The sequence below is a fragment of the Rhinolophus sinicus genome, chromosome 16, assembly GCF_057876585.1.
Source record: "Rhinolophus sinicus isolate RSI-liver-muscle chromosome 16, RSI-T2T, whole genome shotgun sequence".
NCBI lineage: Eukaryota > Metazoa > Chordata > Mammalia > Chiroptera > Rhinolophidae > Rhinolophus > Rhinolophus sinicus.
The window spans coordinates 79,771,922-80,057,659 of record NC_142516.1 but is presented as its reverse complement, the minus strand read 5'-3'; the positions used below and the strand labels follow the sequence as shown (position 1 = coordinate 80,057,659).

Here is a 285,738-nt window from a genome sequence, read left to right as displayed (position 1 = left end):
TTCTGCGGCACTTTAACAGATGTAGAGCCCCAAGCCATGACCTCCCACCAGGCGCTGCAAGGGCCGCCCACAGAGCTAAAGGTGTTCATTTGCGGTGGGGACAAGGCCCAGGGGCCTGCTGTCACAGCTGTGGGCAGCTGCAGATGCTGCTGGGTCAGAGGAGCGGAGTAGGTCAGGAGCAGGCGGTACCGGTCCAGCCGCTTCCCTCTGCAGCCATGCAGGAGTGGGTCACCAAGCACACTCCCCATGGCCCACAGGACACATTCCTCAACTGCCCATGGAGCAGTGACTTTGCCCCTGCCTGTCAGGCTTCCTTCCCCCCACCCCCCATCACAGCCCAGCACAAGTCAGGGCAGGCCCAGGAGTCATTTTGTCCCAAGAGGGCAAAATGGGCACTGCAAGCTGTTCTCCCACCTGTACAATGGTTACACCCCACCACCGGTTACACTCCGCCTGCCTGGCAGAGTGCATGCTGACTGCCCCCATGCACCCCCAGCAGATGGGGAAACTGAGGCTGGCACCAGTGAGTGATGTGCCCAGACTGCATCTTCAAGACGGGGTTACCTGCAGCAAACACTTGACCCCTGGGGGGCGGCTTGCAGGCTGCCTGCAGCCCAACATCACCTGACTGTCTCCAGGCAGCCCTCAGCAAAGGGACAGATGACCGAGCTGGGTTGTGCAATGTGTGTGTGCTCCTGACCTCCCTCCCTCCCTCTCGGGATGGCTGTCTGCAGCTGGACCCCTTCCGACGCCAGGCCGGCCGACAACAGCATATGACCATTTGTCCATAAACACAGTGAGGAGCCCACAGGGGTCACGAATGACACAGGAGATGAATTTCACAACTGCATCCCTCTTCGTTTCCAATTAACCGAGGAGGTGGCCGCCTGCGGGAGGGCAAGGTGGAGTAGACACTGTTTTCCCTCTGTTGTCAGTGTTGCTTCTGAGTTCTTGTCCTAGGAAGAAGCCACTCAGAAGGCAGGCACAGTTCCTCCTCTGAGATCTCGGTCCTTCTCAGCTGTCCTCCAGGCCCTGGCCCAGTTCCACTCTGGGCAGGGGTCCAGAGGTGCTCAAGGGTTGTCCCCAGCCCAGCAGAAATGGCCCCCTGCTGAGCATGGGAGACAGACGCTCATGAGCAGACTGCTAAGATGTGCAACAGAATTTGAGAGCCTTTGCTGGACAGTCAACATCAGACTTAGCACAGGGACTGATAAGCAAGGGTCACAACAGGGAGAGGCCCCCTCATGGTCTGTGGGTCATTACATGGTGTTCTGCCAGCGAAAGCAAGGACAGACAGAGCCTGTTTGCTGGCCCAGCCAAGGCAAGGAGAGGCAGAAGTTCTGGGAGCAGCCACACCTTCTCCCTGCAGAGGGCACGAGAACCACCAGAAAGGAGGACCTGGCTTAGCTCCACATGCACGCGCCTCCCAGAGAGGTGGCCTGTGCCACACATCGACACACAACCGCCCACTGTGGGTCTTCATCCCTCACACATCCAACTGGGGTGCTTTCAGGGACTCCCGACTTCCTATCTATGGAATGGGTGTGCAAAGCTCCCTGGGCACTGGGTGAGAGCATTCGGTGGCCTCAGCACAATGGTTGCTGCTTACAGAAGACAAAATGCACATGAGGTCTTTTCTCTGCAGCCAGAAGGCCGGGACCGAGCACCCTGAAGACAGCTTGTCCCTGAGAAAGCAGCTTCGTCCTACAGCCTCTGCAGTGCATGGGCAGGGCACACCATTGTTTCCAAGGGAGGAAATTATAATCTCTTAGAAGTTTCTCTTAGAACACACTCAGTTTAACTAGGTAGTTTGGACCCAGATATAATCACTGAACACTGCAGAGAGCTTTAAATATAATACAGAGAGAGGTTGCCTCTCGCTTGTCCATAATTCTCCTGGGTTGCAGTTCTGATAATTAAGTGCTCCTGTCTTTGCTTTCCTGTGTAAGGTGAGAATGGTCTCTATCAAAAAAGACATTGTCTTTATAAAGAGGCAGGGGCTTTGCAGATACACAATGCAACCTAACCAGTACCCCATTTGAGGGATAATTTCATTAAAGAACTTCCAGTGTGATTTGCCTAAAGTTCATGAAATGCATAAAAGAGTTAAGGGAGCCTCACATGTGTCTTTTTAGAAGTGGAATGTAAATGCATTAAAATTCTGTCAATGTCACTTGAGGTGCTTGTCCTTGAAACGTCCCTCTTTGCCTTCCTAATACTGCTGTCACCGGCTTCACTCTCTCTTCTGGAGCTCACCCAGCTGAGGTGACAAGAGTGACCTTTCATCTCCAACACCAAGTGTTGCAGCATGAAGGTTCAGAGAGGGCAGAGGAGAGACCCTGCATCCCACACCCCACCTGCCCTGTGAGGAGCCCAGACAGTTTGAAAGAGGGGCAGCTGATTGTGGGGGTGTGGGGCAGAAGAGTGAGGGAATCATGCCAACAGGACTCAGAACGAGCAGAGGCCTGCTGGGAACTCTTCCGAAGGGAGAACACAGCAACCCCATACAAGGCTCCTGTCTTCAGGAGGTGGCTGCTCACGTGTGGGTGGCAGGCCAGAGTTGGAGGAGCCCTGTACAGGCACCCAGCATCCCCATGCCCAGCCTGTGGTAAGCCCTGACTCAGACCCAGGTGGGCCCAATGTGTGGGCCAGTGTCAGGGTAACCCTGTTACGTGAGGCCAAGCCTTCTCCTCCGAGTTTTCACACACCTGGACAAAGTTCCACACCAAGCTGCCTGGAAACATGGTGCCAAGGGATGGGGGAGACCTCCAGGGTGAGTGGCAGGTCTTTGTTTGTCAAATATTTGGAGAAGTAGAAGTAGAGACAGACGTGCTAAGACAAGAACAAAAGACTCAGGTGCCATGGCCTGAAGCCTGAAGGGAGGAGACTTACGTGGACACAGCAGAACCAGCCGGCATCACCCTGGCTCCTTGCTCAGTTGGCCTTGGCACAGAACACTCACAGGAACAGGTGGCACTCCAGGTGGCCCAGAGCCTGGGCAGGCACTGAGGCACAGCATCGATGCCTCCAAGAGAAATGGTTCCAATTGTGCTAGAGAAGACGGCTCTGTGAAGAGGTCTCCACCGCAGAGAAGACTTCCTGCCCCTTTGCGTCTTAATTAAACCCACTGGCCACTGGAGAGTGGTCACTCAGGACCTCTACACCACCCTTGGGGCCTTGGGCAAGAATCTCACGCTGTCATGTCAGGGCCACATCCGCAAACTAGAGGTAAGTACAGCCACACAGCCCTGTGCCAGGCTGCCAACAGCCTCAAACCAGAAGCGTGAATGCAGCAGCACATGGCAATGACCAAGCCCAGCCACCAGCCTCGCAGCCCTCACGGTCCTCTCCTAACATGGGACTCGGACCCTGCCCTTCTCTTAAAGAAGGGGATGAGCCTCAGGCCCCAGGACATCTTAAGAGAAGCCACTGCCAGCCAGCCACACCCAGGGCCATGGTTCTGAAGGCAGATGAAAAGCGTTTGTCTCGGGAGTGGCCTGTGTTTGTGAGATTAGTAACCGATACCGGTATACAGTCTTCAATTTCCAAAAGGTTCCTGCAGCCTCTTAGGAGCTCCCAAAAAAAAAAAAACACAAATCTCACAAGTTATATTTTAGCATTCGTTGTTTTATTACTAACAGATTATAAAATTTTATCATGTTCTTTTATTATGAAAATATGATCAAGTTAATGATTTTTAAATGTGCCATATGGATCAGGCACCTGTCAGGAAACTCATGGCAATTCAAAGAGCAAAGGAAGGAGGAACCAGTGAGGGGACATGTCCAGAGGGAGCTGGTGAGAACCACCAGGTAGGGTACAACCTGCAGACCCAGAACCCCAGAAATGTCCCGTGGGGGAGGGGTGCGGGAAGTGGCCAGGAAGTGGGGGGACACATGGGATGGGGGCAAGCCACTGCTAAACCACAAGGGGCAGGGAAGGGGCCAGCAGGATAAATCCCCCTGGAGGACTGGAGCCCAGTTGGTACTGCTCACAGGGCCGGCTTCTCGGGCACAGAGAAGGGCGGGCAGTGACTGTGGGGCCCACGCAGAAGAACATGCAGCGTGTGGACTTGTCAGAGCCCTCCTGGCACTCAGGCCCACTCCGTCCATCTCACCTGGCAATCAGGTGACTACACATGCGCTGGAGAGGATGAAAGACGGCCGCAGAGTCTTCACTGCTCCCCCACTGCGAATGGCAGCAGGTTTTGCCGTGCTGGAACACAGCTTCAGGTGTCTCGCTGGTGATGGGCTGCAGCCGCAGAGAACTTCCGGTACGTCTGTGACTAGGTCATAGCAGCCTCGGAGCTTCACCTCCTGTCTTAGAACCGTCTCACTCTGGAAGAGGCCAGTGGCTATAGGGGAAATCCAATGACCATGCTGGGAAGCCCACACCAGGGTACTCTGGTCAGGCCCCCCCATCAAGACCCCAGGCATGTGAGTGAAGCAGTCTTGGACCCTCAGACCAGCCCACCACATATTGCCAAGTGACCTCAGCCAGCTCCAGGGGGAACAGGGGACCCACCGAGCTGCACCCTGCCCAAATTCCTGACACAAAATCAGGACATACAATAAAACGATGTTGTTCTAAATCTCCTAATGCAGGGTAGTGGGCATGCAGCAATACATTGCAGGACAGAAACCTCTGTCTCATTTTCGTTCTCCTCTGTGAACTCATCTTGGCCTGCCGGTGGCACCAAGCACAGTTAAGGAGGTGACAACAACACGTACATACGTAGGACCAGTGCTTACCGTGCTGTGTCGGAGATATGAGGCCTTGTGAAAAGAAAGCTCCCTGCTGCAGTGACACGTCTGGTGTGCATGTGTACATCTCACACACCCACATGCGTGTGAGACTTGAGTCGGCCTGTTGGCTTAAGCGAAGAGGCATTATTAGCAAATACTTGACTTTAAGTAATTTCAGTTGAATTTCAGCAAACACCGATTGAGGCTTTAACAGGTCCCAGGTACTGCTTCCAGGCTGCCCATAATGGTTGACTTTTTTCCACTCCAGTGAAATGCTCTGTCTCATTATTGTGCCTCAAAACCTCACTGACCTCAGCCTTGGTCCTGAGAGTGTGAGATTCTTTCTCACAAGTGGAAATGCCCCCAAGGTGATAAAGTGAATTCAAAGGAACCAATTGACACCCAGTGCCTTTATAGACATTCCCATGGAAGGAATAGAAGTGCTGGCCCTGGCCCTGCTCTGTATTTACCAACCAAAGACCCTGGACAAGCCACCTTGACTCCCTGCACCTGTGTCATCTGGAAAACAGGCTGGAGGACCAGTGCCGACACGCACATGCAGTGACCTCAAGCACATGCTCTGCCCTCACGGAAACTCAGGGCTGTGCCCATGCCAACAAGCTCCTCACAGCCACACTGGTCAGAGCCTTCAACGTACATCCTGTACGTAATTCCCATGAGGGCACCTCAGAATGCGGCATTCCCAAAAAGGCACAGTGCCCACCACTCCGACAGGGCATGCTTAGACACATTTCAGCCGTCCTTTGCTCACCTCTTTCGGCCCCATCTCCCCAACAACTGATTTCTATGATTGTCATTGTGGACATTGGCCACCGTTTACATTCAAAGCACCAACAGTCAGCTTACAAGAGGTCTCCTCGATGACCCAGCTGCACAAATGGTCTAGACTGTTCATGTGAAATGGCGGCTCTGGGCAAGTATTCAGAAGGCTCCTGAGGCTGCATTCAGACACTGCCCGTGATTACTTAGTGTCATATGCCAGGGAGGAAGTGATGGTGGCTTGTGTGCTGGCACTTGGCCATCCCAGATTTACAGAAAGTCAGAGGTGTGGCAAGACTTGCAAACGGACAGGCAGAGACATAGAAAAAGCCCAGCAGTTGCAAGCAGTGTCTCCACTGCAGCTCTGGCTGGTGTCCAAGGCTGAAAAGCAGCTGGTTGTCCTCAGTCACTCTGCCCTGAGAGGACAAAAGACCACAGTGACCCTGCCCGCACAAGACCTGTGCCTCTCATCGGGCCAGGGCGTGTGCTCCAGCCAAATGACCAGCCGTCCAGTCACTCCCCAGCCTTAGAGGACCAGGAAATCAAAACCTCATGCTGAATGAGCCAGAGCCACTGTGTTGTTTTCATTCCAGGGACTGAGGGGAAATGTGCGTGCATGTGGAAACAGAGCTGTGTGTCAGCCCAGCCTGCAGATTGCAGTCCTGAGACATCGTCTAGCCCTGTCCCTCTCTTTGACGGATCCTAGGTCTCCCCCTCATGGCCCAGCAGCTCCAGGAGCCAGCATTGTTTCAGGGTTGCATGAGGCTTAGGGATTTGAGGAGCAAAATGTGTTCTTTTACAAAGAAGCTGCACGCTTCTTTTCAGGGCAGGGCATCCCACCACAGGGGCCTTGTTGAATCCCCTGGGCTCACTGACAAGGGTTGTGCGGGTGTGCCTGACCTCCCAGCCACAGCGGGACACCCAGTGGGCAGGCGGGCCGGCCACCGGCTAGAGTCCCTGGGCTTGCCACACAAGCATCTCACCTCTCTTGGGGCCAAATTCTCACCTGTTCTACCGCAGGCAAAGTACCTGTGCTCCGTACCTGCCAAAGATGGCCTGCTCCACAGCTATGTTCTCACCAAGGCCCTGGCCCTGTGAGCCCCACACCCTGAGACCTCAGGACAGGAGGATTTGGTCTCTGGCCTCCGAGAGCTCAATGCCTTGTTACCGAGATACAGGGAGGGGTATCACAGGGTAAGAGGACTAGGCCTGGTGTGCAGGGGCTCTGACCGGTTGTGACATGGACAAATAGGAAGGTTTGGTGCTCAGGCAGCTCAGGGAATACCTACCGCACAAGGGAGTGGAGTTGGACTGGTTCTGAAGGAATCGTGGGTATCAGTCAGGCAGCAGCATAGAGAAAGGGCGTTCTGCACAGAAGCAACATCCCTACAAAGGCTCGGAGGTATGAAAGGTCAGACCAAGGAAGGGGGTGACTCCTGGTTCTGGGGGAGTGATAGGGACAGAAGTTAGATGGTCACACCGAGCAAGATCATGATGTGCACTGTCATGATGGCATGTGGAGAAGTGACCCTGCGGCTCTCACGGACACAGAAGAGGCAAGTGTTGGGGAGGGAGGGTCTGTGGGCCTCTATGGGGGCAGCACGCAGGAGGAGGAAGGATGCAGAGAACTCTGAGACTCCAGGGGGAGGGGTCTTAGAGCCCAGCGGAGAGAGGGTGGAGTGGGACAGGCAGAGACCTGCGTGAGCCAGGTCAGCTGGGCTTTCTGGGCCGCCAGGAGAGGACTCCGGGCAGGAGCCATCAGGGCAGGAGGGAGCCCTAGAGATGTGAGGAAGGAGTGGACAGCAGGCAAACACGGCGGGGGGCGGGGGAGTGCTGTAGACTAGAGACTGCTCTAGATGGAGTTCCCGGAAGCCAGGAGCCCTCACCTTCAGCTCGTTGAGCAGAATGGAAACAACCAAGTCCTCACAACATACACACGAAAATAAACACCTGTTGGAATCAATATATGAATATGCTTTTAAAATTATGGATTTAATACAAAAGTTGGGAGGAGATATTTATAAGCTTGGCACAGGTGTGACCTTGCTAAGCAAAACATGAGTTGTGGCAGCCCTCTGGAGAAGGCAGACCAGGAGCCCATGAACCGGAAGGCATTTGTAAGGTCAAGGTCCAGCTGCCTCCCCCACAGCAGCCACCCTGGATGTGGCATCCCACCAGCCTGGCTTCCAGATGGAGAAGGCTTTGAGTAAGCAGGAAGTAAACCAGATCTTGTAAGGCCCCTGGAGTTTAGAGTGCCTATGGCAGCAGATAGTGCTAATTTGCCTGATTAATACAGAAAGGAACTGGCAATTCCTAGAGGAAAAATGATAAACTGGCCATAAAAAAATTGCAAAAAAATTCACCCTACGAGTGGTCATAAGTGTTAAACATAAAGCAACCTGGAGATACTCTTTTTGGCCCTTCTACAATATTTGAAAGTACTACTAACATCCAGTATTGGAGACCTGAGGAAACAGGCACTCTAAGACCCTTGTGGTGGGAGCGTAAATTAGTACAGTGCTGTTGGAGAGCAATTTGGCAAGAACTATAAAAATGTAAATATATATGTGTTTGAGTTAGCAATTCTACTTCTAAGAGTCTATTCTATAGACGTATTCCTACTGAGATAGGTAGGTAGGTAGGTAGATAGGTAGATGACATATAGATAGATAGAGAGATAGAGAGATAGAGAGATAGAGAGATAGAGAGATAGAGAGATAGAGAGATAGAGAGATAGAGAGATAGAGAGATAGAGAGATAGAGAGATAGAGAGAGAGATGGATATTGCTACTATTAATATATATATATATATCTATATAGATATTTCAGTGTAGCATTGTTTGTATAAGCTACAATAATTGAAACAACTTAAATGGCTATCAATAAAGCATAATTTAAGCTAATTAAAGTGTACTCATCCTAAGGAATATGGAGGAACTGACTAAATCAATGTGGAAAATCTGTATGAGTTAAAAAGTGACATCAATGATTTATCACATGAAAACCCGAATCGCGGAAGATGTCTGTTATGACCGACAACACGCTTTTATACAAAATGCAGTGTGGCCGGCTCTGGCACACCGCTGCCCACCCTGGACTCTGAGTTGAGAGCCAAGATGGTGTCTTATTTCCCTCTCTATTAGCCTCTGGCATACGACAGGTGCTCAGTAAAGGATTATTGAGTAAATGAATGGACAGGTAAATAAATGAGGCATAACTACCAAAAAAAAAAAAAGTGCAGTGTGAATATGTGATTGTTTATGTGCATATATGCATGCTTTCAGGAACTCACCCACACCCACACACGCACACACACATTTTAAAGGTATTGAAAACAGCAAGAGGAATCCATAGCCAACTGTAAGTGGATGAATTAGAACTTTCCCTTTGAGTATATTTTTCTGCATTGTATTATGTCTATAACAAAAAATAAGGAAAAAGAAGATTAAGGTAGTTGAAAAATGGGATACATGTGAAGAGTGTTTGGGGATGAGAAAGAGGAGGCAGAATGAGAACCTCCAGGATCCCCACGAACCTCCGCATACATGTGAGGTCTGACAATTAAGTCCAAAAACTTGCTGCAATGATGCTACTAACATTTTTTATATCAGAGGGATTATTCATTATGAATTTGTACCAAATGGACAAACAGTTAACCAAGTTTACTATTTGGAAGTGCTGAAAAGGCTGCATGAAAAAGTTAGACGACCTGAACTTTTCGCCAACAATTGACGGCTCTTGCATCACAACAATGCACCAGCTCACACGGCACTGTCCATGAGGGAGTTTTTAGCCAGTAAACAAATAACTGTATTGGAACACCCTCCCTACTCACCTGATCTGGCCCCCAATGACTTCTTTCTTTACCTGAAGATAAAGGAAATATTGAAAGGAAAACATTTTGATGACATTCAGGACGTCAATGGTAATACAACGACAGCTCTGATGGCCATTCCAGAAAAAGAGTTCCAAATTGCTTTGAAGGGTGGACTAGGTGCTGGCATTGGTGCATAGCTTCCCAAGGGGGGACTTTGAAGGTGACCATAGTGCTATTCAGCAATGAGGTGTGTAGCACTTTTTCCAGGATGAGTTCACAAACTTAATTGTCAGACCTCATATATTTTTCTTTTTCAGAAGAGTTTTTGTAGTTTCAATTCTAAGAATGGTCCATGGATCCAAGAAGTTCAGAACCATTTATCTATACCACATTTTCAAGAAGTTTGATCACCAAAAAAGGCAGAGATGGGAGCAGCCCTGAAGGGCATGGCATGTCAGGAAGGTCAGAGTAACCCCAGGATAAATATAGCACCAACTGTGGTTGTAGTTCCCCCTGAAATGTTACACATAAACCTAAATGAAGGAAAATGTGGGCGTTTCACATGCAATCAATTATGTTTTCTAGAGGCAAATTTACCATTGGAGTTTGGCTGGGTATAGGGTTCTAGGATGCAGATTGCTTCCTTCCGGTGTGGAAGGCATCCCCCCACTGTCATCCCGTCCCAGTGCTGCTGTGGAGGACATTGATGGCATGCTCATTGTACATCCTTCCCATATGAAATAAGGTGAACTTCAATAGGTGAATGGATAAATAAACTGTGACACATGCAGACAATGAAATATTATTCAGCGCTAAAAACAAATGAGCTACCAAGCCATGAAAAGACATGGAGAAAAGTTAAATGCATATTATTACTAAGTGAAAGGAGGCAGTCTGGAAAGGCTACATATTGTATGATTCCATCTACATGACATTCTGGAAAAGGGAAAACTATGGAGACAGTAAAGAGATCAGTGGTTTCCAGGGGTTGGAGAGAAGGAAGAATGAATAGGCAGAGCACAGAGGATTTTTAAGGCAGTAAACATACTCTGTATTATACTATGATGACCTGTGCATTTGTCCAAACCCACAGAACGTACAACACCAAGAATAAATTCTCATGTAAACTCTGGACTCAGGGTGATGATGACGTGTCAGCGTGGAGTCATCAGTTGTAACAAATGTACCTCTGGTGGGGATGTGATGGGGGAGGCTGTGCCTGGGGTGGTGGCAGGCGTATAGGGGAAATCTCTGCATCTCCCTCTCAATTCTGCTGTGACCCTAAAACTCCTCTAAAAAAAATAAAGTCTTAATTTAAAGAAAAAGTAGGTACAGAACTGGAGGCTGGCACAAACTGCTGAACTGGGTGCCGTCCTTTTTCTCAGAAGACAGCCCGCAGCACTACCCTCTTGCCTCTCCTGGGTTCACAACCTCAAACAGTAGCAGCAGCTCCCCTCGCCATCACACACACGGAGCCACCAGTGAGACCTGAGCAAAGGACATTCCTATAAATACACATGGAACGAGGCAGACACAAGATGCCCAGCCGTGATGGGGACAAGGGTACTCAGCCATGAGGACACTGGCTGCACCTCACAGGGGCAGCCTCACTCCTCCCTGGGTGGTCTCTTCTCTTCCCTCATCTAAGCCCCCAGCCCTTATGCCCCTGACAAGAGAATCTTCATCCAAGGAGACGGTGACAGCTGGACCATGAGCAGGGCTCCCCTTATCCCAGGCTTTGGACTGTTGTGAGCTATAAGGAGGTTGGAGGAGGGTATGCACCTGGGCGGGGCCACGAGCACGTCTGCTGTGACCCCTGTTATCTTGGCCTGAGATCATCTAGCCAGCACGGAGACCTACCTGGGTCCCAACTGTTCCTGACTGTGTGACAGACCACTCCAACTGCAAGCATCAGCCATGCTCCCAGGGCATTGCAGGTCAGAGCTCAGGTAAGGCACAGCTGGGATGCTGGTTCTGCTCCCCAGTGTCGTACCCCAGCTAGAGTCACCAGGACAGCAAGGGACTGGGTGGAATGACACCAAGCCTAAGGACCATCGGGGCTGGTGACACTGGGAACACCAGCTCATGGCCTCGCCACGGACTCTGAGCCTCTTCACAGTGTGTCACTGGATTGGGAGGGAGCATCCTGACAGTAGGTGTCCCAAAGGCCCAGGCGGAGTTCCCAGGCCTTAAGGTCAATGACTTCTCTGTTCCAACACAGGAGGCTATTGGGTAGAGTGGGCACAAACCCACCAGAATCAAGAAACTCCACCCTCACTTGAAGGAGTATCAAAGAATTGGGGGTCACTGAAATCACAATCCATGTGGTTGTCCTTCCCAGGGACGTTTCAGGCCCTCTACCCCTGGTCACCATGGCCTGGGCTGGGAGGTTTGCATGTTTACTCAGTTCAACTGAAGTTTTATGACTCCCCAGTCTTGGGGAGGAGGGAGAGTTAGGGCGATGCAACCTTCCCACACCACGGCCACTACCCCCGCCTCCCTAAGCTTCAGAAAAACAAATTGCTCTGAGAAAGGAGCAAAGTATTACTGCACAGCCCAGTCACTCTCCTGAATGCAGCCATGGCTCTGAAAGGAATCTATCTCCCACAAGAGTGAGCAAATATGATCATGAACTTGGAATCCACCACCCCACAGCGTATCAAAGGATTCTGAAGAGAACCTTAACTCCCGGGAGCCACAATAAAATCCAGTCTCCTAAACATCCAGCACGGAAACGTGATGTGCTGTGGCTGGGATCCTGCCGTGCTCGTCACGGACAAGCAATCACGGCACACTGTGCAATAAACACCTTAAATCAAACCCTGCACACTGAAGAGAGATAAGGATACGCCAAGATCATTCCTGTGGCTCAAAATACAGGCACACGCAAGCTTTTTGATTCCATCAATAGAGGCTCTGACCCCGTTTTTCACTCTCCTAATCTACTTATGAAAATTGGGCATTTCTAACCACTAATTCCAGTAAAATTCAAATGAGTGTAAACAGGTACAAATACGCCAATGGCAGCACATAGCCAGGTCTGCAATTATGCAAAGTAATGTGTGTGGAATAGCTGTGCCTCTCCATGTCTGCATTTAAAATTTCCCCTCTGACATGAAGATGCACAATCAAATCATTTAAGGAGTCAGAAATCTAATTTATGTGTCCAAATATACCAGTTTCTGAAAGCGGTTTTCAGTCACTGCTGAACAGATGGCATTCTGCATGTTTCCCTTCCTAGTGTTTTCTGATTTAAACACGATGATTGACGGTTGTCTGTTAACTCTGATGTACTGGAGTTGGCTGGTGGGTACTCATGAGCCATCTGATCTTACCAGCCTTGTATGGCCCGTGGGAGGAGGTAGTTGGAATTACATTTTTATACACAGAGAAAAAGGGGGAAATTAATACTTTTATGGATAAGACTGTAAACACATGCACAGAATACTCAATAACATTGTGGGGACAGAGTCCCAGAGACTAGTTTCCAGGCTCTCGGCTTCACGTGGAGGGGTGCTGGCTCGGGTAGTAGATGGTCATCAGCTGTTACCAGTTAGCCATTAGCCACTGATATAACTGTCATGGCTGCATTGAGGGGTTGGTTGGTTGACATAGAAGCGAACGGCGGATTGCAGCTAGCAAGTGGGTTGGTTGGCAGAGAAGTGGACAGCAGTCTGCGAATCGTGTGGCTCCTGCTTCCTGTGTCTCCAACTCAGCCTCCAGTGAGACCATAGTGGTATGACTCCCCTAGCTATGGCTCTGTGGGTGTTCCTTTTTGGCCTCACCATATCCTGCGTTCTTATGTGGGGAGCAGGCCCAGAGACCCTGCATGACAAATGTATTTGTCCTCACATCAAGTTGCAAGTGTAATGTTAATTTGGAAACCCATTTTGACCTTGATCCTTTCCAAGGGCACCCTGATTTTTGTCTACAGTTCCAAACAGCCAGATTTCCCAAAGACACAGTCAAGTAAAAGACTCAGATTATATAAAACTTCCTCACTCACTTATTCTTTTCCTCTCAGCTGTGGTTACTGATGAAAACAATTAAGGCTAACTGTTCAGGTGTGAAATAGGTTTAAAGAAAGGTAACACTCAGGCAATACATCCCTTTCTGCTGTCCACCCGCACAGATGGCTGACGCACTTCAATAACTCTTAGGGTGTTTTTCTTCCATAAACGAGGGAGAAGATGCAAAGAGCTTGTCAGTCCGCTTTTCCTCTCAGTTCCTCCTTCATCTTGAGAAAACAAACACAAAGCTGCATTTTCTAAGTAAAGGCTCATTTTTTCCCCACTCTCTCTGTGAACATCACCAGCTAGACTCTGCAAAGACAAGGAAAATGCAGAAATGAACCTTTCCTCCAGGTGTTCACAGGTGAGCCAGCTATGGCGAGTTGTGCCTGTGACTTAACGGGATAAAAGTTTATTTTTCTCCCACCCTCATCTAACGCAGGTGGGAAGGAGGGTGTCTGCTTGTCGTGCGGGGCATCATACAGGGTGGCCTGCGGGGTCTCTGCTCCCGCTCCCCACATAAGAACGCAGGATATGGTGAGGCCAAAAAGGAACACCCACGGAGCCATAGGTAGGGGAGTCATACCACTATATTCTCTCTGGCGGCACTATACTCTCACTGGAGGCTGGATGCACACTGTCCGCAAACCGCCATCCACGCTTGCCAGCCCAGCCGCCATCTTCTTGCTAGCCCCCATTTTTCCTCTCTCCCTCTGCTAGCGTAGCCACAGAAGTTATATTAGTGGCCAATGGCTCACTGGTTACAGCTGACGGCCAACTAGCCACAGCTGATGGCCATGCAATCACAGTTGGCCATTTACTACCTGAGCCAGCACCTGTCTATGTGAGGCTGAGAGCCTGGAAACTACTTTCTGGGGCTCTGCCCCCACACTCCACCCCTACAGGTTCTCGCCTCACAATCTACGCGACAAGTGTCTTCCACGAGGGGACCTGTGCGAGGAGCCTGGGGGTGAATGCAATATCCTGGACACAGCCAGGCTCTCTGGGCACAGCCAGGGTTTCTCAGGGCACCACCAGTACTTCTGGGCACGGCCAGACTTCCTGGACTTCTTAGGGTACCACCTGTCTTCCCGGACACAGCCAGGGTTTCTCAGGGCACCACCAGTACTTCTGGGCACGGCCAGACTTCCTGGACTTCTTAGGGTACCACTAGTTTCCCCGGGCACAGCTAGGATTTCTCAGGGCACCACCAGTACTCCTGGGCACAGCCAGACTTCCTGGACTTCTTAGGGTACCACTAGTTTCCCCGGGCACAGCTAGGATTTCTCAGGGCACTGCCACTCTCTGTGGGCACAGCCACACTTCCTGGACACAGCCAGGGCTCTCAGGGCACTGCCACTCTCTGTGGGCACAGCCACACTTCCTGGACACAGCCAGGGCTCTCAGGGCACTGCCACTCTCTCTGGGATACAGCCCGACTTCCTGGGCACAGCCAGGGTATCTTCAGGGCTCAGCCAGACTTCCTGGACTCAGCCAGGGCTCTCAGGGCACTGCCACTCTCTCTGTGCCTCTCAGGGTACCCTGCTGGAACAACAGCGACTCACAATCAAGGTGCTTACATATTCTCAATGGCGGCCAGTCAAGAGACAAAAGCAAATATCCCCCAGTTCTACTAACAACAGTTCCCAAACAAACAGTCAAGCAGTCCATTAAATTAGGGATGGAAGGCAATTCCCCATAGTCCATAGTCATTTGCCCGGACTGTCCTGGGGGTGAGGGACGACCTTGACCTCACCCTTATCTCCCACGGAGGACTCAGCAAGCGTTACCTCCTGGGACTACAAGTCCCGCATCCAGGCTGCCTGAGCAGGAACTTCCCCGGCCCACAGGGCTGCAACGACCTTCGCTTTCTCCAGCCTGTGCTGGTTGGGGAACCGTCCACATCTTTCCACCTCTCCACAGGGCTCCATCTCTCCAGCAGCTGCATGGCTTTTCCTGTGCTGGTGGGAGAACCGTCCACGTCCTCCCACCCCTCCACGGGGGTCCAGCTCTCCAGCAGCTGCTCCTCCTGGTCTTCCTCAGACTGGGTGTTCACACGCACAAACTGCTCCACCGTCCTTTGGAGAGCTTTGGCCGGCACCATACCCTGCTCGCTGCGCCATTTGTCGTGCGGGGCATCATACAGGGTGGCCTGCAGGGTCTCTGGTCCCGCTCCCCATACAAGAACGCAGGATATGGTGAGGCCAAAAAGGAACACCCACGGAGCCATAGGTAGGGGAGTCATACCGCTATTTTCTCTCTGGCGGCACTATACTCTCACTGGAGGCTGGATGCACACAGTCCGCAAACCGCCATCCATGCTTGCCAGCCCAGCCACCATCTTCTTGCTAGCCCCATTCTTTCTCTCTCTTCCTTCTTCTCTAGCGTAGCCACAGCAGTTATATTAGTGGCCAATGGCTCACTGGTTACAGCTGACGGCCAACTAGCCACAGCTGATGGCCATGCAATCACAGTTGGCCATTTACTACCTGAGCCAGCACCTGTCTATGTGAGGCCGAGAGCCTGGAAACTGCTTTCTGGGGCTCTGCCCCCACACTGCTCCACACAGTCATTCTGGGATACAGGCTTTTCCCCTCCAATGGCCCTGTCACCACCAGGGCCTCAAAGGACCCAGGCCCTCCACATCTGGCCAGCAGATGAGAGAGGGGAGAACATACAGGAAGACTCAGAGGATTAAAGGACCAGATTGCAGAACAAGGTCCCAAGGCCACACCTACCTTCAGTGGAAACTGATGCCCACAAGGGGGAGGGGGAAAAGGTGAACACACTGTCCCTGTCACAATAGTCTAGCTGGCACCAACTAGGAAGCAATGATCACTTTCCACTGGAAGTTGCCCCAAGACCCTGCCTCATCTTACAGGGTCTGATGAGAAATATGTGTGCAGGTGGACGTGTGTAGCCTGAGCTTGTGTGCTTTCATTAGAACTAAAACCCAAGGGCATCCCTCCATTTCAGCCCCTCAGCTTCCCTCTGACAACTTTCTTTTGCCAGTACAAAGTTGTTTCTGAATACGTTAAGCAGAACAGAGCAAAGTTGCAAGCAAGAATGTAAAATCTTTCTCTACAGAGAACAGTTTTGTACTCTAGTGGGTCACTTAGTAATCAAAGTTCTCCAAGGTAAATGTGAAATCTCCTATAGATCAAATATAAATATTTAAAGTTATTTTCCAGATGTTCGGGCAGACTTGTAGGTCAGCATTCCCTTCTTATTTCCAGTATTTTCTGCTTGGAAAAGAATAAAATAAACTAGGAGCCCAGGTGTCTGTATGTACTAAGCACAGGTGAGGTGCCACAGGGGACCTAAAAGGAGGATCTGCCATAATAGGAGTCTCAGTTTTGCTTTCAGCTTTATCAGAGACAAGATAGCCACATCCTAAAACCTTAGAAATTGATACCTAAATGGCCAATGGGTGCAACAGATATTTTATTCATAAAGTGAAGTATATGGTCTACATTTTGGGAAGAAACATCTTTGAGCTACGAAGTCTCCGTCTACCTGCAATCTGAGATTCAACAATAAAATAATGGTCTCCTTTCATTGCCATGGACCTGTTCAGGGTGCAATGGCTAAGGAACAAAACACCTCAAAACAGTGTCTGCAAGCAACAGTAATCAGTACTGTATCTTCCAGTTTCTGTGGGGCAGGAATTCAGACCAGCTCACCTGAGCATTTCTGGCTCAAGGTCCCATGAGCACCAGTTAGAGGATGGCAGGGGCTGTAGACACACACCGCATGTCAGCTGCCCTCCCCCAGAGCAAGAAAACCCAGAGAGAGAGGCCAGGTGGCATCTAATTCTGTGCCGGCTATGAAGATCCTCACCACATAGTCTGAGAGGGAGGAAACAGGGACCCCCACCTCTCAGTAAGAATGTCAAGGTCACATTATAAGAAGAGCTTTTTTGGCGGTGGGGGATAGATGCTGGTGTGACCCCTAGAAAACACAATCTACCCCCAGGACTAACATGCAATATGCAATATTGACTCCTGAATCTTACCTAAGCCCAAAATAACAGAAGTAGCTTAGAAAGGTTGCCTCACCTGGCCGAGCTCACAGAGCCAGGAGGTGGAGGGATTCAGACCTGAACAGAAGTGTCTGGCTCCAGAGTCCTGCCCCAGCCTTGTGCTAGAAAAGTTCTAGGCAGTGATTCTGAGCACAGCTCTCAGTGAGCATTGGGCACGAGCCCTAACAAAGCTGGAGGCACCCTAGCCACTGAGTCAGAGTAACAAGAAATGAGCGAGTTCTGCTAGTCTGTGTCAACCACAGCAATGATAGGCCTGCAGCTCCAGACCCATTTCCTCTCCCAGAACCCATCGGACACCTGCAGTGCAGTCTCCAGACAAAGTCAAGGCCTGACGCAAAATGCAGATGCTTTAAAGAAGACAAAAGATGAACACTGGAGACTTTGTTTCAGAGCAGGCTGGAGGCAAGTGTGGATTTCAATGGCCCTGCAAACAAACAGCACTGGGGTTGCAGGCCTTTCTGGTCTGTGACTCGGGCACTTGTCCTCTGCCCTCTCAGACCCTAGTACTTCCCACTCAGGTGAGACGGCCTGGAGGGGGTGGTGGGGAAAATATGCTGGAAGTAGGTGCTGACTGCAGGCACCCAGGTACCTGTGGAACAATAAGACTCCGGACTGAAGGAGTGTGTGGCCAGGAACCTGACTAGCCCCGCCCTGGGCAGGGAGTCAGCTCTGGCTGCAGGAACTCCACTAACCTTTCTGGGGTACTGAAAGGCAGCGGGGCTGCCTCTCTGCTTCTCTCTCTTTCTGTTCCACTCCACTGGACTTTTGGGAATATTGTGGATGAGACCACTGGGTATAGGGGTAACTGTCATAAAAATCATGCAAGTGAACTGAAGGCTACCTGATCCCCACCCAACAGTGAGATTGGGTTGGGAGGGAGGGGCACTCATCCCGATAGATATAAATTGATTTGGGAAACCCCGGAGAAAAACTTGCTTACAATCTAGTCTACATGTAATCCCAAGAGGTTTGGGGCCTTGTTTCCTTTCAGGACTTGTTCAGTTCCTGCGCCTGGACTGGCTAGTGAGGCAGGACAGGCAGGGCCCGGACACACTTGCTATTTGCCAAGAGCCCTGTGGGTGGGACCACTCAGAACGGTGGGCTGCAGCCCTGCTCCTCTAACTGCTGGGGGCGGATTCCTCAGAGAGGGTCCAGACACCCAGTGGTCAGTCCCCACTTCTCCTCACTGCCCTGCAGAAACCCTCTCCTCGGTCTGAAGTCAGGGTCCACTTTTGGCTTCAAACCCCATTCCTCCCGGCCAAGGGCAGCACCACCCAGAAACCCAGCTGCCCACATGTCCTGCCATCACCTCCCGCAGAGAACAGCTGGGTCACAGAGGAGGCTGAAGAACACAAACCTCATCAGGACTGCATATTCTGTGCCTTCTAGGAAGACAGCTGACCTCGAGGGCCCTGTCATCTCTGAGGCTCACAACAGGCCTCCGGCACTCCCAGGAGCCCCGGGTGGTGACCATCCCCAAAGCTCCCCAGGAACAAGGCTGCATAAGGCTGTCCCCAGCAGGACGTGCCTCTGCTTTGAGGGGTACACAGGGGCATGGAAAGGGGAAAGGGGGAGTTTGCTGTAGGGACTGTGGGGAGAGTACTGGCCCTGGGACCGAACTCTGGTCCTCCCTGGGAGTGACTGTCCCACTGCCCTGGCTGGCTTCAGCCTGGAGAAATGAAATGTTTCTCATTACCCACCCTGCAGTGAATACAAGGCAGGGCCCTGGGGAGCGGCCCAACCGCAAAAACCAACCTGTGGGTTGTTGGGTGCAAGGAAGGCAGGCGGAAAATATCTTACCCTGGGTCTTGGAGACCCAAGCCCCGCCCCAGAGACTGTGGGGTCCTAACATCAATTGGAACAACCCAGGGATCTCTGGGATTTGCTCTGAGGCTTCCAGGGGAGCAGGGGTGGGCAGCCTCTGTTGGAGGTGGGCGGGACCAGAACTCCTGCAGCCTGAGTCTCCTCCCTCCTCAGATCCAGGACTGGGATCCTGGGGGGCAGGAGAATAGGGCCAGGAAATCAGGGAGGAGGAAGGACAGGCTGAGGGGCTGGGACCCAGACCAGCAGCTGCAGCTGCCCATAGGATGGAACCCTGAGAAGAAGCATGCCAGGCAGCTGAATGGAATGTCAGCAAGCCTGGGGCTGAAAAGCAATTCACTTTCCCATTAGGTGGTTCCCACTGGTGCACCCTACACGACCCTGGTCAACTCAGAACATTCAGTACAAATGTTAGGCTGACGGCTGTCCCTAAAAAAAGATGCCAGCTGCTGGTGCCAGGGCTGCTTGGAAAGCAGGCTTCTTGGGGAAGGAAAGGAGCCCTGTATTTAAGAGAATAACGACTGTGGGAGCAAGACCTTCCGTATGACTACAGAACTAGTCATGGAGGGGGGTGGGAGGCAATGGTCAGCGTAATGGCAGCCAGAAAGCTACTGGAGTGGAGCCCCTGAGCATGCTGGAAACAGAGAGCTGGAGGAAGGTCTCCCAGGCTGAGAGAGCCTCACTACTGCCATTTCCATTCCGTTTCTTCCGAAATCCATGTCCTCCCCTCACTGCAGTGATGACCCAGCCTGGATCTCCCGTCAAGGTCCATTAACAGCCACCAAGGCCCCCGGGGCTGTGGAGGAAGTGGTCCTGAGGGGGAGGGAGGCGAGGGGCAGAATGGGGTTCCCAGCATGGCTGAAATGCTATTCAGGGGCTGTGTTGCTGCAGCATGAACCAATGAGTTTTGGGGTGGGCATAGGTGCAGAGTTAATAAATAACAGAGAAAGGGCTGCACACGCCTGAAGAAAACCCGAGTAACTAGAGACTTCCTCACTATGTTGTCCTCTAAGCACCGAGCGAGCGAGGGCCTGTCTGTAAGACGAGCGAGCGAGGGCCTGTCTGTAAGACGCTTGCAGATGCCGCCAAGGATGTATTTGCTTGTGTATCAAAGGGTTTACTCCTCTTACAAGTGCAACAATGAATATTTGTTAACTCCCTCCTACAGGACCAGCAGTGTCCTAACCACTTTCCCCACCTGGTTTTCTTTAAACTTCACAGTAAACCAAGGAGGTAAATACTACTCTTATTATTCCCACTGTGCAGATAGGGACACTGAGGCATGGAGAAGTGGAATAGTTTGCCCCGGGCCAGCCAGCCAGTGATGGAGGCCTGACTCGAGAACCTGTGCCCTATTCCCCACCCATGCTGCACAGGGGTAACTGGTCAGAACCTTCCACACCTGTTCACTGCCCCATTCACTCAGTGCCACAGGCCCCCAAGCACACTGTGGAGTGGGGGGTGTGAAGAGGACGAGAGGGAGGAGGAGGTTATAGCTGTGACAGAGAGCCATTGCAAGATCCTGGGCAGACCCCAGGCCACCTGCTCCGCCCCTGCCAGGGCCACCATGGTCTCTAGCAAGTCACTGACTCCTCACCTTGAGGGTGGAATGCTGGGCGAGGTGAGCCAAGGCTCCTGTATCTTCAACATGCATTCACTTCAATACGACAGATACCCTGGAAGTGCAGTCTGCTCAGCACACACATTCAGCATTCATTCTGAACAAGACAAGATTCTGCCCTCATGGGTCTGCATTCTAGTGGCAAGAGAAGCCGCAACAAGCACAAAACACTGTGTAGAAGCAAATCACGTAGCGTGCAGGCAGTGATCAGGCTGGATGGAAAGGGGAAGGGGGGAGGCCCGGGAACAGGAGGCAGCTCTCATAGGAGCTGGTGTCACTGAGAAAGCAAGAGCTGAGCCAGGTCTCGAAGGCTGGCAGGAACTGGCCAGCGGACCAGAGGGACAAGGAGGGAGCAGAGCAAAGGGCTGGGCTTTTATCAGGCAGATAAGCGCTCCGCCCCAAGTGCTCTCTAGACGGCACTGCAGCCCATGGGCGGGTTTCAGTGAGTCACGCAAGGTTTAGTTATTGGAAACAGAGCTCAGACAGTGAAGCACAGGCCACAGAATGAAGAGGACGTTACACCTGAGCGCAGGTACATTGTGGATCAGGCCTTTTTTCCCTGCCCCCTCCCCCGAAGAGCCACCATGGGCTGTGGTTCCTGACTGGCTTAAAGTCACGACGCCCATGCCAGTTCCAATTCAGAGGGTGACACCTGAAAACACTTCAGTATAGGGAAGGGGAGCATGGAAAACTGAGGCTGCTTGCCCCTTGGAAGGCACTGCATTTAACATGTGTGAAACACAGGAGCTGATTTTGAGAAATTTGTCTGGGAGCTAAGTCCTGTCCTCCAGCCCCTGGTGAGATTTCAAGCTTAGTGGAGGAACGATCTCCATCTAGTTCAACTCTCCCGAGGTAACTGAGGAGAGACAGAGAGGAGTGAGGCCAGGGAGCAGGGCTACAAGGCCCCAGGCCTGCAGGTGCACATGGAGGGAGGCTGAACACGGGGAGGCAGCCCCTACGGGAGAGGACAGGGCAGACGCAGGCCTCTGGGTCAGGGGTCGGCCACGACCATGACCCCCGTGGGACTCCGGAGGGGACTTCCCACTGGTGCTCTTGGATGCACACTGTACCGTGCATCCAGGCCTATGTTCTGATAACCACGCTGCTGCTAGCCTGAGATTTATACCATAGAATGTTCTGCATGAAAGTGACTCAACTCCCCAGGCCTCTCCTTGCAATTGAAGAACTGAGGTGCCCAGATATTTGTCTCACATTAACAGCCACCCAGACGCACAGCCCTGGACGGCCCGGGGCTCATCCATCAGAGAAAGGGAAGAAAGCCCAAAGCCTGCTCATGGAGCTCTCCCGCCATCTGGTGAGAGTCACTGAAAGCCCCCCAGACACCCCTGTCCCCTCAAGGCACAGGGTCAGCCACAAGACACACAGAGCCCAAGGTGTGAGAGAGCACTTGTCTGCCGGCGCAGGACTGACTTCTCCAAGCTTCTCAGGACTCGAGTAAAGTATTTCTAATGCATTTTTAAAGGTTGGGGAAAAGGTCCTCGTTTCCTTTAGAAAATGGTATCTTGCACAACTCAGGGATTTAAAAAAGTCTATCTCCGGGATTTATTTAAACTCAAGGAGTTAATCATCATAAAACTAGCAGCCAGATTGCTGGCCAGAAGGAGGAGATGACCTATAACTCAGTAAAAAGACCTGATTCCATGAGTCCCACAACTGCATGAGCCAAGATAGCTCTCCCCAGGGAGCCAGAGCCCTCGGCTTCCAAAAGCTGGGCTCTCCAGGTCAGACTGGACCCTCAATCCTTTGCACAGGGAAGCTTTTCTCAAACATCTGTGGAGTAAGAAAGAAGTCATGAGGGGTTCAACACTCGGCAACACTGATGGCAGAAGTAGAACCATCCCCAGAAGATCAGCATGAGTTTTCCAGCGCCAGTATGGTACTGGGGCAACGGGTCACTGCCAAGAACTGAGAGGTAACAGATAGAGAGGAATCCAGCATCCTGTTGTCTCTATTTCTTCAATTCTTGGTCTAATAACTGTATTGCTTATGATTTATGGTCGTCAGAGATTCGTACATTGTTGATTTTAACGGAAGTCCACAGAAGAACAGTGGGATACTCTAACTTGGTGAGTCAGATCCAAAGTCTGAGAGGACCCTTGGCCATGCATCCAAGGGAGTATGGCTCACTTTTAGGAGCTTGTGTGCATTTTAAGTACAACATAGCCACTAGAACAGTCCGTGCAGAGAACTGGCCACACAGACCCAAGTCTATAAATTGATTGTGACTGGCATGGTTAGATGATTGCCCTGGTTCATCTGTGGAACAGCTGGTGCCCTCTACAGAGCCACGGACTGAGAACAATGGTTGGTCAGTGGCTTTCAGAACTCTGGGCACACGTGGTCAGTGCCTCCCATGATACTGTGGAGGAATGCAAGGCGTGGCCTGGACGCTGAAATGCTTGGCACTGCTCACATTCCTAGGACCTTCCTGATTATGTGTGTTTTTTTTTAAAGGCACTGTCCACAAAGATTTGATCCCTCCAACCTCCGGGAGGTCTGCTGGCCTGGCTGCTATTCGTGTGGCTCCTCTGGGCTGGCTACAGAGCAAAAGCAAAGCTGAGGCCCTCTGGCCACCCACGGACACCTTCAGTCTGGCATGACTCTCCTGCTGTTTTGGAGGCATCTTACCCCCAAATAGGAGGTGTCTTAGATGTCTGAGCAAGACCCACACGATGAGTGGGCCATGCTGGCCTGTTCAGGGCCACTTGGATTGTCTTTCCAAAGCCAGGCCAAGGTCAGCTCCACCACTTCTGCTTCTGCAGAGGGCTCTGGATGGCTCCTATCCTGCGTCTCCATACAGAGCCAACCCAGAGGGCGCTTACTTGGGTTGTCTTCTAAAGAGATTGTGTGATAGTTAATTCTGTGTCACTTTGAGGGATGCCCGTTAGCTGGTTAGACATGATTTCTGGGTGTCCCTGTGAGAGTGTTTCAGAGGAGATTAGCATTTGAGTCAGTGGACTGGATAAAAAGACCCACCCTCACCAATGTGAGGGTGGCCATCATCTAATCCATTGGAGTCTGAAAGGAACAAAAGGCAGAGGAAGAGCAAATTCTCTTTCTTCTTGACCTAGGACATTCACTTCTTGCTTTTGGGCATCAGATCTCCTGGTTCTCAGGCTTTTGGACTCGGGCTGAATTACACAATTGACTTTCCTGCGTCTCCATCTTGCAGATGGCAGATGGTGGTACTTCTCCATAAATGTGTGAGCCAGTTCCTGTAATAAATCTCCTCTGACATGTACGTATGTATGTACGTATCTACTATCTATCTATCTATCTTTACCTATTATCTATCTAGCTACCCTATTGGTTCTGTTTATCTGGGGAACCCTGACTAATACTATTTTCAACATGGCACCATCTAAAAAAGGACCACAGCACTTCTTCCACGCTCTCCCTTCCTTGATAAACATTAATAAATGAAAATATTCTCTGGGCTAAGAATGGAAAAGGGAAACTCTGCCTCCTGAGCTGGGTAAATTGACGGGCTTTATTCCATTCAGAACATGCCATGTGACTGATGGTGATGGCAGAGGGCACAGCTTTCAGGAGAAATTAAGGTGGAGTGGAGCAATATGGCTTTTCAACTGATAATTGTGGGGTTAAGATAGTTTACAGCTGTTAGAGAAAATGAGGTTGCTGGAAGTATGTCGCTGCCTCATTGAATAGTTCCATGGCCCGGCTTTCACTGCGGAACACCATGTACACCAGCTGGGAATATCCTTCCCAAGGTTTGACCAAGGATACTCTGGGCTTAGCCCACCTGCTCTGCAGTGTCCATCTAAAGGAAGCTTTGCCCTTGAAACCTACTGTTGACATTCTGCTCAAATTGTAGGTTCCATCTCTGCTCAAAGTGGGCTGGGCAAATTGTTGCACATTTCATATACATATATAGAGAGAGAGAAAAATTATAGATAGATGGATGGATAGATAGATAGATAGATAGATAGATAGATAGATAGATAGATAGATAGATGATAGATAGATAGATAGACAGATGTATCGTTATGTACCAGCAGGTACATTTTAACTTACAATTTCACCCATTTTTTCCTCCTGGAACTGTCAGAAAAGACAAATCAGAAACCAATTGCAATGTCCATTTTGATAAGCAAAATGTGGGACCCAAAAGACTAGATACGATAGTATTTTGTTGTATCTTAGAGATTAAAAAAAAAACAAATTGTTGTGTCCACAGTGGAAAAAAAGGAGGGAAGCAAACTAAGAGAAATCAGCAGATCACACTGCTAAAGAGAACTGGGTCCATGCCAGAGAGAGAGAGAGAGTAGAGACGGTGTCCATGGCTGTGAGAGCAGCCATGGCAGGAAGGGAAAGAAGCAGGAGGGGCCTGTTGCCACCTCCAGATTCACTTTCCTCATCTCTGCCTTCACAGACAGCATCTATTAAACTCCTCCTGAGTCAGGCTCCCACAAATACCTGCTCCTCACCTCCATCAAGTGTTAGGAACTGTGAGTTAACCGAGGGGACAGGAAAAGAAGGGCCTCTCTCAGGACTGTGTAGACTGAAGCGGTTGGCAACATGAACCCAGAAATGCCTCTGAGTTTCCCTGAAGCTGAAAGGTCATGGAGGAGCTGCCTAGCAGCCCCACGCTGCAGCCCCTTATTTATGAAAGGGCACTCTAAGGAGGCGTGCAGGCGACACACATTGCATGACCACCTCCAGTGCTGCAGAAGGCTGTCGCTCGTATTGGTGTCCCATCAGGGTCCCTGTCATGGCTCCCATCACCAGCTGTCATTCTTGGTGGGTTTATTATTGGGAGATTAAGCAGAACAGACAGTACACACGAACCTTCACCGTGACCACCATAGTTCAGAAGACAGAACGTACAAATGCAAATGCTGGACCTTCAGGAAAAGACCAGGCTCACACAGCCACCCAAATTGTTCACTCATTATTTACTGGAGTTACTCACTATCATACACATGGGCTAATGAAAACTCAGAGCACAAGCAACTTGGCCAAGTTCAAATAGCTGACGCCAGAAAGCATAACCAGACAGATGTGACTCCAAAAGTCACAATCTCTCCACCACGAGATGTTGCTTCTTTATGGCAACATCCTAACTCTCTGGGTTTTCAGTTTGCGGGCTCATGGGGCATGGAGTCAAGATATGTTAGCAGACAGCCTGGAGTCCCATTGCTGCCCATCTGCCTCCTCCCTGTGCAGTCTTGGGCAGCACAAAGAATCTGTAACTGAGTCATCTCTGAGGCTCAGTTTCTCCTTCTGCAAGATGGGTATGACAACGCCCAGCTGGCTGGGTTATCATGAGGGTTTGCTGAGTGATACAGACAGCCATGCTGCACTGATTGAAGCTGTTGTCAGGTGTGTTCATCTGTATCCTGGTGACTCACTGAGCTCAGAAAGAGAAGCACTGATGCCCATGACATCAGGTGGCCCCATGGCTTAAGAGCATGAAAGCAAACCACATCACAGGTGCCTAGTTTTGGGGGGCTGTCATAACAAAACACCACCAACTGGGCGCTTAAACAACAGAAATGTATCATCTCACAGTTCCAGAGACCAGAGGTCAGAAACCAAGGTGTTGGCGGGTCCATGCTCCTCCCTGGCTCTGAGTACAATGCTTCCTCACTTCTGTCCACCTTCTGATGCTGGCCACCAGTCCTTAATGTTCTTTGGCTTACAGATGCATTGCTCCTGTCTCTGCCTCTCCTCTCACACAGCCATCTGCCCTGTGTGTCTTTCTCCTTCTAATGAAGACTCCAGTCGTATTGGATCAGAGCCCTAATCCTTATGACTTCATCTTAACTCGATTACATCTGCTAAGACCCTATTTCCAAATAAAGTCATATTCATGGGAACAAGGAGCTAAGACAACAATATACCTTTCAGGTGGGGGTAGGGGTTGGAGGTAATTCAACCCATAACAACAGATAATACACTGATGCTGACGGCCCAATGACTTCCAAGACCCTCCGGCTTGCATGGAATCTACATCAGCCCCTAAGAGAAAGGACGGGATGAAGGAGACCCTCAAAGGGTCTCTCCAGTCATGGCCATGGATGCAGCTGCTGTGGAGAAGGAAGGCCCTCCAAAACATCCTCATGCAGTCTGGTGGGGGCCTCTGGGAGATCGGCCTAGTGACCCTCAGGTCATCCTAGGCACCTTCACCCTCAAGTCACATGAAGTCCCCAGGGACCACTACTCAGTGGGCACAAGAGGCCTGGGCGTTCCTGAGGAGGTGGGGACCAGGGTTGGGAGACTCCCCTCTGAGACATTTTCACCACGGGGGAAACAGGGAGCTTTCATTCACTGTTCATTGTCCTCAGGGTCCTGCTCAGACCCAGCCAAGAGAGTGCCTCTCTTCGTGTGGTTCTCTAGCAGCCAACTTGGAGGCGGGCACCCACTGCCTGTTGTGTGTGTGTACGCAGGGTGACCGGGACACAGGGGAGGGCCAGGGGAGGCAGGGAGGGGGGAAGCCAGTGGGGACATGCTGTCCAGCAAGTCAAACTTTAGGCAGCTGGAGCTCATCCTGCTGGGAGCTCTGCCTCAACTACATGCATCCCAAATCAATCTGCAGCCTGGTCTCCTACCTGTGATGGCTTAGCAACGCACCTCACGGAGCCCTTATGGAGTAAAGGACTTATGTCTCCACTGCTGGGAGGGCTACCTGCAGGGCTTCTCCGGGGGTGGCCCCTACTGAAGTGAGCTGTGCTACCTCTCCCGGCAGCCTGCTCGCCACTGCCCAGCAGGGTTAGCTGTGGCGTCAGTGGGCTTCTGGTGAATCTCCACATCTCCCTCCCACCAGTAGGGCCGCCCTCCACTCCCTTCTACAGGCATTCAGCCCAAGAGCACCCCAGGAATCTCCCCCTCAGAGAAGGTCTCTGCAAGATACTACCTGTGAGATGCTGCTGGGTTTTGTCCTCCAAGCCAGAATATTCTTCAAGTATTTACTTCTCAGGATCTCTGATAAGAGCTGGAGCTTGAGCCCACCTGCCTTCCCCTAGCCCTTTCTGAGGCAGAAGTTCACCAAAAGCTTCCTGAATCAAACATTGCAAGGAATAAACATGGGCTACAATCTCTCACCGTTTGCCAGTGTGTGGCTTGTCAGTCCTGAGCAGCTCTAGAAGAACACATCCTGTTTTATTTTAAAACAGAAAGCTTTTCCTTTCTACAAGCTGCTTAAAGTACATGCAGCCTCATGTCAGGTCAGTGAATCTCAGGAAAACAAACCAGTGTGCTCTGAAGCCCCCACCAAACAGGGCCGCTGAAACTCTGCACACTCTGCATGGTTTCCACACTGGGACTCGTAAGACCTTACAAGCAAATGCTAGCACTGCCAGTCATAAACCAGAGCTGACATTCTAAATGATGGAGCAGTCCAGAGTGTCTGAGGCGGGATGTCCAGGCAGGACCCGTCCCAAGTTCCTCGGTGCCATTCAGAGTATGGGACGAGGATATGCCGAGAGGAAGCCCCCAAGACACCGCTGCTCAGCCTCTCATGTACACTGGAAGATTCTGGCACATTAACTGTGCCCCAGCCCCCTCAGGAGGACAGTGACCAAGGGGGCCAGCCAGGCTGGGATGCAGGGCTGTCAGCTCTACCTGTTGAAATGTGCAGTGTCAGATGGAGTGTAGTCAATGGCAGCTCAGAGAAGGTGACTCTCATTCCCTTATTTCAAGCAACTCTGCAGGGTCATCAGAAACCCATGAGTTCCAGGTGTGATATTCTGCTTACTTTGAAAAGAAAAGAGAGGGTAAGGGGGGTGGGGGGTGGGAGATGAGGGTAAGGGGGACCAAATATATGGTGATGGAAGGAGAACTGACTCTGGGTGGTGAGCACACAATGGGATTTATAGATGATGTAATACAGAATTGTACACCTGAAATCTATGTAATTTTACTAGCAATTGTCACCCCAATAAATTAAATTTAAAAAAAGAAAGAAAAGAAAAGAGAAGGAGCATGCAGAATGGGTCCAGCCGTGCCATGGAGAGGCCTCCCCTCCACTGCTGTAATTTTGCAGTTCTTATTCATCCTGATTGGGGTGAATGTTCCCAAAACTCACAAAGATGTTAAAATGTATGGATATTGAGAGGGGAAAAACAGCTACAAGGGGCCGCTCACATGGCCCATCGTGCTCTTGGCAAGGAGGCTGATGTCCCCACAGTGAGCCTGGCATCACCCGGATGTCCCAGCAGCAGCATCGGCTCCTCCTTCCCACGGCCCAATGTCCGTGGTTCATTCCCAGACCCAGGAGACATGCCGAGTGCCGAACAGGACACTCACACAGAGGCCTAGGAGGGCACGAGCTCCTGGCCGAGCACCCCCACCACCATTGCAGGAGGCTGGGCGGTGGGTCCTCTCAGGTCAGCTTGGGAGGGCAGTGGGTCATAGTGGACACTGGATGAGAGCAACACTGTCTCGATGATCCCACACATTGAGGGTGCTCCCCTCCACAGGACTCTCCCAGAGCCAAATTATCAGTAGCTTGACATTTGCCAATACTTTGGAGGCTTTCTTTCCAGCGAGACACCATGCCTGTAATTTGGGGCAGTGCCACCCAGCAAAGTCATTTCTACAGACTGGGATCAGGAACCAGCAAAGGTAAGCTTCTTCAAAGGGACCCATACAACCTGGCCACCCAAGGGTGCCCTATGCGTGCAAAGAATAAACAAAATATCGATACACGTATAAATGCCTCAAAATTGCCATGTGCAGTAGAAAGTCACCAAGAAACTATTTCACGCCGTCCTCAATAAACTCCAATTGTTTCACCCACTGCCCAGCCTGACCCTGTTGTTTGTCCGGCCACAGGAAAGCATTCACCCTGAATCCTTTCCATCACATTAAACTTTACCTGCTGTGGCTCCTTACCAGATGTGTTTTTTCAATGCCAAGTAATTCAGTTCTCAGTGGGCACTGACCAGCATCCTATCACTTCACTCAGTTCTGACACTATCTACCTGGAGATAGAGACAGATCCCATAGGTTAAGGATTCAGTCCCACAGGACCGCCCTCCACGTCAGGTGCCAAGTCCAAGTTGTCACCAACCAGCTATAATTCAGAGGTTCCCATGGCCACTCTTCGCATTTGATTAATGTGCAAAAGTAGCTCACCAAACTTAAAAAATCCGTTTACTCACTAAATTACTGATTTATTACAAAAGACATTAGACGATATGAATCAACAGCCAGATGAAGAGATACACAGGGTGAGGTTTTGAACGAAGAAGCTTCTGTCCTCGCGGGGTTTGCAGCCTGGTATGGTGGCAGGTATGAGGACCATCCTCGTTCTCCCCAAACCCCATCCTTTAGGGTTTGTATGGAGGCTTCATGACATAGTCACAATTGATTAAATCATTGGCCAATTGCTATTGATCCAACCTCCAGCCCCTCTCCATCCCTGGAAATTAGGGGACGAGACTAAAAGTTCCGAGGCTCTTTTCCTGGTCGGTTACTCTGGCAACCAACCATCCTTAGTGACCAAAAGACACCTCATTACCATAAACTCAGATGAGGTGGAAGGGGGTTGTTAAGAATAAAAGTCACCCATTACACCTTTATAGTTCTGAAGTCATTTCACTGGTTTCACGAACTGAAGGCAAGAGACCAAATATTGTAACAACAGATGCTTCCATTACTCTTATCACTCAAGAAATTGTAAGGGTTTGGGGAGCCAGCCATGAGCCAGGAACCTAGGTGAAGACCAGACTACATATTTATTATAAATCACAATATCATGCTTATCCAGGGGAAGTTGCGAACTCCTGCCTCGGGACCCCACCCCTTAACTCTAGAAGCCCCTGGGCCTAAGAAGACTAGGCTGCTCAGGAGGCTGCCACTTTGCACTGTGCCCTCATGCTGTCCAGGTTGGAATGGGTGGCATAGGCAGCAGAGGACAGGTTCTCCTTCACCAAAAAGGAAAGAATACCTGTCCTCCGCATGTTGTTTCTGAAGCGTTTTGTTATTAAAACAAAAACAATGGGGGGGATTCAAGATTCAGTTGCATCTTAGCCGCCTTTCGTGGGTGTGTGCTTCCAACTGGGCCTTTAGACTTCAAAGGAGGTCTTTCTGGAACGAAAACGCTTGTATTTACTAGATGGTGGGTGGTTTGTCTAGAACTGGCGGCGTGGAGGGAACAAAACAGAAAGGGGGCCACACCCTGAGCAGCACAGTGGAGGCTGTCCTGGGGCGTTGTGTTTGGAAGACAGAAGGAGCCAACAGTAAGAAAACCCATCAGCTGCCGGCCCAGGGCCTGCGGCTCCCTGATTCTGGGAGCTGAGTTTGTTCATGTGCCCACAGTGGGTGTGGGGCTTCACTCTCCCCAAGTGAGTCTTCATTATTAGCAGTGGAATCTGCACTCTGGGAACACTTCCATTTGCGTCCAAATTCCCAGGGAGGCTTCCCTCATTTCTGGCAAATTTCAGTTTTCCAGAAAGAAACTGCCTGAAAAGGACAAGCTAAGCCTGGGAACACTCTGCTCCAGAGGAAAGCTGCTGAGACCTTCCGGGGAGTCCACGTGCTGACAGGAGTGGATTGGCCTGTGGGCACCTGAGTCCACTGCCTGACCCAGGGCAACCACACCCCAGACTCCCAGGGACCCCAAGGACAGCCTAGCTCTCTGGGTTCTTAGTGGTCCTGCTCACCAGCAAGCTGAACTCAGAAAATCATTTGTGCACCTGAGATCCATGTCAGGTTATTCTAAGAACACTGTAGCCGAACGCGTCATCTCTGTCTCTGGTCCTCAGGCCCCACACCCCCAGGCCTCACAACCCCACATACCGAGGTCCCCACATTCCCCCACCCCACACCGCCCAAGACCTATACCCCACACCCCTAGCAAACAGGCTCTAAAAGGAGGGCACACCCGGGGTCAGTACGTGGGGACACCAGCGGCTCCCCTGGGCCATCACCGGGAGAATGAAAGGGTTCCCTCTCACAAGGTCTCCCTGATAAAGCAAGGGGACCATGGCTGACACCTATAAGTGCTCACGTAATGTCACTTCCACTCGCTTTTCAGCAAAAAAGGATGCCAGAGACTCCCACCCCACTTTCTTTTCTAATCATAGCAATTAACCCTTTGGGAATACAAGGAAGGTTCAGGCTCCTTCTCTGGGGGAGAAGCACCCACCCCACCCCTTAACCCCACCCTTTCTACAGGGTGCCTGCGACCTTCTCCCCCCACCCCATTCTCCCATGGCATCTGCTAGTATGCTGGCCTTCTGAGTTTGCTGCATGCAATCTCTCAGGAGGTACGAGGTAGGCTGGGGCCCACCCACCTCCATGACCCACTCTTATGGAGTTTTCTCGACCTGTATATGGGGTCCCTGTCAGGAGGTCTGTGAGAGCAGTGCTTCCCTCTTCTGCATAATGCTGTTTGTGGTGTCTGATTACCTCGTCCCTACAGCTGTTCCTCGGCCTTCTACTTTGCTTTGCCACCTACACACACAAGTTGTTCAAAGGATCCTTTCTTTAAATTCCTCTTGGTCACACCATGTCAGTACCAGGCTGTCTCCCTGTCTCCACCCCTGACCCACTGACCTGTCAATTCTGGAGGGACTGACAGTCTCCTGCCCCAGGGCCTTTGCACATGCTGTTCCTTCTGTCTGAGATAACCCTGCACACACGTCACCTAGGTCCCTCCCACTGGTCTTCATCTTTCAGTGCAATGTCCCTTCATAAGGACATGTGATTTTGCACTATGTGGACTGGTCATACCAGCTGACTTCTGTGATCTCCAGTCATGTGCATGATGCCCCCCCCCCCGAGTCCATTCCTCTAAGGCCCACATGTTTCTGACTTCTAGCACAATGCTTGGCATGCAGTAGACACACAAAATGTGTTGGGTAAATAACATAATGCCAGGGACACCTTAACTGAAGCTCCAAACCTATCGCCTGACCACTCCCTCCTATCCCGGGAGACTCTGTTTATACCACAGGACCATACACAGGGCCGATGGTGTCTGGGCACCTAGGGGATTTCCTGTCCATCCCACCAGCGGATGGGAAGGAGGATAGTTTCCCTTTCAGGATTGCGAGGTCTGCAGTTGACCTTGTCAAAGTTCCCTCTATTTCCCCCTGGTAAGTTCTGACCTCAGGCAGTCTCCTCAGACTCCAAGCCAGAGCTGCAATAGAACGACCACCACTTCTCCCCGTTCTCAGAGAGGTTCTGTTGGCCGGTAAGTCAGTCCCTGTCACCACAGGCATTTCCACACCCACCCGAGCATAGTGTTCCCTAAATATCAGAAGAAATGTGAGTAAGCTGACCCTTGGCTCTGGCAGCAGCAGCCCTCCCTACAGAGTCTTACGGGAATTCGGGGACACTGTGTCCCCACTAAGCCTCCAGCCCCATCAGTTGGGCTTTAGAAATTACCCTGCAAGACAGGATTCCTAATGAACAATGGAAACATCCAAGCAAGTGGGCCCTGAAGAACTGTGTAGTGGGTGGTCCAGCCTCTGGGGTCTCCATCTCCTGGTGTGTTAGGTCCCCTTGAGCCATGAGACTGACTCTGGGCTGCACCAGAGGCTGCCCAGCGGCCACGTCCCTTTCTCTGAGACAAATGTACAGAGTGGGATTATCAGCCAACCTTTGCTGAATGCTGCCAGGAGGGAGCTGGGCTGGTCACGTCCTTCGAGGAGCCACATAGACACTACAGGGGGACAGCAACCCTGAGAAGGCAGACACATTAGGGAGGGTCCTGTCTGGAGGCCACATGGACTTGGTGAGCACCAGACAGACCTGCACAGCCAGGCCCAGATATGACAAGAGAGACCACCCCAGGAGCAAGTTTCTGTCCCAGTGAAGGGATCACCTCCACCAACTGCATGGACCGTGGAGGAGGGCACAGCGCCCAGCACATCTCTGTGTGGTGCTCACCACCAGACCTGCTCCCTGGAAGACCACAGGACCCCACACTCGTGTGCACACACACAGGACCCTGAGAAGGGCAGCCCCTGCTCCAGGCTGTGAAGAGCATCAGACCGAGCGTGGCCCCGTGTACCTGCACAGGCTGCAGGCCAGGCAGCCGCCCTGGCTTCATGGAATGCAGTCGGCTCCACAAAGAATTCTCGTCTGGGGAACCCTGGCCTCGTGCGTGTGGGCTCGCTAATTTGGGGTCTTCCTAAATCTCTTGTGGATAAGGAAGGGTCCGTCAGGAATGCACAGTGTGCTTTGGAGGAAAGGGAAGGACATCTGGAGGGAGGGGACTGGATGAAACCACTGAGTCCAGCCTCACTGCTCCTTCTCCAGCCCCCGCCCAGGACCCCCTTCAGTCTTGGACCTCGAGCTCTCCCTGTCCTCATTTCTGGTTCTTCTACTCTAGAGAATCTGAGGAGTTTCTAAAAGACAGAGAAACCTGTCCCCGGAGACTGGCCCTTTGTGCTGCTGTGTATTTAGCGCCAAGATGAATAGTCACGGTCCCAAAAGGACACTTTCAGAAGTTCAGAATTGGTAGTATCGCTGTAGTTTTTACTCTCATGAGCCACACATACAGCCCATGGCTCGCAGTGGCACAGCCAGAGAGCCTGGCGGGGAGCAAAGTCCATGACGGGCAACCAACGTCCACAGTGCCATCAGCGGGCCCCCTCGCACTAACCTGAGCGCAGCTTTGCGTTGAGCTCACAAGGGCTGCTGCCAAGCATTTAAGAGATACGTGCTGGCAAAGGGCTTGAACTGCCCAACGGTGAATTAAAACCCAGGGATGAAACAGAAAAGCTAACATTTCACTTTAATCTAAAACAACACTCTTTATTGACAACCTTGAAAAAGGTCAATTTATTATCTCGCTGCTAAGTGCCCTATTTCAACAACAGAGGAAGCGTCCTGTGACAAGAGAAAGTGGCATAAAACCCATAAGGGCTCCACTGGCCGATGGGGCCAGCCTCGTTCCAGGAATCACGGAACCAATGTTGGGCACCAAAGGAGGAGGTGTCAGTCTCACTGACCAGCTCATCCCAGCTCCCGCACCTAGGTGACCCCATGGCCACCACATGTGCAGGGTGCCTTTACCTGCAGGCCTGGCTGCTGTCATAGCTACTTGTCCTTCTCAGTGACAATGACCGAGACATTGCCGGTCATCGGATAATGATGGAGACCATCTGCTGCTGTGCCTACAGCATCCACATCCCCTCCAGGCTGGACCACCGCTCCCGGTGGACAAGGCAGACCCTCAGCCCCGTGAGGACAGGAGCCCAGCTAACTGACCTCAGAGCCCCACCTTGCCCAACCTAGTCCCTCACCTGGAAGGGACTGAGTGACCAAAGCCACCTCTGCTCCTGTGAGAGGAATCCCCAGGAAAGAATTCTGGGCCATTCTTGAGAGAAAACAAGCACCGAGGAGGTCTGTAGAAAAACCAGCAGGGCCTCTTCTGTTTGCTCCAGAATGTTCCACAGGAGGCTGAGGGGAAAGTAAGCTCACCCTGCGGGAGCTTTACCACAACAGCTGTAAACACACACAGCCAGCACACAGCAGAGCTTGAAGGCCCAGCAGAAGCTACTGAAAACAGGCTGCGGTCCACCAGCCTGGCCACAAACCTCCTCCTTCCACAGTCTTCCCTTGAGACCCTCCTAACTCCTCCACCAGGTATGCTCGGGCAGGTGGCTTTCAGATTCATCCCTTTCCAGCTGGTGGAAATTCTAGAACAGTCCATGAAACAAAAAGATAGAATGAGATTTCTGCAATGTCCCCTGGGATTTCATCATTTGTCTCCATCAGTATTTGGGGACCGCTCATCCGAGCTAGGTTCTGGACAAGTCCCCACAGAACGTGCACAGCCCATGCCCACAGAGCTCAAGGCCTTGGAGGAGAATATGCGGATGGCCTTCGAGACCGAGCCGTAAGACACACCGATGGGTCACACTCTCCTAGTGCCCCTGAGAAGTCCTGGGAAATCAGAAACAAGCCCCTGGAGACCTTGAGGAAGGACTGTGCTGGACAGAGGTTAGGACTAAGTGGCTCTGAAGTCCCAAACGCTGCTTCCCAGGAGCCATGCCCACAGGCACTCTCCTCCCCCTTCCTCCCGTAGGCAGATCTGTGCCTTGAACTGCAGTTCCTGAGAGCAAGCAGCCCCTCGCCCCAACAACTGAGCCCACAGCCTGTCCTTCACACCTTGATCAGAGCCCGCGGGGGCAGGTCTGGGGAAGGAGGGCCCTCTGAGTCTTCCCTCTGGCTGTCCGCTCCCCGCCAGGGTCTCCCAAACAAGCAAATGCCCCCTGGTAACTCGGGTACCTGGTGACCCTCAGGACCAGCCCAGCAGCAGATCAGCCTCTGCCTGCTGGGGGCATCCACTCATCCTATTGTTGGACGGTGGCAGGGCACTGGGAGAAGAGTAAGCTAGTAGGCAGAGCTGCCCATGGAACTGCCACCAGCTGCCACAGCACACTGTTCAGAAGTAATGACAGCTATCAGGCTGCATAACTGACCCTTAGAGGGAAGTCATCCCTGCTGAGAAACAAAGGGTGCTCAGTGTTGCCTGGCCGACCAGCTGGCCCAAGGGGCGCTAAGGGCCTCGCACGTGGGCAGCAGCTTGCCTCACCCACGGGGGCCTTCTGCCCCTCCCCCTCCCAGGTGTCCTGTGAATGGAGCACGCGTGTGTGCACCATACTGAGCAAACTGACCAGAGCCAGGGCCCACTCACTCTGGAGGGTCACAGCCTGACCGCAGCCAAGAGTCCCCTTGCCTACTTTCCACGAGCTTTCTCGCACAGCCCACTGCTAGGAGAAGTCCCACTGGCCACCTCCTGTCCTCCTCTTGGTGCGCTGAGCCTGCCAGAAAGATTGGGGATGCAGGCAGGTGTATGTGTTAAGTGCCGAGAAGGACAGCAGGAAGGGAATGCTGCAAGCTGTGTTTATGGGGAACCAGAACAATAAAGGTAAACTACTGCTTGACATAGATAAAAATAACCACAGTACAGAAGGTGCTGCCAGCAGAGGGCTGTGCCCACAGCACCTAATCGCCACCCAGGGCTGGCCCAGGGCTGGGACCCGGGCAGTGTGAGGACGCGGGCAGGTTGCCCCAAGTCGCCAAGGGAGCTGCTCTGACTCTGGCTTCAGTCTCGATTGGATTATTTCGCTCCCTCTCATCTGGCTCCTTGGTTCCCACAGACATCTGAAAAGTCCAGTTGCGATACACGACTCCTGGCAAGGTGTGAGCCAGGCCTTGTAAACGGACCAGCATTAGAAGAGCCAGGAAGCTGTGCTTCAGGAATCCACCCAATGCCAGAGTCGCCCACCAGCAGTGTGGCCGGGGCTGGGCACTGCACTCTGGGCACCACCATGGCCTCACCGGCCCCGGTGGAAGAGTAAACCAACCTCTGGGGTCACAGCAAGGAACTCCGATCAGGAGGAAGCCCTTTGCTCACTGAGGAGCTGGGGTGTGAGGACCGGGTCATGGCTCACCTGCACTGTCCAGAATGACCCCCAGCCGGGACACTGGGAGCATCCAGGGTGAGTGTGCCATCACAGCCCATGACATCCAGCTGCAGAGCCCAGGTTGGCTGCCCATGAGACAATGCCAAGCCCAGGGCGACACTTATTCCAGTGGAAGCATCCCATCTGAAGGCATACCAGAGGCTTGCTTCATGTTTCGACAACAAACATGAACAAACATGCAATTTCAGTTGCTCTTTGCAAGCGCTCTCATAACTGCAGAGCAATCTCATCCCCATGTCCGAGAGGCCTTCCCTCTTTGCCAGTAAGATGATGGGAGGCTCCGTGGCTACCTGGGGACTCTCCCTTATTTTTCCAAAAAAAAAAGAAAAAATGCTACCTCTCCATGTGTCAAAATGTTCAGTCCCACAGAAGCCGTCCCTTTGTGTTCAGCAAGGATCAGGTGAGCACGACGATGGCCTTGCCCTCGGGAGCACGTTTCTCTCGGGGAGGCTCCTCTGCCTCCTGAGTTCACTTGCTGTGTTCCCAGCACTCCCAGCAGACCCTCCTCCCATGAAACTGCCCACAGTGGCATGTTGCCCTGAGGGTAAATGATGAGACGCAGACAGCCCTACAGAATAGCTCTTCCCAGAGCCCACGGTCCCCAAAAAGTGGGCCTTGGGGCAGTCAGAATGCACAAATGAGACAGGTGGATCAGGGCAACGCTGCCTGGGGGTGGTGGGGGGTCAGCTTGATGACCTCACATGCGTGACTCCCACGGGTGGGAGCCCTGGGGTGAAGCTGCGTAGACAAGTTCAAGGTAGAAAGTCCGCATCGCTCACATCCTAGTAGGGGATAGGGAGCCAGACTTTGCTGAGTGTCCTCGGTGGGTGAGGCCTCGCTGGGTGGCCCTCATGGCTCTGCTCGGTCAGTCTCTGCAGCGACCCCACGAGAGTCATCTGAGTGGACTTGTTGGGTGTAAGAGGAGGAGGCGAGAGGCTGGGAGCCAGGATCAGTTAGTGGGGTCAGCCCTGGGCAGGGGCAGAGATGTGGGGTTCGCATGCCAGAGGTCTGCCTTCCAGAAGGTTCGACATGGAGTGCCAGGTCCCCTTTCTGCAAGGGCAGACATCAGCCAGAGAGATTTCTTCCCACCCCACCCAGGCAGTTCTGCTCTGCGCATACGTGCTAACGGTTGTGGAGGTCTTGCTAAGGCCAGAGCGTGTCAACTAGGCACACAGGGAGCACAGGCTCTGGAATCTGCTCTCTGGGCCAGATCCTAGCCTGGGGCAATTGAGACAGGCTTCCCTAGACTCCTGAGAGCTCAAGTTCTCCTTCACTAATTGCTAACCTGTGCAAAACCCAGCAGAAGGAAAGTCACCAACTTGCAGCTCAGAACAGAATGTACTGTGCAATGGCTGGCTATCCATCACCTTACCCCGAGACTCCCGAAGGTGCAATGTTCCCATAATATAATCATTTAGTAGAAACCAAGTGTTCTGGCCATTACTTTTTCTGTACTAGCTTGCTTATTTGAAGTAATTTGCAGATGTGAAAAAAAAATAATAAGCAAGTGCAAGGACAAAGATTGCTTACAGAAAGGAGAGTTTGTTTAATTGTTACCCTGAAGAAAAAGACAAAGATCTTTTGAATCCTACAGCTTTGAAACAGGGTAGTCTTCTTGCATCTTTATGGGACACATGTCAGCCTCCATGGGAAGGAGCAGAAGCAAGGAAAAACGGCGGCAAGCACCTGGGATTTTGTGTATCACGTGGCTGGATGGTGACAGCGCCAGAGGAAGACAAGAGTGCAGGCGCACACCAGCCTTTCTCAGAAAGTGCAGCCTGGGAAAATGAAATAAAATCAAGAGAAGCACTGCACTGTCAGTTTATTTTCCATTGCTCACTCTTTTAAAAACAAACTGGCAGGCATGTTTGAAAGGCTCTCACAGGACATGGCCACACCACCCAGACTGAGGTCCTAGTCTATCTCAGGGTACCTTCCCGCTCTCTGAAAGGCTAAAGCAGATCACTTCTCATTTCGCTCATCCATGGCCATCTGAGGTTGGTAAAGCAAACCCTGCTGAGGGGTCCAACAAGATTGAGAATCTGGCCTCACAAAAATGGCTATGGAAACGTGTGCATGGATACATGCACATGTGTGTATGCATGTGTGTGCACATGTGTGCATGAATGTGCATTTGTGCATGTGTACATTTGTGTGTGTTTGTGTTGAAGGAAGCTGCTAATAGAACAGGTTATTATGGGACCATGCAAAGCTGGAATCTTGTAACTGGGCAACTTTAAGAGTCCATTGACTCAATCTTTTGTTTACAAGTGAAAAAGTCTCATCTGGAGTGGGGTAGCTAGCTGGAGGCTCCCTGTGGCTGAGGGCAGTTCTTCAGAGAACAATATACCTGCTGGTAAAGGGGTCTGAACGGGCACCACTGGGGAGCCGCGCCTCAGCATAGGGCCACCCTCCTCACAGGTGCATGCCAGGTTGCCCTGCTCTGCTCTCTGATGTGGGCACAGCCACATGCCTTGCTTTGGCCAATGATGCAGGACAGGAGGGACAGTTCCGCTGGACTTGAGGCCAGGAGCTCTGCCCACAGTAAGCCAGCCCTGGGCCTGCAGAGGTGAGAGGAGGAAGGGCACCCCAAAGCATGTGGGGGAGCAGGAGGAAGAAGGAAGAAATACCAGACCTCTCTCCCCCAACCCTCCCATTGGCCAAGTTCAAGGAGAAGCCTATAGGCAAGAGACAGTGCAACAGCCTCCTCCGTGAAATAAGGAGTTCTCTGGGCACTGATGGAGCCACAGAGAGTGCAGGGGACGCACATATTGGAGAATGTCAAGCACAACTACACCTCAAGAGTAGACTCCAGATTTTAAAACTTAATGTATTCATTTATATTTTTATTGCTCAAACCTATATCATGGTATGAATTACAATATTATTTTTGTCACTGAAAAGGAAAGAATGGTGAGTCAACAGAGAAGGCCCTGACTAGATTTGAAACTCCTTCCTCACTGGCACTGGTCCTGCCCTCACCCAGCCTACTGACTCCCAGGTGAGTGAGGGTCTCTTGGCTCCTCTTTGAACAATATAACCACCCTGTCAATGAACTGACTCACCATTTGTCCAACAGATGCTCAGACCACTCAGACATTTCAGATACAGGATTTGTCTGTCAAATATTTAAAACCATACACGCAATGGGGAATATCTGAGGAGAGCTGGGTCAGGGTTGGGGACTCGAGAAAGTCAAGTCCCACAGGCTTTGCTTTGGGGAGCAGGGTCTGGCTAGGCAAGTCTTGATTGGGGAGGCACCGAAACCATGGCTACAAGGCAGGGGAGCATGTGGGTCCAGTGACTGAGGAGGGCAGCCAGGGCCTGCTGCACCACCTGGCACCATCTGGTGCCAGTAAAGGATGAGTGTAGACGATGTGCCCTCATGCCCAGTTGCTGGATTAGCCCATGGGCTAAGCTGAGGAGTGGACGTGTCTGCTGTGGAATTTTTCTCAGCATTTTCCCTTGTCTGTGAAAGTCCTTTCAAGAAGCCCTTTCCTGGCAGAGAGCAGTAGCCCTCTCTGGCAACTGCATCTTTCCAGATGGTCACATTGTGTACTTCAATGCTGTCTTTTCCTCAGAGTGGGTTATATAACCTAAATACCCCTCCAAGGGACTCACTCGCTCAAACCTGACTCAGAAACATGAGTCCCAGCTTCTCTCCAAAGGCAGTCCCGTGCTCCACCCTCCCAGGATTTGCTCCCATATTGAATGCAGACCTGTGGCTCCAGTTAACCAACAGAATGCAGCAGGAGTGGTACCCTGCCCGTTCCGGATGCTTCAGGCGAGGCCGTGTTGGGAGGGATAGCTGCTCAGACATCTAGGCACTCCGGCTGAGCCTAGCCTCCCGCCATGCCCTCCAGGGTGCCATCCCTGGACCTCCCAGGTACGGGCAACCTCAGGCCACACCAGGTGAAGCAAGGGGAATGCAGAGCCCAGACCAACCCATCATGAGAGATGGGAAACACCCCAAGCTTGGGATTCATTGTTCTGCACTGAAACTATCATAAGTGCCAAAGTCCCTCAAGCAGATGAGGGACTCCTGGCCCCATTTTCACTTCAATGCCTGCTACCAGGTCTGCCCACACCCTCAGAGTCTCAGACACACAGGGGTCCTCAGAAGTCAACCTGCACCTCCAAGAGTACCCTACTTCCAGGCTGACCCTACTTGTCCGTCCTCAGGGCTGGCTGCCATTCCCTTCATGTGAGGCCCCATCCTACTTCTACATAGGAAACACTGCAGTTTCCAGCTTTCTGCTACAGAGAGCCAATATTCTCCCATATACGCTCCCTGTCACAATTTCACTTGCCTGCTCCCGCCTCCTTCCTCCATCCTTCTTGAAATTAGTGCCTCTTACTCTTTGCCTTCCTACTGATTTTTTTTTGAATGGTATTGTTTCTAGTAAAATGTAAGGTCTTCAAATTGTCCAGCATCTATATTCCATTGCCAGATGTGCACTCTACAAATGTGCTAGATGATGATGATGAAGAAGAAGAAGAAGAAGAAGAAGAAGAAGAAGAAGAAGAAGAAGAAGAAGAACAAGAACAAGAACAAGAACAAGAACAAGAAGAACAAGAAGAACAAGAAGAAGGTGATGATGATGAAAGGGCAAATCCTACAACAGATATCAAACCAATGTTCCTGCTTAAATGGTTCTTCTTCTCTCTCTTTCATGAAGCATTTGAAGTGCAGTCATAGGTCACATGGCAGGATGTAAGCATGATGTGCATACATGCTCCAAAGAACATGGCATTCTGCCCATAGTCAGCCAATGGAGATAGCTGTCCCAGGCACTGTGCTGGATTCAAGGTATTTCAGGTGAAATCTGTCCCTCTCCATGCAGAATACTCAGGCTTGTAAACAGAGCTCCATAATATGTAAGAGGAGCCTTGAGAGGGGAGAGGAGGAGACCCATAAAGAAGTGGGGGAGAACCACCTGATGATTGGAACAAGGCAGGGCAGAAGAAGCAACAGGATCTGTTGATCCAGGTTGTCCAAAGGGAAAGGGCTTAACATGGTAATATCAGTGTCATAGGAAGGTAACTGGCAGCCAAAGGTGTGGGAGGTGAGTTAGCAATAGCAAACAGACAGAAAGCCCAAGGCCAGCACAAAGCAGGATGGAGAGCCTCAATTTGAGAAGAGAAGACCCCGCAACAAAGATTTGGAGTGAGACAGACACAGAGAGAGACAACTGTGGAGGAAAGAGATGGGTGTGAAGAGAGACAGATGTGGAGGAGAGAGACAGCTATGGAGGAGAGAAAGATGTGGAGAAAGACATGTCTGCAGTAGGAAGGGCATGCCCACCAGCACTGCTGGTGTCTGATGACCAGAAAGTGAGTACAGGGTCTAGCTCAGGCTGTCACCAAACAAAAGTCCATGTACCCGACACTTCAAAAGGCTAAAACTCAAAATACCAGAGTTTGGAGTAAAGAAAGGTTTATTGATGGAGAAGCTGCCAATCAAGAAGATGGGAGACTTAATGGTGCCTCAAATCCATCTTGCTCGCTGGACTGGGTTAAGGGTTTTAAGAGGCCGGGGGAACAGGTATGTGAAAGTGCTGGTGGGACAAGTTTTAATTGGAGGATGTTGGAACTTGGCCATTTATGATAAAGGGGTGTCAACACCGGATCTTCCTGGACAACGGACACTTGGCTTCTGAAAGGGTTCCGGTGTTCTAGTTATGTCCTGGAACCCTTTGGTTCCATGGGGGCGGGGAGGGGGACATGAGGCTTTGGTTCCAGGTGCAGCTGGAGGCCAGAATTCTCTCCTCTGCCCAGGCTTCAACTGCATGACCTGTATCCTGGTCTGCTGTCCCTGAAAAACAACTCAGCACCTTGTCAAATAGGAAAGGACCATTCTGAGTTGCTTCTGCAGTTACAAGTCCTCATCCTAGCACTGGGCCCTCAGGGACGTTCAATGGGTGGGACAGACCCTTACTGGGAATGGGCTGCTTGGGGGGGGGCTTCTTCTCTATCAACACAATCAGGATTCAGAGCAGGGGCTTCTGATGGACAAAGTCCGAGTTGCCAAAGTTCTCTGTGTAGCTAAGGCGTGCTGCTTCTCCCCCGGCCCACATTTCTCTCCGGCTTCTCCAGCCCCACCTGATTGGGTCATGGTTTCTCCTCAGTCTCCTCTGTGCCTTTGGAGATGGTGGGGGCTCAGGGATCCAGGGGTTGCATAGAAGGAGAGCACTGCTAGCTCTGTCCCTGACTTGCAGGGGGACTCCAAACCTCTACCAACCCAAGCTGAGAGTCTGAGGACCCCATTCCCTGGGCTTCACCTTGTCATTGTTTGGGCCCCACAGAGCCAGAATTTGAGCAATTTGCAGAAATCCTAGGGCACAACATGAGTGCGCAGTGGTTTTCAGTGGGTTTCCTGATAGCTGGGTCTGACCCCCCATCAGTATCCTCCTTCCTGGAATTTTTTGGCAACAAATTCCTCTCAGGGCCAGGAGTTCCAGTAATTTCTTTGCTGCCGTGAATCAGTCTAGGGAACTTTGATCTTGTTGCGAAGGAGGAGGCTTTCTCCAGTCTGTTTCTTGTCTTTTAATTTTGCATTTTATTGTTGTACTGATGTGGCTGCTTAGAATTCTATTTGCCTGTATTTTATCATAATAAAAACCCAACAATTTAAAATCATCCTCCTGAATTATTCCCAATCAGGGAAGAACAGATGTAAGTGAATATCTCCCAGACCACCATCACAGAGCTGGAGATAGCTGCTGAGACCGTGTCAAAAAGCCGAATCTCAGAGGGTAAGGGGGGTGGGAGGTGGGAGATGAGGGTAAAGGGGATCAAATATGTGGTGATGGAAGGAGAACTGACTCTGGGTGGTGAACACACAATGGGATTTATAGATGATGTAATACAGAATTGTACACCTGAAATCTATGTAATTTTACTAACAATTGTCACCCCAATAAATTAAAAAAACAAAAAAGCCGAATCAATCCAACCACTGCGCTGCATAACCAAAGGGCTCACAGACTGCCACTCAAAACAAACCCTGAACGCTGAAAATGTGAGTCATGAATCCCACGTCCCCTTGAGTGATGCAGTAAAACCACATCAAGAGCTTGGTATGAGATAAAGACATGGTCAGGGGCTTTAGGCTCAGAGCTCACTTTGGGGAATAAAGAAAAGACTATTCTACATCCTCTTAACAACGTTCCCATAACTGACTTGCTCTCCAAGCCGTGGCTTTCAGACCGCAAGAAACATGCTATCCTGCATTTCATTGATCTTCTGTTCCCACATCCAGAGGCTGGAGAGAGAGACAGATGTGTCTCCTCTGGGTAACAGGAAGTCACAAGCAGCCACGAGAAGAGGACTTGGCTTTGACCAAACTCTACACTGCCAGACAATTAGGCCAGGTCCCAAACAGCATCAGCAGGTCAACCCCACGTTCCAGTCACATTCTTCCGACTGCTTTCTTCCCTCTGGAGTATTCTGTGCCCTGTAGCCCACAGCCTGGGTTCACACATAGCTGGCCTACAGGTGGCCATCCACCCTGGGAGTAGCCCTAAGTTCCTGGCACAGAGCTTCTAAAATGCTGTAAGATCCTGAGTGATAAGGGTGAGAGAAGCAGCTTCTGTTACTCATAACCAGCCCCTTTAGACCATTCCTGAGTTTATACTAATGAGGTGACTCTTGGAACACCCCTAGATAGCTTCAGGACTGGGGCTGGTCCCCAGACGAACAACCATGGGATTAGACAGAACTTTCAGCCCCACCTCCAACCTCCAGGGAGGGAAGGGGGGATGGAGCTCAATCACCTATAGCGGGTGATTTTCTCAATTGTGGCTACTTAATGGAACCTCCAAAAAACAACACTCGCTGTGTTTGGAGAGCTTCTGGTTGGTGAGCACACCCAGGTGCTGGCGGATGACACACCCAGACACAGCATGAAAGCTTCGGGACCCTCCCCCACACCTTGCCTTAAGCATCTCTTCCATCTGGCTGTTCTTGAGTTGTTTCCTTTATAATAAATTGGTAATCTAGTAAGTAAACTATTTTCCTGAGTTCTGAAAGTTGGTCTGCTAATTATCAAGCCTGAGAGGGTGTAATGCTGAGTCTCAGCTCCCGCTCCTGGCAGGTGGACACAGAATATGGCAAGGCCAAAAAGGAACAACAACGGAGCCATCGATAGGTCGTTCATACCACTATATTCTCGATGGTGGCTGGTCGAGACACAAAAGCAAACATCCGCCAGTACCCCAACAGGGGGTCTTCCTGCACCCTAGTCTCACTGGCAGCCGAGAGAGACACAGGAAATAGGATCCACACGATCCACAATCCGCCATCCATGCTTGCTAACCCCATTTGCTAGACGCAATCCACCATCCGCTTCTCTGCTAACCAACCAACCCCGCTTGCTAGCCACGGCAGTTATATTAGTGGCTAATGGCTAACTCGTAGCAGCTGATGGCCACGCAGCCACAGCAGATGGCCATCTGATTTCAGCTGATAGCCATCTAATAAACGAGCTACCCCCTTTCCATGTGAGACCAAGAGCCTGGAAACTGCTCTCTGGGACTCTGTCCCCACAGAGGGGTTGTAGGAACCCCAAATTTGTACTTGGCCATGCAGAAGTATGGGTAGTCTGAGCACTCCATTTGTTGCGGGGGGTAGTCCTGTGGGACCGAGCCCTAATCCTGCGGGGTCTGACACTAACTGTAGGTAGTCAGAATTGAATTGAACTGTTGGACACCCATAGGCATTGGTAATTTGGAGAATTGGTGTGGAAAAACACCACATATGGGAGCTTGGGGGAACGACTCACTTCCTCTTTCACAACCAGCCAGAGAAAACTCTCTGCTTTTAATAGGTTCCTGTGATTGGGCTTGGCCTGTGCACAGCATCTCCCTATTTTCAGATCAACTGATTGGTAAACGCAATTACATCGGCAAAACCTCTTAATCCCATCATTGTGGGAGTAACACCAGGGGCCATGGTAGAATTCTGCCTTCCACAGGAGAGGAGCATAAGCTGGGACAGGACACGCTGGAAGAGATATCAGCTTCTTGGAAGCCAGTAGGACAAGTATGACACATGCCAGTTTCATCTGTCAGCTAGGTTTCCAAGTGAGCTGCCCAGTGGGCAGTTGCAGGGGCAGGTCCAACCAGCAGCTCACCCATTCTGTTCAGAGAGCTGCCCATCCTATATCAGGATGGGGAAGGGGCCTCAGGGGATTTGGAGGTGCTCCCGAGAGATTTACAGGATTCCTACCCACATAAAGCTGTGCATCTCAGAGAGGATTTGGGGGATTCTCGTGCTCCCGGAGAGAGAGAAAGTCTTCCTGTGACCTTCACTGATGCTCTTAGCTCAGTTTCAAGGGTTTGTTTCTTCACATCCATCCACATGCCCCTCCTTTCTGTTTAGAAGACGGCTCGGCCGATGAGCCGGCCCTCCCACGAGGCAGAGCAGCAATGAAGCTCTGGGTTTCACACCATCACCAGCACATTCTTCCACTTGTTTCGGTTCAGGCCGTATTTCCCATGACGGTGCATCTTCTGACACATGATAATGTATTTTCCTCCTTGAAAGAAAGAGACGGGAGGATATAGCCCACATGACTCCCCCAGAATCCCTGTGCTCTGTCCCAAAGCGGAGTGGCCCAGCGGGTGAAGTTCCTTACTGATTGTGACCTAGCCAGCACAGTCCCCACCTGCTTTCACGCTACACCACTGGCCCGATGCCTATCTGTGGGGACAGAGCCCCAGAGAGTAGTTTACAGGCTCTCGGCCTCACGTGGAAGGGTACTGGCTCGGGTGGTGAATGGCCGTCGGCTGTGGCCGGTTAGCCAATTGGCCACTGGTATAACTGCTGCGACTACGGAGGACTGCCGAGGATTGCCGAGGAGCCGAGCAGAGCCGAGCAGAGCCGAAGAGAGCAGAAGAGGAGAGCCGAAGAGAGCAGAAGAGGAGAGCCGAGAGAGAGGAACAGAGAGGAGAGAGTGGAGGAGAGTCGTCAGTCGGTCGGTTGGCGGAAAAGCGGACGGCAGGTCACGCGTCCGGTGGGCCCAGCCTCCAGTGAGACCATAGTGGTATGACTCCCCTACCTATGGCTCCGTGGGTGTTCCTTTTCGGCCTCACCATATCCTGCGTTCTTGTGTGGGGAGCGGGAGCAGAGACCCCGCAGGCCGCCCCGCCTGAAAGATGGCGCGGGGAGAAGGCCTCCGCTCATGACAAATGGCGCAGCAAGCAGGGTCTCCCGCACGACACTATCTGAGCGGGGTGGCCGGCGGCCCCTCACTTCCTGTCCTAAGTGAGCCCTGACGCCTTGGGCAGTCAGATCTTCTCCCCATGATGACCGGGCTATCGGGTGTTGACCCCTATCAGTCATGCTCAGGGACTCAGGGAACGGCAGGAAGATGGAAAAGGAAATGGAGATGTGCTCCCATGACAGGCTGTTGAGAGACGGGCCTGGTGAAGTCAAGGCCAGGACGTAGCTGTCCTTCCCCTTCTCCAGGGGCTCCTCCGACCAAGAGCTTTCCTTTTACCTGGCACTAAACCAGACATTCCTACACTTGTGGCAGGGCCAAAGTCACTCATGGCCCAGACAGGCGATAGCAGGTTGGTTGGACAGAACAACATAACAAGAACAAGAGTCAGGGAGGCTCAATGGAGCCCCGATAGCACCAGGAAGAGAGGGAGCCACATCCCCGAGACATTCTGATTTGCAGAGCCCACATTTGCTTGGGGCAGGGACACACCAACCCTATCCCTGGGAAATCTCACTTCCTGGTCACCATAGCCCTGCCCCTGTGTAACGAGCCCACTTCACAGGTGAGGACCCTGACCTACACAAAGACGCAGAATCACTCTTTGCACTGGGCTCTGGGCCAGGCCCCAGGCAAGGGTGGACTTCAGGGCTCAGTCAAGGGGGTGTGGGGGCTGAACCTCCATGAGGTCAGGGCCTGAGTAATGAAAGGAGAGGAGGCGATATAAAGGCATAGGCTTGGGTCACGGGGAAGGAGCAGCATGGGTGAGAGAGCTTGAAAAAGACAGAGAGCCTGGATGCCCGGCCAGGGAGCTGCGCCACCATGGGAAGTTCACGGCTGTGCCTCCAGGGCCTGGGCAGGGCAGGAGCTCAATAATTCGAGGTAGAGGGAGGGGAACAGGAGAGAGGGAACAGGAATGGGGGAGGGGAGAGAAGGCAGGGAGAAAAGGAGGGAAAGAAGAGAAGAGGAAAGGGAGAGGAGGAAATGAGACCAAGAGAGGATAGAAGGGAGACTAGAGAAGGGAGGGAGGGAAGGAAGGAGGAAGAGACCAGAGAGGGAGGAAGGAAGCATAGGAAGCATAATGTGATACGAAGTAGTGTCATGCAGGGTCTCTGGTCCCGCTCCCTGCACAAGAACACAGGACATGGTGAGGCCAAAAAGGAACACCCACGGAGCCATAGATAGGGGAGTCATACCACTATATTCTTGCTGGCGGCTGGGTTGGAGACACAGGAGGCAGGAGCCACACGATCCGCAACCTGCCATCCACTTCTCTGACAACCAACCCACTTCCTAACTGCAATCCACTGTTGCTAGCTCAGCCACGGCAGTTACATCAGTGGCCAATGGCTAACTAGTCACAGCTGACGGCCATCTACTACCCGAGCCAGCACTTTTCCACATGAGGCCGAGAGCCTGAAAACTGCTCTGTGGGACTCTGTCCCCACAGATAGGAAATCACCAAAAGTTTTGGGGAGGGAAATACATGGTCACAGCCTGAGAAGGGCTGGACCGAAGAGAAACCAGAAGAAAAGAAATAAATGGGAGAAGGAGAGAGGCAGAGGGCAGTTATAATACCAACCGTGACATATTTGTTAGGTGGCCTATAGAAGTCTCATAAAATTAGCTATTGGCATGGGAAAATGGTATTGCTCTGTTCCCATCTCATCTTTCCCTCCTGGTCAAGTTTTCTAGGCTGGAAGAGTGAGTGACCCTGAGGACGCAGGGGCCTGGTCTCATCACAGCACTCAGACCATTCGGATCTCCTTCCTGTGCTGGAGTCCAAGCCACAGGAACTTGTCTGGAGTCCTTGCCTTGAACAGTGCCCTGAAGAGTAAATGCCAGCTGAATGAATGAAAGAATGAATGAATGAATGAATGAATGAATGAATGAACGAACGAACGAATGAACTAACAGCCCATGTCTCCTAACCCTCGAAGTCCATCGACCAACGGCCTGGGCCAGAAAGAGGTAGGGAAGCAGCAGCCCTTCCCAGGACCAGCTCACACAGGCTCTGACGTCTTTGCTAACTGTTGGATTGGAATGATCCGACAGGGTACGGGGTGTAGCCCTGGAGGTGTTTCCAGCAGCGTATAGCAGCTACCTGCTCCCAGCAAGCAGCCGTTGCCCCTTCAAGCATGGCTGCTGGCCACAGTCTCCTCCCAGGTGATCTTTGCACACACATCTTATTTGCCAAGAGAAGTGAAATTATCCGGCAATTGCTTCCTAGAAGTTAAAGAAGGGAAGTTCCCAGTTTGAGCTAGACTTAAAACAGGGCTACTTACCAAGGTCAAGTGTAAGGTTCCTCTAGCACAGACATTGCAGGCATGTCATAGCTCCAGCATCGCGCGGGCCCCAGTCTGTCCTGCCCACCAGCTTCGCTGTCCCTCGGCCTGCAGCTCAGGTGTGCCAGGCAGAGCCATGCCTCACTGCCCCCCAGATAAATCAAGTCTCTCCTGGGCGGCTGTGGAAGGACAATTCTCCTTTGACTTTGGGGGGACACACTCCGATGAGGAATGCAGGGGCTGATGGCTTGGAAAACCAAGAAAAGCTCAAGAACTTTGAAAAAAGCAAAAATGACGATCTGCTCAGTGAGCTGACCCCACAGACTCCCTGCTTTTCGTCTGAAAAACTCTTTTTTTACTTTTTTTAACTGGCTCTTTGTAAACATCAAGAGCAATGCCCATTGTGCTACTGAGGCTAATGATTTAACAAAATGTGTGCCTCACAGAACTACTGCCTTGAAAAATAAAATGAATGTCAGCAATCATTTTGTCTTCTTGTTTCACCAGGGAGAAAATGGAGGCCTCACTCCTCATGTGGACAAGGGTCACCTTGAAATAAAAGACAAGGCTGATTGACCCTCGGTGCTCTGGGCAGGCACAGCTTTGCGTTAGCCCTGCAAACAGCTGGCATCCGTCTTGTTCAGTAAGGCCTGCAAGGTACGGAAGACTGCCTAACGGCATCAGTGCTTCCGTGTGCGGGTCCCTCCTAGGCTAGAGCCACCGACGGCACAAAAAGACCCCACCTCCAAGATCTCTGAGTGCCATGGGGTATGCAAGAGAATGCAAATGGAAAGAAGTAGGAGGTGATGAAACACAGGTGAGACAAGCTGTTTAAAAAGTATTGCAGGTGTTTATGTATATCACATGGTATGTACACCTCAGAGGAAAAGAGAAGGTGAGAGGGAGAGATGCCAAAATACGGGGATGACCCATTACAGGCACCTTTTTTCTTTCCTTCTTTCATATTTTACAATTTGTCTACAATGAATACATAAAACCTTTATAAACTCAGAAAGTTATCTTAGGAAAGTAGCCTTCCTTCCAACGTCTGCATGCTGGCACCTGGATGTGTGTGGCAGCAGGGAAAGCGTGGGGTCCTGGAGCCCAATGGCCTGGTCCCAAATCCACCAGTCCACTTTGGGTCCCATGATGTTTAGCAAATGCCTCCATTAGTTTTTAAGTATTGTTGTCATTCACATTCAGCCAGCATTTCTAGATGCAGAGGACTGTACCCGGCAGTCCACACGATCACCGCCTCGTGCATGTCATAATTAGCTTATGCGTGCACTACCACTGCGGGACGTCAAAGTCTGAATGCAATAATGTACTGACACGCACTGTGAGTTTGTTACCTGTGCTTCGCAGTATTTCACTTTAATAGCATTAAACACTCATTCATCAAAAAGAAAAAAAATTAAGCACAACTTTGGGGCTGGCACTGTGTCCAAGCATGCATTTTTTTCCTGAAAATTCTCCTCGCCCCTGAGGCTGCATTAGGCGCCCTTGCTGTAAATTCTAATCTGAGAAAGTCAGCTTTCTTGAGGGCTGCCAACTGAATGTTCCACAAGGGTCAGTCAGCCAGCAGGAGGGTCTCCCGCTGCTCTGGTCAATGTTCTGCTAAATATACTCATTGAAGGGCTCATTTTGAGTAATTATGCCCCACAGGTGTTTACTACCTATATAGCTTGGTGTGCCAAAAGGCCATGATGCCAGAATACAAACTGGCAGAGACCCACCTGAAAGGTTCCACCTTAGCAAGGAAAACTCAGGGCTTAAAGCAGCAAATAGGTAAAATATTAATGAAACTTGGGAACAAACAGATCTGAATTATTTCACTGGGCCTCTAATTGAGAGGGAAATGTTTTTAAGAGCTGATAAATGTGAAACACGGTGCCTTCATTCTGAGGAGAAATAAACTGGCATAGTCCTGTTGCCCTGCAAATGCTTCCATGATTTGGAGAGAATTTAAAAAGTGGTGACCAACAAGGCAAAGCAGGCCCCTGGGACTGCTGATAAATCAATAAAATTTCCTTTTTAGAGAAACAGCACACCGCCCCTGCCCAGAAGGCTCAGTGAACCGCGGGGCGGCTTGTTAAACAGCATGCTAGTCCCATGTGCATCTCCCCTGCTGAAAGCTGCTAAAACCTCAGACAGGGGTGAAAGCAACACACATTAGTCTAATAAAAAAGATTGATTCACTCGGGATATTTCCCCCTAGATTCTTCTTAAAGAAAGCTTTTGCTGAGAAGATTTAAATTATTTTTCTTCTATAAGTCTCTAAACGGGATTGTGAATAGCAGCAGTCCCCTGTGATGTGGGCTGAGAACACTTAGAATAGTAGACAGCAGATGACAATTGCTCACACCTATTTGTGTAGATGCTGCCTTCCTATTTTTGCTCAGATCTTTTAAGTTCTATCACAGCCACGACAAAATGATGACTCATGTTTAAGTGTAGTCATCATGGTCACAGATGTTAATACCTTGGTGACATTACTGTAAGCACCATTCCTTTAAAAGGAGAATGTTCCTGAGAGCAGTCTGCTGCCATCCTCAGGGACCACAAAAGGCAGCGCCTGCACAAGGCAATGCTCATTGTGCAGGAAGGCTGCCTGCCTCCTGCAAGCTGTTCCGATAAGCAGCTGTCGAAAGGGAGGGGGCCGGGAGAGGAGGGGGAAGGGAGGGGGAAGCTGCTGTTATCAGGTTGGATGGCCAGCCTTTAGCTGCTGCACTGATGTCTTATCTCAAGTATGCTCCTGTCTTGCTAGTTTAAAAATCTTCCTAAAAGGAGAAAAATAGGAGCAGGTCTCAAGTCCTGCCTAACTCCCTGCCAGCACCTCCTCCCCCACTTCCAGTGCCCCGTTAGCCTGTAATTCAGCCCAGACAGGAGAATAGAACAGGTGCCACCGAGTTCCATGAGTTGCAGCACTCATCTGCAACCCTGCTGACCACCACCCCCTCAGAAAGGACTCTCAACCCTCAATAAAGAAAATAAGTTTGTTTCAGTTAAGTTTATTGCAAAATTCAAAACTGCAGCAGCATAATCCTTTAGAAAACGAAGCACTGCCAGGATCCGTTTTGAAACAGCAGTGCAGACTGCTAGGTCCGTCAGAGCTCCTGTAATTGTATAAGTCCAGGCCGCCTGGCCTCGCCTTTCCTCTGCTTCCTGCCCACAATTCAGGCTGCTGAGTCACGCCTGCCCAGCCAGTCCGTCCTTCCCGGCCCCGTGGCCAGCGTCCCGCCTCCGGCCTTCCAGGGCGAGCAGCCGCTCCCCACACTTGTAGAGTCCTCAGCTCGGGGCCAGCCTGCCCCTGCCGCCGCCAGGCCCCCTGGTCGAAGGGAGCCGCGCCTCCTCGCCACTTTCTCCACGCGACCCCGCCTGCCAGTCTCCACGCCAAACTCCGGCGCCCTCCGAGAGCGCATCCACAGAGCCAGCCCCGCGCTAGGCGCCCCGGGGCGTCTCCACGTCGATCAGACCAAGGACCCCCCCACGGGGCTGTCACTCGGGGAGGGTAATACTGGGAACCCAGTCGTTGACACTGCGGCTCTCCTCGCAAAACAGGCTGAGCTTCTCCAAAGCGGGGTCCTTCCACGCGTCCTCATTGGGGTTCTGCGGGGAGAGCGCAGAGGTCAGCCTCGCTGGTGACAGGCCGCTGGCCCGGGCGGGGGCGACACGGGGAGGAGTACACTCACCGAAATGAGGATGCAGTGCAGGTCTCCCGGTGGGCCGGCCTCGTCACCGGCGCCCACGATGGCCGCCAGACGCTGCACATCGCCCACACGCACGATGTCGATGTCGTTCTCGCAGCAGAACGCCTGGATCAGCGTGAAGTGGATCTGCAGCGCGATGTCGCCCTCGTCCTCCTCGTCCGCTGCCAGCACGCAGAAGGTCACGTTGTCGGGGTCCCTGCGCGCGGAGAAGGGGTGATGAGGGCCGGGCACCACTGACCGGGGGGGTGCCCCCGATGCTGCTTCCCGGGTCTTCCTGCCGCTCCCCCAGCCCGCGGTCCCCTCATCCCAGCCGCATTTATACTCACACGTTCAGGACTTTGGCGGACTCGTAGACGCCGGCGGTGAGACAGCCCTGGCGCTGCGCGGACAACAGCAGCTCGTGCAGTGCTTTCCCGGCGCCCTGCATCCTGCGGACAAACCAGCGCCGTGAGTAGGACTACCCAGAGCGCGGCGTGGTCCCCAGCTACTAGGACGCACGCCCGGCGCCCCAGCCCTGCTGACATACCCCCGCCCGACTCTCTAGCCAGCAGGGTCCCACCCGGGCGGGCTCTTAAGGCTCTCGCCCGACCAACCGTGGCAAGGGCAGCACGAGGTTCCCCGCGCCCCGATACGTCCGGCACCCGGTGCCCACCCACCTGGCTGTGGTTTCAGGAACCGTGTCCTGGGAGCGGACTTCTTCCAAAGTCATGGTGCGGTAAGGCAAGCAGCAAGTTATCCACAAAAGGAGCAGGCGAAGCGGACCAAGAGGAGACGAAGAACGGCTGAGAAAACCTGCAGCTGGTACCGGCGCGCCACCGCCAGCTAGTGCGGCGGGGTACAGCCGCGCGCCCTTATATAGACCAGGGCCGAAGCGCCGCCAGCTGGCGCGAAACTGCGAGCCCATTGGCCAGCGCCGGCTTTCTGATGCAAATGAGGCGGCGGCCAGGGACTCGTGCCAGAAGGCCACGTGGGGAGGGCTGCGGGGGATGACAATGCCTCAAATCTGCCGCTTTTGTCGGGGTGTTACTAGGCAGACTGGAGCCTGCAGATTTCATCTCCGTTTTTTTGTTTAAAAGTCCTTAAAAGGAAAAATTATTAAAACAAACAAAAAACCTTACTTGCTAATAGGTCGCTACAAATTGTGAAATGCACCTTTGGGGAACGTAAAAAATTTATTTTGCATTCATTTTATTTTTGCTGTTTCTTTTCTATTTTTGTCTTTACTTTTAATTTGGACTTCAAGAGACTGTTTTGAAACCGGAACTTAAAGTAAAACCTCGCAGCGCTGGCTTTAAGCTTGCAAAAGGTGTGGGCGCAGCCCCTTCCAGCTGACACTTACGACCCCGAGCGCGCCGGCAAAGCCCGGGCGCACGCTCAAAGCCCCGATCCGACAGCGCTGGAGGGTCCGAGCCAAGCTCCCCGCCCGCAGCAGAGCACTGCGGGGCGCCGGGCGCGCGAGCAGATTGGGGCCGGCGCACGCGGCTCGTTTGCATTTCTATGGAGGGCGCACAATAGCAGAGGTCTGGCGTGTGGCTGTTTGCAGAACAGACAATCGAGTCTTTCTCTTCATAGCGACACTGCCCACCTGCCGCCGGGTGGGATGGGCAGGGCGGCGCCGCGCGTGGGGGTCTCCGGGCTGCCCGGCCCTTGGGGGACGGGGCCGTGTGCTGCTTCTGCGCCCCTCGGTGCGCGTCCCTCTGCACCCCGCGGCCCATTTACGTGTAATTCGGCCCCACCAGGTCCTGGCAGGCAAGCCAGGCAGCCGCAGAAAATGAAAAAAACACCAGGCTGCTATACTATCTAGGCAGCCAGGTGCGCTCCGCCGAGACCTCGAGGCTCCAGTCCCCAAGAGCTTGGGGCGCCACCTACAGGCCGGGCAGAAAGATCCTGACCACCCCTCTTCCCCACCCCCACCCTCACCCCCCAATTTCCAGTGGCCTCGGGGGGGCGTTGACCTCCAGCTCTCCAGTCTCGGGGTGGCCCTGACAGTATCCGCTGAGCACCATCCAAGCTACCCATTGATGGAAGTCAGAGTAAGGGCTGCAAAATCCACATGGGGAGAAGGTGGGCACGAAACATGGAGGAATAGCCCATATTTCTTATGCTATTTTGAAATTTTTATATTATTTAAATATGTATATATAAAGGTTGTTTTCCAGTAATAGAATAGTAAAACTGGAAGAGCCCTTGAGAGAGTTTAGTAGAAATTGCTGTGATGTGACCATTTGGGACCTACAAGCGGGCACTTTCAGATGGTTCTCCCCCTTTTGGTATCTGCATCTCTCTGCGCTACACTGAAATACGCACTGGGATGCTCTTCATTGACCTCACTTTTCTAGTCGAGGACTTGGAGACTGGGCAGGACAGTGGGCGGGCGGGGGGATTCCTGGAAGCCCAGGCTTGAGTCAAGACAGGAGATGATGAAGAAAAATAACCGACTGAGCTGGCGGCTGGCGCCCCCCGGTGGTTTGCTCGCAGAAGACAGCTGCCAAATCAAGACCACCTCCTGGGTTCCAAGTAGCGGGTGTTTGCTTACCTAACATTCCTGAAACCAAGGTGTCTTATCGCGGGAGCCAGGTGGCATAGTTTATTTGCTATTGTTTCCTTTCTTTCTTGATGATATATAAAATGATGGTGCCTTGATTGGGTAAAATCTGTTTCGTTTTAAGTGATTGAGACTTAAGTATTGTTCTTTTTAAAGAATTAAACATTTCTTAAAATGTATTTGTTCTGGGTCCCCAGGAAATATTGCAAATAAGACTTGACATCTTAGCCTCCCCCCATTTATAACACTAGAAATCTGCCTTCACAGCAGGCCTCGGCCCCCTGCTCCCAAACAGAGTAGACCACTGGACAGGCCTGAGTGGGGCGGGGGACAGCATTTCCACTTGGCACTAAGCCAGCCCTGAGGAAGAGGCCTGATTGACAACCGCCTGGGGCTTTTCTACTTTGCTCAGATTTTTAAGGTATTCCATTTCAGGGAAACCGCCTTTCTGACATAGGATATGACTTCACATGGGTTTATTAAGTCAGTCTGAATGGCCCCAAAGCCCTCATCTCAATTAGGAAGGAAAGAAACACTTTATCCAGAGGCAAAGTTGGCCCTCCACCAGACCCCACCCCCACCCCCACCCCACAGTTTAGACAAATGCAGAAGCTGCTGGGTCTGGGACAGCCCAATTCCCATCACACTACAGGAAGGTAGTGGGTGAGGCTGCACCCTATTCCAGGTTACCTTCGGATGCCCTCCAGCCCTGCCCTGCAATAGAAGACAAAGCTGACAACAGCAAGTGGCTCACTTTTCCGACTGTGATGCCACTATGCTCCCAAACTGCATTCAGCCAGTGTCTAGCCTGCTGGAGCCCCAGGTCCTAGACGGCTGTGATGTCACCCCAAGCTCCCCATGACTGTACCCCTAAGCATTCCCTTAACAGTGCAGGTGATGGTGACTTTATTAAAGAGACACCCTTAGAGATGCTCTGTTTTTAAAAGCCTTTGGAAATGTTCACAGTATAGCCATTTTATTAACACACTCTTGGAAATGCACTTCTTGGTCACCCTCATTTCCTGACTGAAATGTTGGCAGAGTCTGTTGATTTGGGTATGGAAAGAAATGGGCTTTAAGTAAATAGTCAGCTTTATGAGATAGCCCCTGTTGCAATTTCTCAAATCATTTGCTTTTGGAGAGTGCACTCACGCTGTCTTTAAATAGCCCGTTCATTCCCCTGTGACTGTGGCCCCACCACAGGCTGCAGGCCATGACTGCTCAGAGCTCCACACTGCCTGCAGGCAGAGTCCTTTGGCTGATGGGGTGTCTTAGGAAAAGTCCAAATCACTGCCACCTTTCAAAACCAGCAATTTTCGCATAAAACTCTGAAATTCCAGCTTCTTTTGGAAAATGAGACTTGGCCCCCACTATGCCTGCAGTCACCACCACCCTGATACACCATAGTAACCGTCAGCTGACAGGGAGGCACTGGGAGCCCAGATGGGCACTGCTCTCCAGTTCACCACTGTCCCCTTCTCACCCACATGAGGACGCCCGCTGCTTCGTTCATTTGCATGACCTGCTTGTGCCCTGCAGGCCTTTACGTTTGCAATCTTTAAAAAGAAACTGAAGTTTGAAAAGCAAAATAAAGGGGCCAGGTTCTTACAAGATGAGCTCAAATAGGGCAAGCATTATTTGTGTCCCAGATTCTGCAGGACGGGTGTCCTGTGTTGGCACAGGGCTCTGGGAGCAGTCTGGGTTGGCCCCTTTCCAAATGGCTGGGAAGTTGCTCTCACTCCTTCACCCCCACCTCTTCATCAGCCCCTTCTCAGGCAGGACAGTCCACCTTGGATTTCAAAAAGAGCGTTTGTTTTTCCCCAAAAACCCATGGATGGCATGGGGGGGCAGCAACGAGTTGGTGACAATAATACATTAACTAAGAAAAGAAACCAAATCTTTGTGCAATACACACACTTAATATTTAAAACCTGCAAGGTCATCTCAGATGTGTCCCAGTATTTAATAGGCACACTACAGCACCACCCCCTATGCACTGCCATGCCCCCACCCCATGAAATGTGAGGTCTGTAGATGGGGAGCCTTTAGATCACAGCTGAGATAGGAAGCAGGAAACTGAAAAGGGAAATCCCCATATAGCATTAGCCGGATCTCCATGGTCAGTCCCCAGATGCGGGGGGCTTTCTAGAAGGAGCAGTTATTGTTGGGTGAGCAATTGCGTAGCATGTGAAAGGGTCCCTGAAACTAATGGCGTGAGGGCAAATCATTCATGTACGTGGTACTTTCTCAGTCCCAAGTCACAAATGATTGTGACACATGTCATAGCTGTAGGCAGTAGCACAGCAGCTCTCACTGTAGTTGAAAACCCATGAGAAGACACAGATGTGCTGTCGTTCCAGCTTGGCCGTGAGCGCATTTTCGGAGCCTCGATTTCCCCCCTCTGCCCTTTGCCCTCCATGAACTTCATAGGGAGTTTCTAAAGGTCACTCCTGGTCACCGTTTGGCCTCGTTCAGGTTTTGTTTGGTAGGCAGTGTTCTAACACAACGTACAAATTCAGGTCTGACTTGTTTGTTTATGTAAGTGGGAGTGGGTGGCATGCACTTCCCCTGTCACCCTAGACATGTCCCAAAGGTCACATTAGACCTGCTGGCACATTTAGCCCCTGCCTTGCCCCTGTAGGCATTTGAGTTCAGGGTAAAGTTCCTTTTCTAGCATACAGTATGCGGAGATATGGTGGTCGCCTTTCTGAAAACATTCTATTATATAGAATATAATAGATTAATAGAATTTCCTGACTGAAAGCTCTACTTTATGTTCTGAAAGACAATTTAAAGCAAGTATGTAAATATGCAGAAAAGGCAGTATGATACTGGAGATTACAGTTGGCAGAACAGGGCAAAAAGCTAGGCTTTGCTGCTTACTTAATTTTGACCTTGAGTAAAAAGTTAATGCATGATTTAAAGTGTACGGTAAGAGTCCATGCTTGCTAACACATTAAATCTACTTTCTTAAGTTCCCCTAAAGATGTGCATTCAAAAATGTATATTGCAAGGAAATGTTTATTGCAATAGTTCTTCTAATAGTGAAAATCAGAAGCCACAATAGGGGACGAGTGTTAAATCATCTGTGTAGCCATAAACTAAACATTATGAGACCATAAAAAAATGTTTTGAAGAGCATTTCCTGGCATGGTAGAGCCTCAGACACAATGTAGAAAAGCAAGGTACCAACTCGTGTGATTCTAATTGTGCAAAAACATCTAGTGCACGTGACGATCACTGTACCAAATATCAAAGTAGGAACGATGGTTATATCCTGAAGCGGTGAGATTTCAGATGGTTTTTCATTTTCTTTGCTACACTTTTCTGCAATTAAACATTCTGCAATTTGATTTTACATAATACAAATTCCAACTTCTCCTAGACAATAACCTTAGCACCAGACCTCATCCACCCAACAACTCCCACCTCAGGCATTGTGCTCAGCAATTTTCGACCATATGGTATTGGATCAAGAAGCCAGACATCTGTGGGGCTGAGCTTCTAGAAGCAAGAGAGAGGTCCGAGCATGACCTCTGACTCCTGCACTACTCATCTTGCTGTGACACTCGCCTGTTCCCAGCTGAGTGAAAATGGTTATATTGCACTCAGAGGTCAACTCTGGAATGACACACTAGAGACACGAAGGAGGGGCCAGGAACCAGACAACTGGGACGCACCTTTCCACAAACGTGCCGTTCATCAAGATGTACATTTTAGCAAGTAGCAATGGATAAAATACTTCTACTCTCTTTTTAGCGAATATGCCTACTTTTCTGAAGTGAATTACAGCTATAAATTATGAAAATTATTTCCATTGTTTACACAATACATTAGTTCTACAAATTCAAAATCTTTAAGTAGGCCCCACCGATGTTTGTGACTCTTGTAAGTGCAATTCAGTTTTCCAGTATCAAATTTCACCCATTTGAAAAGAGTGGGGCAAGCCCTGAGTATACTATGATTAGTGATATCGGCATTATGATTTTATTTACCAGACTTTTATAGGGTTTTGTATGTGCCAGGCACTATTCCAAGCACTTTAAAAACATCATTTAATCCTCATAATGACCTTAACAAGTAGGTACTCTTATCACCATTGCCAGATGAGGAAACTTGGGCACAGAGAGGTGAAGCAACGTGCCCCAGTGCACACAGCCAGGAGGTGGAAAAGCTGGGATTTGAACCCAAAATGCCTGGCTCTGGAGCTCCTGCTCATCACCAAGAGGGGTGAGACAACTTCTCTGTAAAACCTTTTCTAGAGCCATTCGGGCAAACCATTTGGTCCACAAGAGTAAGGAGATCATCTAAGTGAAAAGATTTCAAAAAAATGTTTGACCATCCTTAGGAGCCTCGAATGGTGCCTGTCCCAGATATCATGATTGCAGGGTGCCATCTAGTGGTCAAAGAAAATATAGCTGCGAGCTCTTAAGTCACCTCTATCTAAAGCCTTCCGTGTTTCTAGGGAGCCCACATTAATGTTAATACATGGTCCCACACTAATGTTAATACATGGAAGCAGCAGCCCCTGGTGGCCATCAGTGGGCAACACCTGAAAAGTCAGGCAGTTCTAGAGGATGCTTCTGTAGGGTGTGCTACCCGTAGAGACATGCAATATGAACTGCGAACAACGGGGAGAACAGAAGCAACCACCTGGAACATTATGTCAGCTGTAACACTCCTGCCCACTTTATAGATGGGAAAACTGAGTTTCAAGGAGACTCATGACATGCCAAGGTCACACAGCTAATGAAGGAGCTGGGGTTCTGGTCTCCTTCTGCCTGACCTCATGCAAACCTCATGTTCTGCCTCCATACCACACGGGATAGGAACTGGGCTCCCCGCTAAGCAGCGACCCTGAGACACATCCCCTTTAAGTACTCAGGCACACATGGGGCCTCTAGGTGGCTCATACCCCTGCTTTCCTTTCAATCAAGGAATGCTCTGGGTCTCTCCATGTCTTCTGGTGTTTTGACTGCTCAGCTACATGATAGGAAGTAGACGGGTGATTTTTTTTACACACTCGTAGGCAAATTTTAACTTGCAAGGACCTACAAGGCAATTTTCTCCAAAATACTGCCACTTTTGGATACGGACAGTACCCACAAGTCAGGTTTGGGATGTTTGAAGTGCCCAAGGGAAGCCACCACCTGGACTCGATGTCATTTGCCAAATGACCTCTGAATTCAAAGGAGAGCGAGGTGACAGGCTGCTAGTCCCCTCTAGTCCACTCTCTTACTGCACGGGGTCTCCGGGCTGGACACTGCATTCCTGCTCGGTCACTGGATCCAGTGCTGCCAGTGCAGTGCAGACTCCCACATCCGTTGCTCAGTCAGGAGTCACCTTCTACCAACTTCCGTTTGCTTCCTCCTTGCAGTTGCGGCAGTGAACTATGCAAGTGGGAGGGAGGCCGTAGGGCACAGGATGGGGTCCCCACTTGACCATGTGAGTCCCAGCCGCCCTACTGAGTGTAGGCCCAGGCTGCTATTGTGGAGTGAGCTTCTGTCTTTAGTCACTATGCTCCGGAGTTCTTTTAAAATGTTCAATTTTGACAAAACTTCAGAAATAGGAAAGTTGTGAGAACAGCACATAAACTTCACCCAGGTCCTCTTTCTCACCATATTTGTTTTATTTTTTTCTCTCTTCCCCCAATATTTCTTTTTCTGAATCATTTGACCATGAGCCTCAGGCATGCTGCCTCGTGTATACTTCAGCACATATTTCCCAAAAACGAGAATGTTCTCCTAAATCCATAAACCATAGTAAAATCATCAAATTCAGGAAATTAACTGACAGAGCTGTAGCTATAATCTAAGCTATAGATCATAAAACAAATCTGTCACCTGTTCCGATAATGACCTTTATGGCACAGGAAGCCCAAGACTGTAGCACATCCACTTGTCACGTCTCTTCAGTCTCCTTTAGTCTGAAACCGTCCCTGAGTCTGTGTAGTGACATCGACATCTTAAGAGTTCAGGCCCTTTATGTGTTGACTGTCCTGAGACCTGGGTTTGTCTGATGTCCCCTCACAATTGGATTCAGGGGATGCAGGTGGCTTGGCTGTGATGTGGCATCCTCACAGAGCAGGTGTCAGCGCGTCTCTGATTGGTCTGCCCTTAATTCTGGCCCTGCATTGGTGGCCTTCTGATCAAGGTGGAATCTGCCAGATTTCTCCAACATGAAGTTACAATTTTACTCTTTGCAATTAATGAGTTCTCTGCAGGAAGCTGTTGGCGCCATCGCAGCAGATTAGCTCACAGTAATGGGTCAGATGGATGCTGAGTTTCTGCTGGAGAAAGTTCTTAGGTATGTTACGTTCATATTCCTCCCCTGCTATTTTGGATAGGCAGGAGATTATTATTAGTTACCCAGGATTGCATTAAACATTAATACTGTTTTTTAAAAATAGTCCGCAAGGGAGCCTGGAGGGTGTATTTACATTTTGCCAGAAGAGTCTGTAACAGGGATGCAGTTTCTGGCCGAGAGGACTGTGGTCGCTCTGTTAGGATGCTTCTGGGGAGATGACCCTCCCAGACCCTCCCGTCGTCATGGATCAGAATGGAGGCGACCCCTCTTCCCCAGGATAATCTACTTAGCCAGTACCTGCCTCCTGCCACCACCACCCACACCCTGGAGTCTCAGTCCCCATGGGCAGACCGTGAGCGCTGGCCCAAGAAGTAAGAACAAATGAAGAAGACGGTGATGACCATATTAGGTGAATTAAGACCACATACCACCCCGGGCCTGGGGTGCACCCCCCACTGCTCCGTCATCTTCTCCCCCATCCAGATCCAGCCAGCTCTGCTGACCACGACTCCCAGCACATTTTGAAATGGCCTCTGCTGCTGCTGTGGCCAACCTCTCCCGAGGTCTGGCACCGGCCACCCCAAGACACTGTCCCCAGGGAGACAAGGGGTAGTGCCTCCATCGCAAGGACAACCTGCTCAGCCTTTGTCCCTCACATAGCCCTGGGTTACATCCCCACACACTGTCCCTGAGAGAAAGGGACTGGATGAATGAAGGGAAGTGTCCGCTTCCCTTCACTCCGGCGAGAAAGGGAGTCCCCCCACACAAAAAGAGGGTCCATACTTCGTGGGCTCAGGAACCACAATGGTGAGACAGACCACACCCAGGAAAGAGGAGGAGGGAAGTTTCGACAACAGGTGGTGAGGAGAGGGGTTCTGCTGCTCCCAGCCAGGCTCTCTGGAGGCACAAGACAACTTCCTAATAAGAGAATGGATGAACGGAATGAATTCCAGGGAGGAGAGGAGAGAGAAAGGGACAGAGAGGATACACGTGCAGAGTGATAAACTCACTCCAGCTCATCTCAGGTAATGTGCATATTCCCCTTCATAAGTAAATGGGGACCTGGGACTGAAGGGGGGTCAGAGCTTGTAAAATCAGGCCCAAAATTATTCAACTAGTTTTGAGAGAGAGAGAGAGAGAGAGAGAGAGAGAGAGAGAGAGAGAGAGAGAGAGACAGTTTATGAAAATGTTGCAAAAGTTCAAGGCAAAATGAATTTTGCTATTATACAATTTTGTCAGAGTAACTTTAAAAAAAACACTCAATTCATACAATGTTTTCTAAGAGGTCATAATTTTAATTGAGCCCTCTATTTTTATTTATTTTGTTAACTATCAAAGAAAATAAACTTGTTTTCATTTTTTTAAAACAGAAAAGAACGAGGGGCATAGAGCCACAGCCTGCCCAGAGACCTCTGCATCCGCTGCCTTGCTCTGGGCTTAGACTTGGTGGCTGTGAGAAGAGGCATCGCCCTCTCTGCTTCCTGCTTCCTGGCAGCATGAGCCCCCACCGGCGGGAAGGCGCTGTGAGAACAGAGTGTGTGGAACACGGAGCCAGCACACAGAGGGCAACCAGCCTGGGGAGCGGGGTGCAGGGGCTCTGGGGCTCTGGGAGGTGGTGAAGGCCCTGCCCAAGGGGAGGGGCATTCACCCACCCAGTCCTGTTTGCCTCTGGTCGAGGGCCGCTCTAGGTCAGCCCCGCCCTCCGCTTCCGCCCGCCCGGTGAATGAGGAAGGCCTGCACACCCAGAGGTCCGCTCAGAAGGCCGGTGCTGCAGGAGGAAGCCTGCAGTGTGCCCAGAGATGGCGAGTGGGGAGGGGGCAGACACGTGGCCCCAACAGCATCCCCTGACCAGAGGGGTGGCCTGCAGCGTGAGTGAAGGTGACATCCCACACCGCCTCTGTGCTCTGCGCCAGCCCTGCCCTGCTCCCCCTGCCCGCCTCCTTCTTGTAAACGGAAGTGTTTCCACTGTCTCACATGCTACAAAGTGCCGGGCCAACAGGCGCCACACTCGCGATCCACTAGAGGAGTTGGCGTCACCCCCAAACGTCAGGCTCAGAGCTGGGCCAGCAGCTGGATGGGACTCCGTAGGTGAATTTGGGTGTGGCTGTGTCTGGGTCATGGAATGACGTGGGCAGGGCATTCACAGAGTCATGAGGTTGGGAGGGGTGGGTGAGCCAGCACGAGGCCGCCCAGGAGCACTGCGCAATGAGCCCAGAGCAGATACACGTCTGTGTGAGCCGGCACAGGCTGGTAACCTGCAGCCCCACATCTGGTGCCCACATCGGCATTGGCGCTTGTCCATGCTTCCTCGGCTGACCTGGGATCACCCCCAAATGAGAAAACTACACCCAAATCCTTTTATTGCACTCTGCTTCTGTGTGCAGGCACCCTAAGTGGGTGGGGCCGGCACAGACATGGCGACAAGGGGCCAATGCCCACAGTGTGTCTTTCAAACGGTGCCTTTTCCATTCACAGAAGCTGCTGTCCCCGCGTATGCCTGTATGAAGCCTTGGGATAGTTAGTGGCTGGGCCACAGAACCCATACGTTTGGTCAAACACTAGTCTAGATGTTGCTGTGAAGGTATATTTTAAATGCGGTTAACGTTTAAATCAGTGGACTTGGAGTGAAGCAGATTATCCTCCATAAATGTGGTGGGCCTTGTCTAATCAGTCGAAGGCCCTAAGAGAAAAAGCCTGAGGTCCCCTGAGGAAGAGAGACTTCTGCCTCCAGACAGCCTTCAGACTCAGGCTGCAACATTAGCTCTTCCCTGGGTCTCCAGCCGATAGCCTGCCCTGAATATCTCAGACTTGCCAGCCCCCACAATTGTGGTGTACGTGTGCGTGTATGTCCTGTTGCCTCTGTCTGCACACACACCTTAGTCCTCTTTCAGCTCTGGGTCTGGGCCAGTTCTACCTCAAGGGAGGGAAGCCTCCATCCTGCATGGTGTCAGTATGCCAGAGCCCCTCCCTGCCTTTCCCGGGCCTGCTGGTGAGAGGCTGCAGAGAGAGGGCAGTGGCCACAGGGATCCAACACCAGGGGGCACTCCGCTACCCTACAGAGAGGCCTGTGCTGGCTGCTGGCCCTCAGCCTCTGCCATGGGCTCAAGGGAAATGTCTCTAAAATTCCAGTTGTCATTGCTTTTGGAGAATTCCTCCCCGCCCTCCATCCCAGCTTTGGTGTCAGGGGGTGTCCTAGCTGTTCTCACAGTCCCCTATTTCAGTGGTTCTCACACTGGAGCTGGCATCAGACTCCCCTGGAGGATATGTTATCGCTGGCCGCCCTCAAAGTGTCCGATTCAGGAGGTTGGAGTGAGACTGAGAATTTGCATTTCCAGCAAGGTCGCATGTGGTGGGGATGCCTCGGGAAGTGTTGTCCTGTATGAATCAAACCCCCGCAAGGTTAGGGCTGGGAGACCTTGGGCACTTCACCCCCCACCTCATGGAACTCGATTTATGGTCCACAGGCTGAATTCTGCAAGGTCAGAAAGCCGCGCCTAAGAGCCATCCATGTGCCCCAGACAGTTCTCACTGGTCTTCTCTAAAGGCCAGCTCTCCTTTATGCAGGAAGAAGAAGGGCAGGCAGGCAGCTCAGCTCCACCTGGCCAATCATTAGATGAGCACCTACTGTGTGTTGGGCAGTGTGCTGGGGCTGGGCTCTGATCTTGGGAAGGCAACAATGCAGAGGGGTGGTGCAGAAAATCCACCAAGCACCCCCTGCCCTGCTGGTCATCACCTCTTCTTGCAGCACTGACAGAAGCTCCTCAGTGTCAAGGAGGCCGGTGCAGAAGGGGGTGGGAAGAGTCTGGGAGATGCATAGGTGTCTGAAGAGGGACAACTGACAGGGCTCCTGTGGGTCTGCTGGGGACCCATGAATGAGGATGCTTGCCTCACCTTTAGACTGCGGCAGTGCCCCCGGGGACAGGAAGAGGTCTGCAGTAGCTTCTCAAACTAATACCTGACGGAACCCACCCAAGAGTGAAAGGGATGGTGGCAACAGACATGATCCATTTTCAAACAGGTTTGGAAAACATTGGGTTAGAGGAAGCCTGACACTGTGCGGAGTGTATCAGAGCTTTGGTTCTATCACAGGTACCTTGAATCTCCGAGAGAGGTTTGGGCATGCCACGATGGCACACTTGCTTGACACAAACCCTTCGTCACTGGCTTCCGAGGGCTGGAGAGGGCAGTGGCCACACAGTGGACAGTCGAACTTTCTCAGAGGTCCACTCTAGGCAGGCTCCTGGACATGCTGTGTCCGCACCCTCCTGGGTATCTGGGTTATGGGGGTCCCAAATGGGACTGCACTCTGGGAGGTGACAGCATTCCCTAGACTGCCTGGCAGAGCTGTGGGTGGGGGTGGTTTGGCCTCCTGTTGGGCTGACATGCTTTGTGTTGCAACAACAGCACAACCACACACACAAAATCATCCTGGCAATGAGACATAGTCACACAGGCTGGTATTGTGCCCTGAAGGGGACATGTGGTCATGTGACCAGGACTGTGCCCTGGAAGGGATGTGGTGGGGGGAGGGGCTCATGGATGATCAGGGCATTCGATTTCCCCTTCCAGCAAGGACGTGGCAGGATGGCTTTGTGGGAGGAGAGGCCTCCATGTGGTATCTGCTGATTGTCCAGAGACGCTGCCAGGGTGGTCATTTCTCCCATCCCTGCTGATATCTTTGCTGGAGAAATGACAAGGTCCCAGGTCCCTCGTGAACAGTTGCATCTCTTAGTAAAGGCTCCATAGAAAGTGCTAGGTGGGAAATTCCACTTGCATTTCAAGGAATCCCAGGATAATATGACCCATTTCAGTGGAATTTTAAGAAAAGGCTTCATTTGGAACAGTCTAAATAAAGGTGAGGAATTGGTACCTTTTGGAAAACCGTGTGTAAGAATGGCTGGCTGAGCAATGTTCGAATTATTTTGAGCCTGCTTTTGCAAGCTCTGGTCGCCCTTCGGTCCCAGGTGCTAAGAAGAGCAGTCTAATTCAGTTGAGGGTAATACAGTATCACCCCATTTACTTATGAAGGGGAATATGCACATTATCTGAAATAAGCTGGGGTGAGTTTATCACTCTGCACATAGTGTCCGCTCTCTCTCTCTCCTCTCCTCGCCGGAATTCATTCCGTTCACCCATTCTCTGATTAGGAAGCTGTCTTGTGCCTTCAGAGAGCCTGGCACTGGGCTGGGAGCAGCAGAACCCCTCTCCTCACCATCTGTTGTCAAAACTTCCCTTCTCCTCTTTCCTGGGTGTGGTCTGTGTCACCACTATGGTCCCGTGGCAAACTCTGACAGCAGGGCGTTGGGAGCCTGGTGCGCTCCATCCTGGAAGCAGGGAGGGCCTCTAAGCTTGGAGCTGGCCGCTTCCCCAGTGACCTCTGTTTCTCTGGAGAACCCTGATTAACGTAGACGCCTGCATGTGAGAGAGCTGGTGAATCTAGTGGAGATGTCATGTGATGATCTGAGAAGTTTGGGGACATAAATACTGGAGGGGTGGGAGGGAGCTTGTGACCCACCAGCAAGGGTGCCCCCAAGGCATGGATGCCTTCCAGGTTCAGCCAAGACACTCCCAGAGGCTCACCTGCCCCACAGGTAGGATGTACTGCCCACACCTGGTCCTCCCAACCCTAATAGTCAAAGAGAAGGCAACTCTCCTTTCTCCCTTCCACAGGAAGAGATGGGACGTGGAAATCCTCTTGGCAACCCAGGGTGGGCTGGAGTAGTCCTCACACTGAGGCACGGGAGGGAAGTGCAGGTACCCGGGCATGGCTGTCCATGGTCTACCCTGCCCCTTTAAATGGTCCACCTGCAATAAGGGTCAACACATCTCCCACAGAAAGTGACCACGCCTCTGTTCAGTGCACAGAAGACACTGTTTGAGGAAGGAGCCAGGCGAACTCCACCTCACCCTTTTGACTGCAGGAAAGAAGGACACAGCAGACCCTCTGCACATCTGACGAGCGGGCAGTGATGGGCCGCCTGTCAGGTGTGCTCACCCTGCCAAAGTACACGCTGTCTTCTCAGGGACGCAGCATGCAGCCAAGCATAAGACATGCTCAGCCTTTACGTGAACTCACCCCGGGAAGTGTCCATGACCAGGGGTCTCCAGTCAGCCAGGACAGACCACACCAGCCACATGGCCCTCTCGAAGCACCACAAGAATCCCGGCAGCTCACAGAGTCACATCATGAGATGAGAGAGTCCCTAAGGTCAGAGTGGTCCTCTCCCTCCCAAGGCGTGGGAGTTTAGAGAGGAGAGGCTCCAGCACAGCACTGAGGTCAGTCTGGGGAGGTGGCTGCATGTGTGTGCGCACACACTTGCCCACTGGCCACTTCTATTTCTGTTACAATTGCAACAAGAGCTAGACAGAGACTGTGCAGCTCTCCTCTAAAGGACAGACAAGGACCCCACTCTTTGTACCGGGAAAGCATCCCAGTGCTGGGTGAATGTGAATAGAGCCCCCAAAAATTCATGTCCACTGGAACCCGTGAGCATGCCCTTCTTTTGAAATAGGGTCTTTGCAGATGCAGTCAATTTAAGGTGACGTCGTACTGGAGTAGGCTTGGCCCTAATCCAATGATTGGTTTCCTTGTAAGAAGATGGAAACTGGCACACAGACACACAGAGGAGAAGGTCATGTGAAGACAGAGAAAAGATTGGAGTGATGCAGCTACAGGCCAAGGAATGCCAGGGATTGTCGGATACACTGGAAGCTGGAAGAGGCCTGGGGCAGATTCCACACTGAGTGCCCAAAAAAGAAGCAACTCTGCCAACACCTTGATTCCAGAGACTGTGGCTCTGAAACTGTGAGAGAATAGGTTCCTGCTATTTGAGCCATCCAGTAGGTGGGGCTTCATGACAGCCATCCCAGCAAACTCATAAAAACCCTAAAGGTCTTCGTGGTAGTTTTAAAACATGTTCAAAAGGTCCAAGAAAAGATGGAGCCCAACCATCCTCGGCTCAAACCTGTGGCTTGCACCTGAGGACCAGAACTCAGGGAAGTGACTTCTGAAGCCAGGTCATAAGAAAGGACAGCTTAGCTCTCTCAGCAGACTCACCTTGTGGCCCCAGCCACCATGTTTCGAGGGAGCCCAGGCCACATGGGAAGGCCACATGTTTTGGCCAACAGTGCCAGCCAGAGTCCCAGTCAAAAGCTAGCTTCAGCCTCCAGACGTGGGAGTGGAGAAGCCTGGTGACTCCTCAACCACAGTGACTGCCACAGAACAGGGCACCCTGAGAGGACTTGCCCAGAACTGCAGAGGTCATGACCAGGTCAATACAGCTGCTTTGCAGCACTCGGCTGGGGGGTGTTTGTTATGCAGCAGTGGAGAATGGTGGCAGGTGAAACCCACCTGGAGACAAGAGATAGTGAATTACAATGTGAATTACCTTAGAATTACAATCATGGCAGGTACAAGGGGAATCACAGGATTTGGAGTTGTTGGCAGCCTAGGGAGGGCCCAAGAAGGTGACACTGATGGGCTGCAGGCCCAGGGGCAGAGTCATGTCACTTGTCATACCAGAAATCATCCCAGTGTGCCCGGGCAAGGGCGCTGCTGCTTGCATTCTGTGAGAGGGCAAGGACATTCCTTCTGTGACCCAGGAGGTAGCAGCACTGATGTAGAAATAGTCCCTGAGGGGACAGAGGGAACCAGCATTGCTGGCACAACCCTTGCAGGTCGGTAATGGGATTTCCAATGGCTTCAGTTGCTGTAGTAGTTGTGGGATCTTCTTTGGTTTGTGACATCTGCCCGTGTTGACAGAGCACGCAGACACATCCCTGGGACAAACCTTGGAGGGGAGCATACTGGGGACAGAATGTTCTACATCACAATTTGCAGTGGTTACAAGACTACATGTATTTGCTGGAATTCTCTGGGTTGTTTGCTTAAAATGGTAAATTTCATTGTGTGTAAATTTTACCCCCATAAAACTTACCAAATAAAGGGGAGAAAATAAGTATTTTTAAAGACATATTCTTAATATAGGGCCAGTTTGGAGAAAGTTAAAAGGAGGACAATAGTTTGAAGATCATATTAAACGTAAAAGGTTTCAACTTTAGTCATGAATCTAATTTAATGCTAGGGCATTAAGAAATTGGGGAACAGCACCATCTCGTGGCACAGTTGTGCAGTTACAATATCATACTGGATTTACCCCAGAAATGCCAGTATTGCAGTGGATTGAAAAACATTAATGTTATACTTTAACATAAAAAGGTCCAGTAAAAATGTGTTTTGCTTAATGCCCCAAAGTAAATTTTAACAGTTAACACCGTCTAGTAATAAAAAGTTGAGAGACCTAAAAAGAAGAGAGTATTACCTAATTTTAAGCAACAAAATCATATTTCAGAAATAGTCTCATTTTAACTAGAAACAAAACAAAGTTTCCTGCTATCACTATTATTTAACATATTTCTGGAAATTTTAGCCAATGCAAAAGATTAAAATGTAAATAAAGCAAAAACAAGACATATAATCATTTAAAAAGAAAAAAATAGAATTATCAGAATTGGAAGATAACGGAGTAACATACTTAACAAAACATAAGAAAATCATCTTAAAATTCTTATAATGCATTAAGTGATCAGACATTAGATTAAAGGATAAAAAAATTAATAGCTTTTGTATAACACAACAATCACAGAAATAAGCTATAATGGGGAAAGATTCACTTAAAAATAGCAGAAGTAGCAGCAATAAAAATACATCAAATGCCTATAGATAATCCTAAAAGCAATGTATTGTGCCTAAGGAAGAAAACTGTCAAAATTTACTAAACGGAGTACAAAAGAGTTTATATGATGAGACATATCATGCCTTGATGGGGAAGGTTACGTAGTCGAATCTCTATGTCCCTTCTCTTCATTTACCTTAAGTTTTATAGAACGTCACTCAAAAGCATTACAGCTTTGTGGAACTGGTTCATATAACTGAAGCTCATCTAAATACTACATATGCATGTATCCATAAACAATGGACCATATTGTGTTGCTGCTCTTTTCTAAATTGTATGTATCTGGCATCACACGGAATGCATCTTTGGCAATTTGCTTTCTTGTGCAAAACTTACCATTGAGATGCATTCATGTATATAGTATTCCACCATACGCAGGTGCCCGTTTCTGTTTATTCACTCTCCTGTAGATGGACATTTGCATCACAATATATTTTTGTGGTGGGACAGCTATGGCTGTTCTTCTCATGTCTCCTGTGCACGTGTGCACACATCTCAGAGCAGACTTGCTAGGACACGGGCGTGCGCCCACTCAGCCTCACAGATAAGAGGAACAGCTCTCCAGAGATGCAGTGCTCCCCTAGCCACATAACTATCTCCTTTTAAAGGTTAAACGTGCTATGGACTGAATTGTGTCCCCTCCAAAATTTATACTAACTCTTAATGGGATAGTATTTGGAGGCCATGGGGAGGTAATTAGGGTCAGTCCCTCCTTATCCATAGTTTCCCTTTCCTCAGTTTCAGTTACCCACTGTCCATCATGGTCCGAACATGTTAAATTTATCAAATTTGTAATACACTTTCGTTGTTTTGCTGTAATAATTGTACTAACAACTCAATCTAGAGGAAATATATATTTGTTTACCTTAGGAATTTTATTTCAATTTGTATTGAATTGTAGCGTATGTACCTGTATTTGTCTCCTAGGGCTGCATTTACAAATTACCACAAAGTCTGTGGCTTAAAGCAACAAAATGCATCTACTAGAGTTCTAGAAGTTAAAAGTCTGAAACCAAGGTGTCAGTAGGTCTGCACTCCCTCCGGGGCCTGGGGAGGACCTTCTTGTCTCTTGCAGCTCCTGGGGGATCCAGGTGTCCCTGGGCTTGTGGCTGCATCACTCCCGCCTCTGCCTCCATCATCACGGGCGTCTTCCCTCTGCATTACTTATCTGCTTCTCAAATCTCCCTTCATTTTTCTCTAAGGATGCCAGTCATTGGATTTAGGACCCACCCTAATCCAGGATGATCCCATCTCAAGCTTCTTAGTCACACCTGCGTAAAGACCTTATTTCCACATAAAACCACATTCATAGGTTCTGGGGGGTCGGATATGGACATGTCTTTTGGAGGAACACAATTCACCCACAACAGCTTCCAAGTATTAAAAATAAAAAATCATTGGGACACAATTTTGTAAGGAATCAGAATAGAAATATGAGAGAAATATTAATGGTGTAAAATTTCTGATTATTAAGTTTATGGATTGTTTTAAACATACATATTTAACTTTATTTATCATTGTCATTTAAAGCTTGATTTTATAAAACACAAAAAGACATTTTTAAAAGGTCTGTATCACCGGAATTTAAACAGTAGAAATATCAATAGCTTTTAGGTGTAAATTATATAAATTAAAATCAAATAGAGATTTTTTCAATATGGAAACTATGCAAATGAAACAAATGGCAAAAGGACCTTAAGCAATATTTTGTTATTTATGGATTATCAGTTACTTTAGGACCTAAACAAAGATTCTAAATGTTCAGACTTCTTTTGCTGTTTCATATTTCAATATCTTCCTACCTGCATTCTGAGTCAAGCTACTTGACCAAAAGGTCTGATTTAGGAAGGTATTTAGCTTTATAGGAAAAGTTTTTTCACCTACAGTTACCACCTTCAAAGGAATTGACATTACAGTGTTGATGTAATCTGCTGGTTCCTTTTTGAACAGCGCAAAAAATTGTCAACCCTATGGAAAGTCCAATAGGTACCAAAAAAATGGAACAATTATGTACAGTTCAGTAAAGTATGTTAACTTTTCCCATCTGAAAATTAACGAATGAAATACAACATATGAACTATAGCTGACTTGGTTTCAGGAAAAGCACATTTGAGAATTGCATTATTGTTCTCATGTCATCTTCAGTCATTGACAGAGATTCTGTAGGCCCCCATGCTATTCACTTTGTGGATTGTAGTAGCAAATGAACGGAGACGGATTTGCTCAGAGTTGGTAATGAACTGTGGTCCCACTTCTTCCCATTTTTCAGGTACAACCAAATCTTTGTCTATCTAAGTCAGTAGATCAAATGAACAAGAAACTTCCAACAGTGGCAGATATGTCACTGTCACTGTGATTTGTCTGATCACTGAACGGATTTCGTCTTGTATAGCTTTCTGAGACCTTTCTCTGAGTGTACTGTCCTTTTTGGCAGTCTGGTCACACTCAATATCAAATTGCCATCTTTCAAGAACCTCACCACTTTCAATATTTGAGAGGACTGCCACCAGTTTCTAAACTGAGCATTTGTATAACCAATCTTTTAGTTGTTCCACCACATTATTTAGGTATTTCATGACCTAAGTAAGGATCAGTAGTCACAAGGAAGGTGAGTCCATATTTCTGCACTCGCGTAAATGTTTCAGATGGATACGTGCCACACTGATATAAAATGCTGTTGATGCCATGATTTCGGCGCTCCCATGCGGGGTGATGCCGTGCTCCCGGGAGAGCTGCAGCACGGTGCCCAGGCCCACAGACGCTGCAGGCGTCCACTCGCAGACACACACCGCAGGGCTCCGCAGCAGCTGCCGCCACTGGTTTCAAAAGTCGCCTCCACACAGGCGCAGCGGGTACTACCCGCCCTTCCACCCTCGTGGGAGCTGGAGAAGCCAAATTTATGGATTTTTTAAGTGAATGTTGAAAAGCAAATTGTATGATGTTAATATTTACTATATACTGGAAATTACATTCTTTACACTATTTAAGCTTATGATGAAAATTTCTAACTATTAATCTTATAATATGCAAGAAAGTGCTTGACTTTTCAAAATTCTTATAAGGAGTATTAAAGAAAAGTTTTGAGCACCCCTGCCATAGGACATATGGGAGCCTCTGAAAATAGGTCTGGAACTATCACACAAGCAGAATGACACACCTGGGTCTTCAGGAACAGGGGAGAAGGAGCGAGTGAAGCAGTTACAACCAGCGACCAGGCACACCCATTCTGCAGCCAGGCCGGCCAACCTCCTGGGCACTGCACTGCCAGGCTCTGGTCTCCACGCGGGAGAGCTTTGTTTTTATTCGCTGTTTTTCACCAGCGTGCTCATCCTGCCCCTTCGTGCTGCGCATGGCTCTGTCCCAGCCGCTAGTACGGCAAGTTCAGTGGGCTCCAGTCTGATTGCCGAGTGCTGACACCACGGCCAGAAGACACTGTGTATCTCAGCTGTGACAGGGGCCTCAGACCAACCCGGTCAGCGGTCATCCACCAGAGGCTGGCTGATGGCTGCCCCTGCCACCGCTGAGAGCTCCCGCTGGACACTAATGGGACAGATGAGAAGTCCTTTCCCTTGTCCAATTGTGAGTGGCTGCATTGTCAGCTTTTCGCCCACGGCCGCTTTCTCTTCTGCCTAAGTCTCACCACTTCTCAAAGGTCAAGCCCCCCACCCCCTCAGGAGATGGCTGTGAGGCAGAGTCCTGGCACCTACCAAGGATTGCAGGGTGGGCCCCCGGGCAGACTGGCTGCTCGGCCAGAGGCCGCTCCTGGGCTGACTGTTTACCCCGGACGTTCTCTCCAGTCTGGGCTGGTCCTTCGCATCAGAAATGAAAAAACACCAGAAGAGACACACTTTCAGGCTGGGCCTATGGGACCAAGGTCAAAACCAACATGCTCGTTCTTTTATTCTGCGTTCCACAAATGTTAGGGGGAGCCATATGAGTCAGTCTATAGACCGAGGGCACGTTGTGCAGATATTGGGAATTTCCTGTCTGATATTATATACTGAGCCCCTCCTATGTCCCCTGCGTGTCCCAGGTGCTGCACACAAAGTGGCAAGCACACCAGCCCAAGGCCCTGACTCTGTGCAGGTCACTCAGCGTACGACCCGCAGCCTGGGTGCTGCATGCAGTGACCTGACGTCGAGTCTAATGTTCACAGTGGAAAATCTATCCTCTTTCTAGCTCGCAGGCCTTGGGACAATGCTATGAAAAAGGTCCACTCAGGGCTCATGTGCGTGTGTGTGTATATGTATGTGTGTGTGCACACGCACTTGTGTATGTGAGAAAGAATGATTGAGCATGGGTGTGTTAGGGGTTGGGACATGGGCCGGGGTCCTGCCTTTGGGAGCCGCTGTCTCATCCCACTGATTGCCAACTTCTGTCCTCTTCAGTGAGCTCCTAACATCCCTTTCTGCATCGAGATACAATGTGGCTGACAAATATTGAATCAGGACTGAACAAAATCAAAAGAAAACAAATACATATCCGGCTAATAATTATTTATCTTTTGTAGAAATAAGACCCTAATTACATACATTAAATGAAAGGCAAGCAAGTCATGAATAACATAAAACAGGAGGCAATAAATGATAGGGTTTGACTGGAGAGGTGGCAGATTTTCTGAGCATTCTGTTTGGATTTATAATTCATATTTTAATTCTTTTTAAACAGTTATGAGTGTGCATTGCCTAAATAAGCAACTTCAGTGGAAAGAAATGGTCCTGGAGGAAGCTGTGAAAAATATGTGTAAGTTAGTCTGAAATTTAAACATTGTAGAACAACCATGATGTGGTTAATCATTAGCTCAGCTTCCTTTTAAGGAAACAAAATAGAATTTAGTGAAGTGGAAAAGACAATTTACTAAACTAATAACTCTGGTCTTAAAGAATTCTGTAACTTCGACACCCATGTCACGCTCAGTCTTTTTAAAGCCCACATCTGTCTCTTGAAGCCCTTCACAAATTGTTCATTAATTCTCCAGAGAGTCCTGCAATGTTGGAAGAGACAAGAGCTGTTATAGTGTGTCAGCATTTGAGATTGATGAACTCAAGGGGCTTGGATACGCAAGTTCACAAGGAATTTCATCAGAAAGGCAGGAGGCCCATGAACCCAAAAACAGTGGTCGGCCAGCCCACCCTCCGAGAAGAGTTAATGGGGCCGACTTCCTCCCAACCCCACATGGTAGACAGCACAGAAGCCCAGGTGGGAAGGCACAAGTCTGGACGGGGCCAATCCAGGCCTGAATCCTCATTCCGCACTCTGGCCGTGTGTCCCTGCCTGAGCCCCACTCCTCAGCAGAGAGGGCAGGGGACCGTAAACGTTCCCTGAATGATGATGGAGCTTGATTAGTTGATGAAAGACTTGGGCACTTACTATGGCATAAAATTGGAACATTCCTGAATAAAGCTTTTGAAAGCGTAAGAGTCCCTGGCACTGAAGAGAGCTATGGGCAACCATGAGCAACAGCACTGATGAAAAAAGTGACTGCGAAAAACATTTCCCCGAAAGTCTAATCATGGGGAAGACATTTGTTGTGATGGCTGTTTTTATTTGTCAACTTGACTGGACCACAGGTGCCCAGATATTGGGTTAAACGTGATTCTGGGTGTGTCTGTGAGAGTGTTTCTGGGTGAGATGAGAATTTGAGTCTATAAAGTGTGAAAGCTGATAGACTCAATGTGGGTGGGCCTCGTCCAATCAGTTGAAGGTCTGAATGGAGCAGAAAGCCAGGGGAAGGGAGAATTCCCTGTCTGTCTGGCTGCTTCTAAGCTGGGACATTGTCCTCTCCTGCCTTCAGATTTGGACTCTAGCTGGAATCTACACCATTAGTTCTCCTGGGTCTCCAGCTTGCCGACTGCAGATCTCAGGGCTTGTCAGCCTCCATGATTTACATGAGCTAATTCCTTATGATAAATCATATAGACTATATATAGTATTTCTCTGGAAAACCCAGATTAATACACTCGCGTTCATTATAAAAGACAGGAATCTAAATTACATTTGCAGTATGATACCAATTTTGACAATTTTGTATACATAAATACATGCATACACATGCATTGATCAGTTTTGGAAGAAATACAGCAAAGTACCCTGGTGGTTAAAAATAAGTGTGGAACTATAAATAACTCTTGCTTTTTATACTTTTCTCTATTTTGCATGTATACTACAACAAGTATAATATACTTTTTTCAGAAAATAATAAATAACCCCACGCTCTATTCACATTCTGCGATGTTTGTTGCTAAATGTTGTTTCTCATTGATTTTAGTCCTTCCAAAGTAATGATGTGTTGTATATACCAATTTTCATATATTTGTAACAGTTTAGTTTAAATACAATCATACATACAAAACTCAAAAGCAAATGTTTCAAACTAGTTTTACATTGAAAACTGTGGTCAGTGTAAATGTATGCAAGAGAAATAACTGCCCCCAAATTAAACAATTTGCAAATTGTTGTTTGCTATCATTTTCCTGAATTCTACATATTTTAAGGGTCAACTAATAATCATTAAAATCAAGTTTTTCAAAGAAAAACTGCTCACATCTCCCCCTTTGCACCAATGGTGTTTTCCTTATGTTTTTACACCCATTTGTTGTGCTGTAATCACAATGTGCTTATCTTTTCACCTGAATTGCCAGTAGGAGGGCGTTTGGCCACGCACTTGCATGGCCCTCACAGTGACTGTCTCAGCCCCACCCTCCGATGTGCTTGGGCCACACCCCATTGTTGAACTCACTGGCCATTTGCGATTGTTCTCCTCTTGCAGATAATGCCACAATGAACATCTTCCTGCACTTATTTTTCCTTTCACTCTCTTGTTTCCTTGGGATAACTTCCCAGGCACCACATTACTGGGTCCAAAGCCGTGAATGATTTCCATGGCTCTGGATAACAAACTTGCGAACTGCCCTGCCAACCATGGCCCCGCCAAGCGTGAGAATGTGAAATTGGAGTAGAGTCAAGTGCCCACAATGGAGAAACAACCAGACAAAATCAGTTGGAGCCATGCCCAGAATACTACTAGGAAACTACTAAAAGAATACGGGTGGAGTCTCTTTCAATATATGAAAAGGTATCCTTAGCAAGTCAAGGTTCTTACTTTGTTTTGTTTTTTAAGAGCATCAGATGGGACTCCTACACCTGATTATAGGTGGGCAAGGATGACAGTATGTGAGCACATTGCCAGTCTTCAGCAGGCAACCAGGGAAAGTTTGGACTTTCCTGAGCATTTTTTTATGTTCGTGTAGCATTGCCACTTGGATGCATCACAACTGAGCCTCCTTTTAACTCTCTTAGAAATTTCAGCAGCCCGAGCCTTTCCTTGCTGTCCCACAGCAGCATGCTCCACTTGGCATCGAGTGTCCAGTCTGCAAGGGGGCAGGATTTCTCTCAACTCACCCTCCTTGTGGTCAGCAACCGGCAAGGAGCCTCGACACCCTTCCTCCTGTGCTTGGCCAAGAGGCTATGCGCACTCTGACCCCCAAACATTCCTGACTCTGCCCATTTCTCTCAAACCACTGCGCACCCAAAGTCAGGAAACCATTCTTTATCCCCTGGGCAGCAGTGGTAACATTTCCACTGGTCCTTATTCTGCTGTATTAAAGCCAGAGTGACAAATAACAACAGGCGCATATCGGATTGTGTCATCTGTCAGCCCCGCATTCTTGATGGCTTGCCATTGCTCAAAAGCCATGCTGTCCAATTTGGCAGTCAAAGTCATATGTGCTACTTAAATTTTATTTAATCAAAATAAAAACTTCAGCTCCTCAGTCACTCTAGCCCCATTGCAAGGGCTCAAAAGCTACATGTGGCAGATGGCTACTGTATTGGACACCAGAGATTTAGAACTTTTCTTTCATTACAGAAAGTGCTGCTGGAGTGTGCTGCTTCTAAAGATAAAGCAAAACCAGCCTTTCCAATCTCACCTGCCTCAGTGTTTCCCTTCACTCATAGCACTTCCATCACTTTAATCTTTAAACCCAGGTCCTTTCCCACCTCAGGGCCTTTGCACATGCTCTGCCCTACCTCTAGATAATTCCTCTCCTCTTTTTTAGAACTTAGTTTTGGTGTCACTGGCTCAGAGATTCTCCTGTGTTCCCAGATCAAGTCATATCCCCTTGCAGGACAATCTTATGACTTCCGGTACTTCTCCAAACACTAATCACCGTTATAACTTAAATAATGAATTGTATCACTCATTGCCTAGTGTCTCTTTCCCCCACAAGAATGGAAGAATCTGGATGGCCACAAGACAGGTATTAACCTGTCTTGGATGACACCCAGAACCAGTGCAGTGCCTGACACATAGTAGGAGATAAAAATTTGTTGAATAAACGAATGAGTTTACAGCCTGATTCAAATGCGGGTAGTATTAGAAGAGTGTTGGCATCTGGCAAAGGAAACACTTGTCAACTCTAACTCAGAGTAACTGAAGCTGTGAATTAAATGTTTGGCCGATTCAGGTGGCATTTGCTCCAAGGACAGGGAAGGGGCCAGGTATAACAACCTGAGACAGAGAAAGCTTCTTGTGCACTGTGTGATTTGAAGGCTGTAGCCCGACTCTTTTCCCAAAGCCTGCATGGTGAATGAGATTTGACAGTTAATACTAGAGGCCAGAACCAAGAGCAGGCAATGGGCCTAGAGTCCTTTAATAGGCACTGCACACAAGTAAGATTTATGTCCTTCTGTGTTAGAGATACATAGTGAAGTGTGATCAGGTGAAACGATAGGATGGGTGGCATCTGCCTCAATGTAAATGGATATCCATAGGAAAAAATAAACTTTGACCCCTGCCTCACCTGTACACAATAAGTATGGGATGGACCCAAAATAAAAAATAAAGCTGTAAGTTTCCTAAAGGAGAACATAGAATGTCTTCATGTCTTGGGTGTACACAAAGGCTTTTTAGGATGCATAAAGCAAAAGAAAACATTAGTAAATTAGCCTCCATAAAAATGTAAAACTATCATTCACCAAGAGACATCAGGAAGAAAATGAATAGCAAGCCACTTACCTGGAGAAAATATTTCCATAACATGCACAGTCAATCTTTATTTACGGTAGTCATGTTCTAGAACATCACCCCAAACACTGAGTTAGGGAACACTGAGCCATTGGTCCTCAGGGAAGTCCAGCATCAGATTCCTGAGAGCCTCTGTCATAATATTTTCATCAACCCATCAAAACGTTTTATGTGTGTTTGTGTTTAAAGACGCCGTATTTAATTTATATGGTTGATTCATTAACATTGAACTCATGGCCAACAGCGCTGTAACCCATGTCCAAACAAAGCTCATCTGATATGTGTGCTTCCTGCACAAGGCACATCACAGCCTTCTCACGCTTAGGAATAGCAGACAGCCCTTCGGGACTACGAGTATACTTGGACCATTATACAGTTCAAAATTACCAACAAAAAGTACCAAATTGAGAAAAAAGGGGGGCTCTAACCAGACAGAAAAAAAGGGCACTTTTTAACAGTACAAGAGCTGGAACAATTAGCCAAAGTGTCACCTTGTTCAGCCTCAGCTGGGACACGCATGTCAGGCAACCCAAATGTCTCCCCACTCTGCATGTCCATGAATGACCACAAGGATGCTGTATCAATTTGGGGTTACAAATACGTTTTAGTGAATAGGTGAATTCTCAAATATGGAATCCACAAATAGTGAAGACTGATTCTCTGACAAAGGACTGGAATTAAGAATATGAAAAGAACTTGTACACATCAACAATAAAAAGATAAACAATCCCAAATATTTTAATAGGCGGAAGATTTGAACGGACTCTTCCTCAGGGAAGGTACACACCTGGCCAGGGAGCACAAGTGCTCGGCATCATCAACCTTTGGGGAAATGCAAACGTGAACCACACTGAGGCACGACCACACACCCACCAGAGCAGCCCACAGTGAAGAGGGGCAACTCCAAATGCCAGGGTGACTAGAACTCTCATGCTCTGTTAGCAGGACTGTGTGCTGGCACGTTTCTCTCTGAAACAATTCTGGCAGTTTCTTATGCGCTAAAGGTTACCCTTCTTCTGATGGAGCACACATAAGAGAAATGAAGGTAGTGTGTGTGTGTGCACGCACTCACACACACACACACACACACACACACACACACACACAGAGTTTATAGCAGCTTTATTCACAGCAGCCCCATACTGGAAACAGCCAAGGTGTCCATCAACAGGTAAATAGTAAACTAATTGTGGTGTATCCCCAAAATGGAATACTACTCAGTAATACCAAGAGAACAAATGAATGAATCATAAAATCGTTATGCTAGGTGAAAGAATCCTCTCACAAAAGAATATATCATGTATGATTCTATTTATATAAAACTCTATGACAGGCAAAACTAATTTGCAATGTAAAAAAATCATAACAATATTACTTTCTGAGGGGAGGGAGAGGGGAATTGACTGGGAAAGAACACGAGGGAACTTTTTGGGAGGTTGAGATGTTCCATGTCTTGACAGGGGTTGAGTTTCCACAGGAGTATGCATTTGTCAAGTTCACCAAAGAGTACACTTGAGATTTATAAATTTCACTGGATGTGAATTTAGATAGATAGATCATAATTATGACAGGAGAAATAGTGAGGGTGTAGGTGAACCAAGATGGCCCTGAGCGAGTTGTGGCTGCATACAAGTGAGGTTACTTTTTTGTATGGTCTATTTTTGTATATATTTAAATTTTTCAAATACAAGCCATCTACAAATTTTTATTCTTGAAAGTCTGAGAGTGTTCCAGAACCCTGTATTAAGTGTAATTCCCCTAGAACGGCTCTCATCTTAAATCTTTAACACTTAACATAGTGGAACTTGGCTGATTGCACTGATGCCCTGCAGAACGGGGGTCCTCAGGGTCCTCTAGGCAGGGAGGGGGACTGAGCCTGCCCTCCACCCCGTGTGAAGTTTCAGCCCCTCACTTGGCCTAAGAATAAAACCACCTAAAGGAGTAAAACAGTAAGGAAGACTTAATTCAAGACTATTGCAATTGGAGCGAGAGATGGGGTCAACAATGGATGCAGCGAAGACAGCCAGGGGTTTATCACCAAGGAGCAGAGTGGGGGTTAGTGGATGGAAAACTACTAAGAGGAGACATCTGGGGTGAGGGATTGTGGCTGAACCGACTTAATAGGATTCTTGCTGAAGGCGAGCTGGGGTGGTCCAATCAAGGGTAAGGATGAGGAATCTGATCAGATATCCAAAGTGAACAGATCAGGGGTGGGCGGACTCTCCTTAAGCTTACTTAGCAATTTTCTTAGTAAAATTGGGCTAGATAGGCCAAAGACAGGGCAGAGCAAGATTGTGGCCTAAAGAGGACCCAGAGGAGCCTGTCTAAAGTTTGGTCAAGGAGAGAGTCTTTGTCACAGACCAACTAGAGGTCACCTGGAGGTTCTGAGATTTGATGAGTGAGAAGGACAGGCTGTAGGAGGCAGAGGGTTACTGGAGCCCTGACGGAGATGACTAGAGTGCCTCTTGCCACCCTCTCTGGACCCCATGGTCCCTCAGTGTCCACTAACGTGGGACACTGTCTGATGCTCTCTCTGGGCTCTGAAAGTCAGACCCAAACCTGGAAGCTTCAGAATGAAGTTTGCTTCCCCAGCTTCCCCATAAATACTGGGCCATTGGCATCTGTTTGGCAAACTGTTTCCTTCAGTAAATGTGTCAAAGGAGAGAATGGATTCCAAGGCACATGGGCCCCATCATGCAGAATTCAGGGATGTGGGTGGCCCCTGCATGCTCACCTTCCCCAAGCTCCTTCCATAGACACCATGCATCTGCAAGCCAATGCTTCTCCTGTACGAAATGTCCCAAGACCAGGTTATGCAAGAAAACACACCAATCTCTGTTTTCAAGTACGCATATTCACTGTACTTTGTTCCTTCTAGGGACATTTAAAGTAGCAGCTCCCCACAGCTACACCTTGTCCTTTTGCTATTTTCCTCCTTGACCCCCTGTCCCCTTCTGTCCCTGTCTCTAAGTCACTCCTTGATTTTGTATATTGACCCCACCAGCTGCTGAGATGTAGGACCTGCAGGACAGCCATCTGTCTGGCTGGCTTGGGGCTGTGTCCCAGCGCTCAGAAGATTGCCTGCACAGGAAGTGCCCAATGAATATGTGTCACATATAGGACTGCCCGAAGCCATCTATCACACTGGCAAGGTGTTCTGTAAACTAGTTAGTGTTTCCGTGTTCTGTTTCTTGCATTGAGTCAGCCTAGCGCGTCCAGAAGTGTATCAGACTGCTCCCTCCCCCCACCACCGCCAGCATGGGAAGTCACTTTTCCTATGACGTGCACTCCTCCAGAACAGAAGGTTCTGTTACCAACTTCAACACAAATGGCTGCTCCATCTCAGGTGGGTCACACAGCCCCCAAGTCTAGATCTCCTCATCAGGAGACCAAAGAAGATACACCAGAAGACGCCCAGGTGCCTGCCCCCACAGAGAGCCTTTGATTATGGAGAAAAGGCTCCATATAGCAAATGCCGTGGAATGCCTGGACTCATCGAGCCATGAGGAGTGCTAGAATGCTCCGTGCAGGAAGCCAGAGGAAGGGGCTTCTGGCCACACACAGGCAGGAAGCCAATTTTAAGACAGTGACTGCGAAGGACCTGGCTCCTTGGCCCTCAGGGCAGCGAGACTCTGTCTAGGGTGCTATTGCCACTAGGAGGGCTGTCCTGCCCATCTCCTCTGAGACGCAAGCAGAGCGGGGAAACTAAGCAGGACTAATAAACTCCAGCTCCCAGGTCTTCTAGGTCAACTCCCACATAATCCCTGTTACATGCTTTCTTGCTTTAAAATACCCTCTGTTATTTTACAAACATCATTATGACTACCATTTTAAGGTGCTGCTTGTGGAATTCCCTGGCATGCTGGAATGTGCCATGAGGCTAGGCCAGAGTTTCTGGCTTCTTCTCTGCAGTTAGATGTATGGTGTCACCTCAGTCCTACTTGTAAATGTCCAGGACAGCCTGTGACTCCATTCCCTTGCTGCTATTACAACCATGATTGTGCCTCAACTTTCCCTCACTGGAGGACAAAGGGCTGAGCAGGAGCTGGAATGAGGTACACACCCCGTGCAGAATCGAAGGGCTTAGCACCAGGCTGACCAGCCATGCCTACAGCTGGCTGATGACCCCCAACAAGCCTGCCTCTGCTCACCTCCACCTGCCAGCAGGTGGGCTATGTACCATCCTCCAACAGATCTTCCTTGGCGCTGGGATGCAGACTGTGAGACCTTAACCTTGGACCACTCTCCCCTTGGTCCCATATGCAAATCCATCCATCTTTCCAGGACCACCTCCGCAAGGAAGTGGACTGCAGGCCACCTCTGTGTGGCTCATCCACACAGCAAACAGGCTCCCTTTGAATAGTGTCAACCACCACTATGCAGGTGGTTTGTTTCCTTCGCTCTGTTTTCTTTCATTTTATCTAACATTAACTGAGGCTTCTGATGTCTCTGACTCTAAATCTAATCTATAGTTTCTCATTTAATCCTCCCACACCTGCCACACAGGCATTAGGGACCTTATCTTACAGATGGGGAAACTGAGGCTTGGAGAAGAAAGAAATTCACCCCTGTCCTCCAGCTGTTTAGTCAAGGTTCAAACCCAAATCGAGACAAAAAGGGAAGAAGAAAACTCGAGAACGGATCCCCTAACGGGTGGGAGCTCTGGGCCAGTGCTCAGCCCCAGAGAGACAGATGTGGACCCACCCAGAGGTGCAAGACTCTATGTTGCAAAATAATAAAACAATATTAAGAAATTTAAAGGAGACCTACCCAAGTAAATGAGGTATATACCATGTTTATGGATTAAAATTTTTAATATTATAAATATGTAAATTCTCTAAAAACTGATCTATAAATTCAGTGTGATTCCTATCAAATTTCCAACAATTGCATGTTTATGAAACTTGACAAACTGATTCTAAAACTCATAGAGACACAGAGCCTTTGCACTCTTAAGGGTGAAAAGACTTGCTCTACCAGACACCAAGATTTATTATATTATAAATGTTTGTGAATTAAGCCAGTGTGATATTAGCACAAGAAAGGGAAAAAAAACAGACAGATGCAACAGATGAGGAAACTCAGATGACATCACACAAATACGACCCTTAATGTCTGAGGAAGGTGGGACTGCAGCGCAGTGGGGTCTTTCCAATGGGTTCTTCCAAGGCCATAGGATCAACCATGAGCTTTGATCTCTGCCTCACAGAGGAGTTGGGGTTTGGGGGAGCTGAGACTCTACATGTACAGGCCAAGCAGTGCAGATTTTAGAAGTAATACAGGTGACATTCAAGACCTTTGGTCAGCAAGGACTTCTTAAACTGAACATAAAAAGCACTAGCTATCAAAGAAAATACTGAAAAACCTTGACTGCATTGAAATTTAGAATTTCTGTTCATCAAAAGAGACCATTAAGCAAGCAAAAACAGATGAAACTAAATGATAGTGTATAGAGATGGGGCTGAGAGGGTAACAGTAGTAAGAAAAGTAGGGTCCAGACGGGAGAGCCCTCAGAGGCAGGCCATGTGCTGTTTCTTGGACTGGACAGTGTTACACGGGGGTTTGATTTATAATAATTAATGAAGGCATGGCTCATAACTTTTCTGAACTTTTCTGAATGTGTATTGTGTTTCACAACAAAAAGATGTGAGAATACTTAAATAATACTTCACTATTTTTTAAATTCCACCAGGATGGATTAAGTGGTTTATTTTTTTTGAATAGACAGTGCATGTGAGCTGTATTTTTTAAAGAAGCAAAGGTTTGTCACAGTCTATACCATTCTCCCTAAAAGCACCCCAACCTCCCTTGCAGAAGCTCTGAAATGAGAAGGTTCTATCATTCTGCACAGTCCTGGGGTGCTCAGGGAACGATCGAGCACCCACAGTTACACACCTCTTGCTCAATTTACGTCTGTCTGCGGGGGCTCTACAAAGACTCTGCAGAAACAAAGTTCAGCTTACAAACTCAAACATGCCTGCTCCACCCTGCACTCTGCAAGACTACCTATGGTGAGACACCTCAGTACCCCACAACGGCCCTCCGCAAGAAACAGTGGCCTAGGGACAGTCATCTAAGCATGGGATTCTTGACCCTCATGTCTAATTCTTCCAGTCAGGTGGCACATAGTCTGTGGAGGAGGAACAATGCGGAACAAAAAGTTCCATTTCACACTGGAAAAAACCAGTGTTTCCAAGGACATAGTGACAGGGCATGGGAAAGGCATGCCTCATGGATGCAAAAGGCTGGCTTCAAGCATCGTGTGGCTAGGTCAGTGGGCAGGCAAGGTACCTGGAATCTCTGCATTGACACTGCCCTTCTAGGTCCTGTCTGAACAGTCCAGATGTCGTTTCAGGCAGCTCCAAAGCTGGGGTCACAGATCAAAATACATCAAGGACCCCATGAATGACTAAAGGGGAGAAAAGCCTTGCTCTGGCCCAGGTGTCCAGAGGACTTTGTGGCTTTCATACTAAGGGGTCTCAAGGATTCAAATATGTTCTTGATGTTTTCATTATCTCCAAAGGCCAAAGGTCAAAGTCAAAATTTACTTTGATCTGAATTCAAATTATTATTTTTAGGTGTTGGGCAGAGGACGAGAAATAAATATTTAATTTTTCTTTATATTTTGGGGAAAATAAACTTTCATGGGAGTTACTATGCCTGGAAATAAGAGTCTGTTAAGTACAGAATCAGCAGTTTGCGTTCCCTGTGCCATGGAAGGAATTGAAAACATAGTTCCTCTTAAAACATAACCTGAAAAAGACTACACCCCATATATATATGATGTAAATGTTTTAAAAGGCATACAGTAACAACTATAGGTGAGGATGGGGAAGGACCTGGAACCCTCATACACCACTGACGGGAACGTAAAATGGCACAGACACTTTGGAAAACAGTTTGGCAGTTTCTTTAAAAAGCTAAACATAAGCTTATCATATGACTCGGGAATTTCATGCCCAGAAACCCACCCCAGAGATACAAAAACATTTGTCCACATAAAGATTTGTATATGACTGTGCACAGCAGCTTAATTCACAGCAGCCAAAAGATGGAAACAACCCAAATGTCCATCAATGGATAAGTAAAATCTTGTGTATCTGATTTAAAATCTGGTAATGGAATATTATTCTACAATTAGAAGGAAAAAACTACTGATACATGCTACAACACGGATGTACCTTAAAAAAACAGCATGGTATATGAATGAAGCCAGGTGAAAAAAGATTATTTATTCTTTGTTTGCACTGATATGAAACACCCAGAAAAGACAGATCTGCAGCAGATCAACGGTCGCCTCAGGGTGTGGGAAGCAGTGTGGATTGGCCTCAAATAGACAAAAGGGATGTTTGATGGTGAAAAAAGAAGCAGAGGAAACCAATAAATAAAGAATGGATTAGTCAACAAATACTGTCGGGATGTTAGCTAATTGTTCAGGGAAAAGAAATCAACTTAAATTCTGACTTACATTGCACAGAGAAAAATAAATCTAGTTTTATATTAGCCAGACCATAAAAAACTTGGATGAAAAAAGCAGTTAATAGGTAACTCATTTCAAAGTGAAGAAGGGCTCCTTAAGTACAAAAGCAATGGAAAAACCCATGAAGGAAAAGAAATGTTATATTTGACTATGGAAAGGTTTATACTTATACAAAACTATATCAAATAAAGTTAGAAGACAAAGGATAAACCAAAAATATATCTTTTGCCACCAATATGACAGTGTTCATTTCTCTAATGTTTAAACATAGACATTAATAAGAAAAAGACTAGGAAATCCAAGATGGCAGAGTAGGTAAACACTGTGCCTGCTTCCTTCTGTGAACACATTAAAATTACAGCTAAATTATAGAACAATTAACCTGGAAAATCATCTGCAGTCTAGCTGAATACGTTTTATAATTAAGGATATAAAGAAGAAATGCACATTGAGACTGGTAGGAGGGCCAGAGACATGAAACAGGCTAGTCCCAAACCTCCATGTGCCAGTTGAGAACTGGTGGGGATATCTCAGCCATGGAGGTTCCCCTGAGGAGTGAGGGTTCCCAGCCACAAACCAGTCTCCCCAACCTGGAGTACTGGTGCTGAGAAGAGGAGCCCCCACAACATCTGGCTGTGAAAAACAGTGGAGATTCTGACCAGGTGGGACAGAAGGCTGCGGGAAACACAGACGTCCTCTTACATGGCTCGTGCACAGACTCTCTCACTCACAGTCACTCACCTTGGGCTCCAGCAGAGGGATAGTAACTCAGTGTTGGAGACCTATGGGGGTGCAGACTGAGGTGTATGACTTCATAGCAAGGGCTGGAGGACAACTACCATTTAACCTGTGTGGGGTCCTTCTCCTGTGCAGCTGGCAGATGGGTGCCATCTTTCCTGTGTTGAACCCTCCCCCGAAGGCCAAATCTGTATCTGATAGGCCTGGTGAGCTCTGCTCGCTCCATCCTACTGACTCACTGGGACCCTGCCCCCACCCAACTTGCCCAATACCAGAGGCACTTTCTCTTCAAGCAGCCAGCAATGCCCGAATTGCACTCTTTCTTGGAAAACTATCAGAGTCCATAAGCCCTAGGTGGGTGGCTACTGGCCTCTGTATGTTCTGAGACTTTTGCTGAGTAGCTCCAGGCTCAGCACTGGCACCAAACCAGAGTCTACATTAACCTGTTGACCACAACTCTTCCCACTCTAGTTACTCCCTGAGACCCTGCCTCACCCAACTTGAATACTACACTGGGCTTTATCAGTGCCTGAACCTTAAGGGAACCGGTAAGTGTCAGCAGACCTCGGGGTGTCCTGGCATTTTGCAGAGCTACCGCAGGCCCAGTACAGGTGGCAGACATCCTCAGTTCGAAGCGTGGCCTCTCCCACGTGCCTCCAGGGTTAGCACAGGCAATGAACAACTGCAGACTGCTTTGTAGCTCCTATGAGGTAGTCTCCAGCCCGTCACAGGCAGTGGGTGACCAGGGCCTGCACTGGAGCCCCTCTCAAGAAGCCCCAGAACCAACATACTTTAAGATTAGCTCAGACCACAGCAGAGTACTGACCAATAAGCCCCACAAACGGCACACCCAAAGGGCAGTCTCAACAGGCACCAATGCCTGCTGGGATGAATCCCACTTAGTGGGGTAAGCCACCTGCACAGCAGCCAGTAAGCTGTGGATGTGGTCAAACCCCACAGCCAATCAGCATGAGGGCCAATCCCACTCACTGACATGTCAATAGCAATCAAGGCTCAACTATAACAGAAGGTCACACACAACCTACACAAGGGACACTCCTGGAGTACCCAGAGCAGGTGGCTAGGGAGACTGTGTCAACGCCCCCCAGGACTCCTACTACATAAGTCCACCTGGCCAAGATTGGGAGACATAGCAGCCCTCCTTAATACATAGAAACAAACAGAGAGGTAGCCAAAATGAGGAAACAAAGAAATACATCCCAAATGAAAGAACAGGAGAAAATGCTAGAAAAAGAACTAAATGAAATGGAGGCAAGCTACCTACCAGAGTTCAAAACAATGGTTATAAGAATGCTCAAGAACCTTAGTGAGAACTTCAACAGAGAGATAGCAAGCACGAAAAAGGACATAGAAACCATAATAAAGAACCAATCAGAAGTGAAGAATACAATAACTGAAATGAAAAATGCACTAGACGGAATCACCAAGAGACTAGATGAAGCAGAGGATTGAATTAGCAATTTGGAAGACAAGATAGCAGAAAACACCCAATCAGAACAGCAAAAAGAAAAAGAATCCAAAAAACTGAGGATAGTTTGAGACCTCTGGGACAACATCAAGCATACCAATATTTCCATCATAGGGCTACCAGAAGGAGAAGAGAGAAAGCAAAGAATTGAGAACCTATTTGAAGAAATAATGACTGAAAATTTTCCTAACCTAGTGAAGGAAATAGACATAACAAGTCCAGGAAGGGCAGATAGTCCCAAATAAGATGAAACCAAACAGGCCCACACCAAGACACATTATAATTAGAATGGCAAAGGTTAAAGACAAAGAGAGAATCCTAAAAGCAGCAAGAGAAAGGCAACTAGTAACTTATAAGGGAGCTCCCAAAATATCGTCAGCTGATTTCTCAACAGAAACTTTGCAGGCCAGAAGGTATTGGCACAAAATATTCAACATGATGAAAAGCAAGGACCTACAACCAAGATTACTCTACCCAGCAAAGCTATCACTTAGAATTGAAGGACAGATAAAGAGCTTCCCAGAGAAGAAAAAGCTAAGAGTCATCACCACAAACCAGTATTGCAAGGAATGTTAGAGGGACTTCTTTAAGATGGAAAAAAAAAAAAAAAAAGATCAAAATTATGAATAATAAAATGGGAATAGCTACATATTTATCAACAACTGCTTTCAATGTAAATGGATTAAATGTTCCCATCAAAAAGCATAGGAAGGCTGAATGGATAAGAAAACAAAACCCTTACATATGCAGCCTACAAGAGAATCAGTTCACATTGAAAGACACACACACAGATGGAAAGTAAAGGGATGGAAAAAGTTATTTCATGAAAATGAAAACACATAAACAAACCAAAAATCTATGGAAACAAATAAACAAAACAAAAGTCTGGGTAGCAGTACTTATACCAGACAAAACAGACTTTAAAACAAAGGCTATAACAAGAGACAAAGGAGTACCCAGTAAACCCATTTCAGGGTATTTATCTGAAGAAGCCCAAAGTGCTACTTTGAGGGGACATGTGCATCCATGTGTTCATTGCAGCATTGTTTACAATGGCCAAGATGCGGAGGCTGCCTTGGTGTCCATCAATGGATGAATGGATAAAGACAAAGTGATATATGCATATGTATATACACACATATATATGTATGTCCACCAGTGGATGAACAGACAAAGAGGAGGTGACAGCATGGTACGGTGTCAGATGGCTGCTGGATTTATCATGATCACTTCTTTAGGTACATAAATGTTGAATAACTGTGATGTACACCTGAAACTAATATAATATTGTATATTAGCTACATTTTAATAAAAATCTTTTTAAAAGTAAGTATAATATAAAGAAACAACTAATGGAGACATAGCAGGGTAATTTGTATCATAAACCTTCTAATTGTACATTAAAATTTTAATATAAAAAAATAAGAAAAAGTCTAGTACTGACCATTCCAAGAAGGAAGTGTCCAGCATTGTCAGCACACATCCATGGCCCAGGGTCTGCTGTGTCTGCTCTGTCGTCTTCGGCTTGCTCATCTCACATTTCCTGCACAAACATTTGTTCAAAACCAGTCTCACCAACCCAGAGCTCCTGGTCACCTAGGGCTCTGAGCACACAAAATGCTCGGAGTGGGAACAGCAGCTGACCTGTGTCACAGCTCCGACTTGGCTGGCCGTGGTGCCCATATTCTTCCTGAAGACCCCTTCTCTCTGGAAGCTAAGGGCTCTGTCCCGACAATAGGCAGGAACCACGTCCAGAGACAGAGGCTCCTTCCTAAACGAGTAAGGTTTCAAGAAGTTACCAGTGTTTTCCCATTAGCTTGAATTTTATGATACTTTGTCTGAAGACAGGGAAAGAGACAGAAAAGGGGGAGACTCAATGTGCTGAGTGTGCACCCAGGTAATACATCTGGGGAGAGAAAGGAGGTCTAGAAGGTGTGACTAACAAGGAAGGCAAGAGTCCTGGGAAACTAAGTGAAGCTGGCACGAGGAGTCTGCAGCCACTCTCAGATGCCCCAGAAAGTGCACTTTCTTCAGTTTCTCCAGATCAGTTACGTCTGGCTCTGAATGATCACTCAGAGCTGTAAAGATTCAGTCTCCCTCCCCAGACGTACAGGGTATGTGAAGGTCTCGGGTACTCTCAGGCAGACTCCCAGCACCCACCCCGGCCTGGACCTGGCTCTGCGGCAGCTTTCTCAGGTGGCAGACCAAGTACCTTGTGGTGAGGACGGAAGCCATGTCTGCCTGCAGCACCATGCCACTCCCTCAGAGACCTCGTCTCTCCGCAGGGCACTGCCAGGACATGGAGCATGGTTCTGCACTCAGTCATGGTCCCCAAAACCCTCCCGTGCCTCCTCTCCTGGAATCTCTCCTCTCTCATCAGTACTCCCAGCACCAGTATGTGTCTGCCCTCCCCCTTACAAAGGTATACGGCAATATTCAAAACACACACACACACACACAACTCACATACACACCACACACATACCATACACAGACTACAAATACACACCACACACACCTCACACACATACACACACAGTTGTGTAATGCAGGGGTTCAGCTCCCAGCAGGTGAACACAGGATACAGTGAGGCCGAAAAGGAATGGCAATGGAGCCATGGTTGGGGGTTCATACCACTATATTCTCGACGGCAGCTGGTCGAGACACAAGAAGCAAACATCCGCCAGTACCCCAGCAAGGAGTCTTCCTGCATCACAGTCTTGCTGGGGGCGGGTGGAGATGCAGGAAGTAGGATCCGCAGCACCCGCGCTTGCTGATGGAGCCATGGCAGTTACACAGCGCACAGAACCACAGTGGCTGGCGGCCGACTGGTTACCTAAGTGCTTACATAGGGGTGCGTCCTGCGCATTCGCGGGCTACACAACCGAGCCAGCACCTTTCCATGTGAAGCCTGAGAGCCTGGAGACCACTGTCTGGGACTCTGTCCCAACAAGTCCCCACTCTGCACATGCACACACCACACATACTCAGCATACAATGTACACATCACACCACATACATACACCATATTCATACACCACACCCAAGCACACGCACCACACTGCACACACACATCGTACACACCACACATACACCATTGTGCACACACACCACACATATACCACTGAGTCAGTACTGCCTACCCTGCCCCTTATACCTTATACAAAGGTATAAGGCAATATTGGGACTTGATTATTTGCTTAGAATAGGGGTGCAGGAAATGAAGACAAACAAATAAAACCAATATCTGATCAATGATCCCAGCGCTGCCCTGCCTGCAGCTCATTTCCAAACCTAGAGAGGAAATAGCTGTGGTATTTGGGTACTTCGTCCTTTACTTTACAACCAAAGGGGGAAAATGCTATGAGGACCAGCAGAGAACCAAGGGGTTAGAGGGAAAAGTTCCAGACAAGCTTAGATAGACAAATTGATGTCCAAGAGCCTTTGTGCATGGAGAGAAATGTCTACACCCCTTTGGTACTTTATATAATGTCCAACTTACTTCCCTTCAGGGGTCAACAACTCCCGTGGAGCGGTGGTTCTCAAACTTGAGCATGCATTGGAATACTCTGGGAGCTCATTAAAGCACATTTGCTGTGCCCCATTCCCAGAGTTTCTGATTCAGCAGGTCTGGGGTGGAACCTGTGATTTGCAGTTCTAGCAAGTTCCCTGGTGACACTGATGCTGCCAGTCTGAAGACCAGATTTTGAGAAGCAGAGCTCTGAAACCACACTGCTCTCACAGCTGGTAAACCTGCGGTATTCTAAGGCACGTCAAGTATCCCTGAATTTTGAAACATTGATTGCAAACTCAACGTCTTTTAAGCATTTAACTAAAATCACAAGATGAGTATATCAGTTGCTCTTTAATGTGTAAATGCTTTAAAAAGCAGGCGAAATGTTTCCCACACATTATAATGATTACAAATGTAATGTGCACATGGAGGGAAATATTTACAGAAGTGGCAGTTCCATGGACCTTAATTGGCTTTTTCGTAATCTCTATTCCAATTCTGATTTCTGTTTCTATCATTTCTATTCTTATTTGTCCCAGGAGAACAGTTTTACTGCCTTCACCAGAGAGACGGGTCACAGTGTTCCAGCCTGAAGCAGCCAAAGTTGGGGTGCTGTTTGATGCTGAGTAACTCAGGACGAGGGGTGCAGGCATTGTGCACACCTGCCCAGGTGATTCCCCTGGGAATGAGTGAGCTCGGGGGATGAAGACTTCTGGGTTATGAACAGGACGCCCTCAAGGTCACTAGACCTGAGGGGCATAGGCAAAGTTCTTTCATCCTGTGAGAAGTACACTATGCCTGCTGGCCCGGGTTCTTTCTGCCAAGATGTGCAGGGGAAGACATACGACTGCAGTAGGAAGAAGCCCTTCTCCTTTGGTCGTATCAGTTAATAAATGCAGCTAACAAACAAGAAAGCACTTGCCACCAAGAAAACATATATGTCAGGGACGCGTGCTCTGGCATAGCCTTTCTATAGGGTCCTGAAGGCTTACACCAACAACAGAGTTGTCATTTTGGTTGGGACGGGTTTGTGCCCATTTGGCCTCCCCATCATCAAACGAGCTAGGAGCACACACATCAGCCTGGGCCAGTCAAGTCCATCCTCTGTCCCCACCTTCACATGATCGCCATCGTTATTCATAGTCACACACATGCTCCCCCACGGTTGGTACAGATGCTGAGGAAGCAACGGCCACACGCAGCTATGACTTGGAAGAAGGCTACCAAAACACATCGGGCTTTTCTCCATACCGCCCCATGACAAAGTACATGTTACCTACACACAGTGAACTCCCTAAATCCTTCCTAGAATGAAGCAGCTGTCTTAGTCTGGGCTCCTCTGAAAGCAGGCCCTGAAAGGCGGGCTTGGATGGGGGTAGTTTTTTGGAAGGTGATTCCAGGAAGCACGAGTGAGGGCCGGGGAAATGACGCAGGGAAGAGAAGACAAGCACCCAAGACAGATCTGTGTGCAGGTCACTGTCACGGGTGATGGGACTCAGTCCCATGGAGACTCTCTGAGAGACTGGAGAACACTCAGAATTGTCCTGTGTGTATGATGACTCAGGCTTCTCCTTGGGGTTGCTGACACCCCTGCAATCCCAAGTTGCACCTGCCTGCAAGGACGTCCCCCAGATGTCACAGGCCCAGCTGTCTGCCTGCTGCAGCTGCAGACTCAGGTGGATCACTGGGGTTGGGGCGAGGCACCAACAGCTTCGGTGCCAGGTTACAGAAAAACAAATGAGACAACAAATTAGTGATCCTTTGAAACAAGTTGTTTGTTGTAAGTATGTAAATAATTGACCCCAGTCTCATCTCATTGCCACAGTAAGGCATTCCAGAACTATCCACTCACATTAATCTACCTGGTAGGAAGTCAGCAAGGTTGCTTCTAGCAGAGTGTGCTGTGCAAGCCGGAGGACTCGGAGCTCTCTAGGAGGATGAATTCCAAGAGCAAAAGTAGCTGCAACCTCTGCATAGTGAGAGATAGAAAATACGACCTCCCCAAGAGCAGAAAGCCAGCTCTATCCTAAAAAAAAGGAGCTGCAGCCTCTCCCTCCCCTGTCTCAATATTGGGAGGTGTGAGGAGAGGTCTGCGAGGGTTAGGACCGACTTAAACATGGTGGGACAATCCTTGGCTACCTCCCCAGAAGCCCCAAAAAGGACCATAAAGGTCAGAAAGGTATAAACCTAAATAAACCCAACAAAAGACTAGTATCCAAATATACAAAGAACCCCGACACCTCTATAAAAAAGAAGACAGCCCAATAGAAACATGGGCAAAATATTTGGATAGGCATTCCATAAAACGGGATCACTCAATGACCAGTGTGCAAATGAAAATGTTAATGCATTAATAATTAAGAAAATGCAAAATAGAAACACTATAAAACTACTCACCTACTGGGTGGTTAAAAGCAAAAAGACTGATAATGCCAAGTGCTGGTGACAATTTAGAGTAACCAGCATTCCTGATGGGAGTGTTGGTTGGTACGACCACTTTGGAAAACCCCGTCTATATCTCCTAAAGCTGAACACGTGCATACTTTATGATCCCCCCATCCCACTCCTGGGTGTACTCACGAATGCGACTGTCTTCACCAAAAGATTTGTACCAGAATGTCCAGAGTAACATTATTCACAATATATAAAGCTGGAATAATTAAAATGGCCATCAATAGTAGAATGGATAAAATATATACAATTGAATGTGAAAATATATTAAATAAGTCATGTCATAAAGTATCTATAAACTGCATGTTAAAATTACACACAATAAATACATTATATAAATTATATATCACAGAATATATTGATATATATTATTTATTACATGGCTGTATAATTTTATTACATTATCATATAATACATAAATATGCTATTATATATGTATTATTTATATATGTAAGTGATATTTATGTGATGCATATAGCAAAGCCACACAATTGAATGCTATGCAGCAGTAAGAATGAATGAATCAACTGGGTTAATCACACACAATGTAGAGTGAGAAGAGCCAGACTCAGGGACACACTGGGATTCCAATGACAGGAATCAGTGACAGGCCACATAGCTCTGTGACCACGCTCTCCCACTGAGAGTGACCTGAGGCTCATTCTCAGGAAAAATAAAGTTGGAGGAATGGGGCAGGGATCTGTGAGCTCTCCTTCCAAGTCTGTGGCTTTTAAAACTCTGTGCACCTTTCATCCTGGTAAAACTAAATATTATTTTTTTTAAAATCTCTAAACAAATCAACTCAGGGAATCAACACGAAATGCAGGATGCCAGAAGCAGGTGGGCCAAGCAGCCAGTGGGTCCCTGGAGGCGAAGTGCAAGACAGTGCTGGTGGCCAGGTGCTGGGGTAGCACAGCCCCCCAGCACAATGCTGCCATGCTCGTGACGCGAGAAACTTCAGGGGCAGGTGCTGCTCACCACCCATGAGAAGCATTTCTGACCTGTCCACTTAGCCACATTTCAAAGTCCTGTGAGTGTCTGACCACGACATACGGAGAGATGCACGTGTCAGCAAAGGTGATACCCTGGGATTTGAGGACGCAGGTGGATGCTCACACAAGAGAAAAAGGAGCATTCAGTTCTCCCCAACACACGTGCACACTCTTGCACATGCACACACATACACATAGGCATGCACATACTTGCACACAAGAACACAAGACATGCACTCATATGCACATGTACGCATACAGGTAACGCATACCTGCACAGATGCACACATGTGCGTGCACAATAGACAAATACACACAGGCACATACACACCCTAGCTGCACCATCCATGTGCTCTAACAGGCAACATGGTGGTAAGTGGTGGCAGTGACACATGGCAGAGCTAAGAGCAGGGGATGACACCCTGGTACACCCAGATTCCACACTGGTGGGGCACCTGGGTCACTGACCTTCCTTCAAAGACATCATTCTTCCTGGATCATGAAGGGGGCAACCAAGGTCTCTGGAAGTGACCTGCTCAGGTCCAACAGCCATGAGGGGTGAGAGACCAGTACAGCATTTTCCTTTTCCCCACACACCAACTACCCAGCCTCAGGTCACCCCTGCAGCCCACAATGCAAGCGGAGGCAGCAAGGTGCAAAGGAGCTAGTGAGGCCTCAGAGGAGGTAGTGATGAGAGTGAGCAGCCCCCCACCCCACCCCATGCTGTGCTATCTCATCCACCTGACTTTCACTCCCCAGGGAGTCCTCCTCCCTGTCGCACCCCAACTTCCCTGAGAAGCACAAAGGCCGGGCCAGCCATGGAAAAGACCTTGTCGCTACCAAGCCCCTCCCTTTGCTGATGACTTGCAGACACCCTCTACCTTCCTGGCTCACCCATGGAAACCTTGCCCCACCCTCCACCCCTGCACCCACCTCCAAACATCCAGGCTTAGGTTCCCCGACAGGCACACCTGTGGGCACCAGGTAGAGCTGAGGCCAAAATCGTCCCCGGCCGAGTCACAGCCACCTTCAAACCAGAGCTCTCCACTGACCTCGCTGACCCAGGAACCCCTACCCCTCCTGGGTTCAGCCCTTCCCCTGTGGGATGCACCACGAGCCCACTGGCCTGCCAGCCAGCCTCCTTGGAAGGCACCCCACTGTCCAGTTGACCCCTTCTAGCAAATACAGCACCATCACCATCTACAGATGCATGAACCAGAAATGGCAGAGGTTCTGCAACTTGTCAAGAGGCTGCCAAGAAGAGGGGTGCCCAGCTCTGCCCACTAAACCCACCATTAGCTCCCAGGGCGTGGAATGGGCATGGCAGGCTGTGGCAGTGAGTCTTGGCTTATTGTGAGGGACAGAGTTTTGTCTTTTTACAGGTGAATCTCCATTGCCTGCATCGGTGTATCATACACGCTTCATAACAACATGAAGCCAGGAGAGACCTGAGCCCCTCTGCCTGCAGCCTGAGCCCCATACATGCACATCCGTGTGGAGCAGGGTGGTTTTCAAAGAGCCGATGCAGAGAGGGAGCCGACAAATGCTGGGGGCAGGCAACAGGGCAAAGGTCATCTCTGTGCATCACCTACACTCAGGAAAGTGTTGTGACACAGAAAAACTTCCGTGGAGCTTAGAGTCTAAAAGGAGAGAGAAGCAGTGCCAGAAGTGCAAGACAGTGGAAGCCACGTGTCTAACAGCCCAAATAGTGCCAGCACAGTTACAGGAGCTGCCTGGCCAATTTGGGGCTTGCGCCAGCTACAGGGGAGGGGTCGCTCCTGTCTGGGTCCCTGCAACTACTTGCACGAGACCCCCTCCCTCTTAATGCTCACTGTTGGCTGAATTTAACAAGAAAGGCCCATCATGCCCCAAACGGCCCCCTCCCTTTTAATGACCACTCTTCAGAGGGTTCTGAGACATGACTATTAACTATGGAATTTACAGTTCAAGGGAAAAAACAGGTGTCCGTGTGGAAAGCTCTCGGCATGTTGGTCATGAGTCAGTTTTTGCCTCAGACACAAGGCACGACTGTTCTAGGTATCAGTTAAAGTGTGTCTGAACTTCCTTTGCTCTCATGGATTATAAATGACAGGAGGGCACAGAGGCAGGCACAGAAGAGCAGGAATTGCATTTTCCCCTCAAAAGGATGAATGCAATATAATAAAGAGATGGTGCAGGGACCAGCCCCAGGGGATTTGGTCATCACGCAAAAGCCAACACCACGGTCTTTCTCATGCCGATCACAAATGGTGCCTTTTACAACAACAAAAGGATGTGGGGCCTTTCTTTTGCTCCGAAGGCAGGAACCAAGAGGAACATCTGGATTATAGCTCAAGGCCCAGCGGAGGTTTGTCTGCCATCCGCAAAGCAGAGTGTCTTCAACGGCTTTTTCTTTGTTTGAGATCCACTACTGACAGTCACTGAACGCCCTGCCCCCTACGGAGCACACCAGGCCAAGGCAGAGGGCGCAGGGGCTGTCCTGGGTCCAAGGCCGAGCTCTGCACTTGGGTACCTCCGCCCCGCACGGAAGCCTGACTTGTCTCTGCGGAAACTCCTCAAGCCTTCCTCAAGCTGCGGGGGCAGGCACGGACTGCAGGGCGCTAGGCTTCCGGAACAGTCAGGTTTTGCGGCGGGTCAGGGCTCAGAATTGACGCGTACACGAGAGCAGCTCTCCCCGCGTGCTGGCTACGGCGGGCGCCCACAGGCCAGAGACCCGGCCTCAGGAGCTGGCTGCCCTGCGACAGCAGGTCTCTGAGCTGGAACCCACCACTGATAAGAAGAGTCACAAATACTCCAGGGATTTGTTGTACGGGTTAAACAAGAAATCGGGGGCAGCCTAGAACTGCGCCTGGCATCAGGCAACATGCAGGAGGTGTCTCCAAACCGCTTTCCTTAAGTTGCTTTTCTTATTTAAAACGTGTAGAAACGTATGTGTATATGTGTTATATACATATATATGTTCATTGCTTTTTTAAAAAGCTAAAGCTAAATACAGATAAGCAAAAATTAAAAATTAAAAAATAGAAAGAAGAGAAAAAAACGAAAAAGAGAAAAGAGACCAAAAGAAAACTGCTTGTTTCCTCCCCTAGCAATTTGGTCTACTTCCTTGCCATCTTTCTCTACAGGGTAGGCATCCCTACCTACCCATTGGAGGGTGTGTGTGTGTGTGTGTGTGTGTGTGTGTGTGTGTGACCTTTTTTATATTCACACAATATTATGCCTTGAATATCTTTCGATGCCATTATATTACATTGTCTGATATTAGTGTAAATGCCTGTGTAACAGCCCTTAATTTGGATATATCCTAATTTATTTAGTGCATCCCAGTTCTGGAATCACCACTTCCCCATGCATTTACCCTGAAAGCATCATTTAAAACCATCCTCTACCTAACGAAATCAAACTCTGCCCTCATGCCTTTATCCAGAGTTGTTTGCTTTGTTTTGCATATGATTTTTTTGTTCATTCTTCTGAAATTATAATACTAAATTAGATAAATAATATCAAATTAGATAAATAATTATCCATGAATTCCTCCATAAACTGGCACGCATGGCCAGCCTCCTTCTTACCATGCACTCACCAAGGCCTTAGTGCATTGTTCAGATCCCCTCCCACCCGTTCCTCTCCTCCCTCTTCCCAGCTTCTCTCTCCTCCCCTGTCAGCCGCACACCCGGCCTTCTCCCGACCCCAAGCCCTCCCCTCCCACTCAGATCTCAGACTTTCTCAGAAGCCTGCATTGGCCTAAGGTTCTTTGAAGTCAAACTTTACAACATCCAGTGTTGTAAATAATGCAGGGATTTCCTCCTGGTGCACTGAGGGACCACTGGTGTTTCTTCTGACCTGTTGGCCGTTTGGGGCTCCCTGGGCCTGGGGACATGGCTGTCCTCTGGGGGGCTGTGTTCACCTTTCATTCCACGGATACAGAATGTGGAATCTCTGGGGACTCACGGGCAGGAGCTTCCGGCTGCCATGGGGCACCAAGAACGTGTCTTATACCCCTCGCCTCACCTGAATGCAAGATGGGCTTGGGCTGGCATCGGTACAATTCCCCAGGAACAAAAATGTGACAATTAGAAACATGGGATGTAACAACTGTCAACAGTGTGTCACAGTTCTACGCACGTGGTGCAATGCATCACAGTTCTTTTTGTTGAATAGTGTGCAACTTTTCATCTAAGAAAAATTAAACTTTCACCATCTTGGTTAAGCAATCTGCACTTATTTCCACCCAACCCCAATAAAACATAAACACACATAGGGTCCTACACACACACACACACACACACACACACACACACACAGGGTGTGGGCGTGCACGCAGCTCTCACTGTCTACAGGAGCAGGGCCTTGCTCTCCCGCGTCTCCTTCACTATTCCAGCAGACTCCGGCCCAGGCAAATCACTTAATTATTCATGACAGGAACACCCCCAAACTCATCAACTCTTCAGTGGAAACACCCACAGTTTGCAGTGGGTTTGCTCCCTGGGAAATGGTGGCCTTGCTGTTGCCTGGATCCCCGACGGTTACCCAACCCTGACAGAGACCACCTAAAATCAGAAGTCTGATTCTCAGTGGATTCTGACCTTGCCGCCCCCCTTCAGAGATGGCCATGATGCTTCTCCGTCCCCCTGAGCAGGACACTCAGCTCTTCTCACGCCCAGGCTATGGTGTGATGCTGGGGGTCTGGCGTCCAATGCCTACAGGGAGATCTGGGGTGACCGGGATTGTTTCTTTCCAATTTCTCATTTTCTAATTGATAAATATTACCTTTTGAAATCATAAAACCATATGGATAAATATTACTTTATTAACCATCAAATCACCCCCAAATGAAAATAAGGCAAAAAAGGAGACTGAGTTTTAGAGGCCTTTGAAGAACAGAGCTAAAAATGAAAAACAATACAGATATGGTACCCAAAAAAAGGGGGATAAGAGAACTGGTTACCTGGTAAAAAGCGTTTCTTACAAATAGCTCCCAACGTATAAAGTACATGTGAGCTGGAGGCAGCTGTGAAAAATCACTGGATTATATCATTTCAAAGGCCTCTCTCTGCCCTCTGAGTCTGTTTCTCAATTTCCTCTCCATTGTCGGCTGTGTGGATTTTTCATTAAAACAATAGTTGCTATTCATGGATGACATATTATATGCAATAATAGCTCCACCCTGCCACTGGGTAGTACCATTGTCACAGGTGGAGCTGTCACCTGGGCCATAAAAAACCATTCCACCCTCCACCTTCCAGGTACCAAGCTACAGACGCTCGCTAGGTTAGGACACCAGCCTTGAGCATGTTTTGCCCCGTGATAGCATCAGAACCACATCTTGTCAACTATCTGAGATATCGCCACTATTTTATCTGTCACCATGGCAACTGGAAAGCTCTGGCAAAGCAGCCGTAAGGTATTTCTCAATCTCCCAGGAAGCAGAGGAATCTCAAGCTAAGCAGGCAGGATGTCACCAGCGAGCCATGGTCACCAGTGGGCAAGTTCCCTGGTCTGCCCAGCCCCCTGGTGATGAAGATTAGACAGTGTCACTCATGCCACAAGTGAGGAAAGTGCCTGGTTGTAGCTGGCTATAACAGGCATTAGTGTCACCATCCTGGACTGTTGGGCGTGGAGCATCGTGTGTCCCACTTCCACCCTCATGCAGTACACTGAGAGATGGGGCCACCTTCCCAATGAGGGAGCAGCTCTGAGGTGACGACAACTTCTGACCATCTGGCACTCCCAGGCTCTTTCCCGCTGGAGGGCCTACAGTGGCGATGCTGAAGTGAACACGCCCACACTTACAGCAGGACTGTTGTGTGCCGAGCAGAAAATCCCCATCAGGAATTGCAATTATGAATGTCCACCTTTGTTCCCAGCATGATTACAAGCCATCCTGTGCCATCTCAGTTCTTCTCCCTTCCTGCTGAGATGGATAGTTAGGTTCCCCTACCCAGGGAACAAGACAGTGCCAGGTGTCCCAGCACTCAACTCAAAGGTGCTCAGGAATCTCCGAGTCATCACCATGACAGCTCAGAAGAGCTGGCATTGTCATGTCCATTTTATAGACAGCAAGCTGAGTCTCAGGAGGTCAGGCAGCTTTTAGGCCATTAGGTGGCAGAAGCCAATTCAAAACCTTGTAACGAGGGCTGTTGGATTAAATCCAGCTCATCCAGTTAAATTCGAATTTCAGACAAACAACAAATAAACTGTAGTGTAAGTATATCCCAAATGTTGCATAAGACAATATTTTATCTGCTATGTGTGGCAACCCTTTTATAATTGATGTTGCTCTCATCACATGTAAAGCAGGTCGCCTAGGATGTCTGCACCACATGTAAAGCAGGTGGCTGGTTGTTGACTGGGCCGAACCATGGAGATTTGGAGGCGCCACGCTGGCCCCTCCAAGCTGTCCGCACCACCATGGGAGACTGGCCGAAGCTCCGGGCAAAGGCTGTGAGCCAGCCCCACAAATGGCCCCCTTCCTGGGCACCAAGCACTGATGTTCCGGTCACGGTGGCTGTGGGCACCCCAGACCCTGGAGTGACTCAGGCCAGCACTCCACACAGGGGAAGGACTCTGTACCCAGAGCAAATTGAAAGGTAATTCCTCTGACTGGATGCTCAAGACACCTAAGCCTGCTGCAGCTGGCGGGAAACAAGGCCCCTAGAGACGAGCTGGATTGAACCCCTGGCATTGTGCACATCCATTCTTACCTTTCAAACCTTGACAGTAGAAGCCAGCACACATGGCCCAAGTATGACACCTTGCCAGGAACTGAGACCTGCCAAGAGGCCAGGGGCTCGGAGAGTGGCTTTCTGGGCATGGATCCCCCATTCAGTTCCGTTCCTAGTGGGAGAAATTTCCTCCCTGGCAGGAAACACTGCCTAGAATGACCCCTCGTCACCCCCATTCTCCCAGAGAACCCCCGACCAGAGAGGGACAGACAAGTGAGACTCTCCGGGGACAACCTATCCATCGCAGAACAGAGCCTCAGCTTTCTTGCAGGTCCCAGTGCCAGGGAGTCACCTCCTTGGCTGAGTCCCAGGCCCCTGGGAGACTGGCTGCCCTCCACGTGCTTTCTAGCGGCAACGAAAGGTGGTTGGTTGTCTCAGGCCGGGGAGAAACTGGACTGTGATCCTCCTGGCTGTCCAACCTAAGGAATGGAACTTGTGACTGGTTGGTCCCTTCATGTCCTCTCTGGAGGCATGATCTGGATACATGAAAATTACGATGAATATTCACATAAAATTTTAGTACAGATGGCACTTGAACAACACAGCTTTGAACTGTGTGAGTCCACTTATACACAGGTTTTTTTCAATAAACTACAAGTGTATACCTCTTTCTTATGATTTTCCTTACAACATTTTCCTTTCTCTAGCTTATTGTAAGAAAAGAGTATATAATACATAGATGAGTATCATACAAAATAGATGTTAATCGACTGTTTATGTTATCTATAAGGCTTCTGGTCAACAATAGGCTATTAGTAGTTAAGGTTTGGGGGAGTCAGCAGTTATATCCAGATTTTCGCCTGTGCAGGGGTTCAGCACCCTTAACCCCTGTGTTGTTCAAGGGTCGACTATACCCATATAGATATTTTCAGGAAATTCATGGAAGGCTTTTGGAGCAGCAAAATTCCAGTCTTCTCTTCTGGTTGAATCTTTCAGATGTTACCCGAGTGAAGTCAGCCAGAGGACCTGGAAACACCAGACAGAGGATGGACTCAGGAGTAAGGCCTCTCTGCTCCTGCCCTGTGCTGGGTGGGGAGTGGCTGAAGGTGGTTTCCAGGCCTGTCCCCCCACCCCCTCTCCTCCTTCTCCATTTCCTCTCCCTTCTCCTATTATTCCTGAAATAATGAAAGCCAAGAAATGGAAGAAATGGTTAAACCTTTGGAACCGATCACTTCCACGTACATCTTCAGTCTCAGAAATTACATCTAATAAGTCATGCATGTGAATGTGCTGGTCAGAGGAAACTCCCCACAGAAGACTAAGTAGGCTGTTGGCATGAATCATGAAGAGTAATCACAGTGTCTGGAGTTTCAAGGCCTGGAGCTGGGTCCCTCCGGAACAAACCAACGTGTTTAATGGCCCCACTTTCCATAAACCACACACAAGCTTGGGAGGCACCACTCCATAGACAGACGGTGAAAACACCTCTCCAAGCCTCTAAGGCGGCCTTCAGAGCAGACCTGCAAAGAGAATCAGGTGAGCAGAGAATCAACGAAGGTGAGACATTTCAAAACCACAGTGACTCACCTTGTACTTCCAGCACTGTTTCTCTTCTCATCACAACACCTACAATCCCTCCATCTTTTCATTTCTGTATCTCATTCCTTCCTCTCTCCCTTTCCCTTCCTCTGTCCTTACCTTTCATTTGAGTATTTTTACAGTAATAAAACTCTAGCCAGTAGTTCAGGCTGAAATAAACTGGGTGGCCAAAGAGAGGCACATCTGTTCACTGAAATTCAGGAAATTCCAGCTTTTTTCCCCCAGGCAAAAAGATTATCTAGCTCCCTGACTTTTTGCTGACATTGAGGGGACTGTTCAAATCTTCGTTATTTTAAAATGCTGGCGAGAATGTGGAGAAAAGGGAATACTCATACACTTTAGTCAGAATGTAAGTTGTGCAGGCACTATGGAAAAGAGCATGGAGGTTCCTCAAAAAATTAAGAATAGAATTACCATATGACCCAGCAATTCCACTTCTGGGTGTTTATCCGAAAAAATACAAGGCACTAATTTGAAAGGATATGTGCACCCCTATGTTCATTGCAGCACTATTTACAATAACCAATAACCAAGGTATGGAAGCAACCTAGGTGTCCACTGAGTATATGATATGTATACATGGAATATCGTTTAGCCATAAAGAAAAGAGATCCTGCCATTTGCAATAATTTGGATAGAACTGGAGGACGTTATGCTAAGTGAAATAAGCCAGACACAGAAAAAAACTGCATGATCTCACTTCAGTGTGAAATCTAAAAAAGTTGAATACATAGAAGCAAAGAGGAGTGGAGCGGTGGTTACGAGGGCCTGGGGTTGGGGAAATGGGAGACGCTGGTCGAAAAGAACAAAGTTCCAATTAGTTGTGTGAGATGAGTAAGTCTAGAGACCCAATGTACAGCATGATGACTATAGTTAATGACACTGTATTGAACACTGAAAATTGCTAACAGGGTTTTAAGTGCTCTTGTCACACACAGAAAAGAGTAACTATGTGAGAAGATATGTTAATTAGCTTGATTGGCATAATATTTTCACATGTATATGTACACCAAATCATTGTGTCCTACACCTTAAATATTTACAATTTTTACTTAAATTTTTTTTTACTTTTAAATATATAATAAAACGACAGCAGCTCATATGGAGATTTTAGGGGACTAGGTGGAAAGTTCAAATGTAAGTCTCATGAGAATGTCACCAATATTTACACTGATGTTATTGTCTGCCCTCCAGTGACTCCAGGTCATCAGGTAGATGTAGATAAACAGAAAAGACAGGCTCTTTACCTCCTCAAAGTAATGCCATCACCACTACCACCCCACCTGGGCCTCTGCCCTGCTGGGCAGGGTTGGGGGAAGCGGGAAGGAGAGGGACAACTCAATTCAGAACATCCAGGAGATCCCGCCTGTAGTGAACTAAATGTGGCCGCACACTCCACCTCAAGAGGGGACCACATCCCCACCCCCGACTTGGGCTGGGCTAGGACTCGCCTCCACGGATAGGAGGTGGCCAAAGTGATGCTCTGTGGGGGGCACCTGAGACCACCCCTGCCTGGGGAAGCTTGGGATTGAAGACTCCATGGAGCAAGGGCCCCAGGGACTTCTCAATATGGGGTGCGGTGGGGAACCCCTTGGGATACCCACACAACTCTTGCCTGAGCTGGAGTGAAAATCATCAGGGGACCCACCCTGACATGAAAAGTAATAAATGACTGCAGCTTTCATCCAGGTGTTAGGTTTCTTGGTCACACAGCAATGGATGACTGTGGGGTCAGAGCCCCAGAAAGTAGTTTACAGGCTCTTGGCCTCACGTGGAAGGGTGCTGGCTCGGGTGGTGAATGGCCGTCGGCTGTGGCTGATTGGCCGTCGGCTGTGGCCGGTTAGCCGATTGGCCGCTGGTATAACTGCTGCGGCTATGAAGGATTGCCGAGGATTGCCGAGGAGCCGAGCAGAGCCGAGAAGAGCCAAAGAGAGCGGAAGAGGAGAGCCGAGAGAGCGGAAGAGGAGAGCCGAGAGAGCGGAAGAGGAGAGCCGAGAGAGCGGAACAGAGGAGAGAGTGGAGAAGAGTCATCAGTCGGTCGGTTGGCGGAAAAGCGGACGGCAGGTCGGCGTCTGGTGGGCCCAGCCTCCAGTGAGACCGTGGTGGTATGACTCCCCTACCTATGGCTCCGTGGGTGGTCCTTGTTGGCCTCACCGTATCCTGAGTTCTTATGTGGGGAGCGGGAGCAGAGACCCCGCAGGCCGCCCCGCACGACAATGACTGAAACTAAGTCCAGCTCGGTGGGGAAGCTCAGCTGGCCTTGAATGCACAGAACTTCCTGGTTTCCTCCAGCGGCCCTGCCCTCTCAAAGCAGCTTCTAGATGCAGCTTGGGGAGGAGCCGAGTGCCCTGGCATCCAGTAATGGGTCTGTTCTCCCAGCTCAGTCAGACCCAGCGGTCTCTGGACAGCCGAGAGATCTTCTCTGCCACATAGTAACTCCTGCGAGCTCCAATCACACCCCTGCCTCACCCCACAACTTCTCATTCCCCTGATATACCTGCCCCAGAGAGACGGGCACCCCAAGAGATGGGCTGGCGCTCTGCCCATCATCTAACGCTCACCTCAAACCTCTAAACAGTCGCCCAGGTCAGCAGGGCCGGTCACTGTTCCTCAGCTGGTGTTGCAGCTCAAGGCTTGTCATGCAGGCCTGTCATGACCTACTGGTAGGCAGAGGTGGCTGGAGTGTGACCTCTTGACAACCTCCCACTCACATGTCGAGCCTTGGATAGCTGGACCCGGGATGGACATCATTGGGGCATGCTCTTTTTGTCTCTGTCTGTCTTTTCTCTCTCTCTCTGTCTCTGTCTCTGTCTCTGTCTCTCTCTATTCTTCTCCTTCTTCTTCTCCTTCTCCTTCTTCTTTCTCTCTCGTCTCTCTCTTTCACTTCTTACGGAAGAACAAATTCCTGCTAAGCAACCCAGAAACAATGGGGCACAGAGGTGACCTAGTTAATGGGCCCCTACTTGGAGTCTTGCTGTCTGCCATACTTAATTCAAATTAGACTGTGGTGAAAATCTATAAGGAGAATATGCTAAGATTCCATTCCTGGAGCAGGCCTTTCCATCTGAAACTCTTAGGCAGAAAAGAGGGAGGGTAAAATGTTCTTTCTGAACCTTTTGTTTCTCAAGAACCAGCTTAAAAATAAATATCCCAAAAAACACATTCTGGGGTGGCAATCTTTGGTTCCCTTCATAGACAGGACTAGCTGGAAAAAAACTTTGATGATAGGACCCAGATGACCAGCATGCATTTCAGCAGGGACCTCCCGGGAGGCTCAGTTCCTGACCAAGGCCCGCCTCCTGTGGCTTTGCTTCCCAGTACCGGGACTCCTAAGGGACAGTGCTCAGTGGAGCATCCTGCCCACCTGCGTGGCAAGCTCAGGGGTCCTCCCTTTGCTGCAGCATCTCAACTCAGTTGCCTCACTCCACTCTCCCTTTGATCCCTGAAAGAGTCAAAGTCTATTAGGGCACCTGACCCAGGAAGGAAAGGTCATGGGATCCGGGCAGCCCGAGGGCTAGGGTGAATTCATGGTTGAGATGAAAACCCAGAACCTGCCATCTGCAGAGCCCATACTGTCTCCTGGGACAGGAGAGGGGTCACAAATGGAAAACAGCAGTGAGGAGACAGGTTTCCTTTCCCTCTGTCCTGCCCCCACCCACCCACCCAGGGGCTCCTAGAACAGCCATTGTCCGAGGCGTCTCAGACCTGGCGAAAACCTGTTTCCCAAGGGTCTGGTGATAAGATTCCCGTTTAGGCGCTCTTAGAAACCTAAGCCCCAGGACGTGAGTCTGTCATGGTGGGCTGGTGGCACCCCTTTTCCAGGCACCCTGAATCCCGACTGCTACAAAGAGGGATCCCCCAGTGAGACCGAGGGCTGCTTCCTGAGCCCACTGGGCCAGATGTCCCCTGACAGGCTCTGATCAAGGTTTCTTAGCCCCTCAGTGCTGAGGGAAGAAGGACAAAGTGAAATGTTCCAGATAAGGGAAACTTGCCTCGTGAAACCTGACAAAGCAAGTCCCAGCGGCATAGGCAGCAGCCCCCCTCCCGCCCCCCCCCCCGCCCCCCCGGAAGGCAGCCAGGCCTCGGTCTCCTCATGGGCGTCAGTCAGTCGCTCAATTCACAAAGGGCATGTGCCTTTGGATGTAAAGATGGGGTGGGGCAGGAAGAAAAGAGGGAACATAATTCTAACTCGGGCTAGTTGCAGTTTCACATAATTAAATGAAAGCAAGAGTTGCTCATTGCACAATGAAAGTAAATGTGTAAAATATCTGAAGGAGTTGCCAAAAAAGTGTGCTTTTTACAGACCACGGGTGAATCTATTTTCTGCTCTAAAACAGAAGCAATAGTTACTACACACTGATAGAGGGAACACTGATAAAGGGAACACTGTATGTGATGGCATCACAGGGCTCTTTGCTTCCAGGACTGGTGGGGGTGGGGCCAGCAGGGACCAGTCTCCTATACCAGTGGGGTCCTCTGGGACAGGGCCCTTGAGGAAGCCCACCCACCGTCTCTTCTGGAAAGTACGTTTCAATAATGGCTTCTGTCCTGCTATCAGCTGGACTTGTTCCACAGCAACCTTAGAGGCCGCCGAGTCCTCCAGACAGATCCCGGGAAGCTGCTCCACGCCCGCCCACTCCCTGCCGGCTTCTCTCTCTGGGGCCACTCCAGCCTCCAATGGAGGATGGGGCAGCCCCTCAGCTCTGATGCCATTACACATCCACAGGGCACTTTGCAAACCACTTAAGGAGAAAGGCAATAGCTTCCCGAATACCAGGAGCAGCTCAACACTGCCCATTTCTCTTGCAATGCTTTCCAGGGCGGGATTTTGCCTTCATATGCAGGTGCATGGCATTTATCAGCCTTTGAAAGGTCATATACATAACTTTATCTCTGAGATAAGAATATTTGTGTTTGAAGAAGAAAGGGCTGAAGATGGGAAGGTTATGAAATATTATTGTATTAGAGGGAAAGGATATCTGGAGGGTTTAGAATTTAATCCTGTTTGTGTCTCACCAATTGCTTTTGTGTTACTCACTACAGCCGTCAGATAAAATAGCAATTTTTCTAACTGGATGTTATTTACAAAGAGTTCTGGTACAGTATCGTATACAAAAACCCTGAGCATATTAAGTCTAGTGGAAGCACATTTGTTTCCCTTTTTGAGCTATACAATTTACTGCGAACTCTCGGAATGTAACAGTTTGAACAGATTGTGGCAACAGATGGAAAAAAAATCACCATCTGATTTTGACCTGATGCAAGAAATAGAATTTGATGAATGATAATTAGAGACTCCACATACAGCCAGAGAAGGCCATATGGAAACAGAAACAGGTTCATATAGGTCAGAAGAGGCTTAAACACAGAATGGAGGTGTGGGCACCATGGAAGACCATGGGAAATGTATTCTGAAATAGAGAAAGGATCTATTTCAAGGGCTTGTTGTCTTCTAGGAGATCGTGTGCTACTTGGCAACCTTTACATCCTGTGTCTCCTAACTTGCCCAAAGAATCTCTGAGCTGTGCCTATTAACTACATCCATAAAGTTAAAAACCTGCCAAAGACTGCACAGAGCGCCTCGGGGTACATCAGGTCCCCTACAGTGAGATGTCTGTGCAGAAGACAATCACTGTAGCTATTTCAGGGAGAGCAAGAGGGCCGAGGCTGGGAGGGACGGCAGAAGGGCTTCACCGCATTGGCAGCCTGTTTGTCCTTCGGGTAGCTAGTTTGCTGTATTCTTTTCCAGTACTTTTATATGCTTTATATAAGCATATAAATTTATATGTTTAGGTAAGATTTATATGTTTTTTGAACAGAGTTTATCCCAGTCCATGGCCCACTCAGCTGAAATAATAGTGTCACGAGTTGTCATTAGGTCTCTACATTTAGGTGATGGTCCCGGTGATATACATGAACGAAGGAAGGAGCCTCCTGAACTCTTGCCAGAATCTCTGGCAAGTCCTTTTTTTGAGCGCTTGTACCTCCGAGGGCATCTGGACCGAGGGAGCCAGGACAAGCTCAGAGGCGTAGGAAAGGAGCTAAGAGGCACCGAGCTCCAAGTGTGATCCAGGCCAGAGGGGAGAACCTAGTGCTTCTCCGGACTTGTGTGAGCTTGGAGTCCGAGACTCCTATTTTTAAGGTATGATGGAGGGTTGCAACTAAATCAACAAAGTCCAGTTTCACCTGGCAGGCAAATACCTTGAGTCATTAAGTACTATTAGGTACATTTAATGTATTTAATTATAAACACAGCAGGCATCAGACCATGGAAACCAAGACCATAAACAGAAGTATCCCTGTAAACATGAGCTTAAACTCATGATCAAATGGCTCGTGGGGGCCACTGTGTAGTGACGCGTGCCATAATTTCCCTTGCACTGGTGCGAGCTCAGAGCTGAGGGAGGCTGTTGTCTCTGAAGCCCAGAGGACAGGCCCTAGGAAGGGCAGATGGATGTGAAGTGGGAAAGTGAGGCCATGATAGAACCCAGAAAGGAACTGACCCACATCCTGCCCACCCCACCTCCAAGCGTCCAGCCACCGCAATGTGGGTAGTCTCAGAGTGAATTATGCACCTGGCCCAGCAGATGGAGAAGCTGAGGTGGGATCCACCTAAGGCTGGAACAGCTACAGGCCTGGCCACTGCTCCTGGCCAGGGAGGCCAGCGAAGACGTGTGAGCTGCAGCAGAGTCTGGGGGCCCTGTCCCCACCCCTTCAAGCACACAACCTCTCTGTTCTTTACTTCTGCTTTCCAAATAGTGTGATCCATGCTAAGCCCACACAATGTGGGGAAGCTTGGCTGAGGGGCCTCTGTAGCCATCCATCATATCACCCCACCCCAGAGTCTGGTGGAGCCCAGCCTAAGAGCCACTCCCCACACTGTACACCACACCCGCAGCCTGGACCTGCCCAATGCCCCCACATAAATTAGCTCCAGGAGCCTTTCATCATGGAGAAAACAGGTCTACACACTCAAAGGCAGAGGAAGGCTAAGATAGCTGCCTAAATCCGTCAGCTTTGTCTTCATTCTTACAAATAAGCAGACAACCAAGGCTTTCTGGACACCTGGGAAAACCCACAGCAAGAGAAGAACTGACTGACTATGGAGAAACCCTGATAACTGAAGGGACAAAAGAGAATGTCATATAAGTAGAAGGTATTGAAACCATAGAAAAGAGCAAACTGATATTGAAAAAATTAGGTATTTAGGAGAAGTGTGGTGGTATCTGTGATTAGAAATGCATTTGTTCAAATGAGATGGATTAATGGCTGGCTACACAGACGGATGCACGTGTGATAAAGCAAGTGTAATGGTGTGCTGTGCTAACGGTGGAATCGTGTGGCAGATAGTCATGTGTTTGCCATCCAATTCTTGCATCTTTTCTATTTGGAAGTTTTCATATGAAAATGTTGGGGGAGGAAATGAGCAAGCAGGAGGATAGTAAAAGAGAGGACAGTAGCTAAAAGGTATCATTATGACATCTTTCTAAGTTGATGTCACTCATGCATTACAAGTTCTTCTGTTGGTTGCCTATATATTGTCAAGCACTGAGCTTGAGCGTTTATTTTTCCCACTTACTTTAAGCAATTTAATTCGGGTAGATGAGAAGCAAACGCGCTTGTTTCCCCTTCTTTGCTCCCATTATTCCATCTTCTCTTGTGTCCCATCTACTTGTCACAGGGTTATTTTTTCACATTCGGAGTCTTCTGTATTGTAATCCATATAGGTTCACTTAAAAAACACAGCAGCTAAAAAGGACATGTATGTGATCGTAAGTCTGTGGCCGTCATTCCCCGCAGAGCTAGTGATGGATGGAACCCCTCCGGGAAGGGGGAGCCTGGAGGAGCATGTCCCCAGGCCAGGACACAGACGCTGTCCTTGTCCTTGACACGTTCCTCCAGGTCACTACACTGCTACTTGCTTCGTGGTTGCACCACAGCTTTGCTGTTTTTCACTTTTGTTCTCCTGGAATTTCTAACGCTTTTCCTTCTGAGCACATGTCTCCGCCGTAACAGGGAGTTTCTGTTCCCTTAGTTTGGTGCTTCTCCTTACTCGTGACCGGGTTTCTTCTGCGTCTCAGAGCCGCTGCCTTCCTCCCCACTCCCGGGCTGCCTGTCTCTCCTGGTTAGATCCCCTTTTCCTTACCGGTTCCCTCGTTTTGGTGGAACACTCCCTCACACACACCCACAGTAGGCCCTGAGGAAACGTGGTCAGAACAGAATTCCAGGCTGGATATTCAGAAGGCTTTGCTTCCTTCTCCAGCAGCTCCGGTGATGCCATCCTGATTCTTATAACTTCGCCTGTGGACTGTTTCTGGAACTGGTTGGAATCTTCTCTTTGTCCCTGGTTTTCTGATATGCCTAGGTGTGGAAGTTTTTCATTATTGTTTTTTCACTCTAGGAAAACTTCATGGATTATTTCTGTAATAATTTTCTTTACTCTGATTTTGCTTCTGTAACTCCTGTTACTCTGACGTTGGTCTCCATGAATCGATTCTCTAATTTTCTTATGTTTTAAATTTAGGGGGGAACAAGAGCTGTGGGAGCAGGTGGGTGCTAAGTCATCTCTCATCCCAAGAAGCCATTAGGTACCTAGTCTAATGCTGATAAACCAGGAAACAGAGACATAGCAGCTTCTGTTGGTGTTACAAATGTAATTACGAGAATCTTAAAATGGTTTCTCTGAGACTTGTAATAAGAGATAGGGTGAGAATTTTTTTTTTTTAATATACTTCTGTGTTGTTGTAGTAAATTGTTTTTTTACCTTGTACACTTATTACTTTGATAGTGGTTTACAATGATTTTTTTTTTAAAGGAAGTAGGGCTGTCCCTGAGTGAGTGAATTGCAGAGAGAAATTTAATTGTCCGGTCTAGTTCCACTTTAAAAGAGAGAGAGAGAGAGAAACCAGACCTTTTGGCCTGGAAGGAAAGCACTGAGATTGATTGTTCAAGCAAGTGGGGGAGGAAGGAGGGTTGTCACTTCTTATTTTGTTTACTTCTGTTTAGCTTGACTACTTTTGATACTCTTATCTAATAATTTTAAAGCATAAATCAATGCAGTTCTACATTATCAAGTGCTTTCTGATACTAGGTTTCCACTAGTATCTCCTCCTAAATGTCTTATTTACTCTTGTATTTTGGCTCAATAATAGAAAATTTCACCTTAAATTTGGTTGAAACTCAATCTTTGCAAACATACTATCAAAATGATTTTGGTTCTGTTGAATAAAATACCAGTCAAGTACTTTGCAAAGGAACATGAAATGCTGGCATTGGGAACGTCGCCCTGTTTCCTGAGGGGAGCCTGCTGGTGGGGCTGCAAGGTGGCGGGTCTGATGGCTTCAGAATGCTTAGACAGTGACCTGATTTGAAAATACGTTTTATTTCTGCTAGCAATTACAGAGTTCTTAGGGGAGAATCTTTCAGTTGGCTGCTTCATAAACTCTTCTTTCAAAACTGGACTGTACCAGGTAGGTTATAGTCATTTGTGGGCATGTAGTACTTTCATTCAAAGCCAACTATTTCTTCTATCCTGCTGAGAAGTACGCAACACAGTGTACTCAGCATTCAGTCAGTGCCTCCGTCAACATGACAGGGATCTTGAATGAAGGGAAAGGCAGGTGCGGAGACTCACTCCAATAGACAGTAAGTGAAACTCAGTGGTGCTGCAAGAGGAAGGCTGTCTCATCGCCAGGAGGCCTGTGTGAAAACGTTGTCAACAGAGAGAAAACCGCAGGAGAATAAGAGTGATGAGGGAGCTTTCCTCCTTTTCTCTTTGAAGGACCCGATTCTTAATACTCTCCAAATCTCTGTTTAATCAGGAGGGAGTGTGGGTCACTGAGTTCCTTGTCCTGGGTCCAACTAGCATGTGAACTGGCGGCCGAGGCGGGTGTGAGGTTGAGTGGCCTGCAGTTCCCAGGGTAGGTGGTTTACCCACCACGTGGCCCAATCATTGCCCGTGTTTGCACAGATCCTTCTGACATGTCTGTGTGTAGAGGGCACCACTGGAAGTCCCCATGCCAGGTCTAAATCCTGCCTCAAAAGGGCACAAGCAGTGAAGAATAAACCCTGTTTCCTGTCTGGAAAATGAGGCCGCGTGCCCTGCCTGCATGTTTTTACTAGGAAACTCAAGCCCTGGTATGTCAGGGACCCCCTCTGCCTGCCGAACCTCTGCTCCCCAGGAATGCTCCAGTCGGGGTGTGGGGTTCTCACAATGCTGGGCAGGGCCTCTGGAGAGGGGAGCACACCATTGTTTTTGACAATGTAACACTTTCCTTTTTGCATACTTGTATTTTTGATTGAATTATAACTCACAAAGATAAAAGAACAGAAATCCTCACTGCCATAGCTGAATGAATTTTTGTGTATGTAGCCACCGGGCTAACCACCGCGTGGGGTCCAAACAGCAAATGTTTCCTTGCCCACGTGACTTCTCTCATCAGAACTTGGAGAGCTGGTATCAATCACTATTGATTACATTTACCTGTTCTAGAACTTCATATAGACTGACCATGTAACGCAGGCTCTTCGTGTCTGATGTCTTTCACTCAGACCAATGTCTGAAAAACTCATTCATTTCGTTGCTTGGAGCTCTTCCTTTTTCATTGCTGAGTAGTATTCCACTATGGGAATACACCAGGATTCTTTGCCTCTCTACTTTTGATGTCCAATTTGTTCATACCCAATTTGGGGTTATGACAATAAAGCTTCTACGAGTATTCTCGTACGTCTTTTGGTGAATAAATGCACTTAATTTTGTCAGGTATATAACTAGAAGAGGAATTGCTAGGTTATAGGGCATATATATCCATCTCTATCTATCTATGTAGCTAGATAGAGATGGATATAGATATATAGATATATACTATTTTAGCTTTCATCGTACTGCTAACTGTTTTTCCAAAGTGGCTGCGCCATTTCGCGCTCCCACCAGTGTGCACGAGATTCCCGTTGCTCCACATTCTCACCAACACAGGGTGTTTTCAATTTTAGATCTTCTAGTGGTTGAGTAGTGTTCCACTCACATTCATTACAGACTAATGACACTAGCGAGTATATGGCAGTTCCTAAGTATCCAGCCAGATCTTTTTTCCCCTTCTTTAATGCAGCAGACTTTTTAGCTGAGCACACAGCCCCACTGGAGCAGCTATATGTCCAAGCCTCTCTCAAAACTACATGCAGCCCACGACTGAGACCCGGTCAGTGGGATGTGACAGGGGTGACATGTGCCACTTGCTGGTCTTGCCCTGGACTCTGTGAGCATGCCTTCCTCCCTCCAGTTGGGTGGGTGATAAGTAACATCCACACGGAGGAAGCCGTGGCTGCCTCTAGTCCTGGTCTGCCTGTCTACCTCTGCCAGTTATAGAAGACATAAATAAACTCATGTCTTGGTTAAAGCACTGTGTTTTAGGTCTCTTTATTACAGCAGGAAACCCTGCTCTCAGAAGAACACCCTGTGATTACTCACTCACCCTCCAGCTCTAACACTGCTGAACGGCATTGCTTTTGTCAGCTCAGCACCATCTGCCCACCAGAGAAGTGCTCCTGCCCCAGCCCCGAGGTTCTTCAAGGTGATGGACCACACCCGGCCATAGGCGTGGGCATGTGGCTCAGGTCTGACCCATCATGGCTCCCCATCCCTGACCCGGGTCACAAGTTCATGGGGTGGCAGGAGACCCAACTCAGCAAACCAAAGACTTTCCATGGGATGCACAATATGGTGGAGAAGAGCCTTTGTCATTATTTTTTATTGAGGCTTTCAGTGGTCTTGTGTCTGGAGAGAGTGAAAGCAACAGCCAGGCAGAACCAGAGCCACTCAGAGAGGAAGAAGGAGCAGAGTCAGCAACAGAAAGACCTAGCAATGGCAGTTCAGCCCCTGGATCCAACTATACCTGTAGCACCTTTAGATGGGAGTGAGCCAAGAGTTTGAGCCGATCTTCTGTCACTCACAACGTAGAGTCCTGTCTCCTCGTTTAAGGCAATAGACATGTTTGAGGGCAATATTATATAAGCAGTGTGCTAGGTACTGGGGATCCAAAGTCCCTTCCCTTTAAAACACTAATTTTTAATCAGGATGGACTTTAGAGGGTCCGATCCTGGTGGAATGGATGGCAAAAAAAGAATTACATTTCCCCTCCACCCAACCTCTAACTGAAGTTAAGCGTTTATTTCAAGTACTAATGCAAGCAACAGAGCACAGTTATGTTAGTCGAATGTGCCACCTGCCCCAGTAGAAATCACAGATGTTTTCACATCACATCTCAAAATACGAGGCAGCTTCTCACAACTTCAGAATTACTAGATATCAGACCTGCTGCTAGAGCGTGTCACTCAGTGTGTAAATAAAGCAAATGGATCACAGGTTAAAATATTTTGATAACCAGATTTCAGTATAATAGGTTTCATTTCTAATCCTGTATTTTATATTATGCAATTAAAGGAATTATTCTTTTTTTTTTTTTTTAATTAAATTTATTGGGGTGACAATTGTTAGTAAAATTACATAGATTTCAGGGGTACAATTCTGTATTACATCATCTATAAATCCCATTGTATGTTCATCACCCAGAGTCAGTTCTTCCATCACCATATATTCGATCCCCCTTACCCTCACCTCCCCCCCCACCCCCCTTACCCTCTGGCAACCACTAAACTATTGTCCGTGTCTATGAGTTTCTGTTTCTCATTTGTTTGTCTTGTTCTTTTGTTGTTTTTGGTTTATATACCACATATCAGTGAAATCACATGGTTCTCTGCTTTTTCTGTCTGACTTGTTTCGCTCAGCATTACTCTCTCAAGATCCATCCATGTTGTCACAAATGTTCCTATATCATCTTTTCTCACTGCCGAATAGTATTCCATTGTGTATATGTACCACAACTTCTTTATCCATTCATCTATCGAAGGACATTTTGGTTGTTTCCATGTCTTGGCCACCGTAAACAAAGCTGCAATGAACATTGGAGCACACGTGTCTTTATCTCTAAATGTTTTCAGATTTTTTGGGTAGATACCCAGGAGAGGGATTGCTGGGTCATACGGCAATTCTATTTTTAATTTTTTGAGGAACCTCCACACTGCCTTCCATAACGGCTGCACCAGTCTGCATTCCCACCAACAGTGTATGAGGGTTCCTTTTTCTCCACAACCTCTCCAACATTTGTTACTATTTGTCTTGTTGATGATAGCCATTCTGACTGGGGTGAGGTGATATCTCATTGTGGTTTTGATTTGCATTTCTCTGATGATTAGTGATGTTGAGCATTTTTTCATATGTTTATTTGCCATTTGTATGTCCTCTTTGGAGAAATGTCTCTTCAAGTCCTCTGCCCATTTTTCAATTGGGTTGTTTGTTTTTTTGTTGTTCAGTTGCATGAGTTCCTTGTATATTCTGGATACTAGCCCCTTATCGGAGGCACTGTTAGCAAAAATCTTCTCCCATTCAGTTGGTGGCCTCTTTATTTTGTCAATGGTTTCTTTTGCTGTGCAGAAGCTTTTAAGTTTCATATAGTCCCATTCGTTTATTTTAGCTTTTACTTCCATTGCCTTTGGAGTCAAGTTCATAAAATGCTCTTTGAACCCAAGGTCCATAAGTTTAGTACCTATGTTTTCTTCTATGCAGTTTATTGTGTCAGGTCTTATGCTTAAGTCTTTGATCCATTTTGAATTAACTTTGGTATATGGTGACAAATAGCAGTCCAGTTTCATTCTTTTGCACGTGGCTATCCAATTCTCCCAGCACCATTTATTGAAGAGGCTGTCTTTGCTCCATTGTATGTTTTTAGCTTCTTTGTCAAAAATTATCTGTCCATATTTATGTGGTTTTATTTCTGGGTTCTCAATTCTATTCCATTGGTCTATGTGTCTGTTTTTCTGCCAATACCATGCTGTTTTGATTATTGTGGCCCTGTAGTACAGGCCAAAGTCAGGAAGTGTGATACCTCCATTATAGTTCTTTTTTCTTAAGATTGCTTTGGCTATTCGGGGTCTTTTGTGGTTCCAAACAAATCTGATGATTTGTTGTTCTATTTAAAAGGAATTATTCTGAAAAGAGATCAATAGACTTCACAAAGTTCTAGAAGCTCAAAATGAAAGCCAGGCTGAAAAGGAAGATATGAAGAAACAGGTATAGTTGACCCTGGTGGAAACTGACACTGCAGTTGGAGGGGCCACTCTGCTCCGCCAGGGATGTGTGGGTGGGGTTGGAGAAAGATGCTTGGGCTGAGCAGGGGCCATAACGACTGGTGGGCATTTGCGGAGGCCTGGGGCACAGTGAAGTGCGGTGGCTCTGTAGCTGATGGCATGGGTGACATTTGGGGTGAGGAAGGCAGTGCTGGTGCAGGTCCACGAGGACCCAAGCTCAGATGAAGCCAATGGTCAGCCCTGGCAGCATGCCAGTGTCCTGTTCTGCCGGCCGGATTTCCACTCCCCCCCCCTTCCAGCTGGGGTGGTGCTCAGCCACTTTCTCCCGCCCACCGTCTAGAATCTTCCTCCTGAGTATGACAAAGGATGGCTTGATAAGCCATGCTGTGTGCTCAGCGACATGGAAAGTGCTAGGAGAATGTGCGTGAGACTGGATTACCCCCTTCACCACAGGGAGTTAGCACTTACTGGTCTAACAGCTAGAATACTTTGTGGGGTGCACAGAACAATGACAACAGCCCTGCCACCTCATTTATACACCAGAACACAACTTTCGAAAACAGAATTTTCACACTCGGTGGGGCATCAGGAGGGCAGTGGCACAGGAGGGCACTGGGGGCACCGGATGCTTCCTTCTTCAGCTGAAGGTACCCCGTGGAGACCCTGAGGACCATTATCTTACAGAGGCTGCAGGAGGTAGGCCTTTTCTGGGGTGGAGTGACAGTCAAGCCATCAGCAGCCACAGCAGCACTCACAGCAGAGGCCTGGCCCCACGCATCAGAAGAGCACTTAGTGGTCACAGTCTAAACACATTTCTCCAAATCTGGAAGCAGCACAGGCTCCCCAGACATCGCTCCAGCCTCCGGGGCCCATTTCTCCAGGGGCCTCCATTCCCTTTGCCCTGCAGCCCATGTGCTCAGCCCTGGTCACAGGCTGGGGTGGGGGCGGCACCGGCGGCTGCAGGTGAAATGCAATAAGGCAGTTCTTCTCAAACATATTCCTCCCTTGCTCAAATTCTCTCATTTGGACAATTTTAAAACTGCTCCCAGCCCACCATACACCTGTTCCGCCACACGCAGAGGAGCAGAGGCCAAGAAATGGTGACTCTTCTTTTGTCTACTTGGGTGATAGTGGAAGCAGAGTGTAGCCTGTGCTGTCTAAGCTGGCACACTGAGTTTCTTTTCATACGGGATTTCAATAGCACCTAGGCATTCAATAGCACAGGATTCCCCATGCCAACAGAAAACGCACAGACGCTTCACAAATGTGACCTACGTGTGCACTCAGCGTTTCTGGGGAAGCTTGAAGACAAATTGGTCTATATTGGTCCTTGATATGTTTCAAATTAGTATTGGGGAAAGGGGAGTGGTCCTGAGGGACACAAGATTGCCATCCCATGAGCGGGGGTTCATTTGGCTATTCTTATGTATGTGTTTAAAATGTCCCCTAGTAGAATGTGGAACAGTGACAACAAGAATGAAGAGACCAACTGGATTCCTTTGTGTGACCAGGGCGAGGCCACTGGAAAGGAGGACCTCCCTGGTGCTGGGTGGTGGGAACTGCCATCACCACAGAATTCTCTCCTGTCTCCCTTACACAAATGAGGAAACAGGCCAGGGGAGGTGGAGGGTTAATGGTCCTGAAGCCAAAGTGTTGGCTCCAGGCCAGGTGTTCTAACTAAGCCTTTTCCTTGCCAGGGCCTGCTCTGCTCTGCAGAGGGAGTGGGAAGGGGTGCAGGGCCTGCCATATGTGTGCTTTTAAGAGAGCAAGGCATGGGTCTAACAGCTGAAAGAGGTCCCAGCGTTCATCCTCCTGCTGCAGGCCCCTCCAGCAGGCTCCTGAGGTGGCCCCAGAACCTGTCTAGACGCTGACCTGAAGGACACACTGCTCCAGGGGTGGCCGGCTCCTCTGGCAGGCAGATCTGCCAGGAAGCATTCACAGTGGGCAGAAACCTATTCTCTAATCTAATTCCCTCCCATCTGTTCTCCTTCTACCCTTCCTAACCCCACAGGGTAATCCTTCTTCCAGGACAGTTTTGCAAACATTTGGATTCCACCATCCTGTGCTCCACACATCCATTTTCCAGGCTGACGGCTCCGGGTGTGACAACGAACCTCCCATGGCCCACTGGTGGCTGTCCTTAGACACCAGGCAAGGGCACTATGTTCTTGAAGTGTCCAACTAGTGAAGAATACAGGAGAGCCCCCCCCCTCTCCCTTCCCTCTCCGCAGTGTTTGCTTTTAACAATCCTGAGAGTGGGTCCCTACTGCGGCATGGGATGCTGTTAAAATAGCCCTGACTTAATCCCTTCCCATCAAGCTTTTATCCAAATGAGCTGGGGACATAGATCACAGACCCTTCCAACTGGAAGGAGATTGGGAAGGACATCACCCCCACTTCCTGTACAGTTTCCAGCAAGGAATGCAGAACACATGGTGCTGTGGACTCTCCGGTGATTCCTCCCTGATGTGCAGCTGATCCCTGAGGTGGTGCCCTCTCCTCACCTCAGGGAGGGCAGGATGGGGTTCCCAAGGTCACCTTGGAAGCTTTGGAATGAAGACAAACTGGAGTTTATAAGATTCCAGGTCATGATCCCCACCCACAGAGGGAGGGGAGTGAGCCCCCCTCCAGCCCTGCCTGCACCGTGGGCACTCACTTCACCATCGTGGTCTTTGCTGGCCCCTTGTTTGTTCACTGGTCGTCCTAAGGCCAGGCTAAGGACAGGAGGCCCTTATGGTAATTGAGGCTCTGGGGCCATTACTGATCACTTTGGAAAGGCTTCATCGAAACTCTCTCTGGCTCTCAGCAGCCAGCCATCAGGAAAGCAGCCTAGGGCTCCCACGTGGGTGCTGTAGCCCAGGGAGCGCTGGCTGGCTGCGCCTCACCAGGGTGAGCCCTGACTCCTGACTCAGACACTGCGTCTCTTTCTCAGGACGGTGTCTCTCAGCAAGCCTGCTCACCAAGCCTGCTATGACCAGCCATGGTCAGAGGCCTGTCACTTCTCCCTCCAGGGCAGAAGCAAGCAGTATTCTCACATCCATGGGTTAGTACAAATATGTGTCGCCAGGGGCTGTACTGGGGAACCCATTGCCATCAGATGTAGAAGATGGTGAACCCTTAGCAGTTCACATGGGAGTACAGAAGGGCTAGGGAAAAACCTAGATTGGAGGAGGCACCTGCCTGCCTCACTTGAGAAAATGGCACGGGGCCTGGTTTGGAATGTTCAGATTTGCCCAAAGTCATATTTGCTTTAGAAGCAAGGGTCAAGTGTCCTGGATGCCCACAGGCTTTGCCCACACACTGTACAGGTTAGGTCCCCAGCAGAGCTGCACCAGGGCCTGAAGGCACATGACCCTTGGGGATTTGGGGGAGTCTGGAAAGGGTGGGGTCCCACCTGGCTCCCAGAAGGGGCAAACTGGTCCCTCACCAAGTGGTGAGGAGGGGTAACTGGGCACTTCATCAGAAACCGTGCTGGACCCAACAGAGGCTCAGGGCAGGGGGACAGCCTCTGGGGTTGAGGGGGGGTCCGTGAAGTGGAGGAAGGTGAAGAAAGGGGAGGAAGAGAAGGTGGGCAAGAGAGAAAGAGGGAAGTGTGGAGTGCAGGAAGGTGAAGAAAGGGGAGGGGAAAAGGGTGGGGGAGAGAGGAGGAGGGAGGTGAGCCGGACTGGCAGAGAGGAGGAGGAGGGAGGGGAAAAGAGGAGGAGAGAGGGGGAGGCGGGAAGGGGAGGCGGGGAGCGGAGGAGGGGCCTGCGCGCCGCCCCGCGCGCTCCCTCCCGCGTCGGTCCCGCGCCCTCGCGCGCCGCAGCATCCCCGCGCCGCCCCTCCACACCGCCCCTGCGCGCTGGGCCTCCGCCTCCGGGTCCGCCGCCGCCATTCCTGCGCCCGCGCTCGCCGGCCGGGCACCGCCAGGACACGCCGCGCAAGGTAAGGGCGGGCGGAGGGTGTGCGCCGGCCGGGCAGGTGCGCAGGGAAGCGAGACCCTCCTCCGACCCCCCAAGACTCCTCCCCTGCCTGACTCTCTCCCGGCCGGGGCGAGCAGGTGGTTCCGCGCGGCTCCGGGGCGCGGGGCGCGTTGCAGACCCAGGCCGGGCGCAGAGGTGGCGCGCTCGGCCGGGGCCCGCAGCGCTCCTGGCCGCGCGGCCCCGCCCGGCTCCAGCCAGTCCGGCCCCACGCCGGTCTGGCGGGGCCCCGCTTCTATTTCTGTCGTGGAGGCCGCTGCCCTGGTGCATTGGACCTGGAACCGTGCACTCAGACAGGTGGGGCAGGTCGGCCGTGGCGGTGAGTGCTGCAGGCCTCGGTTCCCTTTAGGGTTTTGGCTGCGTGATTCTGGAACAGCCAAGGAGAATTACCAGCCATAGCTAGGCTGCACCTGTTGCAGCCGCCTGGTGAGCTGCAGGGGGCTGAGTCCGCTGGGGTTTTGCCAGTACAAACTTGGAAAGGAGAGTGGTCGTCCTGTTCGTTCATTTGGTTTAGTATCGGGTGCTGGGGGTGGATGGGAGTTTGTAGGTGAGTAGTTCACTGAAAATGAGGCCTGTAGTTGAAGGCTGGGCCCTGCTTTCTGGAGCGTGTGCCACACGAAGTGGTTCTGCTTTTGTTTTGAAAATCTCCCTTTACATGGAGTATATCCCAGGCTCTGGGTCGCCAGGCCCCGCAGGCCATGCTGGACCTGGGGCCTGTGGCCAAGCAGCCAGCCCTCCTGTTCTTGAGTCTATTTAAATTCATTAGGTGTCACCGAGTGGAAGTTTCCAGGGAGTGAAGTGACATCCGTGGCCTGTCACCTCATATCCGCCCCAGGCCTGGGGATGCCTGCTAGCTGTCTGGGTGCCGTTATCTGGGAATGTTTACTGTGTCCCAGAAATAGGCCTACTGAGGCAGCAGTGGGGCCAAGATTCTGGTAGAGGTAATACCCCAATTGTCACTTGAATCGTTGGTGTCTGTGCACATTGTCTGCTAGAGTGAAGAATAATAAACCCGGCCTCTGAGTACCCCAGTCACCGTGTGCTACCAGGGAGAAAAACTTCAGGAATGAGGGGACACACCAGGCGTTTCTATGGGCAAGGACTGTCAGTCCCTCGGGAGAGCAAACCCTCAGACTGATAACAGTGTCTGTAGTACACCCAGCAGGTAAATCAAATCCAGAAATGAAAACTAAAGGCTGGCACTGACAGGCAGCTCTGCTGGGTCCTTCCCCTTCCGGTCTCTCCATTACAGGACCTCGAGCTGGGTGGGGGGGGCGGGGGGGCTGAGAGGGGGACTGGCTCGGGTGATGGGCTTTACCTTCTGTCTGTCTGTCTGCCCCCTCTGAAATGGTGCCATTAATTCCTCTGCCCACCCTCCTGACCAGCATACACGTCTGTTGGAAAATAGCCTTGCAGAGACCTCTCCCCTGGTGACTGGGGTACTCTGGTAGCCATGCTTGGAGTCCTGGAAGATGGTGTACCCTTTTAGGCTGAGGTGTGGCGGGTGCAAGGCCATGTGTGCCACACAGTTGCCCAATGTGTCTGGGGGAGGAGAGATGACCTTAATGACTTCATCCACATGTGACCCCCACCGTGTGGGTAGCCTGAGGCCGATTTCATCTCAAGCGCCTTCTCCACACCAGGCAGGGGAGTCTAGGCCATGCTTGGGAGTACACACTAATGGCCGGCTCTGAGTGACAGGGAGGACCATCCACCAATGCCAACACACAGCAAAATCAACAATGCATTGCAAAGATCAGTGGTCGTCTCTGTGCTTCTGGAGGGCGTGCGCCTCTCTTACATCCAGCGTGGACAGGCCCAGGCCTCCCGCCCCTCCCGCTGTGTCCCATTGCTGGTAGTGGGGTAGAGATGGGCGGGCGGGGAGGTGGCTGCAGAGCCTCCACCTGACCCAGTGTCTTGGTGTCTTGTGTGGTGAGGCTGGGGCCAGAGCTCGTGGGTTGGCAGCTGGGACCCATGTCTCTTGGGTGTCCTCAGTGTCCCTGGGTTAGGCCCCTGCAGCTCTACAAGTGAATTGCTTCCTAGTTACATGATAATTTATAGCTCCTTAACCCTTTATGCTAAGAATTTGCTTGGTTAAAAGAACTCCTAGGAAGGTGAGGTGGCTGGCAATACCACACCCCCCAGTCCCCACCCTCACGTTCTTCCCAGAGTGACAACTGTGACCTGTTAACCATCCAAGCATGCAAGGTGGCAGTGGGGTGAGGCTGGCTGTATAGAAATGTCCAAGTGAATTTGTCCACTGACTGTCAAGGGTGGTCCCTGGGAGAAAGGGTTCAGTCCTTGCAGTTCTCCACTAAGGACAGCTATTTCTCTCTTCACCTTTCACCATTCCACAAGGGAGAATAGAAGGTGAGAAGGAAAGTGGTCAGTGGTCACAAAAGTGACAGAGGCATGATGGGAGATCCTCTCTCCCTCTGTCTCAGGTTGCCCTGGGCTTGGCAGGTGCAACTGCACACATCTGGCGATGTCTCAGGGCGTGTCTCGGGAGTGACTCGGGGCGTGTATCCGGGCGTGTCTCAGGGCATCTATGAGAGTGGGCAGGTCGGACTGGCTCCTCTGCACCGCTGTCTAGTTTGCCTGCTGCCGGGCCTTGCCTGGAGATGGGGTGGTGATTTCAGCACGCCAGTTAAGGTCCTCCTTGGGACTGGCAAACTGGCTGTTCCCAGTTCCTTGGAGTGGCTCACTTTCCAGTTTGCCTGACCCTCCTGCGTGCACACCTGGGCTGGCTCCCTGCTGCTGCTCCTGGCACACCAGCGGTCCAGATGCCATTCCCCCCATAGCCGCCTCTCTATATGCCTGTATGAGCCTCCGTCCCATGGGACAGGCTCTGCTATTTGGCCTAAAAATCTCAGATGCTGTCCATAAAAACAGACTTTATCCCCGCCAGGTCACTTCGTAGCAGCACCCCTGGATTGCAGGCTTTGGACGCAAGGCAGTCAGACCAACCATCGACCGAAGAGTCACTCCTTTCAAAAATTACAGTATTTATGAGAAGGTTGGACACTTGTTGAGTGAAAGATTTTAAAGACTGATAGTATTTCTTAGTAACGGTGTGGTTATATTAAAAAGATCCTTACCTTTTAGCAGTAGGTGCTGGAGTATTTGCAGAGGAAATGATACTGTGTTTGGGATCTGTTTCAGATTAGCATGGGAGGAGGTGTGTGTGGGGAGGGGTAGATCGTCCGTGGGTGGACAGTTGCTGGGTCTGGGTGAGGGTACCTGAGGGTTTGTTATGCTGTTCTGTCCACTTCTGTGTATTTTTTAAATTCTCCATAATAAAAAGTTAATAATAATCTAAGAACACCATTCCCATGCCCCAAAACAAGCCATAGGATCCTTTACTTCATGAAAGAGTACAGAGGTTGACTTTAAAACAAGTGCCAATATATTAAGTAAAAACATCACTCAGTGTAGCCTGTAAGAAATGATCCCATTTATGTGTATGCAGGTAATTAGGATTAGAAAACAATCTGGAAGGACACACACTGTTTATGGAATAGATAATTATAGCGTGCCTGCTGTGGCGCAGTGGGGCGGGCAGTGCTCTAGACTCTAGGAGCACAGCTCTGAGCAAGTGTCCCCAGTTCGGGATGGGGTGGGAGGGAAGGGTGTGCATGTGTGTGATGGGGAGAAAGTGTGACTGTGTGTGTGATGGGGAGAAAGTGTGACTGTGTGTGTGTTGGGGGAGGGGAGGAGGGGAAGAGGGAGGGGAACCTACTGTGTTTCCCTGAAAATAAGACCGGGTCTTACATTAAGTTTTGCTCCAAAAGATGTATTAGGGCTTATGTTCAGGGATGTCATCCTGAGAAATCATGCTAGGGCTTATTTTCGGGGAAACACGGTACACTTATTCCACTTCTGTATACTTCTGTTTGTTTTTTGTGTGTTTTTTACAGTGGAATTACTTTTGTAATTTTAAAATTAATTTTTAACGAAGGGTCTGCATTAGGTAATATAATATCCTATTTTAAGTTTCTAAAATTCTGTATCTAAATTTGCTTTAAATGGCATCATTTGATTTGTTTTCCTACACACCTTCATAAGAGACAGTGTGGCTTAAATGAGGCACTCAGTGAATCAGGTGTCACTGGCCATCAGCATATGACTCTGGGGGCCAGGAACAGACATTGATACCCTGCCCTTGGCAGCAGGGAACACAAGATCCAAACCCTGACAACTGGACAGCAACGTGCCTGTCACCCAGCTATGGGGGAGCTGGGAAAAGGCAGGCTGTGCTGTCCGGGGTCTGGGCCATGGGGTGGGACGCCCTCAGCTCAGACCCACCACAGCCCTAGTTCAAGTGGAGAAGCACATTCCCCTTCACAGTGCTTGGCCCAGAAATGAAAGCAAAGATGGTCCAGAACCTTCGTGGGTGGGTTTCCACTGCAGATTGGAAAGTCTGCCATTGTGGGGTGTTACACTCATTTTCAGAGGTTGTTTTGTCTCTTTTTTCCTTTCATTTAGTAGAGGTATGTTAAGGAACCTTAATCTACACTAACAGAAAAAGCACAAAAATGGTAAGTCCACAAAGTAAAAAGTACAAGTTGCCTGGAATTCTAGTTTGTTTGGGTTTTGGTTTTGTTTGTTTGTTTTGTTTTTCTGTTTTTCTTCCCTTTTGCAAGAAACTTGAGTTGAATATTTTTTGCTTTGATCTAGTATTTGGGTGTTGTTTGGCTCTGTTGTATGTGTATTTTGATTTTGTTTGGAAGGACGTTGTGTTCCTGGGGGCCTGCCCAAAATGAGAGCCTGAAGCTGGGCCCCTTTGTTCTCACCGTGCGCTTGGTGTGTTTATCGTCGTTGTTGTTGACCAGTGTTTTCCGTGGCCTGGGAAGGGCACAGCCGGGCTAGGCCCTGAGCCTGGGGTGTGTCAGCGCGGCCCAGGGCTGTCTGCCGTCAGAACGGGCATAAGGACTCGTCCCCTTTTCCCTTCACATCTGGCACGTTCCCTGCTCCCCTGTCCTTCAAGGGCCCCGGGGTCCTGCCCAAGAAGAGCTGTGCCGCCTAGGCGTTCAGGGAACTCAGCAGGTCTGTAAACTTTGTAGGTGATGTCCCGTTGCTCATCTTTCTTGAGGTGAAGGAGTTGGACCTTTAAGGACCTTTCAACTCGCAAATTTGTCTGCTTCGTGGAGTCTCATTGCTTCCCCCGTAAGTGTATTTATTGAATGCTGATTACGGCAAGAAACCCAGAGACAAAAGGCCTCCTCACTTGGAGCTTACGGTCAAGTCGAGGGAGACGGAAGGCTACAGAGAAGAAATGGATGAGATTGTGTCACCTATGGGGCCGCAGTGCTCCAAAGAAAAAAAGCATAGGGTCCAGGCACTCAAGGGAGGCAGTTGGGGGTGTGTTTGGGATGTGAAATCAGGTGGCCAGTGGGCCTCCTTGAGCCAGTGGTGTGGTGAGTGCAGAGTGACCCAGGGGGACGTCCAGGCACAGCTGAGCAAGGCCTGAGGGTAGAGTGGCCACTAGGAGGGGCAGGAGCCACCCTGTGCAGGCGGTGGGCTCTGGCCAATTCCGGGTGTGTCGTGATAATGGAGCTAACAGTACGGTTGGCAATAGAGGAGTTCAGGTGAGCCTGAGATTCCTGGTCAGACAGCCAGAGGGATGGGGTTGGCATAGTCCTGAGATGGGGAATTCGGGAGGACCGCCGGCTCTCCAGACAGTTCCTGTGAGCTCCCTCGCTGTCCAGGCAGAGGTGGTGCACCTTAGTTTCTTTTCAGAAAAAGAAACGAGAGTTGGGGGGAGAGACTGGGCTGGGTGATGGCGGCACAGAGGTGGTGTTTTTAAGCTGTGAGGCCAGAGATGCAATGGAGGCAGGTAGATGGAGGAGAGGAGAAGAAAGGCTGACAGACCAGGAAAGAGTGACCAGAGAGGCAGGGGACAGCTATGGGCACCAGAGGACCACGCAGGAGGAGCATGCAGAGGAAGTTACTTCTCGGCCCGGAGTCTGGTGAGGCGAGGCCTGAGAACTAACCTTGGAGAATTGACCTTACAACATGGAGGTCACTGGGGACCTGACAAGTGCCCTGGGGGCCAAGAGTTTACAAGAGAGGGTAGGTGCCGATGGGCAAACGGTTGAGAGAAAGCTTCTGGTTCAGGTCTCTGTTCTGAAGGGAAGGATAGAGCAGCGGGGGAGGAGGCCAGGAGGGGGGCTCGTGACGGGCCCTCCAGTCCGAGGATGGACTGCGCAGATAGAAGGGAGGGGTTTCTGCGTCAGGCCAGCTGTCCCCTGTAAGCTGCCCTTGGCCTATAGTGTGCAGCGCACCTCTGCTTGTCCCTGGAGTCTGAAGGCGGGGAGGAAGCCAGGGCAGCAGAGAATCGTTGTGGAAACTTGGGATGGCCGAGTCCTGAGCACGGTGGTGGACACTCAGGGGCTACAGGAGGCCTGGAGAGCTGACTGTGCCAGGCCCCTGGGTAGGGGTGGATGCCCTCCCATGGGAGAGCACAGCTGTGTAGGACAGAAGAAAGGAGAACGGGGCCAGGCCCGCTGGGGGGTGGGGTTGGAAAACCAAGGCTGAAAGTGAGGCCTTGACCTCATGCTTGTCCCGTTGCCAGCTGGGCCATGAGGGTTCCCTCCTGACATTAGCCTGGCTTTTCCTGTAGTCAGCCTCCAGCCACTAGCGAGGGCCAGTGTTTTATCTACACACCGACTTAATGCCACATCCACTGACGCTAGGAGAATGAGATAGCACTTCCCAAGGCCTGGTCCCCATGCCAGCAGCAGCGAGTCTCTGGAACTCATTGGAAGTACAGGTTCTCAGCCCCACGCCAGGCCCCCTGAATCAGAAGCTCTGTTTTCACAGGCCATCCAGGGGACTGGAATGTACTAGAGGGTTAAGAGCTACTTGGGCTAAGCCGGGGCTGCCCGTCTGGGTGCGCTCTTAGGGTGGACGGGAAGGCAGAGGCAGGGCCTGGCCCTCAGTCTGGGGGTACATTAGACTCCAGTGCTCGGCCTGTAGAAACAGTGTTTCCTTTACCAGTTTTACATACAGTAAAAGGCACTCTTTAAGTGCACTGTTCAGTGAGTCTTGGCAAATGTATACAGCTATGCACCTGCCATCACAATTGTGACACAGGCCAGGGGTTGATAAACTCCAGCCTGCGGTCCGCTGTGCATGCCCACTCACCCATTCATTCGTCGTCCTGGCCACTTGGGCGTGGTGCAGCAGAGCTGAGCCTTAGAGACAGACTGTTTGGCTTGTGAGCCCTCCCCAAATGCCCTTTTGCCCCTTTGCACTCAACCCCCTGCCCAGGCAATCACTGATCTGCTACGATTAGATTCTTAGAGATAAGATTTGTTTCTTCAGGAGTTTCGAAATGAAAGCCTGTGTTACAGACTCTTTGTGTCTAGCTTCTTTCATTCACATGATGTTTCTGAGATTCTTACATGTTGCTGAGTATATCAGTGCTTCATGTCTTTTTAGTGCTGAGTCCTGTTTCACTGTGTGGGTGTGCCATGGCTTATTGATTCTCTCACCTGTTGGTGGATGTTTGGATTGCTTCCTGTGTAGATTGGCTGTTGTGAATATACGTGCTATGAGCTACAACTCAGCACAAAAAGACAAACAGCCAGTAAAACATGAGCAAATATGTCTCCAAAGAAGATATACAAATGACGAATAAGCACATGAAAAGATGTTCAGCATCATTAGTCACTAGGGCCATGCAAATCAGAACCACAGTGCGAGACCACTTCCCACTTACCAGAATGGCTTTTATCAAAAAAAAAAAGGAAAATAACAAGTGTTGGTGAGCACATGGAGAAATTGGAACCCTTATACATTGCTGGTGGGAATGTAAAATGCTGCAGCAACTTTGGAACAGTTCAGCGATTCCTTAAAAAGTTAAACATGGAATCACCATATGCCTCAACAATTCCTCTCCTGGGCATATACACAGAAGAACTGAAAACGTATTCAAACAGTTATACACGACTGTTCATGCGGTACTATTAACAACAGCCAAAAGATGGGAACAACGCACATGTCCATCATTGGGTGAGTGGATTACCAAATGTGGCCCATCCAGACAGTGATATATGACTTGGCCATAAAGGAAGGCGGGGGGCGGGGGGCACTGACACATGATACAATGTGGATAACCCTTGAAAACATGCAAAGTGAAAATAGACATAAAAGGGCACATGTTTTATGATTTAATTTATATGAAGTGTCCAGAATAGGCAAATTCATAGAGACAGATAGCAGATTAGTGGTTGCCAGGGTTTGGGAAGAGGAGAATGGAGAGTAACTGCTTACAGTGCAAGGGGCTTCCTTTTGAGATGATGAACGTGTTCTGGAAATAGGTAGCGGTGATGGTTGTACAACACTGTGAATGTGCCCAGTGTCACTGGATTGTACACTTTAAAATGGTAAATTTTATCTTACGTGTATTTTATCACAATAAAAACGGTATAAAAATGATTTGTGCATTCGTGAGCAAATCTTCACATGGACATGTGTTTTCTTTTCTCTTGGGTAACTCCCGACGTGTGAAATTGTAGGGGTGTGTGGGAAGTGTATATCTTACTTATAAGAAACTGCGCTCTGTTTTCCGAAGTGGGTGTATCATCTTCCATCCCCACTGCTAACGTGTGAATGCAGTCATTCATGCTCTTGCCAACACCTGCTCGTCTCTTTTATTTTAGCCATTCTACTGGGTATGCTGTAGTGTTGTGTTGTTGATTTGAGTATCTTTTCCTGTTTGTTTATTAGCTATTTGTGTACTTTTAAGTATCTGTTCAACTCTTCTGCCAGCTTTTGATTGGGCTTTCCTTATATTTGAGTTATAAGAGTTGTTTACCTAGTTTGGATTCAAATCCTTTGTCAGGTGTTTTTTTTTAAATTAAACTGTATTGGGGTGACAATTGTTAGTAAAGTTACGTAGATTTCAGGTGTACAATTTTGTATTACATCATCTATATATCACATTGTGTGTTCACCACCCAGAGTCAGTTCTCTTTCCATCACCATATATTCGACCCCCTTTACTAGAAGTAACCACTAAATTATTGTCTGTGTCTTACCCTCTGATAACCACTAAACTATTGTCTGTGTCTATGAGTTTTTGTTTCTTCATTTATTTGTCTTGTTCTTTTGTTGTTTTCAGTTTTATATACCACATATCAATGAAATCGTATGGTTCTCTAATTTATCTGTCTGACTTATTTCACTTACCATTATAATCTCGAGATCCATCCATGTTGTCGCAATGTCAGGTATTTTTATGGCAAATATTTTCTCTTAGTCTCTGGCATGCTTTTTTATTTTATTAATGACATCTTTCAAAGGGTTTTTAGTTTTGATTAAATCCAGTTTTATCAGTTGTTTTCAGTAGTTTGTCCTTTTCGTGTTCTATTTAAGAAATCTTGCCTAACCCATAGTCATAAAGATTTTCTCCTACGTTTTCTTCTGAAGACGTTTGGTTTTAGCTATTGTGTTTAGATCTATTACCCATTTCAAGTTCATTTTTAACTGGAAAGGGCTAAGGATTAAGGTTCGTGTTTTACATAAGGATGCCCAGTTTTTCCAGCACCATTTATTAAAGAAACTATCCTTTCCCATTGAATTCTCTTGGCATCATGTTTGAAAAGTAATTGAGCATGTCTGTATGGCTTTGTTTCTGGTTCGTTATGGCTTATTCCCCATCAGCCCCCAAAACACACCATCTTCCTGACTCTTGCTTTCTAATGATTCTTGAAGTCAGGTAGTGTGAATCTTCCAGCTCTGCTTCGTTTGCGATTGTTTTGTCTATTCTAGGCCCTTTGCATTACCATATAAATTTAAAATCAGCTTGTCAGATTCTACGAAAAAACCTGCTTAAGTTTTGACTGTCACTGCATTAATTCCTTAGATCAATTTGGAGAAAATTGGCATCTTAACAGTATTGAGCCTCTCAGCCCATGAGCATGGACTAGCTCTCCGTCTGTTCATCTTCCTTCATTTCTCTTAACAGTGATTCGCAGTGCGCAGTGCACAGGGCTTACACATTTTATCAAATGCATTTATACGTATTTCATGTTTTTGAATATTTTAAATGAATTTAAAATATTTTTATTTTCCTATTGTTTATTGCTAGTGTGTAGAAATATAATTGATTTTTAAAATATTGTTTCTTCATGTGACCTTTCTAAATTCACTTATTTGTTTGAGTAGCTTTTTTGGTAGTCCTTAAGATTTTCTGTTATTGAATAGGGACCATTTTACTTCTTTCTTTTCAGATCCAATGCTTTTTATATATTTTTTTCTTCATTTATTCCATTGTCCAGGACTTTCAGTACACTGCTTAACTGAAGTGGTGAAAATCTACGTTCTTACCTGCTCCTGATCTTAGGAAGAAAAAATTTAATGTTTTTTCATTAAATATGACATTAGGTGCAGATTTAGTGTAGATGCCCTTTTACAAGGTTGAGGAAGTGTTCTAGTTTGCTATAAGTTTTTATTACAAATGGATGTTGAATCTTGTCATATGCTTTTCCTGTATCTATTGAGATGATCATATGGTTTTTCTTTTTTTCATAAATGTGATGAATTATGTTGATTAATTTTTTAATGTTAAACAACCTTGCATTCCTGGCACAAACCACAGTTGGTCATGATGTATTATTGTTTTTATACACTGGTAGATTCAATTTGCTACAATTTTGTTAAGGATATTTATAAATATATTCATGAGAGGTATTATGTTCTTTTTTTGTGGTATCTCTGTCTGGTTTCAGTATCAGGGTAATGTGGGCCCCCCAGTGATTTGGGAAGTGTTCCCTCTTGATTTTTTTTTTTTTAAGCATTTGTGTAGGGCTTGTATTGTTTCTTCCTCAAATCTTTGATAGAATTTACTAGTGAAGCCATCTGGGGTTTTCTTTATGGAGAGGCTTTTAATTATGAATTCAGTTTCTTGACATGGGGCTGTTAAGACGTTCTGTTTCTTCTTGAGTCAGTCCTCGTGATTTGTGTGTTTCAAAGCTCTGTACATTTCATCCAAGTTGTCAAACTTGTTGGTATAAAGTTGTTCGTAATATTTCTTTATTATCTTTTTAATGTCTGTAGGATCTGAGTGATGTTCCCTCTTTCATTTCTGAGCCTGGGGTTCTTTAAAGACGGCAAAACAAAGTCCCAGGGTCTCCCCACACCCACCCAGTTACATGAGAACCTCCTGGGACGGGACGGAGGCCGTGCGTCAGTGGTTTTGACAAGCAGCTCAGGGAATTCTAACGTGCAGCCAGAGTCAAGAACTATTGAGGTGGAGGCAGGAGGGAAAATACGTCCTGGTGGTCCAGGCAGACCTTCCAGAAGGGGAGGAGGCAGATCTGAGAGAAGAGGAGGATGTGGGGCCGCAGTCTGAACATGGATTCTGTCCGGAGAACCACAGGCAGTGTAGCCCTGGTGGGAGTGTGGAACCCCACACGTGCGTGGGCCTATGGGTGTGACGGGTATTTAGTTAGGTCTCGACCCTGGAGTGAGCAAGGGATGGGAGGGAAAGCAGCTGGGCCCGGTGACAGAGCCTGGAGCACCGTACCACACAGCGCAGACTTCCGTCTCTGCAGGATTATTTGTATTTTAAGTAAGATTTACCGAGGTATAATTTGTATACAGCAAAATTCACCCTTTTCAATGTTCTGTTCTGTGAGTTTTGATAGTCATGTAACACCATCAAACCAAAATATGGAAAATTTCCATAAGGCCACAAGTACCCGTGTTCCCTTCCAGAGTCAGAACCTTTCCCCCACTTCCTCAGCAACCCCAGATCTGTTTTCTGTCCTTACAGACTTTTCCAGAATGTCACATAAGTGGAATAATAGTTTCTCGCCTTTGTCTGGCTTCTTTCCCTCAGCCTCATTGTCCAAGCATTTGAGAGGTAACTGATGTGACCAGACCCGTGTTTAAGGGTGACTGGTGCCTTGTATCGATGGGTTGGGTGGAAACAGGGAGGCTGTCATGGGAAAGAATGTTATGGTGATAGTCACAGTGACCTCGCTGTACATAACATGCCAGATGCCTGTCTCGTGGAATCCTGACCACAGTCCTGTCAGATTCGGACCGTCCTTCCCTTGCTTTTGCAGGTGAGGACGTTGAGAACAGAGAGAATAAGAAACGTATTCCTGGGTCACTCAGCTAGGAAATGGGGATGCAGGATGTGCCGCAGGAGCTGTGGCTCGAAGCTCGCAGAGAGGCGTACTCTCCGTACGCATCACATAACAGGCACACTGAGGGGTAGCCAGTGGTCGGGGCACTTGACAGATTTTAAAGTTGCATGCGCCATTGGCCATTTGGGGTTCAACATCTAGAGTTTTATCCTAAGGAATCATGGATGTAAAGAAGCATTTATGGGAAGGATGTTTCCTGGTTTTTATAAATAGGACACCCAGATTCAAGCTGTAAGCCACTAACAGACGGTCAGAGATGAAGAGGTATAGTCAGGTAGCCAGTCTCTAAAAATAATAGTGTGAAATAAACTAATGTGAAGGGAAATTGACTTAACACACCAGATGCTAAACACATTCCTCAAACAGTATATACAGCGCGGACCTGTAATTTGCCCAGCCGTGCCACCCACCACCGACTCGCCCACCCAACTTGGTGGGGACACCTCTCCTTGCCTCCTTCCCCATCTTGAAATGCAAAGGAAGGGCACCACCAACAAAACCACCTGGCCTGCCCCTGTTCCTCCATTTTCATCTTACTGTTTACCTTCTTCCTTCCTCAGTGAGATGTCTGTACACCTTACGGTGACGTGCACATAGCCTGGCTTTGCTCACAGATGGAGCCACCTGAACCAGAGGAGCCCAGCTACAGGTGAGCTATCTGCCCTGGGAAGTGAGCTGTGACATTCAAGGACTCTGTGTCCTGAATGGAGAATAAAGGGAGAAGAATGTTAATGAGCCACATTCATAATGTCCCAGGCCAGAAACCAAGCCACATGGTTGTGTGGCTCCCAGAACCCCACGGCCTGCAGCCCTTGGGCCATCTAGCACTGCACCCCTCGGGGTACCACTTCCCACATAACCGCCACAGGCGTGTCCTGGCGGGGTTTACTCTGTGTGCCGTGGATTCTGCAGCATGCACCTGTGATGTCACTCGTGAGTGGTTTGGGGCCGGGTTGCTGGCCTGGGCTCCCACGTTGGTGCCGCTTTCCAGTGTGCCGTTGTGCACATGTGTCACCATTTCTGTGCGCACTGTGCTCTTGGCTTGGTTTCCCGTTTGGGCCATTATGAATGTGGTCTGTTAACCTTCTTTCCCCATTATTCTCCGTTCAGGACACAGCTCACTTCCCAGGGCAGATAGCTCACCTGTCCCTGTAGCGGGGCTCCTGGAGTTCAGGTCTCTGATCTCTTCTCTGGCACCCTGTTTCCAACCTGCTCCAAAGCCTATTCCTCCACCAGGAGCTTCCTCTGGGAAGGACCCTGGGCCCGCCCCTCTTCCACCCCCGCTGCTGGCCCCTTGGGGTCTTTTCAGCTGCACCTCACTCCTCATCACCCTCTGTATCTCCCCAACAGCAGGGCCCAGTGAGGCTGGGTGGATACCGCTCTGGTCATTCCAACGTGGGTGGGCCCGCTTTGCTCTGCTGTTCTGTCTTTTGCTGCATCAACCCGTCACTTATATATGCCACTGTTCCCTCCATGTGACGTACCTGGAGTGTCCCAGGCACTGTGTGCAGTGGGGGATCGCGATCCAGCAGTCATGGGCAGAGGGAGAGGGGACCAGATGAGGTGCTTCCAGCTGGCCACGGTGTATAGTCGTCGATGGGGGATGCCTGCCACCAGAGAGGGGAAGTTGAGGGTGGACACCAACCAACAAGGACAGGTTTGGGGTCACAAAGTCAGGAATGCGGAATTGGAACTTAAGAGCGATTAGGAAATATCCAGAAGCTTAGTGCGGAAAAGGGCTGTGGCAATTTAGAAAACCTGGCTGCAATTCTATCAGCATTGCTGTCACTGGGATGCGGTGTTTGCCCCCCACCGTGGGTCGGGGTGGCCTGGAAACTACTTGGATCTTTGAGCCCTGAGATGCCAAGTGAGGATCCACGGCCCTGTGACTGCTGTGCTGTGAGGAAGCCCGAGCTCCTGGAAGGGCCGCATCAGCCCCACAGTGCGTGGTCCCGGGCTCCGGCCCTATGTGTGTGGGACCAGCCTTCACATGATCTGTGCCCTTGCCATTGGGTCTCCCAGCCGGAACCTCAGACTTTGGAGCAGAGACGCGTGTCCTTGCAGTAGCCCACTGGGACTCCTGGCCTGCAAGACCATGAGCCTGGTGAGGGGTTTAGGCTGCACGTGTGGTTACACAGCAGGAGTCACTGGAACAGAAGCAGTGGCTCCTGGGGAGTGGGCAGGGCGTTGGGGCAGGCGGGGTAGCCCAGGACACAGGTGCTGGGTGGGAGGGTGGGTGGAGGCCACAATGGTGTGGGAAGGATGATGGCTTTAGTTCTGTTCTGCCCGTTTTCATGGTCTGTGTAGCAGGGACGCCTTCCTGCCTTCTTGGCAAACTGGCCAGGCAAGACACGTGCTCTCACCTCTTAGAATCACGGTGCACACACATGTGTCCTGGGGCTGCCGTAACAAGACATTGCAAACTGGGGGCTTAGAGCAACATAAATTCATGCTGTCCCAGCTCTGAAGGCCAGAAGTCCAAAGTCAAGGTGTGGGCAGGGCCTGTCAAGTGATGCTTGACAGGTGACGCTGCCTGTCAGGGCTCTGGGAAGGACCCTTCCGACCCCTGAAGCCAGCATGTGCTGGCTGCCGGCAGCCCTCGGCTGGTGGCTGCATCACTGCAGTCTCTGCTCTGTCACCACATGAGTCTGTGTGTCATAGGACACTTATCATTGGATTTAGGGCCCATTTGGATGATCCAGGATGATCTCATACTAACTTAATGATCTTTAGTTAATTACACCTGCAAAGACCCCTTTTCCAAATACGGTCATAGCCCACAGGCCCAGTGTGGACGTGCTTTGCAACCTACTGCAGTACATGAGAAGGCAGTAGACCCTCATGGGGTGGGGGCGAGGCTGCCCTGGCTGAGCAGGGCAGGCTGGGGCTGGCAGGCATTCACCTTCTCCAGGGTATGTTTCGGTGTGGCTTTATCAGCAGGAAAATGGAAACCGCGGCTGCTTTCTGCATTCGTGGGAAGTTACAGAAATGAGGGCACAGTGGAAACTTGCTGCTTTGCAAAAAATAATTTTGCATTGACTCAGAGGGGAAACAGGAAAGGGCCTTCTATCTTTTAATGTGAGTTTTTATCTCTGCCGGTGAGGCCTTTTCTTTTAGTAGTGTTTCTGCAAAAATACTCCCTGAATCTTTAGTGTGAACAGGAAGCCAGATATGCTGACTAACTTTTCCTTTATTTTAATGGCATTTTTATTGTTTAGAAAATAAAGAGAGTAAAGAGTCAAAGCCTTGAGGCTGGCATACGAGCAGGTCTTCTGACACACGTGGGCATGCACCTGACAGGACTCACGTCGGTGGTGCTTTCCCCAAGGTGTGGTCGCACCTGGAGGGTTTTGCAGCTTGCTTTCTTCGTGCCTGGCGTGCCTGGCACGGCTCTTGGAGGGCTTGCGCCCCGGGTCCCTGAGCCCACGGTGGGAGTTAGGGTGTCTCCCCCGTCTGACACATCCTTCACCATTTTCCTTGGCGTACCTCAGTGAGTGTTTTTATGGGAAAGAATGTTGGAATCAAATGTTGGAGTCAAGGCTGTATGCGTTTCCGGTTTTGACCCAAGTGGCTGTGCTGTTGGCAGGAGAGCATTGTGCCTGCTCCCAGCTCACAGGAGTCTCGTTTCTCACCCCCTTGGGCATCACTGGTGAGTTTAGTCCTCACCAGTGTGATCAGGAAAAGAGGAAGTCGTAGGTCTCCTGGTCACTTGTTTGCGATTTGTTGGTTGTTTGTATTTTCCCCCTGGAGTACCTGTCGTTGGGCTTCACCCTTGTTAATATAAATCGCGTGATTATTCTTTACTAATTTTATTGATTGAAAGAATTTCATTTTTAAAGTGTTCTGAAAAAGAAAAGCCTATCAGAAAGCATTTTATCTGTAAGTTTTTCAATAGATGTGAATGAACTCAGACTGGAGATGAGTGGGACCATTGCCTGATTTGTGGGGCTTGTCTGGGGGTTCGGCGTGCGCGGAGGAGCGAGGCCCTTTCGTTATCATTAGTCTTGGACAGACGTTGGTCAGCTTTGGTATGCCAGCCTGGCCACCGGCCCCTAGGACGTGCAATGGCCCCTGTGAGCGGTGGGGCTGAAAAAGAGAACTGCTGGGATTCGTAGTAGGCCATGCTTATGTGCACGCACGCTCCTGAAAAGCAGTGTGCAGCACAGCTCAAGGTCTGCATTACAAAAGCCTTCCATGGATTTAGTAGTCTCTGCTCAGGAGGAGGCTTATAGAACTGTTTTCGTTATGTCTTAACTGTATTTTTAGCCAAATGATAAAATCCTCCACTCTTCTCGCTTATCTAGAATGATAATGCACAGCGATAATTCCTTGAGCTTCCACAAGTAATGTGGCACGTTTTCCTGGAAGTCAACTGTGTGTCCCAGCCAGATGCTGGGCGTCGTCCCCAATCATTACCATATGTGCCATTTCATTGGAACCCTCCATGGGGTGCCGTATGCTCAGGGGTGGGGGCCTTGTCTCCACAGTGAGGTTCTGCTCTGTAGCAGGGGTGGCCCAGGCTGGGTGGCCTCTCAGAAGCTGTGTCCCTGATTGTATTAAGTTTCTCCAGAGAAACAGAACTGGGGGAGGGGGGATTTATTTTAAGAATTTGGTTCACATGACGGAGGAGACCAAGTTTGCAGGGCAGGCCAGCAGGGGAGACCCAGGCTGCCTGGAGACTTGCATACAGTCTGCTGGTTTAGATGTTACTATCATTCAAAACGACCTTCACAGAAGCCTCTGGAATAGTGTTTGACGAAGTATCTTGGCACCTGGCCAGGTAGAATTAAGCAGAGCGCTGGTCCTTGCGCCAAGGCCTGGACCCTGAGGTGGGCCGCAGGGAAGGTGCGTGAGCCTGCTGGGCTGTGTGAGGACAAGCAGTGACGTGCTCCCCAAGCAGGGGGGGCTTCTGGCTCGTCCAGGAAGCCATGGGACCGGCATCAGTGTGGAGGAAGCCGACAGGTTTTGCATTCTGAGGGAACTGGGGCGCAGCTCCAGCCCTGTGCGAGCTGAGCCCCACACTCACTGACCTGTGCCCAGTTGGCACTGCTGCTCTCTTCCTGTGGCCTCTGACCCCATGTGGAGGCCTGAGTGACCCCCAGGTGCCTCTGGGCGTGAGTCCTGTCGTCCTCTCTCCAGAAGTCTTCATTTCCTGACTTGGACGTGCTGGAGGTGTTTATGAGCAGAAAGCCTTGGTACTCCGCCTCGCTGATGCTTTCTTTTTCTGGGGAAAGAAAAAAACTGTGCAGCCCTGGTCTTGCCATCCTGTCCCTGGCTTGTGGGCCGCTAATGTTGGCCTCCTGTCCGCCTGGCACAGGCTTATCGGGACTTTTGGCCATCTTGCTAATTTGATGATAAATAATCATGGTGAAACAGAAGAAATGCAGTGTGTTGTCTGGGGCGGGCTTGGCCTAACGTGCGCACGGGTTTGGAAACGGGGTGCTCAGCAGATACATGGAGAGAAGCAGGGAGGAGCATCGCAGGTTCTCAGAACTGACAAAGGAAGCTGGTTCTGCTCTTTCCAGTAGGTGTGCTTGCGGGAATCAATGCCGGAATGGGTGAGTGGGCTGCTCCCAGAGGCTGCAGGGCGCGGTGGCTGGCAGTGCTGGGTCGGCATTGGGCGGACGTGGGTGCCGGGGGTTGGAGCTGGAGTGAACGTCGGGGTTCTGGGCCTGGCCCTGCGCTCGGCATGTGTCTCGTGCTTCCCAGCTGGCTGAGCTCAGGACCGTCACTAGGAACTCGGAACCACAGGCCTGGCCTTGCTCTCCCTACACTGCGTGGCACAGCGCAGGGCACCACCTGCCCCGCCTTAGGTTTCCTGTGAAGCCTCTGCTTTCACTATTTCCTAGAAAGGACAGGCCTGTGGGACCTGCCTGAGTCTGTGGCTGCCCTGGTGTTCCTTGTTGGTCCACCTGGCACCAGTTCCTCTTGCAGGGGCCGGCGGGACCGTTGTGGGCACCCTGAGCCTGACAGCTGAGGGAGCATCAGTTGGAACGCCACAGAGCTACTTCCGGTGGTGGTGTAGTGCTGGGGGGTGGGACGTGCTGACGCGATGAGTGCCAGAGCAGTGTGGCAGCTCCACACCTGCCCCCAGCTTCTGGAGCACTGGCTGCTCCTCTCAGAAATGCCATCCAGAACTTCCCAAGGTGGTCGGACATGGCACCTGGGGCCCAGACAGCTAGGACCCCGTGGGCCTCACCAGTGACAGACCCGAGACCAGAATCTTGGGTCAGCACCAGCCTGGCCTTTTGCTTCGGAAAGGTTTGGCCAGTAGGAACATGCGAGTGAAAGAAAAATAAAAATTCTTTCTTATTTCTCTTCTTTGAGGGACATGTGTCCGTCGGGAGGAGGCTTAGGAAGCAGTGTGTTGATAATTTTCCATGTTTTCAGCCCAGTCCTCAGCCAGGATGTTCTGGAATCACAGATCTTAAAAGAGATAATAAAGTCTACATAGTTTTAGAAAAATGGTTCACATGTTCTCAAGCATCGGTCCTGCAGGGAAATGTAACGCTTTGAGACCTAACAGAGGAAGAAAGAGAAGCTAGTGGGAGTTTACAAAGATTATTTACTTGGTTCTTTCGTCTGTATATACAAGGGAATATTGCTAGAAGAACGGGGACACATTTATTTGTCCAGCCTCATCTTTGTGATGTTCCTGTTTGGATTAAAATGCCAGTGATTTCTTGACTCAACCACCAACACAGAGTTTAAACGAAGGTTAATTATGGCTGCAACGCTTGGGATGCACAGAGCTGGGTGAGTGAGTCAGATTGTGTTTATCTTCGGTGTCTATTGGTGCCAGGTGTCTAGAAGCTGCAATTTGCATTTGGACATCGTTGGGGTTGAGTCTCTTGGCAACCAGCTGGGGGACAAGGGCAGATGCGTGCCCAGAATCTGGTCCCCATGCGTCCACAAAGCAGCTGGGACATCTCTGAATTGGGAACATGGACTGTATGGTGCAGCTGCCAGGGATTCAGAAACACTACTGGGGCTGTAACCGCCCTTCCCTGGGTGGTTGTCAAGATTGGGAGGGGGAAGAGAGACCCAACTTCTGTCCCTGACTGAGTGGCCTGGAGTCTTTGTAGCCCTGTCTACATGTGTGTGTCTGAGGTTCTGGTCGTCTCAGGTGTGGCGAAACATGCAAGCTGCTGCATCAGACTCTGGGTGGCTTTTACTTACTCTGCAGTCGCCTCCAGTGGGAAGCAAATGCATGCTTCTTTGAAAGCCCACAGTGTGGACAGATCGATTCGCGAGCTCTTTTTTACTCCTGGTCACAGTGTGAACAGACCCTGTCCTGTGTGTACAATATGCTCAGGGAAAGTCTGGAATGATGCATGCCCCACTGAGTAGCGATGGAGCTACAGAGTGTGCTGCAGTTCAAGTCTTAGCTTCTTGATTTTCAAACTCCCTTTTATTGTTTTATTTTTATACTAATACAGCTTTGTAAATTTCCTTTTCTGATGAAGAATAAAGGTAGTGTGTTTGTTGAGGTAAAATACACATAACTTAAAATTAAGCACTCTAAGTTCACAGTTCAGTGGCATTAAGTACATTCACATTGTCGTGCAGCCGTCATCCCCACTAGCCATCTCTAGCACTTTTCATCATCCAAACTGAAACTGCCCCACCCCCTTTCCCAGCGGCACCACCATCCTACTCTCTGTCTCTATGAATCTGACTCCTCTAGGGACCTCCTAGAAGTGGAATTACACAGCATTTGTCCTTTTGAGACAAAGGCTAAAAGTAAAGATGTTTTTTAAAACATTTCAACCCAATTAGTGTAGTCGTTTTACTCTTTACATTTAAATTAATGTACAGTAAAAATGATCATTTTGGTGTGCAGTTCTCTGAGTTTTAATACACATGTAGATTTGTGTAACCACTTCCACATCAGGATGCAGAACAGTTCCAGCCCCCACACCTGCTCTGAACTATCCTGTATGTTCACACCCTCCCCTCACCCTAAAGCACATACAACTACTGATCACTCTGTGTCCCCCTGTCGTTTACCTTTTCAAGAATGTCCTATAAACGGAGTCATGCAGTAGGTAGTCTTTCATGGTTGGCCTCTTCTCAGCGTAATACCCCTGAGGCTCATTCCGGCTGTCGCTGTCCCAGCAGTCGGTTCCTTCTGACGGCTGAGTAGTGTGCTGTCCCCTCATGTGGAGCTGCATGCGTGTCCCAGTGTTGGCTTCTCTGTGAACACATGGTTCCTGTCCCACGGCGGACACCCGGGAGTGGGGTTGCTGGATTGCATGGTGGGTGTGTGTTTCCCTTTATAAGAAACTGCCAAAATCTTCTCCGGGTTAGCGGTCCCCTTTCACATTTCTCACCAACAGCATGTGAGAGTTCCGTTTTCTCTACATCCTCAGCTACACTTGATATGAATGCGTTGTTTTTAGACATTCTAATTTGTGTGCAGTGTCTCATTGTGGTTTTAATTTGCATTTCCTAGTGGCTAATGACATTGTCGTGCTTATTTGCCATCCTTATATCCACCTCGGTGAACTGTCTGTTCAGTTCTTTTGCTCATATTTTAATTGGGTGGTTTATTTTCTTCCTGTTGACTTCTTTGTCAGATTGTGATTAGCAAATATTTTCTCTCAGTCTGTAACTTGTCTTTTAATTCTCAGAACGGGATCTTTCACAGAGCATCACGTTGTAATTGTGATGAAGTTCCGTTTATCAATTGACCAAACGTTGATAGAGTACATGGAACGGTGACGTATTTGACATTGCTGATCACGTTCGTGTAACTTTGTTCAACTCATTTGTTCTAAGAGCTTTTTTTGTTTTGTTTTGTTTTTTTGTAGAGTCCTTGAAAATTCCTCACGGAATTTTTTACATCTGGAATCATGTCTGTGGAAAGGCCGTTTACTTCCTCCTTGCTAATTTGTATGCCCTTTATGTCTTTTTCTTGCTTCATTCACTAGCCAGGCCTCCAGTACAAAAGCAGTGAGAAGGGGCATCCTGCCCTGTCTCTCATCTTGGGAAAAGCATTCAGTGGCCCCCCACTGAGTATCATGTTAGTTGTGCGTTTCTCTATATACGTTCTTTATCAGACATGGGAGCACCTTCTATTCCGAGTTTGCTGAGAAGTTTTATCATGAGTGGATGCTGTATTTTTTCAAATGCTTTTTCTGCATAAATTGATACGCCCATGTGTGTTTTTATTCTGTAGGCTGTTAATGTGTAGATTACATGTGTTGATTTTTGCAAATTGCATTTGCCTTGCATTCTGGGATCAACTCCATTTGGTTGTGGGGTACCATTTCTATATATCGGTACAATTTGCTGATACGTTGTTGAGGATTTTTGCGTCTGTGTTCACGAGGCATGTTGGTCTGCAGTCTTCATGTGCTGTCTCTGCCTGGTTTTGCTGTCAGGATGACGCTGGCCTTATTGAACTTGAAACATCTTCCTCTTCTGTTCTCTGCAAGATGTTGTGTAGAATTGTTGTTACTTCTTAAATGCTCAGTAGAATTTGCTAGTAAAACCATCTGGGCTTGTTGATATGTTTTCCAGAAGGTTTGTGACTATGAATTCAATCTCTTTAATAATGACAGCATTGTTCAGGTGACCAATTTCATCATGGATGAGTTCGGTAGTTTTGGTTTTTGGGAAATTGGATCGTCCCTTCTAAGTTGCTGACTGTGAACAGAGTTGTTTGCAGTACTTTCTTATTGTCCCCTGGCGTCTGTGGATCCGCAGTGGTCACCCCTCACTCCGGGTCCTGGGAGTGGGAAAGGATTAGACCGAGTGTTTGAAGGCAGTCTTCAAAACAGGGTGATCAGCACCACCCAGGGCGTTGCCCCCCTCCCTGGGCCGGGTGCCCTGGGCTCACGAGGTCCCCCAGGGAGTCACGAATGAGATGTGTTAGGAGCAGCATTAGCCTTTTAAGCTGCTGGGCAGCCTGTGTTGCCCAGAGGTAGGAAGTTACTACGTGGCACCCCAGTCACCAGCGGGTCATCACGAGTTTGCAGAAGGGCCAGGTTGCTGCCAAGGAGCAGTTTCTCACAGAGAGAGTCTCCCTACAGGGTGGAAGAGATTCCACCCCTTGTTCATGATGTTTAAGGAGGGTAGTCCGAGTGGCATATGTAGTGCTGACTTATTTATGTTTCCTCTTCTCCGATAAAGGCCACAATTCGACTTAACTTTACAAACCCTGGTAAACGAAGCCAAACGGAGAGGCACATTTCAGTCAGAGGTTTAAGCAGAGATTGTTAGGTCATGGTTTACCTGGCGGGGATGAAGATAGGAGATAGTAGACAGCATGTCCGTCTGTGTGATACGTGGTCTTCCTTCATCGTGAATCCTAGAAAGACAGAGCTGTGGATCTGGGTTCCTGTGTTAGTCCATTCATGGTTCTGTGACAAAGTACGACAGACTGGGTGGCTTATAAACACACATTTATCCTTACAGTGTAGAGGCTGGAAATTAGAGATCGGGGTCAGGTAAGGGCCCTCTGCCAGGTTGCAGACTTCTCAGAGTGTGCTCACGTGGCGGAAGCGGTGATGGGGGCTCTCTAGGGTCGCTTTTCTAAGGTGCTGATCCCATCCCTACTCGCACGGTCTAATCACCTCCCAAAGGCCCCACTCCAGAACTCATCACAGTGGGTTAGGATTTCAACGGATGAATCTGGGGTGGACACAGACATTCAGACCATGGAGTTCCTCACTCTGATATCGTAGCATCTTCCTAGGTGAGGGGAACTTTCGGTCAGTTTAGTAATTCTCAAGTGAGGTTAATTTTGCTTTCTTTAATTAAAAAATTGGTGTCACTCTGGGCTCTAGAATAGGAGAGGAATTTATGAGCAATAGAAGGAAAACAGGTTTTTGCAAATGCACAAGGATTCAGGAATCCATGTTGCAGGTAGAATGAAGCACCGTCCTGTGCGAACCCTGGTGCAGTTGTGGGACGTGGAGTTCCCCAAATGATGAAGAGTTGTTTGGATGCCAGGCCTGGCACGGTGACCCCCCGTTGCTCGTTTTGGCTGCTCTCTGACTCACCGTCCCATGGTACTTCATACGGTCCTTCTGTTGCTCGTCCGTCGTAGGCTGTGAAGTGTGGTGACGCCAACACCAGGTGCCGGGACAGCTCAGGCTGTTTCCAAACGTGGGGTGTGGGGTATGCTCCCTGCAGTCACATCCTTGCAACAATCGATAAAACTGTGGCCTTTCTAGGTGATCCCCACCGCCCCCCCCCCCCATTATTAAAGTCACACGTGTTTACTGTAGCAAGTACAGAAAGGAGGGAAACGGAAGTCAGCCCTTCCACTGAGTGAGGTTGGGTGTACATCCTTTCAGCATTGGGAGCCCTTGTTTCCTTTGGGGCTCAATTCTAGGAACCCAGTGCCGGCCTGGGGTGCCCCCTGAGGGACAACAGCATCACCCAGTTCTGATGTCTTAGAAGATGGGCAGCTGGGCACAGAGGGCATGAAAGTGCATAAAGATGTTTGTCCAGGAAGAGGTTTCTGTGACCATGACCTTGCATGGCTTCCAGGAAGGAGGCAGGCGTGGGGCATATAGTTGGCAGGGCCTGTCAGGATAGGTGCCCACTTCTCTTCACAGAGGGTTTTCATCCATGACAACCTGCAGATTAATCATTCAGTTTCTTTCCAGGAGGTTGGTAACATTTTAGTTTCTGTTCTGATTGCTTGTAAAAGAGTAACCAAACTTTCTTGGAGCCATGCTTTCTAGAGCTTGTGGCTTGGAACCGAACAGTTATGCAGTAATGACAGGGCAGTGGAAATGAATGGAGCGGCATCCTTGCAGAAGGTTCCAGTAATTGACATGGTGCTCACATTTGTCGTTGTCACGTGAACCCAGGGAGGAATCCTTGTGACCTGGCCGTCACCGCCCACAGCTTCACACAGGAACAGAACTCAGCTGACAGCACTGACCACTGGGCCTGCAGATTGCATTCCTATGTGCCGTCCTGAGGACTGACCAGTTGAGTATTGATTACTCACATTAATCGCAGTGAAAGGATGCAGTTTGGCTGTCTTTGAGGAGTTGTGTGTACACGTAACTGACTCAGGCCTTGAGATGGACATTTCTTGAGTGTGGCTCCCTGCAGACGGAAGTACATGCTCTCGATGTGGCACGGTGGGTGTTCTGAACAGAAGGGACCTCACTGGTCTCTCGGCGGCCTCTTGGGTAATGGCGTCTAAAGAACGGTCACACCTCTGATCTCTGAAGAATGGTCCCCAGAGGAGAAGCCTGTCTGAGCAGGTACACGCCTGCTGGAAGTCGTGTGGAGACCCTGGGCTTCCTAGAGCAGGGGTTTTACTCAAAGAAGGAGAAGGCTTGAGGCAGCCCTTCTCTCTGATGTTAGGAGTTCTGAGAGATTTTCAAGGAGCTATGGAAAGAATTGTAGATGAGCAGAAAGAAAAGGCATTTCTGAAAGTGAATTGGTGACACCGGTCCTTATTTTTGACAGATCTGAGCGTCACCATGTTTTTTGTTTGACTAAGAAGGACTCTTTGTTTCATCTTATCAGTAAGCATTTTATGTGTTGGGTCCCTTGGTGCATGCCCCAGGCGCTGCAGCACTGTTGGGAACTCCGGGAGGGGCTGCTAAGGCTCTGTAGGCCTCTCGCTGGATGGTGATGCTTGGGACCTCAGTTCCATACTCTGTCAGGGGCCAGCCTCCTCCTCGCTCCCAGCTCTCCCACTACCCTGCTTCCCTCTAGAAACCCAGGGTCTCTCTGGACAGCACTTGGCTCTTCATCACACGCTGCACCATCACCTGGTCCCAGCCCCCTTTCCTCCTAAATTTCACAGCTCCCTCTCTCCTCTTACAACCTTGGACGTTGGAGTGAGGGCCTTTGGATGGGAGGTTAGAGCCTGTGGGATTTGTCTGTCTTCCTAGAGCTCTGGAGGTTGTAGTAATGGATAGCCACACAAACAGTCTTGTCTGTAGACATGCAAATGAGTTCTGTCCAGGGGGTGGGGCTCACTGCCTCCGGTGGGAAAAGCCAGTTTTGTGCCCATTGGAAATTCATTTCAATATTCCTTTATTCCATTTTTTTTCTAAATTGAGCTGAAATTAACACAACAAAATTAACCACTTTACAGTGAACAAGTTAGTGGCATTTAGTACATTCACTGTGTTGTGCCACCACCACTTCTATCCAGTTCTAAGACATTTTGATCACCCCCAAAAGAAACCCTGTACCCGTTAGCCAGTCACCCCCAGTACTCCTCCGCCAGCCAACTCCGTTTCATTTGTTGGTTCTTTGGCTTCTCCTTTGAAGGGATTTAACATCTCGTTGGTTCCTCATTAATAATGAGTTAAATAACATTTTTAGCACATGGTCATGTTTAAAATGACTTTCTAACTACCACCCACCCTTGGCTGAACCACCAGCCCTTTGCACTGGACAGGCCAGGGTGCAGGGGCCCAGGTGCTGCCTCCTGTTTGTCTTCCGTGGGATGCAGTGGGCTGAGGTTCTTTTCAGAGTGGGGATCTGGCCATTAAAGGCAGGGTGAGCACTTCACATGTGGTCATGCCCGGTCCTGTCTGTGCCAGAATGGGGGCTTGCTGGGTGATACATTGAAAACAGGTGATCTTCTGGGGCTGGTTCTGGGCCCTGATTAATGTTTGCGTGTCCAGGGCTGTGGTGAGCGTGTGAGATGTTTCCAGCTGTGGAGAAGGCCTAGTGCCAAGAACAGAAATTCACTGAATAAAGACAGAAATCCCATTCAATTTGGAGCCAACAGGCTTGCATTATAGTTGTCAGTGTCAGCTCAGCAGGGAGCAGAACCCTCACCCACAGAACAATCTCAATCCCCGTGGTGATGGCTGGGACTTAGCCTGGCTTGTCCCCACAGGGCTGTGGACCCCCTAGCACCACAAGAGGGAGGTGTGATTTCATTTAAAGTGTCCACTTTGTGAAGGTTGAACCTATAACCAGCCTGAGTCTTAGTTGTTTTCATGGGACCCTCACTCAGGCCGGACCAGTGGGTGTGACCCCTGACCTTGGTGACCCTGGCTTTTCCCGCTCCCTCTGCCTTTCAAGGAAGGACCTCATCCCTGCTGTCCAAAATCAGCAGCAACAAACAGGTGGTTGTGAGCTTGAGCAGAAAGAGAAAGGACAAGATTTGGATCATGGAAGGCCCCCAAGTAGCCCCTGGGAACAGACATGAACCCTTATCTGAAGAGGACTGGATAGTTCACACGAAAGATGGCTGGTGTGAGCTTCAAGTGAATTTTCAACTCTGCTTCTGTAAACGGCGGTGGACAACTTCCACTCACTGTCATTGGCTTGTAGTTTTGAGTGATAGGCATTCGTTGTTTCCTGTGGACTGGTATTTTGGGGCATTTTTTCACTCCTTCAAATCTAATACACTTTCATCATCTTACCAATCAATCCCTTTTGCAAAGAAAACAGGGCTCTCGCATCACGTAGGCATCACAAAGGAAAGCATCCCGCTCTTCTCAGACGTCACTTGGTGCCACGGACATCAGTGTTGTCATAGGGAAGAGCATGGGAACGACTTCCGCCAGGGGCTCTCCTCCTCTTCAGAAGCCAGCTTTGTGGGTTTTCCTATCATAAATAACATGCGGCTAATCTTAATTTCTATGTTATCATGGTACCATGTCTAAGTTTTGGAGTAAAGTTAGTGAGACATCCCAACATGTATACTCATGAGAAATCAAGTGTCCAGGATTTGCATCACGCTGGCTGTGCAGAGGTGTCTCGCGAAGACAGAGTGATTTCAGCTCCTCATTCTGCAGTTTGGGTCTCAGCAAAGCCTGGGAGCTTCCCTTTCTAAACACATACGGAGTTTAACCAGCGCTAGGAAGCACGGTTTGCTAAAACTCATCATGCCCTTCTCTTAAATCCAATCCGTTAATTCATTTGTAACTGAAGAAACACATGCTGACCCGAGACCACTCAGGACTCCAAGGTTTCTATCCACATGCCACTCTCCGGGGTAGGAGAAAACTCAGGTGAATGCAGCTTTTAGAGGTTTATTTTGACGGTTCCTCGTGTGCCAACATGTCTCCTGCAGGTGGTGGGTGTCACCACTACTCCTTGGTTGGCTGATGTGTGTGTGACTCGGAACCATGGCAGTCTGCTCAACATCACATGTCCAGAAGGACACAAACCCACAACTCGGTGCCAGTGTGGTCCTTTGTGTACCCTCATTTATTTGATTCTGTCTTTGGGGTTGTTTATGCTATTGAGAGTCTACTGGGATGAGAACTTTGTGTGAATACCTGTCCCTGTTTCCCATCATTACCCATAGGTAGTGCTGACCTTTGTAATGTCCTGGGGCATCCTTACCACGTTGCTTCTAGAAAAGTCTTCCTGTTAACAGTGGTGTGAGCTCACACCCCCTCACCACCATTGAGCCTTATCCTTTTTGCTTTGTTAATTCTGTAAGGGGAGAATGGCACCTTGCTTTACTTTGTATTTTTCTGATTACCAGTGAGAAGCCCATTTCATTTCACACATTGGTTGTAACATTTTCAGAAAAGAGACTGTTCAGCGTTCAGGAGAGCCATGACCAGTTCAGCAGCAGCGCCTCTGCGTGACTTTGAGCACCGCCCGGTGCTGGGGGGGGTCCCTGCAGGAGCTAGGGAGCAGGGTCCTGGGCACACGCACGTAGCTGTGCCCTGCTTCAGTGGTCCCACGGAGCCCTGCCCATGCTAGAGGGAGACTCCTCCGCACACAGCATCCCTCGTGCTGTGTGTCATGTCTCAAGGGCTGGCTTTTCCATTGTGTGGGCACTGTGTGGCCTTGTCCTAGGTGAGGGGGGCGGGGCGCTTCTGTGCATCTCAGTCATGTGCAGTGCGCCCTTTCTGGAACACAGGAATATGCATGTCCTAACTGCCACGCACAGGGCCAGGCACAGGCAGGGCTGCCAAGCAGGAACCTGTGGGGAGCGCTTGCACAGCCCCACGGGTCTGACCGAGTGGTTGACCCGTCATTGCCCTGGATGATCCTTGTGTTCCAGCCACCTCAGTCCTGAAACCTCAGCTGGGCTGCCCTGGCCAGGCCTTTCCTGTGGGGATTTGCTGCTAAAGGTCTCCCTTTAGGGGAGACGGCATTTGAGCTGGGCTGTGACAGATGGGAAGGACATGCCACACACAGGAGCCATTCTGGGGATAGGATTGGGGTCACTGGCCATCTACAGGGGTGTGTAGGCGCTGCACCGGGGACTGTGTTAGGGGCTCGGGGTGCTCCCTGCCTCCCCACAGAGGCCACGAGCCTGTGGGGGGAAGGAAGGCGCCCTTGCCAAGGGTTTCCTCAGCTTGGCGCTCACGCTTCTCTGTGGCCCTGAGCTGTGCAGTGTTTAGCAGGCCTGCCCTCCTTTTAAGGTTATTAAAAACCCTCACAAATTCTGGTAGCTTTGAGGTTTCTTCCTTTCTTTGTTCTCTCTTTGACCCTCCTCCTCCCTCCCCCCCGCTTCCTCTTCTGATTTTGATTTTCAAGTCTGTAATTCGTTTCAAAAGTTAAGTGTTGTCGAAATACTAATCTCGAACCCCAGCCTTTTCTTACTACGTGGTTCTAAGTTAGGGACGGCTTTGGAAGCTTTGTGAGAACAGATGATTGTGTACTGTGACTCGATTACTGCTCACACCATTGCAGGCAAGGCCTGACCCGCCCTGACTCCCTCCGTGCCCCCAGGAGCTTGCACTCAGCATTCGTGTGTCACATGAACTGGGAACTAGGAGGGGGTGTGGACGGAATCGGGGTGCAGACAACACCCTCCACTCCCAGTTCAGGCCAGGTGAGCTACACCCTGTGACTTGCTTGGCCTGTGGAGTGGCCAAGCCATTTAGTCTGGGGAGCTGAGGGGAAGTGGGTAAAGGGTTCTGGCTCACGGTTTGCCCAGCTAATCATCCCCTTTTCTCACTATCTCAGACTCTGCCATCACCAGACAGCACGGAGAAGCTGCCTCCACACCACTCATCAGGTATGGGATACAGTCTGCCTGCGGAGTGTGGGTCTTTTAGAACTGACTCCTGAGCAGGTCTCGTGGGAGGCAGTCTGCCCCATCACACAGCAGCTCTGTCTGTTCCTTACCTCCAGGAGCCAGGTGATTTGGGAGCAGAGAGGGAAGGTGGGTTTCAGAAAGCTCTGCCCGAGTATTCACAGTCCACCTGGCAGGCTGCAGCCACAGAGGATGCAGGTGCCTCATTGTGGGAAGGGCAGAAGGCCCCGCGAGGCGATGCTGGGTGCAGGCCCATAGGTGGGTGTCCAGTGGTCAGGAAGGGCAGGGGCAGGGTGCAGAGTGGGACCACCACTCAGTGTGAGGGTGCACGCAGGCTCCAAGCCTCCTGTCTTTCTGTCCATCACCTCCTTCAGTGCCAGTTCCTGTGTGGGGTCAGCAACCAGTGAGGCGGGTCAAGCCCAGGGTCCTTCAACCTCACACCCTGTAGCTGCTGTGGGTGGCGGTCAGACTTAAGCTGGGGTTGGAAACTCTGACTGGCTGTCCCTAGGCACCTGCTGTTTCCAGGTGCCTGCTGCGGCCCAGGAGGGACCATCTTAAGCTCAGGGGCCAAGGGTGGCACTTCGCGAGCTTCTGTAGAGTTTACTTACTCTGATTTCTGATTGAGCCAGAAGAGGAGGGCTGCAGAGGGAGCCGGTCTCTGTTTGGGTTGGGGGACAGCAGCCAAAGAATTGGCTTCCAGAAGAGCTAGGAAAATGGCTGGGACCGTTCCTGGCAACTTTGAATGTGGCAGTGAGGAGGGTGTTGGAAGCATCGGGTATGAGGGTGCTGGCTGGGGGTGCACCTGTCAGTCACACCCAGAGCTGGGAGGGCACATGGCCACTTCAGGCCACTTCAGGCCCGGCCCGTAGCCATTTGCAGCTTGTCCCAGAGACCTGGATTAAAAGCTTGTGCTGATGTGTCTGCATTAGAGGGAGTTTCCAGGAAGGACGTAGGTTTTCAGTGTGTAGGGTGTTGCAGCTACTGCCTCCTCTCCAGAAAGCCCATCGTGCCGACTGAATTGTTTTCAAGGAGAGGGTGTTTGGTGTTTGGTTCCTGAGCTCCTGGGCCATGGTGCCCTACCCCTGGCCCTCAGAGCCCTGCCCAACCTTCCCCTGTTAGGAAGCTCCTCATGGCTTTACCTTCACGAGATACCGTGTTTCCCCGAAGACCTAACTGGAAAATAAGCCCTAGCATGATTTTTCAGGATGACATCCCCTGAACATAAGCCCTAATGTGTCTTTTGGAGCAAAAATTAATACAAGACTCGGTATTATTTTCGGGGAAACATGGTAAGTAATGTGCTTATAAAAGGCAATTTAAAAAGAAATGCTTAGGCAGATTAAAAAATACATTCTAGAACTTGCATTAAAAACCAAGTTCTTTAAGGGATCACTTTTTCCAGTGGGAAGTGGTTCATATGGAAGTGTTACGTCACTTCCAGTGGGTTCTTTGCATGGGGACAGAGCAGTTCATCCTTCGGTTGCCACTATGGGCCCATCTGTCTCTATGATGAGAGTCCTGGGGACACTGCCTGAACCAAGGATGGCCTCTGCGAGTCGCTGGCCGTGGGGATCACGCATCCTCCTGAGAGCAGGGACCAAGCGGTCTGGGAGGCCTGGCCTCGAGGCACGGCCTGGTCGGGGTGCTGGGGGTGCCACTGCAGGGCCATCACCTGCCAGCGACCTTCCCCGAAGTGTGGAACAGGAAGGGCCGGGAGGGTCTCTGTGGCCTCCAAGAATGGGGTTCAGTGGACATCTGTCTAGGAGCTGGAGAGTGACAGGTATAATTGTATGTCTCACCCCTGATGTTTTTTCTCTGAGATCCAAACTCGTGCCTGCCCGACATGCTTATGCCGAGCACTGAGCACAGACAGGGACCTCCTCTGAGGGCTGTTGCTTCGGTGCTGCCTGGTCTTTAACATCCGTGAGGCTTTAAAGCGGCCCAGTGCCAGAATAGTCCCCAGCAGCAGGGGCTCCGTGGGTGTGAGATGGGACATACCTGTCCATGGGTGGCAGCTTTATTTTCAGCAAGCGGCCTTCACTGTCTTGCTGAACTGAGAGTAGGACGATTGTAGATGCAATTAAAGGACACTAAAAAGGGAGTTAATTACTTCTTCATGTGTCAGAGGCCCTGCTGCAGCCCTGTGAGGCTGTCACCTGGGCAGCCACCCAGGACCACCCCCCAAGAGGGTCAGGGTCCTGTGGGCGCCGCTCTGACCAGTGGTGAGTGGTCTGAGCTGTGAAGACTGCCATGCGGGACTGAAAGTCCATGACTCACGGATGTAAAAACCACACACTGACTTTATCCTCAGTGCCGATCGATGCAAAGTGTGAGCCAAACATCTCAGAGCCTTCGGGCGGGTTATGTTACAGGGGCAGCAGGTCTCTGACGGGCCTGAGCACAGCAATGTGTCCGGAAGCTGCCATGACAGAACACAGAGCCCGAGCAGTATCCAGCCACCCAGGGGCGGCCCCTGGGTCAGTCCCTCATGAGATACCCACGGGCACTGGCGCTCTGTCGCCTGCTGAGGACGGGGCTTCGAGGAACCAGGCCTGAGATGGGCAGAGTGCTGCTGCCCAGGACCTCCGTCCGTAGCAGGCACTCAACTCTGACCTTGTCAGGTCCATTTACAGTGAGCAGAAGCTTGCACACCTTCAGCCGCACTTGGACCCACACTGGCTCCTGCAGCAGAGCCACACGTGGTGATGCTGCTGGTTCGTGCTTTAGACCCATTCTGTCCAGAGCTGTGGCTGCCACCCAGGGCAGAGTGGTCTATATGTGGCTGCCCAGAGCCCAGCAGCACTGCGAGTGTAAACACAGCAGGCGGGAGGCCTGGGCCCAGACGGAGGCAGGGGACTGCGGAGTAGCCCGTTCCTGACTCTGTTGCTTATGTGTCAGAGCGATTCTGCTCTGGATTTGTATTGGATTAAATAAAACACATTATTACGATTTCACCTGTGTGTTTTTACTCTCTGAACAGAACTTCTAGGAGCAGCTGACATCACACATGGGGCTCGCATGTGCGGCTCACCTGGTGCTTCTGTCGGAAGCACAGACCTAGATGTTTCTTGGGTGCCCTCTGCCTTTGAGCTCCCCCTCCCCCAAGGCCTGGCCTGGGGGCTGGGAGGCTTTGAGAGTACCTTCAAATCCACCCTAAGTGCTTCTGTGTTTTGCATTTCTGCAGACCATTACTCACAGACTGCTGGGCCTTACTTATCAAAGACGTGGGTGCCCTGCTCAGACTGTGTTTGTCCTGCACGGGAACTCAGCATTCTGCTTTGGTGAGTATGCCCCTCCTGAAAGGCTCCCTGTGGTCCCCGCGTCTGTCGCCCTGTTTTCTGTGCGCGAAGAGACTGCAGTGCATTTTCCGCTCACAGCCGTGTCCTGCACGGGGTGGTGAACGGAGGCTGCTGCCCACCGGGCTCGGATGAACCACTGCCTGGTCCCAGTGGAGCAGGCAGCACTGGTTAACCCTCTCCTGCCTGACGTGCAGTCGCAGCTGCTGGGTCTGCTGTTGGTGCAGCTGTGGGGCACACACAGAGTCCCGGGAAGAGACCCACAGGCATTCCCACATCTGGCCAGGCTATTTATAGCCCACAAAGGCCCCTTTTTCTCTGAAAAGAGTGGGCATGTGGTGATGCTGTCATGCACATGGGTGAGCCAGTGAAACGAGCCTTTCATGAAATGCCTTTCTGGTGCATCTGGCTCTTTTTCATGCCTGTGCACTGGCCTGGGGTGTCGGGTCTGGCCTGCTGCTTTCTGACTGTGCACATGGAGCCCGGGTGGTGCAGTAGCCCTCAGGGCAGGCCCAGCCCTTGAGAACTTGGCATGGCAGAGGTCAGCAAGCACCAGCTCTCTCATGACACTGGGGAAGGGCCAGGTTGCTCAGGCCCATGTCTCCACAGTACACGGAACTCCCTGCCTCCACCTGGCACTCTCTGGGCACCGGGTTCTCGGTGTGGAGAGAGCATTCTAGTGTCGGGGAAGACAGCCTGCAAACAGGATCAGTAAGTCAGGTAGGAGGGAGATGTGGTGGGTGCAAAGGGGACAACGCAAGTGGAGTAGGGACAGCGGGAGGCCTCGCCGAGAAGGGGCAGTTGGTGGTAGAAAGACAGGAGCTGGGCCTGAGTTTGGAGAGGAGAGTTCCAGGTAGATGTAGTAGCAGGTGCAAAGGTCCTCAGGCAGGAGCATGCCTTGGTTCTTGGGGGGGTGAGGGGGTGGGGGAGTGTAAGCCTCTTGGCGGGGGATGCTCAGATGGGAGGCCTGGGAGCTGAGGGTTTGGACAAGATTGCAGGCTTCTAGGGAGAATGGACTATGGGGGGTGCAGGCAGCCCCATTAAGACACTTTGAGGTGGTCCTGGAAAGGGTGGTAGTGCAGACCTCGGTGCAGCAGTGGGGGTGGGAGGATGACCTGATTGGGTATTAATTGGAAGGTGGAGCCAAGGGGACTTGCTGCCATGCTGGATCTGGGGTGGGGTGGGGGTCGAGGGTGCGCTGAGGTTTTGGCTGAGCACCTGGAAGGATGAGGGCGTCCATGTGTGGACCAGTCCCCTCAGGCTGTCTGGGAGGCATCTGGTCCTTGGGAGGTGGACAGCGAGGTTTGGGGACACATGAAGTGTGGCAGGAGGAGACCCTGGAGTTGGAGACGTGAGGAATAGCCCCAGGGGTGAGTCCCTGCTGGGGTACTGAGTCTCCCAGAGGGCAGAAGACGGGCTGCCTGTCCTGGGAATGGGCCTCATTCATGCATCCAGCAGCTGAGGTTGGGTGCGGGGCACAGAATAGGCCTGGCCCTCAGGGACCCTCCATCCCAGTTGGAGGGACAAGGACAAAGGCATACAAGGGGTGAGAGGGGTGTGGTTCCCGTAGCTGCCAGGCTGCTCGGGTGAGAGGGCCCTTGATGGATGGGACACTCAGACAGATGGCTGCGTGGGAAGTAGAGGATGGGTGACATGCAGGGACATGAGTCTTGGGGTGTGAGCTGGGCCCGCGGGGTGCTCTGAGGGGCTGGGCGCTAAGGCATTTGGAGGCGGGGTTGGGGTATAGGCAAGCAGAACCCACCCATGCGGGCCACAGCTCATCGCAGCACGGTTTGGGGAGAGAAGGTAGGTTTAGGAAGGGGCACCTCCCTCCCCCCGTGCAAGCTTCCTAAGAGCACTCTACACCTACATCACATCGTTTTGCTGCGTTGTTGAAAAGGCAGGGCCGCACAACTTTGTGCCAAAGTGGGACACTCATTTTTACAGGAAAATGCTGTGGGCAGCAGAGTTTGCCTCCTGTCCTCACTCAAATCCAAGAGGCCCTCTTGCATTCATCACGGAGACAGATGTGTCCCGTCGTCTTGGCCATATGGGCAGGGGAGGCTGATGACCAAACAGGCAGGGCTCCGTTATGAGCTTGGAGCCGTCCCCCTCAGAGCCACTAATTTGGGCTCCAGGATTGGTTTTTCGGTCCCTGATAGGCTGAAGAATGGCCCCAAAGTAGGCGGGTCTAATCCCTGGCACCTCTGAGTATCACCTTATCTAGAAGTAGAGTCTTTGCAGATGTGATTCAGTTAAGAATCTTGAGATAGGTGATCCTGGGTTATGTGGTGGCCCCTAAGTGCCATCACAAGTGCCCTCATGACAGGGAGGCAGGAGGAGATTTAGGCAAGAGGAGAAGATGGTGTGCAGATGGGATCAGAGGTGAGTGGTGTGGGCGTGACGGTTGGTTTTGTGTGGCAGTTTGGCTGCGCCACATGGCACCCAGTTTCCTGGTCAGACATGATTCTGGGTGTGTATGTGAGGGGTGTTTCTGGATGAGATGAGCATTTGAGTCTGTAGACTGAGTAAAGTAGATGCCCTCCCCAGTGTGGGTGGGCCTCATCCAATCAGTGGAGGGCCTGAATAGAGCAGAAAGCCAGGGGAAGGGAGAATTCCCTGTCTGTCTGGCTGCCTCTGAGCTGGGACACTGTCCTCTCCTGCCTTCAGATTTGGGCTCGAGCTGGAACTTACACTGTGAACTCCCCGGGGTCTCCAGCTTGCCGACTACAGCTCTCAGGGCTTGTCAGCCTCTATGACCACATGATCTGACTCATGAGAATGACTCTTTCTCTGTATATCCACATTCTATTGACTTATTTTCTCCGGGGACCCTGACTAACACAGTAGCCAAAAACCAAGGAATGCCAGCAGCCACCAGAAGCTGGAAGAGGCAAGAAGAGTTTTCCAAAGTCTCCAGAGGGAGCCAGCCCTGCTGACACCTTGATTTCAGCCCAGTGCAATGGATTTCAGACTTTTGACCCCCAGAGCTGAGAGAGAATAGATTTCTGTTGTTCTAAGCCACCCAGTTTGTGGGCATTTGTTAGAGCTGCCACAGGAAAAGAAGAGCCAGTGTAAACAGTGCTACTGTAAATACCCTGGCCGCAAGCACAGGGCCGCTGTTCAGTGCGTGGCACTGCTGGGCCAGGGCACATGCCTGGTTTTATAGATCTTGCCACATTAGTTTTCGATGAGGTCTAACAGCTCGTCCTCGTCCCAGCGTGCTGCCTCAGCAGTGGGCTGAGGGTCTTTCCACGTCGTCTGGGAGGGCAGAGCTGCAGCTTTGCTCCCCGACCTGTGTTTCCCTGGATCCTGGTGAGTTTAGAATCTTTGCTTGAAGATCCCCATCGGTTTGTGTTCTTCCATCTATGGCTTGTCTGTGTTCTTTGTCCATCTTTCTCTCAGGATGTCTCTCCCTCCATTGCCCATTTGTAGTGGCTGTTTATTTGTTACAGGTATTGGTGGTTCTCTTCTGCCTTGAAAACATTTATTCCCAATTCTTTTATTAATTTGTCATTTGCCATCACGATTAAATTATCTTACAGTCAAATATGTCTCTTCTTTGTCCTCTGGGTACCTGGGTACCTGTGTGTGTTAGGAGGATGGCATGGCTGTCCATGGATTTCCTGGCAGGCATTTTATTGTTTTGTGGACTTGAATTCATTTCTTAAGCATGTCTAGATGCTTTTGCTTAATATGGAATGAGATGTTTGAGGGAGGGGAGTCCAATTTTATTTCCTTCCTGTGTGGCAGCACCAACTATTCAATAATCCATCCTTTGACCAAATGAATTGAGCTGTGGTTTTTTTGGTCTCACGTAAATTGGTTCTTTTCGGGGATTCTGCATTCCATCCCAGTGGCTTGTTGTCCATGTGCCAGCATCGTCCTGGTGGCAGCAGCTGTGAGTGTGTTTCGGTAGCTGGGAGGGAGCACCCCACCTGTGCTGTGACGTGTGACAGGACCACTCCTGTACTGCACTCATGGCTTATGCGTGTTCACGTGTGTTTACTGGGCACAGGAGGACTTGGGAGGACGCACGATGGCTGAGCTGCTGGGGCATTGAGGAGGAAGGTGTGGGGCAGTGGGAGGGTGGGCCAGGTGAGGCAGGACATAAAGACCATCGCGCTCAGTAAAATTATGCCTCCGTGCATGCAGAATTTTAAAAGGTTGTTAAACAAGTGAAATAGTAGTGTCTAAGGAATAAGGCACTACTACACAGCAAGTTATCGGGGGAGTGAAAAGAGACACATTGCACTGGCTCCACCTTGGTGTTGCCGTGAGTTTCCTCTGGGCATGTGAGCTCTCACTCTGTCCGTGGGGGGGGGTGGGGTGTATGTGTGCATGGTGGGGGGTGCATGTATATAGTGGGGTACGTGTACCTTTGGCATGTGCAAATGTTGTATGCACATACCCCCTGTCTGACCTTGGTTACCCTCAGGAGCTCACATCTGGGCATTCTCTCAGGCTCTCTCAGGCAGCATTTTGTGTCCCCAGATACCCTCTATGTCCCCCAGATGCCCTCTGTGCCTGAGCTCCTGCTGTGCTGCCCAAGCTGGACTGGCCCCACCCACGCTGGGAGCCCAGTGAGGTCAGGACTTACCCTGTGGTGGCCCTGGCCCTACCCACCCTGCAGGAGGAGGTGTACCTTGAGGTTCATACACTCAGCCCCACCCAGGACTGACAACTAACAGGCTCACATACAGAAGGAAGTCAGCCTCAGCAGAGGTGAGGTGGGGCGGGGTGGGTGGGTGTAGGTGCTGTAGGCCTGGGGCTGTCCAGTCACTCTGTGCCCTGAGCAGGTCCTCCTTTGGCAGCGGCTGGTGGCCCAGCCTGCTTTACAGGTGGCAGTCATGGGCAGGTGAGGTCCAGGATGCTCTTTGCAGAGCAGGCTCATTTGTCTCACAGACACCTGTGTGACTGGAGGCTCTGCAGGAATAACCGGACTGTAGTACCTCTGCTCTGAGGTCAGTGGAAGGTGAACTGGGAGCCTCCCTGTGGGAGGAGGACAGAGCAGGCCCCATGGAGAGGAGGGGAGAGGAGGGGGCGCAGGCCCCATGGGGAGGAGGGGGGAGGACAGGGACTAGGTCCCGTGGGGAGGAGGGGGGAGGATGAGGAGCAGGCCCCCTTAGGAGGAGGGGGAGGACAGAGCAGGCCCCCTGGGGAGGAGGGGGGAGGACAGAGCAGGCCCCCTTAGGAGGAGGGGGAGGACAGAGCAGGCCCCCTGGGGAGGAGGGAGGAGGACAGAGCAGGCCCCCTGGGGAGGAGGGGGGAGGACAGAGCAGGCCCCCTGGGGAGGAGGGGGGAGGACAGAGCAGGCCCCCTGGGGAGGAGGGGGAGGACAGAGCAGGCCCCCTGGGGAGGAGGGGGGAGGACAGAGCAGGCCCCCTGGGGAGGAGGGGGGAGGACAGAGCAGGCCCCCTGGGGAGGAGGGGGGAGGACAGAGCAGGCCCCCTGGGGAGGAGGGGGAGGACAGAGCAGGCCCCCTGGGGAGGAGGGGGAGGACAGAGCAGGCCCCCTTAGGAGGAGGGGGAGGACAGAGCAGGCCCCCTTAGGAGGAGGGGGGAGGACAGAGCAGGCCCCCTGGGGAGGAGGGAGGAGGACAGAGCAGGCCCCCTGGGGAGGAGGGGGAGGACAGAGCAGACCCCCCTGGGGAGGAGGGAGGAGGACAGAGCAGGCCCCCTGGGGAGGAGGGGGAGGACAGAGCAGGCCCCCTGGGGAGGAGGGGGAGGACAGAGCAGGCCCCCTGGGGAGGAGGGGGAGGACAGAGCAGGCCCCCTGGGGAGGAGGGGGAGGACAGAGCAGGCCCCCTGGGGAGGAGGGGGAGGACAGAGCAGGCCCCCTGGGGAGGAGGGGGAGGACAGAGCAGACCCCCCTGGGGAGGAGGGAGGAGGACAAAGCAGGCCCCCTGGGGAGGAGGGGGAGGACAGAGCAGGCCCCCTGGGGAGGAGGGAGGAGGACAGAGCAGGCCCCCTGGGGAGGAGGGGGAGGACAGAGCAGACCCCCCTGGGGAGGAGGGGGAGGACAGAGCAGGCCCCCTGGGGAGGAGGGGGAGGACAGAGCAGGCCCCCTGGGGAGGAGGGGGAGGACAGAGCAGGCCCCCTGGGGAGGAGGGGGAGGACAGAGCAGGCCCCCTTGGGAGGAGGGGGAGGACAGAGCAGGCCCCCTTAGGAGGAGGGGGGAGGACAGAGCAGGCCCCCTGGGGAGGAGGGAGGAGGACAGAGCAGGCCCCCTGGGGAGGAGGGGGAGGACAGAGCAGACCCCCCTGGGGAGGAGGGAGGAGGACAGAGCAGGCCCCCTGGGGAGGAGGGGGAGGACAGAGCAGGCCCCCTGGGGAGGAGGGGGAGGACAGAGCAGGCCCCCTGGGGAGGAGGGGGAGGACAGAGCAGGCCCCCTTAGGAGGAGGGGGAGGACAGAGCAGGCCCCCTTAGGAGGAGGGGGGAGGACAGAGCAGGCCCCCTGGGGAGGAGGGAGGAGGACAGAGCAGGCCCCCTGGGGAGGAGGGGGAGGACAGAGCAGACCCCCCTGGGGAGGAGGGAGGAGGACAGAGCAGGCCCCCTGGGGAGGAGGGGGAGGACAGAGCAGGCCCCCTGGGGAGGAGGGGGAGGACAGAGCAGGCCCCCTGGGGAGGAGGGGGAGGACAGAGCAGGCCCCCTGGGGAGGAGGGGGAGGACAGAGCAGGCCCCCTGGGGAGGAGGGGGAGGACAGAGCAGACCCCCCTGGGGAGGAGGGAGGAGGACAAAGCAGGCCCCCTGGGGAGGAGGGGGAGGACAGAGCAGGCCCCCTGGGGAGGAGGGAGGAGGACAGAGCAGGCCCCCTGGGGAGGAGGGGGAGGACAGAGCAGACCCCCCTGGGGAGGAGGGGGAGGACAGAGCAGGCCCCCTGGGGAGGAGGGGGAGGACAGAGCAGGCCCCCTGGGGAGGAGGGGGAGGACAGAGCAGGCCCCCTGGGGAGGAGGGAGGAGGACAGAGCAGGCCCCCTGGGGAAGAGGGGGAGGACAGAGCAGGCCCCTTGTGGGGAGCAGCTGGTGCTGGTCAGGACTGGCGTCTGCCCACTTGGAAGCATGTTGTCTTGGGTGTCTCTGGCCATCTAGACTTGGGGAGTAGCCATGTCAGTGGCTGTTTTCCAGGGGTCGCGGATGGTGCTTGGTATACCTGGGGATAGAGGTCTGTGGCGCACATGAACCAGATCCCACCGTTGACCCAGGGTCTGTGCCCGGTGGTCTTTCTGTTTCCTCTTGGAAGAGGGTGAGGAGGGTGGGCAGGGTCTGGTTTGATTCCTTTCTCGGTTGCAGGATCTATAACCTTTACATGTGTATTGACAGCGGGGGTTGGGGTGGGGGTGGTCCTGATTCTTTGCTTGCTGTGGTGCCTGCTGAAGAGAAACTCATTTCTTTCCAAGTTTTGTCCTGGACTCTGTATTTCAGCCACAGTAGAGGGCAGCGGCCAGGCTGGCTCCTGCCCTTCCTCTCCTTGCCAACGGCGCCTCACTGCTCTGAGACCCTGCAGGCGCCTGGCTTCCCTGAAATTCCTCCTCTGTTGCTGGACCCAGCAAGGGAGGCCCAGTGCTCCTCACAGAGGTGTTTGCACTTCAAAGACTGAAATCCAAGTCACTCCTTCTACATCTGTCCGTCCGTCCGGGGGCTGTCGGTGGGTGTTGGGCAGCTCCCGCCTCTGTCCCATTCACCATGAACCTGGCCACATGAGGGAGGTGTACCGAGTGGAGGTCCAGAGGCTGTGGCCGGCAGGGGAGGGAAAGACACACGGCTGTTGGGGTTCCCTGGCCGGGGCGGGGGCAGTAGTAACACAGGAGCCCACCAGCCTCACCTGTGACAATCTGTGTCTGTAGCCTGCACGATTTGTCCAGGAGGGATGAGAGGCATTTAAACAAGCGGGGACTGTGGGGAACGCTGCTAGTCTCACCAGGAGCTGCTCCCATGTCCCTCCTCCCAGGTGATGGCGTCCTGCGTGAGGTGGTCACAGCTGCCTCCTCTGCCCCCCCCCCCACCCCCGCCCTTTGTCTTTGCGGTAGAACCTGGTGTTACATTGCTGATCTGAGGCCATAGTTTAATGGGGTTTTAGTGCAGGTGCAGGGAGGAAAGCTCGAAGCAGAAATAGTTGGACTGCTGGGGGTTCTGGAATGGCGACGGGGATACCTGCGGTCAGGACGCAGTCACACCGGGTGGGCCAAGGGGCTGGACATTCAGGACCCTACAGCCTCAAGGACAAACCCCAGGGCCTGGGGCTTGGTGCCTCTCCCTCCTCCTTCTTCCAGGCTCCCCGTGCCCCCTTCTCACTGCCAGGACGTCCTGACACAGCAGGGCCACAGGCACTGTGGCCAGAGCTGAGGGTCATTTCTGTGATGTCAGCACTCCAGCCAGGTCACTCTTCTAGCTGTGCCCCTAATGTGCAAGGCTCTCTCCCCTCAGGGCATTTGGGTTCTCTGCCTGGGAAACTCCTGTTTCCTCCAACAGGACAATGGCCCACCCACCACACAGGCCCCCTGAGAGCCTCCTGTCTTCTGGGATATCAGGGGCACTTACTGGGGGCCTGGGCTTCATTTGAAGGGTGGGGAGGATGCCCTGGGTGGCTGGTGTGTGGAAGGTGCCCAAGCAAGGGCAGTGCCAAGGGGGTCAGTGTGGCCAGGAATGACGATGCCTAGGGTATGTGCAGGTGAAACACAAGCCCCATGTCTGGGGTCAGGTTCAGGCGGCAGGCGGCCACCCACTGGGCCTCCAGACACACATGTCTGGACTATTCTTGATGGAACTAAAGGCAGGCGGTTTGTTTCCGGCATTTCTCACCTCAGCTAATGTATCCACTTTGTGGCTGTGACCCAGGCAGAACTGTTATATAGTACATTCTTGAGCTAAATAGGGCTGAATTAATGCTTAAAATTCATACCAAGACGTGGTGAACTTGTATGTGGGTGGGTTTGTTTTCATTTGACCAAAATTTGTGCAGTGGGTTCTTTGCTAACTTTTTTGTAAAGGGAAAGCACAGTACCTGTAAATTGGTTTTTTAAAAAATAGATACTTGTCTTGCTTTTGTTTCATAAATCCAGTTGACCCCTGGAGGCTCTCTGAGGCTTGGGGTCAGCGGGCTGCGGCGGTCTTGAGATCTGTCTGCTGAGCTCGCGCTACAGGAGAACCTTGGGAGGAAGTGGAGTAGTGTTCTGTGTCACATCACTGTGGGTAGTGGGGCTGCCGTTTGAAACCCTTGCCCTCTCTTGGGCACCTTAATTTTTTTGTGAAGTCTTTCATCACAGAAGAAATATGTTTGCCCAAGTATGAGTGTTTCTTTTGCTATCAGTGTCACTTTAAAAAACTGCCTTCAGAGCAAATTATCTTTATAGACAATTTGCAGACCAGACTGGTTTCTTTCTCAGCAGCTAGATCTTAAAGGTAGAGGATTTAAAAAAATCCTGTTCTTTAAAACAGGTAGCTCATGTGTTATAAATCTATGAAAATATCCTAAAATTGTAAAGCATTTTGCAGACCTTGTACAAGTTTTTAAATACAGAAATTACAGCTGACCCTTGAACAATGTGGGGGTGAGGGGCGCCGACGACTCACACAGTTGAAAATTCATGTGTCACTTAAGTCAATCCTCTGATTCCCAACCATGGATTGAAAATATGTACATATAATTCTAGTCAAAGAATGTAAAGATTACTTGAGTTTATTGCCTCAAAATATTTTTAAAGCCAGAAACATTTTTCGTCTCTCATGAATGTCAAAGTAAAGCACTTTTATGCCAGTTTGACTGGAGCCACTTTCCACTCACAATGGGATAGATTAATATTTCTCTTAATTTCATGACCCCAGCCCTGTCACTAGTCACCTGGCTCCCTGGGCAGATGTTGTCCAGCCTACCTTTGTGGACTTGTGACGAGGCCTGGGACGCTCTGAAAGTCACCCCTGAGCCAGACTGGGTGTGGCATTCCCACCGAGCCTTGTCAGCACCAGCCGTGGCCGCTGTGCCTCTCCTGTGTCTTTCTCTGAGCCCAACGCTCAGGGAGTTGTCACCAACATCTCTGTGAGGGAGAAAGGTGTGAGAGGTCATTGGGATGGGTGCCTGGGGTCAGGCAGGCCTGTTCTCGCTGGGTCTTCGTTCATTGGTCCTGTCACGTCTGTTGTGTCTCTCGCAGGTCGCCCTCCCGCTATCTCTGGATTACTAGAAGGGGTGGGTTTGGTGGTTCTGGTAGCCGCCTGGCATTGCTGTGTCAGCAGGTGGGTGACTCGAACCTTTGTTGCTGGATTGAGGGGATTTTAGACATGACGTCTGGGACTTGAGTGAGCTTGTGCCCTGCCAGCGTGGGCACAGCACCCCAAGTACAGCGTCCGCCTTTCGACAGGTGTGGCCAGTCCATCTTGCTGAGGACCGAGGCTCACACACACACTCGGTGTGTTGTGACAGTTACCTGTGCCCGCCAGGTTACAGTCCTGCTTCCTGTGGCACTGGACACATCACCAGCCCTCCATCCTGGTGACCAGAGGCGGACACCAGGAACCCATGGTATACAGCACCCATGGGTCAGTGCTCGCTGTCACCGAGCACCGCTGCGTCTCAGGTCCAGGCCCTCCTTGTCTGAGAGCGGTGAGCGCTGCTGTCACTGTGGCGACCTGTGGGGAATGGGTGCAGTGGGGGTCCAGGGCCTGGGAAGCTGAGCCTGCCGTGTCAAGACCCGGCTGAGACTCCCTGCCTGCTGCCCATCCCCTCTTGTTTGCTCACCACCAGGTATGGGTGCCGTGTCCCCACATTGTGCCTCCTTCCAGGCCCTGCAGGGTGACGAGGATGGCCAGCACACCCCGCCCACGCCTCACGGACACCGTGCAGTGGTCCCTGCCAATGCACGGTGGTCAGTTGCCAGCTGGGACAGCAGAGGCACCTTTGCCGGCACCTGCTTCTCACATTGGTTTCTCTCCGCCAGCTGCGCTGCGGCCTCGGGGCCGGGGGGTACGTTGGGTGCGTCATGTCCTCACTCCTCTGCCACCATGTGATGACGCACATTCACTCTCCCTGTTTTCAAGACGACACTGCTGCTCAGGGGTCTTATTTGGCTTACCCAGGGTCCCGCAGGACAGCCCGGGAGAGGGGCTGATTGCCCCTCGTTGGCCTGGAGCCCTGTGGCCCTTGGGGACCTCTGTCCAGGCCTGCGTGATCCTGGGGCTCTGAGGGCCCTGGCCCTTGACAGGACCCCTTCTCCTCCTCACACTGCTCTGAAGCACCTTTCTCCTGGGGTCAGGAGCTCCTTCCCCTGCTCAGCCTGGCAGGGCCCTGCCCTGCTTTCCTGAATGAGTCCACACAGGAGAACAGTCAGGCCCACATCTTGCACAGCCTGTCATTCACAGGGATGAGAATGGGGCCAGCCTGTCCTGCGGTCTGAGCGAGACTCACTGTGGGACCTTGTCCCACTGCTGAAGGGCGCCTTGTCATGGCCGAGTGGGCCCATCTCTGAGGCCCCACCTTCGCTGCACCCTGCGGCCCCCCAGGGTCAGGACAGAAGGCCTTGGCAGCAGAGGTCCCCGTGAGGATGCGGTGGCTGGGCCAGACTGTCCTGAGCAGTGTCCAGACCGTGTCTTCCCTACGGCCAGCGTGGGGCCGGGGAGCCAGCCGGCAGCTGCAGCCCTAGGAGAGGTGAGGTCGCTGGGCCGGGGCTTGACGCTTTAGGGTTTGTTGCCGGAGGCCCAGCATTTCTTCTTTTCTTTCTTTACAGATGGTATGATGTGTTACTTTCTACTAGGGAAATGCAAGAGAATCTACAAACTAGTGGTCACAAGAATGTGTAAAATTCAGTGTGATTTTTGTTCTGAGTGCCTGACATGTGAGATCTCGTTTAACCCCCTGAATAATTGGGGTCACGTACAACTTTCCCCGTTTTACTGATGAGATTGTGTGCAGAGGCTGAGCACCCAGGGCATCCGCCCAGCGTTTCCTTATTACAGTGGTACCTCGGTTTTCGAACGTCTCCATTGACGAACATTTTGGTTTATGAACACTGTAAACCAGGAAGTAAATACTTCGTTTTTTGAACACGACTCAGAAGTCGAACATGTCACACGACCTCTGAGTGCAGGATCCTGAGGCCTAGCGGACGGCTGTTTTTGAATGTTTCAGAGCTCATGGATTATGTTCGAAAACCGAGGTACCACTGTGTTCGTATGGATAGGCTTTCATTTTCCCAGTTCTCACAGCTCAGGTGAGTGGGGTTGAGCTGAGAAAGCAGACAGATATCCTTCAATCCCCCACCGGGAGTGGCTGCCCAAATGATGGGCCACCGTTCTCAAGGACTGGAGGAGTCTGCCTGTCCGTCCTGCTGGTCAGCGAGCCTGCAGAGCCGAGGCTGACTCTGGGCAGGCCCTCCACTGGCCTGGGACGCTCCTGGGTCCTTTCGCTGAGCAGCTGATTCGGGTGCCTGTGGACACGTCATGGCGATTACACGCGGGGCTGGCAGTGTTGGCCACCTTCCTTTCTGGCTGGGATTGCTCCCGTCTCTTGGGTTCTCCATGTTGCGTGCACTCTGGAAGGAAGCAGGTGGAGGCCGTGGGCAGCGACTGACCTGCCACCTGTGAAGTGGCCATGGCGGGACACCAGGGACGGCAGTCCAGGGCTGGTGGCAGGTAGGGTGGGTGTGGGCGGGACCTGTGGGATGCGCTCAAGGCTCTGATGGCGCTGCATACAGAAGCTGGTGCGGCTGCCTGCACGGTCTCCTTTGCAATGTAGTTCTGTGCAACATGGTGCACGGTGTCCAGTGCAGCCCAAGTGTGTGGAAGTCAGAGAACTGGGGGGTGTGGGGGAGCAGGAAAATATACCAGAAACACCAGAGGGCCTACTTGAAAAGGCCTCGCTGGTGTTTAGGGGCCTCATAGAAAGAAACAGTGGCGGGAAAGTGTTGAGCTGTAGACTGGGCTCTGCGTGGGGGTGCTTGTCATCCCTCCAAAATTGGGGTACAGTTTGCATCTGAATGACTAAGTTGAGATTGCCATGAAATGTGCTGGTTTCCTTGTTTTCCAGGTTTTGTAACCGTCCTTTGCATTTTTATTTAGCCAGCATTCTGGAAATTAATCCTGCCTGTGAGTGCCGTTATCCTGAACGCCCAGCTGTGGGTTCTGCGTTGGCGCCTCCCACACTGTCTCGTGGAGGGTGTGCAGAATGGCACTCGCCCTTGCAGGTGGGCTCTGAGCTCTCAGCTGGGTTCACAGCCCTCAGAAGGCAGACAGGTTTTGTTTGGACTTTCCAGAATTCAAAATTATTTGCTAATTACGTCTCAACATCAAAGAATTGGGACACCGCTTAAAAATCTAACTTTTTTCTAGGAAAACAAAAAGTCAGCAGTTGTAGCCATACGGGGCCACATCCCTGAGTGGTAGCAGGGGTCTGCTAGGGCCTGGCGGGGGCAGAATGATGATGATCACTACAGATGTCCACATCCTAATCTCTGGAATCTGTGAATATGTTACTCTACAGGGTAAAGGGATTTTGCAGATGTGCTTAAGGATCTTGAGATGAGGAGGTGATCCTGGGTTATCTGGGTGGGCCCTGAATGCAATAACATGGGTCCTAATGAGGGGAGGGCCGGGACGAGAGAAGATGCTATGCTGCTGGTGTAGCATACCCTCTTAAATTCTGTCAGTGGGGCCTGTGAATTAAACTCACAAATGACAGATTAACAGGGTAAAAAGCATGCAGATTTTAATATTGTCATGTGCACAGGGGCTACCTACAAAAAAAAGTGAAAACCCAAAGTCTTGAGGCTTATATGTCATTTTAACAGACAGGGCAAGAAATTGTGAAGTGACCAAAGGAAAGGGAGTTGGGATCCTGGGGCAGTGATCATGGGAAGGTGATTAGGAAACATGATAAATAAGGGCTGTTTGCTAAGGCTTATTGCACAGACTCATTTCAATGTGTCGCTGGTGCATCTTTACAAAGGGAAACTTATGTCCTGCGTTAGGCAGATTGGGGCAGGGCAGAGAGCTCTTCCTGTGTCTGCGGTTTCTCAATTGCCTTCAGCTCAAATTAATCCTTTCGCCAGGGTGGTGTATCTGGGGTAGTGTGTTCTGATCCTCCTCACTGGCTTGGAAGATGGAGAAAGGGGCCATGATCCAAGGAGTGCAGGTGGCCTCTAGAAGCTGGAAAAAACCAGGGAAAGGGATTCTGCCCTGGAGTCTCCAACGGCTGACTCTTGGATTTTAGCCCCGTGAGTCCCATGTTGGACGCCTGACCTCCAGAACTGTTCAGTAGTAGATTGATGTGTTTTAAGCCACTAAGTTGGTGGTAATGTTTTACAGCAGCCCTAGGAAACCAATGCAGGTCCCTTACGGTGTGGTCTGTGATCAGAGGAGCTTCACAGCCACTCGCAGAGACCAGGTAAATGAGGCCGTTAGCAAGCAGCAAAGACAGGGTACAATCTGGAGTGAAATTGCACCGTGCAAGCTTGTCACACGTCAGTGTGTGTGACAATCACCTGGAGGGCTTGTGCACACTTGCAGGGGCTGTGTGGGGCAAGTGAGCTCACGGAATGCCACTGCTGCTCCTGCTCTGGGATGGCGCTGTGCACGGGTCCTCTGGAGTGGCCGGTGCTGCAGCTCGGGAGATGCTACAGGTCCGCTGGCTCATGCACGACAGGTGGGGTTTAACAACAGGAGGGGGTGCAGGAAGTGTGCCGGGGCTGGACCCTGGCCTCAGCTTCACTGAGAAGGAGCCCCCCTGCCTGCGGCCAGAGCAGGCACATGGTTCGGCCACGCCGGTCAGACCTCGGCCTGGTCCAGCACCCCTTCCTGCCGCAGGAACCTGGCCAAGCATGCTCTGCCCTGGGTGTTCAGGGCTGGGTAAGCGGCCGGAGGCCTGTGTGCACGAGGGAGAACAGCGTGAGCGGGGCTTGCGAGCGCGCCCTCCCCAGGTGCCCAGCTGCAGGAGTGGGGGGGCCCAGCAATGGTCCTGCGCAGAGGCCCGCAGTCTCCCCACTCTGCGGTGCTCAGCGGGTGGCTGGTGTGTCAGGTGCCCAGCCTCCGCCTCCACGTGGGCTGCCCTGTGTTCCTGGTCCCGGCCTTGCCTATAGCGTGCCCTTTCACAAGCCTGCGTGTGTTCTCACCTGAGACACGGTTTAGCTTATGTATGGACTGACTGACCCTTTCATTCAACAAACAGCCCAGGGGGACCTGAGATGGGAGCTCCTTCAATGCCACGGCCCAGGCCTTCGGGCACGTCTTTTCCAGCACATATGTCTCCATGGGTTCGGCATCTCAGCCCCAAGTGGTGCTGGGGTTTCAATAAGCATCTGTGCAGTTGTAGACTAGCTTTGTATCAGTGAGGTGAGCAGGTTTATTTCCCTCCTATATGTTTTGGCTTGTTCTGTAACATTTCCTGAAGGTTATGTGGTCTGTGTATGACACGCACACTACCTCTCTCTACCCGTTCTGTCGGGTTCGTCTGCAGGAGGCTGCCCCCGCCCCGAACTCTGTGAACTTTGTTGGTGGAAGGGCTGTCTCTGTGGTGGATTTGATCTGGTGCTCTCAGCTATGTATAGGGGCGGCGGGGGGGAGTGGTGGGTTAATGAAGGAGCGAGCTTGGTGGAAATCGCTACACTTCTGCCAGAGGTGCTGTTGAGATTGTCCTGTATGTGCTTTTCAGGTAAAAACCACACCAGAAACTTTCCCAGATCCTGCGCTAAGCACAGATCTCTTTCCAATAAGCCATGGGAACCATGGTCCGGTCAGGTCTCCCATCTGTGCGTAAGTCGGGTGTTGGCTCCTACCCATGGTCTCTCCACACTTCTCAGTCAGCTCTCACTTTATTTCTCACACACACACACACACACACACACGTATTCTGGCCAACCTCAGGTCTCTTCTGGACGGCAGCCTGGAGTGTGTGGCCGGGAGGTCTTGCTGGGAAGAGTGAGCCTTAGTCCAGAGGTGTCCTATACCCTCCTGCTAATCTCCCCCTTTCTTGAAGTTTCCCAGAGTCTGGCTCACACTGGAACCATGACCTCTGACCGTGCTCTCCACTTGGCTTCCCCAGAGGCAGCCATGGAGCCGGAGCCATATGGACGCAGGACAGGCCTGACTGGCCATGCAGACAATCAGAATCCACTTTTCAGAAATAGTATTGCGTCTTCTGACCATGGTCTGGGTCATTGTGAAACTCAAACACCTGGACACACAGCAGCTGTGCTGCCATGTGGCAATGCTGTACGTGTTCTCCATTTGCAGAGGGCCACTTGGTGGACTTGACTCTGGCAGAAGGTTCTAGAAGCAGAGCTGGCTACTGGTGCTCCAGTGCTGTCTCAGACACTCCCAGATGCTGCCCGACCCTCCACTTCGCTCCAGGTGCAGGAGAGCTATGCGATCTCTCCTGTCACTCTGTGTCACGTAGAGATGAGCCGTGGAAAGTTCCCCAAATATTGGTGCTTGCCCGTTAGTGGCAGCTCTGTGTGCCTTTGAGTCCCCGAGTGATTGCCCGTTGGCTCCCAGTGCTGGGTGGAGGTGGTAGAGTTGACCGTGCCACCTTGGAGGGATGGCAGGTGGGGGCATCTGAGGTGTGGTGACTGAATGCCACCCTTCCCTGCCGGGATAGAAGAATAACGCATTGTATGGATAGACCCCATTTTACTTACCATTCATCCACCTATAGACACTTGGGTGGCTTCTACCTTGTGGCTGTTGTGAACGCTGCTGCTGTGAACGTGGGTGGACAAGTGTCTGTTTGAGGCCCTGCTTTCGGTTCTTTTGGGCGGATACCTGGAAGTAGAATCAATGGATCACGTGGCAAGTCTGCGTTTCACGTTGTGGGGAACAGCACACTGTTTCCCACGGCGGTGGCGCTGCGCACATTCCCACCAGCCGTGCACGCGGCCTCCAGTTTCTCCACATCCTCGCCAGCACTTGCTCTCCGTTGTTTTGTTAGTAGCCATCCTACGAGTATGAGCTGACTGTGTTTGTGCTTAAAGCCTCAGTTTGGAAACTTGCCTACATTTCTCACGGTTATCAAGCATCATTCTGCAACACTGCATGTCTGTTTTTCTGGGAGCTGCGTACCCTGGGAGGGCGTCTAATGCTGTGTTGGTGGCCAGAAGCTTGAGGAGGTGGAGCAGGTAGAGGGCACAGAGCCGGGTGCCCAGCCCACAGTGTGGCCCTGGCCACGTGACCTCCCACTCGGCGCAGGGTCAGTCCTGGCTCCCCTCTGGCTGTGGGCGCTGCTCCGGGGTGCACTTGCAGGGGTCTGGGGCACGGCATTGATACTCTCAGACCCTTTCAGGTAGAGAAACAGTCAGGCCAGCCCACACTGTGCGGCTTCCCTCTCGCTGTCCATGCCCTCATTGCCCCTGTGTTGCATTCAGCAGTCCCCACATGAGGCAGGTGTGTGGGACCCCAAGGGGCTCGGCCCTCCCCTGCCTCCACTCTTACACAGTTTTGGCCTCCGTGTGTGTGCATGTGTGGTATGTGCATGCATGTGGGTGTGAGCATGGTGTATTGTGTGTCTGTGCATATGCGTGCATCGATGTTCACGTGTGTCCCTGCGATGCATGTGTTCCTGAATGTTTGATGTGCGCGTGGTATGTTGCTGTATGCACATGTGAAGTATGTGTGCACATGTGTGGTGCATTTGCACATCTGTATGTGTGCATATGTTGAGCTTGCATGTCTGGTGTACATGAGCACATGTGTGATGTATTTGTGTATACGTGCATGTTTGTGGTATGTTTGTGTGTGCACACATGATGCTGTGTGCAGTGTGATGTGTTCATGTGATGCACATGTGATATGTGCATGTGTGTGATGGGATTGTGTGTGTGTAATACCCTTTTGTATCTGTACCTGCTAGCTGAGTGTCTGTCCTCTCGGAAGACCGTCGTGGATCAGCGGGCAGTTTCTTGTGAGCTCTATGGATGGTGTTTTCCATGCCTGGGAGGCAGATCAGGGCTCCCCGGGAACGGACAGAGCCCTGGAAGCTTTCAGGAGATCCGGTAGAGATGGACCTGCTCCCATCATTTCCTGAGGTCCTTCATTCATGTGAGCAGGGATTGAGCTCACCATCTGAACCCTGGCACCAGAATTCCATATAGGAAGGAACTGTCCCTGGGAGAAGAAAGAACTGCAGAGGGAATGTCTGAGCTATGTGCCGTGGGGACCGGACCCCTGGGGAGTTCATGGGCAGGGCAGTGAGGAAGGCTGCCTGGTAAGGGGCACAGAGCCTGGTCTGGCTCTCTTTCTGCCTCGGCCACGGGGAGCGAAACCCAGTGGGGGCAGGACCCATGCACAGGATTCCCTGGCAGCCTCGGTCTCAGGGCTGTACATGGTATGGTTTAGGGTGAGTTTTGCAGTCTTTGCACTTCCAGCTTCACCGGTTGTGCATTATGCTGCTCGGCCCCCATCTGTCTTCCTTTGTTCTATTACTCTTATTATTCCCATTAGGAAACTGCTGGAAGTTTGTCCATGTGCAGGCGTCTTAGTGCTTCAGTACCTCACTGAGGCGCTCTGATTTCGCACCATTAACAGCTTGTTCCCTCAGATCTCGGCTCCCCACTCCCCATGGAGGATCCCATCCTGGCTCCCTGGGTACAGGAAGCACCAGTCCAAGTAATGTGGGCACTGCCCAGTCGGTGATGACTGCACTCTGCTGACACCAGCCCTGGTTCTGTCCTGTTTGCGCAGAGCCCATGGGCCGTTTGCACCTGGGTCCTTGTCTGACCATCCATCAGGGCTTCCTTCCCTTCAGCTACAAGTGTCTTGAGAACGGGCTATGGGGTCTGGTCTGCCGTGCACGGGGCCGCTTGAATGGACTTCGGGTGTCGAGTGGAGGGATGGAGAAACCGAGGCACGGCAGAGGCTGTGCCTGTGCCTGGCTGTCAGGGTGAGCCCCACACCAGCCTCTCTCACTTTATGGACACTAAGGAGTCTTCATCTGTTCAGAGGCTCATACTCCAGGCACTTAAACACTTGGTAATCCAGTGGTACCACATCCAAGATTGGGAAGGGCTGTGAGGCATATTCTCCGAGAGGCAGCATCTCGTTGAGTGCTGACCTGTCCAGTAAGTAAATGTTTCAGAGTTAAAAGAATAAAGTGATTCCTGAGAAAATGCAGGTCTGAGGCAGCTGGCAGCTATGGACACTGCCCCCACTGCCCAGGCGCTGGAGGCAACGAGGGGGCCGAGGGCACAGAGTGTCTGGGGTGGAGGGCAGGCACTGGGGAGGGCAGCGCCGTTCTCCAGGGGTACCTGGTGCACCAGCAGGGGCTGCTCCTGACCTTGGCTTTCATAGGCTGGCTCTGCAACTGACTGACCTACCCACCAACTCTCCACGGCCGTCTGACTCCTGCTCCAGAGCATGGATGTTAGGTTGCTACATGAGTCAGTATTCACATCAGCACCAGCTGTGCTCAGGTGCCTGTGGGTGCAGGTGCCACCCTGCAGGGGGACGTCTTTTAGGACAGGATGTCAGAGTCGGAGGTGCGTTGACAACGTGAATTTCATCAGGTGCCCAGGACAAACTTTTCTCCTCTCAGATCAATTTCTTTGGGGAAAGTCATTGTAGAAAAAGCAAAATGTGAAACTTAACAGAGGCGGTTTGTTACGGCTGTGGCTTTAGTAGGGCCAGACAGCTACTGGACGAGCTAAAGGCTTAGTGACCAAGGCCATTCTGTGGTAGATTTAAATAGTATCACTAACATTAGTAGTTGCCAAGTGGTGTTAGAAACATCCCACACGCTTTCTGAGGCCAGTTCCGTCATACAGCTCAGAGGCCAAGGACAGAGGGGTTGAGACTGGCCCAGGTCACACAGCGGGTAAGGTCCCAGAGCGTGAGCCCAGGTCACACAGCGGGTAAGGGGCCCAGAGCGTGAGCCCAGGTCACACAGCGGGTAAGGGGCCCAGAGCGTGAGCCCAGGTCACACAGCTGGGTCTGCTGTGCAGTCTGATTTGTGTTTCTCTTGGCCTGCCCAGCACTGAGCACTGCTCGAACCTAGCACCCCTCCTCTGCCTCTGACAGGTGGTCACGGCTCCGACGTGCACCTGGCAAGGTCACCTGCAAAAGCAGGTAGTGCCAGGATCCAGGAGTTGATGGGGAGTGCTTGGTGCGTGGAGCATGTGCCACCCATGGCCCTTCCGGGTGTGAGCGTTCCTGACTGGTTTCTTACCTGAGTGAGCTTACACTGAAGTGCTGTTGTATCATCTCCGTCTTGCGTTTCATACTGTAGTATGTTCTTCTGTACTCGTCAGTGAGCATTGAGCTGACGGTGTGTGCTGTGCCGCTCTTGTTTATTTAGCCAGGTCCTCAGGAGCGCACATTTAGAGGATAGGTCGTTACTGTTCAAGCGACGTGCAGATAAGCATTCCTGGGCTGGCATCCTTTCGAACTTGTGGGATAGCTGAGGCCGAGGCAGCAAGCCTAGCAGAGCTCAACAGACTCTTCTGAAAGGGTACCCCGTCTCCGCCCTCACCTGTGAACGGTAACTTTGGTGGGTCCTTTTCTCTGCCTGGGAAGATGTGGTCCATAGGATCTGCTGCTGGACAGGTGTCGGTCCTTTCTCTGGGGGCGGGGGGGCTTTGCTACTGGCGGCAGACACCCCCAGGGAACAGCAGTGTTTTCCCACTGAACATTGAGGAGCCTCTCACCCTGCGACGGTGGGGACCCCAGTGGTGTACGTATATGTGGGGGTGCTGCCCAGTGTGGGGCTCCTCAGCTTTTCTGGGTAGAAGAGAGATGTCCCCCAAGGATCTCTTGGAATGGGGGTCGGGGAGCTGGGGCAGGCTGAGCAAACTGGGCCAGGGCTTCTAGTTCTGGCCTGCAAGTTGAGTGAGTATTGCAAAAAAAATTCCTTCTTGTTCTGAGATTTTTGTGATGTATGTCCTTGCCGCATAATACTCCACCTCTCTGTAGCTTAAATGTTTCTAGAACCTTCTGTCACCTGTAGATGTGTTGGGTGTGGTTGCCATCCCAAGCCTGCAGCCTGTCCTCGGCAGCTGGGTGTGAGCAGCAACCCTGCAGAGACACGGCTCCGTGACCCCTCTGACCACGGTCAGGGTGAAGCCACAACTTTGGAAACCCCCAGACAAGTTTTGTAGTCAGAGGTTTTAATGAGGTTTCATCAGCATTTGTGCTTTTAGACTGTCCCGTTCGGGACAGCTTGACATTGAACAGAAACCTGGAAGGCATGTGCTTCTGAGCATGAAGCTGCTCACTCTTCCTTCACTGTGTGGACTTCAGTTCGTGTGAATTATTGCATTTCATTTGTATGCTTTTTTTTTTTTAAGTTAGCAAGAAACAATGAGTAGTGTGCCCTCTGGACTGGCCGGATTAGAATGGGGAGAGCATCTCCATCCTTTGTAGGGTACCTGCTGGACTCCTCACTAAGAGCAAGTGGGAGATTTTGATAAGAAGCTGCCGTAAGTGAGCCCAGGGAGGCTCAGATGTGGCCCCTGGGTCCAGGTCTCCCACAGAGCGTTCTGGTCCTCAGGAGCTGCAAGGTAGTGCTGGTGGGAGGCCCACATCAGACGCCGGGTTTGGACACTGACCACACTGCTGGCATGGCTTCTGGAAGATGCCAAGCCGTGGTGTTTTCATCTGGGAAGTGGGGATGATGCTGTAACGGCTCTCGGCTCACCGAGTTGCCACAAGAGTTCCTGTGAAGAGTCAGCACATCCCTTGCCATTCGGTGACCTGACTCACTCTTCTTCCTGCCCCACAGGGTGCTGGCTATGGTGATGGGGAGGTCTGCTCTCCCCAGACTCATCTCCCTGGCCTCTCACAGCATGAGCGAGTCTAAGACGAAAGGAACCAGAGGGTGAGGGGTGGCCTGTGAGCAGGGTGGGGGCAGAGTGCTCCTGACGGGTTGGGGGGCACTGCCTCGAGGCCATGTCAGGTGCCTGGTGGGTGACAGTTGTCAGGGAAGGAGCTGGGGCCATCCTGGCTGTGGGTGCTTCCTGGGCCTGAGACAGAGAGACTTGCACCCCTGCACACCCCCTCTCCACCCATCCCCGGGCTGCATGTCAGCTTCCTGACCCAGAGCTCCGAGTGACCGGGTGCAGGACAGGGAGGGGCGGACGGATGTGGGCGGGACGGGCCCAGCCAGCCCAGAGGAGAGCAGCGCTGGCCGCTGACAAGGTCAGACGTAAGGGTGGGCACCCTGCTTCTCCTGATTGCCCCACAGCTGCCGAGTCCTTTTCTGCTCTCGTGGAAGGAAGGCACTTCTTCTCTGGGGGTGCCCACTGCCCCACACCTGGAGGTCAGGCTGGCATGAGTGTTGTCGGGGTCCCAGTGGAGGGTGAGGTCCCACTGCAGGGGAGGATGCATCCCTGTGAAGGTAGAGGTGGAGGCGGAGGGCCCAGTGGGGCTGGGAGCCGTCTGTTCCTCAGTTTCCTCCTGTCTGAAGTGAAGGGGCCGGGGCTGCAGAGGCCCTCAGGACTCGCTGAGTCGATACCTGCGCAGCACTGAGAACCCTGCCTGCGTCTGGGCAGGGGCTCCCTGTCTCCCCTCTGCGGCCACAGGTGTGCCCACACTTGGCCCTCCTCAAGCACTTGTGGACCGGCATGCAGAGGCTCAGATGTCCTTGGCAGGGATGTGACTGGGAATCACTGAGTGGCACTGAGTGTGGAGCCCAGAGGGACACCATGAGGTGGGGGTGGCCCCGTAACTGAGTGTGTGACCGCTAGGCCATAAGGAAGTGCCCTCTCAGGAAATGGTGCCTGCACCACCCCCAGTATCTGTCTGGACCACGTCCTTCCATGTGGGTAGAGGGAAAGCAGAAGTGCCTGGGACAGGCCTAGCTAGCGGCAGGCTGGCAGGCAGGGGAAGGGCCCATCCCCGGGACCAGGGACCCAGGACAAGGACCAGGCTGCATTTGAGGTCAGCCCGCTGCCCACCCATTGTCCCCACAGGGCAGTAGCCCACCTGAGAGATCTGACAGCTCTGCCAGCCAGACCATCGACAGGTGACCATTTGCGCTGAGGAGTTCTCACCCCATGTCCTTGTATGGGAAAGGCAGTTGCTCTCCTTGGGGGCAGGGGTCACAGGGATCCGCTGTACACGAAAGGCCTGCACCTGCATTTCTTGGGGCACCTGGTACTCATGGGAAGGCCCGGGCACCTGGCTTGAGCAGCGGGTTGGTATTGAAAGGGAGTGTCAAAAGAGGAGTGGTGTATGTTTCTGTGATGCCCCTGCTGGCGCTCGGCAGAGAGAGGGTGCCCAGAGCGGGAGGAGCGGGCTGCGCACTGGGGCGGCCCAGGGCCCCACCTGGCGGGGGGCACAGCCAGCTGGTGCTGCTCCAGGTCCAGTGCTGCAGGAAACGAGGCCTCGAAGCTGTGTCGCCTTCAACAGAATGGGGCAGTTTGATGTGGGTACACACACGCCCACGTGTGAAGGATAATTATCCACGTTTCCTCACCTGTCAGAAAGGGTCCTGAAGTGTGGGAAAATGGAGGCCTGTCCTCTGGCTGGCACTGTTCCAGGACCCACATTTGGGGTCCTCTCTGTTCTGTCCCTGAGTCCTTTCTCCACGTCCCTGGTCCCTGGGTGAAGGCACCCAGCGTGCGTGAGGTGACGAGTGTGTGCCTGAGGCCCATCCCGGGCGAGGCACCTGGCGTAACCGTGCTCCGTACAGAGTCAGGCGCCTCTGTGCCATCCTGAGGGGGAGCCACGTTGTTCTGGGCCAAGATGAGTCTTCCACAGGGACAGGTGGGAGGGCGGAGGAGGGCGGAGGAGGCGGCTTAGCTTATCGTGTAAGAATATTCTAGAACATCTTTTAGATTTGAGAGTTGATTTTAGTTCCTGTGACAAATGCGGTTGGCACTCCTGGCTGGAATGGAGACCACTCTGCCTCCATTCCTAACTGGCTCCCAGCAGTGGTCCCCAGCAGGGGGAGCGCCTCCTTGGAGCCAGCCCAAGACAGAATGAGGGCCGCTTAACCCCTCAGCAGGAGTTCTCCCCTTTGGAAGATGATTGGGTGACAGTGAGACACCAGCTGCCTTTTCCATCACACGGGATGGAAGGACAAGGCCCGTGTGGGGCTCTGGGAACATTAGGCTCAGCGCTGGGAGCAGGTCGCAGGTTAACAGGACTCGCAGGTTAACAGGGTCCAGCTAGCAGAGGCTTGTGGAATGTGGGGGCTCTTCCCCATGTGGAGGCTGCAGAGCAAATCCCTGGAATCTGGGTGCGTGGTGACTGCAGGCAGCTCACCATGACGCAGGCTTCCCTTCCGCCGGGGACTGCAGCACAAGCTGCTCCCAGCACCTTCCTACCATGTTGAGCAAGGGGTGTGTGCTTTGGATTTTTCCAATACAGCCGTCTTGCCCCTGGTGACATACCCTCCTGAGACCGGCCTTCCCACTGGCTTCTGTAGCACTGTGGGATCAGGCTGATCGAGGCCCCTGGAAGCCAGGATGACATCATTTTAGGTTGTCCCTTCTTCTGTCACTCCCCAACTCTGGGGAGAAGCTACAGTAGCTTGACCTGCAAGAGTCTGGATGGGGGAGAGCCTCGAGGGCAGATGGATGGGCGGAGTGACTCGGAGCATCCCCTCGAGATTACTCAGTGGGGTGCCTGCGTGGTGATGTGCTTCTGCTGGATATCTGGAAAGAACGATGGACATTCTTGCCACAAACAGGCATGTGGATGGTTGGGCAGTAAGTATCTTAGCAGCAGAGGCACTCGTGGTGCTTCTCAGGTTAGGAAAAGCCAGCACCTCTCTAGGCCTCAGGGAGGAGCGGGAGGGCTGGCAGTGTTTGCTCCCTCCTCTTCTCCGCTCGGTGTGTGAGTGTTGCTCTGTCCTGCTCTGACTGCTCTTGGAAAGCCAGGGCACCCTCCGCAGTAGCTCCTCTGTCCTCTGTTGATGGGTGTGGGCTGGTGTGCTTTGAACATGGTTCAGAGGCAGCAGTCTTGGCTGGAATGTGCTCAGCCAGCACTAGGGGCTGAGCTGGCTTCCTGGAGGTCACCTTGGAGGGTGCGGGCACTCACGTATCAGAAAAGGACTGTGCAGGTAGTATGTGCACAAAAGTGTGAATAGTCCAAAGTCTAAAGTCATGCTGAAGTGGGAATTGGTGGCCTAAGGTGCTGGACTGGTGAACGTTCTTTTTGTCCTGCCGGGAGGAGGGAGGAGACCGGGGGTCTTCATGGCACATTTGCCAGAGCATGTGGATTCTCTCTAATGGCCATGTCCCTGGAGGAAAGCCAGGTTAAAAGGAGAGGTCTCGTGTTGACTCAGGCTGTGCTGACCCGAGCTGGATGACATCCTGTGGTCGAGCTGGCCTGACTCTATAACTCCGCTGCATAGTTTTAAGGAATTACCAAAGATGAAGGCAAAGAGAATGGTATTTTGTGGTTGTGAGATTTAAAAAAGAAATCCTCTCACGGGCCTGGGCTTGTTGAGGCTCCTAGGCCTGTCCCTCCCACTGCGGCTGAGAGGACACTTCATCCCTCTGCAGCTGGGCTGGGTCTGGGGGCCGTGCTAGGGGCAGGAGGAGTCTGGTTCTGCGGAAACCACATGCGCTCACCCCGCCCGCCAGCTGTGAGCACCTGGGGGTGGAGGACGCTGCCACAGGCGCTCCAGAGCGCAGTCCTGAGCTGGCTCCAGATCCCAGGTGCTTCCGGGCAGCTTCTGTGCCGCCTTCACCGCCTGGCAAATGGCAAAGAGAAGGACCACTGTTTCTGAAGTGCCTGCTGTGGGGCCAGGACACCCCTCGTCTCTGTCCTGAGTTCCTGGAGGAGGGGTAGGAGCTGTTCCTGTGGCACCAGGAGCAGCAGCTGGAAGCAGCTTCACAGCAATCTCTAGCCCTGCTTACCCTGCTTACCGTGACGTGCCCCATCCCCAGAGCCACGGACCGTTCCAGAGCCAGGATGTGCTGACAAGTCCTACAGGTGATTGCAAGACCGTGGACGGGGAGTCCCAGCTCTGACCATGGCTCTAGACTGATTCCTGCGTTCTGTGAGTGTGTTTCTCCTTGACAACAGTCTGTAAAACCTGTCTCATTAGGGCTCTGAAGGATCCAGGGGTGCCTAAGAAAACCGTGTCCCCCTCCTCAACACCACCACCACTTGCTTATGTTAGCATGCGGCCGCTAGGGCCGTGAGATTCTGGGCAGACCTTTCCCTGCACTGGGGAGTGCCCCACCTGTGTCACGAAGGCATAGTACCATTGTGTGTGGCTGTGTTAACGTTTTATTTAAGTCCAATTTGTAGCACATGCCTGTGCTTTACAAGTCCTCATTAAACCGTTTCATCCCCAGAGGGGAGCTGCATTGTATCCTCCCCCTGGGAAGGTGGAAGGGCTGAGGCAGTAGCTGGGAGGGTGCAGGGCTGGGGGAGTACCTGGGAGAAGTGCAGGGGCTGAGGGAGTAGCTGGGGGAGGTGGGACGGGAGTGACCTGTTCTAAGGGCAGCTCCAGACCTGAACCCACGCAGGCTGGCCTCAGAGCCCACATCTGGTCAGCACACTTTGCTGCCTCCCCTGTTAGGGGGAGAATAAACACAAACTGAGTTAAAGCATCTCATTGACTTTAGAGAAGTATAGAAAGTGGCTGTGCTCCACGACTTGACTGTGTCTTGTAGCAGACAACGTGAATGCATGTACGCCCTTCCAAAATAGCTCAACTAACTGGAAACACTTAGAAGAAGGTTGACTAAACGTAAGTCATAGAAATTATGTAGGACGTACCCCAGTAGAAGGAAGTGAACCTGTCAGTGATGAGTCAGAGGCCTGAGTCAGTTTCCTGCTCCCTGAGGTATGAAAAAACAGAGCCTTCTCACCGTCTCATGCTGTCCTCTGTGTGCCACCCAGACCTTTGCAAATAGGCTTTGCATTCTAGATAGAAAAGCTTCTCGGTCAGGTTTTGCTGGTGGTTAAAATCAGTCTTTAAAAATGAATTTGAAGTGGAAAATTGGCAATGATCTGAATTCCAACGTTATCAGATGTAATTGGAACATCGCATAGCCATGGAATGATACTTGGGAGCCCTGAACGTACACGGGATGCTGCCACATGAGGATACTCGCAGGGAAGTCAGCACAGTTCACCCAGGGGTCCCTCCTTCCCCTCCTGCGGCCCACAGGTGACAGGTCCTCACTTCCTTCTTGGACTTCCGGATGTCTGTTTTGCTGCCCTGTGGCTACCAGCCTGCCTCTCCCACCCCCCGGGGCACTGTGGGATCATTGCAGCCCCCTCCCCCAGGCCCGTGCACTTGCACATTTCAGCACCAGCACGCGTGGCCCACCCTCCAGAAAGGGTCACGAGTGAACGCTCTCCTCTATTTCAGTTATTGAGAGGGAGGAGGTCTAACAGAATGTCAAAATGACTGGAAATGATGTTAAGTCTGTCTGCTGTTATTAAATACTTCCATTTTGATGAAATCCAGTTAGTAACTTTCAAAAAGGAATCATATTTATAATTATTAATTAACAGTCAAGGTATTTACAGCCTTTTTTTCAATTGTCAGAAATGTGTTTTGTCTAGCCTTTTCTATATTTTCCAAATTTTTCACATTTAATATAACTTACTTTTGATATCAGGTTTAAAATATCTTAGTTAGAAAACCACATGCTTAAGGTAAGCATTCAGATAGTACTAAAAAATACAAATACTAAAAAATGAAATACACTCCTACTCCAGACCAAAGCCACTCTAGACTCGAGTCACTCACTGCCAGCAGGTCTTTGATTAAATTCTGATATAATCAAATAGTGCTTTTGATTAAACTACACACACACACACACACACACACACACACACACACATAAATGGTCATGTACATGTGCCAACACAAATGGGAACATAGTATAACACTATTGAGAACCTTAATTTTTACTGAACTAAGTATCGGACATTCTTTCATTTCAGTGGCTGCTTTAATCTTTTTAACAGCTGCGTAGTATTCCAACCTAGGGATGTGCCACAATTCCTATATAAATAAATGTACATATATACAATATACGTATCTGTGTCTACACACACATACACTCACACACACACAGAATTCTTCTAGGTGTTTCCAGTTTTCCTGTTGAATAGCCTTCGGGCATCTTGAACACGTTGGGGTGTATCCACACTGGTCCCTGGCAGAGAACTGCCGGGACCATCCTCGCAGTTGTTGTTCAGTTGCCCAGTGCATGCGAACTCCCCTGGCCCCTCATCATTGCACTTTATAACCAGCTGTCTCATGGCTGCCCCTCTCAGAGGTGGGAGATGACATCTGGCTATAATGTGCAAACCCACCCCAGACAGGAGAGTGGGGTGGAGTACTCGTTGCTGTTGGCGGGCGGGGGAGGGTTCTGGGCTGGGTGAGGAGGTTGAACGGACGGGGCATGAGGCCTCCTACCCGTCCACAGTGGCAGTGATGGGGGCCTTGTGGTGTGGGGCCTGTGCCAGGGAGAGTGTGGCTGTGGGCCCAAGCTCCCTGTGGGCAGGAGGAGGCTGGGGGAGCCCTGAGACATTTTGCAGAAGGGGACTTAGATGTGCTAGCAGCCAAATCCTGCTTTTCGATCCTAGGGAGTCTTCTTATCAAGGGTTCCCAGGTAGGAAGGCTCATCACTGAGATTTACGTGGTGCTTCCTAGGCGCCAGACACTGCCTTAAGCTCTTTCACATAGGTCACTCATGGAGCGTCATAATAACCAAGTGAGGTAGGCACTCTGATCATGCCCACTTTCTGGATAAGGAAACAGGCACAGAGAGGCCCAGAAACTTCCCCAAGGACACACAGCTGGTAAGTGTAGGTGCCAGGCGTAGAGCCCAGATCACTCTTCATACTCTCACCCATTCCACCTGTGTCTTCTCCACCTGCTAAAGAGGCCACCTGGCTGGTACCGGGGTGAGAGACTTTCGGAACGAGGGGTCACAGCTGCAGATCGTGGGCAAGATGCATGGGAGGCAGAGGCCCATCTCACCATGGCCCTTGGCTGTTGTCATGCGTGGCAGACAGGCCATCAGACATGGTGGTTGGGTCTCCCTGTACTGTGTGGGGACAGGTTGGGGGCAAAGGCCAAGTTTCCTGGGAAATAATTCTCTGATTAATTTCATTCCTTTGTTTTATAGTTGAACCCTTGCATTCTTTTCACGGGCAGTATAAGAAGTTAGGGGATACTTAGTTAAAACTATGTCGTTAGTAATTGTATGAGGAATTTGTATTTTGCATGCTTCAGTGTCGTGATAACTAATTACAGCTTGTAGGTTTTTATCTTGAGAGAGAAGAAAAAATTGCCATGATGAAGGGTACAGACAACTGGGGACTTGGGCCTCTGCGGTTGACTGAGGCCGGAAGTGTGTATTTTTACCCAGAAACCACAGGCTGAAAGATGTTTGGCGGAGGTGAGAGATGGAGACTTGGCTCGGAGGAGAAAACGAGCGTGCTAGGTCCCAGTGCACTGGGTGAGGTTATTAAGCATACAGACACACGCAGAACCCTAACCTGCCGTCATTTGTGTGTTCAGTACCAGGAATTTAAGGTGAATAGGATGTGTGCTTGTCCAACCACAGAACAAGCAGCTCTGGGCTTTTATTTATTGAAGTGACAAAGGCTTATTGAATTTCTGGAAGAGAGTTTTTCGGTTATAATTTTCAGTATTCTTATTGTCTATCTAAACCTCTTATTTGCGTGTGAATCATTCTTTTTCCCATAAGTATTTTCTCCAGTCTCCAGATGGCTGTTGTACCCCCTCCCCCCCACACCTGTTCATTAGGCTTTCACATCACCTGTTAATGGGCTGAGCCAACATCTCCCCCAGAATTAAAGTAGAAGACATTGGTTCCATGTCCTGGGTGGATATGGCCTCTCCAGGACACTTCCTGCTTGCTCAGATGCGAAGTTAATTTTGCTTACAAATTGGCCTTCAGACGCAGCAACGACCCAGAACCAGTCCTTGGGAGCCCAGCCACAGTGGAGCCTCATGAATCCTAAGCATTTTTGCCTCTTACTTTGGGGTCTCATTTGCTAACTCAAGGTGTTTGCTCAGGATTCAGGGGACATGTCAGGCCCTGAGGGGCCCCAGGTGACCCTGGAAATCGTGTGCTGTGAGTGGACGTTTAGCGGTGGGTGCAAGCTGGGTTCCATGCTGTGGGCGTGATCCCACTCCTCGGGCTGTGTGTGGGGGGAAGATGGGTCATTAGCTGTGTTCCCGGGGAGCCCATCCTATTTCTTAGCTGTCTTCAGAGAAATGGCAAGAATTGTATAAGCTCTTAAAGCAAAAGAAAAGAATGCTCCAGCCACAGAAGACACTCAAGTTTGATTCTGAGGTGTAAAGACTATGTTGGGTCATTTGCAGCCGTGGAGGGTCAGCCTCAGCTTGACCCGCTGCTAACCCTGCAAGAACCTTGCATGCTGGTCTCTGGCTTCACCATGCAGATTCTCTTTGTCGAGTGGTTTGTGACCTCACTGGACTCCAGGATCTGTGTTTTGAGCGCTCCCTCCTGTGCTGCGAAGGAGTAACACACACATCACAGAAACTTGCTACACCACTGTGGAAATTCTCTGTTTGGCTTAAAAACAACAATCAAAAGGAAAGAAAAATGGGAATGTTAAACAGGTTCTTCAGGAAATCACTTCTTGTAGATATTTTGTGTGTATCTCTGCGTTTTCTTTCATTGCCTCACACCTTTGGTGTTCAAGGAAGGTGAGTTCCAGAGGAGACACATCTGAAGAAAATTCACTGATCCTTTTTTGATCAATGGCCGTGACCATGGCTTGTATTTAAATGGCTTATTTTGCGGGGGAAGTAGCGGCTGTCGGTAGTAGTTGGGACCAGCTCCTGCATCTGGGTGACTGGCCAACTTGCATTTCCTTTGTTTATGGATGAGCGATCTCACACTCACTCCCTCCTCCCATTTGCACGAGTGCACGAAATGCCACGCTCATCCTGGGTCAGAGAGTCAGCGACCAGAGGATCCAGAAGTTAAAAAAAAGATTATAAGTTCCTTTCCAGTGCCGTTCCAGGCGTGATGCTGAGTTTTTGTGGACAGACAATTGAAATGTTTAAATGTTCTTGTTTTCCATTATTTCCAGAGCAAAGACTCCTGAAGACTTCTTCCTAGAAGCAATTGGCACGTTTCAAGAGGCACAAGATACTGGTAAATCACTTTTTTTTTTTCCTCCATCTATATCCCAGTTTAGCAAAGTTGACACCTTATGAAAGCCCCAGTGGGATTCAGCAGTTTGGTTGTTGGATCCTGCGTGCTCTTGGGGTCAAAGATGTGGACTTCACCGCCGTCCCTAGGGGTGACCTGAGGGGGAGCCCACAGGGCAGTGGGTGCTGGGCATGTGTCGCCTGTTTTTTCTTCCTCCCCCCATTGCCTTTCCCCACCTGGGCTGCTTCCCTGCTCGCTTTGGACTGATGTCCCCTAGTCTGAGCACTGAAATGCTCCGTCTTCTCTTTGGCGGGACGGGGTCATCGGTGAGGTCCAATTTAAAAGGAGCGCTCTCAGTGTCATCGCGCCCTGGATTTGGGTGGTTTTGTGATTCATCTTAATTTTGACCAGTTAGTACATGGTCGACCATGTATTTCCAGTTATAGAGGAAAGGGAAATGCCAGTTTAATTTGTAAAAACAAAAGGAAAGCTCTCATCTCCCCGTCATCCATTTCTGTGACTCACTTGTTGTGAATGGGCCTAGCAAAGGTGTCGCTCTGCTTGTCTCAGCAGTCTTGCCGCCAGCAAGGTCTTAGGTGCTAGTTTGTGCCAGTTTGGTGGGCACTCATAATAATGCAGCTTACCTCGGGGACACTTGGCATTGTGTTTATTGGCTGGTTGCAGACACGCATAGGAGTACATTTTCTGAATAGCCTCGTCTGCTGGGCCAGGCTCTGTGGTTTCTCACTAGTGTGTTAGGTTGCTGCATTAAGAATTGCAAGCCCAGGCATTTATGTTACAAGGATTTTTTTCCCTAGTTTTTTACCCCCTAGATCATTTGTCTTTGGATTTTGATTGCTGAGCCCTTTAATTTACAGGGCTGACGGGGTCCCCGCTGCCCCTGCACCCACCTTGCTTATGCCCTGCTGAATGCATGCCAGTTGTCACTGCTGGTTGATTGGCTGGTATGTGTGTTCCTCACCCCGCTGCCCTCCCCTTTCCAGCTCCCGTCAGCATGCGCATGGCACACACGTGCTGGGCTTTGCATGAGGGAACGAGGTTAAGGCGTGTCAGACATCCTGACTGGCTTGTTTGCCCCTGCAACGTTCATTGCTGGAAGTGAAAGCAGGCATCCTGGGACAGTGTCCTAGATGCTTTTCTGTGGGGTGGGTCCAACTGGACCCAGCTCCAGGGCTCAGCTTGTCCCTGTGCAGCTGGAATGCTGCTGCTGGTGACCTGCTCTAAGTTCTGGGGAAACTGAAGTTGAAACAATGAACTCTTTGTTGGGCATGTGACACAAAGAGCTTCTGAAACCAATCCTGATTGCTGGGGGGACAAGGCCATTTCTGTGAGGTGGTGACATCGGCACCATAGCCAGGCGTTGGGGAGGAGACCAGGGGTAGGGGACGGGACATGAGGTGGGGGAGGGGAGCCTGGGGGTGTAGGGGGCATGCCTGGGGGTAACCTCGGCAGGACATGTCTTGGGGTGGCTGTCTCTCTCTGCTCCCGCTGGGAGGAGAAGGTGTGAGCAGGAGCAAGTCCTCCATTGTACCGGCCACAGGGCCTGGACGGGGCGCAGGGCTTCACCCGTGCTGTCTGGACAAACACTGTAGACAAGAAGCCAGAGCAGATTGCCTCAGCAGTCGTCCACAGCTGTCACCCAGGATCCCCTCTCACAGGTTCCCTGGGGATCCCAGTAAGGCTGTCACCCTGTTGCTGATGGGGGCACTGACACCTGATGTGTGGTGGTGAGTGGCGTCCCCTCTGGGACCCACCCCTACTGCCTCAGACAGCTGGTCCCAAGAAGGGAAGCCAAGGCGTGACGTGGGTGTGACAGACCTCACAGCACCTGTGGCCCACAGTGCCTGCCTTACTGCACCCCAGCTGGCAGTCACCATTCACATCTAAGGATGCGGCACCAGATCAGAATTTTTGTGCTGCAGCAGAGTGTGCCCATACCACACACCCATGTGCACATACATGAATGCACACACATGCAGGGATGTGTACATACATGAATGCACACACATGCATGCAAGTAAGGATGCTTATACGTACACGTATCACGCTTACACAGATGTATGCAAATGCACATATACATATGCACAGAATCTCTGAGGCACACAGGTGCATGCATGCGCAGATGTGTGTGTGCGTGTGACATGCAGATGTGTGTGCGTACAGACGTTTGTGCACACAGTGTCGTGAGCTAGCCCTTACCGTTACAGTTTGCTGGGTGTGCCTGGTTTCTCTGCCACAACCCCCTGGCTTGGTTCAAGGCCCCTGGGGTGGAAAGCTGCCATGTGACAGGCACTGACAAGCCCTGAGTGATGGGCTCAGAGACCCCTCTGGGTTCTGTTCTCCTGTTGTTTAAAGTGGGATCATGCACTGCTCACGAACCAGCACAATTCCTCATAGGTAATGGGAGTGACATGTGTGACCCTGTCACCCTAATGGGCCTCTGTCTCAGGGTGAAAGGCAGCACTTTGCGCAGGGAAGTGAAATGCTGCTCCTGACTCGGCTCCCAGCAAGTTGCCTGAGAAATGCCCCGCAAAGCCAGCAGAATAGGCACTTCATTCTCTTGTTTCCATTTGAATGTGTCAGTGGTGATTCCTGATGGCACACCCCGCAAAGATCATGGAGGCAGTGTTGCTGGAGGAGAGCACGGTGGCAGCGTGTGCGTGTGGGTGTGGGTGTGCTTTGCTTAGCAGGTTTTAGATTATATTAAAGAATGCATGCTTGGCAGAAAAGTAAAAATATTCACCCCTTCCAATATCATAAAGCAATGTCCTCTGCATGGAGGGACGTCTGTTTGGCAGGGATGCTCCTGCCTTTGGCTGTCCATGTGCATTTTTTTAAAGACCTTTTGGGAACAAGAGGCAGGGTCCGATTCAGGCTGTCAGGAATCTGGTGTCTGCTGATGACATAAATACAGCTCAGAGCTGGATAAAACCTATGTGTGCTGGGGCACCCACGTGCTTCTGCAGAAAGAACTCTGTCCTCCGGTCCCGCTGGCAGGGCCGCCTGGAAATGGCCGAAAGTGACAGCCACCCGGCTCCTGAATAGCAGTGTCGGGTTTGGTCCAGGCTAAAGGCAATAAAAAATGTGTTCTCTCCTCACCTAAATCAGTTTGAGCAGCTGCCTGCGTGGACAGAGGGAGACGCAGGCCTCCACCCAGCGTCTGCTGGTGAGTTTGTCAGGCAGCTCCGCCTGTGTGGGAGCTGCGGGGGAGAATGCCTTTACGAGGCCCGTTCTCAACTTCTGTTCATTCTGGGTACTTTGTTCATGAGACTTTCTGCCACCGGGGACTCACCTTGGTTCTCTCGAGCTCTAGCCTGGGTCTTCTAACTGGGATGTTTGCATTCCCCCGGTCTGCCCTGCCCCAGAAGGGACCACATCGTTGAGACATTTTCCTTGGGACATCCTCAAGTCCTTAGTGTGCTATGAAGGAAATAAAGCAGAAGGGGGCATGGGGGTGGGGGTGGAGCAGCCTGTGAGGAGGTGGTCTTGGAGAAAAGGGCCACTGTGGGAAGGAGCCAGCCCCCAGGAGCTCGTGGGGGTAGAACATTCTGGAAGAGGGAGCAGCATGTGCAAAGGCTGGGGGCAGCCTGTGGGGGGTAGAGTGCAGGAGAGGCCAGGACCCCTTTCAGGCCACACTCTGAGCTGCCTTTTACACTAACTCTTGTGCTGCCCCTCCGTGCACTTCTGCCACTTGGTGAATCATCCTGGTTCTGCAAAAGTGTGAGCCCCAAATGTGGCGGTGTAGACACAGCTCAATCTTCTCATCCTTTGTAGGGCCGCCTGCACGGGGCTATGTCTGCTGCTGCAACATCCACTGGGCTGCGGTCTTCCAGGCTGCAAGGAGCCTGAGCATTGATTTCTTTTTAAAATTTAATTAATTCTTACCAGAGAAATTAATGCATGTGATTTTAAAGTGAAATAGTATTTGTCCCTTTGTCCCTGAGACACTGAGCTGCAGCTCAGCTGTTTTAGCCATTTTACTGATAGTTCCTGACAGTGTGGCTCTCGAGAGGTAATTGTATGGGGCCTATTTTCTCTCTGAAGCTTTCAGGAGCTCCCTTTGTCTCCCAGATTCCCACATCTCATCAGGACATGCCTGGTGTGAAGGTATTTTCTCATTCATGGCGCTGCTTTCGTGTCCTTGTGTTCTGGACATTTTCTTGTATGTAAACAATATATTTGTATAGCTCTTTCTATTTCTTTTTATTATTCTCTGATAATGCCTCCTATTTTCTCTCTCTTCTGGAACTCCTGTTAGATGTGGGCCTCCTGATTCGATCCTCCAGCTTTCTTATCTTTTCCCTCCCTATTTTCATCTCTGTCCCATTGTTCAACTTCTAGGAAGACTCCTCAATTTTATCTTCCAATCCTCCAACTGAGTATTTTCTTTCTTTCACCAAAATTTTAATTTTCAAGCTTGCATTCATTTTCTCAGGTTGTGTGTCGTTGTGACTTCTCCCCTCACAGGCTCTGGTTTCACACCTGTTTGGTCCACAAGGTCAATTAATTACCAACAGTGGTGAACATAGCCATTATCGAAAACTGAATCATGTAAACGTCATTAAGCTGTATTAAAAATAGCAATGAGAGTAAACATACTAAAACTCACTACTTCCCTGTGCATTTCACTATTACCTGTGCCCTGGAGGCCGCACACCTGTCGTGTCTGTGTGGTGGAAATATTATACACTGGTGCACTGTTGTGCATCTCATCGTGTCTCTCTGTTCAGTGACATCATGTCGGGAGCTGGAAAGCAGCATTTACACCCCGGATGTCGGCATACGCTGCAGCGCAGGGCACCGACCCGACCCCTTAGCCGATGCTAAGGTTTGCCTGCACCTCACTGGTTATGCCCATCTGTTTTCTTTCTAGTTTCTAAGATTTGTTAACACCCTTATGGGCTGTCATTCTCTCCCCATTTTTATCCTTATGGTTTATGTCTATTGGAGTGTCGTTTTATCCCGTTTGAGGAGAGAGTTGAGATAAATCTCTGAAGTGCCCAGTTCCAAAGAGGGCTGGCCCCGTCTCCTACATCCAGGTTTTAAGCCTGGCTGCAGCGTGCGTCACAGGACTTCCCACAGGACTGATTTCTATCAGGGACCTAAGTAGGAATTTGTTCTTGTTGTGGGGCCGTTGCAAACCATTTCCCTGCAGTAGAGATGGCTCCATGTTGCATCTGGGGGGAAATGAAACACCCCGGGGGCCCGACAGCCAGAAGGGCACCGGGCTGTGGGCACCGTGCATAGGGCCTCACACATGCTCAGGAAGAACCTCTCCAAGCTGGTGTTTTTTGTTTTTGTTTGTTTGTTTTAAATAAACTTTACTTTTAAGAACATTTTCAGATTCCCAGCAAAATCGAGCATAAAGTACATGGAGTTCCCATGTACCCCCCCCCCCCCCCCCCATGCATAGCCTGCCCTGTATCAACACCCCACTCCAGACTGGGGCAAGTCTGCCGAGCTCTGCCTGTTCATCCCTCCCGTACCTGTAACCCTGCCAGCCACTGACCGTCTTACTGCCCTGATTGGGGCCAGTCCTGGAAACCCTTCCCTGTTTGGGAGTTCAGAGCAGAGAAGCTTTGGGGTGCCCTTGTCACCTACTGATCAATCATACAGAGAAAAGGTCTCCTCGGGAAAACTAATGAGACTGTGCTGTTGGATGTACCCACGTGTTCTCTGGAACAGACATATTTAGAGATATTCAGAGAGAGCACAGCCTTGCAGACTGGCTGAGCTTCATGTATCCAGATATAGCCGGGACAGAAAGGTTGGGGAGCGTGAAACGGGAGAGGCTGGATGGAAGGTAGACCAAGGTCATCCATTTAGGTTTAATCCTAGTGAGAAACATTTCATGTGGGGAAATGATATACTCTGGTTTATGTTAAAAACATTATTCTGGCTGCTGCTACTATTTGGTAAATGCATTACGGGAGATTATATCTGACTACTGATAATAAAAATCTGAAAACAGTAATTTAAAGGGATTAATAGTTTATTAGCAGCTCTAGGGTAGGCAGAAGAAAGCAGATGTAAAGTCTCCAGTATGTTGGAAGGGTCCCTGATTTTTGTGAATTTCCACTTGGTTCTTAGAATGAGACCCTTATCTTCATGTTAACAAGGTGGCTTCCAGAGCTCCAACCATCAAATTTGCATTCCAGGCAGGAAAAGGAGGAAAGGCTGAAAGCAAAAATGCAAGCACTAGCTGAGCCAGCCTCCTTTAAAGAGCTTTCCTGGAATTGCTACCTAATAACTTCTGTTCACAGTTCTTTGGCCAGACCTGCCACCAGGTAAACTGGGAGATGCGGTTAGCTGGCCACACTGCCATCCCAGGTAAAATCAACATTCTGTTAATGAAAATGAAGGGATGTGGGTTCTGGGGCAGGAAACCAGAGATCTCTGCCACAGGCAGCAAGAACGGAAGCAGGGTGAAGGGGTAGGAGGCTGTGGAAAGGTCAGGATGGGAGGTGGGCTTTGCTTAGATTGGAGTGGTGGTGGTGGAAATGGACCTGGAATGAGCTAGGTGAACGTCTGGCGCTGCCCAAACCGTCGGCATCGTCCACACAGACAGCTCTTCGTACAGACCCCGGGGTACTGTGTCTGTGTGAGATTTCTGTAGAGTATTTAGCAATCACTGGACACTGGGATTGCTTAATAAATGGGTCACATTGGTAACACGGCACAGCATAAGAGACCTGACCTAGCCTGGGCTTCTGACGCCACTTTGTGCCTCCCTTCCCTACTGAGGGCAGGAGAGCAGGGTCTCCACCCAGGGCCCCGGGGGCTGAGGGTGAGTGTGTCTGTCACAGGTGAGTGCCTCTGAGAGCTCCTCTGGGTGGGTGGGGCGGGTGGGTGGGGGTGAGCGCTCATGGCCACTCCATGAGGCTTCCTCCCTTCTTCCCAGTGCACCTGATGTTGCATTTAGAGTTCAGGTTATGCCCTTGCTGCTGGGTGTCTGGGCCAACTGTCCCTCTGGATCCCCAGTGCAGGGCTTGGCGTGCAGACCGGCACCCATTTCTGTAAACAGTTGTTTTGGCTCAGCCACGCGCTACCATAGACGAGACTGTAGGACTCAAAAAGCTGATAATAATGCTCGTCTAGTCCTTTGTGGAAAAGGGGTGCTGCCTCTGCTCAGTATGTGCCAGTTTCTGGAGAAAACGAGGGATGGGTGTTCCCTGACTTCGGTGGCTGAGAGTCGATCTGGATGGGGCACAGATGCCAGGTGGATGGGGGCCTGGCCGGGTGGCCCTCCAGGTGGGAGAGAAAGTGCAGAGGGGGCGCCGCTGTGTGAGGCGGGCAGGGAGCAGCTGAGGCCCCGCGGTGCCGGAACCAGGCGTCTCCCCACGGGCAGATGCCTGTGGCGAAAGTCCCCAGGAGGTACTGCTTTATGAAGTGGAGCTGGGCAGTGGCTGTGCCCCAGGCACACACGTGAAAATGAAGAAGACTCTCTTTAGCCTAGAGAGCTGCTGAGGATGAGCGTGCTGCCTGTTGGACTTTGGGGGCCAGACAAGGATGCTAGGGGTTCAAGAGGGAACGCGGGAAGTGACTTCCTGGGTCGCATGAGGAAGTGGTTCGGGAGGACTTTCTGGAGGCAATGACTGACTAAATGAACAGAAAGACAAAACTTTTCCCAAAGGCTTCTTGGGAGGTTTGCTTTGGCCCAAGGTGTCAGGGAGCAAGGAGGGGGCAGGCGGCTAGACAGGTGCTGGTTTGTGGCAGGTTGTGGGGGGCCCCAGGGAGGCTGACCCAGAGAGGCCTGTGGGAGGGAAGGGGGAGTGAGGAAGCTTGCTGCCACTTGGACGTCCCTGAGGGATGGTGAAGTCAGGAGGCTGGCAGTGATGGTGGGGTGAGGGGAAGGTTCCGGAGAGGATCCCAGGGTATCAGTGGGACCGATAGAGCTGGAGGTGTGTTGGCTTGGTGGGTATGGCCAACTCCTAGGGCCTCTGAGGAAGGGGAGTGGGGGAGGTGGGCTGCTTGATGAAGAGGAGGAAACTTCATGTGAGGAAGTCAAGCACCAGTGGACCCCGTGGGGTCTCCTGGGAAACAGCGTGTCCACAAAGTGTGGGGTTTTGCTGTAACTTAAATGTATTCCTCAAATGTCATAGGCAAGGGTCCTGCCTCGCTCCGGTGGTGTGTTGGTTTGAGCTTCTTCCAGAGATGTCTAAACAAGTCCATCTCAGAGTCTCATGGGATCTGCGTGCACACACGCACGCACATGTTTCAGCCTCTGTGCAGCCCTCTGGCCTTTTGCTCTGGCTGTCTTCCTTGATGACATTGCAGGACTTGGGAAACCAAAGTCTCCAAGGGAAACTGAAACCCTGCCTTTGCTCTGTTCCTTTCCATCGCATTACCAGCTGGACGCAGGCAGCCCACAGGGAGGCAGCTGGGTGGCCAGGCGGGCATTTGTCCCCCCATCTGGGGCTCCCTGTCTGTCCTATATTCCTGGTGGCCTCAGGGGCGGGAAGCACTGACTCCTGTAACTCCAGCTTTGCTGTGGGCATCTGGGGTGTGGTGTCTGTAGGGCTGTCCCCCTCAGAGCTCCCTGTGTCCCCACTCCCCTCCGCTCCTTGGCAGACGGAGCCCATGGCTGGCGCTGTGGTGAGAGCAGAGCTGTGAAGGATGTTGAGCAAACAGAAAGCAGGTGTTATTACCACACATCCTGACTGGTAACCCCCTCCTTTCCACTTTCTTCCAGAATTTCCCCAGAAGGTTGTAAAGAAGCACACTGTTTAAGAACAGAACCAGGAGGCCTTTGCAGCGGTGAGAGCCGCCTGACCCCACCCGGTGTGCCGGGAAATGTGGGTCCGTGGGGGTCACAGCACCCACCAGCTCCAGGCTGTGCTGCGAGTCACAGCCCCAGGACTCTGAGCTGCGTGCACCGGATACCCACCATTGGCCTCCACTGTCCACAAGCATTTGCTGCCGAAGCCTGCCCTGCGGCCCCTGCCAATGAGGATGTGTGCCCCCGTGGGCGGAGTGCTCACTGCCCTTGTGGTGATGTTTGGGACAGCAGTGGCATTTGCACCCGTACCTAGGATCACCTGGGAGCACAGAGGTGAGGGAGCACAGGAGCCTGTCAAGTGCTGAGAGCACCTGCTCGTGATGTTCAGATGCGCGTGCGCTGTTTCCATGCTGGCGCTGTGCTCTCGGCACTTGTGTGTGAGCTGGGTGCCTGCACTGCCGCATCAGAGAGGCTTCCATAACTGGAAGCACTCCTGGGCCTTGTGCAGGGCCCACTGATCTGGGTTCTAAACCAGGGTGCCCCTGAAAGGAAGCTCACCTCCCTGTGCCTGGTGACGTTGGTGCCCACTGCCCAGGCACAAACCACAGTGTCCTGTTTTGAGCACATGACCTGCAGCTCAGCTTCAGGCCAGTGGTTCTCATTTGCTGTTTACTAGTTTCTGTTGTATTTGTTTCCTCTCTTGGGAGCTGTGTCTCGGGACCCCAGTCTTCCAGGCTCAGTGGCCCTGAGCGAGGTGACCCTCCAGGGCTGGGCTGTCCATGCTGGGCTCTGGGCAGTAGGTGTGCTGGGAGGGCCTTCATCCCCCGTGGCTCTGTCTCCAACACTGGCACTTACAAGAGCAGGAAGCGTGAACCCCTAACCCCTGAGTGAAACGAGAACTTGGTAATAAACGGAAAGCCAAGGTCAAAACACATGTTTGCTGGGATGGTCAAAAAGAAGAAACAGCTCCTTGGAAACAATGCTGATACGTTTATATTACCCCTAATAGCTAACCGTTGCATTCCTCTTATTCCTAACTACGTAGCTATTGATGCAATTGCCTAATAAGGGGAAATGTCAGTTCTTTCTCTGTTTTGTAAGTTTGTGGTGGGGTTAAGGGATATACTCACTGAAGTAGATTTTATCAAAGGTTTTGAGGTAAATCTTTTTTTTCCTGAATAAGAAAATCCTAAATAGTTAAATTCTTTGTGGAACTGATCTGTGGCTGATTCCACACACATGGACCAGAGTTTGGTAGGAGGTGAAGTGAGCAGCCACAAGATGCTTGAGGTATCTGGCCTGCAGTCTCCTAGGAACTCACGAGGTCACATTGCTGGGAGGTCACATTGCCGGGAGGTCACACTGTCAGGAGGTCACACTCCTGGGAGGTCACAAGCTAGAAGGTCACACTGCCTGGAGACCACACTGAGTTCAGGCTTTGGAACTCTGGGCTGCAAGGAGCAGGAAGGGAAGTCAGACCATAGCACTGGGCAAGCACAGTGACTCTGGGCCTCACTGGGGTGCCATGTGCTTGGTGGCTGCCCCAGTGGGTCTGCTCCACCCAGTGGTGCCCAAGCTCTGGCCCCGGCCGGGGGCTGGACTCTGTGGCAGCGGATTCATGCCACGGCCCTGGGGACATGGCAGTGCACCAAAGGGAGACCAGGTGCTCAGGGTGTGTCCAGGCTCAGGAATGTCTAATGTGCCACCATCTCCCGCCCCTGTCTCCCCAGAGGTGCAGCTGGCAGAGTTTCACCAGCCCGGCATCTTCAACTACTCAGCCTTGCTGCTGAGCGAGGACGACGACACCCTGTACGTGGGCGCCCGGGAAGCCGTGTTTGCCGTGAATGCCTTCAATGTCTCCCAGAAGCAGCGCGAGGTATGGCCTGGTGCCGTCGGTCTGGGCTGCAGACCTTGCAGTGTTTTCTTCTGGAATCGGCACACTTGGCTCCTCCTTTCCTGGTCCCGTGGCCTGTGCGCCTCATGGCTGGCCTCGCATGCGTCCTGCGTCTGGAGCGCAGCCTCCCCTCCTGCCAGCAGGCCAGGGGCCCTGTCATCCTAAAGCCCCCTTCCTGCCTATGGTCACGCAGCCCCATCTCGAATGTCCCTTGGCAGCCTCGCCCAGGGACCACCCTCTTTTCAGCTTGGGGTTTTGACGTCTTTATTACGGACAGTCGCAGGGTACACAGGAGTAGAGGGAATGACGCCACAGACTGTGCCCATGGCAGCTCCTGCAGGCGGGCTTGGCCCCTCGTCCTCCCTCCCGTCCCCCCTCTGCTCCATCCACGACTTTGAAGCAAACCCCAGGTACACACTTGTCATTTGTGTTTCCCTGGGCATCTCCCAAAGGAAATGACTCCTTTTCTTCAAAAATAACCAAAATACCAGTATCACATCCAAGAAATTAATGCCAAATAATCAGTGTTCAGATTTCAGACTCGCAGATAAATGAGGTTTGACTATTCAATTTGAATCCAGTGGAGATCAGGCCATCCAAGTCCCCAGGCACTCTGTCCTTCGGGGCTCCCTGGGTCCCCTCACTGGGAGAGCCACTCTGTAGTCCTGCTGGCCCTCAGCCTCAGTCTGGCTTCTGGTGTCCTTAGTATAGGCAGGTCATGCAGCCACTGAGGCAGCTGAATGCCGTGGCACCCAGTCCGTGGCCGTGCAGTCTGGAGCCACGTGTGCACCAGAGATTGCAAAATGGGGAGTTCCAAATCTCCCCTTCCTTCTGCGTCTGTGACCGGAAATCGCCTTTACAGGGGAAATGCCCGTCACTGGCTCTTCATGTCCCCCAGGCCAGTTCCTTTGGAAATGGTAGGATTGGTGCTTGAAACCTTTGCTTTTATTTACCGGTTTTCAAAATGCTGAGTGAGTTCTCTCCAAAGGGAGACAGTGACTTTTCTGATTTTTCAGTATGACCACAGACTCGTGGATTTAAATGTTTTGAAGTCCCTTGATCCATTTTCAGCCAGCTCCTCACTCGGTGCTCAGATTGTCCCTTCCCTGGCTGGTGGCAGCCCTCCTTGCTTTCTGAGCCCTCGGTGGTCGGCGTGTCTTCTCAGTCTCTGAAGTCCAGGTGCCTCAGGTTCATCTTGTGCATTTCCTGTCTCCAGACCTCTTGTTTTTTTGTTCTGTTTTGTCTCACGCTCTAGAGTCTAGCATAGTGCCTAATTTCTGTTTGACACGTAAGTGAAATTCTGGTCACTATCCTTTGAAAACAAAGTGCACATGTGACCCCCTGGGTGCTCAGTGAGAGCCGCTCATTGCTCTGTTAATGGCATCACTGTGAGCCCTTGGGGTGAGGGAGAGGCTGTAGGGCCTCCTATGTGTAAAAGAGAAGAAAAAGTTAAAAAAAAAAAACATACATATACACACACACACACACACACACACACACACACACACACTCACACATTTCTTTAGCATTAATCATGGGCCAGCACACAGCAGATGGGGCAGAGCTGTGGGAGCCTTCCGTCCTGCGGCCGCTGTGTTCCATCCTCTGGAGGGTGAGGGCCCCTCTGGCCTCAAGGTCCTGATCACACGTCTACTGGCGTGAGAGGCGGGAGCTCAGGTCTTGGCAGAGGCTCTCGACCTGAGGGCGGGGTTGGTCTGGCGCCCTCGACAGCTGCCGTTACGTAAATTAACAGAATCATAATCCTGTCCTTCTGCTGAGAGTGGATGTAAATGTCAAGGCTTTTTTTTTTTACTTTACAGTCACATTTGAATGGATAAAAAACCCACTTCGATGTGTGAAAGCGTGTGTATGTTAGCTTTTGGATAAATATAACCCTCCCTTCTTGCAGTAGTTTGCCGTTTGCTGCTGTTTGCAGTGAATAACGGGGTCTGGGATCGCCCTTTGCGGCCCTGTTGGCTCCGAGACAAGGAAGCCAGTGGGAGCCTTCACAGGCCCCGATGCTCCTTGGCTGCAGCGTTTGCTCTCTAAGCCTCGCTCTGCGATCTCAGATTTCGCTGTCTCGGGGGGAGTATCTGCTCTCAGTGCCATTGTGTGCTTTGTAAACTGTACATTCTTATGCCAGTATCTCCTTTCAAAAGGGGGCTATGCACTGAAATGACTCTCATTCCTCCTACCAGGCATATTGGAAGGTCTCAGAAGATAAAAAAGCAAAATGCGCAGAAAAGGGGAAATCAAAACAGGTAATTATTTTTGCAAGCTACCAAAAGACACCCCGGTATTTCCTAGTTATTTTCACCTTCTGAAAACCTCTCCTTTTAGAACGCAGCCTGGCGTTTTGTTCAGGTCCCTCAAGAATGACCTTGCATGTCATCCATCCCTTTATTCCCAAACGGGAAGATTGCGTCTCCCAAAGCAAGTGCCAGACATAGTAGGCTTTTTTCTTTAATTAGTTCCAGATAGTAGGCATTTGAGAAATACTTTTTGAAGTTGAACTAAATTGAATGTATTCCAATAGCCTAAAACTCTGGAAAACGATTTCTGATGCCTGTTGGCTCCTGGTGTAAGATGCAGGGTTTATGTCTCCCAGTACCCCATCAGCCTGGAGGGGTTGCTGCAGGATTTCTGGGTTTTGGCAACACCCATCCCTTGAAAACCTGTTCCTTCTGTAGGAGATCCTGGGTACCTCAGTGTGGTGGCCATGCAGGGAGTTGTGGGGCGCGTGTCAGGGTCAGTGTGCTGGCCAGGCGAGGGGCTGGGCCGAGTGTCCGTCTCTCCGAGCTCTGGGTTACTCCCCACCTCCTGCTGGGCTGGTGTCGGGGTCTCAGAGTCTCAGAGCCCCTTCCTCCTCGAAAGTGGGTCAAGATAGCTGAGTTACGGCAAATTTCAGCAGTGGTTGGCTAATTTCAAAACAATTAAAACATTTTTTTAAAAGATAAGTGATTTCTTTAGCCAAATGCTAAATACTTTCACTGCAGTCAGTAAATCTGAAGTTACTTTAGGAAATGAGGGAAAGTGCAGCCATTTCAATGTAATCACAGATGTCGCAGGGAGTTGTCTCCCAGCTAAATTAGACCAGGGCCTTGCCCGCGTGGAGGCCGTGCAGCAGACAGGGATCCCTCCCAGCTCTTGTGGGGGAGGACGCATTACTCCCAACCAGTTTAAAGGCAGTCACAGCACAAAAACTTGACTGAGCAGAGATAATTTCAGACTGTAGCACATATAATCCAAGTACATTTCAGTCTAAAATAGTGAGTGGGTCCCTAAGTGGCATCTGGTTTCCTGCTGGCCTTTCTGATGTGGAGCCAGGCTCGGAGCCCCCTCATTAGCCCAGCCTCTCCCCTGGGCTGGGCGGGCCAGCCACACCCACTCCTGAATTGCTGTTTCCAGTTTTATGTGTTGGGGTGAGGAAGGTGGGGTCCCCCAGAGACAAGGAAGGCCTGGGGGATCCTGCCCAGCGTGCACCTCTACAGGCCTGGCGACAATGGATGGTTTGTGTGTCCAGTGAGAGTAAAAGCATTTTTTCTGTGGTGAGTGGATAAGACTTAAGGTCAGCTGCCATTGCGTTTCAGCCAGCACATACTTGCTGGGTATAAATTAGTGCCTGCAGTGAAATCCATGTGGCACCTGACAGCCAGCCTATGGGTGCTGCAGAGACAAAAGCACTCAGGCCACTTGCAGATTGAGGTTTGTCCAGGGGCGGGTTGGTATCTCAGAGAGCCTGCTCTCACTGTGGCTGGCAGGTCGAGCTGGTGCTGGAAGGTGGAATGCATCCGAGACCACGGTGAGAGGACACAGTCAGTGCACAATGCGGGCGGTCATCAGGGAGCGAATGTTGGCACGTGCCTTGCTGGCTCTGAGCTCTGCAGTGAGCGGTGTGACCTGTGTGGGTGGTGGAGGGTGTCCCGTGGAAGCTGGTGGTGGTTGACCCGGGCATTTCTCCTCCTCGTAGACAGAATGTCTCAACTACATCCGAGTGCTGCAGCCGCTCGGTGCCACTGCCCTTTACGTGTGTGGGACCAACGCCTTCCAGCCAGCCTGTGACCACCTGGTAAGACCTGGGCCCCTCCGCTGGTCAGCATTACAGCAGCGTGGGGCTCCACACAACAGAAGCCTGTTTTAACTGCCAGCTGTGTGTGTGAGGAGGGGCTCCAGCCACTCGCTGCCGCCTGCAGGTCCTGGTGTCCTGTCTGTGAACCACTAGAACTGGGGGCAGCGTGCAGGCAGGACCCATGGATCATGGCCCATGGTGTAGCGCCAGCCATGGGGGACCTTCTGGGAACTGCACTGTTGACAGAGACACCAATGTGACCTGATCCAGTATCTTGCCTCCTCTTTTTCATGTTTTGTGTTTTTTGAGGGAGAGCTCCCTGTTACGTGGGTCTGGTCAAGTGGAAAGTCATGATTTCTAGTCCTAGACTGCAAGTTCTTGGTTCACATATGTTATGGGCTGAATGATTGTGTCCCCCCAAAATCCATATGTTGAAGCCCTAATCCCCCTTGGTATTTGGAGATGGGCCCTGTGGAGAGGTGACTGAGGTTAAATGAGGTCATAGGGAGGAGTCCTGATCCAATAGGATTGATGGCCTTATAAGCAAAGGAGGAGACACCAGAGATCCCTCTCCGTGTTCGGACACAGCGAGAAGGTGGCCGTCTGCAGGCAGGAGAAGAGTCCTCACCAGGAATCAATCGTGCTGGTTCCCTGACCTAGGCCTTCCGGCCTCCAGAGCTGTGAGGAATGATTGTGTGGTTGAAACCACACAGTCTGTGTGCTTTGTCCCAGCAGCCTAAGCTGACTGGGACAGCATGTCCACCAGCCTGGCCTTGGGCTGTCACCACCCGGTGTCTGCTTTTGGGATGCAAATTTCTCCCAGCTTTGCAGATGCTGGAACGCACCCCATTTGAGGAGTGACAACAGGACACAAGGATGCTGAGCTGTGTTAGAAGCAGAACTGTCTCCGTCCCTCACCTGCATCACATCCTTGACTCTCCCTACGTGTTGAGACCCTCGGCCCTCAAAGACAGACTTAGTTTCTTTTTCCATAAGGGAAACATTTTGTACATCAAAGAATTTCCTGGCTGAACTCTAGTAATCAGAAGCTTAAAATACTGGAATTTAAACTTAAATTTCACAGACATGTCCGTGGTTGAGGTCAGGGAATCATGTATTTCTTTTAAATCTAGACCTATAATCTTTCCCAGTATTTCTAATAAATCTTTTTAGGCTGACAGAAAAATTGATACTGTACATGTGTCCTAACCACCAAGATTGCACATTTATTAGGAACGAGTGTGTGCACATGCTGAAGTGTGACCCATGACCCCTAAATGTTTTCACAAGCATCTCCTAAGAATAATGACATTTTCCTACATATTTAAGTTTGTCATTGTATCTAAAATTTCCAGTAATTCCCCAATTTCATTTCCTCTCCAGTCTCCGTTCAGATTTCTGCCAAGAGCCCCCCCAAACATCTCTAGAGATGTGATCAATGATTCACATCAGTGGGGTGCGCTGTCACCCCAGGTCAGACTTCCTAACCTAAGAGGTGACAACCTGTACATTTTAAGCAGCCTGACGAAAATGTTACTACAGCTCTTCGTCGCCCCTGAGCCCTGGCCTCTGTGTCTGAAACCGTGTCTCCAGTCCCCTCACTGTGACAGATGGGTTTCCAGCAGCTCACACATCCTTTCTTATCTTTGCTGCCTGGACGGGTTTCTCCTCTCATTTGCTGGTTTTTCACTTTTTTTTTTTTCTATAGTTCTCCTCCTGGGATGTGCTTTCTTACTGTACTTTGTATAAGCTTCTCATGTGTGCATGGATGGAAATGCCTCATCTGTCATTTTGCAGGCATTTCCCCTAGTTTGTCACTTGTTGAGCTCTGTCCCACTTTTTCTGCCGTGTTTCCCTGAAAATAAGACCTAGCCTGACAATCAGCTCTAATGCATCTTTTGGAGCAAAAATTAATATAAGACCCAGTCTTATATTATATTATGTTATATTATATTATATAATGTTATATTATATTACGTAAGACCCGGTCTTATAGTAAAATAAGACTGGGTCTTATATTAATTTTTGCTCCAAAAGACACATTAGAGCTGATTGTCTGACTAGGTCTTATTTTCAGGGAAGCACGGTGTGTACAAAAGCTGTCCAGTTTTTCATGTGTGGCATCTGTCTGGTTTTTTTCTCACATGGTATTGGGTTCTCTCATCAGTTAAGGAGAGATTGTCCCAAGATACCAGAAAGGTGTATATCTTGGTGGGTGGAATTAGGTAGAGATTCTGCTGTTTTTTTCCTGATACCTGTTTATTCGACAGTACAGTCCACTGCTTTGAATGCCATCTTTGTTGATACTAAAATCCTGCGTGCGGCCTTCCATTCACTTACATATTCAGCTTGTCCTGGCTGCTTTACGATCCTACAGCCACCGGCATGACCATCTTCATCTCATAGATGAGTAAACTGAGCCTCCAAGATCTTGAGTAACTCTCAAGGGTGTCAGCGTTCCGGGGTACCGGGGTGACGGCGTTCACACCTGGGCTTCCCATGGCTGGCCGCACACACGCTCTTCCCTTGGTCCCCTCAGAATAGCAAGTCCAAATTAAATGATACAACAAAGATGCATTATTACTACAGAAATTCAGATATTTTGCGATACTCTTTCTTTTCAAGAACCTAACGTCCTTTCAATTTCTGGGGAAAAATGAAGATGGCAAAGGAAGGTGTCCCTTTGACCCAGCACAAAGCTACACATCTGTCATGGTCGGTGAGTCATCCTCTGGGATACCTGTCACTGGCAGGGCTGTGCTGTCGTGTTGAGCACACACAGGACACTCAGTACCTCTCCCTTCCCAGTAGTCTCCCCGTTTCCCTTCTGTATTCACTGTCCTCACGAAGGTACGTGTGCGTCTCCTTAGGCCATCTGACAGGAGCTTTAGAATTCATTGTTCAAAAAGGTAGCCAGACCCACCACGGTCCACGAGTCCGATCTGTGGGGAGAGCTTATTTTATACCCATGGTTTGTGCAGGTCAGCGGGGTTACTAGGTCACGTGGAGTCGACAGTCTCATTTGAGGGGACATTGGTGACTGAGGCCTGGAGCGGTCTTGTGCACTGAGGCAAGCAGACTCTGAGCCTGTGCGCACCTGCTGTCATGTTCCTTAGTTTCCTGATGCAGGAATTGCTTGTTATTAACCCTGACTCTCATAAAGTACAGTTTAGTGCGTAGCATAAGACTATCCATGTCGAAGAAAGGAAACAGAAGGCACGTCCCAGAAGCAGGTGGTGGTCCCTCTGTGTCCTCGGAGGGGCTCATGTCGGGCTGTACAGGAAGGGGAGGTGTTAGGCATCAATCCCCTGCACTGGTGCTGACGCCCTTCTCCTCTTTCTTCCTGGGCCCTGAAGACGGAGAGCTTTATTCCGGGACGTCATATAACTTCTTGGGAAGTGAGCCCATCATCTCCCGAAATTCTTCCCACAGTCCTCTGAGAACGGAGTACGCGATACCTTGGCTCAACGGTAAGACGTGGGGGTGGTCATCGGAGGTGTGTTTCTACTCAGGCAGCTTCCTTGCCAGGAGAGACACCCCCTGCCCCGCTGTATTGCTCCTTTTGCTGGCTCAACATCACATGGGCATCCTAGAGCTCTTGTTAGCTGGTGTGGTGGGGGCACTGCCGGAGCTGCCCCAGGCTCCACAGCCAGCATCCCTGGGCTTCGGTATTTGCTTCTCCACTAAGAGAGCGCTGTTTGAAGGCCACCTTCACCACTCCTGCAAAATGGATCTGAGGGGCTTTCATAAAGTGATGGTCTGGTGGTCAGTGGGAGCTCAGGGTGGTCAGATCAGTGTGCGATGCTATCATGTTATCTCTGAACATCGTGTGTCCACATTGCATTCACGATGCAGACGGCTCCTGGCTGCTCACAGGAGGCTTTCGCCTGGACACTGTCCAGCAGGGCCTGGGCTTCGAAGCCTCCTAGACTGTCAAGGCGCGTGGTCTGGGAGACAAGGGATGGCAGGCTCCTCCTCGGTATGGGGTGGCCAGGCAGCCAGAGCCCTGGGGCCTGGACTTGGTGGTTGGCAGTTTCCATTTGAGGCACGTGTTGTTTAAACCAGCAAATGTACATCTGCTAGTAGGTCTCCGGGGACGGTGGGATCTGGATCGCTGGGCCCCCACGCTACCTGCCAGTGGGGAGGCTCAGTCTTGTGTTCTCCAGCTGGACCAGGAGGGTGTGCTTTAGAACCACATCCCGGGCAGCCCCTTGGGCTAAGTTGGCTGAGAAGGGTGCCACCTTCACTCCCGGACCCTGAACTTAGTTTGGGAAATGGCACATGCACTCTCCCATGTCTTGCAGGGAGGTGCTGAAGTCCCTCGTTGCATGCAGGGGTGTGCCCAGCCCCCTCCTTGTGTGCCAGGGGAGGTGGCCGAGGCCCTCAGTGTGTGCGGGGAGGTACCATGGCCCCTCGGCATGTTCAGGGACATGCATAGGTCCATGCATATGTGCAGGGACTTGCCCGGGGCCTTCTGTGTGCAGGCATTACTCAGTATCTCCCCTGCAGAGCCCAGCTTTGTGCATGCTGACTTGATTCGAGAGAGCCCAGACAGTGCCGAAGGCGAGGACGACAGGATCTACTTCTTCTTCACAGAGGTGTCTGTGGAGTATGAGTTTGTCTTCAAGCTGGTGATCCCCCGGGTAGCACGGGTGTGCAAGGTGAGGCCAGTCCCCCATTTCTCTTTGGTTCCACCCGTTGGCACAGCACATCTGAAGGATTAGTCACCTCGCCCAGGCCCACACTTCCTCCGTGCCACAGATACCAGTGTGGATATCCTTCCTCCTGCAGCATCTGGGATGCTCCCTGGAAACTGAGGGAGTTTGGCACCCGAGCCGCGGGAGATTAGCTTCCTGTCCTTGGGGGTTCTGCTTTTGATGCACCTTCCTCAGACCTCCCTAGGGTTACAGAAAGGTAGTTTTATTCCCTGTTAACCAAATTCTGTTGGAATTGGGATTTCACTATTCCATTGTGAAGTTGGGGAGGGCTGTGTTTTGTGTCCAAAATAAATAAGGACACTTCAATTTTATATACTTCTGCATCCATATTTCTGAGTTTCAGTATTTTTCTCCAGACTAAGTTACAGCAGGTATGTTTTATGTGTTTTTATGTCACTGAAAAATGTTTATGGAGAACCTGGCAGGTCCAAAGCACTGTGGCAGAAAACTTGGGTAGAAAGGAAGTGAAGATCCGACCTCCCGTGTGGAAGGTCTTTTGGGGAAGACCAGACCTGCACACATTGGCCTAAGAGAGACAGGAGCCAACGTGTCCGCTGGCTCCTGGTGCCATGGGTCGGTCACTCATGGATGGGTCGTGACACAGGCCGAAGGGCCAAAACAAAAGTGTGCAAGGACGGCCACTGTGAACCTGGGTGTGGGTAGATTCAAACAGTTGTTTTAGCTGCCATGGGTGACTTTTCATCTCCAGGGCTTTGTTGGTTGGTTTAATGTGTGACCCAAGCTGCCTGGGAGTGCTGCGGTCACGTCTTTGTGAGCAGCTGGCTCTCTTTTTCAGTTGTGGCTTCATTTTATTCAGGCAGAGCAATTCCGGGCCCGAGTGCCTCATTTATCACCTGCTCCCAGGGCCTCTGCCCTCACCTTACCACACACAAACTTGCGTTTCAGGGGGACCAGGGCGGCTTGAGGACCTTACAGAAGAAGTGGACGTCCTTCCTAAAGGCCAGGCTCATCTGCTCCAGGCCAGACAGCAACCTCGTCTTCAATGTGCTGAGGGACATCTTCGTCCTCAGGTCCCCAGGCCTAAAGGAGCCTGTGCTCTACGGAGTCTTCACCCCACAGCTGTAAGTGCCGGGCCGGCAGGGCTTCTCGCCTCACGCCCAGCCTCCAGGCACTCACGCGGCCCCTTCTTCCCCAGGAACAACGTGGGGCTGTCGGCTGTGTGCGCCTACAACCTGTCCACAGTCGAGGCAGTCTTCTCCCGCGGGAAGTACATGCAGAGCGCCACAGTGGAGCAGTCCCACACCAAGTGGGTGCGCTACAATGGGGCCGTGCCCACACCAAGGCCCGGCGCGGTGAGTGACAGGCGCCTGGGCTGCGGGAAGACCCAGAGCCTGGAACGCAGTGTGGGGCCAGCCATGCTGCACAGACCTTGTGCCACGCCAGGGTGTGGGTCAGTCCACGTAGGGAGTGGGCGTTCCCCTGGGACTGGGCAGGGCTACAAGCACACTCCTTTTCCTGTGTTCCTCTCTTTGGTGTGTTGCGTAATTGCCTTTGCTGCATACTGCCCAAACCGGAGTCTATTCTGGCTGGTGGGTGTTTTGTGGCATTAGCATTGCATAACATAATTAGGTCTGTTCCATTTTCTGTGTCCTGTAGAGAAACACATGATTTCTTGCAAAGAGATGAGCTGTATTCTCCATTCACTAATACGAATCACACTTTTGTCCCCTAAAAGTAGTGAATTTTATGTAGAAATCAGTTTCTAGGCCGATCGACTTCTTGGGTGATTCAGCTCTGTGTGTTCATTCTGTGACTGGTGTGTCCGGCTGTGTGCATGGCCCAGAGGTGGGGCTGTTACTGGAGGGAGCGGCCTGGTGCCTGGAGCTTACCCCTGGGGCCATCCTCCCCCGGGATGCACCGCCTCTGACACCAGTCCTCATTCCTTCTGTGCATATCATTAACTAAAACATGTCCCCTGGGAGTCAGGAATTTTGTGTTATGCCCACCAGGAGCCAGGACAAAAAAAAGAATCCTTCATGCTCTTGATCTTTATGCTCTTTAGAATTGGACCACTTTTTAGCGATTTTTACCAGTCTTCTTGTGGGAGAGCTAGCAAGTGATAAGTGTTTGTTTTTTTATTTCAAAAGCTTGATGCTTTTTTATTCATAAATAGATCAAAATTACTTCACTGACTATATGTCGTGAAACACAGTTACATCTTGTGGATAAAGACAGTTGCATTTCCTAGTGCGTTATAATTCTCTTCAGATTCCTGGGGAATGGCCATCTTGGTTTTTCCCCTTTTTCAAGAAATCCGCTGTGGAGGCTTCAGGTTCACGCCCCTGGTAAGCCCGGGCTTTGTGCAGAGTGTGTGGGGCTGTCTGTGGCGTGCGGTTTACAGTGGTGGTCTGCTCCTTGCAGTGCATCAACCGCGAGGCCCGGGCGGCCAACTTCTCCAGCTCCCTCAACCTGCCAGACAAGACGCTGCAGTTTGTGAAAGACCACCCCCTGATGGACGACTCCGTGGTGCCCATCGACAACAGGCCCAGGCTGATCAAAAGCGATGTGAACTACACACAGATCGTGGTGGACAGGACCCGGGCCCTGGATGGCACCGTCTATGACATCATGTTTGTCAGCACAGGTGGGTCCCAGCCCTGGTCACAGCCTTGGTAAATCTAGCTGATGTTTGCCGAGTGGAGCCAGCGTTTCCCCAGGTACCCCGAGTAATTTCTGTTTCTGAGATCTCTCCACACCTGGCTGGCTCCAGATCTCTGTGACCATCACACCACCTGGGGCACTGGTTAGAAATGCCAGTCCTGGTCCAGATCTGGAAATTCAGGTCTGGTGGGTCTGGGCTGGTACAAAGAGAGCCTGCGTGACAGCAGGCAGACAGCACGTTCGTCCACCGTGCCTCGTCGAGACCTGTCCTGACCTGCCGTGGGAGATGCTGCCTCCCTGGAAGCCCAGGGTCTAGGAAGCAAGTCTTTCTGGAATGGGAGTTGGTGGCCAGGTGCAGCAGCAGCTGGTGGGCGTCAAGGTTCACCCTGGGGGCTTTCCAGCTATGCCTCTGAGCAATTGGTGGGCTGTGCCCTCACGTGCCGCGGACCCCTCGAAGGATGGCATCCCCAGGGGGCCAGTGGACCAAAAGCCACTTATAATTTGATCTGATGGCACAGATCAGATCAGCTGTGCTGATAAGGGTGTTGGCGTCAACAATGAAACATTCGTTTATTCTTTTAAAACACTGGGAATTAATCCTTGCCACTTGAGTTTCTATTTATTTTGCCAGTGACTTTTCCTTTTTCTAACTCTAATGTAAAAATGCTGTCTGTTTGTACGTCTTGCTCAGGAAGCGAGTGGAGAGGGAGAAGGGTGACTGTTTGCTGCTGTGGCCGGCAGCAGGCAGCGCCACACTCGCCTTCTGGGGTGGGTCACTGACCTGTGCCTTGACCTTGCAGACCGGGGTGCCCTGCACAAAGCCATCAGCCTTGAGAACGATGTCCACATCATCGAGGAGACACAGCTCTTCCAGGACATGGAGCCAGTCCAGACCTTGCTGCTATCTTCCAAGCAGGTAAAGTGTCTGCATGGTTGGGCAGGGTGGCCTTCTCGTGGCCTTAAGCCTCGGTGATACCAGGGCTACGGCCGGGGAGGCCCCTTTGGCCCAGACGAGCCAACACTTGGGCTCTTACGGAAAGTTCTTCAGTGCACCGTGGGGTTTGGGATGGCGGGAAGGCAGACTGGGGAGATGGTACTTTCTCCTGAAAGTTGGCAGAACCTCCCTGAGTTGTTGGGGCCGACATGATGCTGGGGTGGAGGGTGGGGGTTGACCTACAACAAAAACACTTCCTGTGCCCTGAACTTGGTGAGGGTGAGACCCTGTCCATGGTACGCTGCTGATGCAGCTTACTCATCAGCATAGAAAACCTTACTCTGGGTACCACTCCCTCCCCTTAGACGAGGTGCGAACTCCTACATCAGGGTCGGCAGGTGTTTTCTGTAAAGGGCCAAGCATGAGTGTTGAGGCTTTGACGGCCCCACGGTCTCGGTCTCTGCCTTGTAGCACAAGAGTGGTGTGGATCAGCCTGGCTTTGTTCCTGCAAAGCCTTTGTTATGGACACTGAGCTTGCAGTTCATGAAATTTTCATTTCATGTCACAAATATTATTTCTTTGATTTTTCTTCAACCAATTAAAAATGTGAAACCAATTATTAGCTGGTAGGCTGTATAGAAACAGCCAGGGGGTTGGGTTTGCCCCGTGGACAGCAGGCTGTCCCCTGGCATCCATCCGTGGAGGCCTGGGGAATATGCACCCGTTTTATAGCTGGGCTGGAGCCATATAGAGATCACAGGCCAGGCTCCAGGTCTCCCGTTCTAAACCCTGGCTCCACGGTGCCTGCATGAGCCCAAGCAGGCCAGTCTTGCCTGTTTCCTGATCTGTACAATGGGGACAGCAGACCATACATAGGGGGGCCTGGCCTGTTGCCACCCTGTGACTGTGGCTGAGGATCTTACTTCTCCTTATGCGTATCCCCACATTGTGACCCTGAGCTAATGGCTTCTGGGACATTGGCAATGCCAGGGTTAGCACTGAAAATTGGAAGTGGGCCGTGTGTCATATTGCCCTTGGCCACCGGCCCGCCCATCACTTGGCCTTTCCCACCTGACCCTGTTTCAGAGCCTTGCTCCAGGGCCTCAGGCCTCGTTGTCCTACGCTGCTCTGCTGCTGAGCATTTCATTTTGACCTCTGCACTCCCAGCAGCCCTCCCTCGCCAGGTATGGGTGGGGCTTCACACTGGAAGGAGGTTGTCCCCACGGTCCCTCAGGGATTCCTCCCTGCCTCGTTCTTGGCAGGGGTCTCCACCCAGTTTGGGGGGCCTCCCTTGGCTCCGGGCAGTGGGCCACCTGACGTTGAAAGAAGGAGCTGCAGAAGCCCTTCCCACCGCCACCATGTCCCTCAGTTGCTGGGGCCAGCACCCTGGAGGCCTCCAAATTGTTGAGTACTCATCAGAGCAAAGGTTGGACCTCAGCGCAGACATGTGTTGAAAACACAGCACTGCTCTGTTCCATAATGTCATTCAGGGACCCAGGCTGGCCGAGACCGTGCTGTCTTAAACCCAAGGCTTTTGGAACACTTGGGTGCCGATCCCATAGGTGGAAGGAGGAAGGAAGGGAAGGAGGCAGGGGCAGGTGTGGGTGGTTATGGGTCAGTCCTCTGCTCACATGCCTTGGTCCAGGACTTGGTCATGTGGCCACGTCCAGGGTGGGGGCTGGACTTATAAAAAGCCTGGTGCCCAAGGGAACAGGTTGCCTCTCCCCACAGGAGCCCCCTGCACTGGGTGTGGCCCTGTTGCATGGAATAGGTAGAAATGCACCCTGCACACCATGGCTTCCCACACCTTCTCCTAAAGCCGGTGGGCTCAGGATGAGTTGGCAGTGGCCGCAGCGCTGCTGGGCCAGCATGAAGCGGTGTGTTCAGGGGTGAAAAGAGCTCCCCCATGCACCCAGGCACGTCCCAGCTGCAGGCAGACGTGCCCCTGGGCTCCTGCCCTCACATCCCTCACCTGACCGCTGCCATCAGTTAAGACAACTTTAGGAGGAGGGCACCACAGGCTGATGTACACAGTGGCCTTGAGCAGAAGCGTGTCGAGTGTGACTTGGAGTATGGCTGCCAGACCGCAAGGTCTGAGTCAATCATGCCTGGCCTCTTGTAGAAAACTGGTGAGCACCTGCTGCAGGGCTGTGGATGTACAGACAGGACCGCACACAGCCCCTCCCGTTTCCCATAGGTGCTGTCCTTGTCACTGCCTCCTATCACCTGGTGGCAAGTGCATTTGGTTTGTTTTTGTATTGTAAATGGACACCACATAAAATTTAACTGTTTTTACGTGTGCTCAGCAGCGTTAAGTGCATTCCCATTGTCATGCGGCCATCGCCATATCCATCTCCAGAACTTTGTCGTGTTGCAGATCTCAGACTGACCCCATCACACACTAAGTCACCAGTCCTTCCGTCCCCCAGCCCCTGGCACCCACCACTCTACTTTCCATTTCTGTGATTTGACTACTCTAGAGACCTTGTATAAGTAGAATCAGATAATATTTGTCCTTTTGACCTATTTTGTTTAGCATCGTGTCCTCAGGTTCATTCGTATTGTAGCATGTATTAGAATTTCCTTTTTGAGACTGAATAATATTCCATTGTATGGATGGACCACAGCTTGTTTATCCGCTCATCTGTTAGTGGACGTTTGGGTAGCTTCCATCCCTAGGCTGTTATACATGATGCTGCCATGAACGTGGGTGTATAAATACCTGTTTGAGTCCTAACTTGACTTCTTTGGGGGCGCACGGCAAATGTGCTTTGTGTGGTCGTTTTGGAGCCCACAGGGCAGGCTGCTTCTCACTTTGATGGGGTTGTGCTTCAGTGGTGACACACGGCCTACAGGCAAAAGAGAGAAAACTGCTTGGACAGCTCTTTCTGCCCACATCCTCCCAGCACCCACCACAGGGTCCACTGTGGCCCATGTGCACAGAAACCAAGACGTGACAGTGGAAGCCCCGTGTTGTGGCCGAAGGTGCCATCACCGGAGGGGTGTGGGGACCCGCGAGGCCGCAGGGAAGGGGCCTCTCAAGAAACCTCACAGATGCTGGGCAGCCCCTGATCAGATGTTTCTCCTTTGCCTTGGAAAAGTTTTTTATTTTGAAATAATTCTAGATTCAAGGGAGAGTTGGGGTGATAGTTCAGGGCGTCCCTGTGGGCCCTTCTGCCAGAGCAAGCACGCCTGCCTAACCTGAGGGTTCTGCTGGCCCAGTTCTCACTGAGCTACAGGCAGCGGATACCCGCATTCCCACAGTGTCCTTCTGGGCCCAGGGTCCCATGTGGCCTCAGGCATCTGTGTGCTTCCCTTCTGGTCTGGGACAGCGCCCCTCTGTTCTTGTCATGCTGGCCTTGACACTTTTGGAGAGAACTGGTCAGTGTTTGGTGAACGCCCCTTAATTTGGTGTTTCTCATTTTCTCGTGACTAGACTGGGGTTGAGGGTTTGGGGGAGATGACTCTGGAGGGCACCGTACTGGAATCCACATGACTCTCAGAGTTACTCTGTTTAATTTTCCACACTGTCCTCACGGTGGGCTCCCTTAGCGCCACCAGTGGGCCTTGCCTGCAGTGGTCACTGTCGCCCATTCTCCACGTGCTTGGCTATCCCCCTTCCCTTCCACGTTCATTAACTGGAATCTGTGAGGTGCTGTCAGTTGTTTCATGGGAGCTCAGCTGACACTTGTGGGGGCTGCCAGAGCTGGGGAATGAGCGGCCTGCGTGGTGGGGAGGATGGAGCCAGCCTGGGATGAGCTTGCCCTCCCCACACCCAGCCACCTAAACGGGGTGAGGGGTCGGGGCTCTCCGGCAGTCTGGGCCACCTGTTCTGTGATGTGTGAGAGTCCATGCCCTCACCAGGGTCCCTCTGTGGACCTCGGTGGTCCTTGGAAGTTACCTACTTGGCCTTTCGCCCCAGGAAGTTTTCCTTACGTCTGTGAACCGTGTGATTGATTCCCTGACCATGATCCATCCGTGGCACCTTCACTCCTTACAGATATGGTGGACACGTGGCCCCTTCTGCCCAGGTCTCTACTAACACAGATAGATGAGCACTGGGCCTGGTTCTCTGCCGCTTGTCTCACCGTTTGACTCTGTTGCAGATGGCACTTCCCTTTCAGCTGTGGTTGTACACGGTGGCTCAGTGACCTTCAGTGCATCACAGGCCAGAAGACACCAGGGACTTTGAGCTCAGCCAGACTCTGAAGTTAATTGAGAACCTGTTCTCCAAGAATAAACGCCATCATGTCTTGTCTGAGTCTAAATCCTGAGCACTGTGTAAACTTGGAGTCTTCTGATGTTAACCAGAGGTCATTCTAGGACATCAAGGTGACATGGAAGCACCAGGCAAAGGACAGAGTGAATGTCAAGCCGAATTGCAAGCCCGGGATCTGCCCGGGCGGACTTGTGTGGGGCCCTCGTTTTGGCCGAGCTCACTGAAGACATCAGCCAGCCCTGCTGGCCTGTGTGCGGGGCTCTCTGCCAGCACTGGGCATGGGGGGAGGTGGCGAGAGTGGCCAGTGATCCCAAACCAAGCATTCCACATCACTGAGCAGCCTGCTTTGCTCTGCTTCTGAGCGTGGCAGTCAGGTTCCAGATCTGCATATTGCTCCCTCATAAATGCAGACACGTGATCAGCGGATGCCTTTTCACTTCTGTTATTCCGTGTACTATCGTGTGTTCACTCTCCAGTTGCGTTTGTTGGCACCTCGTTGCTGGGAGCCGTACTGGATTCAGATATCAGAGGACATCTCACTCTGTGCTCTGGTGCCCACGTTGGGTTCCAAGGTCGTGCCCTACAGCCTGTGGCCAGTGGTGAGGCTGGGCGTGTCTAGCTAATGGGTCTCCCTCCCAGAGCAGGGCTGAACAAGCTCAGAGACATGTTCTGCTGCTCTTAAGCATGAAGGTGGGCGCTGCACCTGGAAGGAGGGACTGGCCAAGGCCCAGTGCGTTCTGAGTTATATGAAGATTTTGCTCAAAAATCATGTGTTTGCTTGCCTGTATTGTCACAATGCTGCACTCAGATTTGTCTGGGCTCTGACCTGGCCTCGCTCCAGTTCTGAGCGAGGGGCGGGGGGCTTCTCTTCCTCCAGGAAGCACTTGGTCACCGCTCCCCTTGGGCTGGAGAACCTGCACTTGGCTCCCGTCATGTTGCTGGCGGCCCCGGGCCCACCGATTCTCATCTCTTTACACCCACAGGGCAGAAGGTTCATCTATGCTGGTTCCAACTCGGGTGTGGTCCAGGCCCCCGTCGCCTTCTGTGGGAAGCACAGTACCTGTGAGGACTGTGTGTTGGCCCGGGACCCCTACTGCGCCTGGAGCCTGGCCACGGCGACCTGCGTGGCCCTGTATGAGACCAGCAGCCCCAGCAGGTACCTGGCGGGGGTAGTGTAGCATGCAGGTGCCCTGCCCGCCCCACCATGGGAAGCACGTGCATGTGTGTACTCTGTGCCCCTTGTTTTGCAGGGGTCTGATTCAGGACATGAGCGGGAATGCGTCTGCTTGCCCCGGTAAGTTGCTCGTTCTCTCTCCACACCCTTCAGGAATAGCCAGTCTCGTAACCCTTTCACGATGCTTTGGTGGTGTGGCATTTTGCACATTTTGTTTTCCTTTCTCTACTCGGAACAAGGTCAGATACCTTTTGGCAGACCCTGTGACCTTTGTCTGTCCCTTTTATTTCAGAAAAGCATGTTTGAAGCCACGCAGAGTGTGTTCGTTTATTGGAAAGCACTCTCTGTCCTAAACTGTAATGTCTACTCTTGAGATGCATCTCTCTTCTCTTAGCTCGGGCTCGTTAAACAAAACCTGTACCTCTTGTGAATGGGAGGAAAGATTAGTCCTCAAGCAGCTGAGACTGTCGTGGGTGGCGTTTCCCTTGGGTGATCCCACCACCTGCCAGGAGGTCAGGCACATCCCAGCTGCAGGCAGACGTGCCCCTGGGCTCCTGCCCTCGCATCCCTGACCTGACCGCTGCCATCAGTTAAGACAACTTTAGGAGGAGGGCACCGCAAGGCTGATGTGCGCAGTGGCCTTGAGCAGAAGCATGGCTTAGAGTGTGGCTCAGAGTGTGGCCGCCAGACCGCGTGACCAGCTACTCAGCCTCTCCATCTGATGCGTTTTCTCCTGGGAAACGAGGGTGCGAAATGGGATTTCTGCTGCTCAGAGGTGTCTCTGATGTCTTGGTCCCTGTGGGCTGCCATCCAGGGCTCATCTTTGTTTTTTGGTCATGCATGTCTTTATCTCCTTAGTTGTTCTGGAAGATTCCATGTTCTGGAAGGTTCCATTCCAGTGGGTGAAACTCTTGTGTTCCTCTTGTGCTTATTGACCTATTTTTTAAAGAAGTTGAGTAGCGAGCAGGGTTGTTGATGCTGTGCACATTTATTTTGATGTTCCAGATAAAATTAAGGAAAGTTTCCGGCAGCATTTTTTCAAGCGTGGCAGCACAGCAGAACTCAGATGCCCCCAAAAGTCCAACCTGGCGCGGGTGGTGTGGAAGTTCCAGGATGGTGTGCTGAAGGCCGAGAGCCCCAAGTACAGCCTGGTGGGCAGGAAAAACCTGCTCATCTTCAACCTTTCAGAAGGAGACAGTGGGGTGTACCAGTGCCTGTTGGAAGAGAGGGTCAGGAACAACACGGTCAAGCAGGTGGTGGCCAAGCATGTTCTGGAGGTCAAGACGGTCTCACGGACCTCAGCGGCCGCCACCATTCTGGCCACCGGGACAGAAGGTGGTAGGATTACCCCCGAAGTAGCAAAGGGGCCCACCCAAGGCTCCTCTCCCCGGACCCCAGCGGTTCAGGTCACCACACCTTCCAGCCTGGTGCCCACCAGCACGTCCTGCGAACCAAAGATTGTCATCAACACAGTCCCCCAGGTCCACTCAGAGAAGACGATGTATCTAAAGTCCAGTGACAACCGCCTCCTCATGTTCCTTTTCCTCTTCTTCTTCGTCCTCTGCCTCTGCCTGTTTTCCTACAACTGCTATAAGGGCTACCTGCCTGGCCAGTGCCTAAAATTCCGTTCCGCCGTGCTGCTGGGGAAGAAGCAGCCCACATCGGACTTCTCTGACTGCGAGCAGAGCGTGAAGGAGACGCTGGTGGAGCAGGGCAGCCTCTCCCAGCAGAACGGAGGGCAGCCCAGGCCAGCCCTGGACACCGGCTACGAGACAGAGCAGGACACCATGGCCAGCAGAGCACCCACTGACAGGGAAGACTCGCAGAGGATCGATGACGTCCCGGTCAGGGACACGCCATTCGATGTCAAGTGCGAGTTGAAGTTCGCCGACTCGGATGCAGATGGGGACTGAGGCCTGTCTCGGGGGGAGGCCTTTGTGTTCCCTGTGCAGTGACCTCACCCTGTGCCGTGTAGGTAGCCCGTCGTCCTCACACCTCAGTTTTCTGTGTCCCTTCTCTTGGGTCAAGTTTGTGACTTGGTTTCTCTTTGTCCTTTCGGAAAACGACGAGCCTCACACCCGGGCTCCCTTGGTCAGTCGGTTGAAACTCTGTGAGACACACCTGCAGGCGCCATCTCACCTGAACCCTCACTGTGGCGGGGAGAGGGCTGGACTGCCACTGGCCTGGGAAGAGTTGAACATTGAGCATCCCCTCCTCAGAGTGGCCACTGAAAGATAATTTAATTCCAGATTGGAAATGACATTTTAGTTTATCAGATTGGTAACTTAATTGCCTGTTGTCCAGATTGGCACGAATCTTTTCTTCCACGTAATTATTTTTTAGTACTTTGCTTTAATTTTGTTGGAGTGTTAGGTCATTTATTTTTTAAATTACTAAAGCAGATGTTTTAATATTTGGAAGATACACATCGTCTAGATTTTGTTGTATGTTAGGACATGATATGGCTTACGTTGCTTACGATTCTCAGGGATAAACTTACTTTTGCTAAACATGTTTTTTCTGCTTTTAGAAATGCAGACGAAGCCGTCTCTTGAGCACACTTTTTTAAAAAAATTTTATTCCTTGAGGGAAGTGTCGTTTTTAGAGAGATTTTCTTTCTGTACTTTTTTATCTTGTTTTAATTCTTTTGAAGAAGAGAAGGCGTGGAGGACTGTCCCATGACCACCAGGCGGGGTTTTGAGCGAGGCACGGTGGCCCCAGTGGACGCTGGGTGGAGCTGGGCTGGCCCAGAGCTGAGGGGATGAGCGTTTCACAATCCATTGCCCACGGCCACTGGTTACAACCTCCTGTCCAGACAGACGGAATGTTCACCAGGACTCTGATCATCTGAACATCTCCTTTTTCTTTTTGCTTCCATCTCACACCTCTTACCCACCCAGACTTTCCACATGGCTGACCTGAGCCGTCCACAGCTGGAGGAGAGCCGGGCAGCGGGGGGAATGGGCCTGTGACCACCGCTGCCCACAGACGCCACAGTGGCAGACCTGCGTGGCCTGGCGCCGTCTGCAAGGTGTGAGGGGCAGTGCAGTGTAACACCACTGACTTCACACACCACTTCCCGCTGTCCAAACGCCCACAAGAGGAGACTTTTTTTCCATGGCAAAGAGCAATGAACTCTGGATTTCTGTGTGCCTGTGTGGACAGTCTCATCTTCCAGCATGATAGGATTCGACTGTTTTGGTGTAAACATTTGTGTTTTATAAGATTTACTTTGTTTTTATTTTTCTACTTTAAATTGTATACATTTGGAAAGTAACCGAATAAATGAGAATCTTATATCCTTGATGTGGGCACGTGACTTGCTGAGGCTATGGGGCCTCCCTCCCGCATGTGTGACAGGCGTGGCACGCACGGCCTGGGCAGGGGGCCAGGATAGCACTGGGCCCTTTCTTTTCCTGAGCTTGTTTCTCTTCTCTGCATGTGCTATGTTCCTGATGACTTCTGCCTCAGTGCCCTCTCTCTTTTCTGTCCTCTGTCTCGCAGCCTCGTCTCCTATGCCCTTCCCTCCTCCGGGGTCCTCCTCCCTGTCCTGTCTGGGCCCCGACTCATCTTCCTCTCCCCGAAGCCCCTGGCTGGGCTCTGGCTCGGGGCCTGACAGCCACCCGAGGGTCACCTTGCTGCCGCCCTTCCTCAGCGACCAAGCCCAGCACGTGCATGCCCTGGGGACCTTCCACCTCTTCTGCCAGGCCGCAGGTGAGCGGGGCACCTGTTCAGTTCAGGTGGGGTTGGGGGGCGCGGGCCTCCTCCAGCAGCACTGCCTTCCTGGCTGCGTCCCTCGGTGATCCCCGTGAAACTAAACCTTCAGCCCAAACCTATTCCTCTGGACAGCAGGGGCCAGCCAACGTTTCTGCATAGGCGAAATGTTAACTGTTTTAGGCCTCACAGTTTCTTATTTGTAGTTTCTGTCCCAACTGCTCAGCTCTGCCCTTGTGGCCTGAAAGCTGCCAGTGGGTGGGTGTGGCTATGCATCAATCAAACCGTATTTACAAATCTAGTGTCAGGCCAGATGTTGCCCAAAGGCCAAGGTGTACCAATCACTAGTCTACAGGATTACTTCTACGTTTGATAACGAGTGGGGTTTGATATGTGTGGCATTTGGCAATTTAAAAATTAGCTTCAGAACCTCCAGAATGGGAATTGTTTTAACGACTTGTTGGTGACATTTAAACGCAGAAAGGACTGCGAACTAACTGAAGCCCTTTGGACCTGGGAGGCGTTCATTGGGCAGTATTGGAAGGAGACACAAGACAAACCCACTTTTCAAGTGCATTCTGGGTGTTGGGCAGTGCCTGGCGGCCCAGGTCTCCCATGTGTCAGCATCTAAATAGCCTCAAAGAGAAAACAAGACATTAGAGGCCGTGGCAGCTCTGTCATCTGCTGAGGGAATGAATGACATTAGTGAGGAAAAAAACAAATACTGTTCTTTTGTTCTGAGATTTTTAAACAAGCTGTGAGAAGCTGCTATGTGTCAGGCTGCTGCCTGTCTCCCTGTTGAGTTGGCTTCTGAGCCTTTGAATATCCTGTGTCTGCTGTGAGCTAGAATGTGTGGTCACTGGGGCCTCTGCACGGGCTACAGGGTGGCCCAGGCAAGTTGCTTGAGAACGGGAGGCCGTGGAGCCAGACCTCCAGGGTCTGCTCCGTGCTGGGGCCAGGCCTGCGTGGGGACGCCCAGGCTGCTCCTGGGCCAGTGAGTCCCCTTGGGCAGCACCCAGGACCTGCTCCAGCCTCCTAGGCACACTGGGACCCTCCCCGTCAGGGAAAGCCAGGAAGGCCGTGGTGAGTTCCCACGATCTGGCAGAGGCCCTCGGGCCTGCAGGAGGATGGATACAGGCAGACCATGTGGTCAGGAGCTGTGCGCTGTTAGGTGTGATCTCAGGTGTGTGTTACCTGTTAGCTGGGCGTGTGCACACACACACTCCTGTGTTCATCCACACAGCCTGGAATGGGGAGAGGACGAAGACCAGGGCCTGGGAAACGGACTTCGCGGCTGATCTGAACAGAAGCCGCTCCGGGTATTTCAAACACAGGGAGTTTAGTAGCTTTAGTTACAAAGGTGACGAAAGGGCTGGGGCAGAAGGGAGCTGAGGATCCCTGAAACGTAGTAACTGCAGGCAGAACCACCAGCTGTCGGACAGAGTTAGGGGCTCACTCAGCCATCCTTGCCTGCCCTCAGGGCCACGGTGTCTTCACTGAATTCACTGTTGCAGAGGTGCGTCAAGAAGCCCCCTTGCATCTCCTGCCAGGGCCTCCGTGGTGGGACCTAGCGAAAAGCTGGTGGCCAAAGCTAGGGCAGTGCAGCTTGTGGTCTTGCAGCCGAAGCAGGAGAGCCGGGTAGACCTGGCAGTGAGGAGCCGAGAGGACGGCACCTCAGCACCACCGACCTGAGACAGCGTGCGGAGCAGCGTGAGTTCCTGGCACTCCGGATGGATGGGCCAGGGAAACAGCCCCCCACCCCTGCCCCGTCCTCCTGCTCCTGTGTTCACTGTTTCTCTCCAGTCAATTTGCTCCAGCTGGGACCTTTCCTTGTTCCACAGAGGCCACCATCTGAGGCTGTGGGGCAGCCCACGATGGACCTGCCTTTCTAGGGAGGCTGTTGTGTCCTATGCCATCCAGACAGGGGTGCTGCTTATATTCTGTTCAATGTTGAGGCCACCCAAGGGGCCCGAGGCTCTGCATTTGCTCCGCGTGGGCTCAGGACTGCAGACTGAATGCCTCACACACACAGCCTGCATAGCCCGCACACACACGCTACACACACTGCGCCCAACATATACGCATGACACCATGCGCCACACACATCACACATACACCACACAAATATACACAACACATATACGCACACCACAAATAATCACATACACATACACACACACTTGGGACCTCTGAGCCCCCTGGAGGCGGTGTGGTGCCGTGTGGCCCCCTGTTCAGCAGCACGTGAGTGAGAAGCGCGTGCACCAGAGATGGCTTGGGGGCACGGTGGGGGGCCGGGGTTTTATCCCAGGCCACACAGTGGTCCCTGTGCAGCCTCGGCCTCCCCTGAAGCCTGGCGCCCACTCCGCCCTCTAGAAAGACTCCCCTCATTTCTGCCCCTTTCAGCAGGCAAAAGCCAGGAGGTGGCCCTCGGAGACCCCACTGATGGGCATTCGAAGAGACCCCTCAACCGAGTGGCTTCACATCACCCAGGAAGCCTGCTATTCCCAAAGGCAGCCTGCTGTTGAGGGACAGAGCAGGCAAGAGTGGGTCCCCCTGTCTGACTCCTCATGCAGGCCTTGTCCCCAGGCCCGTTCCGCCACAGGCATGGGGTGCCCCAGTGACACATCTGACTAGGCATGTTTTCCCTTTTACCCTAAATCTAGCCCACAAAGCAGCGCTGGTTGACAAGCAGCCAGTTAAAATGGCGGTGTCTGTGGCCATCCCCTCCCTGAATCCTAGCAGGTGGCGGGCTAAAGACCAAGCCCTTCAAGCTGCGGTCTGCACAGGTGCTGCTCTGTGCCACTCTTGCCCATGTGCCTCCCTTTCTGTGTTACTCCCTGAGGAGTCCCCACGTGCTCTCAGGCCTGGCACCACCACAGGGCTGAGTTCATGGAACCGTGTCGCTATGGCTCAGGCTCTGTCCTGCTGAAGGCCAGGTTGGCATCTTATGGTGTTCACGGCCTTGGAGCTCGGTGACGGAGGGCTTTCCCAGCCTCCGACTTCCCTCCATCTCCTGACCTCAGTGCAGTGTGTGTATGTGTGCATGTGCATGTGTGTGCTTGTATGTCTGCGTTTGTGTGTATATGTGTGTACATACTTGTGTGTAATCGTGTGTTTCTTTTTGGTCCAAAGCACGCTGCACATTGCACTCTGTGGGCACACCTCCATTCAGGGGCTGAGGCCTGAGTGTGGCAGGAACTCTGGTTCTGCAGTGGTTGTCCAAACTGCCACTGCCTTTCATCTGGAAGGGATCTGTGGTGCATGATGGCGAGTTAGCGTATTGACAAGGAGAGAAAGGGATCCTGAGCTGAAGAAATTCAGCGTGCAGTCGTGTTCCACTTTTCAGAAATAATGATTCCATGCTCCTTGTGACAAAATTAGAATCGTATAGATAAGCAATGAAATAATCCCACTGTTTGCACATAAGCACAAGTAGCTTTATTTTGGCATATAAATGTGGACATATAAACGTGGACATATAAGTAATAGTGACTGATGGTAATGAGTCTGGATCATGCATATGCAATGAAAACATACATATGTAAATCACGCACTTGCATATGCATATACACATACAGAAATAGATCTATATAATTTTTTAACAAAAGTGGAATCTTTCTTTACCCCATGAGTCCAGCTCCCGTCCCTTACATGACTATGTCAGAGGTAGACCTGTGTCATTTTTAAAGCTAAGAATAGACCTCCTATACTTGAATAACTTTCGGATATTCAATGTTTCGTGGGCTTTTATGTTTTAACTACAATATTGACAATCAGAGCCCTTTAAATCACGGGGGTCAGAGAGGTCGTAGAAGGAGGGCTGAGTCTCAAGGGCCCAGTCCTGCAGTGACTGCTGGTGCAAATGTGCATTCCAGGACTCCTGGAATTGCTGTGCGGGTAGTTGACCCATGAGTTGGTCATTTTCCACAAAGGGTCACCCTCCACTTCAGGGCAAGGTGACCCTTGCTGGAGTCTCAGTGCTTAGTATGTTTGATCAGGTGGTTTTGCCAGAAGCTAAGTCTCTGTTGCATGATAATCCACGTGCCTTTACCGCAGAGCAGTGCTGTCCTGGGGTTTCTGGAAGTCTTGTGTGCGGCAGTGTCATCCACAGAAGGGAGTCCCCCTGACCCTCCGTGTGTTCAGGAGACCCTGCAGGCACCTCCCCGCAACACTGTCTGTGAAGCACCTTTTGCTACATTCAGTTACCGTGATTAGGACCTGGGCATTTTGGGGTTCACTCTTCAGCTGATCACAGGGCACTGGCAGCTTTGGGACAGGCTTGAGACACCCTGAGGAGGAAAGCCAATAAAATCAGCATGGTGGAGACCCAGGAGAGCGCCTCCCAGCTGGGTCTGCTGACTTCTGTGCATTAGTGGACTCTGGGCCCCGCAGCGGATGCCTAGTCCTGGGGCTGTGGTGTGAGTGTCCTTGGTGTGTGCAGCCTCTGTGCTCTGAGAACAGCCACAGAGCTGTGGCTGGGCCCCTAGTTGCTGGCAGGCCCCTGAGCATGAGCATAGAAGGTGGGTGAGCCCACTGGCAGCTGGCCCCAGGGTCAGAGTCGACCACCTGCAGCAAGCACGGGCCTGCCTGGTGGAGCTGCGCAGACAGCAGTGGGGACACCCAGTGCGGATGTGGCCGAATCACTTGGGGTGGGTCCCATCATACTCCCCTCTAACCCGGGGCTCTCTGGCCCCCACCTCCAGGATGGGTCGGCCTCCCTCTTTGGGAGAGGCCATTGTTCCCAGTACTTCTGTTTTTGTTGCAAAGTAGATGCAGGTCTACACTAGTGGTCTCCTTAGATCATTTTGGACGAGGGTGGGGCAGGAAGAGCCCACAACCCCTGCCCCGCATCGACCCTAAGGTGGGTGCCAGACCCCGAGACTCCTGCCAGCCCCACCCCACAGAGGCCAGCCGAGGCGGCTGTGGGGGACAGGCCCAGCGGTCCACGTTTCCGAGGAGTGGGTCCTGTGGGACAGATGGGTTTGGGCTGCTGCCCAGGTCCCCATTGATGTCGCAGCCTGGTGACTCTGCCGACTGATTTTAACTTTCACTTTCCCTCTCTCTTTAATTTCCTCTGCATTCAGAATGAGTTGGATAGTTTTTTAAAAGAATAAATGGAATGTAAGTACTTCCTTAACATTTTTAATGTTTTACTTCAGTTAAATACACACTTAAAGAGTATTTAATGATGCCTAAGACTGTCCTCATGACAGAGGTGCACGTGGTAAGTGTTTGCCATACTGTTTATGCCATAGGAGTTGTGGCCTTGGGGGTTTGCTCCTGAAAGGTCCCAACTCACGTGGTCGGGGTGGCGAATTGGGCCCCAGCTCAGGCCACTCAGGTTCCTTGTCCCGGTTGGTCATGAGAGCCTTCTCTATAGAGAGAGTACAAAATGACAAAAACTTTGACAGAAGAAAGAAAGAAAGTCCTGCACAGAACACAGGAAACAAGCCTAGGAGGGCCGGGACAGCTAGTGGGCTGCTGTGCAAAGCACTTTTGAACTTTCAGAATTTCCTGCAGAGTCTAGGGCACATTTCTTTCTTTCAAGATAGTATTTTCTTTTTGTTCTAAAAGCACTATTCATTATAGTGAATTTGGAAACTCCAGGAAAGTATAAAGAGCGAAATTTAAATGACCTAAATTTAAACCTGCCAGCGTTATGGCCATTTTTTGGCCTTTTTTCTGTGCATATATATGAATGTGTCTACACACACATATTTACACATATGTACATATGTGTACACACAGGCACTTACATTTTTTCATTGAATGTAACATTCTTAGTATTTTTCTGTGTTGCTGAATCTTTTTCTTAAACGTGATTCCTGATGAATGACAACACAGTGGCTGTCCCATCCTTCATGGGACCCTCGTCGGCCATTTCCCAGCTTCTCACTCACAGACACAGCATCGGTGCTCTCTGTGGGGTCTGATCACCACGTCGGGAGGCATCTCAGGGCTGTCGGGATCAAGGGTCTGACCTTCCCTGGGGAGGAAGTTTGGAGGACCCTGACCATGGCGGGTTGCTGTAAGGGACTGGACAGGGATGAGCAGGTGCCATGCTGGTCACACGGGGACCCGATGGTGTTGGGAATCCATCGAAAGCAATCTTAGTTCAACTAGAAGCTTCTCCTCTTTCTAAAAGACCCAGCACCTGACAGAACTCTCTGCCGCCACCTCGCCCTCCCAAGATGGCGTGTGGGGCCTGCACCTTTACCCCTTCTGTCTGGCCGTGCACACGCTCCCACACACTTGCACACCAAATGCCTGTTGCTGTGTGTGCCGGTTCGTTCATCCCTCTGTTCTATAATTTGTTTTCCCTGCTCAGTGGACTCTAGCCACAGGTAGACACACGTAGTCCTTCCTCCTGCTGCTCACCGTCCTCCATGACGCCACGTTTTGTTTCGTCCTTCCCCAGTTGGTGAGCATCTAAGGAGATTCTAGTCTTTAAAATCTGAGTCTCGGGCGGTGTGAGGGTCAGGTGGAGCTGCTCTGGGCCAGGTCAGCCCCACACCCCCACTTGTCTTCAGTGGGTGGCGTCCCTGTGGAGCCAGGTCCTGGGCAAGGAGGCCAGAGAGTGTCCCGTAGTGCACATTGTTGGGGTGTCCACCTGCCACAGGTGGAAGTGAGAGGGAGCAGCAGGTGGGTTAATGAGGCATGGCCCCAGCCCCAGGGCCGTGACTGGGAGTCACAGTAACAGGGGCTCTCAGGGAGTCCGGCCTGTGTCACCTCTCTCGTCTTGCTGTGGCTGCCTGGGATTCTGGGGCAGACCGAGCTTCTATACCTGTCTAGGGCCTAGACCTTGGCCTTTGCAGCTCAGCAGGTTTCCACATACCCGAGGCAGAAGCCTAGCAGTGCTCAGAGGGGCTATTTCAATTCCCCCTCAGCCCACCTTCAGCAGACTTGGGTGGAAACCTGTTTGTACATAGACCATGTACAGGTGCCCTGATTTGTTTGTCCTTCAGCAGAGGGTGGGAACGGGGCCTGTCTCAGCATAGCTCCTGGACCCAAGCTGAAGCCTGAAACCCACAGGCTTGTCCAGCGGCACGTACGGCTAAGGAAGCCAGCCCCAACAGGCTGCTTCCAGTGCTGGGCCAGAGCCCAGATCTTGTTCCTGGCTCACCACGCGCTGCTCTTCAGGGCCTTCCACCCTGTCCCCTCAGCACTGGCCTGGAAGCTTGTCCCGAGTGAGGCAGGAAGCCCAGGTGCTTATACTGTGCTCCTGGCCCAAATCTGGCTCAGCAGAGCTAAGACCCTGGCCAGGGTCCAGGGCCAAGCATGGCAGAAAGGTGCTGGGGCCCATTCTCCACTCTCCTCCAAGTCCTTATTTCCATAGAACAAGCCCTCAGCCCTTCTCAGCACCCTGGCGCCCTCCCCCAGCCCACCCAAGAGTTCCCAGGGCCAGTTGCACCCCCTTAGCTTGGCAATGCCCAGCTCGGTCCTAGCAAGAGCAGGAACTCTGGCCCCTCAGTATGGTGGGGAGAGTGGCTAAGGAGGCAGAGCCTGTGGCTGAAGCTGGTGGCAGCAGGGCCAGGGCAGGCAGATGAAGTTCCCAGTCCCAGAACCACCTGTGAACCAGACACCCAGCCCAGAGCACCACCACCAGGGTCTCCAGCAGAGAAGGTATGCAGCTCCCGACACACTTTGAGCAGGTGTCTGAGTGAGGCCAGGAGCAGGGTGCATGGGCCGTGAGGACAATGAGCATGTGTGCCTATTTCTCCCAGGGTTACTGGGGACCACAGCAGGAGCCACCGCCAGGCCTCTTTGGGGGCAGGGCAGGGACTGAGCTGAATGCTCTTCAGTCACTTCAGGTCCACCTGGGATGACAGAAACCCCCAATCTGAGCAGTACCCTGCCCCCTGCCCCCACGCCTGAGCCAGGGCAGTTCCTGTGCTTCCCCGTGGGGTTCTGGGACACAGGGTGGAGCTGGCCTGTGTGCCCCCCCAGGTCCTGCGGATGTTCGCTTTGTCTGGGAGAAGAATGGGCGCGAAGTGGAGACGTGTGTTCCCGTGCAGACCCACGCACTGCCTGATGGCAGGGCCCACGTGCTCAGCTGGCTGCGGGACGCCATCCGTGAGAGCGCGGAGTACCGCTGCTCCGTCCTCTCCTCAGTGGGGAGCCAGACCTCCCAAGTGAGGATCACCGTGATGAGACGAGGTAAGCAGTGGCCCCCCACCCGCATCCCTACTGCAGCTCTCCATGCTTTACTGTTTAGTCTGTGTCTCCAACAGCAGGCTTGTGTGTGACATTTCAGCCTGACTTCCAGGAAGAAAGATGGCAGTTCATTTTCACCCTCTGTCTCCCCATGCAGGCAAACTGGCTGCCCGTCTCCCATCCTTCCAGAGTATGTGTCACTTTAGAATGGCTCTGAGCCTGTGGGTCTGTTATGATGGCTCTTCCTGTACTTTTGTTTCCCGCTGTGCTGAATTCCAGCTGCTGGGCTCTAAGTTATTAATTCCACAGCAAACTCTGCAGCTGTCTAAGTCCCTGATCAACACAGACATACTGGTGTCCTGTCCTCAGCCTCCTAAAACCTCTGCACCAGGAGCCAAGTGCTGCCCTGCATTTGTGCCTGGAAGCTGGAGGTTCCATTCCTCTGACATTGGACCGTGTGTCCTGTGTCCCAAGCACACTTTTGGTTTTCTGTGAAGTGTGTCCTCCAGTCCACTTCAGACGGGGCATCTGAGAAGTCAGTGTTTCCAGAGCCGATGTTTTCTCTGTCGTCATTCTTTAGATGAGGCTTCAGTTGGGTAGACAATTCTGGCCTGAAAATCATTCCCTAGTGTCTGAAGGCTTGCTCCACTGACCTCTACCTGTGACCACTGTCTTTTGAGCACAATGCAAGTTCATGGTGTCTTGAAGTTTTCATGCCTGGTGGGCGCTACCCTTCAACTCTTGGAGGTTTTCTTGAACAATTGCTCACTCCTCTCCACTTCACTTACTGTTCTCTTTGTGAAACTATTTTCCCAGATGCTGGGCCACTTGGGCTGGTCCTCTACCTGTCCATCTTCTCTTTCCTATCTGTCAACCCTCTGCATTTTGCCTCCACTTCGGGTAGATTTTCTCAACTTTATCTTGCACACTTGTTACTGAGTTTTCATCTCACTGTCACATTTTTATTACTAAGAGCTTTATGTTCTGCTCTCCTGTTCCATTCTGATCTTGTTCCATAGATGCAGGATGCTGTCTTTACTCTCTGAGGATATGGATAGGTTTCTTTAGTTTTCTTCCCCCTCCAAGTTGCCCTTTTCTGCTTGTTTTGTCCGTCTTCTCTTTCTCTCAGAAGTCCCGTGGCCCTTGATTGTCTGTTTACATTTAAGAGAGGGACTCAAAGGGCCCTCCTATTGAGGCCCTTTCTGCCCAAGGCGTGGTCTGTGCACTGGCAGCATTTGCATTATCTGGGAGCATGTTAGAAATGCAGAGCATCGGGTCTGGCCCCAGATCTGCTGAATCAGAAGACCTGGAGAGGTGGGACACCTTGTGTTAAGAAGTTCTCCAAGTGATTCCTGTGAGCGCTAGAAACTGGTCTGCCCAGCACCTCTCCACGTCCTGTGTGCTGTAGTCCCCTGGGGGCGTCCGGCTACAGCCCACACTTGGAGCAGCAGGCCCTCCAGGTTGAGGTTGGGCTGTCAGCAGGGACTTAGGTTGGGCAGGAGGACAGGACCTCATCATTTAGTATGGAAATGTCCATTGAATCTGTCTGCTTTCAGTGCAGGCCCTACCCTCAGCAGTACCCGCCTGAGGCCCCATGTCCTGTATTCTCTGAGAAGACCTGTTTCTTCTGGTGCAAAGGAGGGAACTTCCCTGGTGGGTGGAGTGGGAAAGGAGGCCATGCTTCCACTTCTAAACAGCCTTTGAAACAAGCTGCCTATTAGCCCCCTGTCGCAGCGCCCAGGTCCCAGGCCTTTCTGTGAGTTTGATCCTAGGATTCTACTTTCTTGGGTCTGTTGAGGACTTGGGTTTCCACTGGTCGCTCCGCTGTTCAGCTCCCACATTGTTGCTGTTTCCCCTCCTATTCTCTGTTTTCAAGAGTGTGTATGTATGTGTACGTGTGTGTGCACATGTGCACATGTGTGTGTACGCATGTGTGTGCGTGTTTAAAACTTTTGTCATTTTAGTGGGGGTTGGGAGAGGGAAAGAATAATTGTAAATATTCACTCCCACGCAAAACCTCCATTCTTTTCATTTCTGTAAAATGCCCTGCCTGTTGCTGTCAGGATAACATGGAACAGTTGTGTAAATGTGACGTACAAATTGTGATGTCTTAGCCAGAAGTTAGGTGAGTGGCGCTGTCAGCTCTTCACTACGCAGTAACAGTCAGAGAGGCAACGAGGCAGCTGGAGCCTGTTGGTGTTTTACTTCATCTAATTCAGTTAGTTGTCTCATGATGTAGGAACTGTTATCCCCACTTGGCAGATGATGAAGGTTAAATGACTTGCCCAAGGTCATACCCCACCCCAGGCAGTGTGGAGCAGGACCTGACTTTGACGGTGGGAGATTTTTATACCCAAGTCACTCTACAGACAGCAGACACAAGACGAGAGAGGGGCTAAACAGAGTAACAACAGTGAAGACACCTCAGCATTTTCTTTTCTCCCTGCTCACCATGTTTATTGAAGGTACAGGTGGTGCAGAAGCAGGATAAATTTAGGATGTGTTAGAAATTAAATACCTCTCTCCAGATGTGGGGTCTTATGCTCTGAGTCCTGAGTCCCTGCAGGGCCTTGCAGTTAAGGGGCACTGGCCACAGGCTGGCTATGTGGGTGCCACAACCCCTGGACCACTCAGGTCTGCCCAGGGTGTAAGTTCTACTTCCTGTCTGAAGGGCTCTGGTTCTTGGACCCTGTTTCTGAAACTAGTGACATGTGCTGTTGTCCAAAGCAAGAACACAGTTCATTTTTTGTTTATAAAGAAAAACTCTGGCTCAGGATTTTGCTATCATGACAGCCCTGCAAGTAACTAATTTTCATAATCCAGGACCCAATACACGCGTGTGGAGCAGTAGCAGGTAGGCAATGTCCCCAGAATTCGCAGTGCCTGCTGGCCTCCTGGGTGACTTCTAAGCCTTAGCTCCTGCCTCAGTGGAGGGCAGAGGAGGCCCCAGGCCACGAGGCCCAGGGTCTCTACATCACCCCAAGAGGAGTGGGAGTTTAGCCCCTCTCCCACCTGGAGAGAAAGTGCCAATGACGTGGAGGATGGGGCCAGTGTGCCTTGGGAGCAGCTGCACCAGAGCTGGTGGCCTAGGGAGGGCAGGCAGGGGCACTGACTGTACAAGCCCCCACAGCCAGAAAGGTGAGGCCCCCTGGGTGAGACCACTGGCTTCAGGGGAACAGTCACCTACCACGGGCTGGCTCACAGCATGGCCTCTGTGGAGGGTGGGCACCCGCGGTGCCACGCAAGCCCGTGATTCTGAGCCCTGGAGCTTCGCTTCTGTCTTGTAGAAGTGACCCACCAGGAGAAGTGGACCAGAGAGCTCGCCGCCTGGAGGGCCGTGGTTGGGGAGCATGACCGCATGATGCAGGGCTGGAAGAAGGCATGGGTATGTGGCCCAAGGCCGGCCGCCCCTCTGTGGGGGTTGTTTCTGGGTCCATTCATGCCAGTGGGTGGGGCCCTTCCAGGAAACGGAAATCAGGTGGGACAGGAGGGACTTGGGCTTGAAGGGCAGTGCCAGCTGGTTCTGGTTAGATATGCCCCATGGCCACCCCAGCCCAGACAGAGCAGGAAACATGGGCTAGTGAGACGTTGGTTGCTTGCGGCCTCAGCACTTGGCTGGGTGTCTGCTGGTAGGCACATGGGTGAGCAGTGCGCCCCATCCCAGCAGAGGTGGCAGAACAGGCATTCCCAGACAGGCGTCAGCCCTGGGCTCCTTTCTTGGCCACCACTGCAAGGCCAGGCCAGAGATTTACCACATGGAAGAGTGGTCAGTGTGACAATTCACACCCAGGTCCCTCCTTGTTGCCAGCAGGCTGTATGTGACATCCTCCAAGCCTAGTCCCCAGCAGGGGCACCTCCCAAAGGCCTAATAGACCCCAAGGGGGAGCACATAGGACAAGAGACCTGAGGCATTTGGCTACATCTGACAGTCTGTGGGGAAATGGGGTGAGAGGAAAGGCCAGATGTCCTGACAGGAATTCAAAGACCACGTTGTTCTTTCAGGAAAGCTGTAACAAGGACAATTTTTAGCCACCAGGAGGCAGGGCTGCCCGGATGCCACCTGCCACGCCCCCCTGGAGATGCCCTTTGGCCGTGAGTTGTCACCTCACCTACTCAGAAGCAGCCTGGGGACTGGGCACTGCAGAGCACAGAGCCCTGACTGGACTTCTATGACAGTAGCTGGAAACTTTTTAAAAATTAGGTGCTTACACGTGACAGAGGGTCTATCTGGCAGAAGCAGGAAACTGAGATGGTTACTGGGCTGCAAACAGAAACTGATTAAGACAGGGGTGTGTGAGCGCTCCTTTCCAGAAGCACCGTTGTTACGCTCCACAGATCACTCCTCCGCAATCGCAGTCATTTCACATTAGAGGAGTGGGCCACCCCACAGAGCAGCCAGTGGTGTCAACTAAGCCTGCTGCTTATCCCCACCTCCAAACTCAGCCACTTAACAGGTGCACAGCAGTGGGGGGAGGTGAGACTCCACATAAAAAGAGTTGCCTTGGACCTTGAGTGATGCTGGCCCACAGTGGGCGCTGGCACGGCTGTGAGGTCTTCGTGCTTGTCCTCACTCACCTCAGAGTAGAGACTGTTCCGTAAAGCTCTGAGTGTGCTATCATTCGCGGTGTTGGCCGTGGGCACTGAGCTTGTCTGAGGCAGAAAATCCAGCACTCTTCCTGGTGTCTGTCGTTTTCTGCACAGTGGGGTGATCTAAAGAGAGTACTGTCACACCTGCATCTGAATCTAGTTATCAACACTGCATCCCCAAAGCCTCTGCCGCACGTGCGTACAGGTGAGGCCGGCGGCCCAACACGGCTCAGCCTGTAACCGTACAGACTCTTCTTGTTTATAGAATGAGTTCTTAATGGAATGCCTGCCTCTCATAAAACTGAAACCTCTGTTCAAAATGAAGCTGAATTTCTCTTGTGACCCTAGAAATGGATGTCTTCTCAGCCTCATGACCGCAGCTTGTGTCCAGACCCCTCCTCTGAGACCGGTGAGTTTTCTAACAGCCTTCCTATGGGAGCAGCACACATTTCCTGCCAGTTACTTCCAGGATCCACTGCAAACAAGGCTTCCTGAGGACGACTGACCTTGGGGTGAGGGTCACCCTGATGGCTGCCCTCGCTCCCTCTACTCTGCCACCCAGGTGCTGGCGCATGCTGCCAGAGGACACCGATCGGCTGCAGACCTTCACACACCATGACAGACCTTTTGTAAGATCCATCAGCTCTCGTGTGTTTCTTGCATGGGGGCAGCTCCAGCTCCTACAGACTCCAAGCGAACTGCTCGAAGGTTTGGGCCCTTTCCTTGGTGCTGTTCTCTGTATCCATTAAACTTCCCCTCAAGTGGGGATATAGTGAGAGCACTTTCATGTTTAACAAAACAATTAGATAACGAGTGTCCTGTTGGGAAATGTGCTTATGAGGATGCATTTGGATTCTTTGCACTGCTGAGAAAAACAAAGGCAGAGAGTTCTACATCTGCTCAGTGAGGTCTGTGCTCGGGAGGCCCCAGCACCATCTGCTTCCTGCAACGCCATCAGCACAGTGTCAGTCACCACGCTGCGAGCTGTGCAGTGGTGGCCTCTGGCAGGGCAATGGGGCATCGAGTCACACGAGATGTGAGTATGATGTGGAAGCCCACCTTCTCTGCTGCAACCTCCTTCGCCCTACATTTGTTGAGCAAACACCATGGCCAGAGACCTCAGGGGCTCTGAACAGAGGACCTGCGTCACCAGCAGAGGTTTTGTTAATGATTTTTTTCACGATCATTTTGTCGTTTTTATGTTTTTAAATTTATTTTCCAATTACAGTTAACTCACTAATAGAGTGGTACCTCGGTTTTCAAACGTCTCTGTTGACGAACATTTCGGTTTACGAACGCCATAAATTTTATGGCTCTATGGTATCATTAGATAGTAAAACTGATGCTAAATTTGCAGTTTTAGGGGTTGATTTTAAAGGTCTGGAACAGATTAATCCATTTTGCATTACTTTCTATGGGGAACTCTTGCCTCGGTTTTCAAACGTTTCGGAACTTGAACAGTCTTCCGGAACGGATTAAGTTAGAAAACCGAGGTACCACTGTATTATATTTAAGGTGTACAACATGATTAGATATTTATATAACTTACAAAGTGATCACCCTGATAAGTCTAGTACCCACCTGACACCATACATAGTTATTACAATATTATTGACTGTATTCCCTATGCTGTACTTTGCATTCCTGTGACTGTTTCTATAACTGGCTTTGTGCTTCTTAATGCCCTTCTCTTTTTCTGCCTATGCCCTTACCTCCTTCCCTTCTGGCAACCATCAATTTGAATGAGTTTGTTTCTGTTTTGTGTCTTTATTTTGTTTTTTAGGTTCCTCGGAGAAATCATATGGTACTTGTCTTTCTCTGTCTGACTTAATTCACTTAGTGTAATACCCTCTAGGTCCATCCATGTTATCTCAATTGGCAAGATTTTATTTTTTGCGTTTGAGTAATATTCTGTTGTATAATTGCACCACTTCTTTATTCATTTGTCTGTCAATGGACACTTAAGATTCCTTCCATATCTTGGTGTCGCGTTCAGCACAACAAGAGCAGTAGGAAGCGAGAAAGGCGGCACAAGGTTAAGAAAGACAGTGGACAAGAGTAGAGTGCAAGCGGGGCCAAGGGATTGCAGCCTCAAGGACTGAGCCCCAATTGGGCCAACACACGGCTTTTATTAGTTAGATGTGGAAGTAAAAGAAGTAAAGCTTGTCAATCTCAAGATCTGTGAATCCCATACATTATAATAGGAAACTGATTTAAGCCAATCACCCTTGCCTGCAGGCAGCCCAACCATAAGTCCCAGGATAAGTACTTCCCCAAGGGACAAAACCTATATGCATATGAATAGATGGATAACACATCATTGAGTCACTTCCCCTGCAGGTTGTGGGAAGGAATGCAGCCACAGAGGCAGAGGCTCTCCTTAGCCAGGGGAAGGTGGGGGGCTGTGTCCACTTCTATAGACCCCGCGAGTTCCCCAGATGGTCCCCACGCGGCTGTGTCTGGCTTGGGTTGTCCCCCCCATGGGGAATCTTACCCGTCATTGACTAGCCAGCCATCTTTTTGGGGCCAAACAGGGAGACATAGGTGTAAGCACAAAGGTGAAACGAAGTCCTTGAAAGGATCCATCTCACAGACTCCTTTTTTTAGGGGCAGGTACGAGGAGACAGATGGGTAGGCTGCTGCCTGGCAACAAATAATGCTGCAGTGAACACAGGGATGCATATATCTTTTCAAAGTTGTGTTTTGGTTTTCTTTAGATAAACACCCACGAGTGGAATTGCTGGATCATATGGTAGTTCTATTTTTAATTTTTTCAGGAACCTCCATACTGTTTTCCACAGTGGCTGCACCAATGTGCAATTCCACCAACAGTGCATGAGGGTTCCCTTTTCTCCACATCCTCGCCAGCACTTGCTGTTTGTTGATTTATTGAAGATAGCCATTCTGACATGAGGGAGGTGGTAGGTATCTCCTTGTGATTTTGATTTGTATTTCTCTGATGATTAGTGACGTAGAGCATCTTTTCATATATCTATTAGATCTGTATGTCCTCTTTGGAGAAATATCTATTCAGGTCCTCTGCCCACTTTTCACTTGGATTTTTTTGTTTGTTTGTGTGTTTGTTTGTTTTGGTGTTCAGTTGTATAAGTTCTTTATACGTTTTGGATATTAACCCATTATTTGCTGTATCATTGGCAAATATCTTCTCCCATTCAGTAGGTTGTCTTTTCGCTTTGTTGATAGTTTCCTTTACTGTGCAAAAACTCCTTAGTTTGATGTAGTCCCATTTGTTTATTTTCTCTTTTGTTTCCCTTGCCCAAGGAGATATATCAAAATAATAATAATAATAATAATAATAATAATAATAATAATACTGAGAGCAATGTCAGAGAGTTTACTGCCTATGTTTTCTTCTAGAAGTTTCATGGTTTCAGGTCTTACATTGAAGTTCTCTAATCCATTTTGAGTTTATTTTTGTATATGGTGTAAGAAAGCAGTCTAATTTCTTTTTTTTTTGGCATGTTATTGAAGAGACTATATTTACCCCATTGTATATTCTTGCCTCTTTGTCATAGATTAATTGACCATATAGGCTGGGCTCTCTATTCTGTTCCATTGATCTCTGTGTTTTTATGCCAGTACCTGCTGCTTTGATTACTATCGCCTTTTAGTGTAGATTGACATCAGGTCCTCCAACTTTGTTCTTCTTTTAATATTGCTTCGACTATGTGGTGTCTTTTGTAATCCCTATAAATTTTTAGGATTATTTGTTCTAGTTCTGTGAAAACTGTCATTGGTATTTTGATAGGGATTGCATTGAATCTGTAGACTTCTTTGGGTGGTATGGACATTTTAACAATGTTAATTCTTCCTATCAATGAACATGGGACATCCTACCATTTATTTGTGGTTTCAACGTCTCTTAGTTTTCTGAGTACAGGTCTTTTACCTCCTTTGTTAAATTTATTCCTACACATCTTACTCTTTTTTTTTGATGCAACTGTAAATGGGAATGTTTTCTTAATTCGTCTGATAGTTATTGGTGTATAAAAATATAACCAGTTTCTGAGTATTAATTTTGTATCCTGCAACTTTACTGAATTCATTTGTTAGTTTTAATAGTTTTTTTGGTGGAATCTTTAGGGTTCTCTATATATAGTCTCATATCATCTGCAAATAATGATAATTTTACTTCTTTCTTTCCAATTTGGATGCCTCTAATTTCTTTTCCATGTCCAACCACATGGCTAGGACTTCCAGTACTATGTTGAATAAAGTGGTGAAAGTGGACATACTTGCCTTGTTCCTGATCTTAAAGAAAAAACTTCCAGCTTTTTCCCATTGAGGATATTAGCTGTGGGGTTGTCATATATGGCCTTTATTATGTTGAGGTATATTCCCTCTATCCCCATTTTGCTGAGGGTTTTTTTTTGTTTGTTTGTTTTTAGCATAAATGGATGTTGGATTTTGTCAAATACTTGTTCTGCATCTATTGATATGATTATATGATTTTTATTCTTTTATCTATGCGGGCTATCATATTAACTGATTTGAGGATATTGAACCAACCGTGCTTCAAAGGAATAAATCCCACTTGTTCATGCTGTATGATTTTTTTAAATGTATTGCTGAATTTGGTTTGCTAATATTGAGAATTTTTATACTTACGTTTGTCAAAGATATTGGCCCACAATTTTTGTGTGTGTGGTTTTGGAATCAGAGTAATACTGGTCTTATGAGTTTGGGAGCCTTCCTCCTGTTCAATTTTTTGGAATAGTTTGAGAAGGGTAGGTATTAATTCTCTTTGAATGTTTGGTAAAATTCACCTGTGAAGACATCTGGTGTAGGAATTTTGTTTGTTGGGAGTTTTTTGAAAACTGATTCAATTTCATTATTAGTTATCAGTCTGTTCAGATTTTGTTTCTACCTGATTTAGTCTTGGAAAGTTGTATGTTTCTAGGAATTTATACATTTCTTCCAGATTGTCCAATTTGTTGGAATATAATTGTAGTATTTTCTTATATTCCTTTCCTGTCAGTTGTCAATTTCTGCTCTTTCAGTTCTGATTGTTTTTTCATTTTGGGCCCTCTTTTTCTTGATGAGTCTGGCTAAAGGTTTATCAATTTTGTTTATTTTTTCAATAAAGCCAGCTCTTAGTTTCACTGATCTTTTCTATTGTTTTTGTTGGTTTTTTTAGTCTCTCTTTCATTTATTTCTGTTCTGATCTTTATTATTTCCTTCTCTCTACCCACTATGGGCTTCTTTTTCTAGTTCCTTTAGGTTAGATGGCTTGAAATTTTTCTTGTTTCTTGAGGTAGGCCTGTATTTCTATGAATTTCTCTCTAAGAATTGCTTTGGCTGTGTCCCATAGAATTTGAGTCGTCGTTTTCATTTTCATTTGTCTCAAGGTATCTTTTGATTTCCTCTCTGATCCCATTGTTAACCCATTCATTTAGTAGTATGTTATTTAGCCTCCAAGTGTTTGTATTTTTTCTTCTTGTAATCAATTTCCAGTTTCATACTATTGTGATCAGAGAAGATGCTTAATATGATTTCAGAATTCTTAAATTTATTGAGACTTGTTTTGTGGCCTAACATGTGGTTTATCCTGGAAAAATGTTCTATGTGCACTTGAAAAGAATGTACATTCTGCTGCTTTTAGGTGGACTGTTCTAAAAATATCTATTAAGTCCATCTGGTCTAATGTGTCATTTAAGGCCACTGTTTTGATTTTCTGTCTGGATGATCTATTCATTGGTGTCAATGAAGTGTTAAAGTCCCCTACTATTATTGTATTATTGTCGATCTCTCCCTTTATGTCTGTCAATATTTGCCTTATAGATTTAGATGTTCTTACATTGGGTACATAAATGTGATTACAAGAATTCTATCCTCTTGTTGAATTGATCCCTTTATCATTATGAAAGGCCTTTTTTGGTCTCCTGTTATAGCCTTTGTTTTAAAGTCTATTTTGTCTAAGTATTGCTACTCTAGCTTTGTTTTTGTTTCCATTTGCATGAAATATCTTTTTCTATCCCTTTATTTTCATTCTGTGTGTATCTTTCAATCTGAAGTGAGTCTCTCGTAGGCAGCACATGTACAGGTCTTTTTTTTTTTTTTTTTTTTTTTTCCATCCTTTCAGCCACCTTATGTCTTTTGAGTAGAGCATTTAGTCCATTTACATTTAAAGTAATTATTGATAGGTAGGTGGTCATTGCCATTTCATTAATTGTTTTCTATTTTTGTAGTTCTCTGTTCCTTTCTTATTCTCTTGCATGTTGATGACTTTCTACAGCATTATGCTTGGATTCTGTTCTCTTTATTTCTTGTATATCTCATACAGATTTTCGGTTTGTGGTTATCATGTGCTTCATATTTACCAACTTTTGTTTGTAGAAGTCTATGTTATTGATGGTCACTTAATTGCTATGTTTGTTTTTGTCATTATTTTTACCTCTTTTGTGTGTATATTCCTTAATTTATTGTTATAAATTATACATGCTCTTCCTACTTTTGTCTTTTAACTTTTGTACTAGCTTTATAATTGGTTGATGCACTACTTTTACTAAGTGTTTGCCTTTGTTAGTGAGAAGTTTTCTTCCCCCTATTTTCTTATAGATATTTTTCTTTTGTTTAAAGAAGTTCCTTTAATATTTCTTGTAATGCTGATTTAGTGCTGAGCAACTCCTTTAGCTTTTCTTGTCTGGGAAGCTCTTTATCTCTCCTTTGATTCTAAATAATAGCCTTGCTGGGTAGAGCAATCTTGAGTGTAGTTTTATTCCTTTCATTACTTTGACTATTTTGTGCCATTCCCTTCTGATCTTCAATGTTTTTGTTGAAAGGTTAGCTGACAGTCTCATGGGAGCTCCCTTGTAGGTAACTAACTGCTTCTCTCTAATTACTTCTAAGATTAACTTTTGGCATTTTAACTATGATGTGTCTTGGTATGGGCCTCTTTAGGTTCATCTTGTTTGGGACTCTGCACTTCCTGGTCTTGTATGTTTGTTTTCTTTGCCAAGTTGGGGAAGTTTTTCAGTCATATTTCTTCAAATAGGTTTTCAATCCCTCGCTCTCTCTTCTCCTGGTAGCCCTATGATGTTACTGTTGGTATGCCTGCTGTTGTGCCAGAGGTCCCTCAAACTATCATTTAAAAAAGTTCTTTCTTTTTGCTGTTCTGTTTCAATGTTTTCTGCTACCTTGTCTTCCAGATTGCTGATTTGACCTTCTGCTTCATCTAATCTGCTGTTCATTCCCTCTAGTGTATTCCTCAGTTCTGATTGGTTCTTTTTGTTTTCTATCTCTTTGAAGCTCTCACTGAGTTCATCTATTCTTCTCCCAAGTTCATTGAACACCCTTATAATCAGTGTTTTGAACTCTATCTAGTAGATTTCTTTTCTCCATTTCACTTAGTTTCTTTTCTGGAGTTTTGTCCTTTTTGATCTGCTACATGTTTTGTCTCCTCATTTTGACTGACTTCTTGTGTTTCTTTCTATGTATTAGGTAGATCTGCTACATCTCCGGGTCTTGACAGAGTGACATTTTGTAGATGGTGTGCTATAGGAATCAGTGGCACAGTCTCCCTGGTCACCCGAGCCAGGTGCTCCAGTGTCCCTCGTGTGGATTGTGCGTGCTCTCCTGTTGGAGCTGGGCCTCGGTTGCTTGGGCACATCAGTGAGTGGGGTTGACCCTCAGGTTCACTGGCTGTAAGGGCTGATTGTGACTACAGTGGACGAACTATTGTGTGGAGGCTATCTCCATGGAGTGGGAGTCATTTAAGCAGGGCTCTGGTGCCAGCTGAGGCTGCCCTTTGGTTATGTTGATTGTGGAACTGGTTGGGTGGGGCTCTGAGGTGGTCTGATGCCAGCCACTCCTGGTGTGTTGTGTGTGGAGCCTCTTGGGAGGGGCTCCAGTGAAGGCCATGGTCAGCCATTGCTTGTGCCAGGCTTGGGGATGCTTGGTAAGACCTATAAAGTGATCTGTACTTGTTTGCTCCCTGTGCTAGACTTGGAGGCACTTGAGAGAGGCTACACTGTGAACCAAGGCCGGTTGCCACTTATGCTGGACTTGGGACCCTATGATGGGCACCATGATGCGAGCTAAGGACAGCCGTCACTTGTGGCAGGTTTGTGGCTGCTTAGTAGGAGCTATGGTACAGGGCAAGACTGGTCGTCACTTATGCCAGGCTTGGGATCACCTGATGGGAGTTATAATGCATGCTGAGGCTGGCTGCTACTTGTGTAGGGTTTGCGGACCTTTGAGAGCTTGTAGTGTGAGCTGAGGGTGGCGGCCACATATGGGGTTTATAAATATTTGAGAAAGTATGCGGTGCAAGCTTAGGGCAGTCACAATTCCTGTGAGGTTTGTGGATTTGGGGGAAAGGCTGCAGCATGAGCTGAGGCAAGATGCTTATGTAGAGTAGCCGCTGGAAGAGGCTCAGGCTGGGCAAGCAAGTTGGGTGGGGCAGGGTCTCAGGGAAACACTAGGGTGGGTCAAACAGTATTAGTCAGGTTAATGGAGCGCACAGATTTGGCGCCTACCTGCGTGGGGCTGGTTGCATGGGAAAGCTCAAAAGAACAACGGCGCTTGCCAGTGCTTCCGCCCCTGGGGAGTTGCCCCTCCAGTCCATACCCTAAAGTTAGTCGTTTTAGTTTCTCACGTGTCCCTGAAGTTTTTCAAGCTGCTGCCCCTGTGCTGGTGTTACAGAGTGAGTCTGTGCATGGGCCCTCTAAGAGCAACACCTCAGTCTCTAGCAGCTGTTTGTCTTGGACACAATCCCTGCTAGTTTTTATAGCCAGATGTAAGGGCTCCTCTTCTTTGCACTGGTGCCCCAGGCTGGGGAGTCTGGTATGGGTCTGGGACCCTTTGCTCCTCAGGGGGCACCTCCTTAGTGGAGATATCCCTCCCATTTCTTAATTGCAACACCATGTATGTGGAACGTTCCCAGTCTGCATCTCCACCCCTACCAGTTTCAACGTGGCTTCTGCTTTATATCCTTAGTTATAGGAAATCTGTTCAGCTAGCTTCAGGTGGTTCTCAATGATGGTTGTTCTATAATTTAGTTGTAATTTTGGTAGTGGGATAAAGCGATCTCATTTTACCTACTGCCTTCTTGACAAGAAATCTATTTAATAATTTTTTGATTTATCAGTTTTACAATTCCAGGCTTCTCAGTTGAATTCTAGGCAGTACAGCTGAAGGCTATTTCATTTTCTCCCTATGAATTAATTTTGGAAACTTTATTCTCACATAAATCTATTTTCAAACCTACTATAGTTGACTTGCTACCTGCTGACACAGGGAGCGCAGGAAAGACCTTCCTGAGGCTGCTCCTCCTGTTGGACCAGAGGGCGAAACATGTTGACAAGAGTCAGGGCTTGGGACTTAGGGCCTGGTCGACCAGATCCTATGTCCCCATTTAAACAGCTCAGACTGCATTCGAAGAAGCAGGATACACTGGGAATAATGAGTGTCACATGACAAGACAGATGGGTGCTTCATCCACACAACCTGCAGTCAGACTGCCAGTCCTGTCCACACAGCGTACTGTTTCTGACTCGTTCCACTTTATTTGCTCATCACAGGCCACTCACCTCTCAGAGGAACACTATTTAGCATCACTGAATTCAACTATTTTCAAAGCCAACACCATACCTTGTCTGCCTGACAAGCACAAACCAGTGACACTTCATTCCTGCCATTTTCCTCTGTGACATACATGCAAGCAGATGGACTGGGGTCGGGTCTGGTGATGGCAGGTCTCGGAGGGTCTGAAACTTCAGCAGTCATTCCTTTCAGCCCCAGGAGGTCTGGCACAGCAAATCTCTCCCTGCTTGGTTCCATTACACTCAAAGGTCAAAAGGCACAGATTAAGACAAAGGAAGAACCAGTAAGACGGAGACCAAGGATAAGCCAAATGACCATAACCTCCGGATAAATTAAATAATCTTTATTCAAAATAAATAAGCATTCTTACTTACAGGGAAGTACAAAAGTAAACTCCCCTCCAGGCCTCTGGAAAGAAATAATTTAGAGTATTTTCATTCCCAAAAGAAAGGCAAGATTTGTAGATTATCAAAACTGAAATTTAGTAACTAATATACATTGTTTTCTCAGAAAATAAAGACTAAAGTGTCAAAGATCATTTCTGTTCATTTTAGCAAACACTCTAAGTATCGCCACATCTTTTGGCTGAAAGGCCATGTCCTGAGAAGTCCTCCCCTTCCTCCCCACCCTTCTGCTCTGACACTGGCTCTGTGCAGGGCTGGTCTGGGTCACCAGAACTGAGAGAACTCAGCCCCATCACACGTTTTCTGCTAACCAACGAATTTGGTTCACCTATTCTGCAATGGGCAGGACTCTTCTTCAGCAGCAGATGACGTGGAGTAGTTTCCAGTGTTTTTCATACTCACAGTGTGCTCAGAGGGCCAACGCAGTGTCTAAAGGCTTTTACGAAAGTTTTCCATCAGCACGCCCAAGTGCCCGTTCATGGGACTCGCAGCTTTGGCTGCCACAAAGCCTGCTTCCCGTGCCCTTCACACGGGGCGACTTCCCAATCAAATGCATTACAGACATTAGGTCAACAATGAAGAACTAAGGGCCCCAAAGTCTTTCAAATCTCCCCCTTCTCACCCCAAATATACAAATACATAAAAGAAGTCTTCTTATAAATTCAAGTTCATCATCTGAGACGTTGAAGCCTCCAGCGATTCTTCTAGCTCCAGGGCATACTGACTGTACGCTTCCAGATGTTTCCTCCAGATTTCAACTGGAAATGAGAAAGCGGCACAGCTGATGAACAGGCAGAGACAGTCAGGACAGTCTACCGGAAAGTGTACTGCTTAGTGGCTCAGTCCCCAGATGGGGCCTGGCCTGGGCTCACCAACAGCATTGCACCCCCACCTTTGTGAGCAGAACCAATCACCCCTTGGCACTCACTGACCTTGCTACCTCCCACCAGGGACACAACTGTCCTCGAGGCCACCCTCTGTCCAGGGGCCATGAGACCCGAGGTCCATCTGTGACACTCACTAGTCTGAGAACACCTCTTAGACAATGGCCAGGACTTAACCAGGCCCAGCGGAGCCGGTGCCACCGCGGCCTGGCTGCGCTGCTCTCCTGGGCACACTTTTTAATCCATCCATGAAGACCTGGAAGACACTCAGCCTAGACTCAGACCCTCCCCGCACTCACTGTAGGGTGGCTCTTCTGCCTTGGCAGGAGCCAGGGAACCGTCTTCTGCAGAGCAGCTGGGGCCCTGTGCAGGTGGCCCGCGAGGGGCCTGGGGCCCAGGCTCTCCCGCCAGCTCCTGGCGCACATTCTCCAGCATGGTCTTGTACGCCTGCCGCGCGGCCATTGTCAGCTCAACCATCCTGTGGAACTGGTCCTTGGGCAGAAGAGCACAGGTGACATCCCCGGACCACAAAGGATATGGGTCTCCTGAAAACCACACTGGAGCCCACCCAAGAGAAGTAGGGAGCTACCGCCTAGGGTGCTGCTCCGAAAGAAGAGCAGGCGCCTGAGGCGCCTCTGTGACAGCACTAAGCCAAGAGCTAAATTCAGAATCGCACTTCCTTCCATGCTGGGTGGGTGGCTCTGCTGGGCGCTGGCTGCAGACCAAGCCCTCTCTCCCGTGTCTGCCCACAAGCAGTGCCAGCGGGCGGCAGCCCCTGCCCACTCACCTGCGCCCCATCGTAGCTGAAGATCCCCACCACGCTGACAGGAACTGCTTTGTTCAGACTGCGCCCCAGAGCTTTGCGGTTCAGAGCAAACACGAAGGGAATGTTCTGTACGCAGGCGTAATCGATGATGGTGTGCAGGGTGTCATCCAGCCCGCCTGGCGAGGACATAATGACAGGGAGACACGTCACATGGGGCACGGGGGGACACCGATCGCAAAGGACTTTTTCCTACAGATAGCAACACTCCCCAGCTACCTTCTTTACTTGTCAGTGGCCTGTGCCCCATGTCAACAGGAGAAAGCACGGTACTGCAGTGCAAATGCACTGTTCCTCTCAGCCATGTGGAATCACTCTCCCAAAGGACACTACGTTGCATCAACAGCTCATGTGATGCCTAATGAGTCTCAACAAATACTTACTGAATACTCACTAAATGTTCGAACACTGGTCTGTCTGCCTCACGTGTTAGCCCCTGTATCCTTACAGAAACCCTAAAGCGGGGGGGGGGGGGGGGGGGGAGGCGACACCCCACTTACAGATGGAAATCCAGAGCGGATAAGTTGCTAAGAGTCCTACCCCATACTGCTGGCCCCTCCACTATGACCACACGTGGGCTCAGCGCCCCTCAGCCCCTGCCCCAACTCCCAGCTGGGGGCAGCCAGGGCTGGTGAGAGCAGGGAGAGGCGTGGTGAGCAGAAAGAAGGGGTGAAGGAGCTCTGCGTGCTAAGCCAGAAACGCAGCAGCACAAAAGAATTAGCACCACCAAGAGAACGACATACGGGAGTCTGTGAGCCAGTAACGCACCAATCACTGATCTGCACACATGTAAGCAGCATCCAGCCAGAACACGTAACACAGAAATGACTCCACTCATGGCAGCAACCACAGAGTAAATCTAAACAAACAAAAGATATCTCTGCTCTTGGACATGGTCAAAAATGATGACATGTCAATTCTATGTTAGCCTAAAACTTTGAAATACCGTAGCTTAATACAAATGGGATGTTTTTTCTCTTGAAACAAAAACAATATGAAAAAAATACAAAAGTAAAAGTAGCCTTTTGAAAAAGGGAAATAGCATCAGGCTTGCATCATCAGACATTAAAGCTGCTATAAAGCTAAAAGCACGTCAATAACGGGATTCACAGCGACAGAACAGAGGGTCCAGGAATGACCCAAATACATGGGGAACTTGAACACGTGAGGAAGTACATGTTGAAGCAGTGGAGAAGGGACAACTGGGTCAGCCTCTGGAAAGATCCATGTTAGACTGAAATACATGTTACCTAAACAAATAAACAGGAAAAAAACAGGCACAATTAAAAAACGGTTATCACCTTGGAGTGGGAAGGTCAAACACTGACATGAAACCTAGATGTGAGAAAAACGTTAAGAATAAAAAATACCAATATATACACATCTAGTCCCTGCATGGCCAAAAAAGGTGAAAAGAAAACAGGCTACTGACAAACGAGAAAAACATTTCCACTCTCACCCAAAGGCTAACTCTCCTGTTATTAACAAAAGGTAACACCAATATAAAAAAGATGAACATCCCAAAAGACAAACGGGCAAAGAATATGAACCCACAGTTCACAGAAAACACCGCAAATCAAACACCCAAATCAAGTGCCAATACAGTCTCCTCTTGGGGCGGGGCCAGGTGGGGTGCACACAACCCACGGGGCTGTGGTGTCTCTGCAGGTGGTGGGTATGGCACTGCTATCACATACAAACGTGTCCTTCCAATCTCAGTCTAGAACCCACAGTGATGTTCACACACATAAGAAACCACATGCCAGACGCGGCCTCAATGACGGTGTGAAGTGTGAAAACCCCCGATGTGCCATCAGTAAGGACAGCACAGACCTTCAGGAGCCACCCAACCTGCATGTGCCAGCGTGATGGTGGGATCCCGAGCCTGAAGCTAGGAAACCAGGTCCACAGGGGTCCAGGAGGCCAGATCATGCTCAGTGTTCATACCTATGCACAGACTATTGGTGAAGCAAAAACATCTGGCAACGGTGGTTTGTCTCTGAGCGGCTAGAGGAATTTGGGGGGTTTACGCCTCAGAAAGTAATAAAACCATGGATCCCACCCCCTGCATGGTGAGCTGTTTTCACCCAGCATCTGGAAATGACAGCATTTGTCACATAGCTGCAGTTCTTCTGCACACAGACTGACTCTAGGCAGAAATACACATCTGCATGAGATGAAAAGATTCCCCAATACCTCACATCCCTGGGAACTAATTACATGATTACCTAATTTTTTTTCACTAGAGGAACTTCTCAAGGGCACAACCCCTTTCCCCTCCCCCCCATGGGAACTGGAAATTCACTCTGCAGCTGGTGTGACTGGGTGTTCCTTTTTAAGCCCCACACCCCTTAATTCGCCCACCCACACTCCAGATCTACCTGAAGAATACGGGAGGTGATGAGGCAGCAACCTGTGGGGGGGACATAAACTTCAAAGAAAAACACCAGTTCTGGGCCAGCAGGAACGGGAGACAGGCAGAGGTGGGGTGACGAGTGTGTTCCTCAGATACAACCAACCTGCCAGCAGAGACTGACCCAGGCCCCTAACATCGGCCAAGCCACCTCTCAGACCAGGGTCTCTGCCTCAGGCCCCCGCCCTGGGACTGACCATGCGCGGTCTCAGCAGCCTGCAGCAGGCTAACCCGCCGGCTCGGCCACTGCCGTCCTTAGAAAGGACCACTTGTGTCGTCAGTCCCTGGCTGCCAACAGAAGCGGGCTTTCTGGAGGGCTCCCCCCGCCCCATCTGAGCAGAGTGGCTACTGTGCCGACACTGCTCGTGGGAACAGTGAGGTGTATGCTGTCACCCACTTCCTCCTGCGATTATGCGGGCTTGGTACGTGCCGGGCAGAGGGTGCCCACGTGAGCGGACCCCAGTATATACCCTGGGCACCGAGTCTCTCCCAAGATGTCCCATAGAGAGCACTTCACGCGCATTGTCACAGCATGCCCTGGGTGGCTCCCTGGCTTCACCCCTCACGCCTTTGCCTGTTTGACTGCACTATGACCTTCCACTGCAGTCAGTCCCAGCCATGAGGACAGCTCTATGTCCTCACGACTTGGGAGGCCTTCGGCGCATTACAGAGTGAGGGTGGGCTTGGGGACCCAAGTCAGTGGCTTTGCTCAGACTGTCTAGTCAGTGATTAGTGAGAGCTGAAAGCAGCTCCGAGTGCCAACTCTCAAAGTTCCACAAGACAATTTAAAACAGGGAAAACACTCAACACATAAACAATTACCCCTGAAAGCTTTAAGTTCAAAACTATGAGGCAAAAGGCCACTCTGAGCAAATGCAGCGCTTCAGCATAAGCTATAGCTGTAATACTGAATTTTAGCTTTAAAATGCCTGCAGGTCATGGGCTATCTTTTCCAAAGAAGGAGCATTTATAAGACGGGTACTCAAGTTCCTTAGGCCTCAAAGCAAACAAAGGTAGGACTGAAGATTATGCAGTGTGTTTTAAATGCACAACAAATCCTCAAGATGCCTTTTAGTAAAATCCTAACTCGGTTCTCTGGCACAGTCAGAAGAGAATACATACCCATTTTGTTTATTTGTTGAAAGATGTAAATCCACAGAAAAACGCAAGACCCGAGCAAAAAAATATTTGAAAGCTGAGATGCAGACGCACAACCGACCTAGCCGACCTAAGCCAACGGTAGGGAAAAGCCTACATTAGTACCAGCCTCTATACCCTAGAATTAACAACCCAGAGCTCACCAGCTGTCTGCACTAGGTGGCACCTTCAGGAACAAGGTGCAGTTCAGAGAAGCAGGACTGGTGACAGCACGCCAGTGTCCAGACCCACTTCGCGCAGCCAATGCCCAGGCACGACCCCTCTCGGGACACCGGGAGCTAAACCTCTTCTGGTGAGTGAGGACAAGCTCACCAGGGGGAGATTGAGGCGCTGCTCCCTCCCCTCACAGGAGGTGGGAGCATTCCTTCCCCAGGGAATGTGACCAGCCCCTGGGGAGTCAGAGAGACAGGGCCCTCCCAGCAGCCCAACAGTCACGCCATGGCAGAGGCTCTCAGACTGGGTCCTTAGAACAGCAGCAGCATCCAAGAACTTGCCAGAAATGCAAATTCAGGGGCCCAATGGATCTGCACAAACAGAATGAGCTACCAGGTGACTGCTGTTCTCTTCAGTTTGAGAACCACTATCCTCCGATGCAGCTCACAGCCTTTAAATGCCAGCCCACCACCAGATTTCCAGTCCGCTTCTCAGTAGCTGGTAAGGACACACTGATGGCTGAGGAAACCTCCACCATGAGACCAAATGCAAACCACCTGGAGGAAAGAAAGGCTCCCCAGGGAGAAGGGAGCTCACGTCCCCAGAGGTACCCTACCCACGAAGCAACCTGAACTGCGACAAACATACAATCTTCAGAGAACAACAAAACTAGCACTCAGAAATGACAAATTCTACAGAAAGTTTAGAAAACAGAACCAAAAGGAAGTGAACAGCAGCGGAAAGTAACCCAAGGATGCAGTGCGCAGGCCCAGCATCTGAGCGGCGGACCTCCAGGAGCTGGCAGGAGCGGCTGGAGGGGGACTCGATGCACAGACATGAGGATGCCGACGCAAACCGTCCCACCTCCCGGAACCCAGCCCAAGGACATTCTCCTAAGCTTCCAGAGACGAGGGAAAACACAGGAAAAAAGGTCAAGAAGCAGAAAGACTGGATTTCGAGCCCTATCTCCCAGATGTGCCCTGCATACCATTTCCGCATGAGCCACTGCGGATGTGCTCAAGCTGACAGGGGAGCGAGCAGGAGCCCAAACACCGCAGCCTCGGGGTGGGGATGATGTGGGTCTCTCTGTCCCCAGGATGACAGGCGAAGGCGCATCCGGACAAGAGAGAGAGCAGGAGATAAAAAAAAACACACCACATCCAACACAGTCAGGGGACGTCCCCAGAACAACAGGGCGCAGGTGGCGCAGAGGGACTGGAACAATCTTAGGAGACAAAGCTGCAGAATACCGCGTGCACCAGCTGTCCCAGCAGCTGGCCGAGCAGGAGGAGTGACTACTTCTAGGCCTGACGCCTGCCCCAGAGCTGTGGTGGGGGCACTGCCAGCACACAACCAAGTGGGCAGGTCCCCAAACTCTTCTGCTGTCCCATTCCGACCAGGGAGCACTGCACCTGCCCCGAGATACGATGGGTCAAGCCTGGCCGGCTGGCGACGAACAGATCCAGCAGCTGTTCTTAGGCCCCCGAGGAAAAGTCAAGAAACCTCAACTGTCTTCAGATGTGACATGGCAACTGGAAAGCTCAGTGTGGAATCTGGACTAAGTCACCTGCAAGTGGAATTCTATTGAGTGGAATTTTAGATCGTGGGAGGAAGGAACGGGACTGGGGGAAGGAGTGCGAGTGTCCAGATGCAGGTGGAGGACTGGCGCCTGATGGCACTCGGTGCCTAACACCAACCCCTTTACTGTGCCACCTGAGACAGAGGTAAGATGGACAAGCTCAGGGCCACTGCAGAGGTCACAGATGGGAGTTCACTATCAATCGCCTCACCCAGCATTTCACACCCCACAAAATAGAACCAACCTTCCGGGGTAAGATGGCCAAGTGCTCGGACAAAGCCACACCTTGAATGAGTGGACACGGGAGTTAGTCACAGACACAACCCGAGCATTTAAAATGGACGACAGTCCAGTGCAAGGGCTGCCTGGCTGCCAGTCACAAAACCTCTGGTTATGAGTAAGCAGTGACCCTCCCTAGCCCCCGAGCAATCCGGCACCGTGCCCAGCACACTGCATGACAACATACAGCCTTTCCTGATTCAGAGGCCCGGAGGGGCTGCCTGGAACCGCCATGAAGACCTCAGTAAGGCACGTGGTGGGCAAAGGAACTCCGGAAACAAATGACTCAATTAAAAGAAAAGGAACCAACCAAACTGCCGAGGCCTGGCTGCTGACCGGGCATGCGGGCCATGTGCCAGGGACAACACCGCGCCATTACCTTTCGACTGTATCTTCTCACAGTTGGGAGAGATGATGACGCACTTGAGCTTTCTGAGCCTCAGGTGTTTGAGCACCTCCCTCAGCCCCAGCACAAGCCGCCGTTTGGCCTTGGCTTTGACAGGATCTTTCTGGTACATGCGGTCTTGGAAACGGACCAGCTCTTTCAGCAGATCCGTAACACAGGCATCAACTTCTTTACTGAGCACCTGGCTGCAGTAACTGAAAGAAACATTAGACGCCATCAGCTCTCCACTGACTGACACTGCAGTGCTGCTCCCGCCACACGTGCCGAGAGGGCCGGACGGCATGGCCCCTTGGGAACTCATACTTTGATGAACAATACTAATTCCAAGTGAGATTCCTGACTGACTGGGCTTAATGAAAGGTAAGGCTTGAGGAATCCTCCCCCACTGCCACCTACAAGGGACAAAAGCTCTGTACCCTGTCCCCCACTACAGCTTGCCAAGCGTCCCCCCATCTCAGCCATCCCCTGTGTACCTCTCCTCGTGAAAACACTTGGAGAGTCTGGCATGGAAGAAAAGTGGGAGGGGAGGGGGCAGAGCTCCTAATAAATCATGCAGAGAAATGAAATCATGAAAGGGAACCGGGATATAACACGCTATCACTCACTACCCATTCCCCCAACCGAAAATCTGGATTTATGGGCACCTCGGCCATGCAGCAGCAGGACGAGAGACCTCGTGGAAATGCACTCAGTAGCCCAGACATGTGGTACGACTAGGTACCTGGTCACCTTCACTGGGGGATGAAAATACTGGGCCCAGCCTCACGGCTTTCTGGTCTGAGACATCAGGGTGGGGAACCCAGGCCCAGAGCCAGAGGGAACCCCGCCGCCCCCATCCCCTGCACGCTCACTCACTCCCTGAATCTCCGGCTGTGGATCTTGGGGCAGCTGGTGTTGTCAGGGGCCAGGTGGGAGGTCTCCTCCTCCTTGCGGATCTCAGCTCTCAGTGGCTCTTCTGACTTGTTCATCACCACAGGAGTGGGACACACTGACACTTCTGCTTCCCCTGAAGCTTCACAGAAAGAATAAAGTCATGGCACAGCACCTGCGGCACTTGGGCGAAGGATGCCCAAGGAGCCTTGCTGGGCAGTGTCCCCAGGGCGGCCCCCACCGCCACGCTCAGACACTGCCAAGCACCACCGCGGGCAGCGGAGTGACAGGAATGGCTTGGGAAAAACAGAAGACCCTGCAACTTTCTGTTCTGCCCGGAAGTGCCTTCCTGACCACAATTCAGTTATTTACTTTTCTTGTGGCAAAATATTTATAAAATTTACTACTTTAACCATTTTTAAATGTATGGTTCAGGCAGTGGCCAAATTTGTTTTTAAATTTTGAAATTTAAACTGAAGTTCCTAGTAGGAAGTTTTAAAAGCAGGTTTTTAGTTCTAATTTTTGTGCACTTAAATGCTTGAGACTATTTCTTTATCAAATAATCTTTAAATAAGAGCTGAACTCAAATGTCTAAACTATGAGCCTCAAGGGACACATCAGACAGGAGTCAGTAATTGCTATGGTTCCCAAAAGGTCCTTCTAGCAACTTCCAGAGTGCAAATGAGGTACCAGTTCACCAGAGAAGGAATTCAGGAGCATGTATCACACCCACCAGGACAGCACACATGACAAAGACAATGTCTGTCGAGCTGGCCTCTCCCCACCAGTGGGACTAACTGGTGACACACCCGGAAGCCTGTTTGGCAGGAAGGAGCCTCCAAGGCTGGACAGCAGTGGATCCGAGTCTGAGGTCGCCAGGGAAATGCCAGCCGGCGACAGCACTCCCAGCCTCAGCACACACTCACCACTACACTGCCACAGCGACCCTACGTCTAATGGCCCCGAAGTGAAGCTCCCCGAACCCCCCATCCCCGTCACCTGGCACGTACATACACCCGGACGCTGTGCAGCAACGACTATCGGGAAATGCCCCCATGGGCCACAGAACACTGCTGGCCAGAGGGGCACCCGATGCACGGCTCCCCAGAATGCGGGGGGCTGCAGAAGGGCAGGCCTCAGGTGGGCACAGGGACCGTGGGCTGCTCTGCTCCTGAAGCTGGTGCTACGCTCACTTTGTGAAAATCCTCAAGCTCTATGCTTAGGATCCTGTACTTTCCTGAATGTGTCATTCAATAAACAGCTTACTAAACAGGTTCTTTTTATGACACTGCGTCTCATCCACTCATAGGAAAGCAGCTTTGCAGTTAGTGGGGTTAATTCTCACAGATACTTCAAGTTGCGAGGACCCTCCAATGTCACGTAGATGAAGCTCAGGGCCCTCGTCTCCTATCCCTCACAGACGCCAAGAAGCAGACGCACCAGAAGCCCCACCATCCACGGGGACACCCTCTTCCTGTCAAGTTGGGAGTCTAAAAACTTGTGTGTCCTTGGGGCTCAACACTGACTTGCTCTGACCACAAACGTCCGAAGCTCTGCGCACATGCCGCCCCCACTGCAGGACCCCTGAAGCAGCAGCCAGCAGAACTCCATACCGAAGGGCTCAGCCTGCTCGAGGGCCAGCTCTTCACTGCCGCTCTCTGCATCTTGCGCATCGTCACTGGCAAAAGCTGGGCTCACAGCATTTTCTTGGAGACGCTGCTGCTTTCTCTCCTGCCGTTCTTTCAAAATGATCTTTAAAATTGAATAAATGATTAAAACACCTAAATACTTGTAAAAATAAGCTCCTCTGCGAAACAAGCCACCCAAAGTCAGGATACTGGCAGTGCACCAGTCTGTGCCCTCAGTGACAACAGGACACCACCAACCCGGGGGGAGACCCAGGAGCAACACAACCCCCCAGGTGCACAGAGCAGTGTGCCGTGGGCTGGGTGCTGAGGCAACTGTGCAGTCAATAGTCACCTGGCCCCAAGCACGACACTCGGTCCCCCATCTGCGACAGACCACAGGCCAGACTGCTGAGAATTACAGGAAGAAACATGTGCGACAGCTCTGATGGAATGTCTGCAGGAAGTGTCCAAAATTCACCAACTCTGAACAGCAGACAGATCACCTCGGGTAGGAGGAGGGTACCAGTAAATGAGAACATAACTCCCTCCATTTCTGGTTTTCTGTCCATGTCACTGCAAAGTTTTTAAAAAACAGCTTCCCTGTCCAACAGCTGAAGCCACCCTACTTCGCACGCCCCACTATGTCACTTGGGGAGCGAGGGATCATTTTTCAGAGACTCACGAACACATCCGCTAGAACAGGAAACCCTCCACCCTCCCAGCTGAAAGAACACTAGGTTTTCTAGTGCCCACTTCGCAACGCAACCCCACACACCTTCTTCAACGAGGTCGGCTTCTTGGCCTTGGGGACCTCCCTCTGCTTCCCCTTCTTTATCAGGGGGGCGCTGGAGTCCAAGGGGTTGTGTGGGGTCTTCACCTGGCTGAACTGGTGGCTCTTCTTCCCCGACGTGGCCTCTTTGGAGAGGACGGGCACTGCCCCGACTGTAACACAGGGAGGACGCATATCTCAGGAAGGGCTCCCCAGGTCTCAGGGACCCCTCCCTGCAGCCCACCTGTCCTCACAACCTTACTTATCCTCCTCAAACGGTCCCTTAGACATTCTTCTGATTGGCAATTGTTGCCAGTGAAATTTAGTATCTTTTAGTAGGGATCCAAAAACATTACGAAATAATTTGGGAAGAACCATCTCCCAATCCCTATAAACACATCTTCTGTTTCTCCGTAAAGTCTAACAATGTGTGATATCATCTTCGACTGAGGATATTTCTGGTAATTCATACTTACAACGGCCCTTTTGAGTAAGTCTCCCTCCAGCACTTTCAGTTTGCGCCGACTTTGCAGAAGTCGGCTATTGGTTTCCATATGCCTATCTTCTATGTAGCTATCTTATAAGGCACTCATAAGAGTCTAGTAACGTTTCTAGTTGCTTCTCTCGCATTTTCCACACAAATTCCTAAAATCCCTTACTGTGCAGTAATAATCCCTCCAGTCAACACATGATGTTCACTACTCAATACTTCCAATGCGTTCTCCGGTTCTGCTCCACTGCCTACACCTTGTTCCTGCTCCCAGCACATAGTCTGTGCATACTTTCCCCTACTCTTTCATTAGGAAAATTTCCAACAAACACCAAAGAGAGCAGTATAACAACAAAGCCCATGTACTCACTGCCCAGCTTAAACAAGCATCAATATTTTTCCAAATGTATTCACCCACACTTCCTAAGTCTGGAATCTAAGTTACTGGTACTTTGTCAATCAGGTATGCCCAGTCTCACCTGGCCTAGTCCCCGCTGCAGTGCAGAATGTGTCCACTGTACCCTTGCCCCACACCATTTCTAGCCTTGGCTAGGGCACAGCTGCTGGTTATCTGTGGAAAGCTGCTCCCACATTATGTTTGAAATATACGTGTAACTGGCTTGGTTCTTGTCATCAGCTCTTCTTGAAAAACCTGTACCAACCCTGCTCATATCTGCTTGCTCTCCCCATCCCTAATGCCACTCCAAGTTCAGGACCTCTGCTGGGCTCCTGCAGTTCCCGCTGCCCAGGCCCTCCAGCCCTGGTCCCTCCTGTCAGCACCCCCCGCATCCCACTAACATGGCGCCTCTCCAGTGTTACCAGTGGGCCTGGGGAAGGAGGATCCCCTTCCAGCAGACACCCCAGTAAAGGCGCTGGCCCTTTAACCACCCCCCTCCTGTCCTATGCTTCCTGCCCACCCTGGTGCTTTCCCATGTGGCCCTGCATACTATGCCTCCTGTCTCAAGGACACAGAGTATAACAAGCTTTGTTTTTTCTTCAGGTTCTCCTATATCTCCTCTTATGGCCACATCTGACTGACCATCTCATCAAAAAATACATACCGTGCTTCTCTGAAAATAAGACCTAGCAGACAATCAGCTCTAATGCATCTTTTGGAGCAAAAATTAATATTATATTACACCCAGTCTTATATTATAGTAAAATAAGACTGGGTCTTATATTAATTTTTGCTCCAAAATACGCATTAGAGCTGATTGTCTGGCTAGGTCTTATTTTCGTGGAAACATGGTAACAAGCCAAAGCTAACTGCTGAGGAAAAGCTGACTTTGCCATTAGTTATCCCATAAATTACCAACTGCCACCATAGTCCCTGGATTGGTCTGAAAACAGCAATACACAGTAACAGCACTACGGGCCTTTACCAAACAGAAGATGAACTGAGAGAAGCAACTCTGAGGAAAGACTATCTAAGGGGGATTCGGTATACAGCATTTCCCCCTTATCCGCAGTTTTGCTTCCCACTGTTTCAGTGACCTGGGGTCAATCGTGGTCCAAAAATGTTAAATGGAAAATTCCAGAAATACCCAATTCCTAAGTTTTAAATAGTGTGCCGTTCTGAGTAGTGTGATGAAATCTCACTCTGTCTTGAGCCACCCTTGCCCAGGATGTGAATCATCCCTTTGTCCAGCATATCTATGCCCGTTAGTCACTTAGTAGCTGTCCAGTTATCAGATCAACTATAGCAGTAATGCAGTGTTTGTGTTCAAGTCACCCTTATTTTACTTAATGGCTCCAAAGCACAAGAGTAGTTGACCCTTTACCGTCGGTATGTACGTACAGGCAAAAACAGTATATATAGGGTTCGGAACTATCCACGGTTTCAGGCATCCACGGGGGTCTTAGAACGTATCCTCCGTGGATAAGGGGGGGCCTACTGTATATAATACTCAGACATGCAATGTATGAAACTATGGATACTGATAAGAACAAAACTACCAAAATTGTTAAGACAAGCAAGGAAGCTTAAATATAAACTGGATACAAGATGCTAACAAAAAACAATCATTAATATTATTAAATGAGAGGATGGCAGGGTAGTTCAGTTAAAAATAAAATCACCATCAGTTAGAGATGCTGAGTTGGGTATTTACAGGTAAAATAACATGATATCTATGAGTTGCTTTAAAATAATTCAGAAACAAAAAAGCTTCTTAACCATTTCCTTGGGTACCTATTTTGTTTTTTAAATAAACTACCTATTTTCAACGACTATGGTGGCAAATGTGCGTATTTCTTTCTGTGACATTGTTGACAATTTTAACTGTCTTGGCTCTAGGAGAAGGCGTTTCAGAGAGAACGAATTATCAGAACCGAGCCAACACTGCTGAACTGCATCCCATGGACAGGCAGGTAATTCATTTCTATCACATGCAGCTTTGTAACCTGTTCTGAGCACTTAAGTATCATGAAATTTTCAGATACACAATGTTGTCATATTTATTTCTTAAAATCATCATTTAAGTAACGTTTTAAAATTTTGTGCTAAAATACATGTAACATAAAATCTACTATTTTCACTGTTTAAGTGCACAATTCAGTGGCATTAATTACATTCACAGTGTTGGACAACCACACTATGTACTTCCAAAACTTTTTCATGCCCCAAACTGAAAATCTGCCCCATTAAATGATAACGTCCCATTCCCCCGCCCCTCAACCCCTGGTAATCTCTACTCTCTTTTCAATGAATTCGCCTATTCTAGAATATTTCATGTAGTGAAATCACACCATATTTTTCCTTTGGTGTCTGGTTTACTTCACTTAGCATAATGTTTTCAAGTTTATCGATGTTGCGTGTATCAGAATTTCCTTCTTTTTTTTTTTTAAGGCTGAAAAATGGTCCATTGTGTATATAGAGCATATTTTGTTTATCCGTTCATGTGTTGATATACATTTGGGGTTTTCCACCTTTCGGCTATTATGAATAATGCCACTATGAACACTGCCATACAAGTGTCTGTTCTTAATTATTTTGGATAAATACAGAGGAGTGGAATTATTGGTCACAAGGCCACTCTGTATCCAGCATTCTAAGGAACCACCAAACTGTTTTCCGAAGGCGCTGCATCATTTTACATCCCCACCAGCAGTGTCTCCACGTCCTCACCAGCACTGGTTATTTTCTGTGGTTTTACTCAGCCCCCAGAGTACATATGAAGAACTATCTCACTGACGTTCTAACTTGTGTTTCTCTAATGACTAATGATGATGAGCGTCTTGTAGAGAAATGGTTTTTGAGTTTTTCTGTCCATTTTTTGAGTTTGCTATTGAGTTACAGCTCTTATATATTTGGATATTATACTCCTATCAGATATATGATTTTCAAATATTTTTTCCCCATTCTGTAAGCTGTCTTTACACATTCTTAATAATGCCCTTTGGTACATACACGTTTTTAATTGTGATGAAATCCAATTCATCTATTTTCTCTTTTGTTGCCTGTCCTTTTGGTGTCCTGTCTAAAAATTCATTATCTAATCCAAGGTAATGAAAATTTACCTGTTTTCTTCTAAGAGTTTTATGGTCTTAGCTCTTATATTTAAGTTGTTGATCCATGTTGAGTTAATTTTTGTTTATGGTGTGAGGTAGGGGGTCCAACTTCATTCTTTAGCATGAGGAAATCCAGTTACCCCAGAAACATTTTTTAAGAGATTGTTCTTTGTTCTTTAAATGAACTCAGCACCCGTGTCAAAAATTTACTGGCCACAGATATGTGGGTTTATTTCTAGACTCTCATTTCTATTATACTGGTCTATATCTATCCTTATTCCAGTACCATAGTGTTTTGATTATACTTTTTGATTATAAGAGAAAACAGTCACAATAGTCTATCTCAAAAAGACTTTCATTTGAGTTGAAAAGATGTTTTTACCTGAGAACACCACTGGTTTGGAGGACTGCTTTGCGTTCTGGGAGTGCTGTTTCTTTTCTAGTGCTGTCAGCATTCCCCCCAAATCCAATTGTACTGGAATTTGGCTCTTCTTTCCACTACTTCTAAAATTATTCTAAAAAGTTCAAAAATTAGAAGTTTATTTATAATACTATATTTTAAAAATGGTGCTTTTCATTATTTTATGACCAAAAATTCATACAATTAAAGATAAAATGAAATAGATTTAAGAGACAATTAATAAAATCTTAAAATTTAAAAAATTAATGTAATTAAAGAAAAACCCCCATCAATCCCACATTATTTGCCAGTGTCACCACCATGGTTGTTTATTTCCTCTCTCTTCTTTCATAACACTGGGCTTATATTAAACCACCTACAGTTATGTCTGTATCTCCATTGTAAATAACTGTGTACATCTACAGACAAGAAACCAAGGCTTATATAAAGTCTTTGGATACAGGAGTTTGTATGTGAGGCTAATTGGTTAGTATTATTGCCTCATTAGTCTCATTCATTCTCCAATTGCCTAAGTGAGCCAACCAACCGCCATGATACACCATGGGGCTATGGCCAAAAAATTTATACAAGTCCAAATCACACCCAGAAGATGAGTACTAAATTAGACGCAAAGTTTGATATAAACAAATGTTACTTCTCAACCAGCTGTGATTTGGATTTTGAGATGGTTTAAAAGGTTGTACGGGCAGGTTCGTATGTGCTTTAGCACCTTCACTCCTCTCTCCTGCCCATTGTTCTCTTCCCTGGTGCCAAAACCCCACTGGCTGAGGGCTCACGTCAAAGTGTGAGCGCTAAGGGCAGCACGGGTGGACCATAGGGACCTTCCGCCAGGGTGGAAGATGACGAAACCATAACACGGTAATGCGAAGTTAATTCACACAAGGGTTTAGCATTTTACTTTTCACAAATGTGAAAATAATGACCCCACTCTGAAAGGCAAAAATGACAATGGACATGCCTAAGCTATTCAAAGTATGCAAGTTCTCCATCTGGAATATGAACCACAAGTTCATTCCTGAACCCACAGGAGGGCTGGGGCATAAGGACAATCACCTCTTCTGTTTGTTCTGATTATGTAACAGTGAAATTTTGGTGGCTCTCTTATTTTCCTTCTGTCAGACACATTATTGCCTCACAAAGGAATTCTTGTTTCCTGAATAAACTGAACCAATGTTTTTTTCTTTAAATCAAAGTTTCATAGGCAGTATGTGTTCCCCTACTTTCTGATAAAGCAGTAGTAATTACCAATAGTCTTATTACAAAAGTGACAAAGCTAAGTTTTACCTTAAAACCACTTTTGTTTCAACATACTGGATGCCCTCCTCCAACGAAGGAATAAATCAAAACAAAACTATCTGTCTCCATAGACCAAGAAGTCTGGAAAGTAGTTTTTCTCAAGAGTTTAGTTTAGCAAGAAGAGTTAAGCCTAAAGCAACTGTGGTTCAATCTAAAATTTACCTGTGGCTGCTGTTTAGATTGAAATTTCGGTGACTCTACTCTGTCTCTTCTTTCAGATGCCACTGCCAGATTGGGGAACTCCTCCGTATCCTAAGTAAACCACACACCCTTCAGCTCTTCATGAATCATGAGAATCAAATATACCCACGTAAAACCTTTTCCTTGCTCATGTTTTCTATGATAAGCTCCCACAGAAATGTTCAAAGGTGATATAAAGCAGCCCCAAAAACTGTAACATACGGACTCCAGTTTAATTTCACTCTTAAAACAAATTTAAAGATAGGGTTTCCAGGCGGGAATTCCCGCCCGTTCTCAGGAAATTTTCTCACTTTCCCGTTCCCGAATCCCAAGAGAAGTTGGTCAGGAAATCAGGAAAATTGGCTCCTTGAACCCAGTAATACCCACAATGGGAATTAAACGTACTACTCCCAGTGTACCTCTCAGACATTTTTTCTATTTATTGCTACGGTTTCTAGGCAGGAATTCCCACCGTTCTCGGGAACTTTTTTGCTTTCCCGTTCCTGAATCCCGAGAAAAGTTGGTCAGGAAATCAGGAAAATCGGCTCCTTGAATGTGGTTGGTAGTATTGGCCGTCACTTTGTGGAAACGATTCATCATGGAGAACAGAAAACAGTTTATATCTCAGGATTTGGGAACGGGAAAGCAAAAAAAATTCCTGAGAGGCGGGAATTCCTGCCTGGGAACCCTATTTAAAGACCACAGTTCTAATCTCCTGCTCCAGAAAATAAGAGCGGGGCCCCAAGGATAGGGGCACATTCGAGGGGTCCAAAGCAGTGCCCCTAACCACCATGGCACAGAGTGCTCAAGCACCCATCCTTCAACTATGCTGTTCATTAGGGAAACCATCAATTCAGGTTCAGGAGATATAAGTGTCTTATCATATTGTCGTGTGTGCTGATCCCAGGCTAGAAAACAGAAAGAAAGGCAAAAGGCCTCTAAATAATGTTTAAATAACTTAAAAATGTCTTATGTGCTTGGCACCTAACATTTTAGGTGCCTTGGAGATGTTATGTGTGAAATAGGGGAAGAAATATGAATTATTCATTGGCCCAAACCATAATGCTCTGCCATGGTCACAGGTCTTCAAACACGACCCCACTATTCTCAAGGGCACATTCCAAGAGTCGTGAGAAACCCCCAGGTCTGTGGGAATGCCTGGGCAGCACTGCTGAGCCTGCACCAGGAGCCAGGCTGCTGAGTCTTGGAAATGTGGCCAGAGCCCAGGACCGCCCCTTGGAGGAGAGGGCCATTCTTGGAGTATCACATGACAACAATTTAAAGAGTGCTTTCAAGTCCACGACATTCTCTTGACCAGGGCCCATGATGGCTCTATGGCATTCCAGCTTTCTCTCTCTAGTGAAGCACATTATAAGATTTCTGGATAGAAAAGGAGGCCCTGCAAAAGCCAGCATGCCAAAGCAAGGGAAAAACAGGTGAAGAAGATACTGAGGGGGAAATATTAGTACTGTGGTGCACAAACTAAATTTCACTACAAGCAGTTTTGCCTCCAGAACTATTCATTCACTCCGGTGTTTACCGAGCGCCTGCTACGAGACAGGCAATGCTGGGATGAAATGAAGACGTAAAGAAAATGGATGATAACTATTCACACTAGGAAAATGGTTATTAAAGAAAACAATGAAGATTTTCACTTAGGAAACAGTAAGTGAACCCACATTTCTATTAAGACAGACCCATCTATTATACCACACAAGGGGAGAAATATGTACTTCAATCCTCGGCAGCTCTTGAACTGTAAGGACTTCATATTTTGATTTTGACTTTTCTTCCTTTTTCCTATTTTTTCTTGAGGCTTCATTTTGCTCAGGCTCACCACCTTGTGATACTTTGGACTAGAACAACAACATAAAAAATAAAAAATCAATGGTTTTTAGGACATTCAATGGAATGTTTCATTCCATGTGTCAGAGCAAAATTAACATTCCAAGTTGTATAACTACATGGCAGCTTTATTCCGAGTTCGGCTCCTCAGTCACTATTTTTCAAAGAGCCAGCATTCAGGACAATATTTCTGAAGGAAAAAAATCCTGTTAAAAGAATTGTCGCGTTCAGTATTTTGAAAGTGGTAGATTTGGACATAACCCAGTTTTCAGTCTGAGGAGCCCATGTGAATGATTCTACTAATTCCGACCTCAAGTGCTTTCATAATTCAGGTGTGTCGTTTCTATCCGCAAGGCCCAGTGGGTGCAAACACGGGCTGCACATCAGAGCATCGGCCCATTCCAGATGCCCTGAACCTGCCCTCACCACTCCTCCCCTCTCCTCAGTGCCAGCCTTCCCTCCATCAGGTCCAACGCGCCTCAAGGCCTTCGCATGCACCCTCAAACCTGGGTCTAGGATAGGATGCTGCCCTCGTTTCAACTGCAGTAATCCTGTCTCGGTCTAGTCTCTCCCTCTCCATCCTCTTTGGAGCATTAATCGCTGTCTGGCAGGTTCTGCAGCCGCCTGCATATCACCAGTCCCTCTGCACCAGAATGGGGCTCTAAGAGGCAAGGCCTTTGTATGTTTGGGGCCCTGCTTTATTCCTTTATCCTTCAGAGCTAAAAGCCTCTGTGACCACAAAAAAGTGTTTATCTACTGAACGGGAGGGGCTGTCCATGATATTTTAAGTGAAAAAGGCAACTTTTAATGTGTATAAAATGACCCCATTTTTGTAAAAAAAATATATAAAAAATAAAAAAACTTAAAAAACAAAACAAACCTATGTGTTTATGTTTTCAGGACTCCTGAGGTAGGATATAACCAGGTTGTTAATACAGGCTTCCCTGAGGGGTGGGCACCAAAGGGGTGTGAAAAAGATGACCTTTTCCATAATTAGATGCTTATGGTATTATATTTGTTATTTCGGTAATAAAAATTTACAACACCTAAAGTTTTAGAAGGAAAAGCCATTATGACCCCTATAATTCCTACTGTGTACAATACAAAACCGTCTGGGTTCTAAGATTATAGGAGATCTTCATTTTATTACTTTTTAAAGATTCTGGGAAAATAAAAAATCTGTTAAGTCTTAGTGTTAACTGCCTATGAGGAAAACCACTTTGGACAGCAACCTGGTGGCTGCAGCGAAAAATCAGCCAGATGCCTGCCGTGAAGCCGGAGCCCAGAGAACCCCGGAGTCCCGAGGATGGCGGTCTCCACATGCACTCAGAGAGGGGGGTCTTACCCGCACCTCCTGTGTTCTCAGTAAGTGCACAGAGCTGTGAGGAACAGACACACAGGTCTGGCCTCATGTAATTGTCGCCGACACATTTTCCCTTAATCGACCGAGCATAAACACACAGCACCCATTTGTGCAGGATGGTCTGTGACACTTTGGATATCAAAAACTATCTTTATATCCAAAAAGATCACACAAAAATTACAACCAGGGCTGGCCCGGTGGCTCAGGTGGTTAGAGCTCCATGCTCCTGACTCCGAAGGCTGCCGGTTCGATTCCCACATGGGCCAGTGGGCTCTCAACCACAAGGCTGCCGGTTCAACTCCTCGAGTCCCGCAAGGGATGGTGGGCTCCGCCCCCTGCAACTAAGATTGAACACGGCACCTTGAGCTGAGCTGCCTCCCGGATGGCTCAGTTGGTTGGAGCACCGGCTCTCAACCACAAGGTTGCCAGTTCAATTCCTCGAGTCCCTCAAGGGATGGTGGGCAGCGCCCCCTGCAACTAAAATTGAACATGGCACCTTGAGCTGAGCTGCCTCTGAGCTCCCAGATGGCTCAGTTGATTGGAATGCATCCTCTCAACCACAAGGTTGCCGGTTCGACTCCCGCAAGGGATGGTGGGCTGTGACCCCTGCAACTAGAAAACAGGAACTGGACCTGGAGCTGAGCTGCACCCTCCACAACTAAGACTGAAAGGACAACAACTTGACTTGGAAAAAAGGCCTGGAAGTACACACTGTTCCCCAATGAAGTCCTATTCCCTTTCCCCAATAAAATCTTTAAAAAAATAAAAAAATAAAATAAAAAAGGATGAGTCCATGATCCAAAGAATGCAGGCAGACTCTAGAAACTTAAAAAAAAAAAAAAAAAAAATTACAACCATATTTCAACCTAAAGTACATGAGCCATCAGTACACGGTGAAAATAAAGAAAAATCTAGATCAATGAAAAAGGCTCTCCAAGAAAGATAATAATCTAAGGATTATTAAAAATGACAGCTTAAAATGATTTGAATTGAAAGGAAAAAAGACATTCTGAAATGCTATCTTACAGTACATTAAGTTGCAATTAACCAAGAATCAGTGACATATACCAAATGACCACAAAAATGTAGAATTCAATTATTGTGCTACTAGTACCCTAGTAGGTAAAAACAATTTAAATTCACTGGACAAAAGACTGGGGGAAAATGCAGCACTTCACACATCAGAGCATAAATTTCTGCCAGCATCTCTCCTTCAAACAATCCAAAATGGCCTACAGCTATTTTAAGACCACAGCTCTAAAATGCACAGCCTCACTCAAAGCTACCACTTGTACTCCTTGACTGAAGTCCTATTCTTTTTTCAAGGTCCATGCACAACCAATTCAGACTGTTGTCCACAGTACAGAAGAAACACTTTCAGTCAGGACTAGAGAAAAAAATAAAAGACTATTTAGCAGTATAGGAGATGCACACGATCCAAACGTGAGGCATACCTTTTTAGTAGGATGGACAACAGGTTTCTCTCTGTTGTAGGAAGGATCCGAAGATAAAACTTGAGAAGCTGATATGCTACCATTTTTAGGATCTGCTGATGAAGCAACCATCTTTATGTTTCTCATGGAAGTGACATTTCTAGGGGCTGGTGTCGGTTCTGTAGGTAAGGTCTGCCGGACAACATAACCCATTGGCGTCCAGGATAACTCTGCTCAGAGATAACCACAATTGCGAACAGTCTCAACAGTAAACAGAAACGCCTTAGAATTTCCAAACATGCATCACGTGAGGTAATTACTCAGGGACTAATTAAATTTAGGTTGTTGTTCCAAACATTCTTGGAAACTATTGTATTCACAAAACTTGTGTTTCCCCTTGGAACACGCATGCTGAATTAAGGTTAACTGATTTTCCTAGAAATTAGTTCTCACTTAGGGGTGTGAGTGCGTAGACAAACAACAGTTTCAGTTCAAAAAACAACCCACAATTAGGTCCACGTGGTAAACATTCAGAACTTATGAACTAAAGATCACATTTTGGCCCTATTAACCTGGATGTGTACCTTTAACAGCAGAAGTCAAAGGTCACTAGACTTCAGCTATCCCAATAACTAGAAATTTCTTTCTTTTCAGAACACAGCATAAGCACAGCCACACTACTGCTTAGGTGCCCATGAAACTATATACAGACAAAACAAAAGGACATGGGCAGGTCATGTCAGCAGTCTACAGCTACCGCAGAGGGTGAGACAGACTGTTGTCAGCACAGAGCTACACATCCTTAGAGTAGCCTCTAAAGTGAAGATCTTTGTACCAAACATGAGAACGCAAAAGAAAACACACCTGTGAAAAAATTCAGAATAATTCTGTAAAAACGTCTTCTGTTAGAACAAGGTACTCCTTATTAGTTTAATTTTAGACAATAGTTACTTTTCATAAAAATGCTATGTTAACATGTAATGGGTTTATTATTGTTACTTTTAAGTGAATTCATAAGTATTTTTAAATTTTCTCAGCTTTAACATAAAATATTGCAAATACTGACAGTTGTCCAAATAAACAGAAGCTCTGTGGGCTCTTTTTTAAGGGTATTAAAAGGTCCTGATACCAAAACCTTTGAGAACCTCTAGTATAGATAATACTTACGGAAGCAGTCATTTCTGAGTTGATAACTTACCAGTGAATTGGACACACATTTCACTTAGAATTCTTTGCTATCTCACACTCCCTGACACATGTGGGATCCGTTTACTTACTTTAATCTTCTAACAACAATGTCAGTTTATCAACAACCCTTCAGCTGCCTTAAAGGAGGCTTTACGACAAAAACATTTGTTGCACTAGACTAAAAATGAACTTAGAAAATAGATGATTGATTTTTAAAAATATTATTTGCCAGCCACTCTTACCTCTTGTACATGAAGAGGGATTGGTAGTAGCATTATCAGTTACAGAGTCAGTTGGATTATTATTTTTCACCACTATTTCACCCTAAAAAGCAAACCAGTTATTTTCTTACTATTTCAAATTGAAAGTAATCATTTAATTTTTAAAATAGGTTCCCTTGCCATTCTTAAAATCTGCAAAATATATGCTAATTAAAAATTCCAAATACCTAAGTGCAGAATATGAAGTTCAATTACTTCCTTCTGCCAAATCTCTCTCCCTAGAAGAACAACCACCCACTGTCTACAGCTTAGCCAGCACCTCCCTGCTTCACTGCTCAGGAGATAAACATTTTTGCATGGATCCCAATAACGGGTTCATACCACACATACCATGCAACCTTTAAAAGATCAACATACCACAGACAACTTTTGCATCAGCACAGACGCACTAATACCGATCCTGAAACTGCAGTGCCCCCATGTGAACGTGAAAGCACCATTTACCCAGCCTACACACTGAAGTCCCAAAAGTACTTCAAAACATCCACAAAGACAAGAAATAGAAAAGTCTTGTGATACGCTACCATTCGCATGGAACATAAGGCCCGAATGACACTGAGTGAGGGGTGAATGGGTACATTAAGACACACCTCAAAGTAACTGATAGCACTGAAAGTAAAAGGAAATCTATAAATTCAAATTTGAATGGATTTAAAATAAATTCTAAAGCCGATATGCTTCAGATATTTACCCATTTTTCCATTTCATTACATCTGAAGCCAGTAATAAAAAATAAAATTATTAAAACACAGCTTGTTCTTTTAATAAATGTAACTTTTATGCTCAGCAAGGCCAATGAAACAGCAAGGCCAATGGAAGTGACTTACCTATTCAAAAATGGTTAAGCCAATTATACATATCAATATCAAAGACCCAATGCAACCATTATGTTTTCAAAGAGTATTTAATGAAATGGAGAAAATGCCAAAAACATCTTAAAACTTTAAATCTGTACATATGTATAATCCCCAACATGTACAATTCCCACAATGTATCATTAACAAAAGATGAGGTGTTAAATATGGTTTTCTCTTGGTTATACAACTTCAGACAATTATATTTTCTTTTTTTCTTAATATTTTTTTGTGTTTGTGTATCCAAAGATACTACTAGTATGATCAGGAAACAAAATTTTCTTTTAAAGGGAAAATGAAAAAAAACTGCACACACAATTCAAGAGTGTGAATATGTAATAAGGCAACGAGTAGGTCCATCTCCTCACATAGCGTGATGTACCTTACTTCACATCCACATACGCAGCACTCACCTCTAACAGTGACCAGGACAAAGTGTCAGTCACGCTCCGCCTGCCCCACCTGCCTGTCCCACCCACTCTACTTCTGTACAGCACTCCTGGGCCCGGAATTCTCCACTACATGCCTATGACCAAGTCACGGAGCCCCTCGACTGCTCAGCGATCCTCCATACCCTGCGGGGGCCCAGAGGACACTGTGATTTTTCCACACCAATCAGCCTTACTTGTCACAGCCCATAGTATGACAGCCTAAGGGTCACTGCGTGGGCGGGAACGGCCCATCTCTTGCAGACAGTAGGCTACCACCACCCAGCCTTCGGGCTTTAGTGTCCAAGCACCCAAGACGAGTGCTAGGACAAGAAATGGAAATCCCCTCTCCATTCAGAAGGTAAACAATTGGGTGAGCTCTGTTTTCTTCTAGTTTCTTCTTCTTCCTTGACCCACACTGGATGTGCCCCCCTCTGCCTTTATTGGAAATTTGTCAGAAGTGATTTTAGGACGAGTAACCCATTAACTATTTTTCCTGGAAGTTTCAAATCAATCTGTATGAGAGGAAAATGTCTTGATTTGATGGACTAAAGCTTTTGAGATCAAATGGTGAATACAGTGTAATTTAAAATTACTAAGAAATCCAAAACACTAATTCAAAAAGACATATGCACCACAATGTTCACTGCAGCGCTATTTACAATAACCAAGGTGTGGAAGCAACCTAGGTGTCCATCCATAGATGACTGGATAAAGATATGACACATACAAGGTCTGACAATTAAGTTCACAAATTTGTTGCAATGGTGTTGCTAACATTTTTTGATATCAGAGGGATTACTCATTATCAATTTGTACCAACTGGACAAACAACTAACCAAGTGTACTATTTAGAAGTGCTGAAAAGGCTGCGTGAAAAAGTTAGACAACCTGAACTTTTCGCCAATGACTCATGGCTCTTGCATCACAACAATGCACCAGCTCACACGGCACTGTTTGTGAGGGAGTTTTTAGCCAGTAAACAAATCACTGTATTGGAACACCCTCCCTACTCACCTAATCGGGCCCCCAGTGACTTCTTTCTTTATCCAAAGATAAAGGAAATATTAAAAGGAAGACATTTTGATGTCATTCAGGACATCAAGGGTAATATGACGACAGGTCTAATGGCCATTCCAGAAAAAGAGTTCCAAAATTGCTTTGAAGGGTGGATTAGGCACTGGCGTCGGTGCACAGCTTCCCAAGGGGAGAACTTCGAAGGTGACTGTAGTGATATTCAGCAATGAGGTATGTAGCACTTTTTTTAGGATGAGTTCATGAACTTAATTGTCAGACCTTGTATATACAATGGAATATTACTCAGCCATTAAAAAGAATGAAAACTTACCATTTGGAACAACATGGATGGACCTAGAGGGTATTATACTAAGTGAAATAAGTCAGACTGAGAAAGACAAATATCGTATAAGCTCACTTGTATGTGGAATCTAAAGAACAAAATAAACGAGCGAACAAAACAGCAACAGACACACAGAGAACAAACTGATGTTTGTCAGAGGGGAGAGGGGTTGAATGATTGGGTGAAAAAGGTAAAGGGATTAAGAAGTACAAATTGATAGTTACAAAATAGTCACAGGCATGTAAAGTACAGCATAGGGAATATAGTCAGTAATATTGTAATAACTATGCATAGTGCCAGGTGGGTACTGGACTAATTAGGTGGATCACTTCATAAGTTATAAAAATGTCTAACCACTATGCTGTACACCTGAAACTAATATAAAACAATATTTAATGTCAACTGTAACTAAAAAAAAATAATTTAAAAAAATAAAATTACTAAGCAACAAACTGAATGTACTTACTGCAATTACTTTAGCTGAATCTGCTGTATCACTAACAAGAGGTACAGATAAAAAGCCTGAAAAAATCAGAAATTACACTATACAAGTTTAAATATTACTATTTGATTAAATAAAATCTTTCTGTTTGTATTGAAAAAAGTGCTGTCAGAACACAATACTAGAAGTGAGGTGTTTGCAATGGGCTAAGCAGCTGGACTCATGCTAGAATATTCTTCTGACACACTACACTACCTTTCAGCTACCAGATAAAAGTAAAGTGTATTACTGTTTCCCCGAAAATAAGACCTAATCGGAAAATAAGCCCTACCATGACTTTTCAGGATGATATCCCCTGAACATAAGCCCTAATGCGTCTTTTGGAGTAAACCTTAATATAAGACCCAGTCTTATTTTCAGGGAAACACAGTTGGCGATTCTTTGAAAAGAATATCTGCACTAGGTGTCATAGCCTCACTGTAAACAGCTCACACAACAGAAAAGAAGAGTTCGGAAACAAAGGGAAGGAGCCTGCACTCACCTCTGCTAACACTGCTGCGGGTTTCACCACTTCTCTTGTAAGTGAAGTGTCTGTAGAGGCGGAGCGCAATGGCCCCCACTTAGGTTGTTTTGGTGTCTCTACTATCTCATTGTTCTCTGCACCCTGTAGTTCAGGAAAATCCAACCTGGAAAATTCAAACTCAGGTTTCGAGGCAGGTTCACTTTTTTCAATGATTCTGGATTTCTTGCCTGTTCGTTTATGATAACCATCTGTAGTACAGAATAAAAAGTAGGGGGAAAATTTAGATGTTTGATCTGTAGTCACATTTAAATTACAGAGTAGAAAAATCTATCACCATTGATGCAAGACATGTTATTGTCCAAACAGCCTAACTTTTGCTAATGTTGCTTTATGTGTAATAGTGTAAACATACATGACCAGAAGTGGCAATCACTCTGGTTCGGCCACCAAGCAAGAAAACCAAAACATTCTGCAAATTTTTGGCATAATTCTAACATTGATAAATAGTTACCTTAACCTGACTGTGCAGCTGGGCATTTTATTATTCTTAATATACATTTTAGAATTTGCAAATTTAAAGACATGCTAACAAATTTCCTTTAAGTACGAAATTTTCCCTATTTTAGTTTGCTGGAATAAACTGGAGGGAAGGTAGAACTGAACTTATAACCTCTCCCTCATCTTTCTCCTTCAAATGCAAATGAAGGTTGCAATGTAGGTTGCAAAGTGGTAAAGGCCCGTATTTAATTACAAGGTCAGTGTGCTCGCTTCAGCAGCACATATACTAATTATAAGGTCAGAATTATTATAGTTAACTGTTCAACTTTCCTTTCACTTTTCCATGTACCAGATGGTTTACGAGTCAAGTTAACCCAAAGAGAAAAATTGATATACCACGTAACCTGTATTATACCTGTAAATGAATGATAGATCTTTCCCAGTAAGTATACCATTACAAAGTTTTAAGCCATCATAAAAATAGGGGATGGCTGTAATCCATCTGCACTTGTAAATGAATTACAGGCAAAAAACAAGACACCATGTAGAATCACTAACTTTTAGCCACAGACCAGAATGGTAGTTTTCAAGCCCAGAGCAGACATGATTTCTGGCACAAATAACTGGAAGCCTTACCAATAATATTATAAGTAGTGAATTAATACACGTTTTGTGTATCATCTATACTACATACTGTATTCTTACAATAAAGTGAGAAAAAAATATTAAGAAAATCGTAAGATTCATCTGTAAGTTTTTTCAAATTGTCCCAAATCTTCAAAAAATTTCCAATACACTTATCAAAAAAAAAAATAAAAAATCCATGTATAAGTGGACCGTGCAGTTCTAGGGTCAACTACTCCACTATTTAAAAAGGCTGAAAGTTGCAAAATTTTAAGTATTCACAACTGAACTCAATGTCCTCTGAGTAAACTATACCGCTCCAGGTTTGGTATTGTTTAGGACAGAACTGAAATCACAAACTGTCTCGCCTATTAAGAAGTGTTCCAACAGAATACCAGAGAAGCTGTGTCACAAACAAACATGGCCACTAGGGATGTGCTTGTGATCAGCTTTAACTTATGGACATGTTTTGCGGAGTGTGGTCATGGCCTACTTGCTATGTGAGCTTAGAAAAGTTCTTGTGTAAAACAAGGTAATAATACATTAAGGGCACATCACAGAGCCCATACACAACAGGTCTCCATTCCAGGAAGAAAGGCCTCCAGGATCCCACAGGAAGTCTGATGGCCTCAGCTTTTCACAATAAACAGGCCCACAGAAACAGCTATTCAAAGAACAGCAAGGCTTCTGGAGTAGGCTGACAGAACACTAAAGAGTTTGTTATTTTTACCTGATTTCAAATTAGTGCCAGCATGAATGGACACATGTGAACCTTTTATTGATTTTATATCAGATGATACAGTTCCATCAGCCTTCTTAGAGTCAAACTTTTGCTCATATGTTTTTTTCTGCAAAAAAGATGAAAAAGTAACATGAATTAAGAAAACTACAGTTAACCCTTGAATAACAAGGGGGTTAGGGGCACCCTCACCCCTGCACAGTAGATAATCTGCATATATATAAGTTTGACTCCCCAAAAACTTAACTGCTAACAGCTTACTGTTAACTGGAAGACTTACCAATAATATAAACAGTCAATTAACACATATTTTGTATGTTATATGTATTATAGACTGTATTCTTACAATCAAGTGAGCTAGAGAAAAGAAACAGTTAAGAAAACCAAAAAAAAAAAAAAAAAAAAAAAGAAAGAAAACCACAAGGTTCATCTGCAAGTTTTTTCAAATTGTCCCAAATCTCCAAAAGAATTTCAACACATTTATCGAAAAAAATCTATGTATAAGTGGATCCATGCAGTTTAAGGGTCAATTATTCCACTATTAAATAGGCTGAAAGTTGCAAATTTTTAAGTATTCACAACTCAACCATTTTAAAAAAAGTTAGACCAAAACAATTCTTAAATACCACAAAAAGATGTGATACTTGAGTATCATGCCATAAATTGACCAGTTCTTTACATTTTAAATGCTAAAGTGACCAACAAAATTACAGCACTTACTGACCTTAAACAGAGCTTTCGTATCTTGGGAGTGAGGGCACATGTGCTCATACCGCGGCTTCACTGTCTGAAAACTTCGGTAACAACTGGGTTGATTGTAATCATGCTGGGAACTAGGTACCAGGCAAACATTTTGTGCTGACTCCACAGTGTAAGGAGAATAGGTGTCTGGACGAAGAGCCATCTCGGAAGGTAAATACTGAGGTTGAGATGTTGAAGCTCCAAAGGCCATATCTTCAGGATAGAGTTTCTGCCTAAATAAAAAGGATACATTTTAGTTACAGATTTCATACCACAAACCAAGGAGCTTAATATTTTATAATAAAAAATTTTAAACTTTTATTATTCTTGAGGTCATTTATTCTACACTGAAATATCTCTAATAAAACCTCTGAGCATTTCTTTCTTAATCTGCAAAGACATCTTAACCCGCAAAGACAGATGCTGACCTAGTTCTATTTTTTCACTACAGAGCTGGACCATCCCTGACAGGACACTATTACAATTAGCATCAAGAAAGCCCGACGATTTCCCAGAAGCTTTTCAACTCTCAAGATGTCAAAATTTGAGAAAGCTTCATTCAGCGACCCTGGCCAAAAGGGCCATCGAGACCATTCTCTCTACAGAGGGGGCTTTTACAAAGGCCCCCAGCATCCAAATACAACTTCAGTCTGGACAACCTGCAGGGCCTGCCTCCTGGGGCCTCTGGTTGCCCAGACATCCTGCTGCAGCCCTTTTCCTGCTCCACGCCCACCACATCCTGTGCTCTGCTGACGTGCAGGGCCCAAGCTGCAAAGGGGACACTGCGAGCACAGTGGCCTGCGAACTACATACCCGGCTGACCAGACGGACACCACCTGTGAACAGTGCTATAGCTTCAATTTGCTTGAGCTGCTAGGCTAAATCAAAATACAACTTAACATTGATTTTTTAGCAATCAATATACGGCCAGAGGAGTCAACAATTTTGCAATGAAAGCTGATACACTGACAAAACGCTGAAGAGCTGAGTTAAAATACAAATTACAACCCTTTCATTCCTACAAAAAAGCACCAGCAGGTGTTTCTGTGAATTTCCACAGCTGAAAATTTTCTGGTAGCAAATCAATGAAATCCCAAAGTATCCTGGTCCATTGAAAAGCAGGAAAATTCAAAGCTATTGATGGAACATCCTATATGATATTCTAAATGTGTAACTGTCAGAAGATACGGGCAGGCACCCTTATTAGAAGTCGTATTTCTACTCTGCTGCCAAGTAAGAGCCTGCACCGAAGGAGAAAAGCTCTCTGTACAGGCTAGACCTGGAACACACTCATGAGGACATTCACTGCTCTCGCTTCCATGGAGTACTTAATCACAGGCTGCCTTTTATCGCTGCTGATTCATTCATGATATGTTATAAGAAGTTTAGATCTTGGAAGATCTTTTACTTATCGGCAATTTATTCTAGTAATGAAATAGCCCTAATTAAAAACCAAACAAACCCCCTTTTCCTGACCTTTTTCTGCCCCACAGAACACCTGACTAGTGCTGCTCTTTGTAAAGACGGAGACTCAAAGCTTCATGCCGGCTCCCTAGAAGCTCACCCTAGATGTGACCTCCCATTTCTTTCGTCTGATGCTCAGAAAATCTAATGGGGTCAGATGAAAGTGAAAAGAATCTTCACAAGAGAAGATGGGCAAGGAAGATGGGTTGATAAGAAAGACTATCCCAAGTCCAAAAAAATGCATAAATGAAATTTAGATCAAGAAGAAAAGGGGGACAGATCCAGTAATGGTTTTGAAGGCTGCTGTCATCCAGAAAATTGTCACCCATGAGTCAGCAGACCTTGGTTTGGGTCCTGGCTCTATCACATATCCACTTTGGACATGTCATCACTGGTCCTTCTTCCTCTGGAAGTTGGTATTTTTCCTTTCCATCCAAGGCAAATACAATTACATGTAGAGAACAACACAGAATACAAAATGTCACAGAGACCACCCACAGCATCTGCTGGGGCTTCAAATGGCTTGTGTGTAAAATCCCATTGCCACGAACCACTGACGCCTCCCAACCACATACCACAACCTCCTTTATGCCTACCGTCTCACCCTGCACCTGCCTTTGATGTCAGTCACTCATCTCCATTGTGTATTCATGTGATACCCACCAACCCCTTTGTTCCAGGCCCTCTTGCCCCACCCCTACCAATGATCCCCAAGTCTCCTACGACCTCCTTCCTGCAACGCTCAGTCGCCTGTTTGGCATGGCATCTGCTGGGCCTGACTCTTCTCCATCACTTGAAAAACTCCACTGGCGCGCAATGGAAAGCCCTGCCCTCTCTTCACCCTTGCTCGCCTCCCACAGGCTCCTCCAGGGCATTGCCTCTGCTGCACTCTCCCTACCTCACCTGCAAACTCACTGAGTCCAAACCTCTCATCGTTCTGCTCGGGATTTCACATATATTCTTTCAATCCAGTACCTTCATCATCTCCAGCCCCTTAACTCCAACTTATGTGTCATTGCTACTTGATAGTTCACTTTTCCCCCCATCTGGCACATATAAGTCCAAAACTTAACATTTGGTCCCCAAACCAAACCCACTTCCAACTTGTATTCTCATGAATGATCCTACGATACTTTCTATGTATTCAACTGGAAACTGCGATCGCACTTTTCCCACAAAAACACATGCATGGACAATCATGTACTCCTTTGTTCTTGCAAAGCGGGTCTCTATGTATTTTTTTCTCTACTTCCAGTGCCTGGAACCCAGTCAAAGCCTTCAAGCCCCTCTCCCTAAGGTCAAACCAGAATCCGGAGTGAGCCCAAAGCTCCCTATTTTGTAACTAGCAAACCTAAACTTTTCAGCTGTACTATGCAGGCTTTTAATTGACTAATGGCATCCCCTTAACAATGAGAACTTACTCCTCTACTGTCTCCCCAACACTCTTTCACCTGGTCGCTTCAGTCAGGCCAGGCCCTGTTAGGGATCCAGCCACTCCTCCACCCACCAAACTGATCTGAGCTGTACTCTGTCAGGACGGTAGTTCTCATAGCTGAGAGCTTCTAACTTAAAAGCATCCATCTATGCATTGTGACATTTCACAGTATACCGAAAGATGCTGAAAATGCTCAAATGACTCTTGCCAACAGCAATATAGCAGCTTTGAGGACTGCAACTGAATTCAGGTCAGAAGAAGTGAATGCTAATTCTGGTTCTGGTGCTACCCATCTTAGTAAATTTGGACAAGCAATTCTAAACTGTTTCTCAGGTGGAAAAATAACACTACACCTCCTATCGACCTCATGGATGTGGCAAGCATTAAAGAAATGAACATATATAATATCCAAACTAAATGCAAGAAACAAAGAACCTATTTTGTTTCGCATAGCTTCTATTTATTCATTGCACCAGTAAATAATCAGTACTTTCCAAACATAGGCAATTCTAGATACCAGAATACTTCTACTGATATTTGCTTCATCTATAACATAAATTTGAAGATTGGTAGACTTTCTTGCATCTCTATCAGTTCAAGTCTATATAAGACCAACAAAAAGAGTTCAGCTCAGCTCATGAGATAGTCTTTCCCCTTAGCATCTAGCATTTTCCATACAGTAGCCTTTCAATAATTAACCCCAAATTAATAAATGCAGTCCCTTTGAGTGTCACTGGAGGCGGACAGATTCTGTAAACGTTTACTCCCCTCCTTTAAGGGGACAGACAGAATTAGGTTTCTACAGAGGAACAAATAGTAAAGAGGAAGACGCTACTCTCTTTTTTTCATGGCAGCAAGAGATCTCTATTTAAACAGAATCTAACTAGAGCAATGCACTTCTTAATCTCCATTAGAACAGACTAGATAATCAGTTCTCAGCTACGTAGTCTCCCCATTTCATCCCAACTTTAAAGGCTCTTGTTATAACCCTGCCCCTTTGTCCTTAATTGTTTTCTTGCCAGTCAGGAATATTGTCAGGCAATCTTTTCCTTGGTTATAAACAATTAAAAACAAAATCAAAGCTGAAAAGGATAAGGGGGTAAGCAAAGTAATTTTAAATTTCATCACTGCGTGTCCTTAAGCCTCTGATTTGTCTCAATTCATGTTACCGCCACAACATTGCTTTGCTATATGTTTTCCACCTTTATTTTGAGTTACTACAATCTCACCCAGCAGTTGGCTCAGTGTCCTTATTACTGAGATGTATTTTGTGTTTTGTTATGTAAATCACCCAAGATAGAGAACTCAAATGAGACCCATGCTAACATCCCTTTTACAAAGGATGAAATTACAGTGGAAAACTTGGGTATTCCTACCAAAGGCCTTCACACATACAGGCTGGACTTCAGCTTTTGTCAAAAAATACAACTTTCAATATTTCCTAAATTACCAGACAACTCAATGATTTTCTTATTCATTCCAATTTTTGTTCTTGTAAACAGACTTCTAGAATTTATATGAAGTATAAATTATTTTCTTATTTTGCCTCTCCACCTGGTTTTTAAGCCACTGTTTCTCAGTCTAGTTGTAGGGCACAGCTCCCTGGCCCTTGCTGGTATTAAAAGCCTTGCGTGCCTCCCCCACCCACCCCCACCCCCACCCCCACCCCCACCCCCAAGCAGGTGGTCGCCAGTCGCTGGTGGGCCGCTCAGAGCAGCCCCGCCCACCACAGCTCACACCGGGCTCCTGCTGTCCTCGGCATCCCAGTTTCAGGGAGAGCGGTTGTTCACAGTCTTAGCTGTAGAGGGCGCAGCTCACTGGCCCATGTGGGAATGGAACCAGCGACCTTGGCCTTAGTAGCACGTTGCTCCAAGCGCCTGAGCCGGGGTGGGGGGTGGGGCAAGATTATTTACTTTCAATCACACCATGCAGGCATTAAAAAAAAAGAGAAAAGGAAACAAGTTTGACCCCTATCAAAGGAGCATAAAGACAAGGATTCTTTGATAGTATAAAGGAGAGTCACACTTTAAAAATAAATTTACAAGTAATCTACACAATTATGTGAAAGGTTTAACATTTATTTTTCTAAATTCAGCTAACATGGAGACCATTCTGTAAATACCTAAAGAATGTATCTTGAAAAGGATAAAGAAAATTTACAGAACATAAGCCTTATTTAAACTCAGATTTAGACGAATTTAGAACCAAAATTTGTAGAAACCATCTCCATAGGACACATATAAACCAAAATGATTGAAAGTAAAACCCAGCAATTTCCAAAGAATTATCCACTCAAAGAGGCAGCCCCGGTTGCTAGTCCCCCATTCCTTCCCGAGCAAGATTTTTAAATATGAAACCCTAAAACAGAAGGGCATGCTGATTTATTTGGGCTTGTCTCTGCCCTATTTCCTCCCCACTCCTCCCTGCCATTTCATCTTCCATTAGATACATGATATAGTTATAAACTGTATGCACAAACAAACCCTGAAACAGCATTTCATACTAAGAGATGCAATGCAGTCTCCACACTTCCTTTACCCAAAATAAATGAATACATATAGGCAAAGAAAAGGAGAGTTGAAGCTTCAGTTTTTGCTGCAGGACACACTTATGTTACTGGCTCAGACCTTTCTCGGCTAAGAAGTATCTTCTCTAGTCACTCTGAGAACTTGAATGTATTAGCTGTGGCATATTTTAAAGTCTAATCACCATTAAAGCCAAGAAACAAAGTCCTCTGATAAGGTTAGAAGAATACATACTCAGGCACTTGTAATTCCTGAACACAAGGATAGTACGCGGTTGCACAGCTAGGGAACACGCCTGCTTCTGAAGATTCTAACCATGCCACACTGAGCCCAGCAAATTTGGGGACAAACGGCTTGACATCTGCTGACAACTTGATGCTCTGAGGGAAAAAAGGAGGTTTTAGTTACATACATTATGAGATCAACCAAACATAAACAAACAAAAAACCCAAAGAGTTGCTCTGCTCTAGCAGCCCTGGGAAGGCTAATGCCGCCAGTGTTGTTCAAATCTCTGCCTAGTAAAAACAAGCATTTGTTAACAATTTTCCCCTCAAATACTTCCTTTTTTTAAACTAGAAAAAGCGGTCTACCAAATACTGAAGTGAAAAATAAGGACACTAATTAAAGTAAAATTCAACCTACATCAGTTACTTAGGAACACAACTGACAACGTTTCCTTAGCTTTAACTTGGAATTCGGGTACTTTACTCCTCTCAGCTGTACTTAGGGTTAAACAAGCACCGTAGGACTGTCGGTGGTCAAACATACCCACGGAGTGCTTACCTGTAGCACTCAAAACACATTGCGAAAGTTTACTTCCATTGAATTTCTCAAGAAAGTTACACAAACCATTTGCTTTTCACTCAGTGAACCACTAGAAGCTGTTTTATTTATCTATCACCATGAGTCCTTGGATTTTGAAAGTGAAAAATTTGATTTTTGGCTTTTAGATAGATACAATTATGAGATTTACTTTCACTGCCAACTCTAAGCACCGTGTTTGAGTCGTTTGAAAGCCGATTTATGCGACTGCTGGGGCTCCATCTAGTGGTTACGCTGCGCACGTCGAGCGGAGACTCCAGTTTCAGAAAACGCTTGAACCAGCTACTACTTTAACAAGCCCGTTGGCCGTGAGTGAGGGGAGCTGGCGCAGCCCGTCCGCGGCATCGGCCCGGGGGACGGGGCGATGTCCCCTCGACAGCGTCCTTCCTCACCCCAGTAAGCCGCGGACGGTGTGGGTTCGCCTGGGGCTAGGGAACCGGCCGCCCGCCCCGACGCCCCGCGCCGCCCCAGCCCTGTCGCGGCCCCGCCTCTCCGGGGCGTCCGGAGCCGCCGTCCTCACCTCGCCTGCAGGCTCCCGCGGCGCCCCCGACGCCATGGCCCGCGGATCGGAGGGGGCCGGGCCCGGGAGGCCAGAAGCCGTCCCGTCTGCGGGCGGGGTAAGCGCACAGCGCCCCACGGCACCGCTCTTCCGCCTTCCGAGTGGACGCCAGGAAGTGCGTCACAGAAACGCGCCCCGGCCCGCCTTGCTCCGGGTCCGAAGTGCGCGTGGCTGTGGCGGTGGCCGCTCAGGAGCAGGGCCTACGCGGAGCTGGCCGGAGGGGTGATTTTTTGGGCCGCTGACCCACTCCGCGTGTTCTAGTCTCCGCTAAGGAAGTGGGAAAGCACTCGGGGATGCGAGTTGGCCAGACGCGGATAAGGGCTCCGCACGGGGTGGCGGGCACCGGGAGCAGGGTTGGGGGACTTAGAAGTGCGTACCCGTAGTCCGACAGACCGAGAAAGCCAACAAGACTTGATCTCTTAATTTCCAGGGACTTAAAGCGCTTTGGAAGTAACCAAAAAGAATTTCAAAACTGCTCATTTCTTTTCAACAAATAGCTATTGACTTAGGAAGGGTGCTGGGAAAGGTAGAGGTGGAGTAGTGCGATTTTCGCGGGTGGAACAGGAGCCATCCACCCAGCAGGAGTAAATGGAGCGGGTGCCGGAGGCACGGGAGGTGGGCGAGGAGGGCGGGGGGAGCAGGAAGTACTCCGGGCTTGCTCCGGCTAGGAGTGAGGTGCACGCAGTAGATGTAAAGCTTGCCGACCATGTAGGCTGTTTGACCAATAGGGGTTAAGTGCAAACTCCTAACCTGAGGTTAATTGTAGGTTTCCTGTCCCTTGCCGGGTGACTGCCGGGTACTTCAAGCAGGAAAAATGCAGGCAGCTCCAGTTCTCTAGGGGTCCTTCTCTGCTGGTCCCACAGGTTGATTAAACATGCCTGGACATCCAAAAATCTCGTCTGGAGAGGCCTAGGGTCTAGCACTAGTAATTCATGCTGGAGGTGGGTGAGTGTTCCCCATCCCTCAATACTTTTTGGTCTACCCTAAACCCAACCAAGTTTACTTAGCATTTCTGGCCATCTTTATTGGCTTGCTAACCCTGGACGTCTAGCTGATCGGTCCCTGGGGGTGGGAGTAAATTGAAGGCTAGTTATTGTGCTCATTATGTATAAAGCCACCACTTTCTAAAGAGGAACATACAGAAGACCACCAAACTGCGGTCTTAGGTTTCCTGTCAGTTCATTTAAAAGGTTTCTCCAGCATACCAATGAAGATAAATAGCCTGTTTGCATTAACCTTAGAATATTTCCCTAGCAGCTTAAAAGGCAACTTAACAGACTCAAAACAAATGTCAGGAAGGATTTTTAAATTTATTTTCCCCCCCTTCTTTCGTCTACCCCGGTCCCCCACTCCAGTTCAAGACGTTATTTCTGAGTCTAGTTGTGTAGGACACAGATCACTGGCCCATGCTGGTATTAAGTCTTTGCCCCCAGTTGGTCACTAGCTCATAGCAACTCTTGCTGGCCACTCACACTGGCCACCTGCTGCTCATGGCAGCACAGGATGGCTGCCTGCTGTTCACCACAGCACATGGCAGCGCAGCTCCAGGGAGAGCTGTTGTTCAGTCTTAGCTGTAGAGGGCACAGCTCACTGGTCCACGTGGGAATTGAACCAGCTACCCCGGTGTTAGAAACACAGCGCTCCAACCACTTGAGCCACTGGGCCAGCCCTCATGAAGGAATTTTTACAGTGCTTTTTAATTTTAAAAAATAAGAAACATTATCCCCACTTGGCAAATGGAGCAAAGGTTAAACACAGGGTTGTTGTTTCTCCCAAGGCCACGAGATGTGGCAATTCTTAGATAAGTGGAAGCAGCCCAGAGAGAATTTGAGCTGCTTTCTGTTCAAGTGGAGTTTCTCAACAATTGTACTGTGACTCCATTAAATTTATTCCTGGTTCTTGGTTTCTTTGTAAGTGACTTAAATGGTACCCTCACCACATCAAGCTATTTTAAGCCCATGTAATATTTTCTTTATTTCCTCATGACCAAAATAATCACAAAACTGAAATCCAACAACCTCTACTCATGAATTAACCTTAAAATAAACCTCAATAATGTCACACAATGATAAATGCAACATACAAACTTTATTTAACAAAAGTAACAGGTAAAGTCAAACAGGAACTTATATTAAGAGAAAAACTGACCAGAAGAAATTTTAAACACCTTACAGTAACCTACTTGCAGCTGCATTTAACTGAGCTCTGTTGCTGTGAAGAATACAGCTCATGCACAGGTATGGACGAATGATTTGTACATTTTTCAAGTATTCACTGAATACTACCTTATATACACATATACATTAAACTTGAAAAAGATTTAATTGATGATCCCCAGATATACTTCATTTTTGTTGATCTTTTGGAAGAGGTCGTCTAAAGAGAAGAATATGTGGTTCTGTGGAAAGAAAACGTTTTACATCATTTTAATGTAACATGGTTATTTCACCCAACCAAAATTCAAAGAATTCTCAACTGAACCAAAATAAAATAAATCCATGGTCAATGTTACTTATTGAGGTATCTGAAATGAATTTTACTTAAAAAGTCACTGTCAAGAGTATACAGAAAAAAACAACCTGACAAGAATATGTCCCCAGTGGTTGAGTTCTACCCACCCTAGAAAAAAGGGATGGTAAGTAGAGAAGCTACTTTGGGGAGAATGGTTTTACATTCTCAATTCCAGTTAAAAATACAGAGAAAGGCTGTCTGGCTCTTTATGGGGAAAAGACACCTAACACCTCATTCAAAAACTAGCTTATCAAACTGCAGGTCCCAGGGGCCCATACCAGTAGATTCTGTTTCAGCAGGTTGGGGGCCGAGTAATCTACAGTTAAATTCCTCAGTTGCTTTTGTATTATTATCTGGAGAAAGTACTCTTGAACTCTAATATGATTACATGCCCCAATCCAAAGAAAGTTGTCTCTTAAGTTTTTGATGCTGCCGCTTTTCTTTAGCAAGAGTGTAAAGCAAGATAGCTTTAGTTCCACCTAATGCAGCTTCTATAGTATGCCTTCAAATTTTGTTCAAAGCATTGTAAATTCTTGAAGTTAGATTTACTCATAACCCATAAGCAGAATTTAACCCCACAGAGTTTTAGTTTACTGTTTAGTACCTGGAAAACTCTGTGGTAAATACTTCATAATAACATAAGCACTCATGATGCATAACAGCACATTTGAGTTCACTGGCTATGCTATCTCCTTTAATCTTAACGCGGAAGGTACTAAAGTTAAAAAAAAACAAACACCTCAAATCGCATCAATTTCTATAGGTAAAACTTAAGGGCATTTATTTAAAATAAGTTCTTAGTTTTCAAAGGGGTGGGCACTAGAATTCTAAATATAGTTATGATAAAATACTTTAGATACTATTAACAATGACAGAAAATTTAAAATAAAACAATATCTTGTTTTTGACTGAAGTTATTTTTTGCAGATAGAAAAAAATGCATTGTTTTTCACTCATATGGTATTTTATTTACTATAAAATTGGAGCCCTCTAGTGAGGGAAAGAAGTCAGTCATTCAAAAATAGTTATTCTGGCATATCACCGAATGTCAAGATTACTAAAAAATTTCCAACAACCACTATTTTAATTTAGTTAATGCTTTTCAATAGCAAAACTTACCTGGCTCATGAATCATGTAATGAACCCAGCCTAGACTCTGTTGGACACCAAGTCTCCTCCATTCCTCTTCAGACATCAGATGGGTTTTGGGTACTTGTTTAGAAAGTTCCCTGGGTAACATGACATGCCTGTTTTAAGAGATAGCCAAGTATTAATACTCTGTAAATATGCCTTTTCTACAATTATGATCACTTACCACATGTAACTTTAGGATGCTTAAAATTTGAGATTTTTGTCCTCAAAACAGTTCTTTAAAGCAACTGTCATATTATGTCAATTGGCATTGATCTTGAGAACTATGCTCTACCTTTAATTCTGATTTTTGATAGCCCATGTTCAAATTAGGGAGATAATAAGAATATGCAATCCAAAAACAAAAAGGCATCTTATTCAGGATTAACATTCCCCCCCCCCCCAACAAAGAGGGCTTGCTACTTATCTCAATCTTTTTCAGGAATAGAACCCCCAAAATGAAGTTGGACACAGTTATCCAAAACATCCAGCCTTCCCTGCAGCTACCTCTGGTCATGTGACTAAATCCTAGGCAATAGGATATAAACAGATAATAGGTAACTTATGGAAAGTGTCCTCAAAAGGAAAGTACACGCCCAACTATCCTCTTTTTTCTCCTTCCTGTTGATTATGAAGCAGAATGACCTGATCAGGGAGCTAAAGAAGCCATCCAAGACCACAGAAGCTATTGTAAATTGAGGATGGTCTCTGATTATAGACCTGTCATCCCAGCTTCATGTAGCCTTTTACATAAGGAGAAAAAAATATCTCATTTGTTAGTTAATTAGGGCTTCCTATTACTCAACATTGTAGATTTGTAGTAGGTACAGATCTTTGTATACTCCATCAGTTACTTTATACTCTGTTCAGAATGAAGAATAAAAAACAAACACTAATCACACATATATATGTACCTGCAACCTGACACAGACCTTTAGTTTTCCAGTTAAGTTAGACATATACCCAAAACTTCAGTTTTTTGAGGAAGGTATGCAATATTCTTCAATGTCAAAACACCAAGAATATGTACAATTGTAGCTTTGTTACATTCTCAAAGACAAATCCGTACCCCCCCCCTATTTAATTACATATAAAGATCTTTATAAAAATCACAACTCCCAGCCCTATTTTTACCATTTCCAGGTAGTACTAATTTTGTAGTCATACATAATCAACCAATTTTTTTGACCAGTATAGGATATCTACATGTGAGTCAGTTGGCTAGAAGTGAGAAAGGTATAACTGGTTACTTTCTGGCACACAGGAAAAGTGAACCCATAACCCATTGTAAGTACTCATCTGTCAGCAACTAAGCCAATCTGTGGCTGGTTAGTTAAGCACCAATTTCATTATCACATGTAGAACAAAAGTAAACCTTAAAAGACTTATGTTATGTAACTAGATTGCCATGAGGCCAAGTCAAATTATGCATACTATCATAGTTAAAATTTCACCAATTCCAGTGAACTGCATGGTGATTCTTAGTAATACCAGCTACCTTATTTGTTCTTGAAATGCTGCTTTAACATCTACTTTTAAGGCTCTGCAAATAACCTGTAATCTTACTTCTATCACATTGTTGATTAGTCTCAAAGAGAAATGTAACGCTAACTGAACTTGTACTATTATGTATATCTACATAAATGTACCAACATGTTATTTAGATAGAAGTCACAACCCCTACCTTCTCCATAAAGCATGGGAACAGGCTCACCTTCATCAAGGTTTGATTATAAAAGAAAAATTTATAAGTAGCTTCAAGCTCACATAGAAATTCTACCTGTATTTAACTGCATGAAGATAGTTTTCTAACTACATGTAAGAAAAATTATTTCCAAAACTTAGTGTTTATTTCAGTACCATGGGCTTGTCCCAGAGGGGAGGAGGGTAAAGGCCAATATAAACAGCAAAGGAGCTACAACAAAGATGAAATTAGGAGGGCAGACAACAGTTGTGGATAGGATTTTTTTTTTTTAAATACTAACATAAAATTTTTATAAATTTAAATCCATACAACCCTATAATACTTGTTCCAGATGGTATTTAACAGAACTAAGTTTTGAAGTTCATTTACAAAATAATCTAAGCATAAGCAAAGGGAATAGGAAATTAAGTTTGCATTTACAAAACACAAAGATGTAGGCAACTGCACACTGGCAAATATAAATACTTTTGAAATTCACATTGCATGTTGCACCACCATATACAAACCACCCTAGACTCACACCTCAGTGATTTATTATCAGTATCAACTGGCCTTTAAAAGTATCTCTGGAGATTAATTACTGTCCTGTTTCTATAAGGCAAGTGGCTTGGTCAAGAAAGCCCACCATCATCTTTAATTAATAATAGATTAGAATATATCACTTCAGATACGACAGGATTTTCTTCTACACATTAGTATACACAAACCAGTTAATAAATTAGGCTAAAATTTTGACAGCGCAGTCTACTTAAGTGCTCATTGATAATTGTTAGTATATTAACAATAAAAAATGGAACTGCCAGAAGTCCTAAAAAGTATCTTAATCTACTATAGCCAGATGTGTTTCAGAATATTAATATTTTTCCATATTTTAGAAAGGTAACACGGTTTACATTCTGTCCATTATCGGATATCCCCAGCTGGGCTCTTGGTCGTTATCACATAATCGAACATTATGACAATATATTACAGGATTGAAACTGTACCATGTAGTTACTATATAAAAATAAGATGATCGACTTCAAATTTATCCATATCCAGAAAAACAAGATTTTTCCAGCTAAGAATATGAAACAATGCACGTATTACTAATCTGTAAAACCGCATCAGTTTTTCTCCTGAGAATACAGATTTCCAATACAATAGGAAGAGAGAGAGGGAGAGAGAGAGTGAGCAAACACTATGCCCTTTCTACCTCAAATAGCATTCTTGGAAATCTAACTTGAAAGGACAGCAGACAGAAAACAAGGTCACTACTTGGCCCCAAATGCAGCTTCCTAGTCACCACCCAGGAGAACAGGGGAGGATTGGTCTTTGAAGCCACGCCCCAAGGAAGTCTCCTGCAATACAATAAGGCCAATAAATGAAGTGTTCCTTCCCTCCCACAATCCAAGTTGTTAATTTTACAGATTAATTTTAGCAACTACGTTGTAGAGCAGCACATTCCGACTCAGAAGCCAAAAATTCCTCAAAGCGAAGATCTGGACAGTATATACTGACACACACACACACACACACACACACGCCCAAAGGCCACACGAGTTCTCAACTTAGTCTTAAAGGTGAAACCCCTTTGATAATGCCCTTAAGTCATCATGGTTAACGCACAAACGCCTACCCAGATCACCATACGCAATAAACATTTAAAAATTCCAAAAAGCGAAGTTTTCCGGGCTTCCCCCTCAAAGTCATTTTTAGCATCACTAACTTCAAAAGCAAGGAGAAAAAAAGCTTGTTCCCTTTAAGGCAGCAACTCGTCACTAGAAGTGGCCCCCATCTCCGCCCCTGCCTCTTCCTCCTCACAGACGGAACAAAGAGGGGAGGCTGGCTGTGCCCGTAAAGGCGAAATGAGGGGAGCGCTCTGGTCCCGACCCCAACCCGACACGCTTCCATCCCCACAAGGCCCCTACTCCAACTCCCGGCCTCGACCCTGACACGACCTCCGGCCCCCACACGAACACCGGCCCTCCCTGGGCAGCGGCTGAGGAAGCACGCCCACTGGCCCACTTACCGGTACTCGTAGTGCTCGTCGAAGTACTTGTCTGAGTAGTAGATCTGCTTGTGGGCCATCCTGCCGGCAGGTAGGCGGCGCGGAAGGGGAGCGACCGGACAGGAAGAGCGGGCGCAGCTGAAGAACGGTGTGCGTCCGGCCAAAGCAACAACTCAACTGCTACCAACAGACCGCAGGCCTAACGATCCTGGTTTGAATCCGACAGCCCGCCGCTGATTGGACAAAGAAGCCGACCAATCACCTTTTGTGCAAACTGCGGCAAGGCGGGGCCGGCTTCCAGCCTATCGTCGCCGCCCCTCCGCGACATTCACTCCCAAGATCAGCCACTCAGTGGCTTGTTGCGAGGTTGCCCTAGGGAAGAAGTGAATGATTGGCATGGCGTGGAGGCGGGAGCTCTCTGACGTAAGGGGCGTGACCAGGGAAGGGTGCAGGGGGTTTAGAACTTTCCAGGTCTGCAGAGCCGTTAGGGCGACGAACTTGCTGGACGGATGAGATATCGCGGTGTTTGGCGATGCCGGGGCGGGGCTGCCCGCCGCGAGGCCGCCTGTGCGCAGGCTCGGGGCGCCTTTCCCGGGTTCCGCGTCCTAAGTCTGTAGGAGATGGGGAAAACTGAGGTTTAGGAGCTTTGAGGGCACCAGGCTTTTTCGGGAGAGTAGGAACGTGAAGAAGCCGAGGTGGTTCCGCCTGGAACTTTTCAGAACCCGGCAAGAGTGCTGCGTGAACGACAGGGCCGGGGCTGAGCCCTAGAGGCTTGACGTGAGGTAAATCGTGTGTTTCCACGTCTTGAGCATAATTCATATCAACTCTGTAGATAAGCATGTATACGCGTGCTTTTCTTAATGGAAAATGTAAAAACGATTATTAAAATAATAACGCTTCCTACCGGACAATGGGATTAAAAGTGGTTTTTAAAACTTTTTGGCTCTTAGTATCGAGCCCTAGTTTAAAATACATGCACATGTAAAATAAAGTTACTGGAAGGAAATATGCCAAGATGTAAGCGGTTCTTTTTAGATGACAATTAAAAGTGAC

General features: G+C 49.5%; 5 protein-coding genes across 13 annotated transcripts; 2 read left to right on the top strand and 3 right to left on the bottom strand.

Annotated features, from left to right (window-relative positions):
- Window positions 1-52,771: 52,771 nt before the first annotated feature.
- GADD45G (growth arrest and DNA damage inducible gamma) lies at window positions 52,772-54,408 on the bottom strand. The gene is made up of 4 exons (XM_019713779.3): window positions 54,143-54,408; window positions 53,813-53,914; window positions 53,469-53,682; window positions 52,772-53,385 (listed from the first exon to the last, which is right to left on the bottom strand). The coding sequence occupies exons 1-4, from the start codon at window positions 54,388-54,390 to the stop codon at window positions 53,275-53,277; spliced, it is 675 nt and encodes a 224-aa protein (XP_019569338.3). The 5' UTR covers window positions 54,391-54,408; the 3' UTR covers window positions 52,772-53,274.
- A 68,505-nt stretch (window positions 54,409-122,913) lies between these two features.
- LOC109435722 (semaphorin-4D) lies at window positions 122,914-218,246 on the top strand. Of its 8 annotated transcripts, XM_074330201.2 has the most exons (19): window positions 122,915-123,091; window positions 126,035-126,142; window positions 152,166-152,217; window positions 155,420-155,516; window positions 186,511-186,575; window positions 195,286-195,645; window positions 197,043-197,188; window positions 199,405-199,467; window positions 201,177-201,275; window positions 203,901-203,994; window positions 204,632-204,745; window positions 205,785-205,936; window positions 206,900-207,075; window positions 207,150-207,306; window positions 208,376-208,598; window positions 209,416-209,531; window positions 214,752-214,924; window positions 215,019-215,062; window positions 215,948-218,246. In XM_074330201.2, the coding sequence occupies exons 6-19, from the start codon at window positions 195,540-195,542 to the stop codon at window positions 216,853-216,855; spliced, it is 2,571 nt and encodes an 856-aa protein (XP_074186302.1). In that variant the 5' UTR covers window positions 122,915-123,091; window positions 126,035-126,142; window positions 152,166-152,217; window positions 155,420-155,516; window positions 186,511-186,575; window positions 195,286-195,539; the 3' UTR covers window positions 216,856-218,246. The 8 variants fall into 8 exon arrangements, with proteins under 8 accessions (XP_074186301.1, XP_074186302.1, XP_074186304.1 ...); XM_074330200.2 differs by lacking the exon at window positions 126,035-126,142 and having other exon boundaries at window positions 122,914-123,091; XM_074330203.2 differs by lacking the exons at window positions 126,035-126,142; window positions 152,166-152,217.
- Window positions 218,247-223,737: 5,491 nt separating this feature from the next.
- Window positions 223,738-232,290, top strand: LOC148755057 (uncharacterized). Its single transcript, XM_088793570.1, has 4 exons — window positions 223,738-223,777; window positions 226,604-226,813; window positions 230,098-230,195; window positions 231,746-232,290. Exons 1-4 carry the CDS (start codon window positions 223,771-223,773, stop codon window positions 231,890-231,892), a joined length of 462 nt encoding a protein of 153 aa, XP_088649696.1. The 5' UTR covers window positions 223,738-223,770; the 3' UTR covers window positions 231,893-232,290.
- An 8,993-nt stretch (window positions 232,291-241,283) lies between these two features.
- SECISBP2 (SECIS binding protein 2) lies at window positions 241,284-277,468 on the bottom strand. Of its 2 annotated transcripts, XM_074330215.2 has the most exons (17): window positions 277,310-277,468; window positions 276,202-276,347; window positions 270,527-270,776; window positions 269,794-269,911; window positions 267,960-268,189; window positions 264,296-264,377; window positions 262,887-263,095; window positions 259,958-260,080; window positions 258,207-258,296; window positions 256,710-256,842; window positions 252,334-252,500; window positions 251,544-251,682; window positions 249,916-250,072; window positions 249,034-249,254; window positions 243,037-243,191; window positions 242,549-242,741; window positions 241,284-242,123 (listed from the first exon to the last, which is right to left on the bottom strand). In XM_074330215.2, the coding sequence occupies exons 1-17, from the start codon at window positions 277,343-277,345 to the stop codon at window positions 242,020-242,022; spliced, it is 2,553 nt and encodes an 850-aa protein (XP_074186316.1). In that variant the 5' UTR covers window positions 277,346-277,468; the 3' UTR covers window positions 241,284-242,019. The 2 variants fall into 2 exon arrangements, with proteins under 2 accessions (XP_074186316.1, XP_074186317.1); XM_074330216.2 differs by lacking the exon at window positions 258,207-258,296.
- A 1,949-nt stretch (window positions 277,469-279,417) lies between these two features.
- CKS2 (CDC28 protein kinase regulatory subunit 2) lies at window positions 279,418-284,911 on the bottom strand. The gene is made up of 3 exons (XM_019713778.3): window positions 284,707-284,911; window positions 280,979-281,106; window positions 279,418-279,746 (listed from the first exon to the last, which is right to left on the bottom strand). Exons 1-3 carry the CDS (start codon window positions 284,763-284,765, stop codon window positions 279,694-279,696), a joined length of 240 nt encoding a protein of 79 aa, XP_019569337.1. The 5' UTR covers window positions 284,766-284,911; the 3' UTR covers window positions 279,418-279,693.
- Between the last annotated feature and the right edge of the window lie 827 nt (window positions 284,912-285,738).

What these genes read in the sequence shown, in the direction of transcription:
- LOC148755057 (XM_088793570.1), top strand. An exon ending in GATCACCGTGATGAGACGAG is followed by an intron (nt 226,814 to 230,097) that starts GTAAGCAGTGGC and finishes TCTGTCTTGTAG; the next exon opens with AAGTGACCCACCAGGAGAAG. An exon ending in AGGGCTGGAAGAAGGCATGG is followed by an intron (nt 230,196 to 231,745) that starts GTATGTGGCCCA and finishes TTGTGACCCTAG; the next exon opens with AAATGGATGTCTTCTCAGCC.
- SECISBP2 (XM_074330215.2), bottom strand. Translation starts at nt 277,345, where the DNA reads ATGGCGTCGGGGGCGCCGCGGGAGCCTGCAGGCGAG. An exon ending in AAGAGCTGCCGAGGATTGAA is followed by an intron (nt 258,297 to 259,957) that starts GTACATATTTCT and finishes TGGTTTACTTAG; the next exon opens with GATACGGAGGAGTTCCCCAA. An exon ending in TGAGAAGATACAGTCGAAAG is followed by an intron (nt 243,192 to 249,033) that starts GTAATGGCGCGG and finishes TGTCCTCGCCAG; the next exon opens with GCGGGCTGGATGACACCCTG.
- CKS2 (XM_019713778.3), bottom strand. Translation starts at nt 284,765, where the DNA reads ATGGCCCACAAGCAGATCTACTACTCAGACAAGTACTTCGACGAGCAC. An exon ending in GACGAGCACTACGAGTACCG is followed by an intron (nt 281,107 to 284,706) that starts GTAAGTGGGCCA and finishes CTCTTAAAACAG; the next exon opens with GCATGTCATGTTACCCAGGG. An exon ending in TTACATGATTCATGAGCCAG is followed by an intron (nt 279,747 to 280,978) that starts GTAAGTTTTGCT and finishes TTCTTTCCACAG; the next exon opens with AACCACATATTCTTCTCTTT.
- LOC109435722 (XM_074330200.2), top strand. Translation starts at nt 195,540, where the DNA reads ATGAGGATGTGTGCCCCCGTGGGCGGAGTGCTCACTGCCCTTGTGGTG. An exon ending in TCTCCCAGAAGCAGCGCGAG is followed by an intron (nt 197,189 to 199,404) that starts GTATGGCCTGGT and finishes TCCTCCTACCAG; the next exon opens with GCATATTGGAAGGTCTCAGA. An exon ending in GGAGTCTTCACCCCACAGCT is followed by an intron (nt 207,076 to 207,149) that starts GTAAGTGCCGGG and finishes CTTCTTCCCCAG; the next exon opens with GAACAACGTGGGGCTGTCGG.
- GADD45G (XM_019713779.3), bottom strand. Translation starts at nt 54,390, where the DNA reads ATGGGCTCGCAGTTTCGCGCCAGCTGGCGGCGCTTCGGCCCTGGTCTA. An exon ending in GTTCCTGAAACCACAGCCAG is followed by an intron (nt 53,915 to 54,142) that starts GTGGGTGGGCAC and finishes GTTTGTCCGCAG; the next exon opens with GATGCAGGGCGCCGGGAAAG. An exon ending in TGCACTGCATCCTCATTTCG is followed by an intron (nt 53,386 to 53,468) that starts GTGAGTGTACTC and finishes CTCTCCCCGCAG; the next exon opens with AACCCCAATGAGGACGCGTG.